Source organism: Taudactylus pleione, unplaced genomic scaffold, assembly GCF_031769625.1.
Source record: "Taudactylus pleione unplaced genomic scaffold, aTauple2 ptg000433l, whole genome shotgun sequence".
Taxonomy (NCBI): Eukaryota; Metazoa; Chordata; class Amphibia; order Anura; family Myobatrachidae; genus Taudactylus; species Taudactylus pleione.
Window position 1 is genome coordinate 2,212,532 of NW_028284835.1, and position 279,969 is coordinate 2,492,500.

Genomic DNA, 279,969 nt, shown 5'->3' on the forward strand with positions numbered 1-279,969 from the left:
CTTTATGATGTTTGGAGGGCAGGACATCCAGGGGAGAGGGACTACACCTTTTTCTCCCAGGTACACAAATGCTCGCATTGATTTAGCCATGTCGGACAAGTGGTCCTTACCTTATGTTAAACAATCATCAATTCTTCCGGTTGCTTGGTCACATCATGCGGTTTTGTCTATAGACTGGGATATCACTAGACTGAGAACCCCACCGGGCCCCTGGCATTTGGTAGAATACCTCCTAGTAAATCCGGATGCTAAACAAATAATATTTAATGCCCTCTCCATGTATATAGAAACCAATAAACCAGAAGATGCCTCTTCATTTACATTCTGGTGTTCCCTAAAAGCAGTCATTAGGGGATCAGCGATCCAGGCAGTGGCCCGTCTACATAAAGAGGCTGTTCTGCACCAAGTAGATATTGAATGTCGATTAGCAGATCTAGATGCTAAACACAAACTTCATCCGAAAGATGATACAGTATATAGGGAATTACTCAGTGTCAGAGCAGAATGGAACACTTTGGCACTTAAAAAGGTTCATAAGGCACTGTTCAAATTATGCCAAAAGTTCTATACTCAAGGAGACAGGGCAGGACGCTTACTGGCACGGCAGTTGATGGGGAAAAAAGCTAAAGAGAGCATTAGAACTATCTCCAATATTAAAGGTATCAAAATCACAGACCCCCTATGATATAGCAGAATCCTTTGCGCAGTATTATTCTTCCCTGTATAATTTGAAGGATGATCCTATGACTCACCAACCTACATCGGCACAGACAGATGATTTTCTCAGTACAGTCGATTTACCACCATTGGATGCTGCCACTTCGAGCTCTCTGGCAAGCCCCTGGTCCGAGGAAGAAATATTATCAGTAATAAATTCCCTTCCCTCAGATAAGGCCCCTGGACCAGACGGATATATAAATAAATTCTTTAAAAGTTTCCAAGACATATCGTCCCCTATTGTAGCACAAATGTTTAACGATGTCTCATCAGTGGGCTCGTTCCCGGGAGAAATGCAAGAATTGTAGCCTTTCCCAAACCAGGAAAGAATCTGACATTCATGGCTAATTATAGGCCAATAGCTCTTCTAAACACGGATATAAACATTTTCGCCAAACTCCTAGCAAATAGACTTAATCTATTGCTTCCTACTCTAATATATCAAGATCAGTTAGGATTTGTGATAGGAAGGCAAGGATCGGACAATACAAGGAAGGTGATTAATATTATCAAATCATTTTCCAGTTTTGATCAGCCCCTTCTCCTTCTATCATTAGACGCGGAAAAAGCGTTCGATAGATTGAATTGGAATATTTAAGAGCAGTCTTAGAGAAATTTGGAATTAACGGCAGTATACTAACGTCAATATTTGCACTATACTTCTCCCTTCAGCCAGAGTCTTTGCCAACGGTATTTTATCCACCCCATTCTTGATTACAAATGGCACATGAAAGGGGTGCCCTCTCTCCCCGTTAGTGTTCGCCCTGGCAATAGAGCCCCTGGCAGAGGCCATTAGAAAAGACCATAACATATCGGGTCCCATTCTTTTTGGTAAAATATACAAAACAAGTCTATTCGCTGACAATATTCTTCTGACTAATTCCTTGTCAGCTCTGCATGGTTTAATAGGAACATTTTCTGAAATCTCTTATTATAAATTGAACTGCTCCAAAACGGAAGCACTCCCTATTAATTTTCCTCAATGTTTATTGACGTCCCTTAAAGCGATCTATACATATGCTTGGCAGGATCTCTCTATTAAATATTTGGGAAGTCATCTAGCAACTACTATCAACAGTCTAATTGCAGCTAATTATCTACCTTTGATACCACAATTGTCGTTATTATTAAACGATTGGATGATGTGTAATGCATCCTGGATGGGCAGACTTTCTGCCTTAAAGATGGTTGTACTGCCAAAGCTATTGTATTTTTTTTCGAACATTACCTATATTAGTTCCAAACTATATTCTTATTAAGATCCAAAAACTTTTTACCTCTTATATTTGGAGAGGTAAGAAACCTAGGTTGGCAAGGAAACAATTATCTCTACCAAAATCTGAAGGAGGCCAGGGACACCCAGATTTACATTGGTACCAAATAGCGTCTTTATTATCCCAATTAACCACTTGGTTTTCAAAAGCTTGAATGTGATATGGTTTTTCCCTTCCCACTCATTGATTGCCTTTGGATGCCATCTCATGTTAAAATTCCGTGGGGCGATAGATCCACGGCGGTATACACAACCAGAAAAGCTTGGTTGGAAATGGTAAACGTGAATTCAGATATTAATCTGCCCTCCACCACCTTTACCCTGGAGGGGTTGGCCGCCCTAATACCTAATTTAAGTTTTGAGTCATGGAGAGCACAAGGTATAGTTTCCCTTAAAGAAATCACGACATCCGGCACTATTCTGCCATATACTCAAATTAACGCACAATTCAACACCTCTTTTAGAGAGTTTTATAAATATTTACAAATTAGACATTGGTTATATAGCATAACCCCATCCCCACACAACGTCCATGATCTTCCTAAACTTATAGTTAATCAATTAAATAAAACTAATAGCAAAGGAGGTATCACATGGTGGTACTCCTATTTAATGACCCCTACAGAATTGAATAAACCTGCAACAATACTGAAATGGGAAGCAGATCTCTCTTGTGTCTTCTCAGAAGAAGACTGCCATCTAATATTTAAAACAAGCTATAAATTATCAAAATGTACATCTCATATGGAACAATATTATCGGTTACTTCACGCCTAAATTAAAGCATATCATTTCATCATCCCACTCCAACCTATGCTGGCGGAACTGTGGTCATGTGGGCTCCCTATTCCACATATTTTGGTCATGCCCCTATATCACTACATTATGGAAAAGGGTATTCATTGTTTTTTCATAAATCTTGAAGATTTCTATATCTCCACACCCTGACATAGCTATTTTTCATATATATATATAAAGAAACCCTGACCGCTAATGAAAGATATATAATGGGACACATCCTTATAGCTACTAAAATAATGATAGCCCAATTCTAGTGATCCCCTATAATCCCTATTTTGGATGATATAGAGAAAAATATCCAACACCACTGTGAGTTTGAAACGGCAGGAATATATTACTCCTCATCGACATCAAACCCGCTGATTCAGTGGTTAAATTGGTCAGACTATTGGACCTCAAAATCCAAGCCATGAGAATTAAACCTTGAATTGATGACTAATAACCGAGTATAACTAGACTAATGGATAATATGGGAAGAGTTGATTTACCCGGTCCTGTTTAACACTTTGACTAGTTGGACTTTTTTAGCATGTAGTCCTTATTCTTTCTATGTCATTAATGATAGCTAGAATTATGTATCATTGTTATATATTGAATGAAACGAACAGTTGTAATTTCTGGATTGTACAAATGTTTCTATACTATATTTGTTATGCTATATGCAAATAATGTACCTATTATTATTTATGTCCCCCATTCCCCCTATTCCCTTTTATATTTCTGTATCCCAGACCTTTCCCTTATAATTTTGAAACAATAAAAATCTAATGTTTAAAAAAAACATAAAAAACAATCTTCCCTATCCCCTTACTAGCTCGACTAACATCGTCTTATCATAATGGTGGAATTTCCTGGTGGTACCAATACCAGTTGCAGTTCGTCAAGAAAGGGAAGCCGCCATCTCAGGGTAAGTGGGAAAAGGACTTATCTAGAGTTTTATCTGAGGAAGAATGGGACATAGCTTTTCGCACATGTTTTACTATATCAAATTGTATCAACCACTCAAGAGATGTTTTACAAATTGATCCAAAGAGCATACTTTACTCCAGAGCGGCAACATAAGATGTGGCCCTCAGTATCACGGTATTGCTGGAGAAATTGTGGCTGTGTGGGAGATATTCTCCATAAATTTTTGTCGTGTCCCTCACTCCGTCGACTTTGGGCATCCGTATTTTCAATGATAAGTGCTGTAGTGGGACAACATATTGTTGCTGACCCTCTAGTAGCTTTGTTCCATTTTTATCCTGGGAAAATATCCCGGGGGGGGGATAGATATATTATGGGACATATATTAGTAGCGACAAAAGCTTCAATCGCTCAATTGTGGAAGAGCGCCTCTATACTTAGCTTGACTAGCATAGTGAATAAAGAATTGGGCTACAACCCTACCTCAGGCTCAGTGTTGGTGGAGCGTGCACACCCAATAGGCCCGGATCGCTAGGCTGACAGCCGCAGGCCCAGACCTGTTGTCTACAAGTTTCTTATCTACATGGATAAAGTCAGATTATGGAAGCTTATCGTAAATCTCAGGGTTTATTTTATTAAGGGGGCAAGCTACTTCTGTTCCAGGATTTCTCCTATCAGGTGGCTATGAAATGAAGAGAATTCTCCCCGATATGTAAGCTGCTCTTTGATGCTGGAATCCGATTTGCTCTCCTCTATCCTGCAAAACTTCGGATACATCATGATGGCAAGCAATATTTGATTCAGCGACTTCGACAAAGACTTTTGTTACTTCTCTTTCAAAGTCGTATAATACCCTGTCTGATGACGGACACTGATCAGTTACTAGACATGCCAGTACCATAGCTTTCATATGATTCTTATCATGCTACTGTCATATGTTACTGTGATATTGTTCTCTATGTGCCTTTATGCACTTAGTGCATCGTTGTTTTATTCAAATTTTCTTATAATATTTTCTTGGCAGGAAGTTGTATCCCTACCCTGTTCTTATCCTTTTTTTTGTTTTGGCCCTGTTTTTCCTTCCCTTTTTTATTTTTAATTTTTCAATTCTGGAATAGATATGTTGGTTGTTATTGGCCACAGAGGCCTTTTGTTTTGGTTCTTAAAAGATTACAAAATGGTGGAACTGCATCATTCTGGTATATACAATTTTTGTTTACTGCAATATTATTGGAGTTGAGAGACTGCACGTTTGTTTTAGTCATGGTGTCCCTACCCGCTGGGATAAGGGGTGCTACTTTGTATGTAATATAGCAAATTAAGCATCTTTGGAAAAAAGGGTATTGGTTGATAATCCAGATCCATCTTCTACATCTATTAGTTATAAGGAGCGTGTCAGGTTTAGCGACCTGGAGTCCCCTACTGAGCGGCTAGAAGTTGTGGTCCTGGGTCAAAGAAGGAGTCAGGAGTGAGGGGCCTGGATGTTCAGTCTCCTCATCCACAAGCATTGGATGTTGGCGAGACCTGACCTAGGGTGCGGAGTCTAACCTGCCGGGAGGTGTTCACCAGTGACCCCTCCAAGCGGGATATGGGTTTCAGCTGCACCCGGCAAGCAGGTCGCGGTCCCCAGGTCAGGGATCCGATGCGAGTGGGAATAGAGAAAGACACACCGCTGTGGCCCACTGGAAATATAATCTCTGTACCACTAGTACAGAGAAGAACAATAGAGATGTTTCCTGAAGAGTATGTTCTGCAGCTAATACTGGAGAATGAGGATATGCTGATGACTCGAGGAGAATGAGGATCTGTATTTGTACACCAATGTGCGTACCAAGTACACAGGCAAAAGGTATTCTGGTGCACTGCACCAAAAGGTGGCACTTGGAGTTGTACACACACAAAGACAAGGATGTGGCACTTTGTAAATATGACTCAGGCAAAGATGTTCTATCACACTGCTGCACAAGGATATGGCACTTTGTATATATTACTCAGGCGAAGATGTTCTATCACACTGCTGCACAAGGATATGGCACTTTGTAAATATTACTCAGGCGAAGATATTCTATCACACTGCTGCACAAGGATATGGCACTTTGTAAATAGCAAACAGCAACCATCTGGGAATAATAAAGTTGATCAGACAATTTCCTGTTCACCTGGAGTCCTGTTTATACCCCCAGGCAGCTGTCCATTGGATGAGCAAGTCAGCTGAGAGCTGACACAGCTATCAGTAGATAAGGAGCAATTACACGTTTTATTCGCATCCACATCACACATCCTCCAGGATTGATTATTGGCTTCTCCCCATAAACCTCCTCTCTAGAGTATATAAGTCTAATAGGGGTATTCAATATGGAGCGAAAACTCAGTTTTTGCGATATTTTCGCACCGATGACGTCATTTTCGCAGGTTTTGGTTTCATACCGTATTCAATTTCAAAGACTTTTCGCAGGTTCGAAAAGTCTTTGAAAAAAAACGGGGATAACTTTCCACCACTGAATAGGTGGCGAAAAAAAGTGCAGAATTGGGGATTAGGGGTGCAGGCTTAAAAAAAAATAGCCTGCACCGCTGGGATTGACGTTTTAAAAATAACTGTGTCAAAAAAAGTTTTTAAAAAAAATAGGGACACCCCAAAAAATGAATTTAAAAATTGGGAGTGAAAAAAAAAAAAAATAAGGATAAAAGTGTTTAACAATACGGAAAATAGGTTCAGGGCTATTCTGCAAGTATGCGGCAGGTGTTTTCTAGAATAGGTTATTAGCGGCATGTGCATAGTTGCAGAATTTTTTAAAACTTACTTTAGGGACATAAAAATATGCTAGTACCCATTTTCATGTACCCCAAATTTGATGGGACCACTTAAAAAAACAAAAAAAATAACCTAAGTGCTCTTCTGCAACACTATTTAAATCCCCGACTTTCATTTGCAGGCTAAAACGGGGGTACCCATAGTGATCCCCCATGTTTTTACAGTTTTAGGGGGGTCCTACAAATTATTCCAGATAAATTTTGTTTTCTTACGCAGATCCCACTTCGCAGGTTCTCGTTTTCGTAGGTTTTATATTGAATACGGGGATAAAGCGGGCGCGCGCCCGATACTTTATCCCAGGAAAATCTCCGATGTGGAGCGAAAAGTCCAGCACGGACTTTTCGCTCCCATATTGAATATCCTTATAAGATGGAGAATATTGCAATCTCCGATCATGTCCCAACGTGGTTCTCCTTGTCCCTCACTACTCTGAAGCCTTCCTCATTTAATTGGAGATTCACCTCTTATTTATGATTGTCCTGATTTCAAACAATATTTGGAAAAACATTTTGTAAATTATGTTAATTATAACTCTCAGCATACAATAGATATTGTTTTTAGAATAGCATCAAAACCAGTATTACGTGGTTATATTATAGCCTATGTAGCTGGGAAATGCAAGAAAATTTTGCAAAAATGTCAGGATCTTAGCCTAGCACTTTCTAAATCCTATACAGATCTATAGTATTGAGGCTTAATACCCCAGAAGCTCGCCAGATTTATACTAATAACAAAAATCCATATGATACTCTATGCACAGAAAAGGCCCAATGCTCTTTAGATTATCAAAAGCATCGTTACTTCAGGTGGGGTAACAAAGCAGGGAAACTATTGTCTAATGTGATCAGGAATTAATGCCCTACTGGTAATGTTTTAAAAATTATCTCAGATACTCGTGTTTTGAGCCCTACCTCTGATACAGCAACCTCTTTTTTGGAATACGTCACAAATTTATATACCGCACCACCAGATAATCTGACCTTGGGTATGGATTTTCTCAGATCAGCTGGTTATCGAAAGTTGACGAAGGAAGAACGTGATTTGTTCATTGAATCGATTTCTGAGCAAGGACTTGAAGCCCCCTCTTGGGCCAAGAAACTTCAGGCAACCTCCTGGGGTGTGGCACTAGGAACCTTCTCATAGAGCTTGATGCTCAAATCGGTAGAGATAAGATCTGAAAGTTCTTCTTGAACCTGAGCTGCTCTGAGAACCAACATATTGGTACCCCTCAGAGGTATCTGACAAGAGTCTATGACTGTTTCCATAGCACTTAGTTCCCCAACAGGGATAGAACACTCGGACAAATTTCCAGAAATTGGGAATACAGATGCCCCTCCTGAAGTTGGCTGAACATATTTTTTTAGAAAGTAACGGTACCGACGTCTCTCTGGCTATGGATGGTTTGGACATTTCCCTTTGGCTCCCAGATCTGGGGTAAGAACGTCCTGTCATGGAACCCCAGTCTAAAAGTTGAACCAACTTAGAATGGTAAATCTTTGCCCTTTGCCCGGGACTGAGGAAATTGGAACTGCAGACGGTTAATGAGAGGAACTAGGGGTAAGAACACTGGAACGCAGACCTTTGGTATCCGTATTAGGCTGGCGAATGGTACAGTCTTTTAAAAATACATACAATAATACAAACACAGGAAAAACTCCCTATGCCGCTGGCATTCAGCCTCAGTTAAGTTTAGGACGTGGGAAACTCCGATGTTTTACTTTACTCTGTGCAAAGGAGGATTTAGAAGAATGAGAGGTAACACCAAGAAATACAGGAATAAACTGAAAACATTTTGTGAGGGAATCTTGTACTTGTTTCAGTAATCGCTGGAAGGCAGTCAGATGTCCGGAGTTAAAGATACTAGAAAACTGGAGGGTTTTAATGGTAGTAAATTGGTTTGATAGTGCCTGAACACTTTGTGCAGTTGTAACTGTGCTGCTTGCTTATTTTTTATATTGGAGGCGAGATCTTGAATAGCCTCAACACCAAGAGAACCCACGACTTCCATATTTGGCCTGATCAAATTGTCACGTTTAGCGTCCTGTAGTCCCCTACTGAGGGTCTGGAAGTTGTGGATCAATGAAGGAGTCAGGAGCGAGGGGCCTGGATGTTCAGTCTCCTCATCCACAAGCATCGGATGTTGGCGAGACCTGACCTAGAGTTCGGAGTCTAACCTGCCGGGAGGTGTTCACCAGTGACCCCTCCAAGTGGGATATGGGTTTCAGCTGCACCCGGCAAGCAGGTCGCGGTCCCCAGGTCAGGGATCCGATGCGAGTGGGAATAGAGAAAGACACACCGCTGTGGCCCACTGGAAATATAATCTCTGTACCACTAGTACAGAGAAGAACAATAGAGATGTTTCCTGAAGAGGTGCTGTGGGAGACCAGAGAAAGGAAATCCACTGAATAGTATGTTCTGCAGCTAATACTGGAGAATGAGGATACACTGAAGACTCGAGGAGAAGGAGGATCTGTATTTGTACACCAATGTGCATACCGAGTACATAGGCAAAAGGTATTCTGGTGCACTGCTACACTGCACCAAAAGGTGGCACTTGCAGTTGTACACACACAAAGACAAGGATGTGGCACTTTGTAAATATTACTCAGGTGAAGATGTTCTATCACACTGCTGCACAAGGATATGGCACTTTGTAAATATTACTCAGGCGAAGATGTTCTATCACACTGCTGCACAAGGATATGGCACTTTGTAAATATTACTCAGGCGAAGATGTTCTATCACACTGCTGCACAAGGATATGGCACTTTGTAAATATTAAAGAGACACAGGGGGGTGGGAGTCGCACTAGATTGTGTATTAAGAACCTACATCAAGGTCTCCTGGACTGAGGTAGGTACAAATTCACTTAAACCAACTGAACTATTATAATTAATACCCTATGGGCCCAATCTTAGTATGTTGGTGGTGCTCCCCAGAGTCAGAAGAAGACTTACTATAAACTATTGGAGAAAAAAGAAGACTACTTTTTTGGGGGCACTACTTTTAGTGATAATTGAATATTTAAAATTTTTTAAAATATAACTTAATATAATAGTTTATACTTTGTAAATATTACTCAGGCGAAGATGTTCTATCACACTGCTGCACAAGGATATGGCACTTTGTAAATATTACTCAGGCGAAGATATTCTATCACACTGCTGCACAAAGATATGGCACTTTGTAAATATTACTCAGGCGAAGATATTCTATCGCACTGCTGCACAAAGATATGGCACTTTGTAAATATTACTCAGGCGAAGATATTCTATCACACTGCTGCACAAAGATATGGCACTTTGTAAATATTACTCAGGCGAAGATGTTCTATCACACTGCTGCACAAAGATATGGCACTTTGTAAATATTACTCAGGCGAAGATATTCTATCACACTGCTGCACAAGGATATGGCACTTTGTAAATATTACTCAGGCGAAGATGTTCTATCACACTGCTGCACAAGGATATGGCACTTTGTAAATATTACTCAGGCGAAGGTTTTCTATCACACTGCTGCACAAGGATATGGCACTTTGTAAATATTACTCAGGTGAAGATGTTCTATCACACTGCTGCACAAGGATATGGCACTTTGTAAATATTACTCAGGCGAAGATGTTCTATCACACTGCTGCACAAGGATATTGCACTTTGTAAATAGCAAACAAGCAAAGATGTTCTATCACACTGCTGCACAAGGATATGGCACTTTGTATATAGCAAACAGGCAAAGATGTTGTATCACACTGCTGCACAAGGATATGGCACTTTGTAAATAGCAAACAGGCAAAGATGTTCTATCACACTGCTGCACAAGGATGTGGCACTTTGTAAATAGCAAACAGGCAAAGATGTTCTATCACACTGCTGCACAAGGATGTGGCACTTTGTAAATAGCAAACAGGCAAAGATGTTGTATCACACTGCTGCACAAGGATATGGCACTTTGTATATAGCAAACAGGCAAAGATGTTGTATCACACTGCTGCACATGGATATGGCACTTTGTAAATATTACTCAGGCGAAGATGTTCTATCACACTGCACACAAGGATATGGCACTTTGTATATAGCAAACAGGCAAAGATGTTGTATCACACTGCACACAAGGATATGGCACTTTGTATATAGCAAACAGGCAAAGATGTTGTATCACACTGCTGCACAAGGATATGGCACTTTGTAAATATTACTCAGGCGAAGATGTTCTATCACACTGCACACAAGGATATGGCACTTTGTAAATATTACTCAGGCGAAGATGTTCTATCACACTGCTGCACAAGGATATGGCACTTTGTAAATATTACTCAGGCGAAGGTTTTCTATCAAACTGCTGCACAAGGATATGGCACTTTGTAAATAGCAAACAAGCAAAGATGTTCTATCACACTGCTGCACAAGGATATGGCACTTTGTATATAGCAAACAGGCAAAGATGTTGTATCACACTGCTGCACAAGGATATGGCACTTTGTAAATAGCAAACAGGCAAAGATGTTCTATCACACTGCTGCACAAGGATGTGGCACTTTGTAAATAGCAAACAGGCAAAGATGTTGTATCACACTGCTGCACAAGGATATGGCACTTTGTATATAGCAAACAGGCAAAGATGTTGTATCACACTGCTGCACATGGATATGGCACTTTGTAAATATTACTCAGGCGAAGATGTTCTATCACACTGCACACAAGGATATGGCACTTTGTATATAGCAAACAGGCAAAGATGTTGTATCACACTGCACACAAGGATATGGCACTTTGTATATAGCAAACAGGCAAAGATGTTGTATCACACTGCTGCACAAGGATATGGCACTTTGTAAATATTACTCAGGCGAAGATGTTCTATCACACTGCACACAAGGATATGGCACTTTGTAAATATTACTCAGGCGAAGGTGTTCTATCACACTGCTACACAAGGATATGGCACTTTGTAAATAGCAAACAGGTAAAGATGTTCTATCACACTGATGCACAAGGATGTGGCACTTTGTAAATAGCAAACAGGCAAAGATGTTGTATCACACTGCTGCACAAGGATATGGCACTTTGTATATAGCAAACAGACAAAGATGTTGTATCACACTGCTGCACAAGGATATGGCACTTTGTAAATATTACTCAGGCGAAGATGTTCTATCACACTGCACACAAGGATATGGCACTTTGTAAATATTACTCAGGCGAAGGTGTTCTATCACACTGCACACAAGGATATGGCACTTTGTAAATATTACTCAGGCGAAGATGTTCTATCAAACTGCTGCACAAGGATATGGCACTTTGTAGATATTACTCAGGCGAAGATGTTCTATCACACTGCTGCACAAGGATATGGCACTTTGTAAATATTACTCAGGCGAAGATTTTCTATCACACTGCTGCACAAGGATATGGCACTTTGTAAATATTACTCAAGCAAAGATGTTCTATCGCACTGCTGCACAAGGATATGGCACTTTGTATATAGCAAACAGGCAAAGATGTTGTATCACACTGCACACAAGGATATGGCACTTTGTATATAGCAAACAGGCAAAGATGTTGTATCACACTGCTGCACAAGGATATGGCACTTTGTAAATATTACTCAGGCGAAGATGTTCTATCACACTGCACACAAGGATATGGCACTTTGTAAATATTACTCAGGCGAAGGTGTTCTATCACACTGCTACACAAGGATATGGCACTTTGTAAATAGCAAACAGGTAAAGATGTTCTATCACACTGATGCACAAGGATGTGGCACTTTGTAAATAGCAAACAGGCAAAGATGTTGTATCACACTGCTGCACAAGGATATGGCACTTTGTATATAGCAAACAGACAAAGATGTTGTATCACACTGCTGCACAAGGATATGGCACTTTGTAAATATTACTCAGGCGAAGATGTTCTATCACACTGCTGCACAAGGATATGGCACTTTGTAAATATTACTCAGGCGAAGGTGTTCTATCACACTGCTGCACAAGGATATGGCACTTTGTAGATATTACTCAGGCGAAGATGTTCTATCACACTGCTGCACAAGGATATGGCACTTTGTAAATATTACTCAGGCGAAGATGTTCTATCACACTGCTGCACAAGCATATGACACTTTGTAAATAGCAAGCAGCAACCATCTGGGAATAAAGAAGTTGATCAGGCAATTTCCTATTCACCTGGAGTACTGTTTATACCCCCAGGCAGCTGTCTATTGGATGAGCAAGTCAGCTGAGAACTGACACAGTGGTAGACTGGATAAGGATCCATCAGGTGATTCAGCCAAGATGGCTGCACCTATGACCATCGCTGCAGGAACTCCGATATGGAAGATTGTGTGACAGTCACCTGGGCCTCGGGGAGAATACTCAGCAAGTCACCTAACGCTGCACCTGGTATCTCACTGCTCTCGCTAATGAGGGGAAGCCGGCGCTGTGGTAAGTTACAGAATCCTGACAGAGTGTATTAAATTCCTCACCGGGAATGTAGAGGGTCTAGATACACCGCTTAAATGGCGGAAGGTTTTACAACATTTGTAGAGGCTTAAACCAGACGTGGCTGTACTACAAGAAACACATTGGATGGAGGGAGACCCTAATACGCTTCGCAGCACTTGGTTGAATGCATATATAGCAGCTTCACTTCCATCTAAAATAAGGGAGTTAGTTCTACTTCTCAGAAAGTCTCTGAATTACACCATAATTGATAAATTGTGTGATCCCGAAAGTCGTTTTATTTGTCAAAATACAATTGGAAGGGGCATTGTACTATTGCTACTGTGTATGCACCAACAGGTCCTAATAACGATTATTTATATAATTTATATGTCCGTTTACAAGAATGGGTTGAAGGGACTGGGGGAGACTTCAATGCTACTCTCAACCCACTGTTAGATAGGTCAGGAGATGGGGGGCGGGGTAGCACGCCATCGGCTCCTAATTTTCTTATATCCTATCTTCAACTCTCTGATCCTTGGTGGTATCAACATCCATTCAAACGCGATTACACATTTTATTCGCATCCACATCACACATCCTCCAGGATTGATTATTGGCTTCTCCCCATAAACCTCCTCTCTAGAGTATATAAGTCTAAGATGGAAAATATTGCAATCTCCGATCATGTCCCAACGTGGTTCTCCTTGTCCCTCACTACTCTGAAGCCTTCCTCATTTAATTGGAGATTCACCTCTTATTTATATGATTGTCGTGATTTCAAACAATATTTGGAACAACATTTTGTAAATTATGTTAATTATAACTCTCAGCATACAACAGATATTAATGTTTTTGGGTAGCATCAAAACCAGTATTACATGGTTATATTATAGCATATGTAGCTGGGAAAATCAAGAAACTTTTGCAAAAATGTCAGGATCTTAGCCTAGCACTTTCTAAATCCTATACGGATCTATAGTATTGAGGCTTAATACCCCAGAAGCTCTCCAGATTTATACTAATAACAAAAATCTATATGATACTCTATGCACAGAAAAGGCCCAATGCTCTTTAGATTATCAAAAGCATCGTTACTTTAGGTGGGGTAAAAATTAGGGAAACTATTGGCTAATGTGATCAGGAATTAATGCCCTACTGGTAATGTTTTAAAAATCTCAGATACTCGTGTTTTGAGCTCTACCTCTGATACAGCAACCTCTTTTTTGGAATACGTCACAAATTTATATACCGCACCACCAGATAATCTGACCTTGGGTATGGATTTTCTCAGATCAGCTGGTTATCAAAAGTTGACAAAGGAAGAACGTGATTTGTTCATTGAATCGATTTCTGAGCAAGAAATCCTAGCTGCCATTCTACACTCTGCTACCGGCAAAACCCCGTGCCCAGATGGGCTCAGCGCGGAATAGTACAAATTATTGTCCTCATCCCTGGTCCCTCATTTATTAAACTTGTTAAATTCTATTCTCTCGGGCAAAGACGCCCCCCCTGCCTTTAATGAAGCTCGTATAATAATGTTACTTAACGATTTAAAACTATTATCTTCTATTATGGCACAAAGATTACAGAGCTTGCTCCCGATACTACTTCATACTTCGCAGACTGGTTTGGTGAAGGTAGGTCATCGGTACACAACAATCGGCAGGTTATAGCAGCTACAACCCCTCCACGAGGAAATACATTAGGTAAATCTCTCCTGGTTAGTTGTGACGCTGATAAAGCGTTCGACCGGGTGTCATGGACACATATACTACGGGTCTTGCATTACATTTTCAAAATTTTGAACCCAGGCTTTATACAAATTTTTCATACATTATGTAATGCCCCTACTGCATTCCTCACCATTAATGGACTGAACACATAGAACTTTCATTTACATCCTGGCACTAGACAGGATTGCCCCTTGTCCCCTCGTCTTTTTAATCTGGCCTTAGACATTTTTATTTACATAGGGAGTGGCATGGGATCCATATTTGTGATCAAGAATTATAAGTATCAGCCTATGCGGATAATTCATTATTATTGTATATCACTAATCCGCATGTAGCTTTCCCTGATTTCCTACAACTCCTCCATGATATTGAGCTGATATCGGGGTTTGTGATGAATAAATCTAAGAGAGAAGCTTTAGCTCTACGTGTAGGTGCTACGGCAGATTGGAATGGTTCCTTTCCTTTTACATGGGCTGATATATCACTGACTTATCTCGGACTACGCATACCGGTTAATCCTTTAGATCTTTACGCGGCTAATTTTCCTGCAGTTATTTCTCACATGGTAACTGACTTTCAAGCCTGGAGACACTTGTCATTGTCCTACATAGGTAGATGCCAATTTGTAAAAATGATTTATTTTCCTAGGTTGCTATACCCAATCCAAATGTTACCTTTATTATTAAAAGACTCTGATCTGAAATTACAGGTTGAGTCTCCCATATCCAAAATGATTGGGACCAGGGGTATTTTGGATATCGGAATATTCCGTATTTTGGAATATTTGCATACAATTATGAAATATCTTGGGAATGGGACCAAATCTAAACACAGAATGCATTTATGTTTCATATACACCTTATACATACAGCCTGAAGGTCATTTTATAATATATTTTCAATAATTTTGTGCATCAAAAAAAGTTTGTGTACATATATGAAATTCATTTATGTTTCATATACACCTTATACACACAGCCTGATGGTTATTTTATACAATATTATTAATAATTTGTGCTTTAAACAAAGTTTGTGTACATTGAACCTTCAGAAAGCAAAGGTTTTACTTTCTCAGTCATGCTAAAAATATTCCATATTTCGGAATATTTGGATATGGTAGACTCAACCTGTATTAGCTAAGGCCATTAGCAGATTCATCTGGGCGGACATAAAGCCTAGAATATCTTAATTTAAGCTTATCCAGTCCCCAGCTGTTTTAGCTGCAAACTATCGCTATGCAGTTGATTGGCTGCGGGGCTCGGATGAATTTGCTAATACTAGCTTAGGGGTGAAAGACCTGAGGGCCCCTCCTGGGGTATGAAACTTGAAACTCCCTTTTGAGGAAAGAGACTTGAAACTTCCTGTTGAGGTGAAAAACTTATGACCCCCCTCCTGGGGTGTGAGACTTGTAACCTTCTCTTGAGGTGATAGACTAGAGTTCTCCTCCTGGGGTATGAGACTTGTAACCTCCTCTTCAGGTGACAGACTAGAGTTCTCCTCCTGAGATATGAGACTTGAAACCCCTTCCTGTGGTAGGGAACTTGAGAACCCCTCCATGGTACAAAACTTGAAACTCCCTCTTGGGGCGAAAAATTTGAGAGCCTCTCTTGGAGTGTGAAACTTGAAACTCTCTCTAGAGAGACTTGAACCTTCCCGTTGAGGTAAAAACGTATGACCTCCGCCTGGAATACCGGACTTGAAGCCCTCTCCTGGGGCAAGAAACTTCAGGCAACCTCCTGGGGTGTGGCACTAGGAACCTTCTCATAGAGCTTGATGCTCAAATCGGTAGAGATAAGATCTGAAAGTTCTTCTTGAACCTGAGCTGCTCTGAGAACCAACATATTGGTACCCCACAGAGGTATCTGACAAGAGTCTATGACTGTTTCCATAGCACTTAGTTCCCCAACAGGGACAGAACACTCGGACAAACTTCCAGAAATTGGGAATACAGATGCCCCTCCTGAAGTTGGCTCACCATATTTTTTTAGAAAGTAACGGTACCGACATCTCTCTGGCTATGGATGGTTTGGACATTTCCCTTTGGCTCCCAGATCTGGGGTAAGAACGTCCTGTCACGGGATCCCAGTCTAAAAGTTGAACCTTCCTTAGCATGGTAGATCTTAACCCTTTGCCTGGGACTGAGGAAATTGGAACTGCAGATGGTTAATGAGAGGAACTAGGGGTAAGAACACTGGAGCGCAAACCTTTGGTATCCATATTAGGCTGGCGAATGGTACAGTCTTTTAAAAAATGGTCAGAGTTCCCACAATACAAACACAGGAAAAACTCCCTATGCCGCTGGCATTCAGCCTCAGTAAGTTTAGGACGTGGGAAACTCCGATGTTTTACTTTACTCTGCGCAGAGGAGGATTTAGAGAATGAGAGGTAACACCAAGAAATACAGGAATAAACTGAAAACATTTTGTGAGGGAATCTTGTACTTGTTCCAGTAATCGCTGGAAGACAGTCAGATGTCCGGAGTTGAAGATACTAGAAAACTGGAGGGTTTTAATGGTAGTAAATTGGTTTGATAGTGCCTGAACACTTTGTGCAGTTGTAACTGTGCTGCTTGCTTATTTTTTATATTGGAGGCGAGATCTTGAATAGCCTCAACACCAAGAGAACCCACGACTTCCATATTTGGCCTGATCAAATTGTCACGTTTAGCGTCCTGTAGTCCCCTACTGAGGGTCTGGAAGTTGTGGTCCCGGATCAATGAAGGAGTCAGGAGCGAGGGGCCTGGATGTTCAGTCTCCTCATCCACAAACATCGGATGTTGGCGAGACCTGACCTGTGGTGCGGAGTCTAACGGGAGGTGTTCACCAGTGACCCCTCCAAGCGGGATATGGGTTTCAGCTGCACCCGGCAAGCAGGTTGCGGTCCCCAGGTCAGGGATCCGATGCGAGTGGGAATAGAGAAAGACACACCGCTGTGGCCCACTGGTAATATAATCTCTGTACCACTAGTACAGAGAAGCACAATAGAGATGTTTCCTGAAGAGGTGCTGTGGGAGACCAGAGAAAGGAAATCCACTGAATAGTATGTTCTGCAGCTAATACTGGAGAATGAGGATACGCTGATGACACGAGGAGAATGAGGATCTGTATTTGTACACCAATGTGCGTACCAAGTACACAGGCAAAAGGTATTCTGGTGCACTGCTACACTGCACCAAAAGGTGGCACTTGCAGTTGTACACACACAAAGACAAGGATGTGGCACTTTGTAAATATTACTCAGGTGAAGATGTTCTATCACACTGCTGCACAAGGATGTGGCACTTTGTAAATATTACTCAGGCGAAGATGTTCTATCACACTGCTGCACAAGGATATGGCACTTTGTAAATATTACTCAAGCAAAGATGTTCTATCGCACTGCTGCACAAGGATATGGCACTTTGTAAATAGCAAACAGGCAAATATGTTCTATCACACTGCTGCACAAGGATATGGCACTTTGTAAATATTACTCAGGCGAAGATGTTCTATCGCACTGCTGCACAAGGATATGGCACTTTGTAAATATTACTCAGGCGAAGATGTTCTATCGCACTGCTGCACAAGGATGTGGCACTTTGTAAATATTACTCAGGCGAAGATGTTCTATCACACTGCTGCACAAGGATATGGCTCTTTGTAAATATTACTCAGGCGAAGATGTTCTATCACACTGCTGCAGAAGGATGTGGCACTTTGTAAATATTACTCAGGCGAAGATGTTCTATCACACTGCTGCACAAGGATGTGGCACTTTGTAAATATTACTCAGGCGAAGATGTTCTATCACACTGCTGCACAAGGATATGACACTTTGTTAATATTACTCAGGCGAAGATGTTCTATCACACTGCTGCACAAGGATATGGCACTTTGTAAATATTACTCAGGCGAAGATGTTCTATCACACTGCTGCACAAGGATATGGCACTTTGTAAATATTACTCAGGCGAAGATGTTCTATCACACTGCTGCACAAGGATATGGCACTTTGTAAATATTACTCAGGCGAAGATGTTCTATCACACTGCTGCACAAGGATATGACACTTTGTAAATATTACTCAGGCGAAGATGTTCTATCACACTGCTGCACAAGGATATGGCACTTTCTAAATAGCAAACAGCAGCCATCTGGGAATAACAAAGTTGATCAGACAATTTCCTGTTCACCTAGAGTCCTGTTTATACCCCCAGGCAGCTGTCCATTGGATGAGCAAGTCAGCTGAGAGATGACACAGCTACCACTGGATAAGGAGCAATTACACGTTTTATTCGCATCCACATCACACATCCTCCAGGATTGATTATTGGCTTCTCCCCATAAACCTCCTCTCTAGAGTATATAAGTCTAAGATGGAAAATATTGCAATCTCCGATCATGTCCCAACGTGGTTCTCCTTGTCCCTCACTACTCTGAAGCCTTCCTCATTTAATTGGAGATTCACCTCTTATTTATATGATTGTCCTGATTTCAAACAATATTTGGAACAACATTTTGTAAATTATGTTAATTATAACTCGCAGCATACAACAGATATTAATGTTTTTGGGTAGCATCAAAACCAGTATTACGTGGTTATATTATAGCCTATGTAGCTTGGAAATGCAAGAAAATTTTGCAAAAATTTCAGGATCTTAGCCTAGCACTTTCTAAATCCTATACAGATCTATAGTATTGAGGCTTAATACCCCAGAAGCTCTCCAGATTTATACTAATAACAAAAATCTATATGATACTCTATGCACAGATAAGGCCCAATGCTCTTTAGATTATCCAAAGCATCGTTACTTCAGGTGGGGTATCAAAGCAGGGAAACTATTGGCTAATGTGATCAGGAATTAATGCCCAACTGTTAATGTTTTAAAATTATCCAGATACTCGTGTTTTGAGCTCTACCTCTGATATAGCAACCTCTTTTTTGGAATAAGTCACAAATTTATATACCGCACCACCAGATAATCTGACCTTGGGTATGGATTTTCTCAGATCAGCTGGTTATCGAAAGTTGACGAAGGAAGAACATGATTTGTTCATTGAATCGATTTCTGAGCAAGAAATCCTAGCTGCCATTGGACACTCTGCTACCGGCAAAACCCCGGGCCCAGATGGGCTCAGCGCGGAATAGTACAAATTATTGTAATGTTACCCAAGGATTTAAAACTATTGTCTTCTATTATGGACAAAGATTGCAGCCACAATCCCTTCATGAGGAAATACATTAGGTAAATCTCTTCTGGTTAGTTGTGACGCTGATAAAACGTTCGACCGGGTGTCATGGACACATATACTACGGGTCTTGCATTACATTTTCAAAATTTTGGCCCGGGCTTTATACAAATTTTTCATACATTATGTAATGCCCCTACTGCATTCCTCACCATTAATGGACTGAATACAGAGAGCTTTCATTTACATCCTGGCACTAGACAGGATTGCCCCTTGTCCCCTCGTCTTTTTAATTTGGCCTTAGACCCCCTTATTAGACATTTTTATTTACATAGGGAGTGACATGAGATCCATATTTGTGATCAAGAATTATAAGTATCAGCCTATGCGGATGATTCATTATTATTGTATATCACTAATCCGCATGTAGCTTTCCCTGATTTCCTACAACTCCTCCATGATATTGAGCTGATATCGGGGTTTGTGATGAATAAATCTAAGAGAGAAGCTTTAGCTCTACGTGTAGGTGCTACGGCAGATTGGAATGGTTCCTTTCCTTTTACATGGGCTGATATATCACTGACTTATCTCGGACTACGCATACCGGTTCATCCTTTAGATCTTTACGCGGCTAATTTTCCTGCAGTTATTTCTCACATGGTAACTGACTTTCAAGCCTGGAGACACTTGTCATTGTCCTACATAGGTAGATGCCATTTTGTAAAAATGATTTATTTTCCCAGGTTGCTATACCCAATCCAAATTTTACCTTTATTATTAAAAGACTCTGATCTGAAATTATTAGCTAAGGCCATTAGCAGATTCATTTGGGCAGATAAAAAGCCTAGAATATCTTTATTTAAGCTTAGCCAGTCCCCAGCTGTGGGGGGGTATTAATCTTCCTTGTATCAAAAGTTATGTCTTTTGCAAACTATCATCATGCAGTTGATTGGCTGCGGGGCTCGGATGAATTTGCCAATACTAAATTAGAACAAGCCTTTTGTCCTGACATCCCTCTCCCTAGTCTCCTGCATATGAGACCTACAACTTTCCCATCTTCAACTGCTAATAATCTATTATTAACCACTACATGTACAGCCTGGCGTTTAGTCAGATAAAAGATGGGTGTATCGGCCAATAACGCTCTTTTTATTCCTATATATCATAGCACAGGGGCCCAAAGGTTCTCTATTTTTCATACAACTTCATTCAGTACGTTCTTGGGGTCTGAGGGGTCCCAGACTGACTTATCAAGTTTTGGATGAACAGACGCTTAAAATTCTTTCTTATGAGCTACTAAGGGAAACATTTCCCCAGATAACCATTCCCTTATTTATATATTATCATATTTGGAGCTGTGTGGCTGGCATACTTTCCAAGTTGATGGAGAATGACAGAACACATGTGCTGGATGGTGTGCTGCGCTACTGCCCCAGAGGCGGCGGTTCTACTTCATTATTGTATTCACATATCAAATGCTCTATTATTATTATTATTAGCGGTTATTTATATAGCGCACACATATTCCACAGCGCTTTACAGAGAATATTTGGCCATTCACATCAGTCCCTGCCCCAGTGGAGCTAATCTATATTCCCTATCACATGTACACACACACACACACACACTAGGGGTCACATCAGTCCCTGCCCCAGTGCAGCTAATCTATATTCCCTATCACATGTACACACACACACACACACACACACTAGGGGTCACATCAGTCCCTTCCCCAGTGCAGCTAATCTATATTCCCTATCACATGTACACACACATACACACTAGGGGTCACATCAGTCCCTGCCCCAGTGCAGCTAATCTATATTCCCTATCACACACACTAGGGGTCACATCAGTGGAGCTAATCTATATTCCCTATCACATGTACACACACACACACACACTAGGGGTCACATCATGTACACACACATACACACTAGGGGTCACATCAGTCCCTGCCCCAGTGCAGCTAATCTATATTCCCTATCACACACACTAGGGGGTCACATCAGTGGAGCTAATCTATATTCCCTATCACATGTACACACACACACACTAGGGGTCACATCAGTCCCTGCCCCAGTGCAGCTAATCTATATTCCCTATCACATGTACACACACCCTACCCCAGTGGAGCTAATCTTTATTCCCTATCACATGTACATACACACACACACTAGGGGTCACATCAGTCCCTGCCCCAGTGCAGCTAATCTATATTCCCTATCACATGTACACACACACACACACACTAGGGGTCACATCAGTCCCTGCCCCAGTGCAGCTAATCTATATTCCCTATCACATGTACACACACACACACACACACACTAGGGGTCACATCAGTCCCTGCCCCAGTGCAGCTAATCTATATTCCCTATCACATGTACACACACACACACACACACACACTAGGGGTCACATCAGTCCCTGCCCCAGTGCAGCTAATCTATATTCCCTATCACATGTACACACACACACACTAGGGGTCACATCAGTCCCTGCCCCAGTGAAGCTAATCTATATTCCCTATCACATGTACACACACACACACACTAGGGGTCACATCAGTCCCTGCCCCAGTGCAGCTAATCTATATTCCCTATCACATGTACACACACCCTGCCCCAGTGGAGCTAATCTATATTCCCTATCACATGTACATACACACACACACTAGGGGTCACATCAGTCCCTGCCCCAGTGCAGCTAATCTATATTCCCTATCTCATGTACACACACACACACACTAGGGGTCACATCAGTCCCTGCCCCAGTGCAGCTAATCTATATTCCCTATCACATATACACACACATACAAACTAGGAGCCAATTAACCTACCAGTATATATTTGGAGTGTGGGAGGAAACCGGAGTACCCGGAGGAAACCCACGCAAGCACAGGGAGAATATACAAACTCCACACAGTTAGGGCCATGGCGGGAATCAAACCCACGACCTCAGTGCTGTGAGGCAGTAATGCTAACCATTACACCGTCTGTGCTGCCCTATAGACTTAGAAAAGGTACAATCAGGTATTGCTAAGTGGATAAATAATTTTCCCAATATTTCACTTAAAACTATTCTTATTGTTTTACTCATCTTAACAAAACTGTAATTTCTGCCCCCTACACAGAAATGCACTATAAGCTGTTACATCGTGCATATTACACACCTAACTTACGCTTCTTCATGGGAGACACTGTTATAAGTGTCATGCACCTGAAGCGGACCTCTGTCATTGTATGTGGAGCTGTCCAGAGGTTAGAAAGTTTTGGTCCATAATTCACATATATATTGGAGATGTTTTGGGCATATGGATTGCTGTCTCTCCTGAATGGGCACTGTGAGACATATACCTAACTTCTGACCAAACCAATGTATTTTATTAGCTAAAATTGCTTCTGCTGGGAAGAAAACTATTCTATCCCAATGGGTATCCTCAGACTCTGTAACATTATCCTTACTTATGCCACGCCTAATCTATTCAATGAATAAAGAAAAAGGGGCTAAGAAATGTTTTGCAGTATGGTTACCGTATATATGTACTCTACCTTCCACGATCAGAGACAATCTTCGTCGTGCAGTGATATTAACGTCTTGGTACAATTTAGAGGTTATATCTAAGGGAGATCCACCTTTCTACAATGTCTGCTCTTGTGTTCTCAGATGTTTAGATGAACTACGTGCAGTTCTCTTACTCCATTTGTTTTTCCGGCGGTTCAAATCCCGACAGCGGCATCCTGGCAGCACTGAAAATCCAGATCGTTCCCAGGTAAGTATTCTCTAACCTATTCTACCCCCTAACCCTCCCTTAGGGGTGCCTAACCCTAATCCTCCCTCTAAGTGCCTAAACCTAACCCTCCTTCCCTGCCGCCTAAGCCTAAGTCCCCCGGGGGGTGCCTAACCCTAACCTCCTGGGGGTGCCTAACCCTAACCTCCTGGGGGTTCCTAACCCTAACCTCCCCCCAGTGCCAAACCCTAATCCTTCCTTTAAGTGCCTAAACCTAACCCTCCTTCCCTGCCGCCTAAGCCTAAATCCCCCGGGGGGGGGGCGGGTGCCTAACCCTAACCTCCTGGAGGTGCCTAACCCTAACCTCCTGGGGGGGGTGCCTAACCCTAACCTCCTGGGGGGGTGCCTAACCCTAAGTCCCCCCCCCCCGGGAACCCTAAACCTAACTCTCTCCCCCGCGCCTGTCCGAACTGTCGTCCGGCTTACCTTTGATCTGTAAGTCAGGTGTCGGGGTCCCGGCGTAGGGAAAATGACAGGCGTCGGGATATTGATGCCTGTCATTTAACCCTTGCCGGGATTAGACAGTCGGGAAGCCGTCCATCGGCTTCCCGACTGTTTCCCGGTCCAACAACATGGAGTTCATGGGCAGAAGCGATTCTGCATGATGTAGTCCCTTATTGTAGATGAGTCTGTTGTGGATGAGATTGCTGCGTAGAGAGGAATGACAGTCCGCTGTAGATGAAATGCAATTTGCCTAAAAGAGTCCTGATATATATATATATATATATATATATACACACACACACACACACACTCCCACAGTGTAGGTTGGCACGCACAGGGCCTCATTCAGACCCTCATTCAGACCCGCTCGCAAGCGGGTCGACATTTAGGCCCTGCGCACGTGCAGCGGCCGCACTGCGCATGTGCAAGCCCCGGAGCGAGAGAGAAATTCTCTCGCTCCGGGGCTCACTACAAACGGGGCGGCTGTCGATGTTGAGTGAAAGCTCGTCCCGTTTGGTAGGCGGGCCAGGGGGGTGGCTGGCCAAACAAAGGCGTTCCCATGTGAATGCCTGTCCTTTGGGGGCGGCCCCACTGACATCACGAGTGATGTCAGTGGTGAGCTTCCGGCTCTGTTAGAGCCGAAAGCTCACTGGGGCTTGCGGCAGACGAGACCCTACCTCAAGGGTCTCATCACAAGCTCCGATGGTTGCGATGGTCTCGACCATCGCGACCATTTCCTGGTCACTCGCTAAAGCTGTGGGTGGTAACCCACAGCTTAGCGAGTGGCCAGGAGGCAGTCTAATTTAAAAAAAATGCGGCCGCCCTCATTCAGAGCGAGCTCTCGCATTTTGCGAGCGGCTCTGAATTAGGTCCACAATCCAATTAATCCATCCGCCTGGGGTGCTAACCCCAATGCTTCCAATGCTGGTCACATTCATAAAGACAAAAAGTGTTCAAAAGAGTGCACTCACCAGGGCTCCAAAAAGCTGTTTAAGTTGCTTTAATTACTCACAAGAAAGTATCATATATCAACGTTTCGGTTACGTTCATCAGCCTTCATCAGGCTGATACCCACAAACCACAGGAGACAGCAGTGTGCCATGTGCTGCCATGTAACTCCACTATATACCCAGACTGATATCAGTAAATGCCACCCCTCATTAAACAATTAAGCAAAATTTATGTCACTACAACAGCCCCAATTGTCACTTAAACCCACTCCAGCGTTATTTACCTGTTGCTACCAATTAGGGATCATTACATAATATGACATAAATATGCCAATCGCGGCAAAACGCCGTTGGACTTCCATTTTGCGTTCAACCAAACCGGAAGTGACGTCATATGCGGTCCACCAAACCGGAAGTGACATCATATGCGGTCCACCAAACCGGAAGCGCCGTCCTATGCGGTCCACCGAACCGGAAGTGACGTCATATGCGGTCCACCAAACCGGAAGTGACGTTATTATGCGCTCCAACACCCACAAGTGACGCGAAAAAAACCGGAAATTCCCATTAATAATGCTGGGCATACACGGCTACATAAAATGTCTGTCAGACCGACAGACATTTTATCTGGCCGGCTGCCAGCCGCAGATGTCGCCGGCATACACTGTGAGATCTCTCTCACAGTGTAGTCGGCAGACATCTGCGCTCCGCCCCCGGGGGAGGAGACATTTCCTAGGTTCCTTCCATAGAACACAGGAAATGTCTGTCTGTTGGCCGCGGCTGGGCATACACAGCCCGATGCTGCCGACAGTTTAAGGGAAATATCGCATCGGAAGGGCATGCTGGACAATCCGGCATGCCCGACCGAGCAATATTTAACCCTCGGTCGCCCCCCCACACGCTACAATTATCGCGCCGATCCGCCGATATCAGGCGGATCGCCCTGATAATTGTAGCGTGTGTGGCCAGCATAAGTCAGTGAACAGCTCCTCCCTCAGGGAGCTTACAACCTTCCTCAACAAACTTTATAAACAATCCAGAAGCATAAACACACTGTTCTAACTGGTAGTCACCTTGACAACCAAACAAACAGGCTTAGAACATCGTTCTCTCCTGCTTAACAGGGTGACAAATATCAACCTATGATGTCCCTTATTAAAAAATGCCGGTCAGTAGGAGAGTTACCAGGGCAAACACACAGTACATTCACAGTATATACATAACATACAAAAATACTAACAATAAAAACCAAGGCCCTCATTCAGAGCCACTCGCAAACAGCAGTACGCTCGTTGCGTTCCGATGTTGAATAACCGCGCATGCGTCGGTGTAACAGTGCGCATGTGCGTACGGCAGATTGCGAGCTTTTTTGGTCTCGTTCGTCAAATACCGTACAGGAAGTGACATGTCAAATGTGATTGACAGAACAGGGCGTTTTTGGGTGTTGACGGGGGTGGAGATGGAAAAACGCAGGCGTGGCGAGGCGTTTTTGGGGCGTACATACATTAGCAAATGCGAGCGTAAAATGTGTTCGGACCGACTCATACGTCACTGGATGATCCTCTTTCCCTTCAAAATGCTCGCACAGCTTAGGGTCTGGATTACTCGACCACATTGGCGATGGCCTTCTCCTCCGTCCCGGGACTCCACGATGTTGTTGCGATTAATCGCGGGAGGGCTGAAAAGCAATTAGTGTTGGATTGAAAACCGGCTTGGTATGTGTTTTGAAATCAGTTTTTTGGGATAGCACAAAACCGTACGCAGGTGGAAATCAGAGCTGCTAATGTCAGGATGACACAATCAATTTGCGTACATTTGTGAGGGTTTATTTTGCCCTCAATTTGGTGGTTAGGGCCTATTGTAACAATAATGTCATCATGCTTTAATTTTCGCACCATTTTATTTTTGCCTCTTGAATTTGCCTCGTTATATGATTTTTTAAACGTTCCTTAAAGAGCCCATTTTTTTTTTTTTTTTTTTCCCAGTTATTGCCTTTTGGTCCAGGATTAAATTTAACCCATTTGTACAATAATTTCACAATCCAATGTCAAATTTTTTGTTTCAATTTATTGCTCAAACAAAATTAAAAAAAATTAAAAATTTGGGATCATCTTTTTTTGCCAAAGATATGTCCCAAAATCAAACAAATTGGCCCAACATAACTGTTGACATAAACATACAAAAAAAATGTAAAAACATTTCACAAGAAAGGAGAGGGAAGTTTTGACCAGAAAGGAATATGAGCCAAGCACAGAAGGATTGTGGGGAAAGTCACCATTGCTGTCATCGTTTTTTCACCCGTTTGGATGGGGGAGGGAGGGCGCCAGACCGGGTCCGGGATGTCATCAGGCTGGCCTGTCCAGAGGCAGATGTTGTGGCCTCTGGACTAGGCACAGGGCTAGGCACATTTGGAGGATTGGCTGATGTTGTGCCAGAGGTGGAGGATCCTGATGTTCCGGCAGGAAGGGAGGTCGGCTCCACCATGTGCTGGCGAATGAGCTGCTCCAGGGCATTGGCGATGCGGATGTTGGCCCTGGTATTTTCCGCCAGGGCCTGACCAATGGTCACGTTGGCCGCAGCATTTTGCTCCAGGGCCTCAGCCACCCGTAGCAGACTGGCGTCCATCCTCTGCAGAATCTCCGTATGGAAATCCGATTTGAAATTGAGTTCTGTGAGGAGGGACACTGCCTGCGAGGGGGATTGCCCTGGACTGGCTTCTGCAGGGTCCTCAGCCGGATGTACTGGTTCCTCCCCTGCCGAGCCAGCAGAAATTCGGCGGCCAAGGCTCCCCTCTGGAACAGACTCATCAGCCTGTGTCTCTGTTAGGAAAAAAGAGAAAAGCCTCACATTAGAATCTACATATTGGCACAATAACATTTCATAGTTGATAACATCCAAAGATTTACCTGGGACAACATGAGGAGCCGCAAAGTCTGGCATGTCCGTATCCATGTTGGACACGCCAAACACCTCCACAGGCTGCACACACCCGTGCCAGCTCTTCTAAATCCGTCAACTCCAATGACACAGGGGTGGGACCCCCACCTGTCCCCCTTGCATGCCTAGCCCTGTCCGCGAGTTTTTGCTTTAGGCGATATTTGAAGTCGCCCCATCTGTGGGAAAAAATGGAAGCCATTATCCTTTTGTTTAAAATGGTGTTTGTTTTTAGGGGGGGCAAGTGTTACTTACCGCCGTTTGACATCCCGGGCTAGACGGACATAATCACCCACCCTATTGACAGCAACGGCTACCTCTTCCCACATTCTCCCCTTCTGGCTTAGACTCATATTCCTGTCTGCCTGTGGTAGGATGTCCACACACTTCTGTATCAAAACCTCCATCTCCTTTCTTGTGAAATGTGGCTGCCTTTTTTTTTTGCCAGCTTTGGCCGGAATACTGGGCCCAGCAGCCTCTTCCATGTCATTCTCCTCACCTATTTGTGTAAATATTCAGATTTCACAAAATCACAACTTGCCCAATCTTATGTTTCAAATTAATCATTGATACAAAATGCATGAAAGACTTACCGCCTGACTCTTGGGCATTGTTTCCCTGGTCTGTCGCCATGTCTGAGGTCCAATCAAGAAATACCCCAGAATTTTAATGTGTTTTCGTGACGTATTTATACATGCGTCCTTATTTTGCGGCCGCATCATTGATTGTGCGTTCCTATGATCCCTCCTTAATTTGTGCGGGAAACGAAACACTATTTATGGCTTGGTGTGTCTCGAGTCGAGGTGGCGTTTTTGGATTGTTGGAGGATACCTTGGCTGGAGTTTATTGTTTGCGTATAAAGGAGTTGGCGGTTGGAGATTATTTTGTTTGGTAGATTTGCGTTTTTATTTTCCGTTCTCTTTTTTGTTTTTTATTTTTTTTACCTCGTTTCTTGATTTGGTAAGTTTTGTGAAGTCTAACTTTTGATCAATTGTTGTTTCATTGTGTTTCTTCATTTTTGTAAATTTTGGATCAATAATTTCATATATTTTAGCTTTTGATTAATTTTGGACCCAAAGACCTTTTGATTTGGACTCATATATTTGCTCTTGGTAAGTCCATTTTTTATCTTGTATTTGTGAACTAATTAGCGCATTTTACACAGTTTGTATAGTGACTTGTATTTGCGAACTAATTAGCGCATTTTTACTACTTACTATTGTGACTTGTATTTGCGAACTAATTAGCGCATTTTTACTACTTACTATTGTGACTTGTATTTGCGAACGAATTAGCGCATTTTTACTACTTACTATTGTGACTTGTATTTGCGAACTAATTAGCGCATTTTTACTACTTACTATTGTGACTTGTATTTGCGAACTAATTTGCGCATTTTTACTACTTACTATTGTGACTTGTACTTGCGAACTAATTTGCGCATTTTTAAATGCTTATTAATAATTTTTATTTTTTTGAGGTTGCCCTTTCGCTTTTTGGGCAAACATTTCAACCCATTTTGATGTACTGTGTGCAATGTCGTTTTGCTCTTTTGCCAAATGTGTGTTTCGCATATTTTAAGTTTGGTCTATCACAAAATTTAGAAACAAAAATGCACAGAGTGAAATTTTTCAAATAATTTTTGTGATTAATTTCAGTTTGGACGTATCATGACAATACCCCGGCATGTAAGCAGCAATGGATGGTATCATCAAGCTAAGTTGTTTTGAATTTTCTTTTGGGGTGGGTCCAAAGCCTTACATTACAATCTTGCCATTTCAGGTTGATCTAGGGCGGATTGTTCTGGCCATGCTCCCGGAAGCCGACCAACCTCAATCTCGTCCCAGGCGTAGGCATCGTAGGCGTGCAAGGCCCCAGATATTTCGAACACGTGTCACCCTTTTTGGAATGCCCAATGATGAGGTTTTAAGACGCTACCGTCTTCTTCCCAAAATCATCATAGACACTCTCTCATTAATAGAGAGTGATCTTGAGCGGCAAATTGACAGTCCTACAGCAATACCACCACTTACGCAATTTATGACGGTGTTACATTTCTGTGCCTCAGGATCGTTTCAAACAACGGTGGGAATAGTGGCAGGCATCTCACAATCCTCCTTTTCCCGGATCCTGAGGGCAGTGATGGAGGCACTTTTCAAGCACCTCCATCATTTTATTCAAATGCCTTTGGATATGGGTGCCCTTAGTGTGGCCAAGGCCAATTTTTACCAAATAGCTGGCTTCCCACACATCATAGGGGTTGTGGATGGTACTCACATACCACTTCAGCCTCCAGCACGGCTGGAGGCCATATTTCGAAACAGGAAACACTATCACTCCCTGAATGTAATGGTGGTATGTGATGCCTCCCTCCAGATCCTGTCCCTGAATGCAAAATTACCAGGAAGTGCACATGACTCCTTCGTCATCCGGCAATCAGGGATATGGCACAAATTAAACAACCTACAAGCTGGTGATGCGTGGCTTCTGGGTAAGTGTAGACCTTTAGTACATGTTAAGCTTGATACACAGTGATCCTGATGTTGTCTATTCTTTTTCACAGGAGACAGTGGATACCCTTGCATGCCCTGGCTGCTCACTTCTTACTTGGCTCCCACACCAGGTCCACAAAGTGAGTTTAATACCGCACTTACAGCCACCAGGCAAGTGGTGGAGCGCTGTATCGGCCTTTTAAAAGGCAGATTCAGATGCCTCCACCGCTCTGGTGGCGAGCTCATGTATTTGCCGGATATGGTTTCGAAAATTGTGGTCCTGTGTGGGATATTTCACAACATCGCCATAAGGAGTGGTGTTCCAATGCAGCCAGAGGATGCCTTACCTGAGGATGGCCCCCCCGAGGTTGGTCGGAGGTCAGTATGTGGGGGGCCATACGCGATGATGTGGTGGCCCGATATTTTAGGTAATTATTGATCAAACAACAGTGTGTATACCCAATGTGTTACGGTTTTTTAACGTTCATCTTTTTTTATATTAATTCTTGCACCATCTTCTGTTTGTTTGCATAATCTTTGGCACTCCCACGATGACTACTTCCTGCTACCCTTCAAAAACCTTTCTGTGGAAACTTCGGGAATATATTCTGACACCAATATTGCAACGCCATATTTGTGAAATCATGTGGGCATGGACCTTTGTCAACCAGTTCTTGATTTGTTGTGTGTTTGTTTAGTGTTTTTGGTATGTGGAGTTTTTCTGATTATCACTGTGTGTTTTGTTTGTGAGTGACCACTTTGTATTTTGATTTCTGTTGTGAATAAATATTTGGAGAGTGTAATTTGTTTCCTTTTTGGGCACGTTAGAAGCAAGTGTAAACAAAATCCCAAACGTTAATTTTACCTAAGGGGTAACCCAGTAATGAAGCAAGTGGAGCTAAAATGTAATATGTTTTCGGGGTACTAACCAACACAACAAGGAATCGTGTACAATCAGTTGCCTTCGTAAGATTGTCCTAAGCAGTTTGCCCACCAAATAGGAACCTGAAAAATGGTGTAAACTATCATGTTGACCACCACAAAAAAGGAAAATGACATTGGTACTGGGAGGTGTTTCTTGTGCCTGTTTGCATTCAAAATACAACACACAATCTGTAGTGAGTTTCTGGGGCAAACCTTGCTTGAAGAGTCTACTTATGTCAGTGTAAAGAATCTTGGATTTACTCCAAACGCATGAGACAGAGCTTGATTTTAAACAGATTTATTAAGAAACAATTTAAAAAAAAAAAAAAAAAAAAATTAATTCCGAAGGAGGACCAACAGATGGTCAAGGCCCTGCATTAGCCCGGTGACCTGCTCCCGCATACGGCCCACACAATTCTCAATCTGTTCCCGACGCCTCTGTTCCTCTGTGGGTGACAAAAGTTTGGGGATTAATAAATCGATAATGAAGCAACATTGTAAAAAAACAAAAAACAAGCAAACACAAACTTACAAGCTTGTGGGCCAAAAATAAATTACACGGATAAAACCCAGAACCCCAAAATGTCGTATGCCAAAAATACAAGGGCCCTAAAAAAAGGCACACAGGTGTGATATGTGTATGGTGACATCAGCAGGAACAGGTAAAGACAACCCCCAAAAATACCCTAAGGCGAAAAAAAGAAAAAAAAAATGGGGACGACACATGATTACATACAAACAGTTTGTGGTGTCCAAAATAAACTTTAAAAACATACCGTTCTCCAAAATGAGAGAGCCAGAAGCCACTCCCTGGACCACCTCGGAGGTGGCTACATTCCCCAACCCGAGGGGCAAGGTGTTTTCGCCATCCTGGGAGGGGGTATTTGGAGGAGGGACGGATGGAGGAGAGGGGGAATTGGGCTGGAGGGGAAGTAGGCCAGAAATTTCGGCCACAGGGTCTGGGGAGGAGGGGGGAATAGAGGAATTGGGGGTTGGAGAGAGGGGCCGGGACCGGCGTCTTGTGTGGCGATGCCGCCGTAGTGTTTGCTGTGCCCCTAAAAAATGACCAAAAAATTGTTGTTAGTTTCAACAGGAAACCAAAAAAAAAAAAATAGGACAGATATGAAAACATGCACATGCAGATATGACTACAATGACTCAATAGGACAGACATGAAAACATGCACATGCAGATATGACTACAATGACTCAATAGGACAGACATGAAAACATGCACATGCAGATATGACTACAATGACTCAATAGGACAGACATGAAAACATGCACATGCAGATATGACTACAATGACTCAATAGGAGACATGAAAACATGCACATGCAGATATGACTACAATGACTCAATAGGACAGTCATGAAAACATGCACACGCAGTTAGGGCCCACAAGATAAACTTGAAAACCACAGTCCAGAACACTTACTTTCCGCAATCTGCATGCGAAAGCATGCCAGCAAGCGGGGCGTCCGCCGGTGCAGGTCCGACCACCTGCGCTCCAGCTGGCCAATATGTCGGCGTGAGCCAAAGGAGCGCAGACGTCGACGTACCTCCGCATATGCGGAACGCTTGCGCCTGTTGGAGATGGGTGGAGGCTGACTGGTGATCCTCCTGTCCATCACCTCCGTCAGCACCAGCAGTTCGCGCCTGGTGAATGCGGCGGATCTCATGATGGCAATGGTGTTTTTTTTTTTAAATAATTTTAATAAAGCACCACAAAAAAATTTGATTGGCTAATGTATTTGGGAAATTAACAGGACAAATTCTATTGGTTAGTGTATGAGTCATGTGTTCGACAGGGCCACAAATCTCTTGAGAGTTATGATTGGCTTGATGCAGTGACATGCGTAAGCAAATTTAAATAAAGAAATGAACCACAGAAAAATTGTGGGGAGACAAACAAATAGAACAATTCTTTAATTGGGGCTAACATGTCTTTGGAACAATAAAAGCGAAGGTTTCAGCCGTACGTATTCTGCGAGCAAATACAAACACGGACAAGATTAAAGTTTATTGCATTGTGTTGAAAAAAAAACAACAATTAAGCTAATTGATACATTGATTGGCATGATACGATTGAGGGAGGTAGGCCGAAAAAACGAGCAGGTAATCGGAATCTGACAGTCCCACTTCCGGTTTGTACTTGTGCGTGCGTTCCCTTCAAGCCATTTCGGGGATGTACGCTCGCTATTTGGCACGCTCGTTAGTCAGAGGAGGGGTCGCCTGAGTTTGGGGCGGATTTTTAGCTGCGTAGGAAAAAACGAGCGAGTGCTTGAATTTAAATATTTTTTTACGTACGGCGAACGTGCGTACGCCCACTTGCGAGTTGGTCTGAATCAGGGCCCAAATGGTTAATCGAGTCAATTCCCACCTGAAAAAATGAAACACAAAACCCTCTAGATAATAAACAAAAAATAAATCATATATCAAAAATACATATATAAAAAATGAAAAAAAAATAAATATATAGGCTTTATTTGTGTCCTGATGAAAAGGCCCAAGGGCCTTGAAACGTCGACATATTTATTCATTATGTTGATGCATTTTTGATTAATACAATTTGACTATTTTTCTACTGGAGTGCCGCCTGTTTCCTATATTGTTTGAGTGTATTCTCATACCATTAGGATCCTGCTTATATATATAAATAAATATATATATATATATATATACATACATACACACACATATATACATATACACACACACACACACACATACATACACATATATATATATATATACACACACACACACACATATATATATAAGTCCCAGTGCAGTAAAGGAATTCAGGCCCTGATTCAGAGACGGACGCTCTGAAAGAGCGCTCGGTCTGAATCAGGGCCGTCCCTCTTCATTTTTAGAGCGGCCTCCTGGTCGCTCGTATAGCTGTGGGTGACCACCCACAGCTATAGCGAGCGGCCAGGAAGATGGTCGCGATGGTCAAGACCATCGCGACCATCGGGCTTGCGACGAGACCCTTGTGGTAGGGTATCATTGCCGCAAGCCCTTGTGGTGTCAGTAGGGCCAGACCCAGATGGTAGGCGTTCACATGGGAACGCCTCCGTCTGGGCAGCCAAGCTCCCGGCATGCCCACCAAAGGGGGCGTGCTGTCACTCAACATCGACAGCACACCCCCTTTGTAGCGAGACCCGGAGCGACGGCTTGCCCGTTGCTATCCGGGTCTCACGCATGCGCACGACGGAACCGCCTCAGTCAACATCGACTCGCTTGCGAGCGCTGAATTAGGCCTTCAGTACAAAGTGCTCCTAACATTACAGATATTCATGCATTACATCCGTAACATTTCTTAATCATTCCATAATATATGGTTTTTATAGCGCTGTATATTTTTATTTTCTATTGTTTCATATATATCTGGAGGTCTGACTAGCCTCAATGTTTACAGCTGCTCCAGAAACACCCCCCCCCCCTCCGGCAGTGCCTGCATCAGGATCACTCTTCATCTTTGCATCACTATTTTTGCACAAGGAATAAAATAGGCAGCTGCTCTGCTATGCGCCCACGTCTTATGTGAGTATGCCCAGTTGCCACAAGCAATGCCCATGTGATGGATGGAGAGAAACTACTGAGATGTGATGGCTCATAGACACAGAAAGATGCGTATAATCCCTGCGACACGTGCGCAGTCTGTACAAACATCGCTAGTTGTGGCCGAATCGGAACTAGTGTGTGACTCACAGTCAGACCCACGATCTTTACACCAATTATTACAGACAATGAGTCATACAAGCAATTCTGCATCTTACATATAAGGGAGTGAGTTTTCCCACCTTCATCTCCGCTCAAGAAGTGTTTTATATTGGAATTGGCAGCGGTTCTAGTTCATGGTAATACAGCTGAAGCAGCTCTGTGTAGCATGTGACAGACTATGTAATGTACATACAATGTATGCTATCACCACCCCCCATATACAAAGTATAACATATACGGCCAGCACCCCAGTGTTTGCATGTACCAGTGCCCATATAAATGAAAGTCTTCTTCTCATTTAGAGGTCAAAGGCAGGGGTTCAAGTGGGCCGGAATGGGGCGGAACTGTGTTCCCTCACTTCTATTTGGAGACGGAACCAGTTCCTCCTCCTCTGACCCACCTTATACCGGCACCGCAGGGAGGCTCCATTTGCTGGGCGCCCGATGAGATTTTGTTACCAGCGGGCACCCAGCTCTTCCCGCACCGTTAGCGGCAGCCAGAGCCTGGAGCTCACTCTTGAGCTTCGGCTTCCAGCTCTGCTTCCCTCACGGGCACTGTGGGAGAGACGTCATGACATCTTTCCCACAGTAACTTCAGAGGACTTGGAGCAGCCAGGCCGACCAGAGCCACACAGGAGCGGGGGGCTTAAGGTAAGTATTGTTGGGGTTTTTTATGTAAGCGGAGGAAGCACTACTACTGGGGGCACTACTACACAGGGGACATTACTACAAGGAGCACCACTCCTGGGGGCACTGAATAAGGGGCACCACTATTGGGGGCACTGAATAAGGGGCACTATCATTGTGGGCACTGCCACTACTGGGGGCACTACCACTACTGGGACCAATACAAAGAGGCACTACCACTACTGTGGGCACTGCATAAGGGGAGCCACTACTGTGGGCACTGAATAATGGGCACCACTGCTGGAGGCACTGGATCAGAGGCACCACTACAATGGGCATTGTATTTGCATAATGGCCATTACTGCTATGTGCATTGTATAAGGGGCACTACTACTGTGGGCACTGCATAATGGCCATTACTGCTATGTGCATTGTATAAGGGGCACTACTACTGTGGGCACTGCATAATGGGCACCACTACTTGGGGACACTGTATCAGAGGCACCACTACAATGGGCATTGCATATGCATAAGGGGCACTACTGCTGTGGGCATTGTATAAGGGGTATTACTACTGTGGGCATTGTGTATAAGGGGCACAAATGTGGGCATTGTGTAAAAAGTGCACTGCTGTATGTCATACATGAATAAGGGACACTACTATGTGGTGTAATGTGAATCAAGATTGTGCTACTGTGTGGTGTAATTTTAATTGGGAATAATATTATGTGACCACGCCCATTTATTTTGGGACCACACCCCTTTCTTTTGAGACCATGCCCCTTTTTTGGCACGCACCCTGATGTTTTTTTTTAAAGGGGGAGGGTGAGTTCCCCCACTTCTCTAGGACCACTTTAAGCACTGGAATTAAATAGGTAGATTTCACAGAGTCTTCCTTATAGAGATAGAGACAATCTGTGTGTATAGACTGTTATCACAACATCACTGCACCTATGTTTAATGTTATTCACAATATGATTTATTGATAACTTGCATATCACAATAATATCGTTCTCCAGAGTTTCATCCTCTCTAAACAGGGATGTACAACCTAATACATTGAGGGGTGCTGCCGAAGACTGTATGTATACACAAACACACAAAAACAGAAAAAGGATTGTCTTTTTGTTTGGCGCACTATAAGAAATATCATAAAATGTAACTTTTATTACTTACATTTAAAATTATTTTAATGTCTCTCCAGTGAAATATTAACAGCAATTTATTAAACATGCAGTAATTGTAATACTGTTGAAAAAAATAAATAAAATTGTGATTTAAAAGAGTTTTGCTAGTCTTTCTTTCTACTTATATGCTATGGTGTCTTAAAATTATTCACCTTATCTGGAATGAGAAAATATTCCTATTACTGTAATATACACAATTACCAAATTATGTAGGGTATTTAGATATATAGGGGTAGATGTATTATAGCACACTTAACGTACCGCTATATCGCTTCCTGCTTCGCCTCTTTACCGAGGCGAAGCAGGAAGCACTACCGATGCGATGTATAAACATCACATCGGCCGGAGCGGGGGAGCGATAACTCCCCCCTCCGGAGCTACCCGCTAGAGACAGCAGCGCATCTGCCTAGTGCTGATGCACTCACTGTGTGTCAGTCCCGGCCGGCTCCACTGAGCATGCGCGGAATCTCGCAAGTATCGCGAGATCCCCACGTGCAGCCTGGAGCTGGCAGCCGCCCCAGCAGGGACAGCGCGATCAGTCGTTCAGTGCAGGTACAGTTCGCCATTCCTGAACATGGCCAATCTGTTGTTATCGGCAGATTGACCGGCATGTTCAGGCAATGGACAATGTCGGAAACGACCAGCGGGAGTTCGAGCAATTGCACGATTACGATGTTGTAATCGTGCAATCGCTCAGTAATATCGCCAAGTGTGTACACACCTTTACTGCAGGCTGGAGTGGGTCACTGCAGTGAGAACATTATTTAGACTGAAAGCAGAGTGAAGCTGTAGACTGAAGTTGATACGCAGGACACGATAAGCACAGCACAGGTGAGGTGCATGAAAGGTGATTACAGCAGGACAAGATAAGCACAGCACAGGTGAGGTGCATGAAAGGCGATTGCAGCAGGACAAGACAAGCACAGCACAGGTGAGGTGCATGAAAGGCGATTGCAGCAGGACAAGATAAGCACAGCACAGGTGAGGTGCATGAAAGGCGATTACAGCAGGACAAGATAAGCACAGCACAGGTGAGGTGCATGAAAGGCGATTGCAGCAGGACAAGACAAGCACAGCACAGGTGAGGTGCATGAAAGGCCATTGCAGCAGGACAAGATAAGCACAACACAGGTGAGGTGCATGAAAGGCGATTGCAGCAGGACACGATAAGGACAGCACAGGGGAGGTGCATGAAAGGCGATTGCAGCAGGACAAGATAAGCACAGCACAGGTGAGGTGCATGAAAGGCGATTGCAGCAGGACAAGATAAGGACAGCACAGGTGAGGTGCATGAAAGGCGATTGCAGCAGGACAAGATAAGCACAGCACAGGTGAGGTGCATGAAATGTGATTGCAGCAGGACAAGACAAGCACAGCACAGGTGAGGTGCATGAAAGGTGATTGCAGCAGGACAAGACAAGCACAGCACAGGTGAGGTGCATGAAAGGCGATTGCAGCAGGACAAGATAAGCACAGCACAGGTGAGGTGCATGAAAGGCGATTGCAGCAGGACAAGATAAGCACAGCACAGGTGAGGTGCATGAAAGGCGATTGCAGCAGGACACGATAAGGACAGCACAGGTGAGGTGCATGAAAGGCGATTGCAGCAGGACAAGATAAGCACAGCACAGGTGAGGTGCATGAAATGCGATTGCAGCAGGACAAGACAAGCACAGCACAGGTGAGGTGCATGAAAGGCGATTGCAGCAGGACAAGACAAGCACAGCACAGGTGAGGTGCATGAAAGGCGATTGCAGCAGGACAAGACAAGCACAGCACAGGTGAGGTGCATGAAAGGCGATTGCAGCAGGACAAGATAAGCACAGCACAGGTGAGGTGCATGAAAGGTGATTGCAGCAGGACAAGATAAGGACAGCACAGGTGAGGTGCATGAAAGGTGATTGCAGCAGGACAAGATAAGGACAGCACAGGTGAGGTGCATGAAAGGTGATTGCAGCAGGACAAGATAAGGACAGCACAGGTGAGGTGCATGAAAGGCGATTGCAGCAGGACAAGACAAGCACAGCACAGGTGAGGTGCATGAAAGGCGATTGCAGCAGGACAAGACAAGCACAGCACAGGTGAGGTGCATGAAAGGCGATTGCAGCAGGACAAGATAAGGACAGCACAGGTGAGGTGCATGAAAGGCGATTGCAGCAGGACAAGATAAGCACAGCACAGGTGAGGTGCATGAAAGGCGATTGCAGCAGGACAAGACAAGCACAGCACAGGTGAGGTGCATGAAAGGCGATTACAGCAGGACAAGATAAGCACAGCACAGGTGAGGTGCATGAAAGGCGATTGCAGCAGGACAAGACAAGCACAGCACAGGTGAGGTGCATGAAAGGCGATTGCAGCAGGACAAGATAAGCACAGCACAGGTGAGGTGCATGAAAGGCGATTGCAGCAGGACAAGACAAGCACAGCACAGGTGAGGTGCATGAAAGGCGATTGCAGCAGGACAAGACAAGCACAGCACAGGTGAGGTGCATGAAAGGCCATTGCAGCAGGACAAGACAAGCACAACACAGGTGAGGTGCATGAAAGGCGATTGCAGCAGGACACGACAAGGACAGCACAGGGGAGGTGCATGAAAGGCGATTGCAGCAGGACACGATAAGGACAGCACAGGTGAGGTGCATGAAAGGCGATTGCAGCAGGACAAGATAAGGACAGCACAGGTGAGGTGCATGAAAGGCGATTGCAGCAGGACAAGATAAGCACAGCACAGGTGAGGTGCATGAAATGTGATTGCAGCAGGACAAGACAAGCACAGCACAGGTGAGGTGCATGAAAGGTGATTGCAGCAGGACAAGACAAGCACAGCACAGGTGAGGTGCATGAAAGGCGATTGCAGCAGGACAAGACAAGCACAGCACAGGTGAGGTGCATGAAAGGCGATTGCAGCAGGACAAGACAAGCACAGCACAGGTGAGGTGCATGAAAGGCGATTGCAGCAGGACAAGACAAGCACAGCACAGGTGAGGTGCATGAAAGGCGATTGCAGCAGGACAAGATAAGCACAGCACAGGTGAGGTGCATAAAAGGCGATTGCAGCAGGACAAGATAAGCACAGCACAGGTGAGGTGCATGAAAGGCGATTGCAGCAGGACAAGACAAGCACAGCACAGGTGAGGTGCATGAAAGGCGATTGCAGCAGGACAAGACAAGCACAGCACAGGTGAGGTGCATGAAAGGCGTTTGCAGCAGGACAAGACAAGCACAGCACAGGTGAGGTGCATGAAAGGCGATTGCAGCAGGACAAGACAAGCACAGCACAGCACAGGTGAGGTGCATGAAAGGCGATTGCAGCAGGACAAGATAAGCACAGCACAGGTGAGGTGCATGAAAGGCGATTGCAGCAGGACAAGATAAGCACAGCACAGGTGAGGTGCATGAAAGGCGATTGCAGCAGGACAAGATAAGCACAGCACAGGTGAGGTGCATGAAAGGCGATTGCAGCAGGACAAGATAAGTACAGCACAGGTGAGGTGCATGAAAGGCGATTGCAGCAGGACACGATAAGGACAGCACAGGTGAGGTGCATGAAAGGCGATTGCAGCAGGACAAGATAAGCACAGCACAGGTGAGGTTGCATGAAAGGCGATTGCAGCAGGACAAGATAAGCACAGCACAGGTGAGGTTGCATGAAAGGCGATTGCAGCAGGACAAGATAAGCACAGCACAGGTGAGGTTGCATGAAAGGCGATTGCAGCAGGACACGATAAGCACAGCACAGGTGAGGTGCATGAAAGGCGATTGCAGCAGGACACGATAAGCACAGCACAGGTGAGGTGCATGAAAGGCGATTGCAGCAGGACACGATAAGCACAGCACAGGTGAGGTGCATGAAAGGCGATTGCAGCAGGACAAGATAAGCACAGCACAGGTGAGGTGCATGAAAGGCGATTGCAGCAGGCCAAGATAAGCACAGCACAGGTGAGGTGCATGAAATGTGGTTGCAGCAGGACAAGATAAGCACAGCACAGCACAGCACAGGTGAGGTGCATAAAAGGCGATTGCAGCAGGACAAGATAAGGACAGCACAGGTGAGGTGCATGAAAGGCGATTGCAGCAGGACAAGATAAGGACAGCACAGGTGAGGTGCATGAAAGGCGATTGCAGCAGGACAAGATAAGGACAGCACAGGTGAGGTGCATGAAAGGCGATTGCAGCAGGACAAGACAAGCACAGCACAGGTGAGGTGCATGAAAGGCGATTGCAGCAGGACAAGATAAGCACAGCACAGGTGAGGTGCATGAAATGTGATTGCAGCAGGACAAGACAAGCACAGCACAGGTGAGGTGCATGAAAGGCGATTGCAGCAGGACAAGACAAGCACAGCACAGGTGAGGTGCATGAAATGTGATTGCAGCAGGACAAGATAAGCACAGCACAGCACAGGTGAGGTGCATGAAAGGCGATTGCAGCAGGACAAGATAAGCACAGCACAGGTGAGGTGCATGAAAGGTGATTGCAGCAGGACAAGATAAGCACAGCACAGGTGAGGTGCATGAAAGGCGATTGCAGCAGGACAAGATAAGTTCACTGCACTGGGATTGGGTACAGGAGTCATGTGAGAAGCAAGTCTCTGTGAGTGGCTGCAATTGTGTCATCTATGCAGCAGGAACATTATTCAGAAGTCGAATAAACAGGAACATCCTGAGATGACTGGCCTGTGGAGACAGGCCAGTCAGTGAAATGGCAGCGGTGGCTGGGGTAAGAGGGTCTGAGAAGCCGATGTGCGACCAGCATTATAATAGGCTCTTAGGTCTGAATGACTCAGCTATAAATGGGAAGCACTCGTATAGCAATTATAGATCGGAATAAAAATACAAATAAAACAACTTTTAATATCTATAAATATTAAAATAGACTTACAAAAAACACTACATGGGTGCGGATGTGTGTTAACAAGTAAGAAAGGGAGGGACAATAGGGATAACTCCAGTCCCTCTTAGGCTCCTCAATTAGTGGATTTAGCATTCTTATATGGTTATAATATGTAATGTCCATAAAGACGGCACTTCCATACAGTATATATAGGCCGAGGTGCCAGTCTACAGTGATTCAACAGTAGTAACGAAGCAGCGGCACTCAACGGACTTCACAAATAAGCTATCAAACACAATCCGTAATATCGATGTTCCAGGTGTAACCCCTGTTACTAATCATAGATAGTGTGTGATAATGCTACCTAGGCTAACCTGGGAAAGCCTAAATGGATACTATGTGAATATACTGACGAATGTACCAGGGCAGGACATAATAATACAATGACATTTTTATTTTACACTTATCTTATTTTCTGTTCCTTTTTCAGCTTGTCCCCGTTGCTGACCTCTCGTGAGCTCTTTCTGGTAAGTAAATCACACCAGTACAGTACAGTTACTAGTTTCTGAAAATAAAGATAACATACACAATTGCAACAGTACTTATACTTTCTATGACAATCGTTTGGGTTACATAAAATAGAGTATCTCGTTATGTATACCTATATTAACATTCACTACTTGTAGCTACCTTTTAGTTTAATGACCTCACCTTATGAGAATATAATTACATTTAACAAGTCCACTTCAATATCTCGGCAATTACATGTGTATAACCATACTCTCCTTTCCGCTTTCCAAAGTCCAGTATCAAATATCTGTGCAATACCCCTTTTACACCTGAGCTAAAAGCCGGGTTATTGCAGGGCTAACCTGGGCAGCTTCCTGGTGTAAAAGGGGAGAGGGTTGGATCGCCGCGTCGAGTGACCCGGCAATCCAACCCAAGTAACTTGCAGGGTTTAACACAGGCTTAGCCCGTGAAACCCTGCTGTGTGTACGGCGCACTCCGGGTCTTGATGACCTGCAGTGCGCCGCAAGCCAGCCGATTGGTCCGGCTTCAGTGGCGCTTGGAGATGATGTCATCTCCAAGCGTCCACTTTCACGCCAGAAAAGCCGGGTCTATGCAGACCCGACTGCGGTGTGAGCGGTGCCGACTCAGGAATATCCAGAGTCGGCGCCGGCTAAATTCTGGGTCTGATCCGGACAGGAACCCTGTTCCAACTCCGGGCCAGACCCGGAATTTTGGTGGAAAAGGGGTATAATACAGTTCAGGAGAAGTCCCTCACTGCCATTGTTAGCACATTAGCTCAGTCTAGGCTTTCCCTGCAGTGCAGCCAATAAATAGTACAGTCCTTTGTTAGTAGATAACATATAGCTCTCCAAAGGTTATAATAAAATCAATAAAGGCTTGGACCGCCTTCCCCAAAAGTATATGTCACGGCCAGGGTATTTCAGCATGGCGCTAGGCGGGTGTTACCTGTGAGGTCGTTGTGGCGCGGGCTGTCTGGTGGCGGAGCTGGTGTCTGGCGGGGGGCTTTGGCTGCGCGCGTTGTTGTGCGGCCCTGTTGTCACTCTGCGCTGGTGAGGCCTGGCGGCGTCTCCGTTCCATTTGGCATGGGCGCCGCCATCTTGCCTTCTGGCCATGTGATGCGGCTGGCCAATCCTGGTGAGTCACATGTTCCCTCCGGCCAGTAACAGCACGGCATAGGGTATTTAGGAAGGGTCAGTGCCTTCCTTCTTTGCCAGTGCAACATGTACCTCAGCCTAGCTGAGAGGGAGTTCTCTGTGCTTTCCTATTCCTGTGAATTCGCTGTCTGCCAGTCTGCCTGTCAGCTCCTAGTTCCCACTGGACTACCCCGCTACCTCCATCACCCTTGCCCATACCTGAGTGCCTGAGCCTGCTGACATCCTGCGCTTCAGTTCACTATCTGCAAACCTGGCTTGTTTATTTTCAGTTTCACTACCTGCACACCTGGAGTGCTCTAATTGTTTCTACCTGGACATTAACCCTTTTGCTCCCACCACAGAACTCTTGTGCACATTTATATTTTCCTGGACTTTTATTTACTGCCACATTATATGTCTACTCAAGCACTTATTAAAAATCCTAGTTTTATTTACAGATCTGCTTCTGTGATCGCTCCTGCTACCACCCTGGGTCCACAAATAATCCAGAACGTAACAGTATATAGTTACAGGCTTAAATAAAGAGTCAGAAAGCAAAGCACCAAGATTTTATGTGAAATGGTTAATAATCCCTTATCGATGGGCTGCAGAATCTATCACTGTCTCTGGGTGTAATTACTTCCCCCCCAAGCCATTTATGTTGCAGCTCCTGAGTCTTTGGATGCAGAATGAGTAATGGGGCCTATCCATTAGCAGATGTATTTCTGAGCGACGAAAGACAAAAGAGATCCCTTGAAAATTCCGGTGGCTGCGCTGTACGATATCGCTCATGTACATGGACATTTTATTAAATGATTGGTGGAATATTCATTAAAGAAGGAATTCGGCGCGTCCTGGGAGTGGCTTTCTAATAAATATCTTTCGTCGTTCGGCATTTACCGCATATAAACTGCACGATATTGCTAATATCGTACAGCTATATGCCATAATTGACCCACATGTTGGAGAGATGATAGATGCGATTTATCGACCGCGGGAGTGCGCATCTGTGATCGTTCAGGGCCTATCCATTAGTAGATATAATGAACGATTGACCGATATATCGGTCAATCGTTCATTTTATCTGCTAATGGATAGGCCCCTTTACTCTGTTGCATTATACAGTATATATGTTGACGATCTGATGCCTTAGTGCAATGAATACTTATAATACTTCTCCCCCGACTTTCCTTATAAGTATGTTAGTTAAGCTGACTGACCTAACCCTTGGGTAATATATCCTGCTAACTATAATCAGTGAACAAGGGTAGTAAGGAACCCTTTGGACCGTTTCTCCAGCCCACCTCTAATTACTGACTGGCTGCTGGGCTTACATCTGCTGCTGGGTTTATAGGCTTAAACTACTTACATTCCCTCCGACATCAGGAAGGCTGCTCTATAGATCACGGCAGGCTGCAGTCAGTGAGGACAGCGGTAAGTTCAGCTTACTAGCGCTGGCTATACCCTGACAGTACACTGCTGTCAGCCGCCGCTGATTGATTTCTCCAATGGCACGCCTCCTTTCCTCTCCAGGCTGCGCGTCACCACGGGGCAGGGACCGGAGTACATAGATCTGCCTCTTCCTCCTTTCCTCTCCAGGCTGCACGTCAACTCAGGGCAGGGACCGGAGTACATAGACCTGCCCACACACTGCCTCTTCCTCTTTTCCTCTCCAGGCTGCACGTCACCTCAGGGCAGGGACCGGAGTACATAGACCTGCCCACACACTGCCTCTTCCTCCTTTCCTCTCCAGGCTGCACGTCACCTCAGGGCAGGGACCGGAGTACATAGACCTGCCCACACACTGCCTCTTCCTCCTTTCCTCTCCAGGCTGCAAGTCACCTCAGGGCAGGGACCGGAGTACATAGACCTGCCCACAAACTGCCTCTTCCTCCTTTCCTCTCCAGGCTGCACGTCACCTCAGGGCAGGGACCGGAGTGCATAGATCTGCCCACACACTTCCTCTTCCTCCTTTCCTCTCCAGGCTGCGCGTCACCTCGGGGCAGGGACCGGAGTACATAGACCTGCCCACACACTGCCTCTTCCTCCTTTCCTCTCCAGGCTGCACGTCACTTCGGGGCAGGGACCGGAGTACATAGACCTGCCCACACACTGCCTCTTCCTCCTTTCCTCTCCAGGCTGCACGTTACCTCGGGGCAGGGACCGGAATACATAGATCTGCCCACACACTGCCTCTTCCTCCTTTCCTCTCCAGGCTGCACGTCACCTCAGGGCAGGGACCGGAGTACATAGACCTGCCCACACACTGCCGCTTCCTCCTTTCCTCTCCAGGCTGCGCATCACCTCAGGGCAGGGACCGGAGTACATAGACCTGCCCACACACTGCCTCTTCCTCCTTTCCTCTCCAGGCTGCGCATCACCTTGGGGCAGGGACCGGAGTACATAGACCTGCCCACACACTGCCTCTTCCTCCTTTCAAAACCAGCCAGAGACCAGCGGGAACTCTCCGCTCAGCGCTGGCTGTCAAGGAAAGAGCCTACCATAGCCCACTCTGGCTTCAGGTCTAGGGCTCCCAGCCGCTGCCGTTACTATTGCTTACTCAAAAGGCAGCGCCGGAGAGTGACCCAGCCTGAGCTCACATGGGGGGGACATCAGTCTGCCGTCCATGCTGCTGCCTCTCCTTATATAACCTTGGACACCGGCGCGACCGCCTCTCCTCCCGCCTAAGCCACGAGCCTTAGGTCTCCTCCAGCTCATTCTTGTACCTTCCTTCCCTCTTAAACACAAACCCCCTACCCTGTGTGCTCATGCCCGGGCTATGACTTCTATCTCCCTGTACAAAAGAATACAAGTCACATACATGCTTACAATACATCTGTATAAACTATGAACGTATTAGCCTTATTATATTTTACATTTATCCTCATCCCACTCCATTATGTTCCTAACCATCTAACTATCGCTATACAGTGTTCTCCCCAGGCTGTTTTCTGCGGACGCATCACCCGGCAGAAACAGCCTACCGCCCGGCACTTTCCTCTGACGACACCCGCTGACCGCTGCTGTGGAATGCTGGCCTCTGAAGTGACCGGAGGCTAAAGAAGCCTCTGATTGTTTCAGAGGCAAGCGTTCCCAATGATGCACTGCGCGGATGACGTCACCCGCGACGTGAGGAGCCTGCCCTGCGCGCCTGCTGGATCTAGTTAGATCCAGTCAGCGCGAGGCAACGGGAGTGGGAGTGCGAGCGGCGAGTAGCCAGGAAGTAAAGGTAAGTGCTGGGCTGGGTCCAGGACCAGTCTGGGGGCAATGCCTAAGGGAGACTATTTAAGTCTGGGTGCACTACGTAAGTGGCCAGACTGGGGGCACTACATACTACTTCAGCCAGGGGGCACTGCATAAGGGCAATGCATAAAGGGGAAAACTACAGGGGGCACTGTATAAAGAGCACAAATACAGGGGGCACTGCATAATGGGCACTTTTGACTGAGAGCCAGTGGGGGAGCAGCCTGAGACCTGTCGGGCTGGATTGGTAAGGGAGATACCCCTTTTCCCGACGCGTGAAGAATTGTGAAGGCCCCCACCCGGCTGGAAAAATTTCTGGGGAGAACACTGGCTATATATATATATATAATCACTAACTAATCAAAAAAATCATAGCATACCCCCTAGCTAAACTCTCCCGAGGTGGGTTTTATTATAGTTATATGGGGCTATTCCAAGCTATCTCCTGCATACCTAATTAGGGCCCTCATTCAGAGCCGGACGCTCTGAGCAGAGCGCACGCTCTGAATGAGGGCCGTCCTCCATAATTATAGAGCGTCCTCCTGGATGCTCGTATAGCTGTGGGTCACCACCCACAGCCTATACGAGCGTGCAGGTTGATGGCCGCGATGGTCTTGACCATCGCGACCATCGCCACTGCGAGCCGGAGCCTGCGGTTGAGTTTCTCAACCGCAAGGCCCGCAGTGATTTTGGCTCTATCAGAGCCAAAATCACTCCCACTGACATCACTAGTGATGTCAGTGGGCCGGCTTCTGACAGTAGGCGTTCCCTTGGGAACGCCCCCCGTCTGGGAGGCACGCCCCCGGCACGCCCACCAAAGGGGGCGTGCTGTCAATCAACATCGACAGCACGCCCCCTTTGATCAGACACAACGAGCGAAGGAAAGTCCTTCGCTCGTTGCGTCTGGCGCATGCGCACGACGGAGCTCCCGCCGTCATGCGCAGTGCACACCATCGACCCACTTGCGAGCGGACAGTCGCTTGCGAGTGGGTCTGAATCAGGCCCTAGGTCACTACACGGGTTTATTGCAAACCTTCCTCGGGATACAGTAACAATAGACATAGCATAATTCTTACCTTAATACCCCATAGGTGGACATCCGAGCCACCACCAGCATCGACCGCGTCTCCCAGCCCGAACTCCGGAAACCTCTGGCACAGAGAGCGCTAAGCTCCGCCCCCGTTGCCAGGGTGACCCGCTGCGTGGACCTAAAACAGATCCCCTGCAATAAGGATGTGCAAAATTAGTTCCTACATAGAATAAAACTAACAACCACCAAAAATAAGCACCCTAGCAGCACAGTATGTCTAAAACGATAGTAAAGGTGCATACACACACAATTTTATTGAACGATTTTCATTAACGATATAATTTATCGTTCAATCGTTGTAAAAATCGTTAACTTTGAGATAAAACGATGAATGATTATCGTTCATGCGCGTTCACGTTTGTAGTTTGTAGTTCAGTCAGACTGACCAACTCAACGTTTTTCAGTAAGGGAATATGCAAAAATCGTTTGTAGTTCAAAAAAATCGTTAATTTACTAAATCATTGTGTGTATATGCAGCTTTACACTGTCTATAGCTGATGAAAACATAATGACCAGATAAGTCTAAGGTGGTAATCAATTACCTGTAGACAATCAACAATAAAATAGTATAAATGTAGATAAAGGAAATAAAATTAACCCGAAGAAAGAGTGACAAAATACAACAATACACTAAACTAGCAGCAATCAGAATCTATACCATCTTATTGAGATAAGATATAGAACATCTAGTGGAAAGTATTGATCAGCATAATTCCAATGGGCACATTGTCAGAAGAACAGCATAATGAATGCACCTATATAGGCATAAAACAAAAAAAACTATTAATAAAGTAAATAAAACTGAAAGCAAAAAAAAAAATAAAAAATGATAATATCATAAGTAGAATTTTTGAATCATAAGAAAATATTGAATGATAGGTGGTCATTAAGGCCCCTCGGGTTTCACTGTGTCCGGTTGAAAAATGCATTTAGTTTCCACTTGTAAAAGCCTCTTGTCGATCTCCACCTCTCGTGTTCTCCAGTATGTGGTCGATGATATGTCTGAAAGCATTCTGTATAATTTACCCCGGCAGTGGCAGCCCAACAGGGGGGAAGTCCCGATCGTCCTAAAGGTAAGTATAAACTAACCTAATTTTAACCCCTAACCCTCCTTTAGGGTGCCTAACCCTAACCTCCCGCCCCTGTGCCTAAACCTAACCCCCCCCATCCCCGCCGCCTAAACCTAAGTACCACGAGGGGGTGCCTAACCCTAACCCCCTCTTCCCCTAGCCTGACCCTAACACCCCTGGGAACCCTAACCCCCCCCCCATGCAGCTGTCCGCGCCCGGCATTCCTTCGATCGGGATGCCGGGCGCCGGTCTCCCTGCGTCGGTAAAAAGAATGGCGTCTAGATTTAGATGCCTGTCGTTTAACCGTCGCCAGGATTAAGCGGTCGGGAACCCGGCGGCCGCCGGCTTCCCGTACGTATACGGTCTGAAACTGACAAGGCTATGTTTGGCCTCTGCAAAGTGTCTTGCTATGGGTTGATCAGACTGTTTCCCCCTGAGGGCCGCCCGAATAGCTGATCTATGTAAGAACGCATGGTCTTACCTATATAATAACCCACAGGGGCATTTGACCATATATACTACAAAAGTGCTAGTGCAATGACCGCATATCTGATGTCATATCGTCGTCCTGTATCCTGAGGAAGGGTTGTAATAAACCCGAAACGTTGATATTATGGATTGAGGGCCTGATTCAGAGCCGGACGCTATTTGCGCTCGCTCGTTCAGAAAAAGGGGCCGGCTATTTAAATTGATTGCTCGCTCTTTGCGGTCTGTTGACGCCTCTGTCTGAGCGAGCGAACAAAACATATTCTTGTGATGCCACACCGTTCTTGGAGACAAACACCCTAGCGGTACGGAATATTTCAGCCATCAGGCTCCTCCTCTTCATCATCATCTTAATTTTTATCTTCCTAGGCCCTGTACTCCATCACAGTCTGCGGTTATGCCGACACTCAGCCGTCTTACCGGTTACTGACCTTACTGCGGGTCCCAAAAATCTATAGCAAAGATGGACCCGTAGCCAGAAGTGGACTACAAATAAGAATGGTAAACAGTAGGTCTTTTTTATAATAAAACTAACCCTAATTCCATATATGTTCACAAAGTCAATTTGAATATGTCGACAAATTTAGCAGTTCACTAATCTATCCCATCAGAGCCACTGTCCCTGTGAGTGTTCTATAGTACACGTGGTTCTTTTTTTTACAGAATATGAAAACGATTGCTGATTAAAATGGTATGCAGCAAGCCTATGTTCTGTGTGTGACTGCGGGTGTATCTGCATGTGATTGTTATAACCACTGGCAAATCCCAAGGAGCCCCGAGAGTGGAGCAATGCCACATCTGAACCATACTGACCGTGCAGAGATCCACACTTTCAGGGAGGCCAGGCGGAGGGCGAGACCCACGCCAGCTGGAAGGAATGCCAGAACTTCTGGAAATCCTAAACACCTGAGGATCGGAGCTACAGGTACGATACCATAAGAATTATGTATGCCGCATTCTGTGGTAGATCCCAGCAAAAGCTGGCCTACACGCTCTAAACATCCCGATGATGACAGAGCCAGAGAAGCAATAGGACCACAGTAGGGACGCAGTCAAAGACAAACGATCCAGGTTCAGGGTGTCACGACCAGAGTTTCTCGGCATAGCGGTCGGCGGGTATTACCTGTGAGGACGCTATGGTGGGGCCGTCTGGCTGTGGTGCCTGGCGGGGAGCATTGGTTGTGCGTGATCCTGTGCGGGCATACTGTCACTCTGATCTGGTTAGGCCTGGTGGTGCTTCCATTCCGCTCTAGCATGGGCGCCGCCATCTTGCCTCTGGTCATGTGATCTAGTCGTCCTATCCTGGTGTGTCACATGCTCTCTCTGGCCTGTCACAGTGCGGCACTGGGTATTTAAGGGAGTGCCGAGCTTCCTCTCATTGCCAGTGCAATGTGTTTCTCAGCGAGAGCTGAGAGAGAGAGTTCCTGTGCTCATTCACCTGTCTGTTATAATGATACTGGATCAGAACCTCAATATACCACTGCCTATACCTTCTAAAACCCTTCCTATAAACCTCTAAGGATGACACTAATTTGCATACGCAGTCATACTGTAAATAAAGACTTAGACATGGAATCTGTGGTTCCAAAGCACAAAGTGTTATTCAAGTAAAAGTTCAGACAGTTACACGCAATTGATCCAGACACACTTCAGGCGCAAAAGGAAATTATACAGACCCAAGTACAGTATACATACGCAGCGCTTCCGGACCCGAAGATAGGCATCAGCAAGAGACCCCTCGTCATTCAGCATTCAGCACGAAGACTAAGAATCAGCGTTTGAGCACACATATTTATACCCCCCCAGAATAAACAGGACAATAGAGAAGTTTGTTGCTGATGTCATTGGTTCCTAGGGGAGAAGCATCTGTTACAGTGCATTTAACAGGCTGGTTCAAATAGACTCTCCCTGCCTCTAAGAGCTGGGGATCTTTCCCTTCCCGCCCCCCTGCAACATCCTAACAGTTGTTCATGAAATATACATTTTGTTGCTTGGAGGCTCTGCTATCCATAACTCGAGAATGCATGATGCGATCTCCCCACCGATAACACCGGAATACTGTAAAAAGAATACGCATCAGTACAAAACCAAACACTACTTGTTTAGCATTTATAATACCTTAGTTATCAAATATCTTTATTTCTCAGCATTTAAACTAACTGAACCAACTTAAATCATACACTTTAAAGCTTATTAAACCTTATGTGTGAATATGTAATGTGTGAGTATTCGGGGTTTGATATAAGGACACTAGTTAACTTGGGGCAGATGCGTGCGCATAAAGCTAATAAAACAGTGGTTTCCTACAAAGTCCTATGCATTCGCTAATATGCGACTAGTTAACAGCGCAATTGTGTGTATTAATGTGCGTATGGGAAATGGTGAAAGATGCAATCGCATGGTGCTAACAGTATTATCGCCACATGTACTAAAATGTGAGTTTATCTAAAATGGCGCTTAGGCGGCCATTCGCAAAATGGCGTCTTGCGATCTCATTTTCAAGATGGCGTCGCCGCGATTAAATTTTAAACTGAACTTGTCTCAGCCAATTATTCAGCTTCGACAGTTGGGATCATTACCTAGCCTGCTACACCCTGCCTGTTCCAGCCCCGCTAGCTCCTGCCTCCTCCTTTGCCTCTCCCTTGCCTGAGTACCTGTGTCAGCTGTTACCCTGCACCTTGCCTCCACTTGCAGTTTCCCTGGACATTATTTCTCAGCCTGCCATTCACCTCAGTCTGCAATTCACTTCAGTCTGCACTTCATTTCAACCTGCAATTCTTTTCAGCCTCACAAAACCCTGGAATACTGGACTACCTTCTGTTATCACTACCTGGACTTTTTCCCATTGCCTCACTACAGTTTCCCAAATGCACTTAGTGCTATACCCTGACTTTTTGTTTTGCCACATTCATGTCTGTTAAGCCACTCATTACAAATTCCACGTTTATTTTTAAATCTGCTTCAGTGTCTGCTCCTTTTACCACCCCGGGCCCACAACAAAACCAGAACCTCACACAGGGAAAGGCAAGGACCCTGATACAACAAGTCGGGATATTGAGGCAGCAGGAATGGCGTGTCGATAGAGAGACTCGGACCCAGACATCACTGGTACTTAGATTTTCAATCTGGAGTCACTAGCAGGACAGTACCTCCGTCTGGGTTGGAAGAACTCGATGAAGAAGGGAGACCGGAGGAAACAGGTACACAAACTGGAAGGACCACTTCACTGACAACGCGTCACAGAAGGTTGCTTCAGTACCTCTAGTTCTGTACCCTAACACCATCAGTGTGTAATAATCAGAAAGCCATGAGGAATACCTCTAGAAAGCCCCCTCTGCTCACCAGTAGTTGAGACCTCTCTTGGAGAAGAGACCAGTCCCCGGGATGCACTTTGTGACTGCTGAGGAAGTCCGCTTCCCAATGGAGAACTCCCAGAATAAACACTGCAGAGATGGCCAGGAGGAGACCCTTGGACTAAGTCAAAATGTGTGACATTCCTGTCATTTCTGCCCAACTACGAGTGTCTCCTAGATGTAAGTCACTGTTGTGACCTTGTCGGACTGAACCTTTACAGGAATACCGTGAAGTCTGTGTTAGTCCATAGCGAGGGCCCAAGACAGCTTGAAGTTCCAATAAGTTGATTGGCAGGGTGGAAACGACAGACGTCCAACTGCCACGAAAGGAGTGCGGACCGGTCACTGCGCCCCAGAGACTGGCGTCCATTGTAAGGATTACCCTAGATGAGATGCCCATAGCCACCCAGATACAGATGCATCTCCGGAGATGGCATCATCGTCTGAACAGTGATCCGATGGAGAAACCCGTTCCATCTAGAGAGGATCAGTTTTTGCAAAGGCCTGGAATGGAACGGAGCATATTCCACCCTACCGAAGGTAGACACCCTGGATTCCAGAACCTGCAATACAGAGTGTATTGACACTTGTCGACTGTGGAAACACCCGCGCACTCATAGGTGAAGAGTGGAGATCTTGTCTGACGTCAGAAGGATTCTCCGATTCTGAAAATCCAGCAGGGCTTCCAGATGAATCATACCCTGTGAGGGATTCAGGGAGGACTTTATCCCACTTGATTAACCATTTGTGCTTGTGATGGAAAGCAACGGTTAACTGAAAATGGCTTTAAAGTACCTTGTTGATCCTGCTAAGAGCAGGAGGCCGTCCAGATACAGTTGCAATTGGATACCCTGAACTGGTGGACTGTCTTAAAAGCCATAAATCTGGTAAACCCTGGTGGGGCTGTGGACAGTCCAAAGTGCAGAGCCTGAAAATTGGAAGTGTTGCTGTGGCACAGAAAACCTGAGCTAACGCTGATGAGAGGGCTCTATAGGTACCTGTAGGTATGCAACCTAAATATCCAGCAATACCATAAAGTCCCCAGGTTCCATAGCTCGGATGATTGAGCGTAGGGGTTCCCTTCTGAACCTAGCCACCTTTAGGAATTGGTTCAGGGATTGGAGATAGAGGATAAGCCAATGAAGACCATTCGGCCTCTGCACCAGAAAGAAAGTAGAATAACCAGACCCTCGCTGAGATAGTGGGGCTGGTATAATTACCCCTGCTTACTGAAAGGAGTGTATAGCTTTCTGGATTTGTAAGGCCTTGTTCGGGTCTGAAGAAGGGCCTGTGTAGCAAAACGTGGGGAGGTCGTCTGAGCAATGAGAGGGCGTACCCGTGAGAGACTTCAACTCTTACTCAAGCGTCCCTGGTGACTTGACACCAGCACTGGGTGAACTTATCTTGGAGTCCACCTCTGCATTCAATGAGCGCAGCCATAGGGTATGGCGGCAGATACAGTCGCAGCCGAAATCCTGGAGGTTAGGAGACTGGCATCCAATGTTGTTACTCCAACATATGAAACTGCATTTTTTATGTGAGCAACAAAAAACATCTGATCCTAACCCTCCCTTAGGGGTGCCTAACCCTATCCTCCCCCCATGGATGGGAGCCTAATCCTAACCCCCTTCCCCTAGCCTAAACCTAACCTCCCAGGGGGGGGCCCTAACCCTAAGTCCCCCCCCCCAGGAGCCCCTAACGTAAATTCCTCCCCCCCTCCCCCTCCCCGCGGTTGTCCGCGCCTGGCGCCCGGCTTACCTTCTATCGGTAAGCTGGGTGAAATAATAGCATGTACAATTGTTTTAAATATTCCTTTACATAACACAATTATAATAATAGTGTAATCCCATAAACATTTTACACAGATAAGCATCACAGTTACTATTAATACACTACTAATGTCACATACATTAACAGATACTTAAAAGGAGCATATAGACTCACATTACTCGGAACTTACAGTTAATACACATAACCAACACATATGTTTTACTTCTTGTTAAAACCAATATTGCATCAGAAGAGGAAGTATACCAATCCCAAAGTGATCAACTCATAAAATCTACCCTAAAGTTCTATTAATCTCACTCTGTTAGACATTAAGGGCCATATTCAATATGGGGCGAAAAGTTTAAGGTCAGACTTTTCGCCCTCATCAACGTTTTTAGCAGGGATAAAGTATCTGGTGCGTGCCCACTTATCCTCGCATTCAATTAGGATGCGTCAAAAACAGGACCCGAAGGAAAGGTAAGCATCGAAAAGTTCTGTCAGTTTTAGGGGAAATCAGTCTGTCACCCCCCAAAAGATGTTCTGACACTATGGGTACCCCCGATTTTGGCTGCTGAAGGAAGTCTGGATTTTTAATAGCCGCAGCAGGTGCATAAATGCGGCATATGAAGAAGTGGTGAAGAATAGCACTTAGCTTTTTTTGGGGGGGGGGAATAACTATGGCTATTAAATTCGGGGTACATGAAAATGGGTGCAAGCATATTTTTAAGTCCCAAAAGTGATTTTTTTTTAAATTCTGCAAAAATTCACCTGCCGCTACCAGCCGCATTCTAAAAAACACCTGCCGCATACCTGGGAAACCCCCTGAATCAATTTTGCTAGTTTAAAACTTTGGTCCTCATTCAGAGCCGCACGCTCTGAATGAGGGCCGCCCTCCATAATTATGGAGTGTCCTCCTGGACGCTCGTATAGCTGTGGGTCACCACCCACAGCCTATACGAGCGTGCAGTTTGATGGCCGCGATGGTCTTGACCATCGCCACTGCGAGCCGGAGCCTGCGGTTGAGGTTTTCAACCGCAAGGCCCGGAGTGATTTTGGCTCTATCAGAGCCAAAATCACTCCCACTGACATCACTAGTGATGTCAGTGGGCCGGCTTCTGACGGTAGGCGTTCCCTTGGGAACGCCCCCGTCAGGGAGGCACGCCCCCGGCACGCCTACCAAAGGGGGCGTGCTGTCAATCAACATCGACAGCACGCCCCCTTTGATCAGACACAACGAGCGAAGGAAAGTCCTTCGCTCGTCGCGTCTGGCGCATGCGCACGACGGAGCTCCTGCCGTCGTGCGCATGCGCAGTGCACAACATCGACCCACTTGCGAGCGGACAGCCGCTTGCGAGTGGGTCTGAATCAGGCCCTTTGTTCCCCAATATTTTTTTTTCACCCTCAAAATTAAAATACCTTTTTTGGGGTGTCCTGAAATTTTTTATTTTTTTTTATACACAGAATACTTTAAAGGGACATTCCAAAAGCTTAGATCAATACTCCACAAGGATTACAGAAAGAAATGTCCTGTATTGGCGCACAATGAAAAAAAGGAGTATTCAGAATACAATAAAATATAACCTTTATTGTTATTTATTAAAACCTCTGTGAAATATGTTAAAATGGGATCTGTCTGGAAGTTAACTCACGGACGGCTCAGGTATATCGGGCACCAATCTCCGGTTAGTCAGAATGTATACTAAGGAGTAATTAAGCCACAATATGTACAGATGATATTAAGTTCAGGTAACGATCATAATCACTCATATTAATTATATAGCAGCATCAGTGGTCAGCGTCTGAGAACGCCGACGTACGTTTCACAATAAGTTTTATCAAGGCAAAAAAAACCAGTCAGTGTCCGATTTATTTTATCACTTTCAAACTTTTTTTTCACCATTTCTTTATTCTATACCATTATAACATATTTCACAGAACAAGGTTTTAATACATAATAATAAAGGTTGTGGAGTATTGATCTATGACTTTTCATTTTTGTCCTAGGCAGCACCCCCAGATCTTATAGCAGGTATTATTTGATCAATATTGGGGTCATATTGAAACTAGTTAGTGCAGTGGTCCCCTTTCCCCCTTCCCTTTTATTTGATACATTCCCAGGGGTGCAGGCTATTTTTTTTTTATTCTGCACCCCTAAACCCCAATTTTGGCCACCTATTCAGTGAATAAAACGAACCCCCTTTTTTTAACAAAGACTTTTCACACCTGTGAGAAGTCTTTGAAATTGAATATGGGGATAAGTGAAACTGGCGAAAATGACGTCATCACCGATAACGGACTTTTTGCCTCTAATTGAATATGGCCCTAAATATCCTGACCCTTTCCTATATCAGTCCCATATGATTGCCGCATAGCATCGCGTGTGAATAAAACCTATGCCGATGAAACATATATTATAGAATATAAATAATGTTACATATAAGTCTTCAGTTGAGCTATTAATCTTCCCCTGTAATGTTCCCATAGCTGTATGAGCCTCTCTGTTTTTACGTATCCTCCTTGAGCTAATTGATGGAATAGCCCTAAGTGCCGGGGCCAGATGTAGCTCACAGTCTGATGATCAATGGCGGCATCTGTAATAGGTCACTTTATGTATGTGCAGATTAGCCCTAAGTGCCGGGGCCAGATGTAGCTCACAGTCTGATGATCAATGGCGGCATCTGTAATAGGTCACTTTATGTATGTGCAGATTAGCCCTAAGTGCCGGGGCCAGATGTAGCTCACAGTCTGATGATCAATGGCGGCATCTGTAATAGGTCACTTTATGTATGTGCAGATTAGCCCTAAAGGTCTCCAATATACAGTACTTCACTGTACGTGTGACTAAGGAATTGCTGAACAAATAGCTCACAGTACCACTGCTGTGTTATTACCCCAGATCACAGGTTATCACAGAGGAATCAGTAGGATTTACCTACAGCCGCATGGCCGGTGGTTCTAATCCCGACAGTGGCAGCCTGGCAGGGGTGGAGATTCCCATCATTCTTTCTGGTAAGTATCGCTAACCTACTTCCCTACCCTAACCCTCCTTTAGGGGTGCCTAACCCTAATCTCCCCCCCAAGTGCCTAACCCTAACCCCCCTCTATGTGCCTAAACTAACCCCCCTGTTCCCTGCAGCCTAACCCTAAGTCTCCCGGGGAGGTACCTAACCCTAGCCTCCCCATCCCCTAGCCTAACCCTCCCAGGGGGTGCCCAACCCTAAGTCCCCCCCGGGGGTGCCTAACCCTAACCCCCCCATTCCCTAGCCTAACCCTCCCGGGGGGGGGGTGCTTAGTTAAACACCCCCCCCCGGGGGTGCCTAACCCTAACCCCCCCCGTCCCCCGCGGCTGTCTCCTATCCAGAGCTGTAACTAGACATTTTGGTGCCCTGTGCCAGAAAGAGCCTCGGTGCCCACCCCCCCATAATTATAAAAATAAAATGAGGTGTGGTCTCGTATCCAAAGGAATCCTACGCAGGCCACCTCACAGCCAATCCTTGGTCACACTCTACTTTGTTCTGTGTAAAGGGCTGCCATTGGCTGACACTGGTGTCGGTGCCTCGGCCCTGTCCCTGATAGCTGAGGAGTGGGAGCTGGGCTGCCATCAGAAACTGTGAGGCCCAGGACTGACAAAATAGGCCGGGCCCCACCTCCCGCTACTGCTAAGTGTAATTATGACTTACCTCATCGCCTTGTGCTTCTTCCTTCTGGCTTCTTCTCCCCCAGGACTGGCTGGCTGCCGCTGCTCCTCACACATCGCGGCTCTGACCTCTCCCTTCCAGTGGCGTGATGTCATGTACCCCAATTACAAAGGGAAAGGGCTCTTATATATATATATATATATATATATATATATATATTATACATGTGTGTGTGTGTGTTGTTAAACACAGTTATACACATAATATATACAGCATATAACACACATGTATATGTTATATATTATACATATATCCACGCTAACATATGTACATACACAAACATCGACACTTAAACATACATACACATATATCACATACAGATATATACAAACACATGTATACACAGTAACACATACAGGCATATACATACACACTAACACATACATACACATATATACACACTAACAGGCATATACAGTACATAAACATATATGCACACTAACAGGCATATACAGTACATACACATATATAACACAGACATACGGTACATACTCATATATACACACTAACAGGCATATACAGTACATACACATATATACACACCAACACATAGACATATACAGTACATACACATAGACATATGTGATACCCTCAAACTATGAGTTTATTCACAATGTAATCATACAACCTATTATAACAGTAAAGATAGAGATAGTGAATCCTTTCTTATGATTATTTTACTTTGCAAGAACAAAGAAACACCTGGCAATATTCATATATCAACAATGCATTTCAGTAGACAGTAACACACACATTAACACTCTCGTTTATTTTATTTTTCAGGAACCTGCAGATCACTAGCGAACTCTGGACTTCGAACCTGCAAACTATAAATGGGTAAGTATTCTCTAGTGGCAATTAACAAATGACTAATTTTGCAATTCCCTTAACATCTCTAAATTATACAAACAGCCTCATGTGAGTATGATAAATGGATAAGGTTACATCAAGAATACAATTGCAAACTTGTGTTACTTTTCTATACACCTTTTTAAGAAAACATTTTCCTCACACCACTGCTCTTTACATGTCTCATACAATGCTAGTTCAGCGCTGAAATAGTTAATAGGGTGCACCCTTCGTTGCCCGGGATATGAAGAACAGTTCTTTGGGAATTATTTAACTGGCAATCTACTCTGTCTTTGCCAAGTCCTGTACAGATGTTAATAAACTGCTCCAGCTACAGTACTTGTCTCTAATTAATGCAACACTGTAATCCTGTGTAAATGATCCTGCTGCGATGGTGTTGGTATTACAGTCCGTTCCTTCTCTGCTTAGCAACCTTAGGCCCTGATTCAGAGCCGGAAGCTCCGACAGAGAGCTCGCTCTGAACCAGGGCCGTCCTTCTGGATTTTTAGAGCGGCCTCCTGGCCGCTCGTATAGCTGTGGGTGAGGCTTGCGATGAGAGCCTTGTGGTAGGGTCTCGTTGCCGCAAGCCCTGGAGTGATTTTGGCTCTACCAGACCAGAGAGCACTCCCACTGACATCACTTGTGATGTCAGTGGGGCCGGCCCCAGACGGTAGGTGTTCCCATTGGAACGCCTCCGTCTGGGCAGCAATGCCTCCGGCCCGCCCACCAAAGGGGGCGTGCTGTCACTCAACATCGACAGCACGCCCCCTTTGGTACGAGACCCGGAGCGACGGCTTGCCCGTCGCTACCCGGGTGTTGCGCATGCGCACTGGGCCAACATCGACCCGATTGCGAGCGCTCAGCGAGCGCGTCTGAATCAGGCCCTTAGTTCATAGCAAGAGCATTACAAGTGCTGGCAGGGAAGTGTCGCCCTAACACTGCTGGTAACTGTTGTACCTCACCTCCAATATGCAGTATCAGGGGGTTACTCTTACTATTATGATGCAGTCTATAAACCCCACGCTTATCTCTGAAGGGACTGCTGTGCATATGTAATGGTGGACAACTATAGGCCTCCAGTTAATAGGCGCTAATGTCACTGAGTGTCTGTGTGGGAGGGTGCAGCAGCTTCTTACCCCTCCAGTATCAGCTCTCACCCTCCGGCTCCTTTACAAGCTCGGTCTCTCTCTATTTCCGCAGCTCCGCCTGAGGCACTCCCTTAGGGGTCGTCTGACACACCCCTCTTAGGCTGATTGCTCTCAGGAACCTCCCCGGATGACACAGCTTGGTCCCACCGGATGTTCCCCGCCTCAGAGACCTCTGCTGCTCGTCCCGGAGTACGGCCGCAGCCCTCAGCAAAGCATCAAGGCAGCGCAGCCCCTTCTCCTGTCCAGCTACCTCACCAACTGCCCACACCAACTGCCGCCCAGTTGCCAGTACAAGCCCCTCTGGTCACGGGGCACTGTTTCTCTATTGCATTGGAGGTCCAGTCTCTCCAGCCGCACGCCAGCTCCTGAAGCTGGCTACATTGTCCACTGTCACCAATGAATATATTCAAATGTTCAGTAACACATACATAAGGGTACACAACATGAGGTACTCCCAGGTTCTGGGGTACCACACATATACAATACATAGACATATATAAACACTAACACAGACATATTCAGTATATACACACAGACATATACAGTACATACACATAGATATACAGTACATACACATATATACACACTAACACAGACATACAGTATATACACATAGACATATACAGTATATACACATATATACACACTAACACAGACATATACAATACATACACATATATACACACTAACACAGACATATACAGTACATACACATATATACCCACTAACACATAGACATATACAGTACATACACATATATACCCACTAACACACAGACATATACAGTACATACACATATATACCCACTAACACACAGACATATACCGTACATACACATATATACCCATAGTGTTCACTCTAGCTCCGGCGGCAGGCAGGGTGCAGGAGCTAGAGAGGGCAACTTTGAGCGCACGGGCAAAAAGGGGGCGTGGCCATAAAAGGGGGCATGTCCATAAGACGCGTCCCCTTTTTCATCATACTTGGGGGCATGCCCGGCACTTACGGACATGCCGGGCAGCCCCCAAGCGCTGCAGACAGGTAGAACAGATGCCGGGCGCATGCGCCCGGCGTCTATTCTCCGGCGGTGACCGGGTCACCGCACATTTCTCCACCCGCGGGACACTGCGTCCCGCGAGTTAAGACTGCACCCGCAGCCTGTGAGGGCAGGGTGCTTTTTGCCCTCCTTCTGGAGGGCAGGGTGCTTTTTGCCCTCCAGAAGGAGGGCAGGGTGCCGCACCCTGCTAAAACAGCCTAGCGGGAACGCTATACCCACTAGCACACAGACATATACAGTACATACACCTATATACCCACTAGCACACAGACATATACAGTACATACACCTATATACCCACTAGCACACAGACATATACAGTATATACACGTTTATACCCACTAGCACACAGACATATACAGTATATACACAGTAATAGACATATACAGTATATATACACACTAACACTGACATATACAGTACATACACATATATACACACAGACATATACAGTACATACACATATATACACACAGACATATACAGTACATACACACTATATATATATATATATAAGAATAGTGGAGCTGCCTATATGTATAATGATGTTGGCACAGTGGGCAGTGCCCTCTGTGTCTGTGATGATGGCACTTAGTAACACCCGCTGGGACAGAGGACAGTGCAGCACTGCAGAGCTACAGGCCCCATGGCCACAGGCAGCCTCTCTATGTGCTGGGGGCGGGCGGCAGTGAGTAATACACCCCCTGGCTCCCTCCTGAGCCGGCTCCTCGGTGGATGGAGGATGTCGCAGCGCAGGAGGCCAGAGTCAGGGAGGAGGCGGGGCCGGAGCAGCGTCATGGGAATGACATCATGCACAAGGCAAGCATCCGACCTCCGGCCACAAGCTAGCGAGACGGGGCCGGGGCCGGCAGGGCAGCAATGCGTGATAACCTCACCGCCGGGCCTGTGAGGGAGATGCAGAGTCACCATGTGGCCTGGCTCCGGCTGTTGGAGCCTTCTGTTGCCGGCACCCTGCAGCAGGGACTAGGCAGCCGCACAGCTGCAGACGGGCTTTAGAGAGGGATTAATGATAGCAGCCAGCAGCCCAGGGAGAGGAGTCAGCTGGCCAGCAGCAGCCCCTCCATAGTATCCGTCTTACCTTGTGCAGTACACAGAGGGCTCCTCCAGTGCAGGCCGGGGTGCAGCTCCTCCTCCTCCTCATGCCCCTGCTCCTGGAGGGGGAGGAGAGAGTCAGGGAGGAGAAGGAGGGGCAGAGGGGAGGGGGAGGGGGAGGGATCACAGGGGAAAATCCCTGCACAGCTCTGATCCGTGGCGGTGTTACTGATCTCAGGCCGGGGGGCGGAGCTGGCTGCTCGGGGTACGGCCGCAGCGCTGCTTGTATCCCTGCGCCTGGCATCCTGTCCATAGCTCAGCTGCTGTACAGGACACAGGGGGGGAGGGGGGTCGGGGGGAGCTGTTGTACAGGACACAGGGGGACAGCTGCTGTACAGGACATGGGGGGGTAGCTGCTGTACAGGACACAGGGGGGGGCAGCTGCTGTACAGGACACAGGGAGCAGCTGCTGTACAGGACACGGGGGGGACAGCTGCTGTACAGGACACGGGGGGGAGGGGGGGTCAGCTGCTGTACAGGACACAGGGGGGCAGCTGCTGTACAGGACACTGGGGGGGGCAGCTGCTACACGGGGGGCAGCTGCTGTACAGGAGACGGGGGACAGCTGCTGTATAGGACACAGGGGGGGGCAGCTGCTGTACAGGACACGGGGGGGGCAGCTGCTGTACAGGACACAGGGGGGGGCAGTTGCTGTACAGGACACAGGGGGGGGTAGTTGCTGTACAGGACACAGGAGGGGGTAGCTGCTGTACAGGAGACGGGGCAGCTGCTGTACAGGACAAAGGGGGGGGCAGCTGCTGTACAGGACACGGGGGGGGGGCAGCTGCTATACAGGACACGGGGGGGGGCAGCTGCTGTACAGGACACTGGGGGGGGCAGCTGCTGTACAGGAGACTGCGGGGGAGGGGGGGCAGCTGCTGTACAGGACACAGGGGGGGGCAGCTGCTGTACAGGACACAGGGGGGGGGGCAGCTGCTGTACAGGACACAGGGGGGGAGGGGGTAGCTGCTGTACAGCACACGGGGGGGGGCTGCTGTACAGTACACGGGGGGGGGGGCTGCTGTACAGGACACAGGGGGGAGGGGGGTCAGCTGCTGTACAGGACACAGGGGGGCAGCTGCTGTACAGGACACTGGGGGGGCAGCTGCTGTACAGGACACGGGGGGCAGCTGCTGTACAGGACACGGGGGGGCAGCTGCTGTACAGGATACGGGGGGGGCAGCTGCTGTACAGGAGACGGGGGGGACAGCTGCTGTATAGGACACAGGGGGGGGCAGCTGCTGTACAGGACACAGGGGGAGGGGCAGCTGCTGTACAGGACACGGGGGGGGGGGCAGCTGCTGTACAAGGACACAGGGGGGGGGGGCAGCTGCTGTACAGGACACAGGGGGGGGGCAGCTGCTGTACAGGACACAGGGGGGGGGCAGTTGCTGTACAGGACACAGGGGGGGGTAGTTGCTGTACAGGACACAGGAGGGGGGTAGCTGCTTGTACAGGAGACGGGGGGCAGCTGCTGTACAGGAGACGGGGGGGCAGCTGCCGTACAGGACAAAGGGGGGGGGCAGCTGCCGTACAGGACACGGGGGGGCAGCTGCTGTAAAGGACATGGGGGGCAGCTGCTGTACAGGACATGGGGTAGCTGCTGTACAGGACACAGGGGGGGGCAGCTGCTGTACAGGACACGGGGGGGCAGCTGCTGTACAGGAGACGGGGGACAGCTGCTGTACAGGGACACAGGGGGGGGGGCAGCTGCTGTACAGGACACAGGGGGGGGGCAGCTGCTGTACAAGGACACAGGGGGGGGGCAGCTGCTGTACAGGGACACAGGGGGGGGCAGTTGCTGTACAGGACACAGGGGGGGGTAGTTGCTGTACAGGACACAGGAGGGGGGTAGCTGCTGTACAGTAGACGGGGCAGCTGCTGTACAGGAGACGGGGGGCAGCTGCTGTACAGGACAAAGGGGGGGGGCAGCTGCTGTACAGGACACGGGGGGGAGGGGGGTCAGCTGCTGTACAGGACACAGGGGGGCAGCTGCTGTACAGGACACTGGGGGGGGGCAGCTGCTACACGGGGGGCAGCTGCTGTACAGGAGACGGGGGACAGCTGCTGTATAGGACACAGGGGGGGGCAGCTGCTGTACAGGACACGGGGGGGGCAGCTGCTGTACAGGACACAGGGGGGGGCAGTTGCTGTACAGGACACAGGGGGGGGTAGTTGCTGTACAGGACACAGGAGGGGGTAGCTGCTGTACAGGAGACGGGGGCAGCTGCTGTACAGGACAAAGGGGGGGGCAGCTGCTGTACAGGACACGGGGGGGGGCAGCTGCTATACAGGACACGGGGGGGGGCAGCTGCTGTACAGGACACTGGGGGGGGCAGCTGCTGTACAGGAGACTGCGGGGGAGGGGGGCAGCTGCTGTACAGGACACAGGGGGGGGCAAGCTGCTGTACAGGACACAGGGGGGGGGGCAGCTGCTGTACAGGACACAGGGGGGGAGGGGGTAGCTGCTGTACAGCACACGGGGGGGGGCTGCTGTACAGTACACGGGGGGGGGCTGCTGTACAGGACACAGGGGGGAGGGGGGTCAGCTGCTGTACAGGACACAGGGGGGCAGCTGCTGTACAGGACACTGGGGGGGCAGCTGCTGTACAGGACACGGGGGGCAGCTGCTGTACAGGACACGGGGGGGCAGCTGCTGTACAGGATACGGGGGGGCAGCTGCTGTACAGGAGACGGGGGGACAGCTGCTGTATAGGACACAGGGGGGGGGCAGCTGCTGTACAGGACACAGGGGGAGGGGCAGCTGCTGTACAGGACACGGGGGGGGGGGCAGCTGCTGTACAAGGACACAGGGGGGGGGGCAGCTGCTGTACAGGACACAGGGGGGGGGGCAGCTGCTGTACAGGACACAGGGGGGGGCAGTTGCTGTACAGGACACAGGGGGGGGTAGTTGCTGTACAGGACACAGGAGGGGGTAGCTGCTGTACAGGAGACGGGGGCAGCTGCTGTACAGGAGACGGGCCGGGGGCAGCTGCCGTACAGGACAAAGGGGGGGGGCAGCTGCCGTACAGGACACGGGGGGCAAGCTGCTGTAAAGGACATGGGGGGGCAGCTGCTGTACAGGACATGGGGGTAGCTGCTGTAACAGGGACACAGGGGGGGGGCAGCTGCTGTACAGGACACGGGGGGGCAGCTGCTGTACAGGAGACGGGGGACAGCTGCTGTACAGGACACAGGGGGGGGGGGGCAGCTGCTGTACAGGACACAGGGGGGGGGGGCAGCTGCTGTACAAGGACACAGGGGGGGGGCAGCTGCTGTACAGGACACAGGGGGGGGCAGTTGCTGTACAGGACACAGGGGGGGGTAGTTGCTGTACAGGACACAGGAGGGGGGTAGCTGCTGTACAGTAGACGGGGCAGCTGCTGTACAGGAGACGGGGGGCAGCTGCTGTACAGGACAAAGGGGGGGGCAGCTGCTGTACAGGACACGGGGGGGGGGCAGCTGCTATACAGGACACGGGGGGGGCAGCTGCTGTACAGGAGACTGCGGGGGAGGGGGGCAGCTGCTGTACAGGAGACTGCGGGGGAGGGGGGCAGCTGCTGTACAGGGACACAGGGGGGGGCAGCTGCTGTACAGGACACAGGGGGGGGGGGCAGCTGCTGTACAGGACACAGGGGGGGAGGGGGTAGCTGCTGTACAGCACACGGGGGACAGCTGCTGTACAGTACACGGGGGGGGCTGCTGTACAGGACACAGGGGGGAGGGGGGTCAGCTGCTGTACAGGACACAGGGGGGGCAGCTGCTGTACAGGACACTGGGGGGGGCAGCTGCTGTACAGGACACGGGGGGCAGCTGCTGTACAGGACACGGGGGGGCAGCTGCTGTACAGGATACGGGGGGGCAGCTGCTGTACAGGAGACGGGGGACAGCTGCTGTATAGGACACAGGGGGGGGTAGTTGCTGTACAGGACACAGGGGGGGGTAGTTGCTGTACAGGGACACAGGAGGGGGTAGCTGCTGTACAGGAGACGGGGCAGCTGCTGTACAGGAGACGGGGGGCAGCTGCTGTACAGGACAAAGGGGGGGGCAGCTGCTGTACAGGACACGGGGAGGGGCAGCTGCTATACAGGACACGGGGGGGGCAGCTGCTGTACAGGACACTGGGGGGGGCAGCTGCTGTACAGGAGACTGCGGGGGAGGGGGGCAGCTGCTGTACAGGACACAGGGGGGGGGGCAGCTGCTGTACAGGACACAGGGGGGGGGCAGCTGCTGTACAGGACACAGGGGGGGGAGGGGGTAGCTGCTGTACAGCACACCGGGGGGGGGCTGCTGTACAGGACACAGGGGGGAGGGGGGTCAGCTGCTGTACAGGACACAGGGGGGCAGCTGCTGTACAGGACACTGGGGGGGGCAGCTGCTGTACAGGACACGGGGGCAGCTGCTGTACAGGACACGGGGCAGCTGCTGTACAGGATACGGGGGGGCAGCTGCTGTACAGGAGACGGGGGGACAGCTGCTGTATAGGACACAGGGGGGGGCAGCTGCTGTACAGGACACAGGGGGAGGGGCAGCTGCTGTACAGGACACGGGGGGGGCAGCTGCTGTACAAGGACACAGGGGGGGGGCAGCTGCTGTACAGGACACAGGGGGGGGGCAGCTGCTGTACAGGACACAGGGGGGCAGTTGCTGTACAGGACACAGGGGGGGGTAGTTGCTGTACAGGACACAGGAGGGGGTAGCTGCTGTACAGGAGACGGGGGCAGCTGCTGTACAGGAGACGGGGGGGCAGCTGCCGTACAGGACAAAGGGGGGGGGCAGCTGCCGTACAGGACACGGGGGGGGCAGCTGCTGTAAAGGACATGGGGGGCAGCTGCTGTACAGGACATGGGGTAGCTGCTGTACAGGACACAGGGGGGGGCAGCTGCTGTACAGGACACGGGGGGGCAGCTGCCTGTACAGGAGACGGGGGACAGCTGCTGTATAGGGACACAGGGGGGGGGCAGCTGCTGTACAGGACACAGGGGGGGGCAGCTGCTGTACAAGGACACAGGGGGGGGGCAGCTGCTGTACAGGACACAGGGGGGGGCAGTTGCTGTACAGGACACAGGGGGGGTAGTTGCTGTACAGGACACAGGAGGGGGTAGCTGCTGTACAGGAGACGGGGCAGCTGCTGTACAGGAGACGGGGGGCAGCTGCTGTACAGGACAAAGGGGGGGGCAGCTGCTGTACAGGACACGGGGGGGGGGCAGCTGCTATACAGGACACGGGGGGGGCAGCTGCTGTACAGGACACAGGGGGGGGGGGGGCAGCTGCTGTACAGGACACAGGGGGGGAGGGGGTAGCTGCTGTACAGCACACGGGGGACAGCTGCTGTACAGTACACGGGGGGGGGCTGCTGTACAGGAGACTGCGGGGGAGGGGGGCAGCTGCTGTACAGGACACAGGGGGGGGGGCAGCTGCTGTACAGGACACAGGGGGGGGGGGGCAGCTGCTGTACAGGACACAGGGGGGGAGGGGGTAGCTGCTGTACAGCACACGGGGGACAGCTGCTGTACAGTACACGGGGGGGGGCTGCTGTACAGGACACAGGGGGGAGGGGGGTCAGCTGCTGGTACAGGACACAGGGGGGCAGCTGCTGTACAGGACACTGGGGGGGGGGGCAGCTGCTGTACAGGACACGGGGGGCAGCTGCTGTACAGGACACGGGGGGGCAGCTGCTGTACAGGATACGGGGGGGCAGCTGCTGTACAGGAGACGGGGGGAACAGCTGCTGTATAGGACACAGGGGGGGCAGCTGCTGTACAGGACACAGGGGGAGGGGCAGCTGCTGTACAGGACACGGGGGGGGCAGCTGCTGTACAAGGACACAGGGGGGGGGCAGCTGCTGTACAGGACACAGGGGGGGGCAGCTGCTGTACAGGACACAGGGGGGGCAGTTGCTGTACAGGACACAGGGGGGGGTAGTTGCTGTACAGGACACAGGAGGGGGGTAGCTGCTGTACAGGAGACGGGGGCAGCTGCTGTACAGGAGACGGGGGGGCAGCTGCCGTACAGGACAAAGGGGGGGGGGCAGCTGCCGTACAGGACACGGGGGGGCAGCTGCTGTAAAGGACATGGGGGGCAGCTGCTGTACAGGACATGGGTAGCTGCTGTACAGGACACAGGGGGGGGCAGCTGCTGTACAGGACACGGGGGGGCAGCTGCTGTACAGGAGACGGGGGACAGCTGCTGTACAGGACACAGGGGGGGGGCAGCTGCTGTACAGGACACAGGGGGGGGGCAGCTGCTGTACAAGGACACAGGGGGGGGGGCAGCTGCTGTACAGGACACAGGGGGGGGGCAGCTGCTGTACAGGGGGACAGCTGCTGTACAGGACACAGGGGGGGGGCAGCTGCTGTACAGGACACAGGGGGGGGGGGCAGCTGCTGTACAAGGACACAGGGGGGGGGGCAGCTGCTGTACAGGACACAGGGGGGGCAGTTGCTGTACAGACACAGGGGGGGGGTAGTTGCTGTACAGGACACAGGAGGGGGTAGCTGCTGTACAGTAGACGGGGCAGCTGCTGTACAGGAGACGGGGGGCAGCTGCTGTACAGGACAAAGGGGGGGGCAGCTGCTGTACAGGACACAGGGGGGGGGGCAGCTGCTGTACAGGAAACAGGGGGGGGGGCAGCTGCTGTACAGGACACAGGGGGGGAGGGGGTAGCTGCTGTACAGCACACGGGGGACAGCTGCTGTACAGTACACGGGGGGGGGCTGCTGTACAGGACACAGGGGGGAGGGGGGTCAGCTGCTGTACAGGACACAGGGGGGCAGCTGCTGTACAGGACACTGGGGGGGGCAGCTGCTGTACAGGACACGGGGGCAGCTGCTGTACAGGACACGGGGGGGCAGCTGCTGTAACAGGATACGGGGGGGCAGCTGCTGTACAGGAGACGGGGGACAGCTGCTGTATAGGACACAGGGGGGGTAGTTGCTGTACAGGACACAGGGGGGGGTAGTTGCTGTACAGGACACAGGAGGGGGTAGCTGCTGTACAGGAGACGGGGCAGCTGCTGTACAGGAGACGGGGGCAGCTGCTGTACAGGACAAAGGGGGGGGCAGCTGCTGTACAGGACACGGGGGGGGCAGCTGCTATACAGGACACGGGGGGGGCAGCTGCTGTACAGGACACTGGGGGGGGCAGCTGCTGTACAGGAGACTGCGGGGGAGGGGGCAGCTGCTGTACAGGACACAGGGGGGGGGCAGCTGCTGTACAGGACACAGGGGGGGGGCAGCTGCTGTACAGGACACAGGGGGGGAGGGGGGTAGCTGCTGTACAGCACACGGGGGGGGGCTGCTGTACAGGACACAGGGGGGAGGGGGGTCAGCTGCTGTACAGGACACAGGGGGGCAGCTGCCTGTACAGGACACTGGGGGGGGCAGCTGCTGTACAGGACACGGGGGGCAGCTGCTGTACAGGACACGGGGCAGCTGCTGTACAGGATACGGGGGGGGCAGCTGCTGTACAGGAGACGGGGGGACAGCTGCTGTATAGGACACAGGGGGGGCAGCTGCTGTACAGGACACAGGGGGAGGGGCAGCTGCTGTACAGGACACGGGGGGGGCAGCTGCTGTACAAGGACACAGGGGGGGGGCAGCTGCTGTACAGGACACAGGGGGGGGGCAGCTGCTGTACAGGACACAGGGGGGGCAGTTGCTGTACAGGACACAGGGGGGGGTAGTTGCTGTACAGGACACAGGAGGGGGTAGCTGCTGTACAGGACAAAGGGGGGGGGGGCAGCTGCCGTACAGGGACACGGGGGGGGCAGCTGCTGTAAAGGACATGGGGGGGCAGCTGCTGTACAGGACATGGGGTAGCTGCTGTACAGGACACAGGGGGGGGGCAGCTGCTGTAGCAGGACACGGGGGGGGCAGCTGCTGTACAGGAGACGGGGGACAGCTGCTGTATAGGACACAGGGGGGGGGGCAGCTGCTGTACAGGACACAGGGGGGGGCAGCTGCTGTACAAGGACACAGGGGGGGGCAGCTGCTGTACAGGACACAGGGGGGGGGCAGTTGCTGTACAGGACACAGGGGGGGGTAGTTGCTGTACAGGACACAGGAGGGGGTAGCTGCTGTACAGGAGGACGGGGCAGCTGCTGTACAGGAGACGGGGGGCAGCTGCTGTACAGGACAAAGGGCGGGGGGCAGCTGCTGTACAGGACACGGGGGGGGGCAGCTGCTATACAGGACACGGGGGGGGCAGCTGCTGTACAGGACACAGGGGGGGGGGCAGCTGCTGTACAGGACACAGGGGGGGAGGGGGTAGCTGCTGTACAGCACACGGGGGGACAGCTGCTGTACAGTACACGGGGGGGGGGGGCTGCTGTACAGGAGACTGCCTGCGGGGAGGGGGGCAGCTGCTGTACAGGACACAGGGGGGGGGGCAGCTGCTGTACAGGACACAGGGGGGGGGGCGCAGCTGCTGTACAGGACACAGGGGGGGAGGGGGGTAGCTGCTGTACAGCACACGGGGGACAGCTGCTGTACAGTACACGGGGGGGGGCTGCTGTACAGGACACAGGGGGGAGGGGGGTCAGCTGCTGTACAGGACACAGGGGGGGCAGCTGCTGTACAGGACACTGGGGGCGGGGGCAGCTGCTGTACAGGACACGGGGGGGCAGCTGCTGTACAGGACACGGGGGGGCAGCTGCTGTACAGGATACGAGGGGGGCAGCTGCTGTACAGGAGACGGGGGGGACAGCTGCTGTATAGGACACAGGGGGGGGCAGCTGCTGTACAGGACACAGGGGGGAGGGGCAGCTGGCTGTACAGGACACGGGGGGGGGGCAGCTGCTGTACAAGGACACAGGGGGGGGGCAGCTGCTGTACAGGACACAGGGGGGGGGCAGCTGCTGTACAGGACAGGGCGGGGGCAGTTGCTGTACAGGACACAGGGGGGGGTAGTTGCTGTACAGGACACAGGAGGGGGGTAGCTGCTGTACAGGAGACGGGGGCAGCTGCTGTACAGGAGACGGGGGGGGCAGCTGCCGTACAGGACAAAGGGGGGGGGGGCAGCTGCCGTACAGGACACGGGGGGGGCAGCTGCTGTAAAGGACATGGGGGGCAGCTGCTGTACAGGACATGGGGGTAGCTGCTGTACAGGACACAGGGGGGGGGCAGCTGCTGTACAGGACACGGGGGGGCAGCTGCTGTACAGGAGACGGGGGACAGCTGCTGTACAGGACACAGGGCGGGGGGCCAGCTGCTGTACAGGACACAGGGGGGGGGGCAGCTGCTGTACAAGGACACAGGGGGGGGGCAGCTGCTGTACAGGACCAGGGGGGGGGCAGCTGCTGTACAGGAGACAGGGGACAGCTGCTGTACAGGACACAGGGGGGGGGGGCAGCTGCTGTACAGGACACAGGGGGGGGGGCAGCTGCTGTACAAGGGACACAGGGGGGGGGCAGCTGCTGTACAGGACACAGGGGGGGGCAGTTGCTGTACAGGACACAGGGGGGGGGTAGTTGCTGTACAGGACACAGGAGGGGGGTAGCTGCTGTACAGTAGACGGGGGCAGCTGCTGTACAGGAGACGGGGGGCAGCTGCTGTACAGGACACAAGGGGGGGGGCAGCTGCTGTACAGGGACACCGGGGGCGGGGGCAGCTGCTATACAGGACACGGGGGGGGCAGCTGCTGTACAGGAGACTGCGGGGGAGGGGGGGCAGCTGCTGTACAGGGAGACTGCGGGGGAGGGGGGCAGCTGCTGTACAGGACACAGGGGGGGGGGCAGCTGCTGTACAGGACACAGGGGGGGGGGCAGCTGCTGTACAGGACACAGGGGGGGAGGGGGGTAGCTGCCTGTACAGCACACGGGGGACAGCTGCTGTACAGTACACGGGGGGGGGCTGCTGTACAGGACACAGGGGGGAGGGGGGGTCAGCTGCTGTACAGGACACAGGCGGGGCAGCTGCTGTACAGGACACTGGGGGGGGCAGCTGCTGTACAGGACACGGGGGGCAGCTGCTGTACAGGACACGGGGGGGGCAGCTGCTGTACAGGATACGGGGGGGCAGCTGCTGTACAGGAGACGGGGGACAGCTGCTGTATAGGACACAGGGGGGGGTAGTTGCTGTACAGGACACAGGGGGGGGTAGTGTGCTGTACAGGACACAGGAGGGGGGTAGCTGCTGTACAGGAGACGGGGCAGCTGCTGTACAGGAGACGGGGGGCAGCTGCTGTACAGGACAAAGGGAGGGGGGCAGCTGCTGTACAGGACACGGGGGGGGCAGCTGCTATACAGGACACGGGGGGGGGCGAGCTGCTGTACAGGACACTGGGGGGGGCAGCTGCTGTACAGGAGACTGCGGGGGAGGGGGGCAGCTGCTGTACAGGACACAGGGGGGGGGCAGCTGCTGTACAGGACACAGGGGGGGGGGGCAGCTGCTGTACAGGACACAGGGGGGGGAGGGGGTAGCTGCTGTACAGCACACGGGGGGGGGCTGCTGTACAGGACACAGGGGGGAGGGGGGTCAGCTGCTGTACAGGACACAGGGGGGAAGCAGCTGCTGTACAGGACACTGGGGGGGGGCAGCTGCTGTACAGGACACGGGGGGCAGCTGCTGTACAGGACACGGGGGGGGCAGCTGCTGTACAGGATACGGGGGGGCAGCTGCTGTACAGGAGACGGGGGGACAGCTGCTGTATAGGACACAGGGGGGGCAGCTGCTGTACAGGACACAGGGGGAGGGGCAGCTGCTGTACAGGACACGGGGGGGGGCAGCTGCTGTACAAGGACACAGGGGGGGGGCAGCTGCTGTACAGGACACAGGGGGGGGGCAGCTGCTGTACAGGACACAGGGGGGGGCAGTTGCTGTACAGGACACAGGGGGGGGTAGTTGCTGTACAGGACACAGGAGGGGGGTAGCTGCTGTACAGGAGACGGGGGCAGCTGCTGTACAGGAGACGGGGGGGCAGCTGCCGTACAGGGACAAAGGGGGGGGGCAGCTGCCGTACAGGACACGGGGGGGCAGCTGCTGTAAAGGACATGGGGGGCAGCTGCTGTACAGGACATGGGGTAGCTGCTGTACAGGGACACAGGGGGGGGCAGCTGCTGTACAGGACACGGGGGGGCAGCTGCTGTACAGGAGACGGGGGACAGCTGCTGTATAGGACACAGGGGGGGGGCAGCTGCTGTACAGGACACAGGGGGGGGGCAGCTGCTGTACAAGGACACAGGGGGGGGCAGCTGCTGTACAGGACACAGGGGGGGGCAGTTGCTGTACAGGACACTGGGGGGGGTAGTTGCTGTACAGGACACAGGAGGGGGGTAGCTGCTGTACAGGAGACGGGGCAGCTGCTGTACAGGAGACGGGGGGCAGCTGCTGTACAGGACAAAGGGGGGGGCAGCTGCTGTACAGGACACGGAGGGGGGGGCAGCTGCTATACAGGACACGGGGGGCAGCTGCTGTACAGGAGACTGCGGGGGAGGGGGGCAGCTGCTGTACAGGAGACTGCGGGGGAGGGGGGCAGCTGCTGTACAGGACACAGGGGGGGGGGGCAGCTGCTGTACAGGACACAGGGGGGGGGGGGGGCAGCTGCTGTACAGGACACAGGGGGGCAGCTGCTGTACAGGACACTGGGGGGGGGCAGCTGCTGTACAGGACACGGGGGGCAGCTGCTGTACAGGACACGGGGGGGCAGCTGCTGTACAGGATACGGGGGGGCAGCTGCTGTACAGGAGACGGGGGGACAGCTGCTGTATAGGACACAGGGGGGGGCAGCTGCTGTACAGGACACAGGGGGAGGGGCAGCTGCTGTACAGGACACGGGGGGGGGCAGCTGCTGTACAAGGACACAGGGGGGGGGGGCAGCTGCTGTACAGGACACAGGGGGGGGGGCAGCTGCTGTACAGGACACAGGGGGGGGCAGTTGCTGTACAGGACACAGGGGGGGGTAGTTGCTGTACAGGACACAGGAGGGGGTAGCTGCTGTACAGGAGACGGGGCAGCTGCTGTACAGGAGACGGGGGGCAGCTGCTGTACAGGACAAAGGGGGGGGCAGCTGCTGTACAGGACACGGGGGGGGGCAGCTGCTATACAGGACACGGGGGGGGCAGCTGCTGTACAGGAGACTGCGGGGGAGGGGGGCAGCTGCTGTACAGGAGACTGCGGGGGAGGGGGGCAGCTGCTGTACAGGACACAGGGGGGGGGCAGCTGCTGTACAGGACACAGGGGGGGGGGGGGCAGCTGCTGTACAGGACACAGGGGGGGAGGGGGTAGCTGCTGTACAGCACACGGGGGACAGCTGCTGTACAGTACACGGGGGGGGGCTGCTGTACAGGACACAGGGGGGAGGGGGGTCAGCTGCTGTACAGGACACAGGGGGGCAGCTGCTGTACAGGACACTGGGGGGGGCAGCTGCTGTACAGGACACGGGGGGCAGCTGCTGTACAGGACACGGGGGGGCAGCTGCTGTACAGGATACGGGGGGGCAGCTGCTGTACAGGAGACGGGGGGGACAGCTGCTGTATAGGACACAGGGGGGGGGGCAGCTGCTGTACAGGACACAGGGGGAGGGGCAGCTGCTGTACAGGACACGGGGGGGGGCAGCTGCTGTACAAGGACACAGGGGGGGGGCAGCTGCTGTACAGGACACGGGGGGGGGCAGCTGCTGTACAGGACACAGGGGGGGGCAGTTGCTGTACAGGACACAGGGGGGGGGTAGTTGCTGTACAGGACAGGAGGGGGTAGCTGCTGTACAGGAGACGGGGGCAGCTGCTGTACAGGAGACGGGGGGGCAGCTGCCGTACAGGACAAAGGGGGGGGGCAGCTGCCGTACAGGACACGGGGGGGCAGCTGCTGTAAAGGACATGGGGGGCAGCTGCTGTACAGGACATGGGGTAGCTGCTGTACAGGACACAGGGGGGGGCAGCTGCTGTACAGGACACGGGGGGGCAGCTGCTATACAGGACACGGGGAGCAGCTGCTGTACAGGACACGGGGGGGGACAGCTGCTGTACAGGACACGGGGGGGCAGCTGCTGTACAGGACACGGGGGGGGGCAGCTGCTGTACAGGACACGGGGGTAGCTGCTGTACAGGACACGGGGCAGCTGCTGTACAGGACACGGGGGGGGCAGCTGCTGTACAGGACACGGGGGGGGCAGCTGCTGTACAGGACACGGGGGGGGCAGCTGCTGTACAGGACACAGGGGGGGGGCAGCTGCTGTACAGGACACAGGGGGGGGCAGGTGCTGTACAGGACACGGGGGGGCAGCTGCTGTACAGGACACAGGGGGGAGGGGCAGCTGCTGTACAGGACACAGGGGGAGGGGCAGCTGCTGTACAGGACACAGGGGGAGGGGCAGCTGCTGTACAGGACACAGGGGGAGGGGCAGCTGCTGTACAGGACACGGGGGGCAGCTGCTGTACAGGACACAGGGGGAGCAGCTGCTGTACAGAACACAGGGGGGGGCAGCTGCTGTACAGGACACAGGGGGAGCAGCTGCTGTACAGGACACAGGGGGGGGGCAGCTGCTGTACAGGACACAGGGGGGGGGGCAGCTGCTGTACAGGACACAGGGGGCAGCTGCTGTACAGGACACGGGGGGGGCAGCTGCTGTACAGGACACAGGGGGGGGGGAGCTGCTATACAGGACACAGGGGGAGCAGCTGCTGTACAGGACACGGTGGGGGCAGCTGCTGTACAGGACACGGGGGGGGCAGCTGCTGTACAGGACACGGGGGGGCAGCTGCTATACAGGACACGGGGGGGCAGCTGCTATACAGGACACGGGGGGCAGCTGCTGTACAGGACACAGGGGGGAGCAGCTGCTGTACAGGACACAGGGGGGGGGGCAGCTGCTGTACAGGACACAGGGGGAGCAGCTGCTGTACAAGACACAGGGGGGGGGGCGGGTGCTGTACAGGACACGGGGGGGGCTGCTGTACAGGACACAGGGGGGGGGCAGGTGCAGTACAGGACACAGGGGGGGTAAGCTGCTGTACAGGACACAGGGGGGGGCAGCTGCTGTACAGGACACGGGGGGGGGGCAGCTGCTGTACAGGACACGGGGGGGCAGCTAGCTACTGTACAGGACATGGGGGGGGAGGGGGGTTGCTGCTTAATTATTTCACTTCCGATCCTGCAAGGAGACCTGGAAAACATGCATTATTTGGTGTCCTGAGGACCGAGTTTGAGAACCTGTGTATTAAATCAATGGGGTGTTCTGAATTCCTCCGGCTCCATTGTTGTACACAGCTGGCTGACTGGAGCTCACCTGTTATTCAGCACAAGTTTCCTTAGCCTCTGTTGGGGACAGTCTTCAGTGATCTATTTCCGAGGCATGACCACCACTGGCTGGGTGTTATTGAAGTAGTGGCCCAATCTCAATACACCTGTGACACTATTATGGGTGGTTATCCCAGCCGGTTGGCTGTTCCTGATGCATCAACTTCCATTACACATTCAAGGTCACGTCACAGTCACGTTGTAAATCATCCGACCTGCATTGAAGTGGGAGCTTCATTCTTCTGTGTCATTTAGAAATGACACCTTCCGAACTTGACCCCATACTCAGGTTGATTTAAAAAAATCACAGGTTCCAGTGAAATGTCCAGGATCTATTTTCCAGTCCTTGCGAAACCCGATTGCTATGCACGTGCCTGGGGAAGCCTAGACTCCACCGCTGAGCACAATAAATAATGTGATGTCATATTGCTGACATCAGACATTTCCTTTGGTGCCCATCCCAGACGTTACCTGTTGATAGACACAGTGTTACCCGATTCTCACAAAGACTTGTCTGCAGCGGGTTAAATGCAAGTTACACAAAATCTATCAATGCTGATACACAGAGAGAGGGACCCCCTGGTAAAACAGTTATAATTATAATAAACTAATAATACTAAAAAAAAAATCAAATTAAACAAAATCTAATAAAAGGACCTACAAGGACTAAAAAATGAGCAAAAAACAAAAAACCAACTCATGCCTTTATAGCTCCACCACAAATCATATAGGGGTCTATGGGTCTCATCCAGACCCGGTCGCAAGCACCGATGTGCTCGCAACCGGGTCGATAGATAGCCCTGCGCACGCGCAGCGACGGCACAGCGCGTCGCTCCAGAGCTCTCTACAAAAGGGGAGCCTGTCGATGTTGATCGACAGCTCGCCCCGTTTTGTAGGCGGGCCGGGGGGGTGGTTTCCAAAACGGAGGCGTTCCTTAGCGAACGCCTACCGTTTTGTGGGCGGCCGCACTCATATCATCAGTGATGTCAGTGGAGAGTTTCCTGCTCTTTCAGAGCAGGAAGCTCCCTGGGGCTTACGAGTGCCCAGACCCAACCTTAGGGTCTGGTCGTAAGCCGCGATGGTGTTCACCATCGCGACCATCAACCTGGTCGGTCGTTAAGCTGTGGGTGGTAACCCACAGCTTAGCAATCGACAAGGAGGCGGTCATTCAGGATGCAAGCGGCCGCCCTGATTCAGGGCGACCGCTTGCATCTAATGACCACCTCTGAATAAGGTCCAATGTACTAAGCCTTGGTGAGAGAGAAAAGTGGATGGAGATAAAGTACCAACCAATCAGCTCCTGTCATTTTTTAAACACAGCCTGTAAAGTGACCGTTAGATGCTGTTTTATCTCCATCCACTTTCCCTCTCTATCCAAGGGTTAGTACATCTTTCCTACAATATACACTTTTGGGGGCTGATAGTCACATGCAAAGTGGTTGTAGAAGCCTCATTTACTACCTTACTTTAAAGAAGGGGTCAGTGCGTGTGCAAGTGGGAACCCGCAAATCAAGGAAGTATATTTAAATATTTTACAAAGAAGTTAAAAGAAATAAAGTAAAATAAATTGCTCCGCGGTTTGTCCAAAGTATACAAAAATTTAGACCTCGTCAGGTCTCGGAGGAATGAAACGGTAAGTATTTCTAATGGGATCTGGTAAAGCTCCTGACAGTCGGGATGCCTGCGATTAGAATGTCGGCAAACCCGAGGGGGAGGTTAGGTCTAGGCACTAGGCGGGGCAGGGGGTATTAGGTCTAGGCACCAAGGAGGGTTATGGGCAGGCCTGCAACTAGGGGGGGGGGGCTGGAGGTGCGCCGCTCTACCCGGTGCCAGTGTCCTCCAGCCCGGTGCCGCAGGGAGGCTCCAAGCCGGGAACCCGCTGAGATGTTATTACCAGCGGGCGCACGGCTCCTTCCCTGCAGCACTGCGGTAGCCGGAGGCTGGAGTTCTCTCCTGAACTCCAGCTTCCGGGTCTCCCCACAGCCCGGGCACTATGGGAGAGATGTCATGACGTCTCTCCCATAGTTCCGAGGAGCAGCCGGGTGGACCGGACGGCGGCGGACGCAGGAGCAGGGTTTAAGGTAAGTATTGTTTTTTTTTCTTTTTATGTGTGTAAACAGTGGCACTACAAGGGCATTACTATAAGGGCAGTACAGGGGACATTACTATAAGGGCACTACAAGGGACATTACTATAAGGGCACTGGGCATTACTATAAGGGCACTACAAGGGCATTACTATAAGGGCAATACAGGGGCATTACTATAAGGGCTCTACAGGGGCATTATTATAAGGGCACTACTACAGGGGCATTACTAGAAGGGCACCACAGGGGCATTACTATAAGGGCACCACAGGGGCATTACTATAAGGGTACTACAGGGGCATTACTAGAAGGACACTACGGGGCATTACTATAAGGGTACTACAGGGGCATTACTATAAGGGCAATACAGGGGCATTACTATAAGGGTACTGCAGCGGCATTACAGGGGCATTACTATAGGTGCACTCCTGAAGGGAACATTACTATGGGGGAATTACCAGGGGGGGCACCAAATTACTGTCTTGCCCCGGGTGACCTAGTTTTAATCCTAGTTTTGGCCCTGTTATGGGTAGGGAGAGGAGGAGGGTCAGGCTATTGACCAACAAGTGTCAGTATCATAAGCCTGTCAGGATGTCAGCGTCGGGATTCTGACCGCCAGGATATACCGGCATCCCGTACCCAACCCTTTCTAACACTGTTTACTTTATCAATAGCCAAAGATCACCCTGTAGATGCGTAAGGAAAACTGCATTTCACAATTGAAAGATAATGTTTAGGCACAAAAAAATATACAAATGCAGTTTTGCAACACAAAACGCATCCTTATAAATTGTGTTTGATTTTTTTTGTGAACATTTTTTTTGGAATCAGGATTTTTTTTTTTTTCTTTAGTTAATATAGTGAAAGTCACAGGTGTAATAGCGTCTATGTATGTATAAGGAAATTACACCAATGTCTCTCTTGCTAGGGCCACTCTAGACCCCTCCACGGGAATGTATTTATTTTAGCAAAGCCAGCAGAGGAAGTTCCACGCTTTTTCCGCACAAGCCCAGAGGGCTGGCGAGGAACCAAGTGTGGCGTAATCGGGGAGTAAAGATTAGTAACGAGACAAATTCTTCTCCTGTGAATCATCTCGCTACATTTCTTTTTGTGACTATTGGATGAAACTCCAGCTACGGAAAAACTTATTGAGGCAATTAAAAATAAAAAAAGTTATCTTTCATTGCGTGGTGCTGTAACTGAGAGAGCGCATTCCTCCGCACAGCCCAGCAATCACGTCACGCCAGCAATGGGCGCAGTCAAACCAGATGGTGTATCAAGCATTGTTAATAATGAATCCTATGTCTATATAATATTATTTATGTTATTCTGCTTGTGTGGAGTCTAGAAAAATCTAAATATGTTCTTTAGAAGTGTGGCCTGTACTAGAGACCGGCTTGTGAGAGGACGGTGTTGGCGGCTGTGTGTTGATTTGTGATCTTTGGCCCTCATTCAGAGCCGGACGCTCTGAGCAGAGCGCTCGCTCTGAATGAGGGCCGTCCTCCATAAAAATGGAGCGTCCTCCTGGACGCTCGTATAGCTGTGGGTCACCACCCACAGCACATACGAGCGTGCAGGATGATGGTCGCGATGGTCTTGACCATCGCCAGTGCGACCAGAAGCCTGTGGTCGGGGTTATCGACCACAAGCCCTGGAGTGATTTTGGCTCTATCAGAGCCAAAATCACTCCCACTGACATCACTAGTGATGTCAGTGGGGCCGGCTTCAGACGGTAGGCGTTCCCTTGGGAACGCCTCCGTCTGGCAGGCAGGCCACCGGCACGCCCACCAAAGGGGGCGTGCTGTCAATCAACATCGACAGCACGCCCCCTTTGATCAGACACAACGAGCGAAGGAAAGTCCCTCCGTCGTGCGCATGCGCAGTGCACACCATCGACCCACTTGCGAGCGGACAGCCGCTTGCGAGTGGGTCTGAATGAGGCTCTTTGGCTTTCCAGGGGGTATATTTTACTATGGTTCGATTTTGTTTTCTGTTCGATTCTGGTTCTATTTTTTATGAAGGGACTTACTAAAGGCCAAAATGAACAGAGGCCCTGAATCAGGGCCGTCCTTCTGAATTTTAGAGCAGCCTCCTGGCCGCTCGCATAGCTGTGGGTGATCAGCTACAGTGAGCAGCCAAAAAGATGGTCGCAATGGTCAAGACCATCGCGACCATCGGGCTTGCGACGAGACCCTTGTGGTAGGGTCTCGTCTGCCGCAAGCCCTGGAGTGCTTTTGGCTCTATCAGAGCCAAAAGCACTCCCACTGACATCACTTGTGATGTCAGTTGGGCCGGCCCCAGACGGTAGGCGTTCCCATGGGAGCGCCTCCGTCTGGGCAGCCACGCCCACCAAAGGGAGCGTGCTGTCACTCACCATCGACAGCACGCCCCCTTTGTAGCGAGACCCATAGCGACAGCTTGCCTGTCGCTATCCGGGTCTCGCGCATGCGCGCGATGGAGCCGGGTCCGTCGTGCGCATGCGCACTGGCCCAACATTGACCCGCTTGCAAGCGCTCAGTGCTTGGGAGTGGGTCTGAATCAGGCCCAGAGTTTGAAATGAAATCGAATTTCTGAAAAACATTGATGTTTTCACACGGAGGACAATAGGATCCCTTCATTTACTAACATTCGATTTGTAAATCAAATGAAAAACGAACTCACACTCGAACTGCAAATCCCCAAATGAATAGAAGAACTTAGGCCCTCATTCAGAGCCGCTCGTTAGCGGCAGTACGCTCGTTCCGAGCGATGTTTGCACATCTGCGCATGCGTACGGTTTTTAGTACGCATGCGCGAACCAGTCAGTGCGGCCGAAAATCGTTTGTACGCTATATTGCGAGTGCCTGCTATTTTGAGTGACAGAATGAGGCGTATGTGGGTGGTAACAGGGGAAGGTGCTTGAAAATGGGGAGTGGAGATCCGAACGCAGGCGTGCTTAAAGGTCAAAACGGGCGTTTTATGGGTGTGTATATTTAAAACAGCAGCGTCATTGTCCACGTCACTGGGTTATTTTATAGCCAGAACTGCTCGCAAATTTGTGGTAGCAAACACCAACCACAAGAATAGCGAGCAGTTCATACGCTGGTCGATGTACTCGATTAATCTAATAAATAGCGGACATGACGTATGGTGCGAGCGGCCAGGGGGCGTTTTTAACAAATAAACGAGCGTATGTTTTGCTCGTTCGTTCAGACTTAGAGGTGTGAACAGACTGCAATGTGCGTACGGATCATTTGAATAGCCACCCCTTGTTTTTAAACGAACGACCGCAAATAGCGAACGGCTCTGAATGAGGGCCTTAATGCATTCGTTTTCAGCATGAGCAGTTGGATTTCACACAGATACGTGCATACATCAGTGAGATGCATGCATGTATCACGGTGTGTGTGTGTATTGTGTTTATTTAAACATTTCTTTACAGGTGAACTACATGTACCAGCGGTCCCTTAATGCCCTGTATGCTGGTACCTGTGGTTCTCCAAGTATCTGTGTCAAAACGAACTGCTCATGCTGAAAATGAAAGCATGAAGCAGTTCTATTCATTTGGGGCTTTGAAGTTCGTTTTGGAGTAGGATTTGCTGTTCGATTTGGACATGAATATGCAAAACCCAACACCAAATCCCTTCTTAAACTGAAAGAAGATCGAATTTGAGAGGAAAATTGAAAGCAAAATCCATTCTTAGTAAATTTTAGATTTGCAAAGGGATTTTGTTGTTCAAGTTCAATTCGATCTCTGGAGATTTGAGTGATTCATAAAAATTAATCTCTAATCGAACTTTAGTAAATTTACCCCCAAATCGTTTTTTTGTTTTGTTTCATAACCCTATTTAATTATTTGCAGGTGTGCAATACCTCTGAGTTCAATAATCAGTGGCTATTCTGTCCACCCTTAGTAATTATACTGGTACTTTGATATAACACGGTGCTTGGGGTCCAAAAACATATGACTGCATTGTATATGAGGCTGTATCGTAAGATGGGACGAGAATTATTCAAAGCGTTGTCTGTGCGTAGATTGAGTCTCTTTCTTTGCAGTCCCTGCGCTCTTGACAAAATACAAGATGGCGTCCCTTAACTGGGACTACGCCATTTCCACCCACATAGTGTTAACACCCCTAGATCAAACTCACAAGACACTTTAGCTTGGGGAAGACATCTTTAGCAAACGGTTTAGTTTTTCTTTGCTCGTCCATTGCTTTTGTTTACCTTGAGAACACGTGTTAACGCTATGCGCAGTGCTTTAGGAAAAACGTACAATACAACAAATGGGCAGATGAATGTGGTCCACAGGCAGTCCACATTGCATGCAGGTCCACGGTCTATCAAAGTGTTAAACGCTATAAAGAAAACACATCTGACAATTTAGCAGGAAGGGGCTGCAGGTGAATGCCCGGGGGGCTGCCTGTTGCCCATCACTGAATTAGAGACTGAACAATCATTAAGAAGTCTTATCAGTAGGGATTTCCTGTTCCTGCTGGCATAAAGTGAGCAGCTCCCACCTTGTGCTTTGATACCATCCCGGCCATCCAAAATGCTGGCGTTTTCGACTCCACACTATGCAGCAACAATCCCCCCCAACAGGGGTGACTGAGTGGGGGTATGGAGAGGTTTTAACCCCGACGAGGCCTAAATCACAGAAGACATGCCAGGATCGGAGCTGTGTGGCACCGCATGCTAAGATGGGCGCTGCAGCTGTATAAAACACCAGGTCTCCGATGCTGCATCCTGTGGGGGCACCACGTGGCACCTGTGGCTTCTACAACAAATAATCCCCCCCACCCCAACGCCGACTAGCCTGGTCAGCTAAACATTACCCTATTACGTATGCAGATGTGGTGCAAGCCATAGCCATACAAGGAACGGTGAGTCCTCTACTTAAAGAGCAGGCACAAGAACAGGCTGCAGCAAACAGTAACATATACGAGTATTAAAGAGCAGATACAGGAACCAGGTGTGGGGAAAACTTTCAGAAGGTCATAGGTGCGTACACACATAACGATTTTTTGAACGATTTAACTATAACGACGTCGTTATCGTTAAATCGTTTGTAAAATCGTTATTTTGAAGCTGAACGATAATCGTTCATGTGCGTTCACGTTTGTAGTTTATCGTCCATTCTGACTGTCCAACAAACGATTTTAGTTCAGAAAATCTTTCATGTTGTGCAGAATGAACGATAAACGATGAACGATTTCCATTCACTGTATGCATGATTAAAAAAATCGTTAATAGTTTCTGAAAATCGTTCATTATTTTAGTAACCAACGATTTTTAGCGAACGATTTTCGTTCACTTTTTCAAGGGAAAATCTGAACGAAAATCGTTCACTAAAATCGTTGGTTACTAACATCGTTGTGTGTGTCCGCACCTACAGAGTTAAAAGTACTGACTTGCAAACTACAGCAGTCTGACCAGCAAATATGGGCTAAATTAGATGATCTAGAGAACAGATCTCGGCGTTATAATATGAGAATTGTGGGCTTGTCTTAAGCACCTAAAGGTCCTGTAGTATATCAGTTTTTGAGAAACACACTACAGTACCTGAGATTCTGCAGATACAAGATGTATGCAAAGACATTGTTATTGAAAGAGCCCAAAGGACTGGACCTATTAGCTCACAACCTGAATCTAAACCGAGTGCTATTTTGTTTCGCTGACTTAATTATTTGCATAAAGGAGCAATATGGGCAGCCTCACGTACGCAAAGAAATTTATCCTGGGACAATTCCAAGTTTTACAAGAGAAACTCCCCTGAGCTTACATGGGCTAGTAAAGCATTCGCCCCCATCTGTTCTGGTTTGTTTCAATTAGGCCACAAATTTGCACTGTTGTATCCAGCTCGCCTCCGTGTGTTTGCACTGCTGTGTCCAGCTCGCCTCCGTGTGTTTGCACTGTTGTATCCAGCTCGCCTCCGTGTGTTTGCACCGTTGTATCCAGTTTGCCTCCGTGTGTTTGCACCGTTGTATCCAGTTCGCCTCCGTGTGTTTGCACCGATGTTTCCAGTTCGCCTCCGTGTATTTGCATCGTTGTATCCAGTTCGCCTCCGTGTGTTTGCACTGTTGTATCCAGTTCGCCTCCGTGTGTTTGCACTGTTGTATCCAGTTCGCCTCCGTGTGTTTGCACTGTTGTATCCAGTTCGCCTCCGTGTGTTTGCACTGTTGTATCCAGCTCGCCTCCGTGTGTTTGCACTGTTGTATCCAGCTCGCCTCCGTGTGTTTGTACTGTTGTATCCAGCTCGCCTCCGTGTGGTTGCACTGTTGTATCCAGCTCGCCTCCGTGTGGTTGCACTGTTGTATCCAGCTCGCCTCCGTGTGTTTGAGGGAAGACAATTAAAGATTTGACATTAGTTTTGGATGCTGAGAAATACATGGAGAAAGTGAAGCAAGTTGTGGTGGCTCTTTGAGTTTATATGATTGAGCTTTCTGGAAAGTGATTATAAGTCTGTGGGCCTGATTCAGCAAGGATCGCTATTCTGCTAATACGCACACAACGCAGTTGCTAATATCAGCGGACATATGTAAATGTTTGCATTTGCATTGCAATCGCAGCCTGACATAAGGAAGCCCACTTCCCCTTACTCACATCAGTATACTTTAGGAACATAGCAAAATAATCGGTAACATCGGACCCATACGCACACTTGCACAAGCCAACACCTTACCTCAGAAATTGCTAACTTCCACGCACACTATAAGACCTCACACTGCGTATGGCATCGCAGTGGCTAATTTATTCATGCCCCTGCAACGGTGTGCAAACGCACCGACACACCTGCGTTTCCCCGACCCCTCCCCCCCATCACCACCCACAAACGGTGCTTCCTCTCAATCACTCTGTGAGGGGTCTGCGTAGCCTCTGTGATCGCAGTCCCAGTCGCAATAGCTGGTTTCTGCACGTTCGCTGCAATGCAGAATGCAACAATTGCCCGATTGCATGCGTATTAGCAACTGAGATCCTTGCAGAATCAGGTCCTGTGTTAATCGAGATGTACCGCCGGTCTCAATCCCAACAGTGTCATCCCGGCAAGGGATTTAACATAGGCGCCGTAATACCGCCGCCTATGTTAATCCCGATGCCCGAACGCTGAATGACACCAGACTGATCGCCCTCCTGCCGGGTAGTATGCACTTAGCCCAGGAATTGGTAGGGTTAGGTTTAGGGACCCCCGGGGGGGTCTTAGGGTTAGGCACCCCCCAGGGAAGGTTAGGGTTAGCATAGAGAAAGGGGGGGTTAGGGTTAGGCAGTAGGGGGGGAGGTGAGGCACCCCTAAGGGAGGGTTAGAGGGGGGAGAGGGGAGGGTATACTTACGGGCACCCGTCGGGATCTTCATCCGTCTGTCTATCACTGTCGGGATTAGAACCGGTGGCTATTAAGCAGTCTGTATTTCAATCCCATTCAGTGTTAATCACCTATTCTCCTAACCTTACACAAATCAGGAAAAGTTAACCATTTAAAAAGTCCTATACTGGCTGTATATGCTGAGGAATATATGGAAAAACTGGCTTAGATTGCAGGGGGTATCACAGCTGGCATAATAGAGCTATATCATTTTTATTTTCTCCCTTTTGATATTAACCATAGTTTTTTCTCTTTCTTACGGATTGTATATTGGGTCTTTGATACGCACTGATACTTTACGGACTGTATAAATGTGATATTTTGAAATATTAGTCAGAGATAAACTGAGAATATTGTGACTTTGGACGTAGAGAGGGATATGAAGCAGCTGATCCAAAGTGATTGATTTATTTACTTTGATATTATCTATATTTTTAAATTTTTACACTGATTATATATTTGGATTTTGATATGCACTGACACTTTAGAGCAGTGATTCCCAACCTCGGTCCTCGAGGCACACTAACAGTCCTGGTTTTAGTGATATCCATGCTTGAGCACAGATGGTTAAATCAAAATAACTGAGGTACTAATGAAGTCACTTGTGCTCAAGTATGGCTATCCTTAAAACCTGGACTGCATCCACTACACGATTTTAGCAGGCGATTGAAAAATCGTTCAGTGTTTGGTCGTTAACGATCAACGATGCGCGCTCCCGCTGGTTGTTTGATAGTCTCATCAGTCGACCGAACATGCAGGTCAATTTCACTTGATCTATTAAAGATCGTTTGCAAATCGTTCAGACTGAAAGATAAAATTTCAAGGGAAAAAAAATCAAGGGAAAATCGTTTAGAGATTGGACAGGGAGTAGATCGTCTAGTGGATGTGCCCCATTAGTGTGCCTTGAAGACCGTAGTTGGGAATCCCTGCTTTAGAGAATATATGTGTGCTGTGTAGTAATTCAAAATACTAGTTTTAAAACTAGAAGGTATAGAGATATACTGAAAATACAGAGATATGATCACAGTTAGCACAGTGATGACGGGATGCACGTTTCTGCATATGTGTTTTTTTTCTTTGATTGGTTTATGCATGGAAGCATTTTTGTTTGATGTGAATATGAACGGACATTATTTCATTTAAACAGCTATATAAAATAGTATTTTTAGGGGATTTAGTCAGCATCCAGGCGTTTGGGATGAAGGTGGTCAAAATCCCGCCTCCAGAATCCTGACTGCTGACATTCGGACGGTACTAGGGTTAGGGGTTAGGCACTGGGGGAGGGTTAAGCCGCATACACACTAGACAAGTTTTATGCACAATATGGACGATAACTATATTGTTCAACGATATATCGTTCAGTGTGTATGCAGTGAATGACCAACGACGTGTGCTCCCGCGGGTCGTTAACGATGTTTTCTGTCGTCCGTACATGCAGGCCAATCTGACAATATCGTCAAGAGTTGCCTGTTCAGAGGTGTGGCGGGATGACTTCACTGAAGGATATCTTTAAAGATACAGTATCTGTTAGTGTGTACACCCAATATCGTTTGTCCTACACTACAGAAAGTTCAAGGGAAATCTTTCACCAATATCGTTCATACAGCTCATACTAACAAAGAACTTTAGACATAAAAAGAAAAATAGAAAATTATAAATGTGATACCTTTAAAATCTACTAAATACATTATGGTGCAAAACCCCCCCCCACTATTTTCCATCTCATTATTACTCTCTAAAATGGGTTGGGTACTGGATCCCAGCAGTCAGGATCCCGACAGAATTTGGTAAGTATCCTAAGCCCCACTCACCTTTTCCGCAGCCTAACCCATAGTCTAGTCTAGTCTAGTGTGTTAACCCTTTAGGGCAGTGGTTCTCAAACTCAGTCCTCAGGACCCCACACAGTTCACTTTTGCAGGTCACCCAGCAGGTGCACAGGTGTATTCATTACTCACTGACACATTTTAAAAGATCTACAGGTGCAGCTAATTATTTCACTAGTAAATATGTGAGGAGACCAGAAAAACATGCACTATTTGGGGTCCTGAGGACCAAGTTTGAGAACCTGTGCTTTAGGGGTTAGGCTCTGGGGGAGGGGGAGGGTTAGGCTGCGGAAAAGGTGAGTGGGGGTTAGGATACTTACCAAATTCTGTCAGGATTCTGACTGCTGGGATCCAGTACCCAACCCATTTTAGAGAGTAATAATGAGATGGAAAATAGTGGGGGGGTTTTTTGCACAATAATGTATTTAGTAGATTTTAAAGGTATCACATTTATAATTTTCTATTTTTATGTCTAAAGTTCTTTGTTAGTGGTACTAGTTTTGAAGAAGGCATAGAGTTATATTGAGCACACAGGTATATAATAGTAAGTACAGTTACAATAGAATGTACATGGTTTTTCATTTTTTTTAAATTTCTCTTCATTTAGTTTATGTATCAAAAGTTTTATTGTTTGATGTTAATATGCACGGAGACTATTTATTAAATTTGTACAGCTATGTATGTTGGTATTTTTACAGAGGAATATTGGGATTGAAAAATTGGTTCATTTTTTTAAATGCCCCAGAAAGTATAATTAAAAAGGTATCACATTTACAAATCAGTATTTTTTTAGTCTAATCTCCCTAGTAGCGACACTAGAAGGTTATTATGGCTGCATTTGAAGCTATTCTACTCCTAATAAGTTCTTTGTAAAGTCTATTTGTTTATACATAGGGTTGTATTTACTAAAGTGCGAGTTATTAGAAGTGGAGATGTTGCCCATAGCAACCAATCAGATTCTAATTAACGTTTATCTAACACCTTCTAGAAGGTAATAGCTAGAATCTGTTTGGTTGCTATGGGCAACATCTCTACTTATAAAAACCTGCACTTTAGTAAATATAACTCAAAGTGAATTAGTACAATGGATGATTTAAATCCTTTTAGGGCTCTAAGGGTGTCTGTCTTGGGTCTTATTAATGTAATGATTTGGTATTTGTGTTTATTTTTTTCTGTTTAATTTTACTATGTTTTTTTTTACTATATAAACATTCTCAAATTTCTCTAACAGCGGCCTATCGAGCTTTTAGAACTTCATCAAGTAGCACAATAAATGATCATATCTAGAGGTGAAATTGCATTTTGATTATTATTAAAGCTAGGAGAGCTGTACTCCTTTCAGGGTTCCTATAGGTTCTATACATATGGAAATAAAGTGGGTAGGTAACTTTCAAATTTACTTCAGGGAACTATTACTTCTTCTATGATTAAACATCTTTATAAGCCAGGTCATACTTCAACGATTATAGTAAAGAAGTAGAGGAAGTGTTCTGAAACTCTTATACAGATATTTATGTACAGCCTGCTATAGACAGGCTAAATCACCTTTTTGAGCACATCTATGCTCGCTGAGGCTAGATCCGTATAAACTCCTTCAGCCGGGCGCACCAGTCAAATCGGAGGAAGTTCGTAAGGCTATTCAGGGACTGAAACCGCTGAAGGCCCCAAGTCCAGATGGCCTCACGGGGGAATATAACAAAATTATTCTGTAACAGATTTGTGATACCTTAACGGAAGTTTTTAATAATATTATTGCTAACTATACACTTCCAAGGTATTTTAATGATGCAATCATTAAACTTCTTCCAAAACCAGGTAAAGATCTAAAATTATCAGGATCATATTGACCTATATCACTTTAAATGTGAATTACAAAAATTCTGGCTAAATTATTAGCAGATAGTTAAGGTTGTTCCTCCCAGATGTCATCGATGCAGACCAGACAGGATTTAATTGTGGTCGGCATTCTGTAAGCAATATTCGTAAGGTATTAACAGCATTACATTGGATCTCATCTGCTGGTGTAGTAGAACCTCAGTTTTTGTTATCATTGGGTGCTGAGAAGGCTCTCACCTTATATCATGGGATCACCTGTTTGAAACTATTCATCTCCAGCCTCTCAAATTGCATTAATGCATATATCAATTCCAATTGGTATGTTCAAAAACTAAATATTTAGGGAGATGATATAACAGTCAAGATTCAAGTTTTAAATGAAACAAATCTCTCTATGCTTCTACGGAACATATTCTCTAGTCTGGATAATTGGAGATGACCAGTTTCTTCATTGGGATGGGGGGTCGATTATTAAAAGTATTTTCTTCCCTAAAATATCTTATATTTTACAAATACTACCAATAAACTTGTCAATCTGATATAGCAGCTTGCAATAAGATTATTTAAAAATGTATGTGGATTGATAATTCTCTTTTTCGTCCGGGCTGCAATTCACCTGCATTAACGTACTGCAAGACCAATGGTATTAAATTGTTAAATGATATTGTGCAGGACTCGTCCTTCCCCACATTTTCAGATATTCAGACCAACTTTTCAATTCCTCATAAAGGGCTCTATTTATTAACATTATTTTTACTAAAATAAAGTGAAAAAGTGTGTTTTCACACCCTTTTCACATTATTTTAGTATCACCTATCGTTATTACAGGGCAATTGCAGTAGAATTTTACGGCAATTGGAGTAGAATTCGTAAAATTCTACTCCAACCCCTAAGTATCACTTATTTTTAGTAATCAGATCGCTTTTCCCATGATTGTAATGGGAAATGTGATCCGACCAAAGTTACTAAAAATACATTGTAAAAAAAATACCGGGGAAAGACCTGTGATAATAATGCCACCTGGGAGGTGGCGTTATCCAGGGTCTCCCCCGGTTACCGGCCTCCTACTCTGCTCTAAAAGGCAGAGCAGAGCCCGGAGCCGGCCCCAGTGATCTGCTGTGTGGTCTAAACAGACCGCAAGCTGATCACTGCAAAAAAAGGAAAAAAAAAAAATTCACTTACCTGTCTCAAGGGACCGGTGATCGGGGCTCCGGTGAGGACTCCCCTCCGGTCAGCTGGTCTCCCATGGTGCACTGCGGCCTGGTCATCAGGTGATCGGGTCCCAGTGCAGTATGGGATATCAGCTTACCGGAGCACCGATGACTGCAGGTAAGTGCTATTAAGGGAGTGGGGTGTCGAGGGGGGGTCCGTGATCGTGGGGCTTAATGACGGGGGCGGGTTTTAGCGCCGGGGGGGGCAGCAGTGGCGGCCAGTCGGCGCATGCGCGGGCACTTTGTCACAGTATTTTTTGCGAAAATACCGTGACTAGTGTGCGGAGGGGATTCGCAGGCACAGAGCTTTATCCCTGCAAGGGGTTTGTAGTAAATCTCTGTGATATTGCCTGAATTCGCAATGCGAATTCAGGCAATATCACACTACAATCTGCATTACAAATGGGGATTGTAGTAAATAGAGCCCAAAATCTTTTCCAGTACTTACAAATGCGACATTTCTATTCGACAATAGTATCGCATCGCAACTTAACCACAGGTCTCTCACTACATTGGAGGGTTTAGCCCTTCACGAGGCATCCCCTAAAGGACTTATTTCCACATTATACAACTTACTTTTGCCCTCACCACCGGACGATAGAGATTCCCATGAGTGGGCCTGGGAGACTGACTTGGGGGAAACTTTAGACAACGACTGGATTGATATCTAGTCTAACCTGGCCAACGTGTTCACGTAAAAGAAAATGCATACAAATTATTTTTTCGATGGTATTATGTTCTTACCCGCCTTCATAAAATGCACTCTGAACTCTCCCCTTTATGTTGGCGATGTAACATGACCGATGGAAAGTTTCTGCATATCCGGTGGAGTTGTTCGAAATTAGTCGCCCTATGGAGGGAATTGGGTACCCTGACCAGCTTCATTTTAGGCATTCAGGTCCCTCTTAGCCCTAAATATTTTTTAACTCCCTACATGTATCCCTGTGGCCTCTCCTCATCAGAATAAACTATTTACTCACATGGTTCTGGCGGCCAGATGTGTCATTGCTTCAGCATGGAAGACATCTGAAGTTCCTATAATGGGTGTGATCATAGCTAAAATATGGCATATCCATTCCATGGAATCTATTACCAGCATACTGAAGGGCTCCTCCGTGAAGTTTGTCAAGGTGTGGGAGCCTTGGAACTCCTATTTCCAGGTTGCCCCGGCATTTAATTGACCAATATTTCCTGTAGTTATTTGATATAGAGCCCCTGTATGGAGACTGTTGAGTCGTTTTGCTCTGGTCCTGTCCAATCGGGTTTCCCCCACAACCCACCCTTCCCCACCTCTTTTTCTTTCTTCTCTGGTTTTCCCTTTTTCTTGCTCTCTTATGTCTCTCCTTTTTTTTCTTTCATATTTTCCTTTCTTTTTAATATAAGGAAAAATAGAGGTCTGTTTTTCTGTATATTTGATGCATTTTTACCATTGTTTATTGATTTTTTTTATGCCACAATGAAGGCAATTTATACATCTACTTATTTCTGCGAAGTGGTATGTTTATATTGTTAGACCTCTGTGTAGGTCATCATTGTAGTGTCTCTCATCTTTCTAATAAAATTTGTTACAAAAAAATAAAAAAAATGTATGTGGATGTGAAAGAAACCCTGATAATCGATGGTAAAACTAAGATTACAGCGTCAAAAGTGGGGGTTGGCGGGGAGCTGGCAGTTCCGGATATTTTGGTCGGTTCACCTTCGGTATGTTATTGACTGGCTTTTAGGTAGATCTATTTATACTAAATATAGATATTGAACGGCCAATGGTTTATCCATAGTCTCTTGGTGCATTACTTCATATGCCAAAACAGCTTATTCTGACTTGCGATCCAACGGCCAACATAACGGGCGTTCCCCACATACGGTGCGATCGGGTGGCTGACCACCCGATATGCCGGTAACCCCCACCTGCATAGCGCTGCATGGGGTCATACATCGCATCCTCAGATCAAGTGAACATGCAGTAAGATCTGGAGGTGCGATGTACGACCCCACGGGAGCTCGCACTGGCCGATATCCTGCCCACACACGGTACGATATAGCAGCGATATTGTACCAATCCGTCAGATCGGTAGCTATGTGTATGGGGGGCCTTTACTCTCCTTTCAAGATTTTGCTGCAAAATATGTCATAAGTAATAAACTATTTTATATGTACCTCAAACTTAAACACTATTTAAATCAATATCCCCTCCGCAATTTGGTGAAGATGTTCTTACATCTTTGCTTGTATCGGTATCTTCTTTCCCATATAAAACACAATTTCTATATTGTGCCCAAAAATTTTGGAACAAAGTGATATTTTTTATAAACAGAACATTTAATCTGAAATGCATGATGGATCCCGTTGCATTATTGTGACTTGGAGAATAAAGCTTAGATATAAACAGCTTCTACCTATAGTGACAATTATAGTATCAAATGGATAGGACACTCTTCACCGTGGTTGGAGCAGATTACCACGGCATTACTACATCTGATATGCCTAGGTAGACAAGTTTCTAGGCCTGATATTGAACGAGGTGTAATTCAATTGTATAAAAAAAATGGGGGCCATATATTGAAACATTGAACTTATCTACTCAGGAACAATAGTCAAAATGTTTTAAATCTACTATTTGGTATCTTTACTGACAGTTGTAAATTTATAGAAGTGAGAGCGTGCATGATTTTTGATAGTGAAGGGTCGTCTTCCCTATCCCTCCCACCTTTTTTCCCTCTTTTATTTTTCTTTACCTTATTTTCCTTTCTCATTCTTTTGAGTTCGATATAAGGAGTTTTGTGATGGAAAAAGTTATTTATTGTATTTAAATTCTCAAAATAGGTTTCTAGTGGGAATATTAGATATTATATTTTAGTATATTTTATTATTATACTTTTTCTGAAATAAAGTCATGTAAAGTATTTGTAAAATATTTAGAAATAATATATGACCACGGGTATATGATTTTTTTTGCCAATTTCCTTCTCTTTTTGTTTGTGTAACTTATTGACTATTTAAAATGGAATAAAGATATTAAAAAAAAAAAAGTCTTATCAGTTAAAAGACTAGTTGGAAGAAAAAACCCAAACACGCAACAGTGTTACAAAATTTTGTATTAATCATCTCCCTTCACTTCCAATAGAATGCCGATATGAAATATAGCAATGATCTGTAATAACATGGGAGGAAATGAGTAATAAATACATTGTAGCAAGTTGAAATAACATAGGTGTTTCACTTTTCACAACATCTGAAAACTGTACACTAGCAAACAGCATTTTCAAACATAAGGATTCTTTTTTTATTTTTCTTAGAACTTGTATGCTTAAATACATGTAACAAACATGCTAATTTCATAAAAGACAAAACATTTAAAAAATATGCATTGCATCGCAACATTGACTAGCCAAAAATATTTCTTTATGCACTAATATTCTAGAGTAAAAAAAAAAATAACCAGAGGAAAAAAAAAAAAAACAAGAAAATAATAAAAACAAAAAGTTTGCATGCATGTACAGAGATAAGCCTGGCTCTAGCATGCAAAAAAAATTATATATATATATTTATTTTTTTGGCTTTTTTTTTAATAAGGAGGCTTAGAATATACATAAATACACACAATTTATATTAATACGGGAGGAAGGATTTTGTTCAATACTATTAACAATCTTATTTTCTCTTTATTCCTCCCAGAGGAATATACGCATACATCATTAACCCACAGGCTGTCCAGAGAGGGCACTACGCGTTTCTGCGCAAGATCTTTCCGGCAACCAAAGGGTAAAGTAAACAAATACAAAAAACAAATTAAAAAAACTCACTTTGCAATCTCTAATGAATATAAAATTAACTTTAGTGTTACTACAGCTGTGTGCAAATGTATACTTTTTGCATGATTTATGCTTTGACAGGCACATTCAAAGAAGAAGCCTTAAGGGAGTTCACCGTAACTTGTAGTATCCTACCGGATAATGCTTTAGTTATCCACATTGGCTTAGAGATGGCGCTCTGAAATCCAGACTTGCAAACTGATGCCACCATAAACTCAATTAAGGCTGCTCTTGGTTAATGCCTTCCATAATGAGATTTATCAGACCCGTCAAAATGGACAATTGGAGGTTTTGCATCCAACATGGCATCCAATCAGATAAAAGCTTTCATTTTATAACATGTAATGATAGTTAAAATCTGAATGGTTGCTATGGGTAACATCTCAATTTGTCCTCTTTGCAATGTTTAATAGATCTTGCTCTGCCTACTACTTTGTTCACTTAGTCGTTTATTTTTGTTTTTACCCTGATCCAATTTCACGAGAATGCAGCCTACACATTCACTAGGCTGCCGTACCTCATGCATATTCATCATACCTCATGAATATTAGTTATGAAGTCATGCCCATAGTTCCTAGTAAATGAATAGACTGTCAAAGTTGAGGCCACAAAATGTCTTCCATCACTGGGTGTAAATGAAGGGTGGCTCTTGAACTACACTCCCTAACATTAGATCCACCCATTTTGAAGCTGCACATTCAGGTGAAAGACCATCAGTGCTAGGGGTTGCCAGGTGTTCCTTCTACAGTCTACAATGATTCCAGACAATGGATAATGATAGAGAACTGCAGCTTGATCATGTAAAGCAGGGATATTCAACATGCTGCTGTGCAACCACACATCCCAGCATGCTCTGCCACAATTTTAGCTTGCCCTAAAAGTAAGACTGTAGCAGTGCTGGGATGTGTAGTTCCACAGCAGCTGGCAGACCACATGTCGTATACCTCTGATATAAAGACTATGACAATGCACTGTGGCGGTTGACTAATACCACTTTTCCACCAAAGTCTGACCCTGTATTTGGAACCAGGGTCACCCACATACACTGCAGCTCACCCGGGTCCTTCCCACTGCTAGGATTCCCGGTGACTGGACCCAGGTGGAGGCGTTTCCACTAATAAAAATCCCTGGTTGTTGCGCGTTCATGTGGAATAACCCGGGATTTTCAGGTCGGTGTGAAAGAGTTGTGCAAGGAGGAATAGGGTTGGGGGTTCATGAGCAGGGTGACTATATGAAACTAACTAATATAATGCAGGCAATGTTGGTGTATTTTCTTTTAGTTTTTACTGTTTATTGTTTTGTTTTTTTTCTCTTTCCCTCAGATTGTCGTCCCCCCCCCCACCACACTTTTTGTTCATAATGTCATGGTGTAAGGAAAGAAAAAAAAAAAAATCTGCCTCATGTTTTGTACAAATTATTTTATTTATTTATTAAGTTATAAGGGAAATTTTACTATGTTTGCAAACTAGTTTTTTTTTTCTCCCAATAGGAGCAAATGGACGAATGTGATGTGTTTGTTCAATTGTTTGAATGCTTATATATGCAATAATATGGTAGGTGTTGATGCTCAATTAAACTCGAGATATAAATTTATTTTTTTCCTTCTGATTTATTTATTTTTTCCTTTTTAGGTCCAGATATGACAGGAGCGCAGCTAGCTATGTAGAGAGGGTGATTAGCTATTTAGTTATGGCAGGAGCACGGCTAGCTATTTAGAGAGGGTGGGAGTAGAGCTGGCTATTTACATATCTCAAGAACATGGCTAGCTATTTAGAGCGGGCAACTAGCTTTTTAATAGATGGCTGGCTTTTTAAGAGAGGGTAGCATGTTACTTAGATAATTAGGAAGAAGAGGGTATTGACGGCCAAGAGGCAGACAGGGCAAGTAAGGGCAAGAAGGTTATTTACAGAGGGAGAAGGAATATTTAGGGGAGGTCTAGCAAGGACCTCCAATGACTGCCAGTTGTGTTTAGACAAGCTATTTATAAAGGGTCTTTTATCTAAAAACAGGACACTGAAAAAGAACAGTTTTTGCATTAATTTCTCTCTGCAAAAAATACAAAAGATGATAGTGTCCCTTTAGTAAAACATTTAAATACTCCCAATACCCTCTACATAGGGGGCAACTTTTAAACAATTGATTATATTTGCAGAGTTTATTTTATATCCCTGGCAAGGCGCACCTGGTAACTCCCAGCAGGAGGGTAATTTGCTTCATTTTTTCACTGTCCTGTCAGCTCCAAAACTTATGACAACACCAAATGAAAATCACCCATGTTATTGGAATACCGGACCATATATATATATATCTCATATAAGAGGGCACTGAAACCACTTTAAATCCTTGGCATCCTGGTTTGGCTGAAAATATATTGTTCAACAACATATACAGAAACCAGTCAGAGTATACAAAAAAAAAAATCCCTTACAACTGCGCAGTGGGAGGAGCTGCTGTTAAGCTAAAAATACCACCATTACTTTAAAAGGCCACAAGGGGGCAGCGATTTTCATTCCTGCAGATAATACAATCCCAAGCCGCTGACGGGTATAATACTATAACAACACTGTATGTGTATACCACATAGCACTTGTGTAGACATCAACGCATTGAAAACGGTGTGTTTGCCCAAAGATTCTTTACAAATTAACACACACGAGTTTAAACGCCAAGCAGAAGACAACATAAGCAGCAACATCTTATTTTTGGTACATCTGAGAACACTGATTTTTTTTTTTTACATTTATTTAAAATTTTATATCTGTATATATAATTTTTTTATTTTTTTTTAGAAATCACTATGGATAAAAAGCACCAGAGATAAGGCAAAAAACTTTTCCTGCAAAGTATCTAAAAGACAGCTAGCAGAGATGAATGAAACACAACTGTTTCCCCCCCCCCACACACACTTTTTCAAACCTCAGAGTAAAAAACAAAAAACAAAAAAAACCCAACAAATTTTTAGAGGATTCTTAAATAGAACTCACTCAGAGTTTTAGAATATTTAATAAATGAAGAAAAAAAAAATTAGAGTGGGAGCAAAACAGACGAGAAGGCACTGCCACTTGAAAGAATTATACAGCTTCTAAAACATTTCCATTTTTTTTTCCTTTATAAATAATTCACCTTTCTTCTGTGTCTTTGTAAACCTGCAATCAATACAGGACGTATAGGAAGTAAATGATTCCGCCATTTTGCCACAAGCAAAATGAATATATCAGAAATTAGATGTTCACAATATTATATATATATATATATATATATATATATATATATATATATATATATATAGTTAACACTGACCAGAGAAAAAACACAAATCTATCTACAAAATGACCTATAATAGGCTTTATATCAAACACAAAAGTATATGGTAGTTAATATGAAGATAATTTATGGTTACCAGCCATAGCTAACTGTCAAACAAAAGAAAATATAGATATGATCAGATTACCTCTGCTATTATAAGCAGGGCGACAATAAATAATTCTAATGGGTAAATATATTCCTATTATGGAACAGCTGTGGAGGTTCAAAACCTTTTCCAATAATCCTTCACTGCAAGGCATGTAAACCATATTTAAGCGCAGACTTGGATACTTATCCTGTACCTGCTGCAAGCACATAGTAGACGGGACAAAATATTTGGCCTATCAATCCGCTACGGCAGTAGTTTTCAACTCCAGTCCTCATGTGCCCCCAACAAGTCATATTTTCAGGATTTTCTGTCTGTGGAAATAGGTGAGATATTACTTACCAAGCAAAATGGATTCTCCCATGTGCATGATTAAAGAACTCCTGAAAACATGATCTTTTGGGAGTACTTGAGAACTGGAGCTGAAAACCACTGCGCTAGGAACTAGTAGTGACATCACTGAGGCAAGTTGTGCCTCATGTCTCAAGGATGTCAATGGTTCCAAGTGAATCAATAGGCTGCATTCTCATTCATGAAAAGGATTCGATCGCAAATGGTAGATAACATGTACACTTTAATTTCACTAGCTACAAGGAAAAAAGAAAATGATATAGATATATATATATATTTATATATATATATATATATATATATATATATATATATGACAGACAATAAGGTGGCACTCTGAGTCTAGTGAAACCAATAAACCCTACATCAGGGTCATTTATTACATCAATGATTCGGGGAACGTATCCCCTTCCTCAGGACACTGATATATATATATAATAGCAGCACTCACCTCATCCCTCACAGATAAAGTGTATATCTATCTGGAGGTGGGGCGGCACCAGGGGAGGGGTGGTGGCCAGTGCGATTACCCCCACCTGTAACACTTCTCCTCTCTAACCACTACCGCTGGCTGCGTCTATACAGCACAGCAGCGGCACATCAGGCAGTGAGAGGAGACTATGGCTGTGCTGCTATACAGGCGCGGCAAGCGGTAGTGGGCAGAGCAGCAGGGTACAGAACACTCCTACTGACCTGGGCCCAGGTAAGTACTACCTGCTTCCCACCCAGAACTCCCCCTCCCCCCCGGCACCATTATAGCCGAGCACTGCACTCGGCACATCAGCTACACTGAGAAGCAGCAGCCAGGGTTTCACATGTAAGTAGTGATTGGTGGATAGCGAGGGGTTCAAAATAATGTTGCGTAGCAGGGATTGAGGCAAGTGCCGAAACTGCTAGGCATTTTAAAGGAAAGGTCTTAATAAAATGCATCAGCAACTAGTATTAAAGGGTACCTGGTTACATTTACCTATAGACAATTGTACCCACATGTTCTCAAAGTAGAACATTAGTTTGAGAATATGTATTTTAGTGCCATATTAAATTAGATACAAAGTGTACCAGTCAACCGCACATAAAGTAGCCAATATGTGGGCCAAGCTAAACCAGATTAATGCAACTTGTTAATTTACTATAAACCAGTTATATTACTAGGAACCAGTGACATCACTGAGAATGCAGCCTATCCAGTCACTAGGTGCCAGTGACATCACTGAGAATGCAGCCTATCCAGTCACTAGGAGCCAGTGACATCACTGAGAATGCAGCCTATCCAGTCACTAGGAACCAGTGACATCACTGAGAATGCAGCCTATCCAGTCACTAGGAGCCAGTGACATCACTGAGAATGCAGCCTTACCAGTCAATAGGAGCCAATGACATCACTGACAATGCAGCCTATTAAGTCACTAGGAACGAGTGACATCACTGAGAATGCAGCCTATCCAGTCACTAGGAGCCAATGACATCACTGAGAATGCAGCCTATCCAGTCACTAGGAGCCAATGACATGAATGAGAAGGCAGCCTATCCATTAAAACCACACACCAGTAGCACTTATTTATCATGCAACCTCTCCCGAAGAAAAAACAAATCCAATAATAACTTTCAAATTGTGCACTTCCTACAGAGCTATTAAATAGGAATGCCCAGAGGCGGAACAGTGTATTGCCGTGCCCAATAGCCAAGCTTGGGCAAAGGGGCCCCATCGCCTGCTCAGAAGAGGACTAAGCAGAATGGGAGCCCTTTTGCTGGAGGAGGGGGGTGCATCATGGAGCGTGTGGGCCCACGGCCGCAGTAACACCCCACGCACCCTATAGTTCCGCCCCTGGGAAAGTCCTGCAACATGACCTGTTCTTAATTTTCTATTTTCGTCTTCTACAGTCTGCAAAAATAAATCTGCCCGGGTTCTTTCTTCACTTGCTACTTACATTCTATGACGTTCCTCACACACCTTTCAGCACCGTAACTATTAACCCTTCAGCCGCGACTAACGCAGTGAGACGTCTGCTGTCTGAGCGGAACAGAACAGCGAGGTGGCTCTGGCGGCGGACCTCCTTTAAGAATCAGTGACCTCCCATTCCCAAAAGTACATCTTGCTGTTACACAATGCAAACCGGCTGCCATACAAAAAAAGAAAAACTAATTTAAGATACAGAATGCTTACCTGCAGTAATTATGTACCCTCAAAATATATATATATATATATATATATATATATATAAAAAAAATTTTTATGTAAACATGTGAGTTTTATTTTCGCCAAGGAGAAAAACAAACAAAAACTGAAATGACACAAAACACCCTAATGTAGTTCAACTAAGCAACGCAAAGCAATGTACTCCTTCTCTCTCTCCCCCGATTGTTTGGTCACATGTACTGTTCCCCATTATTGGGTCAGACATGTACTTGTCTGCTGGCAGCTAAATTATTTCCCAACGTTTCCCACTCAGAACATAGCGCTTTTCATTCAGGAAACCGATCACATCTAAAAAAAAAAAATAAAAGTTCACTTTCTCCGTCATTTTTACGTATCAAAATAATCTTTTTTTTTTTTTTTGCAAGCACAGCTTATAAATTTCTCCCCTTTCTACTTTCCTTTGTACAATAATAATGGAAAACAAAAAGGCAAAGTTGTGTTTGGCGCATCCGAGGAGAAAGTCAGCGATTTCCGACACTGGACCAGCAGTTCCGTGTGATACGTCCAGCGCTGCCACAAAGTAATGTTCCGATTCGCTTCTAGATCGTAGAGGTTTTGTCTACGCCATCTGTGGAAGAAAGATACAAAATAAAGCCTGAAAGTGACTTGGGGTTAACAAAACATAACCAAGGCAGACGACATTCATTTTTGCTCACATGCCAGAACTATATTTTATGTGTGTGTATATTATATATATTATATAAAGTACCAGTCAAAAGTTTGGACACACCTTCTCAGTCAATGGGTTTTGTTTATTTCAATTATTTTCAACATAGTAGATTAATACTGAAGACATCAAAACTGTGAAAGAACACATATGGAATTATGTTGTATAAAAAAAGTGTTAGAGGAATCTAAAATATAAAACATATTTGATTTGTTTAAGTAGCCCCCTTTTGCTTTGATGACAGCTTTGCACACTCTTGGCATTCTCTCAATCAGCTTCATGAGGTACAGTAGTCTCCTGGAATGGTTTTGAATTAACAGGTGTGCCTTGTCAGGAGTCAATCTGTGGAATTACTTGCCATCTTAATGTGTTTGAGACCATCAGTTGTGTTGTGCAGAGGTAGGGTTAGTACACAGTGGACACCACTATTTGACTACAGTTGTAATCCATATTATGGCACCAACCACCTAACTCAGTAAAGAGAAACGACAGTCCATCATTACTTTAAGACATGAAGGTCAGTCGATACGGAAAATTTCAAGAACTTTGAATGTATCCTCAAGTGCAGTTGCAAAAACCATCTAAAGCTATGATGAAACTGGCTCTCATGAGGACCGCCCGGGAAAGGAAGACCAAGAGTTACCTCTGCTGCAGAGGATAAGTTCATTAGAGTTACCAGCCTCAGAAACCGCTACTTAACAGCACCTCAGATTAGAAACCACATAAAGTCTTCACAGAGTTCAAGTAGCAGAGAAATCTCAACATCAACTGTTCAGAGAATCAGGCCTTCATTGATCATATTGCTGCGAAGAAGCCACTACTGAGGATGAACAACAAGAAGAAGAGAATTGTTTGGCACAAGAAGCACAAGGAATGGACATTAGACCAGTGGAAATCTGTACTTTGGTCTGATGAGTCCAAATTTTAGATTTTTGGTTTCAACCACCATGAATTTGTGAGACACAGAGAAGGTGAGCGGATGTTTTCTGCATGTGTGGTTCCCACTGTGAAGCATGGAGGAGGAGGTGTGTTGGTGTGGGGGTGCTTTGCTGGTGACACTGTTGGTGATTTATGCAAAAGTCAAAGCACACTTAACCTGCAGCGCCATGCCATCCCATCTGGTTTGCGCTTACTGGGACCATCATTTGTTTTCCAACAAGACAATGACCCCAAACACACCTCCTGGCTATGTAAGGGCTACTTGACCAAGAAGGAAAGTGATGGAGTGCTGCGTCAGATGACCCGGCCTCCACAATCACCCGACCTAAACCCAATTGAGCTGGTTTGGGATGAGTTTGACGGCAGAGTGAAGGAAAAGCAGCCAACAAGTGCTCAGCACCTCTGGGAACTCCTTCAAGACTGTTGGAAAACCATTCCAGGAGACTACCTCATGAAGCTGACTGAGAGAATGCCAAGAGTGTGCAAAGCTGTCATCCAAGCAAAAGGGAGCTACTTTGAGGAATCTAAAATATAAAACATATTTGATTTGTTTAAAACTTTTTTGTTTACAACATAATTCCATTTGTGTTCTTTCATAGTTTTGATGTCTTCAGTATTAACCTACTATGTTGAAAACAATTTAAATAAACAAAAACCATTGAGTGAGAAGGTGTCCAAACTTTTGACTGGTACTGTATATACACATACATACATACATACATACATACATACACACACGTGCAAAAAATTTTAGGCAGGTGTGGAAAACATGCTGCAAAGTAAGAATGCTTTCTAAAATAGGAGGTGTTAAGAGTTTATTTTTATCAATTAACAAAATGCAAGGTGAATAAACAGAGGAGAAATCTAAATCAAATTAATATTTGGTGTGACCACCCTTTGCCTTCAAAACAGCATCAATTCTTCTAGATACACTTGCACATAGTTTTTGAAGGAACTCGTTACGGATGGTTGTTCTAGACATCTTGGAGAACTAACCACAGACCATCTGTGGATGTAGGCTTGCTCACATCCTTCTGTCTCTTCATGTAATCCTAGACAGGCTCGATGATGTTGAAATCAGGGCTCTGTGTGGGCCATATCATCACTTCCAGGACTCCTTGTTCTTCTTTACGCTGAAGATGGTTCCTAATGACATTTGCTGTATGTTTGGGGTTGAAATCCTGCTGCTGAATAAATTTGGAGCCAATCAGACGCCTTCCTAATGGTATAGTATGATGGATAAGTACCAGCCTGTATTTAATGCAGCCACAAACTTGCAAGGAACCTCCACCATGCTTCACTGTTACCTGCAGACACTCATTATTGTACCACTCTCCAGCCCTTCGGTGAACAAACTGCCTTCTGTTACAGCCAAATATTTAAAATTTTGACTCAACAGTCCAGAGCACCAGCTGCCTTTTTTTCTGCACCCCAGTTCCTATGTTTATGTCCATAGTTGGGTCGCTTGGCCTTGTTTCCACGAAGACCACTACTGGCAAGACTTCTCCTAACAGCAGATGGGTGTACTTGGGTGCCACTGATTTCAGCCAGTTCTGAGGTGATGGTACTGCTGGACATCTTCCGATTTTGAAGGGAAGTAAGCATGATGTGTCTATCTAAGTTTCCTTGGCCGACCACTGCGTCTACAGTCCTCAAGGTTGCCAGTTTCTTTGTGCTTCTTCAAAGAGCTTGAGCAGCACGTCCTGAAACCTCAGTCTGCTTTGAAATCGTTGCCTGGGAGAGACGTTGCTGATGCAGTATAACTACCTTGTGTCGTGCTGCTGTGCTCAGTCTTGCCATGGTGTGACATGAAACTGTCTCCCACAACCTCACCTGTATAGCAGAGTTTGGCTGTTCCTCACCCAGTTTTAAGCCTCCTACACAGCTGTTTCTGTTAATGACTGTGCTTCAACCCTACATATGAAAATGAAGATCGTTATCACCTGTTTGGTATGATTGGTTACTCATACACCTGACTATAATCCTACAAAATCCGTGACGTTGTGCAAGTGTACCTAGAAGAATTGATGCTGTTTTGAAGGCAAAGAGTTGTCACACCAAATATGGATTTGATTTATATTTCTCCTGTTTATTCACTTTGCATTTTGTTAATTGATAAAAACAACATATTAACACTTCTATTTTTTAAAGCCTTCTTACTTTGCAGCATGTTTTCCACACCTGCCTAAAACTTTTGCACAGTACTTGTATATATACTGTATATATTTTTTTCTTGGGAAGGGGGGAGCGGATGTTAGGGCAGTGGTCATACGACATGGGTAAATATGGAGGAACTTCCTGCAGTGCAGAATGATGCACAGGTTACCACCATAGCAACCAAGCAAGGATAAAATGTGATTGGCTGCCACAAACTGCTTAATTTTGTGCAGCCAGTGACCTGTGCAACTGGCTTCATACGCCTCCATGTGTCCCTGACCCCCCCCCCCGCCTCCCATTGAATTATACGCTTAGCGTTATTTCATCAAATACACACACGAGACAGGTGTTCTCAATCCAGTCTTTAAACACTTTAAGCCAATGACATTCATATAAACGGATGCATAGAAACCTGCTGTTCAGTTTCATTTTCTAAACGACCATAAAACATGGAAAAACCGATGTGGCCGCTATGGTTCCGCGGTTCAACGTCCATGAGATCATTTTATGGGGGACTTTTTAATGTAGGATATGCGAGTTACAATATCAGAGCAGAAGTGATCCGGCAATCCTTAAAACATGGCCTGTAGGAAGTTTAGTAGATACTATCCCTTATCAAATCCCTCCCCAAGCTTACATTGCATGTGTCGGAGGACTGGACTTTATTGATCAGCTGTAGCATTGGAATAAATGTGAACAAGTGCATTAGGTGGTTGTGTTGGATCACAGTGCTGCGGGCATATCCCATTACGCCAGGTTTGTCGGCAGCACCAGAGCTTTGTACAGTATCGCCTGCGGCAGCGTCATAGCGCCCGTGGCTTCTGCGAGTCCAAGTCTTTGGCAGCTGGATGGATAACGGCAGTGGTCACCATAGCCGCTTTCCTGTATAAGGCTTCCATTTTGCACAAAGTTTTTTCAAAGAACACCCCCAAAAATGCACAATGTGCAATAAAACACACGTGTTCCCTGAATGGCCTCCTCCTGATTTGTGGTTTGTCGATGGCCGTGATTATAGAATTCACAGATTCCATTCAGGACGGTCTGCACTGACAAATCTGTGCAGTCTCCCCAGGTCCACAATAGTGTGAAAAGCTCCTGAGGTTTCCTGGACGAGGAATAGTCTGGAAAACATTTTTAACACAACTCCAGCTGGGCGCTAATATAAATAATGTTTACATTTATCCAATGTAGCAGCATACACCTACGGGTCTATGTAAGCCCACAAATGAACAAGACTACCAGAGGAAGTCACTGTAGCCATAAATGTAAATACGAATGGTGGTGCTGCGCTAATGTATCACAATAATACTTTGGAAGTACCGGACAAGGCAGAAATAAAAGTCAAGACGTCATTAATTTAATGCAATAAGTACAAATATCCTTTGTTAGCCGCTGTCTCAGTCCGGTTCAAACTGAGGAGCTCATTCAGAGTCTCTCGCTAGATGCGATCGCTCGCATCCGAAAAAGGGGCCGGACATGCAAAAACCACGATCGCAAGGCAAGGCTAAAGGACGCCCTTTATGTGTTAGAGAGCGGCGCCTAAGCGCTCACAAGCTCGTATAATACCGCCCCCTCTACTCTCGCAGCACACGTCATCTCCAGGAAGTGAATAAGACCATCGGTAATAGCGAGAGCCATCGGAAGTACTGCGAGTACTTCAGTCAAAAAAAGATGCCAGGTGACGTATACAATGACACAGCTTTGAATTTATGCACACCCATAAAACGCCGTTATGACGGCCAGACACGCCTGCGTACGCACTACCACTCCCCGTTAACAAGCACCTTCCCCTGTTACCACCCACAAATGGCGCTATCTGTCCCTCAAAGGAGCGATCTGCCTTTGTGCCACGCGTGCTCTATTCCTGATGGCAGTGAGCGGTTTACACACGCGCACTGCGACTAATACGCATGCGCAGTTTGCAGCAATTGGCCGCCTGCGAGCGATCGCCCCTTAGCGATGGGGTCTGAATCACGTCCTGAGTTCCGTCCCGCTGTAGTGAAACAGCTCCCGCTCAGTATATGAAGATCGCTGGCTGCAATCAAGTAAATGTCCCGCAAGGTGCAAGTAGCAGGTATTCGCATGCGTTTCGCTTCCATTTATTGAAGCTTTATCCAAGAGCATCTTTATCTTTGACAAAGCTTCCATAAAGGAAGTCCCTCAAAATAAAAAGACTACCTGACCTACTATAGTAGAGACAGGACTAGACGGCAAGGGATGGAGTCACACTACATGCCATCCCGGGGTGCCACTGTAATGGCTGCCATGGAGTATTGAAGCGGAATAATTGCTTGGTGATGCTGAGCTCGTATAAAGGAAGACTAAAAAAAAATGAGCCCTGTTACTGCTAGAGATGAAGGGGATGTAGTTAAAAAAAAAAAAGTTAATAAGCCGGCAGACGGGATCCCGGGTGCCGATATGCCAACGCCTGTAATCCCAACGCCGCCATCCCGAATGATACTAACATAGCGGCGTCACCAACCCTACCGCTGGAATGCCGAACCTCCGGGCGCCGGGTAAGTATCACTGTCCCTGGGGATAGGGGGGTTAGGTTTAGGCATTTCCGTTTCGGGGGGAGATTCGGATTAGGCATCCCCCCGGGGAGGGTTAGGCTATGAGGAGAGGGAGTTAGGGTTAGGCACCCCCGGGTGGAGGTTAGGGTTACGCAAGGAGGGTTAGGTTTAGGTTGCAGGAAGGGGGGTTAGGCACCACTAAGGGACAGTTAGGAAAAAAAAAAGGGGGAGTGTTGGGGCACTTACCACCCCTGTCGGGATCTTCATGCATTGGGATGGCGCTGTCGGGATTTGAACCGGCGGCTATTGAGCCAGGTGAAGTGTATATCAGAAATGTGCTGTTGAATAACAGCGGGCAGATCTGTGTACATTGCCCCAGCTGGTGGTGCCAGCCTGATCAGTGATAGTGGAGTGTGCCAATGGTGTTTGGGATAGTTTAGCTAATCCCTTACCTGAGAAATAGAAGTCACAGCTTTGACAGGCTGGCGTGGAGAAAGGGCCGGAGGCTGGTGTGGAGCAAGGGCCGGAGGCTGGCGTGGAGAAAGGGCCAGAGGCTGGCGTGGAGAAAGGGCCAGAGGCTGGCGTGGAGAAAGGGCCGGAGGCTGGCGTGGAGAAAGGGCCGGAGGCTGGCGTGGAGAAAGGGACGGAGGCTGGCGTGGAGAAAGGGACGGAGGCTGGCGTGGAGAAAGGGACGGAGGCTGGCGTGGAGAAAGGGACGGAGGCTGGCGTGGAGAAAGGGACGGAGGCTGGCGTGGAGAAAGGGACGGAGGCTGGTGTGGAGAAAGGGACGGAGGCTGGCGTGGAGAAAGGGCCGGAGGCTGGCGTGGAGCAAGGGCCGGAGGCTGGCGTGGAGCAAGGGCCGGAGGCTGGCGTGGAGCAAGGGCCGGAGGCTGGCGTGGAGCAAGGGCCGGAGGCTGGCGTGGAGAAAGGGCCGGAGGCTGGCGTGGAGAAAGGGCCGGAGGCTGGCGTGGAGCAAGGGCCGGAGGCTGGCGTGGAGCAAGGGCCGGAGGCTGGCGTGGAGCAAGGGCCGGAGGCTGGCGTGGAGCAAGGGCCGGAGGCTGGTGTGTAGCAAGGGCCGGAGGCTGGCGTGGAGCAAGGACCGAAGGCTGCCGTGGAGCAAGGACCGAAGGCTGCCGTGGAGCAAGGGCCGAAGGGTGGAGTGGAGCAAGGGCAGAGACAGCCTCGGAGAATTGCGCACGCTTTAACTTGGGCACTCTCTATTGTATCGGAAAAACACTTAAGGCATAATAATGAATTTGTGGTTGTCCCGGTATTGGTGAGCAGGAGATCCAGCCAAGCTCTTCCATGATGTACAGTGGTTTGCGTAAGACATTACGATGTGTCATTAAAACCAACCTGGAAATCCAATAGTTGCACGCTGAGTGTCAGTAAATGATGTAGGAGTAGACCTGCCGACACATGCCGTTTCATTCAGCCTGACCACTCAACAGCAATAAATCCACTGAGATTTCCTCCCGCAGCTCATGGCCGGCAGAATCGCACAAAGTACAGACACAATGTTTTGTTACTACACCCGTCCTCCTCCCCTCTAACCTCACATACCTCAGCCCAACCGCAAACTGACTTTGGCAGCTGCAGAGACACATTCTATCAGTGCGCTGCCCAAACCCAACCTTTCCTGCTGCAGCAGAGGGGCCGAATCTCCGTGCGCTGGGGGCGGCGATATCATTGGACGGATTTACAAAGCCAGCCGGAAAATAGACATTTTGTGCGTGTATCCCTCCTAGCAGACATTCCACTCCCAGGCTGTCTCCTCCCGAGTATTTTTAGCTGTGCTATATTTGAAACGCTTACCACCCAGAGCATGCTCCGTCATACTCCGACACAAAGATTCCAGCCGGTTATTGATATCTGGCTCTGTTGCTGGTACCTGAAAATCTGGAGAGAAAAAACAAAAAAATAAAACAAAAAACAAAGTCTGTAAATCAGAAACATATTTGATCTAGAATATAACCTACAAGTCTATCGTGGGACCGTAGTACGGATCTCTGAATATAACCTACAAGTCTATCCTGGGACTGTAGTACGGATCTCTGAATATAAAACAATAGTTGTGGATGATTCATTTATCAGGGTCAAACGGTACAACAGGAAAAGCTCTGCAAAGTATTCGGTTGCTGCATAATTCTCAGCGTGTTCATATTATTGTCCTTTCATTCAGTTACTACAGTGATTCAGTCATATGCTGGGCATTATATGGACTGCGAGTTACAAGGACTTTGTAAATGGACATGACATTTATTGATCGTTCTGATAGAATGCAGCAGATAAGGGTGCCGGACACAGCGCCGCGAGGGACGGTATGAACGAGTTAGGACTGCGCCGCCCCTATAAATTGTATTACTTCCCCTCTTGGGTTCAGGCTTTGCTGTTAGGCAAGCTACATGGTCAGCACACTCCAGCACAGAAGTGACGGAACACTTACCTGGCTGCTGGAACATGAGCATGGTCTGCGGGGAGGTGTGGACGGGCAGTGAGCGCGTCCTTTGTACGGAGCTGTGAGAACGGCTGGGCATGCTGTTACTTCCTCCGGGGTTTGCAAACCACATATTCTGAGGGGAAAACAGAAGGGAAAACAAAACTAGTCACTACTGACGTGGATTATTGCCCCTGCCAGTTTATGACATGCACATATAGATACATACCCATACATACTGCTGCTGCCTGGCTATTTTTCTCGCTTTCTTTTTCTCCTGTGCTCAGAGGCGTCACCAGGGCCCCCATTACTAACAAGTTTTATCACCAAAATGAGTGATAAATGTCACTGTGTATGATAAATGGTCCTCCAGCCAATCAGCTCCCAACTGTCACTGTGTATGATAAATGTTGCTCCAGCCAATCAGATCCCAACTGTCACTGTGTATGATAAATGGTGCTCCAGCCAATCAGCTCCCAACTGTCACTGTGTATCATAAATGGTGCTCCAGCCAATCAGATCCCAACTGTCACTGTGTATGATAAATGGTGCTCCAGCCAATCAGCTCCCAACTGTCACTGTGTATCATAAATGGTGCTCCAGCCAATCAGATCCCAACTGTCACTGTGTATGATAAATGGTGCTCCAGCCAATCAGCTCCCAACTGTCACTGTGTATGATAAATGGTGCTCCAGCCAATCAGATCCCAACTGTCATCTGTTAGAAAAATGACAGTTGGGAGCTGATTGGCTGGAGCACCGTTTATCATACGCAGTGACATGTATCACTCGTTTTGGTGATAAAACTCATTAGTAAATGGGGGCCCAGGTCTGGTGACACCCGATGCGCACGCTCTCTCTTCCCCCTCATCTGTCTATTTCTCCTATCAGCACTTGATTTTTATTACACTGGTTATCCTTTATGTTGCCTTTTTTCCTTTTAGCATTACTACGGTTCTTTTTGGCACGTCCTCACCTTTTCCCCTCTACAGAGTGCATATTTTTTCTTTCTGAATGTGGCCTGTGCAGCCTTTTACTTTTCTTCTATACGGTTATACACTTTTGGCTGCGAATAAGGTTATGATGTTGTTATTGGTTGATTTTTGGGAATGTCCCATGTGGTTATCGAGAGGTGGTGTTTGATGGGTAAGTATGAGAAATCACAGATGTGTGCTATGACCGGGGCCGGTTTAAGGTCTGTGTGTGCCCCGGGGCAATTAATTTGTGGTGGCTTCTAGCAATGAAATTTGTTAATAGGATATGCTGGCGATGTTATTGGAAAGTATAACGTGTACATACTCCCAGCAACACAAATGTAGTGCCCCAACTTCACATTATGCCATAGAGAAACCCCAGTGCCCCGCGCTTCATGATGGTGTGGGGGCTTCTTGACGACCATCCCGGCTTCCCTGTTGGTAATCAGGCACTGGTTATGTGCCAGAACTCTGTGGAAATGGCATCACGGACACTGGTGGGTAATGGGGCACATGCAGTAGACGATAAAAGTGAACGATATGAACGATAACGTTCAACGATATATCGTTCATATCGTCCAGTGTCTATGGACCAAACGACCAACGATGCGCGCTACCGTGGGTCTTTAACGATGTTTGCAGGCGTGCAAACATCCAGGCCAATCTGACGATATCGTAAGAAAGTGCCTTCAGGGATGTGGCAGGATGACGTCACTGAATGATATCGTTAACGATATCGTTCAGTGTGTACACCCAATATCTTTCACCATACAGTCTAGTTTGTATGAACCTTGAGTTCATCCAACTGTCAGTACATTCCAAAGTGATGACATATTTTATCACCGTGCAGCTATATTATATAATGATGGGCAACCAAGTACACTTCAAGGACTGCTAACTTTCAAAAAAAGGGCCCATTGCCTTTTAAAAAAAAAAAAAGTAGACCGTATTAAGGGGGCATTCAATTTTTTTCCCATACAGAACAAACCTTTTATAAACTTTAAATTACTCCCCCAAATTTGGTCTGTGTTTTGCGTTGCCATTACTATACAAACATTTCTTATAGCAGAATACATATCAGACTGAGTAACGGTAAGGAGAATAATTAATGATAAAAGAAGCCATGGCTTTACAGCTGACAGGCAACTGCAAGTAAATTCTGTAAATATGATGAAATGATAGTAATTGCTGTCAGTAGTCTAGGATAGCAGATGGGTTTTGTGGCATCAACGCAAACACGATTTAAAAGCTTGTCGACATGCACTAGGAGAATAGGGAAAGACACACAAAAGTAATGTGCACTATAGTTGGGTGTTGTGATGTAAATGTAAAGGTGTTTCATGCATGGTGCCATTTAATGCATAGCATGGGAGATAGTATGTGCTATGCTTTAAAACTTTATACTACATGTTTAAGTCCAGGGTTGCCATGTTGGTAGTGTCAATACTGGCTCGTTAATCCTATGTTAATGTGCTGTGTTTATTAAGGTGCAAAAAAAAAAAAGCTACAGGGTGCGGATAAGACCTAAAATGTCAGCGGAACCCCATTAATACACAGAGACTGCAATAATCTGCTAATCCATTGTGATCGCTATGCCGCCGCAGCACTACATAAGGCCGCCCACCTCAACTTCCACACATCCGTAATGTTTAGCAAGACTGAGAAACCATCAGTAACATGGAGTGCCATCACATCCTCACACACACTTACACAGGCTCTGACCTTACTCAGGAATTACTAACCTCATCACACGCAGTGATTACACAAGACTGAGAGACCATCAGTAACATGGAGTACCATCACAGCCTCACACACACTTACACAGGCTCTGACCTTACTCAGGAATTACTAACCTCATCACACACAGTGATTACACAAGACTGAGAGACCATCAGTAACATGGAGTTCCATCACAGCCTCACACACACTTACACAGGCTCTGACCTTACTCAGGAATTACTAACCTCATCACACACAGTGATTACACAAGACTGAGAGACCATCAGTAACATGGAGTACCATCACAGCCTCACATACACTTACACAGGCTCTGACCTTACTCAGGAATTACTAACCTCATCACACGCAGTGACTACACAAGACTGAGAAACCATCAGTAACATGGAGTACCATCACATCCTCACACACACTTACACAGGCTCTGACCTTACTCAGGAATTACTAACCTCATCACACGCAGTGATTACACAAGACTGAGACACCATCAGTAACATGGAGTACCATCACAGCCTCACATACACTTACACAGGCTCTGACCTTACTCAGGAATTACTAACCTCATCACACACAGTGATTACACAAGACTGAGAGACCATCAGTAACATGGAGTACCATCACAGCCTCACACACACTTACACAGGCTCTGACCTTACTCAGGAATTACTAACCTCATCACACGCAGTGATTACACAAGACTGAGATACCATCAGTAACATGGAGTACCATCACAGCCTCACATACACTTACACAGGCTCTGACCTTACTCAGGAATTACTAACCTCATCACACACAGTGATTACACAAGACTGAGAGACCATCAGTAACATGGAGTACTATCACAGCCTCACACACACTTACACAGGCTCTGACCTTACTCAGGAATTACTAACCTCATCACACACAGTGATTACACAAGACTGAGATACCATCAGTAACATGGAGTACCATCACATCCTCACACACACTTACACAGGCTCTGACCATACTCAGGAATTACTAACCTCATCACACACAGTAATTACACAAGACTGAGATACCATCAGTAACATGGAGTACCATCACATCCTCACACACACTTACACAGGCTCTGACCTTACTCAGGAATTACTAACTTCATCACACGCTGTGAGTACTCGAGCTGCGTATGGCATCGCGTGCCAAATTTATGCACACCCCTGCAACGGCGTTCAAACGCACTGGCATGTATGCGTTTCACCGACCACCCCCCCGTCACCACCCACAAACGCCACTTCCTGTCAATCACTCTGCGATGGGTCTGTGTAGTCACTGCGATTGCAGTCCTGATCGCAGTGGCTGGTTCAGGCACGCGCAATGCGATGCATACGCGGAACGCAACAATCGAATTATTGCGTGTGTAATCGCAGTTGCGATCCTAGCTGAATAAGGCTCATTGTCCATTTATCAGGCAGCCAGTGACAGCCCAAAAAAAAATGGATTTACTGTAACCCTTGCCGCTCTGTTCCCAAGCGCAATTTCTTACATGAACTCTGTTTCTCGTTGCTACTTAATCCCCACTCTGTCTATTAAAACTAAAAATTTCGGCACCAGTGGCGTTTTCCGGGCGGATCTGCACCTGGACTTTTTTCAATACGCAAAACTCTCTCTTATCCCTTTCAGTACCTCTCGCCGAGCAGGGAACACAGGAAATGCCTGCAGAGTTAGTTCTCACTGCTTTTTTTTTTCTTCTTTTACATTTCTTTAAAAGGATCCAGACTTGAGGGAAAAAAAATTAGAACGTGGTTAAGTAATCGTATGTACGGGAAGGGACAGACTGGGCTGATTTTACTTTCAGTGAATGCACAGCTTACCAGCAGTCTCGGGTCAAAAACAGCAAAACAATCACGGAAGCAGATTTTAGTCCGAAATATAAAAAGATAAGATTATATATATATATATATATATATATATATATATATATATATATATATATATATAAATAAATAAACGACAGGCTTAATCCACGGCACTCAACCATCTGGGGTGCCCTGATAGCCCTGGGTGTGGTCCTGTCTCTTTAAGGCAGGACCCAGTTTCATGTTTAAAATGTATGCAAGCTTGAGCCAAAGGTGGCAGATCAAGTTCATTTATCTGAGAATCAGTGTGGGGACTGGCCGGATGGGGATGACCGTGAATCGGTGGTCAGCTTAACAAATTATTGCAATATTTTGGAACCAACATTCCCTATGTTCTAAGGAGTTGCAGTTTGAAAAGCATGTGAGTGCCGAGTTTGTATGATCTATTTTTATTTATATATATATGCTCTTTTATACTATACTCAACAGGAAGTTGAAGGAGGTTCTCCAGAAGATTCTCCTATAACTCAATGTTCCCTTCTTAAAATCGCCATTTTGTAGAGATATGTATGGCCGCATTGCAAAAAAGAAAAGAAAAGAGGTCTCTCTCTTCTGAGCCAGTCAGTTAGGAAGCCCCCTAGTGGTCACATGATGGTAGGAGGAGCCTGGAGGTTTTAGGCTAAGTACTGTATGTTCCAAAGCACCTCTGCTCAGTAGATCATAGGTTATGTGCTGTGGTTAGCAAGTCATCACTAGCGGCTAGAATCAAATGAAATGTATTGGTCTTCGTACACGTAGCCAGTGCAATGTTTTTTGGGTCACCTCAGATGTAAAGCCCGGCACTTATTTAAGTCTATGTAGCAAAATAGAGCTAATTAAACAGGAACCTTTGCACCAACCTGTCTCCCTTGCTTCAGCATTGCAGGATTACTGGAAGAAGTGCGCTGTGTTGCTCCCAGGAGGCCGCTGGGACCCAGCAAACCGAGCCGGGAGCTGGGGAGGTTTCTGGATGGAATCTGGAACTGACGTGGGTTTCTTCTAGCCATTCCTGCGCCTACAGATCCAGCTGTGGGCAAGGAGTTAGACTGTCCGAAAGCTCGGCTGCCAGTGAAGATGTCAATGCTGGTCCTGTTCATTCAGTTTAAAAATTTTGCATTAAAAATCCAGAATATGAAAAAAAGAAATAAATAAATCGACAAAATATATGGTAATTACAGCAAAAATGGCAGAAACCTGGGAAAGCTGTGTGAACTGTGCTGTGCTAGCAGTGATTCATGGCCAGTTTTCTGCATTGCTCGGCAATGTTCTCAAATAGACAATTTAATCTAACCTAAGCATATTTTCCCATATGATTCTGTGCAGTTTTGCAAGAACTTTCAGCAAGTACAATCTAGAAGAGTCATTTTCCCACAGATTAACCGTCATTTATAGAGAACAAAAGTCCTCATTTCTCCTTTTAGCAAGCGATCGTTTATGTGCACATTCCAAACATCTGTGCATCAGGTGATGTAAGGACAATGGGGAGAAATTCAGAATGAGGACTAATGAGATGGGGCAGAACTGACCATGTGGCTATCGTGTCCATGGCTATTCTGAATTACTTCTATGGACTGTCTTTACTGTAAAGCGACTGGAAATTTACCGCAGAGGGTCAACCTCCACCCACACTAACAGGCCCATGTCGGAGACGGTTTGTCAAGATCGTATCCAATTTTTTGTTGGCCAATGTGGATCATCCGATGTGATGAACGACGACATGCAGCCATACCTCACACCGTTATACACGGATCGTGCAGTGTGTATGTCACGCTCAATGTATCGTTACATCGCATCGGTCCGTCGCTGGGTCGCACAATCATATATTGTGTTCCCAGCTTGTAGAACTGGCTACGTCAGGTATGGTATGATATGTTGACACTTAGGGGTAAATTTACCTCAGTGAGAGTTTTTAGAAGTGGAGATGTTGCCCATAGCAACCAGATTCTACTTATCATTTATCTAGCACCTTCTACCAGATAATAGCTAGAATCTGATTGGCTGTTATGGGCGGCATCTCCACTACTAAAAACTCCCACTTTATTAAATATACCCCTCAGAATGTAGACACCAGAATGCTGACATGTTCTGAATGTTGACAGCCAGAATGTCAATATGGACGTTTTGTCGACAGGTAACATGTTCATTATTTAAAATTAGTTAAAATTTATACAATGTGTCAGTATTAGGGATGTTAGGGACCCACCTGATGAGGTCACTGTGACGTGGCAGGTGGGCAAACATCTTTGGCCAAACATGTACTAAGAACCTCTATATAACACCATGTTAACTGATAGTTTATTATATATATTTTTTTGATATTTATTATTCTTAGTACTTAGAGTGCGCATCAGCTTTCCCCCTTTTTTCTGCAATAGAACTACAGGTCTCAGCATGGTAGCACCTCTTATAATGTTGTAATTAGGATGTGCAGCCCATCCCCCCCTTTTTAACATGTTCATTATGTCAACATTGTGCATTTCTATGGTCAACTGGCGACATAGCATTTGTCATTATTTTAGCCTATACCTAAATGTAGCATTAAAATGCTGTGTCGACATTTTGCATGTCGACATGACGAATGTCCATGTTGACATTCTCGTGTCGCCATTCTGTCCGGGTACAAGCTACATCAACGCACTAAAAGTCAGCGAAAGCCGACAACCGTAAGCACCGATAGAAAACAGAAGGACTGAACCTGTATAAGGATGTAATAATCCATCCTGCACCCACCCAGGACTATACAATTACATAGGGCACAATTCCCTTCCATCCGTTCATTAGTGTTAAATTGTTAGTGAATCTTAAAGTCTCCTCGCCACCTGGCTGCTAAATATAGGTAAATATAAAGGAATAACTGGTTACCATGATAACGTTTAGTGATTTTCTATTCTCCCTTGCAGTAAATCCACCCGCCAATCTATTTACATGAGTATCTGGTTGTTCACAAAGCACCTGGTGGTAAATTTACTAAAGTGCGGGTTGTTAGAAGTGGAGATGTTGCCCATAGCAACCAGATTCTAGCTAGTATCTTCTAGATCAGTGTTGGCTAACCTTGATACTCCAGCTGTTATGGAACTACATAACCCAGCATGCACTGCTACAGTTTTGCTATTAGGGCATGCTAAAACTGTGGCAGGGCATGCTGGGATATATAGTTCCACAACAGCTGGAGTGTCAAGGTTAGCCAACACTGTTCTAGATGGTGCTAGCTATATGATAAGTAGAATCTAATTGGTTGCTATGGGCAACGTCTCCATTAAAAAAAACCTGCACTTTAGTAAATATCCCCCCTGGGGTCTGGCCACTGTCTGTGCTATGGAGCAGGACGTATAATTGAGATGTCTAAAATCTCTTAATGGTTGGAAAACCTTTAACCATCATGTACTTTTATTAGATCAATTAAGCCGGGAGTGACTGCCATTAATCCGGTGTATACCACGTTAATATCTGGCCTGTATCTCTCCGGCACGGCTTCGCGATGTATGCACAGGATTTTTTTACTGCAAAAAAAAAGAAAAAGCCTGCGGACAGCGATGGGTTCCCCAGGATGAAACGCAGTCACTAAGGTAACTAGCACACGGGGAGAGCTGATCCCAACCTACTTTCTCTGCTGCCGGTACCCAGCAACATCCAGGAGGGTTTTCCGTGGAAAAGACCTGTACAGCTTCTGTACTTGCTGTTTCCACGACAACAGTCTCTTCTTCTGAGTCTCCGTGAAGGCCTGCGCGCACACAAACACATCATTTCATCAGACACTGCCATAGAATGCAGCACAGTTTATCCCATGAAATAACGGAAAACAAAACGATCCCTAAAATATGATTTGTTACACAGGATGCACTAAACAGGTCCTTTTACTGAGATTTGTTATTATATTTTATGTGCAGGCTACCCGCTGCATTCTCAGTATGCTGGTTTGTGGATCGTTACGGCCTGCGAGTATCACAGCTTCCAGTCAGAGAGAGCGGGAGAGCTCCACAAGCGGCAGCGTAACAGGAATGACCTGACAGAAATAAAATCTGATTTATATTTTTAGATGCATATGACTAAAGTTAGAGCAACTACTGTATTCATTCTCCCAAACTGGTCAGGGCTAGGAGAGTCTGCACACATTACAGCATTAGCAGCAGGATATCTGACCAGTGGCGGCTGTAACTATGGGGGAGACGTATCGAAGCTTCCAAAGGGTGGAGAAGAGGACAAGTGCAGGCGTTACCCATAGCAACAAATCAGCCACTATCATTTTAAAGAATTTACTTAATAAATGATAGGTAGAAGCTGTTTGGTTGCAACTTTCCTGCCCTTTAGAAGTTTTGATACAATTCCCCCTAAGACTGGAGCATTTGGAGGTCTCTGTGCATCCCATGGGGACACTGGCCGGACACCACTGCATGCTGGGATATGTTAAAATGTCGATGGCCACCTCCTATAATTACAGCTCTTGCACTTCACTTATATGCCCTAAGTCATGACAGCAAGAGGCCATCAGGAAATCTTCACTAGTGCACAATTTAGTTTGTAGAATTTGTACCTGGACGGTGCATAAGGCATAATAATAGCAAGATAATGTGTGAAATAGCCACCAACCTAGAGAACGTTTTCAAATGTAAAAATACATTATTTTGCAGGAATAAAAGCAAACTGCATCCACCAGCTTGACAAGGGCTGACCCCTGAAATATACCATCTACACCCATTATTATTATCTTTTATTTATATGGCGGCACAAGGGTTCCGCAGCGCCTTACATAGTACATAAACACAGTACATAAACAGCTGAGGAGAACAAGAAAACAGTGACATACAGTACAAGACAATGCAAGACAAGTACATGGTATATAAAGATTGCTGGGATGGCAAAAGTCACGGGTTAGGTGCTTTTGAGTATAGAGCAGATAACAATATGAGTAAAGAAAGGAAAAGCACATGAGGGAAGGGGGCCCTGCTTGTGAGAGCTCACATTCTAAAGGGGACGGGCAGACAGACAGGGGTGACACAGATGGGGTAGACAGTGAGCATGGGACAGAGGGTTAGGATGACAGATGGGTGAATTCCTATTTTACAGTATGTGAGGGAGTCATTTGGATTAAGATTATCGCCACTGACATTCTACTTTATGTGACAGTTTTTGTAGGTGTCTGGGGAAAGCCATGGTTGTTATTTCAGTTTACGTGAAGTTTGATGGATAGCTGAAGCCACTTCAAGGGTTATTTAAAGAGTTTGGTTAACGTGTGACCCAGCAGTCTCAGGTAAATGTGGAAATTGGTGAAAGTAGTTGTTGTAAAGAGATGTTCAGATGTAAAATAATGATAAATTGTGATCAATTAAACTATCCTGTCCCCCAAGTGCATTAGTGCACTTTCCCCGCAGGACAGAGCAATAATAGCAATGCGATTACACATGGCTGCATTTGCACAGCGGCAGGCGTTTACGCAGATTCGCAGATGACCTTTGCAGTATTCCGGCTCAGCTAACAGATCAACATGGAGGTGGCAAAAGGTCGGCCAACATGCAGCCAAAATGAGCATGTGGGTGCAGATTATAGCAGATAGTAATGCTGGAGCGCTCTTGTCATACTGGGACAGGCAAGAGGAGGACTATGGTGCCCTACACGCGGCAGTATAGCGGATAGGCCTCTACATACAATAACCAGCTGATCACGAGGACTCTTGTGAAACCCCATTCCACAGGACTGCACAGATCAGAGACCTGTTACATGGGATTAAGGAGCCATTTATCACTATAAAGCACGGTTTGTAATAGTACTGTATAACAAATCTTCAGCGTGAGTTATTACTTTTAGCAAATCTCGCTTATCAGGCAATTTTATACAGAAGTGTAAGCTCCCATGACAAGTAATGTACTGGTGACAGCATCTATCAAGTTGAATGTTGTTACATCTACATCACAAAGGTGTCACCTACTTCATGAATAAGGCATTTGTCAATCAGCTGTAAGTAGGAACTGATGTTTTCCTCGTCGGCTCTAGAGACCAGGAGCTGGGTACAGACTGAAAGAAAATAGAGGCAAAGTAAACTTGTGACAAACCTGGACCCAATGAAATTAATTGGACGGTCTCAAATGGCTTTTCCAATGTACTTAGGGCCTGATTCAGAGCCGGACGCTATTTGCGCTCGCTCGTTCAGAAAAAGGGGCTGGCTATTTAAATTAACCATTCGCTCTTTGCGGTCTGTTCACGCCTCTATGTCTGAACGAGCGAACAAAACATGCGAACGTAATTTTGAAAAAAACGCCCCCTGGCCGCTCGCATCCTACGTCATGTCCACTATTTCTTAGATTAATCGAGTACATCGAAAGGCGTCTGAACTGCTCGCTATTCTTGTGGTTGGTTTTTCCTACCACAATCATGCGAGCAGTTCTGACTATAAAACAACCAAGTGACGTGGTCAATGACGCTGCTTTGTTAATTATGCACACCCTTAAAATGCCCGTTTTGACCTTTAAGCACGCCTGCGTTCTGATCTCCACTCCCCGTTTTCAAGCACCTTCCCCTGTTACCACCCACAAACGCCTCATTCTGTCACTCAAAATAGCAGGTATTCGCTATTTAGCGAGCACACGATTTTTGGCCGCACTGACTGGTTCGCGCATGCGTATTAAAATCCGAACGTATGCGCAGTTGTGCGAACATCGGTAGGAACAAATGAGCGGCCGCTTACGAGCGGCTCTGAATCAGGCCCTTAATCCCGTATGGTAAAAGCACCGATTTCATGGTAATGGTTTCCAGTACTACTTTTGCTTAAAACCCACATAGTTCTGCAGCGTAAACTGGCCTATCTGTAATAACTAACAGAATGTAAACTTAAACCAAGAGAACGCTAACTAAACATCGCCTATAAACACAGATATCCTAATAGGGAATTGTATCCCATAAATCCGCACACACGGCCTGATTCAGCAAGAATCGCAGCTGCTTATTCGCACGCAATTGGCCGATTATTAAACACTGCGCGTGCATCGTAGTTTGCGAACCGGCCACTGCGATCGCCACTACACAGACCCATGGCAGAATGATTGACAGGAAGTGCTGTTTGTGGGTGGTGACGGGGGGTGGTCGGGCGAATGCAGGCGTGCCAGTGCACTTCAGCGGCGTTGCAGGGGCGTGCATAAATTAGCCACTGCGATACCATATGTAGCCTGAGCCCTCATAGCGTGCGCTGACGTAAGCAATTCCTGAGTGAGGTCTGATCTGCCTTAACTGTGCGTTTGGGTCCGATGTTACCGATTGTTTCTCTATGTTCCCCTAGTATACGGATGTGAGTAAGGGGAACTGGGCGTCCTTATGTCAGGCTGCGATCGCAATGTGAATGCAAATATTTACATATCACCGCTGATATTAGGAGCTGCGTTGCGTGTGTATAAGCTGAATAACAATCCTTGCCCACAGACTTTATATATACCGATCTGTGTGATGACAGCATTGATGTATACGTATGTGTCCAACCGGTAGTAGGGGAATCTATAGCCCCCTTACCAGTGTACAGGTAACAAAATGCCCCTTACAGTTTGGAGGGTTCATACACAGGAATGTGACGTCATAAGAAGTTTGAAAGCAAATGGACATTCTGGGCCTTATTCAGAGGTGGACGGACGCTAATCAGCCGCGGCTTCATCTACTTGCGGCATCGCTGCGTTGTTAATATGCTAATGTTAGAGTCAGCCTTCCCCTTATGTACTAGGGTGCGACAGAATGTGCAAGCACTGAGACGCCCACTTTCAGTGCCCGTGCCGCTGCCACGCCGCCTGCGGTTATGAACAGTCCACCTTTGGCGTATCATCGCGCCCACCATCGACGCTTGCACCAACCTATGGCGGACGCAGTGTCTCCTCCTGAACTCCATCTAATCATGTCCTCTGTGGCTGCTGCTCTAATGACGTCTGGACCTTACGTAGCAGAGCATTCGTGCTTACGCACACAGGGTAACACGGTTTTCAGAAAATTCCGTACATGCGCAGTAACAAATAATCGCTCAACTGCGCAAACATTCGGTATTGCGTTCACCTCTGAACCAGGCCCTCTATGTTTTTACTAGGTGAGCTTTTTTTTGTCCTTGATTTGCCGTTTTCCAAGATACGTGGGATGAGGATGGTCTTGATTGGCTGATACACAATCTGATAAATTATTGGATCCATAAAAAATGTCCTACAATCCTCCTCCATGCAAACAGCACATATATTCCCTGTCAGACTAATGAGAAGACGGTGTAATGCCTTCCTACCCCTGTACTCGCAGGACTGGTACTAGGACCTCTCAGTATTGGTCTGCAGACACCCAATCAGCACTCTCAACACAAGAGGTGTCAGACCAAACTAAATCTGCTCTATCCAACAGGAGAACTGCCCGCTGGTGAGTATCTTACAATACCGGTCCCCTATGACTGTGGACGATGGGGAGAGGACGGAACACTTTCATTATGGACAGAGCTTTTATTTAGCTATAGGAGTTGCTGGGGGTCCATCGGACAAACTATCGGTGTTACTGAAAACTTCACAGCACCAGTCACGCTAGCGTCACCTTCACACAAGAACAGATAACACATTTGGAAAAAGTAGTTATAGAACAATATCAAAGGCAAACAGAACTCATTTTACGGAGATATCCGGCGTACAGGCTGATGCCAGTGCTGGACACTACGTCCTTGGGATTCACCAGAAGTTTATATTATATGGTGGCTTGATCCACATGAGATTGCAGAAGTGATTTAATAGCTTTACCTGATCCAGGTACAGGGCTGCTTAGATACCAACAGTGCTCTGCGAATAAGTTCAGGATTGAAAACGGAGACAATGTAGGATAATCAGGGATGGGCTAGCGGTGCCATTGACCAGGGCTGGAAAAGCGCCCTGCAACCAGTAAGACACTCTTAAGGATTCTCCGTGCAGTTCTCTACTTCCTAGCGCCGGTGTCCCCGCCCCCTTGGTGTGACATCACATGTTTGGGGTCGGCACTCCTTTGATAAGTTGCAGGGCCTGCTCAACTTTTCAAAATACCACCACACAGGTATTAGGATCTAGGTCCCAGGGTATCAGTGAGCAACCATTACTATAGGACATTGCATTGAGTTACTTTAGCCCAGTGGTTCTCAAACTCTGTTCTCAGGACCCCACAAAGGTCACGTTTTCCAGGTCACCCAGCAAGTGCACAGGTGTAGTCATTACTCACTGACACAATTTAAAAGAGCCACAGGTGGAGCTAATTATTTCACTTGTGATTCTGTGAGGAGACCTGGAAAACATGCTCTGTTTGGGGTCCTGAGGACGAAGTTTAAGAACATGTATATTGAGGGTTATATGTATAAATTACAGTATTTAACCAATGCTTACCTTTACCCATAACTCTCGTAAACTGGCCTGGAAGATCCCCTTCAGGCAATGGGACCCCCCCACTCTCGCCCTCGCAGTTGCCCATATGGTGCTGTTGCATCCCCCCAGAGGCAGAGTCTTTGCTCTCCGATCCTTGCCCGTCATTGCCTATTAAAGAAGTCTGAGAATCGGGCTCCCGGTTGTGGTCTTCCGCACTGGCATTTTGGGAGGAGTACGCTTTGATTGGAGTAAGAATCATCTGATGAAGCTCCTGCAGGGGGACACGCAAGTTGCCCCCTTCTAGGATGTCCTGCGGATTACACAATACACATAACATCCTTTACTTACGGTGTAAAAGGGGATTACATTCAGACCTCTGCATATTGTAGTGATCGGTTATTGGAATATAACACCAAGCTAAGAAAAAACCCTGAATGTCCATTGTAATTACAGAGGTTATCTATCCCCTGATGAAGTCCAAAAGTTTACAAGCTGGATGAAACGCATAGGAAAGGGCTGTTTCGGGTGCTGATATCCTCATGTGCACTACCATTGGTGTTAATCTGGTTTGAACTGGTCGTTTGTATCTTTAGGATCTCCAGGACCTCTTGGGGAAAACTGAATTCTTTACCGAGTTACCACATATAGACATTTTTGTTTACTTACAGAGTCAAATTCAATGCATGTGAAATTGATTAAATAAATAGGACATTAGGACATATTGGAAGTATACACTGTGACTCACATTCCATTTTATGGCATAACTAGCCAGGGAAGATGGGTAGGAAAGGAAATGGGGGAGGAGGGGGTGCAGGAAAAAAAGTGTCCAACATAATAATTCTAGTTATTCATTAACACAATTGTGCATCATCAATATACATCTATGGTAAGTAATTAGGACTGCAATTCTAGATACCTAGTGTGAGGACGACTTACCCTCTCCAGTGATTTCAGCAGAATGTGCCTCTCCTTCAGTTTCTGGATGCTGATCACGATCTTGTGACGGGCACCTTTGGTGACATTCTAGAACAGGAAATCACAGAAGCTGTTACTTGCGCAGGCGATAGACGCCCGGTCGCAATTCTTTTTAATATAGAACTTTAGCTATTTGAATATAGTAAAATAATTAACCATGCATTTTGTGAGCTGAATCAATATTGCTCAGAGAGTGCCTCGTGCCTCATTGGAGGTAAATCAACAGGCTGCATTCTTGCAAACATTATTTCATCTCGTACAATAGTTACATTTGGTCTAATGGTCGTTGGTATAGTCACTCATAGAACTATTTATTTAGGCCAGATGTTGTTACACAGGGAGGTTCTACACTAGGACAGGACAGGATTACACAACTCTACTGCCGAATAATGTATCACCCAAACTCCACCAGTGAAGAAATCAACAAGGTCTAACGTACAGCAAAATAAAATGCATTAAAAATATCAGCATTATTAATAATAAATGATATCGAGGTACGGTATTAACATTCATTTAAGCAAAGCCAATCATTGTGATATTGTGTAAGTTAATGTGAAAACAGAGCACAGCAGAAAGCCATCGTACACAGATTTGCACAGACACTAAACAATATTCCATTTTTTGTTTGTAATTATTTTAAGGAAATTTTCAATATTGCCAAGGTCCTCAGGTTTAATAGATCCTCTGACATACAGTAAGTAATCTCTCCTCTACTTCTGATTATATTAGCATTTGCTTTCAGGTATATGAACCCTTGGAGAAAGAGTTGCCACAAAGCTTATGGAAGGGGTATGTGTTGCTACAGAACGTAGATGGGGGTCATGTGTTACTACAGAGTGCAGATGAAGGTGTCATGTATTGCTACAATGTGTGGTTGGAGAGTCCTGTGTTGCTATAATGTGCGGTTGGAGGGGTCCTGTGTTGCTAAGAGTGCGGTTGGAGAGGTTCTATGTTGCTACAGAGTGTGGTTTGAGAGTCCTGTGTTGCTACAGAGTGCGGTTGGAGAGTCCTTTGCTGCTAAAGAGAGCTGTTGGAGGAGATTTGCCCTGCTACAGAATCTGGTTGAAGGAGTTCTGTCCTGCTACAGAGTGTGGTTGAAGGAGTCCTGTCCTGCTACAGAGTGTGGTTGTAGGAGTCCTGTCCTGCTACAGAGTGCGGTTGTAGGAGTCCTGTCCTGTTACAGAGTGCGGTTGGAGGACTGTCCTGCTACAGAGTGTGGTTGAAGGAGTCCTATCCTGCTACAGAGTGCGGTTGTAGGAGTCCTGTCCTGCTACAGAGTGCGGTTGTAGGAGTCCTGTCCTGCTACAGAGTGCGGTTGTAGGAGTCCTGTCCTGCTACAGAGTGCGGTTGTAGGAGTCCTGTCCTGCTACAGAGTGCGGTTGTAGGAGTCCTGTCCTGCTACAGAGTGCGGTTGTAGGAGTCCTGTCCTGCTACAGAGTGCGGTTGTAGGAGTCCTGTCCTGCTACAGAGTGTGGTTGGAGGAGTGTCCTGCTACAGAGCGCGGTTGGAGGAGTCTTGTGTTGCTACAGAGTGCGGTTGGAGAATCCTGTGTTGCTACAGAGTGCGGTTGGAGGAGTCTTGTGTTGCTACAGAGTGCGGTTGGAGGAGTCTTGTGTTGCTGCAGAGCACGGTTGGAGGAGTCCTGTGCTGCTACAGAGTGCGGTTGGAGAATCCTGTGTTGCTACAGAGTGCGGTTGGAGGAGTCTTGTGTTGCTACAGAGTGCGGTTGGGGGAGTCTTGTGTTGCTACAGAGTGCGGTTGGAGGAGTCTTGTGTTGCTACAGAGTACGGTTGGAGGAGTCTTGTGTTGCTACAGAGTGCGGTTGGAGGAGTCTACAGACTGTGGTTGGAGAATCCTGTGTTGCTACAGAGTGCGGTTGGAGGAGTCCTGTGCTGCTACAGAGTGCAGTTGGACAAGTCTTGTGTTGCTACAGTGTGTGGTTGGAGAATCCTGTGTTGCTACAGAGTGCGGTTAGAGGAGTCTTGTGTTGCTACAGAGTGCGGTTGGAGGAGTCTTGTGTTGCTACAGAGTGTGGTTGGAGAATCCTGTGTTGCTACAGAGTGCAGTTGGAGGAGTCTTGTGTTGCTACAGAGTGCGGTTGGAGGAGTCCTGTCCTGCTACAGAGTGCGGTTGGACAAGTCTACAGAGTGTGGTTGGAGAATCCTGTGTTGCTACAGAGTGCAACTGGAGAGTCCTGTGTTGCTACAGAGTGCAGCTGGAGAGTCCTGTGTTGCTACAGAGTGCAGCTGGAGAGTCCTGTATTGTTAGGTATCAGAGCTGAATTCCATATTATGAAGCACATCAAAAGCTTTTAGAAATTTGGTTTTATATACTGAGGACATGAAACTTTTCTTACCAAAATAAGTAACACAATTGTCACATAAATAAACCAACTACAAATCTAAAGTTTCCCATTTGCAAATCCACCACTAAATGGCCTCTATATTTTGCAATAAATGAAAACAAGGTTCTTAGGGCCTGATTCAGACCCGCTCGCGAGCGGCTGTCCGCTCACAAGTGGGTCGATGGTGTGCATTGAGCATGCGCACGACGGAGGGATCTCCGTCGTGCGCATGCGCGAGACGTGACGAGCGAAGGACTTTCCTTCGCTCGTTGTGTCTGATCAAAGGGGGCGTGCTGTCGATGTTGATTGACAGCACGCCCCCTTTGGTGGGCGTGCCTCCCAGACGGGGGCGTTCCTAAGGGAACGCCTACCGTCAGAAGCCGGCCCACTGACATCACTAGTGATGTCAGTGGGAGTGATTTTGGCTCTGATAGAGCCAAAATCACTCCAGGGCTTGTGGTCGATAACCCCGACCACAGGCTTCTGGTCGCACTGGCGATGGTCGCGATGGTCAAGACCATCGCGACCATCATCCTGCACGCTCGTATGTGCTGTGGGTGGTGACCCAGAGCTATACGAGCGTCCAGGAGGACGCTCCATTTTTATGGAGGACGGCCCTCATTCAGAGCGAGCGCTCTGCTCAGAGCGTCCGGCTCTGAATGAGGGCCTTAGTCCTACAGTAATGAATATAAAAAAATAAAACACCCAAAACAAAAACACCCACTGCTGCAACTCTTACCTGGGCCTCTAGCTGACACTCATTAAGGGACATCATCTCCTCGTAGGTCATCTGAGAGAACAGGGCTGCGTACTTGTGCAAACGAAGACTCTTAAGCCACGCGGGGACATCTGTAACGACAAGTGTTGCACCGATCCATCAATCTACAGCTTGCAGAACAATATTGCCATTCATTGTGCACTAAGCCAGCAGAACCTACTCATTCTTTGAGAAGCTTTCACTCGATAAATAATTCCTCATAGGCCCAATTATTCCTACATACACCACGGCAATAGTTTCAGGAGTTTTCATAGAACTAATCAGCAATAAAAAGTATAGCATTTATATACACTAAATTCAATATTTTGTGTACGCAGACAAGGAGCTAGTCTTTGTAAATGACTGTATCTCTTCCAGTCCATGTTGTGAGCTGGCAGCCCAGCTGGTGCTTTAGGATAGAGGGGACACAATTCACATCTACAAGAGGAACAGGAATTTGGTCTCAAAAACCTTTTCAGTAAAAATGTGCAGCCCCTTATACATATTAGTCCTGATGCTACTAGTCATCATCAGCTCTGATTTACGTCTGCCCTATACTAGGTGCCTCCAAACAGATGTAGTTTGGCTTAGGTATAAGCTTGGTCTATGTGACAACACCTAGTTCCAACCAGAGACTGACTGAGGCTGTAGAACAGCCCCGGCATCCCCCTGTGTACATACGCTATAGGCGCATGGATGAAAAAGGGGCTGACCTCACAGGAGGTGTGGACACACCTTGCAGGGGGCGTGGTCACACCTCACAGGGGGCGTGGCCACACCTCACAGGGGGCGTGGCCACACCTCACAGGGGGCATGGCCACACCTCACAGGGGGGGAAGGCGTTTCAGAAGGCACTGGGGAGTGGCTTCGCGGCACCCCACCCATCTCTCTGCATGCAGGCCGAGCAGAACGGTGAGAGGCGGAGCAACTTGTCCAGGCTTTCGGGTTGTACCCTACAGTTCGGCCCTGGTTACAGCCCCTGTTCTTTGGTTGAGAGTGTACATGCAACCAAAATGTGCACAACTCTACACCACCAGCGCTCTACTGCCACGGACAGACTGCACATATGAGAGAAATAAGGAAATCGGATCTCAGCAGCCGCAGTGGGAGGAATTGAAACACACTCAGCCAATCAGAAGCAGCTACGTTATCAGGATGTATTTTTTTCACCCGGGTCGGGAGAGATACTTCTCCTGACATGTGCGTAAAGGTGTCCTTGCTGTAGTCTGCATGGGGCTCATCTGCACTACCACAAAATACAACCAAATCTATTTCCGGGTGGAGATGCAATTTGCGCCTATATGAAACACTAAAGTCCAACTCTACACGAGAAGCAATGTGTGTATAAAACAGCAATATGTGTATAAAACAGAAGTGACGTTAATATTTGTATACATTTCTATAAACAATATTAATAACAATAAACTGCGAGTTCCGAAGTTGTCGCGTATAACCTGCAAATTCGGATGTGACCATTTCTGATGGCTGAAATAGATGGGGAATGGGCGGAGGGGCTGGGGGGAGTTATGCTGTCCTGTAGGGGTCTGTTAGGGGTGTGATATTTTGGGCTCTGATTGCAGAACCATGTGCAGGAAACATTCACCTTAAACCGGGTCAAAAAGCGTAAATATTTCACAATAATTCACTGTCACAACGTTCCGTATTCTAACAAACCACCACGATAAATATGTACCAGTGTCATTATCCCATAAACACCAGATAACCTTTACACTCTCTTCCAATGTAGCGGAACGACCTGTCTTGGATTTCCAGATCCACAAAAGCTAGACCGCCACCACATATACACAGTATATATCTATGTATATAGTAACAAAGACGGCCTACAAGTTCAACAAAGCCTTATAAAGAAAAGGTTATACTATAACAACCATTACTATAAAGGCAAAAAAAAAAAAAACAACAGCTTAAAGTATGACCTTGGGGCCTGATTCAGCGAGGATCGCAGTGGCTAATATGCACGCAAATCGGCCGGTTATTTCGCACTGCGCATGCAATCGCATCACACATGCGCGAACCAGCCGCTGCTTTCGGGAACAGCGTTCACAGTGGCGACGCAGACCCATCGCAGAGTGATTGACATGAAGTGCCTTTTGTGGGTGGTGATGGTCGGCCAAACGCAGGCGTGCCAATGCGGTCACAGACGTCAGGGTTTGTATAAGTGTGCGTATGGATCCGATGGTACTCGCTTGTACCGATGTTTTCGCTAATCTGCTAAGTATTACGGATGTGTGTAATGTAAATAGGGCGTCCTTATGTGGTGCTGAGCTTGCATTGCGATGGCAGTGGATTGGCTTGCTTCCGCTGTTGAACTGTGTACGTACACAGTATTGCGATCAGTAGTGATCAGGACCTTGGTCCTATATAAAGGTACTTTTTAAGCCGCAAATGACCTGCATGCATTTGTCAGGAAACCTTATCTGTGCCCTACGGTCAAGGTTTACATGCTCTGATTGGCCATTTGTTGCCCTACCTCCCCCATTACACACATTACGCACAATACACACATTACGCACAGCGGTTGCCCTACTTCCCCCATTACACACATTACGCACAATACACACATTACGCACAGCAGTTGCCCCAACTTACTCTTATCGGTTCCAAAGCTCCGACTGTCTATTGGAAAGTTTCCCAACGTCTCATTTTTTTTTTGTTTAGTTTCACATGTACCTACATTTTATAACAATAGGTTACCACACAACGGGATCGGTATGAATGACCGCCGGACCTATGACCGGCGGTTCAAATCCCGACACCGGAAGACCGGCAGAAGTGAAAATCCCGACAGGTAAGTAAATACACGATCGCTAACCCTTTCCCCCCCTAACCCCCCTTAGGGGTGCCTAACGCTACTCCCCCCTAGTGCCTAACCCTAACCTCCCCCCTAGTGCCTAAACCTAACCTCCCACCTAGTGCCTAAACCTAACCTCCCTGTCCCCGCAGCCTAAACCTAACCCTCCCCCTAGCGGTGCCTAACCCTAACCACCCCTTCCCCTAGCCTAGCCCTCCCGGGGGGGGGGTACCTAACCCTAAGTATCCCCCCCGTAGCCCCTAACATAACCCTCCCTCCCCCCGCGGCAGTCCCTGCCCCCCGCCCAGCTTACCTTCGTTCAGTATGCTGGGCGTCGGGATAATGATAGGCGTCTGGATTTCGACGAATATCATTAATCCTCTGTTGGGATTGCACAGTCGGGAAGCCGGCAGTCGGCATTTCAACCATCGGCTTCCTGATTGCATACCGTTATGGATATGTATGAATAGTATCCACTTATATGATTGCATTTAGATCGAGCCACCCCTAATGCATTTCTAAGTCTGTAAAATATACAGTAATGTAAATGAGTTATCTTTCCTAATAAATATGTTATTTTTAGTTCTTGCTAATAGACTGAAGTGCGGCTAAGCTTGGGGTCCGCTGTACAGGCTGATCAACTATCCTCCACAGGTTATGCTGGCGCAGCCCACCTCATTTGGTCTGTGTGTACCCAGCTTTAGAGGCAATGAGTCCGATTCTGAGACACGCAATTCCGATGATCACGCAGTTCAGAGTGTTTTTTATTTTTGCGATTGCGCATACATTTTTTAAAAGGCCTGTGGCGCATTCGCACAAATGGTGCTGTTGCAATTGGTACAGGAGGGGCAGAAAAGGGCAGTGGCTGGGGGGGGGGTGCAAAAAATGTCCATCTCATGGGCGTATAGTGGGAGCGTCTGAGGCGTGTCAGACGCAAAGTCGCAGCCATAGGGGGCCAGTGTCAGACGGAGACTCTGCTCCCGCCACAGGGCTGGTGCAAGTGTCGATGGTGCGAGCGTTGGTGTTGACTAAAGAAACACCGCATCACAGCGCGCTGAAAGTGGCCGTCTCAGTCGCTGCACGTTCAGTCGCGCGCTTGTACACCAGGGAAAGGGCGGATCCCAAGCATTGGCGCATACTCACAGCCACGACTACGCTAACAGACACAAAAGCCAACGCAACTGCGTCCGTCTTTGAACCAGGCCCAATAGGTGCTGAAATGTATCCAGAACACTTGCATATGTTAATAAGCCCTTTAAATTATAGTTACACGAAAACAACAAACTAGACGCCCCTGCTAAAGCGATCACTAAAACATGTCACCTACACAGTGTGTACTACAGGGACTACGTGAGACGCAGTTAGGGAACCAACGTCGTTTATCCATGTAACAGATACAAAAAGGGAAGAGGATAGTAATACGAAAGTTTCGGGTACAAAACAGTAAGGAGCACCGTCTGCTTTGCTGGCACTGTACAACATTTATTTTTTTTAAAAAGGACTAAGGGCCTGATTCAGAGCCACTCGTAAGCGGCAGCTCGTTCGCTCTGAGCGATGTTTGCCCAACTGCGCATGCGTACGGATCGTTATACGCATGCGCGAACCAGTCAGTGCGGCCGAAATTCATGTGCTCGCAAAATAGAGAATGCCTGCTATTTTGAGTGACAGGAGGAGGCGTATGTGGGTGGTAACAGGGGAAGGTGCTTGAAAACGGGGAGTATAGATCAGAACGCAGGCGTGCTTAAAGGTCAAAACGGGCGTTTTATGGGTGTGCATATTTATAACAGCAGCGTCATTGACCACGTCACTGGGTTTTTTTTAAGCCAGAACTGCTCGCAAAATTGTGGTAGCAAAAACCAACCACAAGAATAGCGAGCAGTTCATACCCTTGTCGATGTACTCGATTAATCTAATAAATAGCGGACATGACGTAGGATGCGAGCGGCCAGGGGGCGTAGTTTCCCAAAAAACGACCGCAAGTTTTGTTCGCTCGTTCAGACCTAGAGGCGTGAACAGACCGCAAACAGCGAACGGTTCATTTGAATAGCCACCCCTATTTTCTGGACGAGCGAGCGCTAATTGCGTCCGGCTCTGAATCAGGCCCTAAATCAGGTCTCTTACATGTGAGATATAATCAGAATGGAACTTTTTAAAACTGAATTCTAGATAATGATGCGTCTAATTGTTGAACTTTTCGTATTTTATGAAAACTAAGAGAGAAAAACCCCCAAAATAACCTCTACCCCAGGACGCTGCGCCAGTTGCTGCAGTTTAGTTATAGCATGAATTCCAAAAATGTGACTGAACCGGATTTATTCTGCACCTCAGCACCAAGATAAACAGGCTGACAATGAGATGTATCTGAGGGTCAGCAGCAAATGTAAAGTGCGACGGTGTGACCGAACGATGTGGTGAGCGATATAACAATACACTGCGCGCACCGTACACACTGCACGTATGAAAGTGCGATGTATCATTACATGCTGCACACAACAGCACGGTGTCGTTCACTGAATCGTCCCACTGGATGTGCGGTATGTACAATGGGACGATTAAATGAACGGCAGCCGGGAAACTCTGGGGGCGATTCAGACCCGGACGCTATAAGCAGCGCACTTTCGCAGCCATCAGGGACAGGGTATGCAAATTCTGCGATCGCACGGCAAGGCTAAAGCATGCCCTCTATGTCTTAGAGAGCGACGGCAGAGCGAACGCACGCCGGTCTAAAGACGCCCACTTTACTTTCTTAGCATACATCATCTCCAGGAATGATTAATCAGAACCATCGAGAGCCATCGGAGCTGCACGCGGCACTTGAGGTCGACCCTACCCCGCCGCAAGCACTGAGATCACTGCAGGCTGAAATCTAACCAGGTGACGTGTACAATGACGCTTCCATGCTAATTATGAACGCCCATAAAATGCCGTTTAGATGCCCAGACACGCCTGCGTTCACAGCACCGCTCCCCCGTTCACAAGCACCTTCCCGTTACCATCCACAAACGGCGCTGTCACTCAAAGTAGCTTCCAGTCTGTGTACTACGAGCGCACGATTCCCGAGCGCAGTGAGTGACTCACGCATGCGCATATTGACGTATGCGCAGACGGGCGACTATCGACCATAGCATGTGTCCGCGGCTTAGCGCCCAGGTCTGAATCAGTCCCTCTGTATGATGTTTAGGATATATCATTTTGATCCGCTTCGTATACTGTATGACGTGTACCTAGCTTAAAGATCAACAAAAATAAGCCCCAAAAACTATTCTTCCCTAATGGCACTGCCCGACCTCCTCTACTAACGTTATGTGCATCAGATGGCACTAGTTTAGCAATTTTGACTTTCAATTTTTCCCCTGACAATCCGCTCCTCTGCAAATATAATAATGTATAAAACTGTGTGCTCGTATACAAAGACATATTTAGGACCCTGTGAAACAGATCATTCTGTGCTCAGGGCCTGATTCTGCAAGGATCGTAGTTGCAAAGCTGCCCACAGGCTATAGATATGATGTATGCACGCAGGCTATAGATATATGATGTAAGCACGCAGGCTATAGATATATGATGTATGCACGCAGGCTATAGATATGATGTATGCACGCAGGCTATAGATATGATGTATGCACGCAGGCTATAGATATGCGATGTATGCACGCAGGCTATAGATATACGATGTATGCACGCAGGCTATAGATATACGATGTATGCACGCAGGCTATAGATATACGATGTATGCACGCAGGCTATAGATATGCGATGTATGCACGCAGGCTATAGATATGATGTATGCACGCAGGCTATAGATATGATGCATGCACGCAGGCTTAGGATTTCTTCAGTTTCAGATGGTAAATTTGAGCATCTATGTGACGTGAACTTTGTCTAGTACGATAAAACAGTACATTTAAGTAACACAAATTGTAAAGTCTTGGCTATATTCGCCATAATACATTGAATATGTGCGACAGTAATCACCTGATATACAGTATAACATAAGGCAGTGCCATCTGCTGTGCATGAAACCCTATTCCACACTGGATCTGCGGCCCTCACCATTTGGCGCAAAACACAACTTCTCCTTATAGGAGACCAAAGTGAATCACAGACAGGGAGTGAAACAATCATTTAGTGAAACATTGGGAGTTTTGCTACCGATCCCCTCATTGCCCAGGATAGGTAACTGCAAGCACAGGTCAGCTGTCTCCATAGCTAGATCCTCATCAGCGTTAGGACCTGATTCAGACCCGCTCGCTAGATGTGTATGCAAATTCTGCAAGGCAGGCGATCGCACGGCAAGGCATTAGCACGCCCACTAGGTCTTGGCATGCGATCGCTTTGTGTATGCAGACGCACACCAGCCTGCCTTAAGACGCCCATTTGCGCACGTCATCTCCAGGAAGTGTATGCAACCATCGGTACCATCGAGTACCATCGGATGCATACGCAGCGCTTGTGGTTGACCATTCCCTACCGCAAGCACTGCGAGCGCTTCAGTGTAAATTTCAGCCAAGTGACGTGTACTATGACGCTGCCTCTTAATTATGCACGCACCTGAAACGGAGTTAAGACGCTCGGACATGCCTGCGTTCACACCTCCACTCCCTCATTTCTAGCTGCCAGCCCGTCACCACCCACAAACGGCTTCTCCTGTCACTCATTCAGCCGTGCGGTCTATGCGCGGCGAGCGAACGCTTACCAATCGCTCGCACTGGTTCGCACAAGCGCACATCCTAGCGAGCGGGTCTGAATCAGGGCCTTAGTCACAGCAAGGCAAAAATAGTAAATTTTTGGTGGCGTGGTGGAGTAGAAAAAAGTTAAATGCCAAATAATTTTTTTTTTTTTACATATGGATATAATCTGCCCGTGAAACTGCCCAATATTTGCTTTGGTGCATAAACATTTAGCGGTTGTTGAGAATTAAAGCTTAAGGCTCAAATCCATGCCAACAGCTCTGCAAATGGTTCACATCAAGGCCAACACAACGTGATCCAAAAAATAAAATAAAAAACCCTTCCCCCCCCCCCCCCCCCCGGGCCGCATTTTGCTCACCTTTCATACCGCTACCTTCATCTTGGAATGTGTTACGTGCAGACGCATCTTCTAAGTGCTCGCTCCCACCACTTCCTGACGAGGCTACACTGCTTTGTGGCGATAGAGGGGCGTGGTCAGGTGGGACCCCCTGGGATCCTCTGGCTCTTAAGTCTTCATGAGACATCCAGCCGTGTCCTAGTGGCTGGTTTGGCACATTCATGGGTGGGGTAAGGGACACGGATCGTTTCAAAGGGCTGTGGTGGGTCTGGCCTGAGAGAACTGAAATATAAATAAAAAAAATAAAAAACAGAATTGAAGGTTATTTCGGAGCCCCGAGACAGCTGGAAAAAATAAAATAAAAAAAGTCTATGAAAAAATAAATAAAAAACCCTGAAATAATAAATTAAAAAAAAAGGCATTACGGCACTAAAACTGAGGCTGCTGATGCACTGGACAGGGAGAACCTTGAGCAATTTGTCCAGGCAGGTGGTCACAGCTTTATCCAGCCACCGTCAAATTATGACGACTCCTCTAGAACTCATCATTATACCCGGCTTTTCCACATTACGGGATCAATCAATTGATTTGATTGGTTCAGATTATCATCTGGTACAATGAGACCCTGCAAAGTGTTGTCCTTATCTTAGCCCAGCAAACCATGAACCTCAGTTCCATTTTGTACACTGTGGGCAGTGGCCAAACCATCAAGGGTCTGTCAATGGGTCTGGTTCCTCATGGTTTAGGCGTTGCTCACCGCACACAGCCACGTGTCTGAAAAAGTCCAATTGACTTCCCAAAATAAAAATTTAGGGAGGAGAACTTATCACCCTTAGAATGATCTTCACGTATGATATACAGCATATAACTCAAGCAGGCCACTGGCACAGCCTTAACTAAGAGGCTGTATAAATAGGTGTCTAACAGGTGCTCTCAGTTTCTGTGCTGGTTCCATATTGGGGACACAATTTAAGATATTAAAAAGCAGAGGTTTTGCTTAAAATAAAAGCTCTTGTCATTTTGCGGGGAGAACATTTTTATTTTTTGGACAATTAAGTAACCAAGTAACAGATCTTCAGTTAAATATCTCTCAGACATGGATAGAAGAGGAGATAAAGTTTGTCTCGAAGCCCCACAGTCCACATTAAAAAGGGACTATAACCTACAAAATGATGTGTGCAAAATATGTAAGGCGAAGATCTAGAAATGGTTTAATGTTATCCCTATGTGTAAAACGTGCAAATTAGGGGTTGCAGGTTGCCTGCTCAGTTATACACGTCTGGCCTCTTTGGATTTATCCATGCCGCAATAATTGATGACACGCCAATGTATTGCCACCCCCTACCCCAGGGATTATCACACATCCATAAGATTGTCAGGAGCGTTCTGGGAAGGAATAAAGTGATTGTATGAAAGGGAAAACAATGGAACTGTAACTAAATGCTGAGTTTTCCAAGCAGACTTACTAACACCCCTATAGCACATCTAATATAATTTTAACACATATAACCGATAATATATGATGTTGCATCTGATCAGCAACACCTCCATTAAGGAAAAGTGTCCCTTTCACTGAATGGGGACCAGTCACCTACAGATAGCAGAATTAACAACGGGAATGCAGAGTAGCAGTTCAACAGGAACCGCTGTCATCAGTGAGGCAAGAGGTACTGTTGCCTCATTTATCAATGCTGCCACTAGTTTCTAGAAAACTGACAGGCAGCCATTTTGTGACCTGGACTACATATTAGCTTATGCTGTGTGCAGGTGAAGGCAACAATTCAAATATTCTGTTCTTCTAGTTAGGATTGTTCCAGTACATAATAAGTTACCGTATGCCTAGGACATGGCGCAGACCATCTGCAGCACCTGGCGTTCTGCATATAATTGAAGCAATAAAACAGGACATTGGAACATGGAGATCTGCACCTCCATTATTACACTGTTCACAACACGGAAAGGCCAAGTCCTTATTATAGAACATTAACAGGTGGGAACAATTTAACATAACAAATCAACAAGTTACAGACGGTTCCTCACATGGTCACTGTTACGGCTCCCTCGTCACCAGTGAAAAATCAATCCCAAAGAGAAGCATTTACGCCGCCACAGAAACTACCGGAGACACGTATTGAAATATATATATATATATATATATATATATATATATATATACACACACACACACATATATATATATATATATATATACATACATACACACACTTTTGCAGCAGACTGAAACACTTGTCAGCAGTATTTTGCAGGAGTGGAACAGGATTATTGCTTCTGAGCAATCCTTACCTGGGAGTATAAATCCATTCACTATATAAAGTGCGTCTACTCCAGTTTATTCTCCGCAAACAGATCTTTTAATCAGTGTTCACATTTTCCTGACTATTAATAGGACTGATAATACAGTCATTTGATGATGTACCCCTGATGAAGTCCCATGTGGGGACGAAACGCGTTGGGTCTCCATCGTATTTTGACTAGTGTTTGATGTAAGCTCATCAGATTCACTGATTTTATTGAATAAATATTGTTCTTTTTTATTGAGATTGAAGTGTTTTATTCAAATAATAAGAGTGGCCTTTTGGCCTGTTTGGGTGTATTTTTGGTGGAAGGGTATTTTTCAGCAACATCACAAGGAATCATTGCTAAACCCTGAAAACAGGATTTATGACCTCTACAAAATCATTTAAAGACCAACAAAGGACTCAATAAATGTACTCTCTGTGAAACGAAAAGGAGATTCATCCTTTGTGTCGACATCTAGGACTGATCATTGAAGTAGCTTCATTGCTGCACTAATTGTTGATTTTTTAATTATTCAGTTTGTGTTATTTACACATTTTGTATTTTAATATATTTTACATTTTGTACATTAGAGCGCCCTTTCTCTTCTTTCTTGGTTTCCATTTCCCTCCATATCTGTCTAACAGAGATATTAGGTGAAAGGTGCAGCCATCCACTCTATTAGATTTAAGTGTTGGTTACATATCAGTATCATCAATAATTTTAGCGCAAATAATAGGGTATCTTTGTGTGTGTGTGTATATGTATATATATATATATATATATATATATATAAATATAAATAATCGACACAGGCCAACAGGTCCGTTTCCATAATCCCAACTAGTTTTGCGAAACCTTTTTTTTCAGGCACAAGGCGAGTCAGGCAGACGGCAGAGCCACCATCGCAATCGCATGTAACAACTATTTCTGTATTCTGTAATACATGTTTTTATGGGTTTCTGTTACCGGCGTGAGTGTGTGGATATTTTTTTTTGAGCGATTTACAATAAAACCCATTGTCAAAGTAAAATGCACTAAAGGCGATACAGGTTGGTGCGCAAGTTTGCGGATGCAACTAGCGATTTTTAGCGCAGTGCGTGCTGAGCGGCCAAGCAGACTGCAGCTGACTGGGTGTAATAGGGCCTTCGCAGGTAGACGCGCGCCAAAGTCGATAGAACTGCGGCCTATGCAGAGCTGAGTGACGCGAAGACCCTTCTGATTTCAGGCGGATCTCGTGCACCAGGTGTAGAGCTGGTCGCAGCGGGCGCTTATAATGCCGACTAATATTTGCACAGCGCATAGACAGGGGTGGTCCGCAGAGATGCGTGCGACACGGCATAAGGGCAAATAGTTGCCAGCACGCAGGGGGATAAAATGGACGGCCGGCGTGCAACTCTGAACGGGCCTCTGAATGCGTTCATAGAGCTTCTGCGCTGAATATGTATTATGATTTACCAGTAATACATAATTAAAATAAGATTATAATAATCAAAACCTACAGTAATTTTTTTAAACTTTATGTATATACTGTATATTAGTAAGGTCATAAATACAATGTTATTATACCTGCAAAAAAGGATGTGGATAAATAAACGTTTCGCTTTTTTTTGTGGACGGGCAGCCACAGGATTGTGATGAGAAAAGCACCTGTCGCCTCCTATATTTAAAGATGGTTTAAAAAAAGGGGGAGAGTAAAACATAGCTACAGAGTGAAGTTATTCTTGTGCTCTCATTCATGTTTCTAAGGAGACCTTAATGTACCCATTAATACAGTCCATTAGTAACAACAGCAGGGCTGTGATGTGCACCAACATGCAGGATAGTGAGCACTACGGGGTAGATTCTGAGTGTGCACCAACATGCAGAATAGTGAGCACTACGGGGTAGATTCTGAGTGTGCACCAACATGCAGGATAGTGAGCACTACGGGGGAGATTCTGAGTCACAAGCTCATGCGGCAACGTACGCCATATTCTTTCTTTTATATGCTATTGCTAGAATCCACCCACGTGCTCAGAAAACCTGTGAGAGTGGAAGTGGAAGCCTATTAATACCTCCCGCTGGGGATCCATCTGCAGACCATCACCATTAGTATTTGGACATGCACCAGCCCCCTGCTGGGTGCAAAAAAAAAAATCAGACGGAAGCAGGCGTCCCATCTTCATCAGGGTGCTATAATCACGCACAGAAGCTGGTTTACCCACCCATGACAATCCCACAAAATGGGGCTGTTCCTCGCGAGCGGGTAGATGGTGCGCTTTGCACACGCGCAGTGGCCGCACTGCTTGTGTGCAAGCCCCGGAGCGAGAGAGAAAATCTCTCGCTCCGTGGCTCACCACAAAAGGGGCGGCTGTCGATGTTGATCGACAGCTCGCCCCATTTTGTAGGTGTGGCGGGGGGGTGGCTTCACAAATGGAGGCGTTCCCAAGCGAACGCCTGCCGTTTGTGGGCGGCCCCACTGACATCGCCAGTGATGTCAGTGAGAGCTTCCGGCTCTATTAGAGCCAGAAGCTCTCTGGGGCTTGCGGCCACAAGACCCTACCACAAGGGTCTTGTCGCAAGCCCGATGGTCGCGATGGTCTTGACCATCGCGACTATCATCCTGGCCACTCACAATAGCTGTGGGTGGTCACCCACAGCTATGTGAGCGGCCAGAAGGCCGCACAAAAAAAACAAAAAAACGCGCAGATTCAGAGCGTCAGTCTCTGAATCAGGGCCTGTGTTCCATCAACAGAGATCAATCCCTTCGTAGTAAGGCCCTAATACAGAGGCGCTCGCTATTTGCGAGGGCTCGCTCTGAATCAGGGCGGGCCATTTTTTTTTTACCCCAGCCTCCAGGCCGCTCGCTAAGCTGTGGGTGACCACCCACAGCTTTAGCGGGCGGCCTGGCGATCGTCGCGATTATCGTGACCATCGGGCTTGCGACGAGGCCCTTGCGGCAGGGTCTCGTCCACCGCAAGCCCCAGTGAACTTCCTGCTCTAATAGAGCAGGAAGTTCACTACTGACATCACGTGTGATGACAGGAGCCGACTGGTAGGTACTTTATCTCCGTGCACTTTAGCTCTCTCCAAGGCTTAGTACACAGACCCCTTGATCCATTAAAGGCGCATCAGAGATCGCTTGGGTCCATCATGCACATTTTTGGGATGAATCTCAATGTTAGAGCCTGGTACAGCGCGAGGCTTGGTACTGAAGATGTTACATTACGTTCCGTGTGCGTGCTGGAGTTTGGGGAGGTATTTGTAACGATCTATACAAAATGAGGCTGGAGAAATGCAGATGTAATTACCAAGCTCTATAAGCAGAGTTCTCAGCTCTATTGGGTACGGCGGCGGGTCAGAGCCGTCTGCTGCTCCATGAATAATACAAGCCGGGATCCAGCCTTTCCCCAGCAGGACTTACTGTGCTCTCTGAGGGGCTCTTTACAATAACTAAGAGTGACAAGTTAATAGACTGCTCCTAATCGTACAACAAAGTCAGAAAGTAGCAGCCGCTTGTGGTCCAGGTCTTCTGGTAATAGATCCCCATTTCTTCACTGCCTGACGTGACATTCGGAGGACGCATGTGACCGGGGTAACAGGAGACGAATGCAGCGTCACAGACACAACCATTGGATTTTCTGAGGCCAGAAATAAGGTCATCAGTAGCCAGAGGGACATCCGTATTTAATTAATTTATTTTATTTATTAACAGTAATCTATATAGCACATACATATTCCGCAGTGCTTACAGAGAATAGTTGGCAAATCACATCAGTCCCTGTCCCGGTGGAGCTTACACTCTATGGGGTCTATGCACTAAGCCACAGGTTCTCAAACTCGGTCCTCAGGACCCCAAACTGTGCATGTTTTCCAGGTCTCCTCATAGAATCAAAAGGTGAAATAATTAGCTGCACCTGTGGATCTTGAAAAATGTGTCAGTGAGTAATGAGTACACCTGTGCACCTGCTGGGTTACCTGGAAAACATGATCTGTGAGGGGTCCTGAGGACCTAGTTTGAGAACCTCTGCACTAAGCCTTGGGGGTTTATTTACTAAAGTGCAGGTTTATAGAAAATGGAGATGTTGCCCATAGCAACCAATCAGATTCTAGCGATGATCTTCTAGAAGGCGCAAGATAAATGATAAGTAGAATCTGATTGGTTGCTATAGGCAATAGGGACCCATCACCTACATAGAGGTATTAATTTGTATGGGGCCAGTGGCACAGCACAGAGACACTGCCTGATGCCGTATATTGGGCCCCTGGTGAATGGATGCTGCATTCTCCAGTATATGAGAGCAGAACACAAAATGGCTGCCTCCGCTGTGTGTGGGGCACAGGTCCACTTGAAGCTTTGAGATACAATAACACCTCTGTGAGGCCTTTCTGTGGGTGAACACGTAGAATATATAGAAGGTTGAACTTGAGGACTTGTGTCTTTTTTCTACCTCACTAACTAGGAAAGTCTGAGGGCACAAAAGCCCCCTTATTGCTGTTCTCTTACCACACTTATAAATGCATTCCAGTGCAGAGCATCCTAGTTGTCATGGAAACTGCTTATATCAGTCTGAAAGCATTATGGCGAATCCCATCCGTATCCTCAGTATGTGACATGATGGGGTTCTGGGGATATAAGTTGTCCTCATTTCCATTAACACAAAATTTACTTTAAATAAAAAAAAAAATCCCTGCCAAAAATAACACTACTCTAACTGCAGTCTCAATGATGTAAAAGTCAGTAAAAGTTAGTATTATCTAAAAAATAAACATTGCTGACCACTACCATAATGCTACTGAGCAGTTTACAATATGAGGAGGTCTGGGCCCCAGTTACCTAAAGTCAGGGAACATATCTGCCAAATGTCCCCACTTAGTTGGGACAATCCCAAATTGAGGACTTTGCAGAGATGTTTGAGGGGGAGACTCGAGCGATGGTGAACGAGTGCTGCCTAGCAGTGACGGGGTGATTGGAGGGCAGGAAGGGACCCTTGGTGAACGAGTGCTGCCTAGCAGTGAAGGGGTGATTAGAGGAGAGGAAGGGGCCCATGGTGAACTAGTGCTGCATAGCAGTGAAGGGGTGATTGGACTGGAGGAAGGGGCCCATGGTGAACGAGTGCTGCCTAGCAGTGAAGGGGTGATTAGAGGAGAGGAAGGGGCCCATGGTGAACTAGTGCTGCATAGCAGTGAAGGGGTGATTGGACTGGAGGAAGGGGCCCATGGTGAACAAGTGCTGCCTAGTAGTGAAGGGGTGAGTAGAGGAGAGGAAGGGGCCCATGGTGAACTAGTGCTGCATAGCAGTGAAGGGGTGATTGGACTGGAGGAAGGGGCCCATGGTGAACGAGTGCTGCATAGCAGTGAAGGGGTGACTGGACTGGAGGAAGGGTCCGTGGTGAACGAGTGCTGCCTAGCAGTGAAGGGGTGATTGGAGGGGAGGAAGGGTCCGTGGTGAACGAGTGCTGCCTAGCAGTGAAGCGGTGATTGGAGGGCAGGAAGGGACCCTTGGTGAACGAGTGCTGCCTAGCAGTGAAGGGGTGATTGGAGGGGAGGAAGGGTCCGTGGTGAACGAGTCCTGCCTAGCAGTGAAGGGGTGATTGGAGGGGAGGAAGGGGCCCGTGGTGAACGAGTGCTGCCTAGCACTGAAGGGGTGATTGGAGGGGAGGAAGAGGCCCGTGGTGAACGAGTGCTGCCTAGCAGTGAAGGAGTGATTGGAGGGGAGGAAGAGGCCTTTGGTGAACGAGTGCTGCCTAGCAGTGAAGGGGTGATTGCAGGGGAGGAAGGGTCCGTGGTGAACGAGTGCTGCATAGCAGTGAAGGGGTGACTGGACTGGAGGAAGGGTCCGTGGTGAACGAATGCTGCTTAGCAGTGAAGGGGTGATTGGAGGGGAGGAAGGGTCCCTTGTGAACGAGTGCTGCATAGCAGTGAAGGGGTGATTGGAGGGGAGGAATGGGCCCATGGTGAACGAGTGCTGCCTAGCAGTGAAGGGATGATTGGAGCTGAGGAAGGGTCCCTTGTGAACGAGTGCTGCCTAGCAGTGAAGGGGTGATTGGAGGGGAGGAAGGGGCCCTTGGTGAACGAGTGCTGCCTAGCAGTGAAGGGGTGATTGGAGCTGAGGAAGGGTCCCTTGTGAACAAGTGCTGCCTAGCAGTGAAGGGGTGATTGGAGGGGAGGAATGGGCCCTTGGTGAACGAGTGCTGCCTAGCAGTGAAGGGGTGATTGGAGGGGAGGAAGGGGCCCATGGTGAACAAGTGCCTAGCAGTGAAGGGGTGAATGGAGGGGAAGAAGGGTCTGTGGTGAACGAGTGCTGCCTAGCAGTGAAGGGGTGACTAGAGGAGAGGAAGGGGTCCATGGTGAACGAGTGCTGCCTAGCAGTGAAGGGGTGATTGGAGAGGAGGAAGGGGCCCATGGTGAACGAGTGCTGCCTAGCAGTGAAGGAGTGATTGGAGGGGAGGAAGAGGCCCTTGGTGAACGAGTGCTGCCTAGCAGTGAAGGGGTGATTGGAGGGGAGGAAGGGTCCGTGGTGAACGAGTGCTGCATAGCAGTGAAGGGGTGACTGGACTGGAGGAAGGGTCCGTGGTGAACGAGTGCTGCCTAGCAGTGAAGGGGTGATTGGAGGGCAGGAAGGGACCCTTGGTGAACGAGTGCTGCCTAGCAGTGAAGGGGTGATTGGAGGGGAGGAAGGGTCCGTGGTGAACGAGTCCTGCCTAGCAGTGAAGGGGTGACTGGAGGGGAGGAAGGGGCCCGTGGTGAACGAGTGCTGCCTAGCACTGAAGGGGTGATTGGAGGGGAGGAAGAGGCCCGTGGTGAACGAGTGCTGCCTAGCAGTGAAGGGGTGATTGGACTGGAGGAAGGGGCCATGGTGAACGAGTGGTGCCTAGCAGTTAAGGGGTGATTGGAGGGGAGGAAGGGACCCTTGGTGAACGAGTGCTGCCTAGCAGTGAAGGGGTGATTGGAGGGGAGGAAGGGGCCCATGGTGAACAAGTGCTGCCTAGCAGTGAAGGGGTGACTGGAGGGGAGGAAGGGTCCGTGGTGAACGAGTGCTGCACAGCAGTGAAGGGGTGATTGGACTGGAGTAAGGGGCCCTTGGTGAACGAGTGCTGCCTAGCAGTGAAGGGGTGATTGGAGGGGAGGAAGGGGCCCATGGTGAACGAGTGCTGCCTAGCAGTGAAGGGGTAATTGGAGTAGGGTTGGCCATCGTCCACCGATAGTTAGCAATCATCGATGGTCAACTGACGATGGTTTTGACATCGATGACAGAGAGCTAATGGTTCTCTGCCATCAATGGACGAGTGGGAGCTGATGGTTATTTTTTTTTCTTATCGGGACGGAGATTAGCCCCGCCCCCGGCATCCGCTAAGACCTGTCCACATTTTTGCTTGGTCAGCAGCCCGTCGTGCCCCCAGCAGCAGTGGCCATCAAGGGGTGCAAACCATCGATGGTTCACCATAAATGGTTTTTGTGCCATCAATGGTAATCACAGATGGACCCATCGATAGTAACCATCGATGGACACCCCACCGCTGGCCATCCCTAGATTGGAGGGGAGGAAGGGGCCCTTGGTGAACGAGTACTGCACAGCAGTGAAGGGATGATTGGACTGGAGGAAGGGCCCTTGGTGAACGAGTGCTGCCTAGCAGTGAAGGGATGATTGGAGCTGAGGAAGGGTCCCTTGTGAACGAGTGCTGCCTAGCAGTGAAGGGGTGAATGGAGGGGAGGAAGGGGCCCTTGGTGAACGAGTGCTGCCTAGCAGTGAAGGGGTGATTGGAGGGGAGGAAGGGGCCCATGGTGAACAAGTGCCTAGCAGTAAAGGGGTGAATGGAGGGGAAGAAGGGTCTGTGGTGAACGAGTGCTGCCTAGCAGTGAAGGAGTGACTAGAGGAGAGGAAGGGGCCCATGGTAAACGAGTGCTGCCTAGCAGTGAAGGAGTGATTGGAGGGAAGGAAGGGGCCCATGGTGATCGAGTGCTGCCTAGCAGTGAAGGGGTGATTGGAGGGGAGGAAGGGGCCCATGGTGCACGAGTGCTGCCTAGCAGTGAAGGGGTGATTGGAGGGGAGTAAGGGGCCCATGGTGAACGAGTGCTGCCTAGCAGTGAAAGGGTGACTGGAGGGGAGGAAGGAACCCATGGTGAACGAGTGCTGCACAGCAGTGAAGGGGTGATTGGAGGGGACGAAGGGGCCCTTGGTGAACGAGTACTGCACAGTAGAGAAGGGGTGATTGGAGGGGAGGAAGGGGCGCACTTGTCTGCTGTTCAGCAATGTCCAAAAGACTCCTGAATTTTGGTGACTCCTCCCAGTCTTCCGGAAAGGCAGACCACCCACTTTCCCAATAAGATGGCACTGAGTAGCATGGGGGGGGGGGACATACTGACAATTTTCAAAAAAACAATCATATAATGGGGGAGATTTATCAAACCTTGGAGAGAGAAAGTACCAACCAATCATCTCGTAACTTTCACTTTTCAAGCACAGCCAGTAACATGACATTTAGAAGCTGATTGGATGGTACAGATGTGCCCACATATATCTTTTTTGTTGTTGCTTGTATACTTTTTGAAAATGTAATAAAAACAGAGTTTAAACAAATTAGACAGCTCACATGTGTCAAAAATGTAAAAGTACAACAGCAATAGGATGTGAGTGATGGCACAAACATTGTAAAAAAAAGCATTTAGGAACAATATAAAGCTTAGCAAAAAAAAAAAAAGAGAGAGAGAGAAAGAAGAGAAAGGGAAGGACATAGGGTAAATAAAGGTGGGTGAAAAAGGAGGACTGGACTGAGTGCTGAAGGGACCAGCATCTATGAAATAAACTATCTTCAGGCAGATGTATGTGGACACATCTGTACTTCTCCAAAGTTTGATACATCTCCCCCAGAGCTTGACAGTAAGATGCACTGGGATTGGTTCCACAATCAGAATTTGTGGAAAACGGACCTCGCGGGTCCAGTGTATTTTCAGCTTTGCGATGTGCGACTATGCATAACTCCTCCCACATCTATAGGTAAGTGTCCTGATTGGCTCAGATACAGGTGAGATAAGATGACAGCTGTTGTGATATCATTCATCGGGCGGAATTCAATTGTTTTCATCCCCTATCACGCCCGACGGAGCTATTCTATTCTTGCTCCTGTCGGGCGCGATCAGCTGCCAAGCGCTACATTTCAGCTCGCAGCCCCTGGGGGATGAGAGCTGAAATGTGCGAAAAGTGACATGTTTGGGCGCCCAAACATCACTTTTCGCGATCGCGCCCAGCACTTTGGTCGGGGTTAGCCGAGCTACGCGGCTAAACCCGACCACTTTGGGTGCGATCAGCGTGAAAAGCTGGCACAATTGAATAGCGGCCCGCGATCTCCTGTCACTTTAGACGGGAGATGCGGGCCGCGAAAACAATTGAATTCCACCCATCCTGTCGAATATAAATGAGGAAGCCCTTATTAGACAACACAAGTCTGCCCAGCTGTCAGTCACCACCTGCATGTATCCTGCGGCAGGAGGGGACATGTAACTTAAAGCCTCCAGTTATTTCATGTATGTTATTTAGCTCGATAGTTTACATATTAAGGTTAAATAATGGCTTTACATCTCCTTTAAGGGGGGTTACGGGTTATGGATCTGTTTCTATCGTGTTTACAGGAGACCATAGACCGTAAACACCGACATTACTCATATCTCTGCTATAATGGCAGGAATACAGGAGCAGCACAGCAGATAAATACAAAGAGCGGGTATAAATGCCAGCATCGGTTGAAAACGAGACAAGCACGACACAACCGGGCAGGGCGCAGAAAATCAATTGAACAATCCAATATGATCATCTGAGCACAATAAATGTGGTTGCAAGCATCTTAATTAAATCTACCCATGAAATATGTATTTAGAGATGTAGCCAAGACGTAGAAGTTTACATTCAGTTGCTGAGTTTGCGCAAAGTGCTTTAATGGAATCCTTTATTTACGACATCGCTCTATCCTTTATTATCATCTCTGTACAGTTCACTGAACTTAAAAGCAGCACAGCAAAAACCAGCATCAATCATTCCCAGATCCTCGCGCTGAAGCTCATCAGGACTACCAAGCCCGCAGGAAAACCTCCATTAAAATACTGGCTATGGAGCATACCCTTCCGTAGCCATTCCAGCAACATATCGCCCGTTCAGTATGTTGGCTAGTACTACCCATGGCATCGTTGTAGTAGATGGCTGCAGCATTAATGCCAACTACAGGTTATAAGAAGCGTTGTGCCACCGCATGCAATAACAGTGTCGGAGGTCTGCCGTTACATTTGGTTTAATTCGATAAGAGACCAAATAAAGAAATAAAAAAGAAAAGAAAAAATGGATTGTTCCTGTTTAATATCCTCTCTCTCAACCAGCCATACCTTCATTAAAGGGTTACTGCTCACTCTGGGTGCCCCTCGCCCACTAGACACTCAGCATTACCCGTGCACTGCCATGGCGCCCCCCACTGCATAAAAATACTCGCTGTAGCTGTCGCCATAACCGTACTCCATAAACATTACCTGGAATAGCTTAAGTGTGGCTGGTGGCTTGTAGCTGCTGCAGCACCTCTTTACTGGTGGCAGAGGTTGGTTCCTACTGACCACGTAATTTGGATTAAGGACAACAGGCTATAGCATGGCCTCAGGCCGCCGGGTTCAGCGGACAGAGTGCTAGCTCTCAGCTGCAGGTCACAGGGATACAGCATGTATACGCGTATTACAGCAAAGAATGAGTTTGCAAGCATTGGAATGGTGTGCTGCAATTGCATTATACGGCCTGCACAGCCTGTGGACTTGCTAGGAGCCAGTGGTCCAAGTGGTGGTATGGAGGAACTGTGTGTGTGTGTGCGCGCGTGTCATAGGCGTGGTCACATGACACGAGGGGCGTGGTCTCACATCATAAGGAGCATAGCCATTCAAAATGGTAGCATCCATCTCTCACCCTTTGCACCTCTCACTCTCTCCTTTCATCTCTCACCCTTTGTACCTCCTTCCCTTTCTCGCCTCTGTACCTCTCCTTCCATCTCTCACCCTTTGTACCTCCTTCCCTTTCTCGCCTCTGCACCTCTCACTCCCTCCCTTCTCTCTTTGTAACATCCTGCATCCCTCACTCTACTACTTCCTTTTCTCACCCCCTGTACCTCTTACTCCCTCCTTCCCTCCCTCACTTCCTGCACCTCATTCCCTATAGATTGTCACTGTATACTACAGACACACAGAGGTAATGAGGCACATACAGGTAATGAGGCACACGGGGAGGTTGGGTACACAGACGTGGTAAGGGACACAGAGGGAGACAATCTTACAGACATTATGGTTTATTCAACCACTTCACGGCCCTTTGGAGTAACTATTTGTTTGTGTTTTGGGCTTTTAAAGAACAAATTCAATATTTTGCATGTCAAAATTAGGACTTTACTGTATCTTAAGAGAGTATATTGGAATTTCTGACTTGTTTTAGTTCGTAATATTATTAAAAATAGCAAATATCAGGAAATGTGACATATTTGTTAAGCAGCTGATGGGCAGACTATCCCAAAGCTATATTTCCTATAGTGACCCCCTTGTATGTATTTTCCCTATAGTGACCACTCGTTGTCTGTATATTCCCTATAGTGACTCCCTTATCTGTATATAACCTATAGTGACCCCCCTTGTCTGTATATTCTCTATAGTGCCCACTCGTTGTCTGTATATTCTCTATAGTGACCCAATTGACTATATATTCCCTATAGTGACCCCCCTTGTCTGTATATTCCCTATAGTGACCCCCCTTGTCTGTATATTCCCTAATGTGACCCTCCTTGTCTGTATATTCCCTATAGTGACCCTCCTTGTCTGTATATTCCTTATAGTGACCCCCCTTGTCTGTATAATCCCTATAGTGACCCCCCTGGTCTGTATATTCCCTACAGTGACCACTCGTTGTCTGTATATGCCCTATAGTGACCACTCGTTGTCTGTATATTCCCTATAGTGACCCCCCTTGTCTGTATAATCCTTATAGTGACCACTCGTCTGTATATTCCCTATAGTGACCCCGCTTGTCTATATATTCCCTATAGTGACCACTCGTTGTCTGTATATTCCCTATAATGACCCCCCTTGTATGTATATTTTCCCTATAGTGTCCCCCCTTATCTGTATATTTCCTATAGTGACCCTTCCCCCTTCTCTGTAGTATGTTAACTGACCTCCTCAAACATGACCAAACATGATGCCCCTAATTGTGTGACTCAACCCCACTCCCTCCTCCTCATCAGCCCCCCCCTTCTCCCAGTCTGTAATTACCATAACCCCCCTCCCCCTGCTTGTCTGTCCCTTAGGGCTCATTTTCCCACAGTGCTCCCCCCCCAAGGGCCAGTAGTGTACTTACCAAAGAAGAAGGCCCCCTCCTTTGTTCCTTCGAGTCTCTGACAGCTCCTCGGGGCCTCCTCTCTGGCCGGCAGCATACATGTCATCAGCACTTTCTGTGCACGCTGCTGCTGGGCACAGGTGAGTCGCAGGTGCAGCTGCAGTAGTGACAGCCAAGCCTGGCCAGTGGTCTCATCATTACTGTATAAGCCCCAAACCTAAGCCCTCAGCAGGGCTCCGCAGTGTGCCTGAGTAACCTGTCACTCTGCACTCTCAAGTAAAAAAAAATGACTAGTGCTTGAAGTGCCGGTATGTCATATCGTTGCATACCGGCACACTTCCAGCACTGGGCGCTACCTAATATAAATGTGGTGCAATGTATATTCATGGGACATGTCTTTCTGGTGAATTAACAGGCTATAGTCTCACTTAGCTCGCACAAATTTCCTGTGTGTGAGCTGTAAGCTCAAAGCCCCTGATTCAGAGCCGCACGCTCTTTGTGAGCGCTCGCTCTGAATCAGGGCGTTGGTTTTTTTTACACCCCCCCCCCCCCGGCTCCAGGCCGCTCGCTAAGCTGTGGGTGACCACCGGCAGCTTTAGTGGGCGGCTTGGCAACGGTCGCTATTATCGCGACCATCCGGCTTGCGACGAGACCCTTGTGGTAGGGTCTCGTCCACCGCAAGCCCCAGTGAACTTCCTGCTCTATAAGAGCAGGAAGTTCACTACTGACATCACTGGTGATGTCAGTGGTGCCGCCCACAAATGGCAGGCGCTCCTACAGGAACTCCTCTGTTTGTCCAGCCACACCCCCTGCACACCTACAAAACGGGGCGAGCTGTCGATCACAATCGACAGCCGCCCCATCTTGTAGTGAGTCCCGCAGCGAGTGAAAATTAACTCGCTACGGGGCTCGCGCGTGCGCAGTGCCCGGCCATCGACCCGCTTGCGAGCGCTATGCGCTCTCGAGCGGGTCTGAATCCGACCCGATTCAGACTTTGGGTCTGAAATCAGGCCCAAAGTCCAGTTTAAGTGCCGTTACACTCAAAGGGCAGGTTTCCATGAGGAACACAAAGTGACTGACGCAATGAGATTGCAGCTAAATCACTGCCAGGCACCCAGCTAAATCCTGCCAGGCACCCAGCTAAATCCTGCTAGGCACCCAGCTAAATCCTGCCAGGCACCCAGCTAAATCACTGCCAGGCACCCAGCTAAATCACTGCCAGGCACCCAGCTAAATCACTGCCAGGCACCCAGCTAAATCGCTGCCAGAGCCACCTCTTGCAGACTGTCCAAGGATAATATCAGGGAAATGAATTCCCTTGGAGATGGGCAAAGCAGCACAGAAAGGTCAGCGCATCTGGGTAAGTAAGTGGCTGCAATAACTTAGCAACGCAGGACGACATCAGTGTCTGGGGAATCACTCATGCGGCAGGCAGCTGACAACAGCTAAACAACGGGCCGGTAATCTGAGTTTGTGTGTAGCTAAAATAGAGCACTGTTAGATACCACCATATAACGTCCAGAGCCTGACCTGTCGTGACGGATATGCGAATGTTTTCCACTTGCAACTAACTAATTGCCATCTATGGGGTAAGTGTAACAGCTGCCCTGCGTGATGCCGGCATGTCCGAGTTGCCAGCGAGTCTGCCCAATGTTTTAAAGCAGCAATCATTTATATGGCAAAACCAGTTTCTTTAGGCCTTTAAATGATCGCACCTTTAAAATATCGGGCAAATTTGCCAGAAAATCGCCGATGCATGCATTGCGAACACGGGATGTTGTCAGCAGCCCGGCTGATGGGATACCGACTGTCTAACTACCGGTGCCAGAATCCCGACAGCAGCGGGATCCCAGCTCAGAATACCGACCGTCGGCATCCTGAAGGTAAGTATTGGGGGATAGGGGAGGGTTAGGCACTAGGGGGAGGGTTAAGCACTAAGGGGAGAGGGTTAGGTTTAGGGTGCGGAGAGGTTAGGTTCAGGCACTAGTGGGAGAGGTTAGGCACCAAAATGGGAGGGTTAGCATACCAACCAACAAGTGTCGATATGTTAACCCTGTCGGGATCCCGGCGTCGGAATTCTGACTGATGGGATCCCGACTGCCGGCAACACATACCCAACCTGCGCGCACTATTACATTTACCCCAATGGCTCTATACAGTCAGCTCCAATATAGAGCTGCACACTGACTACGCCCTATGGCTCTACAGAGTGAGTTCCAATACAGAGTCGCACAATGTCTACCAACTGTAGCTCCACTTAATCAGCTCCACCTATGGCCACACTGATGCAGCTCCACTATATAGAACCCCCACCGGCTGCCTAATATGGCTCCACTGAATCAGCTCCATTATATAGAGACACCCACGTATGGCGACACTGTAACTGCTTCATTATACATTATACAGAGACCACCACCGGCTGCCACCTATGGCTCCACTCCATTCTATAGAGACCCCCAGCCAGCTGCCACCTATGGCTCCATATAATCAGCTCCATTATATAGGAGACCCCACCGGCTGCCACCTATAGCTACACTGAATCAGCTCTACTAAATAAAGCCCCCATTGGCTGCAACCTATGTCTCCATATAATCAGCTCCATTAGATATAAACCCCCAGCCAGCTGCCACCTATGGCTACACTGAATCAGCTCCATTATATATAGAGACACCCACATATGGCGACGCTGTAACTGCTTCATTATATAGAGACCCCACCAGCTGCCACCTATGGCTACACTGAATCAGCTCCATTATATAGAGACCATCACCGGTTGCCACCTATGGCTACACTGAATCAGGAGACCCCCACCCCGGCTGCCACCTATAGCTACACTGAATCAGATCCATTATATAGAGACCCCCACCCGGCTGCCACCTATGGCTGCACTGAATCTGCTGTGTGTTTAGTAATTCTCAAACCTTTCGCACCCATGAGTTACACTACCAGTTGCTGTAATACTTTACGAAGGTGCTTCTCCCCTTAGCTGTGGCGCTGGAGGAAAGATTAATCCTCAGGACTATTTATACTTTCCCTGGAATTAGCCAACTTCATTCAGACATGGGAAACCTTGAAAATAAATGAATGATATGAGATACCAGTATAGAGTGTGTGATTGTGTGCAGGTAACAAGTACAATTTAATGTACAGTTCCCAGTAGGTAACAGGTGCTCTGTAAGGGGATTTTAATCCTTTTAGTATTTAGTATTTTATTCTCTTCCATTGACCATAATTAATATTACTTTGGTAAGGGCGCCCCTCCAGGTTTACAGACTTGAAAACAGCCAAACATCTCTGCCGAGCAATCAGGTGAGATCCAACCCAGTGGCTAATAACGAAAAATGTGTTCTCGATTGCAGGAGTATGGGCCGACTCCCACCCAGGGCCGGCCGCTGGTCTACAGTCAGGATTTTTGGAGGCCCCCCCCCCCCCCCCTGACTACGTACAAATAATACTTTTAAAACAGGAAAAAAAATGTGGCCAATTTTTTAGTTAACGAAAAGGATTCCACAAAAAAGAGAACAGAGGGATACACAGGACATTTATTATAATTAAAATGGGATCAACAACCAAAATTATATAGAAACATAGAAGTCAGGTGCCAAAATTATAATTTTACACTATGACTAACTGCAGCTCTTAGAACAAAGTAATGCAGGCACCCTTATACAGGAATATAAAAAACAAAAACAAGCAGCTGGGGAAGTCTCCTGGGCCAGACGGACTCACCAACGAGTAGTACAAACTCATACAACAGGTGGCAACGGCTCTGGTGGATCTATTTAATGACCCATTACATAATGGGTCCCCTTTTCCACATGTGAAGGATACAACTACTATTTTGCTTCCCAAACCCTAGAGGGATCCTGTACTCTCAGGGGTAAATTAGTAAAGTGAGAGTATTTAGAAGTGAAGATGTTTCCATAGCAACCAATCAGATTCTACTTAACATTTAACTAGCACCTTCTAGAAGATAATAGCTAGAATCTGATTGGTTGCTATGGGCAACATCTTCACTTCTAAAAACTCACTTTAGTAGATTTACCCCTTGGACTCCTACAGATGTGTCCTAAAACACTGTTGCCGCAGTCACGCCCAACAGCCCTTTTTCGGCGCGGCAAGTGCCGTGCGACTCGGCTTGCGATGAGCGTCTTTTACGATCAAATGTACGTCTTCGTCAGAACCCTACACGGGACTGCATTCAGTAATTTGATATGCGACACTTGTATATCTGTTGGCGAATGAGCCTGAATCTGTATACGCAGTGTTTCGATGCAGCGCCACGGCTTTTTTCCACGCCAAGTACCATTGTGCTTAGTTTACAGACTCAGACTCAGGCGCGCACAGTCGCATGTCAAATTAATCAGTGCAGTCTGACTAAGATGCACATTCGAGCGAAACGGACGCGATAAAAGGTGCTACTCCGCTCAGCGTGGCTCGCTTGCGCCAGGCGTCTCTCGCCACATGGCGTATTAAGTGTATGAGGACACATCTGTATAGGTCCATTAGTCTATTGAATACAGACGTCAAACTTCTCCCAACGATCATGGCGGATCGTCTGCAGAACATATTACCAGATTTACTTACGTATTAGCAACTAGGGTTTGTGCGAGGCCGCCATTTTATTAGCGGAGTAAGGGCAGCGATCGTGGCAGTGCCATACGCGCAAATCACAGCTGCTCAGCTTAGATACAACTAGGGCACCTGACCCGTCCTCTCGCCACATCTTTTTGGAGTCCTTTAAGCGCGAGGGTTGGGTTCTGTTTTTATAAATATTGTTCTATATCTTAACGCGTCTCCCTTGACAACTGTGATGGTCTATAGATGTGGAGGGGTCCCCCCTGGAGATGTTCAGAGGAGCTCGCCAGAGATGCCTTCTGTCACCCCTCCGGTATAATTTGGCGGTAGATCCACTATTCCGGATTCTAGAACACGGTCCCCTATTTAAAAGCATTTCTATTAGTTTGAGGGAAATTAAGCTCATGGCGTTTGCAGACGACAATCTATTATACTTAGAAAAGCTGAGCGATTCCCTAGGGACCATTTATCATATACATAAACAGTTTGAGGTCGTGTCCGGTTTTTCGGTTAATGCTGAAAAATCTGTGGCTCTCAGCTAGGGCAAAGCTGCCACATCGTTCCCGGCTGGGGGGGACATAACAATTACATGGGATTACGACCACTTTACATGTCTTGGGATCCGGACCACGCAATGTTTGGGTACCATTTGGGAGAGAGGTTCTAAGTGTTTCTTGTCATATTATTCTATATCATTGTTTAATGTACGGTTTCTTTTATGTAACCGTAACTCCAGCATGTTGGTCTGGGATTCATAGTTCCATGATTTGCACGTATTGGTTGCTTGATATATTATGTTGAATATTCTCAATTGATAAAGCCTGTCTTCATACACCCCTGTGACTGAATTGCCTTTAACGGTCATGATGCCGTCTTTTATGCATATGACACTTCAATACAAAAATATATTTTGGAAAAAGTAATTAAAAATGATAAATAGGCCGCTTTCGGTCAGCTAATTAATAGGACATATATTAGACATTATGGGGAGCAAAGTGGAAAAAAAAAAGGAAGTAACTGTGCACCTGGAACAGACCATGCTGCAATGCACAGGGGGGGGGGGGGGGGGTAAATACATTAGTTATTGTTTTTGCATGCAGGGTAAATTCTTGCTGTTTTTGCATGTAGCCCACAAATGCTGGACAGCTTTATATTTAACACAGAAAAAAAATGGGGATTTACGCTCCAGCACACTGCAGAAAAAGCAACAAAAAATACTTAAATCCTACATGATAATAGAGATTCAGGAGGTATTAGTTACATACATTTGCAAATATATGACTAAGCGCCAGGCCATCGTCAAGGCTCCTCTATACTGGCGTCCATAACACTTTTTCTTTGCAGCTTTATATTTACACTGCAATTTAGATTTGAGCTAGAACTTTCCCCTCCCAAATCTAACTCTCTGCACGTTACATATGCGCCCCCCAACAGTGCAGCATGGTTTTACCAAGGGGCAAAGTTACTTGCTTGTTTTTGCTTTGGTACCATCTTAAACTAGGGATGCCATCGGTGGGCAGTCATCGATGGTTCCATCAGTGGTCACCATCGATGGCACAACAAAACCATCTATGGTGAGCTATCGATGGTCTGCACCCCACCATAGCCACCACTGCTGGGAGGGAGACTGGTCCGCAGTCGAATCAGAATCAAGGACGGAGCTTAGTGAGCCGCCGGGGGTCGGGGCTAATCTCTTTGCCGTGGGGGGACCAGTGTATATTATTTCCCTTTTGTAACATATTGTTTTTATTTTATTAAAACCAGAATATATTTTTTCCTGTTTAAAAGTATTGTTTATTTGTAATTGGAGGGGAAGAGTGCTCCATATATTCTCGTGCAGGGTGGTAGTAGACCTTGGGCCGTCCCAGGTCACCAATACCTTAAAGTTTATATCTACGCCGTAGGTGGACCCCTAAAGAAGGGTGGAGCCTAGACTTACGCCTAACGCAATATTGTTTTATCTATTCACTTTTTACAAAAAGCAACAGCGAGTTACTTACTTGTGCTTGTGTTTGTTCCGATAGCGTTGATGGTTGTGGGGACGGATGAAGAGGAGGAGTAGAGGGGCAAATGTCCGTTCTCACAGCTCATATTCTTGTCCTGCCAGTTGGAGGAACTGACGCAGATCCCGGAGTCACGTGAGTTCGGCCAGCCGTTCAGTTTATCGTCCGAGTTCTGTCTTTGGTGGTAGTAATGCATTTGCCCATAGTCCAAGGAGTCTGAGCGACACCGCCCCTGGGTACCAAAATTACCCGAAGTGCGGTCCTCTAGGTGATTCAGCCACATCGCCAGCGCGCTCCTGTCGTCCAGTGACGTGGCCGGGTGTATCAGGGCGTACGACAGCAACTGGCGGCTCTCTTCTATGTGCTGGTTGTGTTCTATGGAATGCGCCAACAGCTTCGGTAGCAGCTTCATGTACTCCACTTTTGCATCCATGTTCCCAGGCTTTAGTAATGGCAGGTGGGTTAGAAGCTGAGAGATGACCGTGTCCTTGGATTCCTGCTGCCACTGGTTAATGATTGCTGAAAGAGAAATGGGGGGGAGGGAAGGGTCTCAGTTAGAATATAAGAAAAGTCAACTGAGTGAGTAATTAAAAACTGCCGCAATATCACCACATATCAAATATAACGTACTGCATCGGACTTCTGGCAGCTTGGGTGAACACTAGTGATATAGGGTGTGTGTGATATCTGCTAAAATGCCACGTTCTGTTTGAGGTTGTGGAGAAAGGTGGGATAACCGGGGGACCTAGCTAAACAAGTAAAGACTGGCCCCCTGTGGTGGTAGATAGGGTATGTAGGGTATGTAGGGTACGTGGGGTACGTGGGGTACGTGGGGTACGTAGGGTACGTAGGGGGAAATGTACTAAGCCTTGATTCAGCAAAGGATGGAATTGCAAAGCCACACCTAAGCAGCTTTGCAATTCCGTCCATACTAATATGCAAATGCAGCAGGGAGGTGTCTGACACCCCCTATCTAACACCCCCTGCATGACACCCCCTGCATGACACCCCCTGCTGTATTTGCGATCCCAGCACTTCGACAGAGGTCGCAGGCTGGGATAACCATCGTGACCACCGGTTGTGATGGTGGACGATGCCGGACAGCTGAGTAAGCTCCAGCTTGTGCAGGCAGGCTGGTTTGCGAGGCCAGGAAACTGCATTAGTGGCCGCAGATCCTGGCTTTGCCACCCCTGGAAAACGGAAGCGACATGCCCCAGTTTCCGGGAATGGCAGCGTCCCCGCCCCGCAAATGCCTCTGCCTGTCAATCAGGCAGAGGCATAGCCCGATCACGTAGGGCCTGTTCTGCACATGGGCAGACTGCCGATAATCAGGGGCATTCGGCATTGCACTTACCTGCAATGCGGAATCAGCCCCAATGTACCAACTAATCAGCTCCTGCCATGTTACAGGCTGTGTTTGAAAAACGACAGTAAGGAGCTGATTGTTTGGTACTTTGGATCTGATTCAGAGCCGCTCGCAAAAAGCGAACGCTCGCTCTGAATGAGAGCGGCCGCTTTTTTTTTTTTTTTAAGCCGGCCTCCTGGCCGCTTGCTAAGCTGTGGGTGACCACCCACAGCTTTTGCGAGCGGCCAGGTGATTGGTCGCGATCATCGGGCTTGCAACGAGACCCTTGTGGTAGGGTCTCGTCTGCCGCAAGCCCCAGTGAGCTTCCGGCTCTAATAGAGCCGGAAGCTCACTACTGACATCACTGGTGATGTCAGTAGGGCCGCCCACAAACGGCAGGCGTTCCTTCAGGAACGCCTCCGTTTGTCCAGCCACCCCCCCACCCTGCCTACAAGCTATCGATCAACATCGACAGCCGCCCCGTTTGTAGCGAGCCCCGGAGCCACTGAATTTCTCACTCGCTACGGGGCTTGTGCACGCTCATTGCGCACGCCGTGTGTGCGCAATGCACAACCATCGACCCGCTTGCGAGCGCATAGCGCTTGTGAGCGGTTTGAATCATTATCCATGATCTCTCTCCAGTTTCTCTCTATCCAAGGCTTGATACATTGATTCCATAGTTACTATGATGACACTTCATATACAGGCTCAGGTGCACACAGATATACAAGTGTCAGATTATATTGATCAGCGCGGTCTCCTGGGGTATCCTAGTTGAATCGCATTGCGTCTTAGACGCGTTTTCAGCAAAAAAAAAAAAAAGACACCCAACGCTAGCAGAGCAGCATGGGACTTGGTGGCTCGCTCATGCCAGGCAAGGCGCGCTGTGTGGCGTATTAAAGCTAGATGTATGAGGACGCATCTGTATTACAGGTCACATGCCCGAGATGTAGTGAGATTGTCGATGGTCACGATGTAGAGACAACCTCTATGGGAGCACTGAAATGTAGAAGCAATTATCGCTAAACACTTGTAACGCTGGTACCTGTATTTAACATCATGCCGCTTTACCAGGGTGCTGTAACTTCTAATGCCGTCCCCTGTAAGATGCAGTTACCAGCGTTACAAGTGTGTTATGAAAACAGCGTCAGTATGTCAGTGTTCAGATTAAGACTGTCGACATCACGACTGCCGAGCATTCGCATCAAACCCCAAGTGCGCCAGTCAGGACACAAAAATACTCTCAAAACATGAACTCGTGCATTGTTACCCGGAGTGACATTGCCATACTCTAACGATTGTGATGAAAATAGAACTCCACATGTAAAACACCACGGTGAGCCGATCGGTAGCGAGTAAAAGAACCGTTCTCCCTGCAGTCAGATAAACAAAACGTTTAGAAACAACGTACAGCCGCTTACTGTCCCAGTCACAAGTCACAGGAGATTTCTGTAAAGCCGTACAAAGTCAGTTTCCCGGAGAAATCGCAAAATGTGCGAATCGGATCACAACAGACGTTTCCAGAGATAAATATTGACGTATTAGAAGGGATACAAGATGTCAAGCCAACCCTTACACCACCGGCTCCAGAATAAAAATACAAAATACTGAAGCGACAGATGGCAAAGTAATCAATAAAGACTGGTGTAACATACAGACAGATCCGCAATGTTTAAGCCATCGGGGACAAAACAAACAGATTTCAGCAGCAGATATTTGTATGACTCTAGTCCTGCAGACACCCTATAACTACATAAAGATAAAACACCCCCGTGAAATAACGGAGCTAGATCCTTTCCTATGCCGATCTCCCATTGGCTGAATATATATATTTTGGGGCGGTGTAATGCAGATACAGATGATACAGATTAAAAAAAAAACAGTTGATTATACAGAGAAATACAAACAGAAAATACTCTTCCCGCTAGGCTGTTTTAGCAGGACGCCGCGCCCTGCCCGATCTCAAAATGGCAAAGAGCATCCTGCCCTACTTGCCAACGCCCTACTGCACACAGTATCTATTCGCAGTGAGGGAAAAGCTTGGGGGCAGCTCAGCATGGCCGTCAGCGATGGGCACGCCCCCATTAGTGATGAAAGGGGGTGGTCTCAAGGCTACGCCCTCTTTTCTCGTGGTCACGCCCCCTTTTTAGGAGGCACGTCATAGTGCCCTTTTTAAGGTCCGGCGCCCTGCCTTAGAATTAACGCTAAGAAAAGGTATATGCATGAACTTATAGGAGAACATATAAGGGCTGGTCGGAAGTCGGAAGCAAAGCGGCTGTATTTGCGGCCATCCCTGGGCGCCTGATTTACTACCTTATGCTATGGTGGGTTTGCTTTCAGCTAAAGCAAGGATCTATGCATTTGCAAGACAAAGGCCGTGTCGCTCACTGATTTTACACCAATGGCCATCATTAGAATTGGCAGCAGCGCGGTGCTAGGTGCAGGAAATGCGTCAGGGACCGACTTCCCTTCCCCGTCCACACGACTCAATCACACAGAGCTTTTGCTACACACCCACAAATCAGTGCAGCTCAGGGCGTTCACGTTGTCGCCGACCAGTTGACGCTTCTAAAGCACAATCTGCCCGCGCCATTTATACAGGAGCCTCACATCCATAGGCAAACGCAGGGGGGTTTCCGTCTGCCTGGAAACCCCCCTCCCTAGCCCACACCATGACCACAATAGAAATAGTAATATAATGGAATGTTACTAGTGCTGCATGTTCTTCTCAGTATCATAAATTAAATAAAAAGCATCACCTGTGGATCTTTTAACATGTATCAGCCAGTAACAAATATACCTGTGCACCAATTAGGGGATTTGGAAAACATGTACTGTTAGGGATGCTAGGTTATTCTGCTGCTGCCCCAGGCTCCCGGACTTGCTCCCATGCTCTAGAATGGCGCCCACATCTAAAATAAAAACATTCAGCTCAGACAGGATGGCCTTACTGCCGCATCTAATGGATTATTGTGATCGCTGGTCCTGTACATGCCGGAATTATGGCACACAATACACTTTGTATGACACATATTAAAGCTGGTTAAGTGCTAATTCTACCCTCTTCATGGACTGGCCACACTCTACTAAAATCAAGCATTTGTAAACCCCCCTTTAGAAACCCTGCGTTTGCCACTGACATCAGTACGCCAGCGGACAGGTCACAGCCTCTACAGCACACGAATATGTAATACTGAGGAAATTCAGAAAAACACTATTAAAATGTGAAGCAGGTGACATGGAGTGGAGCCAGCATCTCCTCCTCTACGCCAGGGTGCGCCTAAATACGTGAAACGATGAGGAGAGAGAAAACCGCAGTTAGTAAATGAACAGAGAAGTGTTCCCACTAGCTTGCGGGCATGGCAGGTCTCGGAGGGTCCGGGGACTGAGTATCTGCGCGCACCCAAGGCGAGCACGCTCCAGAACGGGGGCATGGCCGAGCGGGAAAGGGGCGTGTCCTTGTGTCACTTCCCAAAATCGTCACACTTGGGGGCGTGACCAGCACTTATGGAGGTGCTGGGCTCTCCCTTCACGGTGAACAGATGCCGTGCACGTGCTTTGCACCGGGCAGTGATCACCACCGCAACCTTACCCACCCACCATGGGACTCTGCGGCCCGAGGGTGGGAAAGGCAGGGGGCAGGCTGTTTTAGCGGGCGCTGCTAAAAGGGCAGGGCGCATTTTGCCCCTTTAAAATTGGGCAGGGCGTGGTGCCCCGCTAAAACAGCCTAGCGGCAACACTAACTGGGCATGGAGAGGTGATAGGGGACCAATAATCAGACATTACATTTTAGGCATAGAATTTCATCGCTGAAAAAGTTCAACATTAATAATAATAATAATTAAACTTAAATGTTAGAGAATATATAATCTGGAGCAGAGGAGCTCTATGGGACAGTGCTTTGACAAAAAAAAGGTAAATTGTTAAAATTACCGGAAAACCTTCAATGAAATGTGCGATATTCTAGTTACATGACTGCGCAGAGGAATGCAGCTGGACATTTGCTGTTACCATGTGGAGTGTGGTATAAGAGATAGATAGAAATTAGATAGACAATGTCTAGATCGATCCCAGATGTTAGACAGTTAATAGATAGACAGGTACAAAAGGTTGACAGGTACAAAAGGTCGACACACCAAAGGTCGACATGGAAGAAGGTAGACGGATACAAATGGTCGACAGGGTCAAAAGGTCGACTCGAAAATGGTCAACATCTTTTTTTTTGCGGAAATACCATTCGGCCCCCTTACGGGCTCGCTTCGCTCACCACGCTGCGGGCACGGTGGCTCGCTTCGCTCGCCACATGGATTTATTCCCCCTCCATGCCCACTTGGATGGTAGGGAATGATGTTGGATAGTAGGGAATGACGTTGGACACTGGCTCATCTTAAGTGCCTAACCCTAAACCTAACCCTTAAAAAAAAAAAATCATGTGTCAATCATTTTTGTGTCGACCATTTTCTTGTTGACCTTTTGACCCTGTTGACCATTTGTACCTGTCGACCTTCTTACATGTCGACCTTTAGTGCGTCGGCCTTTTGTACCTGTCGACCTTTTGTACCTGTCGATCTATTGACTGTCTAACATCTGGGGTCGACCTAGACATTGTCTAACTAATTACTATCTATCTGCAGCCCGGCACCCACCATGTGAACTTTAGGGCGTCAGTGCCTGCAGTTACCCCGACCTTCCATTGCAGCTGTCAAATAGTAAAGTATAACCTCCCTGCTCCAATACAGACAGCGGAAGCCCCTCTGCCATCTTTAGGACAGGGTCCCTGATGGTACTGAATACGGGGGCTGAATATAAATACAGTTCTCTGTTTGCAATGTATATTGTGAATACAGAGCCTGCAAGGATCGCAACTGCAACGCAGTTAGCTGATTGTTATGTTCTGCGCGTGCATCGCAGCGTGCGTGCCCGATCCAGTCACTCCGATTGGGACTACGCAGACCCATCGCATAGTGATTGACAGGAAGTACCGAGGTGACGGGGGGGTTGTCGAAACGCAGGCGTGCCAGTGTGTTTGAATGCCGTCGCAGGGGCGTGATAAATTATCCACTGTGATGCCATGCACAGCTTGGGCTTTCACTGCGTGCAATGATTTAGTAATTCCAGAGTAAGGTCAGAGCCTGTGTAAGTGTGTGTGAGGCTGTGATGGTACTCCATGTTACTGATGGTGTCTCAGTCTTGTGTAATCACTGTGTGTGATGAGGTTAGTAATTCCTGATTAAGGTCAGAGCCTGTGTAAGTGTGTGTGAGGCTGTGATGGTACTCCATGTTACTGATGGATTCTCAGTCTTGTGTAATCACTGTGTGTGATGAGGTTAGTAATTCCTGAGTAAGGTCAGAGCCTGTGTAAGTGTGTGTGAGGCTGTGATGGTACTCCATGTTACTGATGGTGTCTCAGTCTTGTGTAGTCACTGTGTGTGATGATGTTAGTAATTCCTGAGTAAGGTCAGAGCCTGTGTAAGTGTATGTGAGGCTGTGATGGTACTCCATGTTACTGATAGTGTCTCAGTCTTGTGTAATCACTGTGTGTGATGAGGTTAGTAATTCCTGAGTAAGGTCAGAGCCTGTGTAAGTGTATGTGAGGCTGTGATGGTACTCCATGTTACTGATGGTGTCTCAGTCTTGTGTAATCACTGTGTGTGATGAGGTTAGTAATTCCTGAGTAAGGTCAGAGCCTGTGTAAGTGTGTGTGAGGCAGCGATGGTACTCCATGTTACTGATGGTCTCTCAGTGTTGTGTAGTCACTGTGTGTGATGAGGTTAGAAATTCCTGAGTAAGGTCAGAGCCTGTGTAAGTGTGTGTGAGGCTGTGATGGTACTCCATGTTACTGATGGTCTCTCAGTCTTGTGTAATCACTGTGTGTGATGAGGTTAGTAATTCCTGAGTAAGGTCAGAGCCTGTGTAAGTGTGTGTGAGGCTGGGATGGTACTCCATGTTACCGATGGTTTCCCAGTCTTGCTAGACATTACGGATTTGTGTAAGGTAAGGTGGGCGTCCTTATGGTGTGCTGCGACTGCATAGCGATCGCATTGGATTAGCATATGATCGCAGTGCGCGATACTTGCTGAATCAGGTCCTCAGTACACTATAGTTCTATTTAAATTGACTATTATCGATTACGGTACAAATGTTATATTCTTCCTTCCTTTTGCTATTCTATATAAATAATACGAGTATGACTGTTGTACATCTATCAGCACTGATGACTGTATTTATAATTGTCATCACATGCTCAATAAAAACATGTTTGAAACGAAAAAAAAAAAGTAATAGGAGTAACTATGCCCCTGGTAGATCCATGCTGCACTGCAGGTGGGGAAGATGTGACTGTGCAGAGAGGGACGTGTCCTAGCCATACTCGCCCACCTTTCGGCTGCCTCCTATGGTGCCGTGATGAAGCGATCATCGCAGCCCTCCCCCCCTTATGGCAATGCTGCAGATACAGCATTTTGATGTGTGGACCAGAGTCAAATTGACGTGATTCAACGCACACTGGGTGGCCACGGTCAGGCCGCCCTAGCCTCCGGGGGACTTGCCCACTTTCCCGGTTTGCTAGGAGCGCCATCCGATTTTCTGGAACCTCCCAGCCCTTCTAGGGAGGGGAGGTAAGTATGGTCCGCGCTGAATTCAATACTGCAGTGTAACAATAAAGCTGTCCAGCATCTGTGGGCTACATGCAGAAGCAACCAGTATTTACCCTGCATGCAACAATTGAATGTATTTTCCCCTCTTGCATTGTTTGCCCAAGTGCAAAGTTACTTGCGTTTATTTCTTTTATTTGCTCCCAATTCTGAATAAATAACCCACAACATGTAAAAGCTGAGACAGCAGTAATAGGGGGGATGTGACTGGCCTGTGCCGCAAAGCAGTAATAGGGGGGATGTGACTGGCCTGTGCCGCACAGCAGTAATAGGGGGGATGTGACTGGCCTGTGCCGCACAGCAGTAATAGGGGGGATGTGACTGGCCTGTGCCGCACAGCAGTAATAGGGGGGATGTGACTGGCCTGTGCCGCACAGCAGTAATAGGGGGGTTGTGACTGGCCTGTGCCGCACAGCAGTAATAGGGGGGATGTGACTGGCCTGTGCCGCACAGCAGTAATAGGGGGGATGTGACTGGTCTGTGCCGCACAGCAGTAATAGGGGGGTTGTGACTGGCCTGTGCCGCACAGCAGTAATAGGGGGGATGTGACTGGCCTGTGCCACACAGCAGTAATAGGGGGGTTGTGACTGGTCTGTGCCGCACAGCAGTAATAGGGGGGATGTGACTGGCCTGTGCCGCACAGCAGTAATAGGGGGGATGTGACTGGCCTGTGCCACACAGCAGTAATAGGGGGGATGTGACTGGCCTGTGCCGCACAGCAGTAATAGGGGGGATGTGACTGGCCTGTGCCGCACAGCAGTAATAGGGGAGATGTGACTGGTCTGTGCCGCACAGCAGTAATAGGGGGGATGTGACTGGCCTGTGCCGCACAGCAGTAATAGGGGGGATGTGACTGGCCTGTGCCGCACAGCAGTAATAGGGGGGATGTGACAGGTCTGTGCCGCACAGCAGTAATAGGGGGGATGTGACAGGTCTGTGCCGCACAGCAGTAATAGGGGGGATGTGACTGGCCTGTGCCGCAGAGCAGTAATAGGCGGGATGTGACTGGCCTGTGCTGCACAGCAGTAATAGGGGGGATGTGACTGGCCTGTGCCGCAAAGCAGTAATAGGGGGGATGTGACTGGCCTGTGCCGCACAGCAGTAATAGGGGGGATGTGACTGGCCTGTGCCGCACAGCAGTAATAGGGGGGATGTGACTGGCCTGTACCGCACAGCAGTAATAGGGGGGATGTGACTGGCCTGTGCCACACAGCAGTAATAGGGGGGATGTGACTGGCCTGTGCCGCACAGCAGTAATAGGGGGGATGTGACTGGTCTGTGCCGCACAGCAGTAATAGGGGGGATGTGACTGGTCTGTGCCTGCTCTTTACATGGAATTTACAAAGCAAGTTTATCAAATTGTGACCCACTCTCTGTCTGCTCAGAGCAGTACCTGACTCTAATGACTGCAACCTGCTGCATGATGGCAATTCTATACATTCCTTCTTACAGTATCTTATGTGTATTACTTGGTAATGCATAGTCCCTGATGGGGTGCGGTAAAAATCCAGACCGGGTGTGGATCATTAGATCTACATTGTCTAGATAGACAATGTTTGGGTAGACAATGGAAGATAGACAGGCAATAGGTCGACAGGGACAGAAGGTTAGCAGGGTCTGAAGGTCGACGCACTACAGGTCAACTAGTAAAAAGGTCAACATGGTCATTAGGTCGACAGTCACATGGTCGACAAGCAAATGGTCGACATGTTTTTTTTTTTTTTTTTGCCCTAATCTTAACCCTAACCCTCCCCTTTGTGCCTAACCCTAATCGTTGGGGTAAGTGCCTAACCCTACAAAAAAAAAAAACATGTGTCGACCATATCAGTGTCGACCTACTGACCATGTCGACCTTCAGTCCCTGTCTATCTTCCATTGTCTAGATCTACATTGTCTAGATCAGGGGTGGGGAACCTTTTTACTGCCGAGGGCCATTTTGATATATATAACATTATTCGGGGGCCTGGTGCAGGCCACACCCGCTCCATGTGATGTCACACAGGGGCAGGGCCACAATTGCCGGTGATTACAGCAATGCCCGGAGCTGTAAGGGCAGTGGTGCGACCCTCTTAAGCATCCTAAGGAGGCTCCAGGCGGCACTGCTGCATAGATTCTGGCTGCAGGGTGACATTATAGGCACCCTGATAGCCAGATGAGGATAGCAGGAAAAAGCTCAGAGGGCCAGACCAAATGATTCCGGGGGCCTTATATGGCCCCCGGGCCTGAGGTTCCCCATCCTTGGTCTAGATAGGGGTGGGGGATGGGGTGAGGGGTTAGGGTTAGAGTGCGGGGTGGGGGAGGCTAGGTTTAGGCACTAGGGAGGAGCTTAGGGTCAGGCACCGGGGAGGGTTAGGGGTAGGGAGAGGGTTAGAGTACTGACCGACAAGTGCCGGTAATCTAGACCTGTGGGGATTCTAACCGTTGGGATCCCTAGCGCCGGAATCCCATACCTATCCCATCTCTGATACGTATTAATGGCTTTTCTTGCTCTTTAAATAAGTTAAACCTGGTTTGTGGACCGAGGGCCTGATTCAGACCCGCTTGCGAGCGCACAGCGCTCGCAAGCGGGTCGATGGTGGGGTACTGCGCATGCGCAAGCCCCGGAGCGAGAGAGAAATTCTCTCGCTCCGGGACGCACTACAAAAGGGGCGGCTGTCGATGTTGATCGACAGCTCGCCCCGTTTTGTAGGCGGGGCGGGGGGGGGTGGCTACACAAACGGAGGTGTTCCCGAAGCGCCAGTGATGTCAGTGGAGAGCTTCCTGCTCTGTCAGGAAGCTCTCAGGGGCTTGCGACGGACAAGACCCTACCACAAAGGTCTCGTTGCAAGCCCCGATGGTTGTGACCATCGCCACCATCACCTGGCCACCCGCAAAAGCTGTGGGTGGCCGCAAAAAAAAAAAAAAAAAGCCCTGCTTCAGAACGAGCGCTCTTAAAGAGCGCCCGGCTCTGAATCAGGTCCTGATTCTTTTCTTTTATGGCAGCGCTGCCTCTTCTAATTATCTAAGAAGTATTAGAGCGGTCGGAAAAAGGTAGCGCAAAAAGTATAATAAGAAACAAAAACAACCATCTTTGCTTGTATATCTGTGTTTTGTCATTACCATTGGGTGGATCTCTAATCCAAAAATACTGTCTTTCACGTGCGTTCTCGTGACCCAAGTATCAATATCTCTGCCGCTCAGTTTAGCAAGGGACTGACTCCACGGACTGCAATAGACACTGCTAAATTAGATTTCATTGGATTTGGCCAGTGTCTCGCAGCAGAGAGCTAAATAGAGAAGCCTTTCAGGGCATAATGCTCGTCTCTTACCCGGCCAATTCAAACCCAGCTTTTCTGTGTTTTTCTGGTGAGCGCATGATGGAAAAACACCCACAGACGACAACAAAAACAGGGGAAAGTAAACAAAACTCAGTGACTTTCAGAGGAAAACCTCAGTGAGTCACTGGTGAACAAGTCAGGGTTTAATCCAAAGCTGCATTTTATGGTAATACTGCAAGAATATAAAGGTATTGGGTGTTCCATGGACTGGTTACAAATCTATATGCACAGGGCAGCGTCCATTCTACAGACTGCTGTAAGCGCCATCGCCACTTACCTGCGCACAGCTCTTACATAAAGGAAATCTATGTATAATCTGTTTATGGCAAAGGTCAACGTTCATGATAATCGCCATTGAACATCTTGACGTTTACAATGGTGACATGGTCAGGACGCCAACACTCGATTTTAGGTTTAGGCAGCGTTTATCGGGCCTGATTCAGAGATAGGCCCAATGCCGACGTTTACGCAGTTTGAGCGATTATCGGTAATCTGCGCATGTGTCACGTTTCATTTTAGTCGTCGCTCGCAGTGAGGATTGATTCGCAGAGTAAGTGACAGGCAGGGAACGTTTGTGGGCGGCCCAAACACAGGTGTGTCGCGACCGTTTTCAGGGAGTGTCTCAGACTGCGTAAGCAGGAAAAATGGCTGCCGCGATCTGCGACCGATGGTGTGTCTCTGTATATAGTTGCTTGGATTTGCAAAGCCGCCGGTGAACATCTCAATTCAAATCCAGACAACTGCGACATTGCCGTAATTTTGCACAGCCGCGGCGTACGGAATCAGCATTTGCGTCAGTCTCTGAATTGGGCCTAGGGTTAGAATCGCTGCAAAATGCTATGTTGACATGCCAACTTTCGCAATGTCAACATTTGACATCTACATAGCGCCAAAATGTCGACATTCTGTGGGTCAACATTTTGGCAAGCGTTAAACGACCACACAAACCTCTACAAAGCCAGTAGCAGCGATTATCAAATCAGGATGCGGTCAATATCCCGACTGCAGGAATTCCGGTGGACAGAATGTGGGCGCTGGAATCCCAACATCTGTCAGGATCCAGACCGCCGAAACCCTGAACGTAAGTAGCGGGGTTAAGGGGAGAGTTAGCGTTAGGCACTAGGGGGAGAGTTAGCGTTAGGCACTAGGGGGAGAGTTAGCGTTAGGCACTAGGGGGAGAGTTAGCGTTAGGCACTAGGGGGAGAGTTAGCGTTAGGCACTAGGGGGAGAGTTAGCATTAGGCACTAGGGAGAGAGTTAGCGTTAGGCACTAGGGAGAGAGTTAGCGTTAGGCACTAGGGAGAGAGTTAGCGTTAGGCACTAGGGAGAGAGTTAGCGTTAGGCACTAGGGAGAGAGTTAGCGTTAGGCACTAGGGAGAGAGTTAGCGTTAGGCACTAGGGAGAGAGTTAGCGTTAGGCACTAGGGGGAGAGTTAGCGTTAGGCACTAGGGGGAGAGTTAGCGTTAGGCACTAGGGGGAGAGTTAGCGTTAGGCACTAGGGGGAGAGTTAGCGTTAGGCACTAGGGGGAGAGTTAGCGTTAGGCACTAGGGGGAGAGTTAGCGTTAGGCACTAGGGGGAGAGTTAGCGTTAGGCACTAGGGGGAGAGTTAGCATTAGGCACTAGGGGGAGAGTTAGCGTTAGGCACTAGGGGGAGAGTTAGCGTTAGGCACTAGGGAGAGAGTTAGCGTTAGGCACTAGGGAGAGAGTTAGCGTTAGGCACTAGGGAGAGAGTTAGCGTTAGGCACTAGGGAGAGAGTTAGCGTTAGGCACTAGGGAGAGAGTTAGCGTTAGGCACTAGGGAGAGAGTTAGCGTTAGGCACTAGGGAGAGAGTTAGCGTTAGGCACTAGGGAGAGAGTTAGCGTTAGGCACTAGGGAGAGAGTTAGCGTTAGGCACTAGGGAGAGAGTTAGCGTTAGGCACTAGGGGGAGGATAAGAGTTAGGCACTACGGGGGGAGGGTTAGGTTTAGGGATCAAGGGGGTTAAGTTTAGGCACTAGGGAGGGAGGTTAGGTTCATGCACCGAGGAGCAGGGCCATCTCTTCCATTGGGCTTGTTGGGCAGTTGCCCAAGGGCCTGAAGCTTGTAGGGGCCCGCCAACCCGCCCCCCTGCAGCCGCGGCCAGTTGGTAAATTTGTGATATTTTTATAAGCCGGCCGCCGGTGTACTGTATTGTGATCTAACCTCCCCCATCCCATTACCCCCCTGGTGACGAGTACTCACCTCAGTCCAAGTTTCACTTCATCTGCCGGCTTCAGACCAGTCTCTCTGCATGTGTGGGAGGTCTGATGGGCATGCAGGAGGGTTTCATTTTATTGACCATTTTAAAAAATGTTCCCGTGAATGGGTGGGTAGGGGCCCCAGTGCATTGATTTGCCCAGGGACCACACTGCTGTTAAGACAACCCTGCCGAGGAGGGAGGGTTAGGGGTAGGGAGAGGGTTAGTATACCTACCAACAAGTGTCGGTATCCTAACCATGTCGGGATGCCAGAGTCGATATTCTGACCGTCGATATCCGAGCAATGGCATTCCAAATCAATCTGTTACATAAAATTATGCAGAAACTGTAGTTTCCGCATAATTTTATGCATTGTTCCTATTTACTAAAAGCACAATGCAGATTTCACAGAAATCTCTGGCAAAGTGCTAATTAGCGCTGCAGGTTGCAGTCCTCATTATTATCAATGGGGACTATGATCTGAGCCTTAGGTACTAAACTCCAAAAAGCAAAGCTTTTCGGAGTTTAACCCCGGTAGTTTAGATAGTGTAAACTACTGTAAGCCTATGGGGGCTTCAGGGCTAGGAGAGAGATTTTCCAATCTCTCCCCCCTGCAGCCCCCAGCTGGCTTCGGGAGCTGACACTTCGCAAATGCCGCAGTGTCAGCTTCCCCCGGAGAACTCTCACTTCTGTGTAAGACTTCCGCAATTTGTCGGGGATATATCTCGCAGGGACAGTGGTTACCGCAACCGCTGTCCCTGCGTGTTCCCCTTAGTACATAGCGGGTATAGTTTAATTAACAATTAAAATATCCCCTGCGAGACATATACATAATAATCGCGGCAGTACCGCGATTAATAGTACATAGACCCCTTAATATTTGTGTTATGGAATTAAAGCAAATGACTGAATTTTACGATTTAGTTAAATCATGACATCTAGGGGGGTATTCAATTTGGAGCGAAAAGTCCATGAAAAACTTTTGGCTCCACATCGGAGGTTTTACGGGGATAAAGTATCGGGCGCGCGCCCGTTTTATCCCCGTATTCAATTAGGAATCAGCGAAAACGGGAGCCATCGTAAAATTTTGGGAAAAGGTACTGATCCCCCCCTAAAGATGTCCAGACATGGGGGATCACTATGGGTACCCCAGTTTTGGCTGCAGAAGGGAAGTCGGGTTTTTAAATAGCCACGGCAGGTGCTTTTTTGCGCCTGTGAAGAAGGGGTGCAGAATAGCACTTGGGCATATTTTTTTTTTGAAAATTTGGGGTACATGAAAATGGGTGCAAGCATATTTTTAAGTCCCTAAAGTGCATTTTGAAAATTATTAAAAAATTTACCTGCCGCTACCACTCGCATTCTTTTAAACACCTGCAACATACTTGGAAACCCCCCCTGAATTAATTTCAATTTCAATATTAAAAAACTTGTTCCCCATATTTATTTATTTTTAACCTCAAAATGAAAAAAAAATTTTTTGGGGGTGTCCCTATTTTTTTTTATTTTACTTTTTTTTAACACAGTTCATTTTTAGGGGCTATTCCCAGGGCTGCAGGCTATTTTTTTAAGCCTGCACCCCTAAAGCCCAATTCTGCACATGTAAAACATGGTGAAAACTTATCCCCGTTTTTTTTCAAAGACTTTTCGCACCAGCGAAACGTCTTTGAAATTGAATACGGGGATAATTCAAACATGCGAAAATTACGTCATCGGCGATACATTAACGCCGATTCCGAATTTCGCAGCCTAATTGAATACCCCCCCTAAGCTGAATCCTGCAGATATCCTGCTAAAAACTTTCCTAGCATTAACGTTTGCAGAACGCAGAAACATAATTTCAGCGCAACAACCAGAAGTATTACAGTAGATGCCATGAAAGTTTTATTGGACTGAAAAGGGGAGAAGAGGCTTATGGGCCCAGGTGATCATATTCTCAAAGTCACTTTGTACCTGCCGACTGATAAACTCTGGTATACAACCTGTACATATACACACACACACACACACACACACACACACACACACTAATAACCGGCACTCATGGGACCGATCACGTTTAGCGTTCCAGCTGCTACTGGAGATTATAAACAAGACAGGAACGTTATTTTGGTGTGAGCCCTTTCTTACTATTCCGGAGTGTCGCCGATCCCGTCTTGTTTATTTATATTATTATCCTTTATTTATATGGTGCCACAAAAGCTCCGCAGCGACATAAACAGTATGACGAAAACCAGAAAAAAGTGACTGATGCTGGACACACACTAGATGATAAAGTGGACGATTTGACGATTTTAGACAAATTGGAACGACAGATGGTCCACGTCGTCTAGTGTGTACGCACTACTGTGCACTCCCTCGTGTTGTCAGCAATGCCGTGGGATTGGCCGGACTGCACGGCCAAATACACAATATCGCATGAAGTGCAGTTCATATTAATGAAGGACAGAACGAGTGATCATTCTGACGTTCTTTAAATCTTTTAGGTTGTCCTGGCAATCTTCCTTGGTCCGGGGCGAAGGCTACTGTAATTGCCACGACCAACGGCAAGATTTCCGGATCATTTAATGTATACCCGGCTTACAGTACAGAACATTGCAGGTCATGGACAAGGTTAAAAAAACATTGCTGCATCGGCGGTCATTACAACCAATTAAACCACGGGGTGGCAGAACTCAAGGGATAGGCGCCGTTATAGGCAGTGGGGAGGAGATGATGGACCCTGCTCATAAAAGCTTACACTCTAAAGGGGAGGGGCAGACAGACAGTGGTGACACAGAGGGGAAAGACAGTGAGCAGAGAGCAGGGGGTTACACACACACTCACTAAAGTGCCAAAAAGTCATGGATTAGCAGTATGTAAAGGTAATGGAAGGTGGCGTCACCTGACTGTGACATATTGGAAATGCCCAGATCTGCATCAGTTGTAATCTGACAATTTGTGAGTCACTTTGAACACCGCTAGGCTGCACATGGCAAGGTGACATGAATTATCAAAGTTCGAAAGGGGCATGACAGTGGGTGCCCGACTGATGGGACATTTAATTTCCGAAGTTGTGCGGACATTCAACATTCCTAAACCTACAGTGTCACGTATGTACCGGGAATACCTCATGGAAGACTTTTCCACCCAGTGTGGACAACGCAATGGCCGACCACGGGTGCTTAATGATCGTGGTCAGAATTTTCCATGGTAACAGACAAGCGACACATCCACATTCAATGCAGGAGGTACCAGATGCGTATCCAGCAGGCCAGTGCAGCGTTCTTTAGCTTCCACGGGATATGGAAGCCGAAGACCCTCCATAGTGCCCATTAATGCTGCGACACCAGACACATGAAAATACATACATTTCATGTTTAAAATGTATGCAAGCTTGAGCCCAAGATGGCAGATCAAGTTCATTTATCTGAGAATCAGTGTAGGGACTGGCTAGATGGGAATGACCGTGAAGCGGTGGCCAGCTTAACAAATTATTGCAATATCTTGGAACCAACATTCCCTATGTTCAAAGGAGTTGCAGTTTGAAAAGCATGTGAGTGCAGAGTTTGTATGATATTTTTTATGTAGATGGTGTGGTCACATACCAAGGGCACCCCAGATGGTCGAGTGCCGTGGAATGAGCCTGTCGTGTATATACACACACACACACACACACACACACACACACACACACACACACACACATATATATATATATATATATACACACACATACACACACACACACACACAGTATATACATACATACATAGTGTTCACTCTAGCTCCGGCGCAAGGCAGGGCGCAGGAGCTAGAGAGGGCACGTTCGTGCGCGCGTCCGAGAAGGGGGCGTGGTCATCAAAAAGGGGGCGTGTCTATAAGACGCATCCCCTTTTCGTCTCTCTTGGGGACGTGCCCGGCACTTACGGACACGCCGGGCAGCCCCCAAGCCCTGCAGACAGGGAGAATAGATGCCGGGGAGCTTTTTGCCTTCCAGAAAGAGGGTAGGGAGCCGCGCCCCGCTAAAACAGCCTAGCGGGAACGCTACATACATACACACACACACACGTTCTCATATATATATATATATATATATATATATATATATATATATATAATATATCCAAGGAGGGTCAGCACTCACTTCCAATAGAAACAGACGGTGCCTAGGGTGACAATTCATTGATATCCAGTTGGTATCAAAAAATTAAACATAAAGAAAGGAAGGTACTCACCAGGGCTTTTCTTCAGGTTGTAGAAAAATGATTTTGCAACCTACTTTAATGATCACGGCATAATTAAATTGTCACAGAGTCGACGTTTCGACCACATAAACGCGGTCTTCATCAGGACACACACAGATAAGGCACAGGACACACATACATACACACACACAGACACACTCACTATATATATTTAATAGTGTGTATATATATATTTTATATTATGAACAGTTTCTTATATAGCGCAGCATATTCCGTTGCGCTTTACAATTAAAAACAACATTAAGAGAACAAAACTGGGTAATAACAGACAGATATAAAGGTAAGAGGGCTCTACTAGCAAGCTTACAATCTATAGGTGTCGATACACAAGGATAGGTGCTACATATTGCAAATTGGTCCAGCCAGATTGCAGAGGTTATGGGGGGGCTGTATGATCCAGTCACACAGGAAAGTTGGCCTGAGGTCAGGAGGATGTGACATTGAAGAAAGAGAAAATATATGAGGTTATGTGTATACTGTAAGAAGGGAGTTAGACAGGCAAGCTTTGAAGGTTATGTGGGCGGTTCCGGAACCTGATAAGCTTGTCTGAAGAAGTGAGTTTTCAGGGAACGCTTAAATGTTTGGAGAATAGAGGAAAATCTTAATGTGCGCGGGAAAGCATTCCACAGAGTGGATGCAGAACAGAAAAAATACCTGTAACCGTGAATGGGAGCAAGTAATGGGGATGAGAGACGCAGATCTTGTGCTGAGCGGAGATTCGGGTTGGAAGATATTTTGATATAAGTAAAAAGATGTATGTTGGTGTGGTTTGGTTAATAGCTTTATATGCGAGTGTAAGTATTTTATATTGAAGATGGTAGAAGACTGGAAACCAATGGAGGGACTGACAGAGCCGATCTGCAGACAATGAACATTTGGCGAGGAAGATCAGCCACGCAGCTGCATTTGTAATGTATTGTAGTGGCGAGTCCCTGTTTTTGGGAAGACCAGTAAGGAGACTATTACAATAGTCAATGCGGGAAATAATGAGTGCATGGATTAGAGTTTTTATAGTGTCTTGTGTAAGATATTGTCGCATTTTGGATATGTGTTTTTTAGATGTATGTAACATGATTTTGAGACAGACTGAATGTGGGGAACAAAGGACAGTTCAGAGTCAATGATGACACCATGGCAGCGAGCTTGTGGGGTGGGGTGGATTGTCGAGTTATCAACAGTGATAGAGAGATCAGGTTGGTAACTACTATTGGCCGGTGGAAATATATATATATATATATGATAGCTAGATATACACATATACATACACAAAAAGAGTATATACAATTACGGGATGTTTAACTAAGTAATATGCCAAAATTGAAAAATAAAACAAGACAATTCTAATAAGCTGCAATGAGTACACAAGCATGATGTGATTACTATCCCAAAGAGATGGGACGTGTACAAGTGCCCACATATAGGGTTAGTGGTCTCATTTATGTTTTTGTGTGTGTGTTCCGACCCCACATTGGAATTACTCCCATATAACCTGGGCAATGATCAGGGGAGACACTGATTATCCTCACCCAGAGAAGCGGCTTCTGTTATACACAGTGAGAATCCCACATTCCTCTCTCCCCATTTCTTGGCCTTCATCCTGCAGAGAAGGTATTTTTGGTAAACCCATCATGGGCTGCTAAATCAGGAGCCGCAGCTACACGTCCCTCATCCAATTACAGAAATATGCTTCGCTCTTGGCTAGGGGGAGACCAGAAGCCATCTAGACAGAAACTGCAAGTGATGCCAAAACTTTACTTACTCCATCGTCTGCTTCACCAGGGGGCACAAAGGAAGCAGATGCCCTCTGTCTAGGTGGGTCCTGGCAGCACAGGCTAGGAATCTCTCAGTAGCCAGGACAGGTCACACAGCAGCCGGGATCTCACACCACTTACTACACACTAATGCTCAGGGGTTAGAGCAGGAGACTGGTGTGTGCTCTGTACAGGTCTCTCCTCCCTGCAGTGTGTCAGTAGCCAGGACAGGTCACACAGCAGCCGGGATCTCACACCACTTACTACACACTAATGCTCAGCGGTTAGAGCAGGAGACTGGTGTGTGCTCTGTACAGGTCTCTCTGCTCTCTGCACTGTGTCAGTAGCCAGGACAGGTCACACAGCAGCCGGGATCTCACACCACTTACTACACACTAATAATCAGGGGTTAGAGCAGGAGACTGGTGTGTGCTCTGTACAGGTCTCTCTCCTCCCTGCACTGTGTCAGTAGCCAGGACAGGTCACACAGCAGCCGGGATCTCACACCACTTACTACACACTAATACTCAGGGGTTAGAGCAGGAGACTGGTGTGTGCTCTGTACAGGTCTCTCTCCCCCCTGCACTGTGTCAGTAGCCAGGACAGGTCACACAGCAGCCGGGATCTCACACCACTTACTACACACTAATACTCAGGGGTTAGAGCAGGAGACTGGTGTGTGCTCTGTACAGGTCTCTCTCCTCCCTGCACTGTGTCAGTAGCCAGGACAGGTCACACAGCAGCCGGGATCTCACACCACTTACTACACACTAATACTCAGGGGTTAGAGCAGGAGACTGGTGTATGCTCTGTACAAGTCTCTCTGCTCTCTGCACTGTGTCAGTAGCCAGGACAGGTCACACAGCAGCCGGGATCTCACACCACCTACTACACACTAATACTCAGGGGTTAGAGCAGGAGACTGGTGTGTGCTCTGTACAGGTCTCTCTCCTCCCTGCACTGTGTCAGTAGCCAGGACAGGTCACACAGCAGCCGGGATCTCACACCACTTACTACACACTAATACTCAGGGGTTAGAGCAGGAGACTGGTGTATGCTCTGTACAGGTCTCTCTCCTCCCTGCACTGTGTCAGTAGCCAGGACAGGTCACACAGCAGCCGGGATATCACACCACTTACTACACTCATACTCAGGGGTTAGAGCAGGAGACTGGTGTGTGCTCTGTACAGGTCTCTCTCCTCCTGCACTGTGTCAGTAGCCAGGACAGGTCACACAGCAGCCGGGATCTCACACCACTTACTACACACTAATACTCAGGGGTTAGAGCAGGAGACTGGTGTGTGCTCTGTACAGGTCTCTCTGCTCTCTGCACTGTGTCAGTAGCCAGGACAGGTCACACAGCAGCCGGGATCTCACACCACCTACTACACACTAATAATCAGGGGTTAGAGCAGGAGACTGGTGTGTGCTCTGTACAGGTCTCTCTCCTCCCTGCACTGTGTCAGTAGCCAGGACAGGTCACACAGCAGCCGGGATCTCACACCACTTACTACACACTAATACTCAGGGGTTAGAGCAGGAGACTGGTGTATGCTCTGTACAGGTCTCTCTCCTCCCTGCACTGTGTCAGTAGCCAGGACAGGTCACACAGCAGCCGGGATATCACACCACTTACTACACTCATACTCAGGGGTTAGAGCAGGAGACTGGTGTGTGCTCTGTACAGGTCTCTCCTCCCTGCACTGTGTCAGTAGCCAGGACAGGTCACACAGCAGCCAGGATATCACACCACTTACTACACACTAATACTCAGGGGTTAGAGCTGGAGACTGGTGTGTGCTCTGTACAGGTCTCTCTCCTCCCTGCACTGTGTCAGTAGCCAGGACAGGTCACACAGCAGCCGGGATCTCACACCACTTACTACACACTAATACTCAGGGGTTAGAGCAGGAGACTTGTGTGTGCTCTGTACAGGTCTCTCTCCTCCCTGCACTGTGTCAGTAGCCAGGACAGGTCCCACAGCACCCAGGATCTCACACCACTTACTATACACTAATACTCAGGGGTTAGAGCAGGAGACTGGTGTGTGCTCTGTACAGGTCTCTCTCCTCCCTGCACTGTGTCAGTAGCCAGGACAGGTCACACAGCAGCCGGGATCTCACACCACTTACTACACACTAATACTCAGGGGTTAGAGCAGGAGACTGGTGTATGCTCTGTACAAGTCTCTCTGCTCTCTGCACTGTGTCAGTAGCCAGGACAGGTCACACAGCAGCCGGGATCTCACACCACCTACTACACACTAATACTCAGGGGTTAGAGCAGGAGACTGGTGTGTGCTCTGTACAGGTCTCTCTCCTCCCTGCACTGTGTCAGTAGCCAGGACAGGTCACACAGCAGCCGGGATCTCACACCACTTACTACACACTAATACTCAGGGGTTAGAGCAGGAGACTGGTGTATGCTCTGTACAGGTCTCTCTCCTCCCTGCACTGTGTCAGTAGCCAGGACAGGTCACACAGCAGCCGGGATATCACACCACTTACTACACTCATACTCAGGGGTTAGAGCAGGAGACTGGTGTGTGCTCTGTACAGGTCTCTCTCCTCCTGCACTGTGTCAGTAGCCAGGACAGGTCACACAGCAGCCGGGATCTCACACCACTTACTACACACTAATACTCAGGGGTTAGAGCAGGAGACTGGTGTGTGCTCTGTACAGGTCTCTCTGCTCTCTGCACTGTGTCAGTAGCCAGGACAGGTCACACAGCAGCCGGGATCTCACACCACCTACTACACACTAATAATCAGGGGTTAGAGCAGGAGACTGGTGTGTGCTCTGTACAGGTCTCTCTCCTCCCTGCACTGTGTCAGTAGCCAGGACAGGTCACACAGCAGCCGGGATCTCACACCACTTACTACACACTAATACTCAGGGGTTAGAGCAGGAGACTGGTGTATGCTCTGTACAGGTCTCTCTCCTCCCTGCACTGTGTCAGTAGCCAGGACAGGTCACACAGCAGCCGGGATATCACACCACTTACTACACTCATACTCAGGGGTTAGAGCAGGAGACTGGTGTGTGCTCTGTACAGGTCTCTCCTCCCTGCACTGTGTCAGTAGCCAGGACAGGTCACACAGCAGCCAGGATATCACACCACTTACTACACACTAATACTCAGGGGTTAGAGCTGGAGACTGGTGTGTGCTCTGTACAGGTCTCTCTCCTCCCTGCACTGTGTCAGTAGCCAGGACAGGTCACACAGCAGCCGGGATCTCACACCACTTACTACACACTAATACTCAGGGGTTAGAGCAGGAGACTTGTGTGTGCTCTGTACAGGTCTCTCTCCTCCCTGCACTGTGTCAGTAGCCAGGACAGGTCCCACAGCACCCAGGATCTCACACCACTTACTATACACTAATACTCAGGGGTTAGAGCAGGAGACTGGTGTGTGCTCTGTACAGGTCTCTCCTCCCTGCACTGTGTCAGTAGCCAGGACAGGTCACACAGCAGCCGGGATCTCACACCACTTACTACACACTAATACTCAGGGGTTAGAGCAGGAGACTGGTGTATGCTCTGTACAAGTCTCTCTGCTCTCTGCACTGTGTCAGTAGCCAGGACAGGTCACACAGCAGCCGGGATCTCACACCACCTACTACACACTAATACTCAGGGGTTAGAGCAGGAGACTGGTGTGTGCTCTGTACAGGTCTCTCTCCTCCCTGCACTGTGTCAGTAGCCAGGACAGGTCACACAGCAGCCGGGATCTCACACCACTTACTACACACTAATACTCAGGGGTTAGAGCAGGAGACTGGTGTGTGCTCTGTACAGGTCTCTCTCCTCCCTGCACTGTGTCAGTAGCCAGGACAGGTCACACAGCAGCCAGGATATCACACCACTTACTACACACTAATACTCAGGGGTTAGAGCTGGAGACTGGTGTGTGCTCTGTACAGGTCTCTCTCCTCCCTGCACTGTGTCAGTAGCCAGGACAGGTCACACAGCAGCCGGGATCTCACACCACTTACTACACACTAATACTCAGGGGTTAGAGCAGGAGACTGGTGTGTGCTCTGTACAGGTCTCTCTCCTCCCTGCACGGTCAGTAACCAGGACAGGTCACACAGCAGCCGGGATATCACACCACTTACTACACACTAATACTCAGGGGTTAGAGCAGGAGACTGGTGTGTGCTCTGTACAGGTCTCTCTCCTCCCTGCACTGTGTCAGTAGCCAGGACAGGTCCCACAGCACCCAGGATCTCACACCACTTACTATACACTAATACTCAGGGGTTAGAGCAGGAGACTGGTGTGTGCTCTGTACAGGTCTCTCTCCTCCCTGCACTGTGTCAGTAGCCAGGACATGTCACACAGCAGCCGGGATCTCACACCACTTACTACACACTAATACTCAGGGGTTAGAGCAGGAGACTGGTGTGTGCTCTGGGCCTGATTCAGACCCACTTGCAAGTGCTTGAGCGCTCGCGAGCGGGTCGATGGTGAGCTCTGCGCAAGCCCCGGAGCGAGAGAGAAATTCTCTCGCTCCGTGGCACACTACAAAAGGGGCGGCTGTCGATGTTGATCGACAGCTCGCCCCGTTTTGTAGGCGTGGCGGGGGTGGGGGTGGCTTCACAAATGAAGACGTTCCGAAGTAAACGCCTGCCGTTTGTGGGCGGCCCCACTGACATCAGCAGTGATGTCTATTAGAGTCAGAAGCTCTCTGGGGCTTGCGGCCACGAGACCCTACCACAAGGGTCTCGTCGCAAGCCCGATGGTCGCGATGGTTTTGAACATCGCGACCATCATCCTGGCCTCTGGCAATATCTGTGGGTGGTCACCCACAGCTATGCGAGCGGCCAGGAGGCCACACACAAAAAAAAACAAAACGCCCTGATTCAGAGCGAGCGTCAGTCTCTGAATCAGGGCCTCTGTACAGGTCTCTCTCTCCCCTGCTCTGTGTCACCACATTGGCCCGTCGAGCACAATTACAGCAGGTCTGACATGTCACACGCAGTGAGTACACAAGCTGCGCAGGCCATCGCAGTGGCTAATTTATGCACACCCGTGCAACGTCGTTCAAAACGGAGAGACACGCCTGCGTTTCTCCAACCACTCCCCCGTCACCACCCTCAAACGCTTCCGGCCTGACACTTACTTTGCAATGGATTCCTCTGTGCATGCGTAATCGCAGTGCGGTGCATACACAGTACTGAACAATTAGCCGATCTGCGTACCTAGTTGAACTTGCGTACTCTGCTGAATCAGGCGCATGGCAAGTATGTAGGTTTTACAACGATGTGTCTCCCACCAGTTAGGAGTTTTATCAACTCCAGTTTTCCGGGGTTTGCTAACGGTGACCTGGGCCACATGAAAAATCTGTTTTTACAAGATGACGAACACTAGGAAAAGCCCCACAACTACATATTTTTGACATTTATCTTTTTTTTTTACGAGCCACTCTCCAAATCAGAACAAATGAACATGCGAGCAACATTTTCCGCTGATAGCAGCACCCGTGGAAGAGACAGCGCGAGTTCCAATGCCAATTTGCTTTACTTTCAGCATGTACTCTCCCGAGTCGGACACATCACTGCCTCTAGTATCTCACAGTGTAAGAATGTGCTGGCGAGACCACATCAGCGGGACGTAAGAATGCAGAGTTTCCGTACAGCTTCGCACAATCCCAGATGACGCTGGTCAGCCACATTCTTTCAATTTTAGATCACAAATTCCACTTATGAATGAGAAGTAACGGAAATGGATTGGAAAGGTCAGCGCGCTCTGGGATAGGCTGCGTCAAGGGCACCAAACATTTGTTGATTTTTACAAAATTTTTAAACTGTGAGGTCTTGTGATCTAAAAAGAGGAGGAAACGCCGGAAAGCAGCAGAGGCAGCTACATAGATGCGTTTCCCAGACATGCAAGACCAACATGAAATCTGAAGCACGGATATATCACGCGACTAGTGTTCACTCTAGGTCCGGTGTGGGGCAGGGCGCTGACCGTAGAAAGGGCAGTCCATCACGCATCCGAAATGAGGGCGTGGCCATGAGAAAAGGGGGTGTTGTCTTTCGCACCCCTCTTTTCAACGCTTTTGGGGACATGGTGGGCTGCCCCCAAGCTCTTCCCTTTCTGTGAATAGATGTTGTGCGCATACACACGGCATCTATTCACTGGCAGTGAGCGCTGCACCGCAATTTTTCCCACCCTTGGGACACTGTGGCTCATGGGTGGGGACGGCACCTGGTATGTTGTTTTAGTAAGGCGCCGCCAAAGGAATCGGTATGATTTACCGCCGGACGCCTGTCCCGACAGCGCCTGGCCGACATGGCTGAAAATCCTGATTGTCCCAAGGTAAGTATTTACTAACCTAACCTCCCCCCCAACCCTAACCCGCCTTAGGGGTGCCTAACCTTCCCCCCAGTGCCTAAACCTAACCCCCCCTTCCCCGCTGCCTAAACCTAAGTCCCCCGGGGGGGTGCCTAACCCTAAGTCCCACCCGGGAGCCCTAAACCTTCCCCCCGTGCGGCTGTCCGCGTTCGGCGCCCGGAATCACTTTGATCGAGAAGCCGGGCGCCGGTAACATGACAGGCGTCTAGATTTAGATGCCTGTCATTTAACCCTTGCCGGGATAAAGCAGTCGGGAAGCCGGCTGTCAGGATTACATCCACTGGCTTCCCAACTGCATACCCCGCCTAAAGGGCTTTTGAAATCAGGCAGGGCGCGGCGCTCCGTTAAAACAGCTACGTGACTGTGTGACCTGATGGCCTTACCCTGCCAGGGGGAACAGATTCCTACAGAGGTTACTCTTCCTTGAGCACCTTGAGTGGTCTCACTTCACCACCCCTGGGGTAAAGGGATTCCCTCTCACCTTCAATGGTCGTCTGCATCGTGGAGAAGTAACTCAATGACGCCACCAGGCTTCTACAACGGCACCTGGAACCACTTGTTGCATCAAGCTCCTACAGTGGGGCACTTGCAACCACTTCTCCTAGGATTCTACCACCATCTTCTGGAACTGCCTACTTATGCGTATATGTGGTTCAATGCTGCACTTGATAACAGGCAGAGAGAGAGCTTGAGCTATAAAATACTGAGCTAGCCCAGAACAGCCATAGGATGGGAAAGCATTTTGCACCGTTCTGCGGTCACAGGATGCAGTCAAATTGCAAGAAAAATTTTTTTTATTTGCTCCAAAGGTCTTTACAAAGACAGGTAATTCCGTAGCTAAAAGGTGCTAAGAACATTGCATCATACAGGTATTCCTAGAAGTTATACACACACACACACACACACACACACACACACACAACACAATGTTATATATACTAAACACCCAGCTAAAGGCGCTGTACCCAGCATTCTCCGACTTAAGTGGTTCTAGTCTGACTTAACAGTGCGGTCAATTGAACAGCACCGAGAACTCCTTCCCAGGGCGATTCAGCGCCGCGATTAATTGAATCGCCCCCAGGGGGCCTGATTCCGAGACGGAGGCAATACAGATATTCACGCAAATGGTTGAAGTCGCAAAGATGTTTTTCAAGTGCGCATGCGTCAAACGGTGTGCGCGTACAAAGTCGCAGTATCGTCTGAGAGGATCGGACTCAGAAACATATTGAAAAGTAAGGGAAGTTCCTGGAGGGTGACTGGGAGGACTCAGACGCACATAAGCGTGTAATGGGAGCATTGCAGAGGTGGCTGTGGACACAAGCGCACAATGGAGGCAATACTCGGACGGAAAAGCTGCACCTAGCATGGGACAAACGCAAAATTTGATGGTACGACTGATAGTACAGTCTAAATATGTGCCCAGCGGTATTTCACCGTCTACAGGTGCTGAAAGTGGGCGTCTCAGTCCTTGCACAGTCAGATGCACGGCTGTATACCGGGGAAGGGCTTGTATCGGTATTAGCAGATGCAAGACGGCAAAAGACACAGCAGAGTCCGACTTAAGATACAATAACAAAGATAACTCAAAAGTACTGGTTTTGAATGCAGTTCAATGATATCCTGAAATCCTGCGCAGTCCCCAATAATCTAGCGGTCCCCAATAATCTACTGGTTTTATGTCCTACTGCGCTCGTATCTTTCCACGGATGCTGATACTCCTTCATATTATGATTTAAGGGAAGTTCACAGAGGATTGGCATCAACACCTGCTTAGCGTGCTCAAAAGGGATGAGGATGGGGAAGGAGATTGGATTTCATTTTGGTAGAGTTACAGCAAGCAGAGACCTGCTGAATGGCACCAACAGCAACAGAATATATAAAAAGAAAACAATTTAAACTTTCGGACAAAAACTAACAAAACAAATACGGTACTATACCCAGTTACAAAGGTTTGTGCCCAAAAGAGATGTAAAAGTAATTAACAATTAAATACAGTCAACACCGCTGGTACTGCTGCAACACCATAACTACATCTACAGCTGGTGCCAAAGAGAATACCCAGAGCCGCAGCTGGTGCCAAAGGTAATACCCAGAGCCGCAGCTGGTGCCAAAGGTAATACCCAGAGTCGCAGCTGGTGCCAAAGATAATACGAAGAACCACAGCTGGTGCCAAAGAGAATACCCAGAGCCGCAGCTGGTGCCAAAGATAATGCCCAGAGCCGCAGCTGGTGCCAAAGAGAATACCCAGAGCCGCAGCTGGTGCCAAAGATAATAGCCAGAGCCGCAGCTGGTGCCAAAGATAATACACCAAGATGTAACCGGTACCAACGATAACACAGACGCTGCAGGCACCAAAAGTAATACACTAAGATGTAACTGGTTAAAAAAAAAATTATACACCGAGATGCCGCTAGCACCAAACACAATACACCGAGATGCCGCTAGCACCAAACACAATACACCGAGATGCCGCTAGCACCAAACACAATACACCGAGATGCCGCTAGCACCAAACACAATACACCGAGATGCCGCTAGCACCAAACACAATACACAGAGATGCCGCTAGCACCAAACACAATACACCGAGATGCCGCTAGCACCAAACACAATACACCGAGATGCCGCTAGCACCAAACACAATACACCGAGATGCCGCTAGCACCAAACACAACACACCGAGATGCCGCTAGCACCAAACACAACACACCGAGATGCCGCTAGCACCAAACACAACACACCGAGATGCCGCTAGCACCAAACAATACACCGAGATGCCGCTAGCACCAAACACAATACACCGAGATGCCGCTAGCACCAAACACAATACACCGAGATGCCGCTAGCACCAAATACAATACACCGAGATGCAGCTGAGGGCAAACATAATGTACCGAGAAACCAAAGGCAAAATAGATCATATGCACAACATGCCCGCGTCTGGCTTGCCACCCCTATTATCATCCAGAAACACCACCAAAATGGTCTACCTCTGCTTCCAAATGCGCTCTGCGTCTCCCGACGGTAACCACTGGGACGCGTGCGCATGCGCAGTACTGTCAACATCGGAAGGAGGAGCGCCAGCTGTACTGGGAGCACTTACATTGTATCTTCAAAATACCCAGTGATAGAACTGTCCAAACATAAAACCACACTGGTTCAAAGGCGTAAAGGGCGGAGCTTTAGAAGCAAAATATTCAAGGTCGCCGTGGTGACTTAAGGTAGATCTTGAGATGTTTTGGAACTACATATCCCATCATACAATGTCGCTGTTACCAGTAATTTCACAGTTCCCCCTTATCTTTGCTATAGACTATGGGGGAGATGCATTAACGGCAAAGGACTCTATTTATTAACATTATTTTTACTAAAATAAAGTGAAAAAGGGTGTTTTGTGTTTTCACACCCTTTTCACATTATTTTAGTTTCACCTATAGTTATTACAGGGCAATTGGAGTAGAATTCGTAAAATTCTACTCCAACCCCTAGTATCACTTATTTTTAGTAAAGCAGATCGCATTTCCCATAATTGTAATGGGAAATGTGATCCGACCATAGTTACTAAAAATAAACTGTAAAAAAATACCGGGGAAAGCCCTGTGATAATAACGCCACCTGGAGGTGGCGTTATCCAGGGTCTCCCCCGGTTACCGGGCTCCCACTCTGCTCTAACGGGGAGAGCAGAGGCGGGAGCCGGTACCAGTAATCAGCTATGTGGTCTAAATAGACCGCATGCTGATTGCTGTAAAAAAAAAGAAAAAAAAAATGTAACATTTTTTTTTTACTTACCTGAATCCAGGGACCGGTGATCGGGCCTCCGGTGATGGCTCCTCTCCGGTCAGCTGGTCTCTCACAGTGCACTGCTGCCCGGTCATCAGGTGATCGGGGGTTTTACCGCATTCCCCGTATGTATTAAGCGGCAGAATCTGCTGCTTCGCGTCGCTAGGTAACGCCACCTTCAGGTGGCGTTACCCAATAGAAGCCTATGGGCTTCTTAGCGCGACGCTCGGGGCTGGGAGGCATCCGATCGGATCCCTCCCATGAGCCCCCGCGGCCCGCGGCCTTCTGCGCATGCGCAGAAGGACTTCTGGGTGTTCAACCCGGAAGTCCCTCTGCCCGGCAGCATCGCAAAGGACAGCTCTCATCGAGAGAGCTGTCCTTTGCGAAATCCTTGGTACTTACCGCGGTAATGAACCGCGGTATGTACGTGAAGTCGGGGGGGATGTACCGCAACGGCGATGTCGCCGTTAATACATCTCCCCCTATAATCCAATGGAAGTTTAAAGACCATTTCAGGAAAACCACTATATATATTGCTAAATGTATCGACTAATAACAGACCCTGCCTCCCATAACTCCAGATCTATATCTAGACTCTGGTCTGGACCAGTCACATTGCTAAGCAACGTCCCCCCTTGCCAAGTTTGATGGATGCTGTGTTGCTATGGTGACCAAAAGCTTCTTGTGGAAGGGTAAACATAGGTGCCCCCCTCACCCCAAACCCCCCCCCATCAGACAAGGACCCATAAAACAAAAGACATCCTGGAAATTTGCAAACATTTAAAATACTCACAAATTAAAAAAACCTCAGGCAGCTGTACAAATTATTCTCGCCTGCAGAAAACTCCTGAAGGTATTTTACAATTCACAGTAATAGGAACTGCACGCTATCTACTTACCATTCTCAGCAGCAACAGAGCAGGGACAAGATAATACTGCAGGAAATCTGCTGAGTCTCTCTCAATGGGTTTTACAAGAAAGGAGACATACTGGGCGCACAGTTTTATAGCCTAGATAAATCATTCCTAGGACTGACTTACTTTTAATGCAGTTTATGTTTATACATCTGTGCTTACAGAGTAAACAACAATGACGTTTCCTGTGTAACAGACCTGAACCTGCCATCAACACAGTGGCCTCATTTTTTGGGTGGACTAAACCAATATTTTCGATAATGCAACTCAGAAACTAGTGACAAGACTGCGGCCGAATGATCAGAGCGCAGCCCATTAACTCCCTAAAACATGACCAGGTGATGTCACGTAATGAATGGAAAGAACCAAAATGTCTGAGAATGCAGCCTACAACAAAATGGCTGCCTCCAAAAGGTGTAAGCGACTCGTGTACTTACAGGGAAAAATGTCACTGTTCAAAGGAAAAAAAAAATGCAGCCAAAGCTACACTGTGAGAAATATTTAACATATGTTTTGACATATGTTTTGAGTTCCCGAGGCAGCAGTCATGGGCGCAGCCATGTTGTCTTTCTCACCTGACCGGACTCTCCACCAATGGTAGCCTTGCCAGCTCTCAGCTGACAATCTCCTCCAATGAAAAGTGTGGCGGTTGCTCAGATCAGCTTAATGACTTAGCAGAGGGTTGAGCTTATTTCTCCTTCGCGCTAGGGACCTGGAAGTGATGCGAGTCAGGGTGGAAGTGCAGTTCCTGCCCATGACAGCCAGCTAAAGAAGAACTTTGTCCCCACATAATAAAGTTTATTGTCCGCTCACCACGTTTCGGGCACGGTAGCTCGCTACACTCGCCACATGGTTATATTCCCCCTCTATGCCCACTTGGATGGCAGGGAATGACACTGGACACTGGCTGATGACATCTGGGTGATCTCCATGAAGGGCATTTAGACATTACCCTTAGCACAGGTGCTTGTAAAGGGCGGGGTTTACACTGAACACAGAAAAAAGGGATTTTCCCTCCAGCACACTGTAGCCAAATCAACAAAAAATACTTAAATCCTACATAACAATAGAGATTCAGAGGTATTAGTTACATACATTTGCAAATAGATGAATAAGCGCCAGGCCAATCGTCAAGGCTCCTCTATACTATACAAATTGGTGTACTGCATGATAACAGCACATGTATAAGCTGAGAGCAGTGTAAACCCCGCCCTTAGCACCTGTGCTAAGTCATTAAGCTGATATGAGCGACCACCATACTTTTTGTTTGCAGTCTTGAGAGGCATGAAAGGAGTCAGCATTAGGAGGAGGTGCTGGTCCTTATAGTGCCATGTGGAGGTTTCTGGGGTACCTCCAAGGTGAGTTCGCTCTCAGCTTATACATGTGCTGTTATCATGCAGTACGCCCATTTGTAATTATGGGGCCTATTCATCAACACTAAAATAACGTTTTTAAGGACATTTTCCCTAAATAACGTTATTTTAGTATTCATGAAGCCACTTAGCACAGGAGATAACACTGATATCTCCTTGCTAAGCTCCCCTGCGTTAATTTCCACACTCCCCATACATTAGTATGGGGATATCTAAATTATGGTATTCATCAAATTCCGAAAATTATGTATTTTCGGAATTTGATGGAGTTACTATTCGCCACTGTGAGGTGGCGAATAGCAGGACAGACTTACCTGCTTCCAGCTGTGCAGGTCCCCCGGCGTCTTCCTCCGGCGCTCTGATGCATCCTCTGGCTCCGTCTGCAATGCTGACATTGTGTTCTACCAGCAGAACACAAAGTTTAGAAAAAAAAAATATTTTTTTTTTTCTAAACTGTACTGTGTGCTGCTGGGAGACCACATGACAGACCAGCAGGACGGAGCCGAAGGCGCTGCAGCGGGCAGGTAAGTGCGGGACGGGGGGAGGTGAACGGAGGGGGGATTGGGGAGGCGTACATAAACTTACCGCAGCTGTAGGTAGTGCTGCGCATGCGCTGGTAATACAAATGTAACAGCGTATGCGCAGCACAGATTACAGCTGCGGTAAGCTAGAGCAGGGAGGGAAAACTATTTCCCAAAAAGCTGTCATCGCAAAAATTACAGCTTTTCGGAATAGATAGTTATAGGGAGGAGGAATGATGAATTCCTCCGGTAATTAGGTAGAACTCAAAGCGAGTTCTAAACCTAATTACCTCCCTCAATATTTTAGGTATGATGAATAGGCCCCTATATGACCCAGAGTGGGTGCTACTATTATATAGCAATAATTCATTTGGGGTGAGCGTTTGGGAGTGGGGCCCCCGGAGTTGTTCTGGCTGGACCTTTTTCAGGGCATCACCACTTAATTCACATAGAATATTTATATCACTTTTCTAATTGTTTGTTTATTATTTATGTCATTTAATTCTTTCACATTTCATTAACACTTATTGATTTATCCTTACACATCTATCCTTTACACTTCACTATCACCTTTTTTCCCCTTTTCGTGTGATGCCCTGGGGATAGTCCTTGGCTGGATTATTTTGGTGTACCTTGCGCCTCAGACGTGAACCCCTTAATGTTAGGGGCGCCAGTATAGAGGAGCCTTGACGATTGGCCTGGCGCTTATTCATATATTTGCAAATGTATGTAACTAATACCTCTGAATCTCTATTATTATGTAGGATTTAAGTATTTTTTGTTGATTTGGCTACAGTGTGCTGGAGGGCAAGTCCCTTTTTTCTGTGTTCAACGGACAGCTACCTAAGGGTACAAAGCAAGACTCCAGGAAACAGGAAGTCGCCTGAACAACTTCTATTCTCCAGTAGCTGATAGCTTCAGATCGCTGTTCCAGGTTCCATGCTGTTGTATCCTCAGTGCACTTCGCTACTCTGGGAATTCTTAAGTGATATTCAGCATCAGTCACTATCGATACTCTTCAGTGATATTCTACATCAGTCACTCACTACCAATATTCTTCAGGAATATTCAACATCAGTCACTACCAATATTCTTCAGGAATATTCAACATCAGTCACTAGCAATATTCTTCAGGGATATTCAACATCAGTCACTACCAATATTCTTCAGGGATATTCAACATCAGTCACTACCAATATTCTTCAGGAATATTCAACATCAGTCACTACCAATATTCTTCAGGAATATTCAACATCAGTCACTACCAATATTCTTCAGGAATATTCAACATCAGTCACTACCAATATTCTTCAGGAATATTCAACATCAGTCACTACCAATATTCTTCAGGGATATTCAACATCAGTCACTACCAATATTCTTCAGGGATATTGAATATCGGTCACTACCGAGACACTCTAGTGATATTCTACATCGGTCACTACCAGTATTCTTCCCTATTATTCTACATCAGTGATTACCGATGTTCACCATTGATAATCTCCAGCCACTCAGTTGTGTTTCTTATCTCCCTGTTAGTTGCTAATTCCTGGGTCCCTGATCAGGGGGCCACGACCTGCTCATTGGGCCGCAGGTAAACTCACATCCCAATTGGAGGGGTCACTGGTGAAAACCAACAATGAGTTAAGACTCCGCGCCTCTGGTCAGGTCTCGTCAACACCTGGAATTATCCGATGAGGAAGTCGTATGTAGTATCTCCTCGTCTACTGCTGCCTCCCCACTTAGTTACCCCGACTCCCAGTCCTGTGACTGGAAACCTCAAGGGCCAGGTCGTGACATTTTCTCTATATAAATAATAAATAAAAGAACACAACAACATGGAAGTACCAGTTCTACCAGCATTCTACTTATATGAAACCACTGCAGAGATACAATATTTACATCCTAAATTGGCAATAATACAAGTTTCTGGAAAGTTTCATTATAAGACACACATCATGAATAAGCCCGATCTTGGTGAACGCTATAATAATAATACAAAAAGGAGAGAAAAAAAAAAGTGCTATAAAGGATTTAGAAAATAAAAGCAAATATGATTGGCTGTATGAGTCACATGACTTTTCCCAGGAACCAGTCTTTTTATTTTTTTTTTAAATATATATTTATATCCATTTTGTAAAGATTCTTCTTTATAAAAATATTTGATTCGAATCCAGGAGGTGGCATTACAAGCGATCTGTTTGCGGCTGGTCAGACTTGACTTACATGCTGCATGGCTGCCTGATGTGCGTCGATATTACCAATGTTTTGCTGTCACAAGTCGTTGGACGCCAGAAGGCAGCGGCGGGCCTCCCTACGCCCGGCAGCGGCGGGCCTCCCTACGCCCGGCAGTGGCGGGCCTCCCTACGCCCGGCTATGCTTTGGAGGGAATTAGCATATTTTAGCCACTGTGATCTGTGGGAGAATGCATTTGTGACTGCATTACTGTCCGTCTCTGAACCAGGCCCAAGGCCCACGAATCGGCCCCGGCATTGTTACTGTGCGCTCGTGGAAAAGGGTCATGGCCAAATCTCATACAGCACCTGTGGAATGTGGGGAATGGGGAGAAACCCAATCACACCTAAAATACTTCCACATGCATTTCCCTATAGGCCAACAAGGCACAAAGATCACCGTGACAGTTCTATCATAGGATGTATTTAGCTTTCCAAAGCCAACAATGAGGTTTTTTTGGCAATGTGATATGAAGCAGAGTATATGGACACGTGTAATCGTGTCGGTAGTATAAGCTATAGCGGATATTTGTTCATCCTGGCGACACCTGATCTCATGCTAATGCACCAATTTCTCCTGATGCCTGGACTATATTCTGCTGGCTACAAGGCAAGGTAAGGTTGAGCCCGCAAGGGAAACACGCTCTCACTGTGCAGAATGACGTTGACTCTTCCCCAATTTTTCTTAAATATCTCCAATGCCGCTTGTATATGTATTAGTTGAAGTGTCCAGCCTGTTTATTACATTTACTGTAACCACCCTGCGACTGATTTCACCAGGAACTCTCACCGACTCCTATTTCCTCCCAATCTCTACCTTTACAGCAACCATCGGCCACGGCAACCGCAAGGCCCGACCAGTCTGCAGCTCTGAAAACAAGACATTAGGTTATGTTGGGGAGCGAACCATTGCTCACCTCTATCTATTACGCCCCTTTGTGAGCCAAGGATAATTAACATTGTGTGCGCCACTTATCTACAGAATTTAGGGCGCCTGCGTCAGGCGGAGAAGAGGCAGGGACCAAGCCCTGAGAAGCCCACATAAAACAAGTGCCACCAACCAGAGCTGCCATGGATGCGGCTGTCAGACAGATGGGACGGACAGTTCCCTCTAGAATGCCATTTGTACAAAGAGAAGTTCATGCTGGATAGCAGAGTGTCCAAAGCCTGTGTGGCTGCAACCTCTGATAGAAGCGGGAAATCAAAGGACCCGATCGCTAGATGCGGCCGCTCGCTCCCAGCGTATGGATATTCAGCTGAGTGACGTCAAGGCAGCCGCTCCAAGGCAAGACAAAAGCACGCCCACTATGTCTTGGCGAGCGATCACTTTGTGTTTATAGACGCCCACCAGGATGTATTTAGCCTCCCACTAGCGTACGTCATCTCCAGGAAGTATATACAACCATCGGTACATCGGGAACCATCGGATTAGACCGCAGCACTTGCAGTTGACTTTACCCTACCGCAAGCACTGTGAGCACTTCAGTGTAATAAAATATCCAGGTGACGAGTACTATGACACTGCCTGTTAATTTTGCACGCCTCTGAAACGGCGTTGAAACACTCTGGCACGCCTGCGTCCCCAATTCCACTCCCTCGTTAGTACTGGCCTGCCCCTGTCACCACCCACAAACGGCCTCTCCTATCACTCATTCCACTGGGCTGTCATGGCAGGGCAAGCAAGCACATTCCGATCGCTCGTACTAGTTTGCGCACGCGCACTGCAAACTACACGCATGCGCACATTAGAGAACATCGTCTGCAACAAGCGGCCGCTTGCTAGCGAGCGGGTCTGAATCAGGTCCAAAATTCACACAGGCCATTTATGAGCGTAGTTTCATGGCCACCTACAGCCCAACTCAATAGTTGCAGTACTTTATTGCTTTCTATTCCAAATGCTATGTTGGTAAAAAGGGCTTCCTTCCATCAACTCATCATTGACTAAAGGTGCATACACACGTAACGAATTTTTTAACGATTTGTCGTTAAAGACGTCGTTATCGTTCAAAAAATCGTTCCGTTTCTGAGTTATAATGATGAACGATAATCGTTCAAGCGCGCTCCCGTTTGTAGTTCATCGTCCATTTCAGACTGTCCAACATAACGATTTTCATTAAGGGAAGGAACATTTTTCGTTCATCGTTGTAAAAATCGTTCATTACACTTCAAAAAATCTTTCACTTTTTCAACGGAAAATCTGACAGATAATCTAACAGAAAATCGTTGGTTACAAAATCGTTACATTTTTGTTGCTACCTTTGGAATTTAGTAGATCTAATGCTGATGGTTTAGCCAATTATTACTACCGTAGGTTCCTGGCTTTCCTATTGTCATAACACCGTACAACAAATTAATACTTTTAATTTGTTTCCTTTCTAAAAATAGTCATACATTACTAATTTGAGGTCAAGAAAAACAAAAAAGATTTCAGAATGTTTTTACTAGCTCTATTTTTGAGCTACACTACTTGCACATTAGTAATATAGTCATAGTGAAAAGCTATTTTAAAATAATCTGATATTTTCTTGATAGAAAATAAATAACAGTTGTTTCAATTCAATCAATCACAAATAAGAACACAAAACGAAACAAACATACAGCATAGGAAACAAACATACAGCATACGTAACAAACATGCAGCATACGTAACAAACATGCAGCATACGTAACAAACATACAGCATACGTAACAAACATACAGCATACGTAACAAACATACAGCATAGGAAACAAACATACAGCATAGGAAACAAACATACAGCATACATAACACACATACAGCATAGGAAACAAACATACAGCATAGGAAACAAACATACAGCATAGGAAACAAACATACAGCATAGGAAACAAACATACAGCATAGGAAACAAACATACAGCATAGGAAACAAACATACAGCATAGGAAACAAACATACAGCATAGGAAACAAACATACAGCATACGTAACAAACATACAGCATACGAAACAAACATACAGCATAGGAAAGTACTATGTAATATAGTGGCCTATACATGGGGGTGCTCTCTCTTTGCTTGTCGCTTGTACTCCTCTTCTGGGGCATCTCTTGTCACTGTCACCTACCCTGATATCTTTGTCCCATTGCTGAGATGTCTTGGTGGAATCGCTCACTATGCTGTCACACAGTGCACCACAGTTATCTTGTGTGGGGAATCCCGTGAATCGCATATATTTGAATAGGGGAGGGGACAAATAACTGATTTAATTGGGTCATTAAGCCCCTCCCCCTCTGCGCGGAACGCAGATTGCTGGTAAGATTCTCTCCATTCTGCCCACGTCACTAGGAATACCCCTACATCGTCATAAATGGGCTATATCTCGGAACTCAGAGCTAACTGAGAGTTTTAAATGTCATATTCATTCTTTGCATGCTGACATCAATTAGAAGTAACTATTTTCACATCGGAAACATTTTCATTGTTGTGCAGTGAATTACTTCTTATTTCAAGGTATCTGTTCCTATTCCAAAATATTGTAACCGGATGACCTTACTCAGCCAGGCATTGCAGATTGGGGTAGGGTCACTGTACCCTGAGTGGGAGCTTACTTTGCCACTACTGGAGTATAGGGTTCACTTTACCAACGTCAGTAACCGTCTATTACCAATTGCATAATGGGTGGCTAACTCACCGCCATTACCACACCAGGAACCACTTGTCCCGAAACTTGTTATAACAATTCCAATTATTTATCATCTTTCCAAAATATCATGATCACAAAACTGAACACACAACTCACAGAAATTCTACGAGTGAAATTTAGCCTGAAGCCCAGATTACGCCTTTGACGTCTGTTGCCTTAGCAGGATGGAAAGACAGACAGTCGATATTTCAGTCTTCTATAAAACGCTATATGGTTTTGATAACAAGGAGGACTACCTTTCAAAATAAAGCATTAGAGGGCAATCTGTCTTTTTATCTGGTGGCAAAAGCAACAGAAAGACACTTCTAGAGATATTTAAATACTAGTATAACAGACCCTGCATATGCCGACTTCCCTCAGTCTCCCCCCCCCCCGCGGCTCCATCCCAACCCCCAACTCTCCCCCCATCTCCCGGCACTTTGACCTTTACCCTCACCCAATCACCACCTCCCCACTCCCATACTTACCCAGATGGCCGGTCCTCCTCGCCAAAGTCTTTCCCAGCCTCCCTCAAAGTGGTAGCCAGTGGGGCACGCGTATAGCCTGCACTGAGGAGCCCTAACACAGATGAAACAGTCTCTATGTAGTAAGCAACATTTCCCAGAAGTATATTCTTCTTAGAAGGAATGGATTACTTCCATGTTGTCTCAGCATAGCTTAAAGATTTCATTAACATTTCTCTTTGTTTTATCAAGTGCATGAGTAACATACAGTTAAGGGGTTGTCGCACTCTTATAAACACTGTATAACTTATGATCCCGATTTCCTGACGGATGTTCCTGGTTTGCTCTTAGTAATTTATGTTCGGTCCCCTGTCCCTTTCTGTTCTATACCACGCGTTTCTGAGACTAGCCTTCTGGTTCCAGTGTTTTTTTCTTACTTACGATTGATGCTTGAACTTAGCACAAAAGGTTACGTTTAGGTAATGTATTTATTTTTAGTCTTTAAATAAAATTATACAAAAACAATTGGTCACCATAGTCAACTGAAATGAACTTTACAAAAAAAAATGCAATTCCTCAAAAATTTGCATACAAAAACACTGCAATGTTCTGAAACTTTAGATCCGTACTGTAGTATGCCCTCTCTTTCTCACGAATTGCCAAATCGTGGGAGGCGGTTACACATGCATGTAGCTTTTGAAGGCTAAGGGAACACGGGGGCTCCTTTCCATTTTGTTATGGGTGGCCGATCTGTGAAAAGCCACGCATTTTAATAAATAAGAGGAAGACTCTGCGCCGTGGCTCTCATTTTACTGGAGACAATAAATGTCCTAAGAATTAAAAAGTATTTGGCATTCAGCAAAACAGTAAAGATAAAAAATATATATACACAAGAAACTCAAAGCCTTAAATTTCCCTTCATCAGTACGCCGGCATAAAATACTACACTGTAGGCAGAACGCTAACTGCCATCTTCTTCACGAGGAGCTTTGGGATTTTTGTGCACATGGGATTACCGACCTGCAAAGGTCCTAAAAATACACAGAGAGGATTACCATGCAGTGTGGCGATGTCGTCTATACAATCACCCGCAGTGTTACTGCGCGCAGAGACGCTGAGGGGGGGCATCTCAGTCCTTGCACATTTAGACGCTGGCTACTATTCCAGGTGATGGCTGACATTGGCATATTACTGCAGCAGTGTCCACCTATGAACTGAGGCCCTGATTCAGAGCCGGACGCTCTGACAGAGCGCTCGCTCTGAATCAGGGCCGTCCCTGCTCCTTTTTGGAGCGGACCCCTGGCCGCTCGCATAGCTGTGGGTGATCACCCACAGATATAGCGAGCGGCCAAAATGATGGTCGCGATGGTCAAGACCATCGCGACCATCGGGCTTGCGACGAGACCCTGCGGTAGGGTCTCCCTGCCGCAAGCCCAGGAGTGCTTTTGGCTCTATCAGACCCGAGAGCACTCCCACTGACATCACTAGTGATGTCAGTGGGGCCGGACCCAGACGGTAGGCGTTCCCATGGGAACGCCTCCGTCTGGGCAGCCATGCCCCCAGCACGCCCACCAAAGGGGGCATGCTGTCAATCACCATCGACAGCACGCCCCCTTTGGTGCGAGACCCGTAACGATGGCTTGGCATTCATTATTCAGGTCTTGTGCATGCGCACGACGGAGGCGCCTCCGTCGTGCGCATGCGCACTTGGGCACCATCGACCCGCTTGCGAGCGCTCGCCAGCGGGTCTGAATCAGGCCCTGAGTCCAAAGTGACTGAACATAATCTTCAAATCTTTAGATTGCATTTTTATAAAACCCAACTACAATTATCCTAGCTCATATAAAACCAAAATATTATATATTTTGTTATAATATAAAATGTCTAACCATCTATTATAGTAAAAATGTTTTGTTCTCCAGTCAAGTTCATACTCTCTGCCCGTTTGTAAATGAAGAGACTTGTTTATTTGCGGAATACGAGAAGTTAAGAGGAACTAAATAACTGGAAACATAAATATATCCAAATTTATACACGAGTAAATATACTATTAACCTGGAATGTGCTTGGTAGAAGGCAGGCACTTACATAATAGGAGTTGCTGACATTCGAAATAGTCATATTTCCTAATACCTAAATATCACTATCACTATTAGGACAAATAATACCATCTCCGCCATGAACCTGGCTGGCCGACTCCAGTATGCCTAAAATCTTGGCACAATTGCTATGCAGAAATCTAGGCATTTAAACATGGGAATACCAGCAAACTAAACCCTCCCTATCAATAAAGGGATTAGCGCTATGTGAATACCAGCCAAATACAAGTCTCCCAAAAGAAACGGTGACCCAGTATGTGTAAAGGGCGCCTACATATTGCTTACTGCACAAAAGCCAACCATGAAAACCCGTACAGTATGATAGAAACAGTTCTGCTTAGCGCGCGTCTATTCGCAGCACTTCCGGGATGCGTCCCAAAGGCATCCTGCGACTATTCATAATACTTTCTGATGGTGTTCCAGGCGCCATCTGCAGCGATTTGCAGGGCATGTTGGGCTGGTGTTACAGACTCCACCTATGACGTTCTAGATTCTTCTGCGTTCCAGGGTTCGTACGGCGGTCATGGAGTCATGATTGCAGGGGCTTGGCTTTTTGCTGCTGTCCCATTGGTCCAACACTGAATAACTAGAGCCTCCACCTTCACCTCAGGCCTGGCGATACTGCCTGTCCCTGTGATTGTGCCGGAGCCTGCTATTGGGCCCGGACTGTTTCCTGACCTCTCCTATCCTGACCTCGGTCTGCTCCTGAACTTTGTTCTCTGCCTGCCTGAAGTCGGATCGTCTCCCAAATACTCTGCCTTCTGCAGACCCTTCGGACCGACCCTCAACCATTCCTTTCGCTTCCAAAGTAGACTGGTGTACCGCTAAGAGAAACCGAAAGATTACATAAGAAAAGAGGTGTTTTAAACCTCTAGGATGGGGGCAGGCATGTATGCAAATTACTTGTTGGAGTTAGCCTATGGCAAGCAGGGGCGGGTTTGTAACAGGAACATTATATAGAGGGCTAGAAGTGTGGGCCAAAGCCTCTTTGTTTCCAGATTCTGGTTAGTAACAGAGATTAGCCATTGTCTAGTTTGATTACTGTTAATTGCTCTTCTTTTGTATTTCTTGTATTCACTTTTCTGCTTCATATCTTTCTTCCTCTACATATCTCTCTACTATTTTTCTGCATTTTCTTTCTTACTCTTACTTTCCTGGCCTGTCAATCTCAGGGATTATTGCCCTGTTCCTGCCCCCCCCCCCTTCTGTTGACTGGTAGTTGGCTGTACCAACCTAACGGGCGGCAGTATCACCACCTAAACGGGTGGGAAGTCAAGATGGAGGCTGAGCGTTACCTTTTGTTGTTGACATGATTTACATGGTTATGTGTATGCACTCTGGGCAATCTACGCCTGCTATGCCTTTTGTTGTTTGTGTGTGGGCATAGCAGATTTGGCTGATTTCTGGCCGTCCTTTCTTTGCCACCATACATCCTTAAATAAATAATAAATAAATAATAAATTATTATTGCTCCAATAAATCGCCACCAAATTATCTGCCAAATCCACATCTCAGTGTCTTTATTTTAAGTTAGTATGATAAGTGGTTTGCACACATGACAACACCTCATCCGATAGAAGGTTTAACCCCTTCTACGTTATATCTGTGACCTGTGTATTAAACCTTTACAGGGCCAGATTAAGCTTCCGGGGGGGCCCGGGGAGCCCCCCCCCCCCTCATCAGCACCATCCTTATTAGTCATCCAGCTGACCCCCACATCACCCGACTCTTAGAAAATGCACAGGACTGTACAGTGCAGCAGGGTGCTGTGGAGGGGGCCCCAGGCAAGTTGCCCACGTCCCCCCCCCCTTTAATCCAGCTCTTGGTGAAATCCAGCTCTTGCGTTTAGCCTCTGTTCCCTCAGGATAAGTAATGCTAAACTGGACTGGCGATTCTGTAGAACCGCTGATTAGGTTAATGGTTCATAGCAGTGTTGGTCAGCGGCTTTTATACAGACACCGAGTAGGGACAGGTTATCATTTATCAGTCATATCTTCTGTAAAGAACAAAGCTGGAATTATGAGGGAAATAAATCCACTTGATTAAATATCAGTTGTGGAACAGGCCGGGCTCTTCGGAAGCCGCCATCATTAAAGTCATACTTGGGAGCTGAACTAAAGAAAAACCACCAAAAAAAAAGGGTATGAACTGCACCCAGCGAGGCGCAAATTAACCCTTTATAAAACAGCACAAAGATATGACTTTCTATAAAGCTACGTAAAGATGTACAACAAAAATATAATCTCTCTTGCAAAAATATATAGAATGAAAACAAAAATATTGTGGCAAGTACAGTGTAGCCTTAAGGCGGGTATCCACTAGACGATAAAGTTGTACGATTGAACGATAATGATAAAATCGTTCGATAATCGTTCAAACATCGTTTGCAAATCGTGCAGTAACTGTTTCTAACGATGTACGATGCGCGCTCCCGCTGGTCGTTTGATCGTCTCCATCGACTGAACATGCAGGTCAATTTCACTTGATTGCTTACAAATCGTTTACACATCATTCATGCTGAACGATCAAACGATGAACCACTGTCTGCCCACTATAGCTGAAAGCTCTCAATCACAGATTAAAACAACTTAGTTTATTGTTAGATCTTTTGCAAATCTTTTGCAAATTGTTCAGAGTGGAAGATCAAATTTCAAGGGAAACTTCAAGGGAAAATCGTTAAGAGGTTGGACAGGGATAAAATCGTCTAGTGGATGCCCCCCATTAGTGTGTGGGTGTCGTCATTCCAGACAGAACATGATTTGGGCTTTTAGTTATCTGCTGATAGAACTGATGCTTCTACAATGAGCTCACAATCTGCAGAGACCTGACCGTCTCTGTCTGTTACCTGGAACGGTGGCCGCCGCCGCTGGAGACAAACCCAGTATTTTCCAGAGGAAGAGGACACGGCTTCCGCTCTCCTTCAGCCGCCAAAGGAATTTTCCTGGTCCCTCACACAGAATAACAACCTTAACCAGCAGTGGAGCCATGTTGGCAGCTGCTGACAGTTTCCACAGGGGAAATTCGATATAATAATAATAATGTAAATCATTTCTTAGGCAGAAGACGGGCTGGTACAGCTTACAAGGTGCTTTTTCAAGATTCAGGGCTAAAACTTACTAAGCAGCGGGTTTGGTGTGGTTTTCATGTCCAATGGCGAGCATTTATTAAAGGGCGATTTTGATGTTTAAACAGAATACGCTGACGGTCTCCGTCATATTAAAAATGACAACCTGCCTGTAGCGTGTTCTGTATGGTGGCCGATGTTATCCAAAACCACTGTAGTTTAAAAGAAGCAATTCTATATTAATTTAATGGTGCTTCCCGACAGTGAAATCCCGGCACGGGACTAATGATAGGCGTCTAAATACAGACCGCTATCATTAGCTCCACGCCGAGATCCCGACGCCTGGCATGCCAAACGTAGGTAAGACAGGCGTCGGGAGCTGATAGCCGCGCAGGGGGGGGGAGGAGGCTTAGGTACCACCCGGGAGGGATAAGCTAGGGGAAGGGGGGGGGTGTTTAGTGTCAGGCACCACCCGGGGGAGGTTAGGGTTAGGCAGCCCCCGGAAGTGTTAGTTTTAGGGTGCGGGTGTGGGGGGGGGGGGGGTTTAGGCCACCCTGGGGGGAGGTTAGGGTTAGGCACTAGGGGGGAGGTTAGGGTTAGGCACCCCTAAGGGAGGGTTAGGGTAGTTACTCACCTCAGTTGGGATCTTCTTCTGCCGGCCTTCCGGCGCGGTATTTCATCCGCCGGGCTGAGGTCTGGTGATCATACATACCGATTCCGGTACTTTGTACTTGTGTCTATTTACTAAGCTTCGGATGGAGATAAAGTACCAACCAACCAGCTCCGTCATTTTTCAAACACAGCCTGTGACATGGCAGTAAGGAGCTGATTGACTGGTTCTTTATGTCTGTTCACTTTATCTGCATTGAAAGGCTTAGTAAATAGACCCCTTTATCTTTCTCCACTTTTTCTCTCCAAGCTTTTGATAAATCTCCCCCACAAAGTGATTACTGATTGTTTTTGTTTAAAAAACATTATCTGTACATTGTCTATTTTAAGTGTGATTTCCCTAGGGGTATACTCACTAAAGTGAGAGTTTTTAGAAGTGGAGATGTTGCCCATAGCAACCAATCAGATTCTAGCTTTTATCTTCTAAAAGGTGCTAGATAAATGTTAAGTAGAATCTGATTGGCTAATATGGGCAACATCTCCACTTCTAAAAACTCTCACTTTAGTAAATATGCACCTTGTAGTTTTTTTTTTTGGTCTTTTTTTAAGTGCTGTCTGTAATTTTGGAAAGAAAACTTTGTCATTTATCGAGCGCCATTTTCTGTCTGAGTGGTCACTTGGTCAGCAAGCCGCCTCTCGCACACACAGCTTCCTGTAGGTATACCTGCCGGCTGACTGACCTGGGAGCCACGTGGACTCCTTAGAAAGTGAAGGAGGGATGCGCAGTCTGAACGGAGCGTAGCTATTGGCCCTTTAAGGACAATTGTTGACAAGGACTAATGGTACAGTGGCACAGGACACCATGAGACAATGAGGTGGAAAAGCTGCGTATTTATGTGGAAGGCAGAGCAAGAAGATAAACAAGTAAAACCACAGAAGTCCTTTCCCCAGGGAACACTGCAGCTGTCCTCTAACTATAGCAGAAACATTCATCAAAATATATCACAGGTTCTTTATACCATCATGCGGGAGCATCAGCAAGTGCAGGACAACCTAAACCCCACGCATTTTACCCCCGACTGGGAATATCCCACTTTCACACAATATCCATCTGTGACTGGTATTGTCCTTGAAGTTCTTAATTAAGGTGCCCATCCACTAGACGATTGAGTTGAGCGATTGAACGATAACGATCGTTCATAAATCGTTTGCAAAAATGTGTAAAACGTCCAGCGATGTGCGTGCCCGCTGGTCGTTTAGAGATCTATCATCGTGCAAACATGCTGGACAACCTGACGATAATGTCAGGTTGAGCATGTTTGCAGATGATTGATGAGCCTGCACTGAACGACTGCTCGTTACGTGCAGGCTCATCTCAGACTGACAAACGACTGCACCATTACAATGTCGTAATTGTGTAGTCGTTTTCATGTCTGCTAGCGGATGGGCACCTTTAGAGGTTTCAATTAAAAAGAATTTGGAGACATGCATTATTTAATTGCAGAGGAAGACTGAGGGGGCATGGGCCCTCATTCAGACCCACTCGCGAGCGGCTGTCCGCTCGCAAGTGGTTCGATGGTCCACACTGCGCATGCGCACGACGGAGGGAGCTCCGTCGTGTGCATGCGCGAGACGCGACGAGTGAAGGACTTTACTTCGCTCGGAGTGTCTCATCAAAGGGGGCGTGCTGTCGATGTTGACTGACAGCACGCCCCCTTTGGTGGGCGTGCCGGGGGCGTGCCTGCCAGACGGAGGCGTTCCCAAGGGAACGCCTACCGTCTGAAGCCGGCCCCACTGACATCACTAGTGATGTCAGTGGGAGTGATTTTGGCTCTGATAGAGACAAAATCACTCCTGGCCTTGCGGTTGAAAAACTCAACCGCAGGCTTTTACTCGCAGTTCCGATGGTCGCGATGGTCAAGACCATCGCGACCATCATCCTGCACGCTTGTATATGCTGTGGGTGGTGACCCACAGCTATACGAGCGTCCAGGAGGACGCTCCATAGTAATGGAGGTGGGCCCTGATTCAGAGCGAGCGCTCTGGTCAGAGCGTCCGGCTCTGAATCGGGGCCATGGATTGCTACAGAGAACTTTGCTTGCCTGTCATACACAGTTTTACCTTAACCTTCCCACCACTATGGCTATTTCAGAACAGTCCAGTTTCTCAGGGGTGGGCGACAAAGGGATGCTGCCTAGAAGACTTGGGAGCGACTTTTGTCCTCTCCGGCTTCACTTAAAGAAAAAATAATTTTTGCAGTATTTGAAGTGTGCAGTGTAAAAAAAGACTGGTCACCTACCCACAATACGAGGCTGACGTTCATTGGCTTTTGTGGGAGTGGGTTTACGTATGCACTGGTTTCAGACAAAGAGACATAATACAGCAAAGTGATACATTACAGGCTCTGCGGTGGCCTGTTTACCTTAGGAAAACGCAGCCTCCTCGCAGAACATTACTTCTTCTTCTGTATTAATGACCTGCCTCTTCCTGCAAAGTGCTCACTTACCTCCCACGTGTCCCTTCAGTATTTGGAGGGGGCCTATGAATTACATACATATTTATAAAACAGAGCATGTGGTCAGCTCATGCCAAAATTAGCGATCCGCAGACATATCTAACTCTATAAATAGAACAACATCTCCCAGCAGCCCAATAGCTTAAACAAAATGGATTAATTAAAAAAGGAACAAATAACACTAGTCCATCGGCCATCTTGCGAGCCCGTGTTGCCTTGATGGAACGTCAGTAATCGCTGCATTAATAATTGTGCACACTGACCCAGAAATTGTCCATACAAATCCTGCACATTCTTCGCAAAGCAGTAGCAGACAAAACAACCATGGTGGTAGACAATCCGTATATCCCCCCAACCCAATAAATATAAACATCCTCCTCTGCTACCTAGTCCTAGGAGATACGGGGCCCGATTCAGACCCGCTCGCGAGCACATGCGCAAGCCCCAGCGAGCGACGGCAGCTCCGTCGCTCAGGGGCTCACTACAAGACGGGGAGGCTGTCGATGTTGATCGACAGCTCACCCCGTTTTGTAGGCGGGGAGGAGGGGGTGGTTAAGCAAACGCAGGCGTAGGAACGCCTTCCGTTTGTGGGCGGCACTACTGACATCACTCGTGATGTCAGTAGTGGGCTGCCTGCTCTATTAGAGGAAGTCCACTCGGGCTTGCGGGAGCCGAGACCCTCCCGCAGGGTCTCGACGCAAGCCCGATGGTCGCGATTATCGCCAGGCCGCTTGCACTAGCTGTGGGTGGGCACCCACAGCTTTGCGAGCGGCCTGGAGGCCGAAACAAACAAAAAAAAAAACAAACACCGCCCTGATTCAGAGCGAGCGCTCGCAAACAGCAAGCTCCTCTGAATCAGGCCCACAGTCCAGTAGCCCAACCAATGTTACAAGTGGTCAATCTTCAGTAAAGAAACTGAAATATAATTTACATTTTGAAAAGCTGTAACAGAAGATCATATCCCCCTCCGCTCAATTTACAACATAGAGTATATCGTGCAGAGCCACCAGTATCTCACTATCAGTATATCATGCAGAGCCACCAGTATCTCACTATCAGTACATCATGCAGAGCCACCAGTATCTCACTATCAGTACGTCATGCAGAGCAACCAGTATCTCACTATCAGTATATCATGCAGAGCCACCAGTATCTCACTATCAGTACATCATGCAGAGCCACCAGTATCTCACTATCAGTACATCATGCAGAGCCACCAGTATCTCACTATCAGTACATCAAGCAGAGCCACCAGTATCTCACTATCAGTATATCATGCAGAGCCACCAGTATCTCACTATCAGTAGATCATGCAGAGCCACCTGCATCCCACCATGAGTATATCACGCAGAGCCACCTGCATCCCACAATCAGGATATCATGCAGAGCCACTGGCATACCACCATGAGTATACCATGCAGAGCCACCGGCATACCACCATGAGTATACCATGCAGAGCCACCGGCATACCACCATGAGTATATCACGCAGAGCCACCTGCATCCCACAATCAGGATATCATGCAGCCACCAGTATCTCACTATCAGTATATCATGCAGAGCCACCAGTATGTCACTATCAATATATCGCGCAGCCACCAGTATCTCACTATCAGTATATCATGCAGAGCCACCAGTATCTCACTATCAGTACATCATGCAGAGCCACCAGTATCTCACTATCAGTATATCATGCAGAGCCACCAGTATCTCACTATCAGTACATCATGCAGAGCCACCAGTATCTCACTATCAGTACATCATGCAGAGCCACCAGTATCTCACTATCAGAACATCATGCAGAGCCACCAGTATCTCACTATCAGTACATCATGCAGAGCCACCAGTATCTCACTATCAGTACATCACGCAGAGCCACCAGTATCTCACTATCAGTACATCACGCAGAGCCACCAGTATCTCACTATCAGTATATCATGCAGAGCCACCTGCATCCCACCATGAGTATATCACGCAGAGCCACCTGCATCCCACCATGAGTATATCACGCAGAGCCACCTGCATCCCACAATCAGTATATCATGCAGAGCCACCTGCATCCCACCATGAGTATATCACGCAGAGCCACCTGCATCCCACCATGAGTATATCACGCAGAGCCACCTGCATCCCACCATGAGTATATCACGCAGAGCCACCTGCATCCCACCATGAGTATATCACGCAGAGCCACCTGCATCCCACAATCAGGATATCATGCAGAGCCACTGGCATACCACCATGAGTATACCATGCAGAGCCACCGGCATACCACCATGAGTATACCATGCAGAGCCACCGGCATACCACCATGAGTATATCATGCAGAGCCACCGGCATACCACCATGAGTATATCATGCAGAGCCACCCGCATCCCACAATCAGTATATCATGCAGAACCACAAGCATCCTATATTCAGTATATCATGCAGAATCACCGCCATCTCACAATAAATAAATCATGCAAAGCCACCAGCATCCCACAATTAGCATATCATTCAGAGACACCACCATCCTACGATCAGTATCCCACGCAGAGCCTCCATCATCCTGGTATCACTAAAACCCGTAGAACCACCGCCATCCCGCCATCAGTATATCATGCAGAGCCATCAATATTCCACAGCCAGCATACCATGCGCAGCCCCCAGCCTCTAGTGAGATTGCCAGCAGCATTTCCTGGATCACCCCACCCCATAGCTCATCACAGTGATCACTACCAATTTGGATGGTCATTGGCTGATTCCACTGTCAGTTGGAGTTTAGCTCAAAAAGACCGCGGGAGGTCACAGAGGCAAAAACCCAAACATGGAGAGTGCTCAGAGCAGGGACAACTGCAAGAAGTGTGCACAAAGCAATTGCTACATTCACAGCACACAGGGCCGGTTTCAGCAAGGACCGCAGTTGCAAAGCTGAACGCAGGCATATACTGTAGTGTGAGTGCACGCAGGCAGCTATGCAATTGCCATCCTTGCAATTATGGTAATGCAGCAGGAAGCATCATGACTCCTGCTGCATTACGTATCCTAGCTGCATTGTCCAACGCAGCATCAGACACTCTGCGGACCATCGGCCGGCTAAGGTGACCCATGGGGGTCACGCAGCCGGCCGCCGCAGTTGAGATGAAGTAATCAGGAAATCTCAGTGAGCCAACAGAGGGCCTAATTCAGACCCGCTCGCGAGTGCTGAGCGCTCGCAAGCGGGTCGATGGTGCCCTAGTGCACATGCGCACGACGGAGGGAGCTCCGCCGTGCGCATGCGCGAGACTCGGATAGCGACAGCCAAGCTGTCGCTCCGGGTTTCGCACCAAAGTGGGCGTGCTGTCGATGGTGAGTGACAGCACGCCCCCTTTTGTGGGCGTGCTGGGGGCGTGGCTGCCAGATGGAGGCGTTCCCATGGGAACGCCTACCGTCTGGGGCCGGCCTCACTGACATCACTAGCGATGTCAGTGGGAGTGATTTTGGCTCTGATAGAGCCAAAATCACTACAGGGCTTGCGGTCACCGAGACCCTACCGCAGGGTCTCGTCGCAAGCCCGATGGTCGCAATGGTCTTGACCATCGAGACCATCATCATGGACGCTCGCAAAAGCTGTGGGTGGTAACCCACAGCTATGCGAGCGTCCAGGAGGACGCACCAAAAAAAAAAAAAAAAACGCCCTGATTCAGAGCGGGCGCTCGTTCAGAGCGTCTGGCTCTGAATCAGGCCCAGAGATCCTGGCTTCTTCAGCTGACGGAGATCCTGGCCTCTTCCCAAATGCCCCAACGGCGGCAACACACCTCCATCGCCGCCCCCTCTCTGCCCACAAATGCCAGCAGACTGTCAATCACTGACAGACTGCATGCGGTATTGCAGACCCATTTTGCACATGCGCAGAACGGGCCATGCGCAGATTCCCTATCACTTGCGTGCACTGCTGAATTAGACCCACAATCCACTATATTCACTAACATTGGCTCAGGTTACTGGCATTACGGATGAAGTTTATATTACAGTTTACACCAATTGTATAGATGGGTACACAGCAGGGCCGGCTCTAGGGGTGTTCGACCAGTGCGGTCGCACAGGGGCGCCACCCCTCCCCAGCATCCCGATTTCAGCGGGACAGTACTGTTCCACCCGCGGGCCGAAGTGGCCCGCGGGTGGTCAAATCGGGAGGTTGGGGACCCCCACCGCCGCAGCTGTGTGGCGATGCCGGACCCCCAGAGTGCCCCTGGAGTGTGAATGGATGCCGCGTGCAACCATTCATTTGCGGGAGAGGGCTTTACCCCCAGCCTGACGTTACTTGGAGGCGTGCCATGCGGGCACGCCTCCAAATGTCACACAGGGGCGCGTCCTATGGCAATTAGGCCACGCCCCCAAACCCTGGAACCGGCCCTGGTGCACAGACATTTACTTTTACACTTAAATGTGCTTTAAAAAAAAAAATGGTGGAATAATATTGGTGCAACAAAGTAACAATAATGGTGACCGCTTTCTCCCAAATTCTATTGCAGCGAAAAGGGAGAGCTCAGACAAGAGGAGGCGCACAGGCTAACACTAACCCCCCCTCCCATAGCCTAACCCTAACCCTCCCCTCCCTCCCATAGCCTACCCCTAACTTTCCCTCCCTCCCATAGCCTACCCCGAACCTCCCCCTCCCTTCCATAGCCTACCCCTAACCACCCTTCCCCTCCCCTAACTCTAACCTCCCCTCCCTCCCATAGCCTAACCCTAGCCTCCCCTCTCTCCCATAGCCTAAACCTAACCTCCCCTCCCTCCCATAGCCTACCCTAACCTCCCCTCCAACAGCCTACCCCTAACCTCCCCTCCCATAGCCCAACCCTAACCTCCCCCTCCCATAGCCTAACGCTAACCTCCCCTCCCTCCCATAGCCTACCCCTAACCTCCCCTCCCGTAGCCTAACCCTAACCTCCCCTCCCGCAGCCTAACCCTAACCTCCCGTAGCCTAACCCTAACCCTTCCCCCCCCGCAGCCTAACCCTAACCTCCCCCTCCCGCAGCCTTACCCTAACCTCCCCCTCCCGCAGCCTAACCCTAACCTCCCCTCCCGCAGCCTAACCCTAACCTCCCGCAGCCTAACCCTAACCTCCCCCTCCCGCAGCCTAACCCTAACCTCCCGCAGCCTAACCCTAACCTCCCCTCCCGCAGCCTAACCCTAACCTCCCCCTCCCGCATCCTAACCCTAACCTCCCCCTCCCGCAGCCTAACCCTAACCTCCCCCTCCCGCAGCCTAACCCTAACCTCCCGCAGCCTAACCCTAACCTCCCCCTCCCACAGCCTAACCCTAACCTCCCCTCCCGCAGCCTAACCCTAACCTCCCCTCCTGCAGCCTAACCCTAACCTCCCGCAGCCTAACCCTAACCTCCCATAGCCTAACCCTAACCTCCCCCTCCCGCAGCCTATCCCTAACCTCCCCCTCCCGCAGCCTATCCCTAACCTCCCCTCCCACAGCCTAACCCTAACCTCCCCCTCCCGCAGCCTAACCCTAACCTCCCCCTCCCGCAGCCTAACCCTAACCTCCCCCTCCCGCAGCCTAACCCTAACCTCCCGCAGCCTAACCCTAACCTCCCCCTTCCACAGCCTAACCCTAACCTCCCCCTCCCGCAGCCTAACCCTAACCTCCCCCTCCCGCAGCCTAAGCCTAACCTCCCCCTCCCGCAGCCTAAGCCTAACCTCCCCTCCCGCAGCCTAAGCCTAACCTCCCCTCCCGCAGCCTAACTCTAACCTCCCGCAGCCTAACCCTAACCTCCCCCTCCGGCAGCCTAACCCTAACCTCCAGCAGCCTAACCCTAACCTCCCATAGCCTAACCCTAACCTCCCCCTCACGCAGCCTAACCTCCCCTCCCGCAGCCTAACTCTAACCTCCCATAGCCTAACCCTAACCTCCCCCTCCCGCAGCCTAACCCTAACCTCCCCCTCCCGCAGCCTTACCCTAACCTCTCGAAGCCTAACCCTAACCTCCCCCTCCCGCAGCCTAACGCTAACCTCTCGTAGCCTAACCCTAACCTCCCCCTCCCGCAGCCTAACCCTAACCTCTCGTAGCCTAACCCTAACCTCCCCCTCCCGCAGCCTAACCCTAACCTCCCCTCCCGCAGCCTAACCCTAACCTCCCCCTCCCGCAGCCTATCCCTAACCTCCCCCTCCCGCAGCCTAACCCTAACCTCGCCCTCCTGCAGCCTAACCCTAACCTCCCCCTCCCGCAGCCTAACCTTAACCTCCCGCAGCCTTACCCTAACCTCTCGTAGCCTAACCCTAACCTCCCCCAGCCTAACCCTAACCTCCCCCTCCCGCAGCCTTACCCTAACCTCCCGCAGCCTAACCCTAACCTCCCCCTCCCGCAGCCTAACCCTAACCTCCCCCAGCCTAACCCTAACCTCCCGAAGCCTAACCCTAACCTCCCCCTCCCGCAGCCTAACCCTAACCTCCCGAAGCCTAACCCTAACCTCTCTCCCACAGCCTAAGCCTAACCTCCCCCTCCCGCAGCCTAACCCTAACCTCCCCCTCCCGCAGCCTAACCCTAACCTCCCGAAGCCTAACCCTAACCTCCCCCTCCCGCAGCCTAACCCTAACCTCTCTCCCGCAGCCTAACCCTAACCACCCCCTCCCGCAGCCTAACCCTAACCACCCCCTCCCGCAGCCTAACCCTAACCACCCCCTCCCGCAGCCTAACCCTAACCACCCCCTCCCGCAGCCTAACCCTAACCTCCCCCTCCCGCAGCCTAACCCTAACTCTCCGCTGCCAGTTAGTGCAGAATGTCGGCATTTCAATGTCAACATTAGAACTCTAAATGTCGATATTTTTACTACATCCTATCGTTCTGATACCTATAAACCCATTTAGTTTTTATCAGAGGTAGGCAGGAGAGATTGCAGCAGCAATAAGGTACAAATCACGGGAATCGGTAAGACGGGATCCATCCAGGTGGTCAGAATCCCAACCCCTGGATCATGACAGGGTTAACATACCGATACTTGGTGGTCAGTATGCTTACCCTCTCCCTACTCTAACCCTCTCCCTCTGCTGCCTGATCCTAACCTCCCACACCCCAAAACTAACCCTCCCCCTTAGTGCCTAACCATCCCCCTAGTGCCTAACCCTAACCCCTAAACCTAACCCACCCCCCCAACCCGCTACTTATCTGCGGCATCCCAACGGTCAGGATGCCGGAGTCTGGATTTTAACCGGCGTCTGTATTCTGGCGCCGGTAAGGTAAGCATCGGCATCCAGACCGCCAGGATGCCAAACGCATACCAAATCAGGTTATTCAAGGGGAATGCGATCTTTAAAAGCATGTTCCATGTCATTTGTATTTAATAGTTTTAAAATACTGGTATTTTATATATAGTAATGGAAGTTTATCATAATTTTGTAACCTAGGTTACCTACTTGTGAAAAACAGATTTATAGAACTTCAAAACGTTATATATACACACACACGTAAAGATCTATACCAACGACATAGAATCAGTTATGAAAGTGATGTGAAAACACGGCAGAATTAGATGACAGATATTGCAATTATAAATAAGATTCCCAATATTACCTTATCAATCAATATCATCATGAAAATCCTATATCCATTCCATGAACCTACTAGGTACAAGAGTAACACTTATATGCTATTACAAATTGGTGTCTCTCTGAGTAAATGGATTGTTTTAGTTTATTACATTAGGGGTATTTTGTTATCCTTTTAAAAAAGGTTACAGGACTGACATGTGGCCCTCAAAATATATCAGGTTCCTTGTCAAAGAGTAAAACCGTCCATATCACAGCCAATTAGAGTATGGCAATACCAGCCCCATACAAAACTCCACAAAAGAAACTTGTGATCGCCAAGTACCTGTGAGAAGAAAGGTCCCAAGGCTGGAAGCGCAGAGATGACATAAGGTGAGGAGAAAGGTCCCAAGGCTAGAAGCACAGAGATGACATAAGGTGAGAAGAAAGGTCCCATGGCTAGAAGCACAGAGATGACATAAGGTGAGAAGAAAGGTCCCATGGCTAGAAGCACAGAGATGACATAAGGTGAGAAGAAAGGTCCCATAGCTAGAAGCGCAGAGATGACATAAGGTGAGAAGAAAGGTCCCAAGGCTAGAAGCATAGAGATGACATAAGGTGAGAAGAAAGGTCCCAAGGCTAGAAGCGCAGAGATGACATAAGGTGAGAATAAAGGTCCCAAGGCTAGAAGAGCAGAGATGACATAAGGTGAGAATAAAGGTCCCAAGGCTAGAAGAGCAGAGATGACATAAGGTGAGAAGAAAGGTCCCAAGGCTAGAAGCATAGAGATGACATAAGGTGAGAAGAAAGGTCCCAAGGCTAGAAGCGCAGAGATGACATAAGGTGAGGAGAAAGGTCCCAAGGCTAGAAGCGCAGAGATGACATAAGGTGAGAATAAAGGTCCCAAGGCTAGAAGAGCAGAGATGACATAAGGTGAGAATAAAAGGTCCCATGGCTAGAAGCACAGAGATGACATAAGGTGAGAATAAAGGTCCCAAGGCTAGAAGGGCAGAGAAGACATAAGGTGAGAAGAAAGATCCCATGGCGCCCAAACATCACTTTTCGTGGTCACGCCCAGCACTTTGGTCGGGTTTAGCTGCTTTACGTGGCTAAACCTGACCTCTATGGGTGCGATCAGCGCGAATAACGGCATCAATTGAATAGCGGCCTGCGATCTCCTGTCACTTCAGACGGGAGATCCGGACCACGTAATCAATTGAATTCCGCCCTAGGTGAGAAGAAAGTCCCAAGGCTAGAAGCACAGAGATGCCATAAGCAGCAGATATTAAAAATGGCAGAGAGGGAACCACCCTCTGGCAATTAAACGTCAGCCTGATTTAAAGTATAAGGCAGAGCGCTAGTGTTATTTCTTGCCATGACAATACGCAGCATGGTTTGTTTACACTCTACACATCTAATGGCGAAGCGCATTGGGTTTGAGACTTGTTGGAAGTAAAAGTAAAAATTTTAAATGGTCTATAGAAGAGACAAATGTCACTGCAGCGAGATCAGTTACATTCGCCTCCTGTAAAAACCTCCCCCAACATAAATATAAAACTAGTAGGTTGCTCCTTAAATCAAGACTTGTAGTAAGAGTAGTAACAAATACACACACTTCCTGAGAGCAGAGGGGCTGCTTCCATCCAATTAGGATCACCCATATGTACAGAGAGCAGTAAGAACATTGCACTAACTTTCTGCAGGCACCTGGGGATGGCGGAGGAGACCCGGGTGCCACATCCCGCTGACACGTCTCTACATTGGCGTAAGAGACATCCGAAGTCCTGCAGTCCTCCCGTCGAGGAAGGGTGTGTTTATTTTCGTGTTCTTCTTGCAGAGTAAAGCGTTCCCTTGGAGAAATCGCCAGACACTGGACACAAAGCCGTTCTGTCTTCAGATGAATATTCCCTTTCATCAGTTCTGGTGTGCACTTGGAAAACTATAGGAAGACTTTGCTAAAACACATAAACCCAATATATCTAAAACATCAGGTACAGACAGATTTCATTTTCCATTTTCCTATTTCTGGCAAAATGGAAATTTGTCTTTTGAAAATGAAGAGAGCTTTAGAAAAAACATTTTTTTAAAAAAATCTGCTTTTTCCATAAGGGTTGGGATTATTAAATGTAACGAAAATTATTTTTTCCGTGTCCCCTTTGGAACAGCCCCCCTTTCTTTAGTTATTCCCAAACCCCATATGAAGCCACTAGTTGGCGATTCTGTGCCTAGAACATGCATAGCCCACCCTGGGCGTAAGTCATATAGGCGAATGCATAAGAGTCCAATGCTTCAGGGAGGCGCCCAGCTGGTACCACGGCCCTCCCCCACATCATTTAAGGTGCACCAAGTTAAATCTTGCACCTAATTGGACATGGCCAACAATAAGAACATACACCCCTGCCTGGATAATATACACCGGTCCATTATAGGTGCTGCCGTTCAATTATATGCTGCAATTCTAATCCCCGGCACTTTTAAAGCTCCAACTTTGTCTAATCCCCAGCCCTGAAGCGGCCAAAAGCTGGAAAAACAACAGTTAGGGAACAATGAGCAGGAGGTAGCGTAGAGGGACCAGACAATTCATTCACAGGGAGCGTAAATGTAAACACACCATACTGCCGATACTCCCGGAATGTCCGGTAGATGTGGGCAGGACAGGGGGTGGGAACACTTGGTTTGTGTCATTATGGTTTTGCCTCCCCACCAAATTGTGGCATTTCAAAGTAGGGGTGGTACCTGATAAACCTGCTCCACACCGTCCAGGAGATCATGAACAGGCGCAGCGGAAAAAAGGATAAGGACATACACAATATAAGACTATATTCAGTTATGTAGGCACATGTTTTATTGCTGTAAATTAGGCATTTATAGTAAGTTTGTTCAAGCTTGATTATTCACTTTTAAAGGATCTAAGAAAAGCCCCTTACAAGCGCCAATTTTTCCAGACAGTCCACAAGGGGGAGGTGGGGGGGGTGATGTAGTTAAGTTACCTACAGCCGGCATCCTAGGGTCAGGCTAGGGTTAGGTACCCCCACGGTGGGTTATGCACCACTGGGGGGTTAGGCACTACTGGGGGGGGGGGGTTAGGGTTAGGCTAGGAGAGGTTAGGGTTAGGTACCCCCGGGATGGGTAGGGCAGTGTTGGCTAACCTTGACACTCCAGCTGTTATGGAACTACATAACCCAGCATGCACTGCTACAGTTCTGCTATTAGGGCATGCTAAAACTGTGGCAGGGCATGCTGGGATATATAGTTCCACAACAGCTGGAGTGTCAAGGTTAGCCAACACCGGGTTAGGGTTAGGCACCACTGGGGGGGGTTAGGCACTACTGGGGGGGGGTTAGGTACCCGCGGGGTGGGTTAGGCACCACTGGGGGGGTTAGGGTTAGGTACCCCCGGGATGGGTTAGGGTTAGGAACCAGTGGGGGAGGTTAGGCACTACTGGGGGCGTTAGGTTTAGGCACTAACGAGGAGAGTTAGGGGGGGAAGTTTAGTATTAGGATACAGAAAAGGAGGGTTAGGTTTAGAGGGGGTACGATAAACATACTTACTGGACCCTTGTCGGGATCCTGAGCATCAGGGTGCGGCTGTCGGTATATTGGCAGCAGGCATCCCGAGTGCGGGTATTTCATACAGATTCCCAAGTGGGAGTGTTCCATGTGTGAGTATGACCTCAGTAATACCCCTTTTACACCAGAGCAAAAGCCTGGGTTTTTGCTGGGTCTACCCAGGTCGCAGTTCAGTGTAAAAGGGTCCCTGAAAAATAACCTGGGTCAAGTGACCCTGCAATCCAACCCAGGTAGCTACCAGAGTCGGACCCAGGATGGACCCAGGTAATGGTGCAGTGTAAACGGTGCAACCCGGGTTATCTGACCTGGATCATGCCTAAAATGAGTGGATTGGTGGTTGTGGAGCATTCACCTCCCACTTTTTATGACCTCACAGGTTTAGCAGGGCAGACCTGAGTTCAGTGTGAACAGGGCTGACCTGGGAGTAACCCAGATCAAAGGTGCAGTGTAAATGGGTCTGACCTGGTTCTGACCAGGGTTGGAACCATGTCCAAAAACACAGGTCGGACCTGGGTTTTTGGTGGAAAAGAGGTATAAGTGTAAGTTATGGAGTATTTAGAGCTGCGAGCATTAAGTGCCTTATGCAGAAATGTGGGAACTGGAGGAATGCGTCTATTCACCCATATATAGAGTTGCAGTCACCTTGCGTTGGGCCTACCCCCTATCTGTACCATTGGTATCCTACCATTCATCCTCACAGTTGCGCTCTTATTCCTACCCTATAGAAAGGTACACTTCCAAGCAGCCATACTCACGCTCATATCCACCTCTGCATGGCCGACAGTCCTGCCGACATGCACTCACTGAGCGTTGCCCATGTGAGATCACCCCATTAGGCCACTGCAGATGTAACTGTAGGGGGTGATAAAAAGATGCCCTCCAATGAGCGCGGCCTGTACCAGCGTACGCTCAGTGCTCGGCAACTAGTCGTACTGTTCAACTCTGCATCAGTCCCGTATCTTCATCACAACACAGCAAGGGAACGCCTCCTGTCCGCCATTGCGCAATTGTCTACTTGCATGTCAACACCTCATGATCCTCTTTCGTATGCTAGTGGGTCTCCACATCTAGAAGCCGACTCCTTTCAAAACTCCCCCCCAACAGGACAAGAGAAGCTGGTGCACGGACTGTACTCTAGCGCTGCATGCCACCATGATGGGCGATTTTCTTGTCGGAGAGATATATTATATTAGTACAAAAAGTGACATTTTCCCCCCTTATTGGAATATTGTGTATAGTATAAACAGATGTCCTATAATAACCCATGCACACGTGGTTTTGTTATGATGGAAAACAGCAGTATATATTTACAATTTATTTATTGTGGCAGACGTTCTCACGCCGCACAATATGTATGTCGCAGGTACGCGAACTCCGGATAACCCAGAACATTTCTGTTTGATCGTCACAGACGTTAGTACAGACGTTAATGCAGACGTGGGAATACTGTCATATCCTGAGGGAAGTGACTCTGCTGTACATGTTACAGTAAACAGCACTACGCTCAGGTCAACGACACGCGTGTATACGACCTCAATGTACTCGCCTGCCATATACAGCAAAAACACAGACATGCCCAATACGGAAATCTGCTTTCACCTACAAACCCAAACCCGCGCTCAGGGACCGGAGGCGCGCTCTACTTCCAGCTCTCTATAATCATTCAGGGAGCGCCCATCGCCGACATAAAGCAGAGGCGGACAGAAGATAGCAAGGTGCAGTTGCTTAAATTGAATATAGATTAATAAGCAACGTATAGACCAAGTATGATTGGTAGACACTTAAGGTGCCTACATACGGTACGACGTAGGCAACGATACAATCTCGTCAAAGATTTCCCTTGAACTCCTGAACACTCCCGGACAAACGATATCGAGCATACACGTGGAACGAGAAGTACAAACGATCTAGATGGGTCGTTAACGATATATATATATCCTCATGATGCATCTTCTGTCTCTCCATCTGCGGGCACAAAATGGTGGAGGGGAGTGGGCAGGAAAATGACGACAATATCGTTTCGCCGTCCATGAAATCGTTCATCGCGCAGACACACGGAACGATGAGTGCAATACGTGAAAGGCAAGTTGTGAACCTTCTGAATGTTGAAGAGATCACCGGCCACGACCAGCGACGGCATCGTTAGCGTGCTTACACACGGCACTTTTTAAACGATTTGTCGTTCCGATGGGCTGATAACGACAATATCGTTTAAAAAAAAAAAAAATCACACCGTATGTCGGGGCCTTTACAGACAGCTTGGCAGGCTTCTGGCTCCAATACATGAAAATAACAACTAACTATAGAATATTAGCTCAGGCGCCATTACTTACCAGATACACGTATAGTAAGATATGAAGAAATAAAAAGAAAGTCTCAAAATATGTATAAACCATAAGAATTACTGAACGGTAACAACTGGCTACAGCCAGAGTCACCTCTTCAGTTACCAAAATTTCCTATGATGCATAATTATTAATGGTCTAATTATTTACAGACTGCCCATAGAATAGAATAAAGGTAATGGCCGGTATGTACTAAGGTTGCGGTGTCCATTCCGCCAGTCACCGCAACCTTGCTAATTGCGAATGTACTAACATATGCGATTAGTATCGCAAAGGACAGCTCTTGTGATAAGAGCTGCCCTTTGCGAAGCAGCAGACGCCCGGGTGACGGGGTCTCCGTGGGACCCCGCCCCCTCCAAGTCCCGGAGCTTCTTGCTGGTCACCTGTGCAGGAAGCCCCGGGCTCCTCCTCCCTGCACCCAGAAGAAGATTAGGAGGAGGAGGAGGTCCCAGGAGGAGCGAGGGCCAGCGACCATGGAGAGGTGAGTGGTGGCCAGCGCTGGGTGACGGCGGGGCAGCGAGGCATCGGCGAAGCGTCGGGAGCGGGGTGCGGTAAGAAGCCCATAGGCTTCTATAGGGTAACGTCAGGTTTTTCTGGCATTACCCTCTGCACAGATAAGTGTGGCCGGGGCTTAGTACATATGGAAATGTGGTAAAAACCCCAAAAAAGTGTTTAACGCATTTTTCCTTTAGTACATCCCAGCCCATATGTGGTAAAAATAAGACTCGTCATGGACACTACTGAACTAGCATACGCGTTTCTGTGCCCGAATCCGATCATTAGACCCTCGATAACCGGGTTGAAATGTCGGGTTATTTCAAAGCAATATCCCGGGCTGCTGCACGTTCACATGGAATAACCCAGGGTTATTGCTGGCAGTGCTAAAGGGGTAATAAGGGGTATATTTACTAAAGGACTATTTTAAAAGATTTTTTTTTAAAAATCAAATGAAAAAAAAAAGTAGCAAACATTGATGTTTTGTTTCTGGGGCTAAATCACACATTTACTAACATACAATGGCCCTCATTCAGAGCCGTTCGCTATTTGCGGTCGTTCGTTTAAAAACAAGGGGTGGCTATTCAAATGATCCGTACGCACATTGCAGTCTGTTCACACCTCTAAGTCTGAACGAGCGAGCAAAACATACGCTCGTTTATTTGTTAAAAACGCCCCCTGGCCGCTCACACCATACGTCATGTCCGCTATTTATTAGATTAATCGAGTACATCGACCAGCGTATGAACTGCTCGCTATTCTTGTGGTTGGTGTTTGCTACCACAAATTTGCGAGCAGTTCTGGCTATAAAATAACCCAGTGACGTGGACAATGACGCTGCTGTTTTAAATATACACACCCATAAAACGCCCGTTTTGACCTTTAAGCACGCCTGCGTTCGGATCTCCACTCCCCATTTTCAAGCACCTTCCCCTGTTACCACCCACATACGCCTCATTCTGTCACTCAAAATAGCAGGCACTCGCTATATAGCGTACAAACGATTTTCGGCCGCACTGACTGGTTCGCGCATGCGTACTAAAAACCGTACGCATGCGCAGATGTGCAAACATCGCTCGGAACGAGCGTACTGCCGCTAACGAGCGGCTCTGAATGAGGGCCAATGTTTTTTAAAGTATTATTATATGTGTGATTTAGCCCAAGAAAAACAACATCGATTTTCATCGATTTTAAATTGATCAAAATCGACCTTTAGTAAATATGCCCCTGAGTATGTATAGGTTTGTCAATTCAAACAATATTGTAGGGCTGGCACCGACACCTTTAGAATAACTGATATAAGTAATAAATGGGAACTTATAACCAAATAATAAAATCGATATCTGGCACATCATCTTGTGTATTTAGGTTACATTAAATTAATTACAATCTACAAAATATACTCAGTTCAGCTATAAAGTGACCCTGTATACCCTAGTCTGTCATTGTAATAATTATTCTTTATTACACAGTAACTTGTATAGTGCTGATACAGAGCTTTACACAGAATACTTAGTCCTTGACATCAGTCCCTGCCCCAGTGGAGCTTACAATCCATATTACCTACCACAAAGACACACACACGGGCTAATGCTTGCCCGCAGCCCGTTACCATACCAGTATGTCTTTGGAGTGTGGGAGGAAACTGCATGTTCACCCAATGTCTGCATGGGACATTGGGTCACACTCCACACGGGATGGGTACGGGTTACAATCCAGATTGCTCTAGGTAAGAAACCCTAACCCTCCCTGGTGCCTAAACCTAATCTCCCCCCCCTAGTGCCCAAACCTAACCTCCCCCTCCCCACACCCTAACCCTCCCCCTAAGACAGCTACTTACCTTCGGGATCCCGGCGGTCTGGAAGCCGGTTTTCTGATAAATGTCGGGATTCTGGCGTCGGGATTCTGAACATATCCCCTCCACACAGCTAGGGGTGTGGATTGAAAGATGTACAGTAAAAAGGCAGACAATGTCTAGATAGATACCAAATGTTAGACAGTCAATAGCTCGACAGGTACAAAAGGTCGACAGGGACAAAAAGGTCGACACACTAAAGGTCGTCATGTAAGAAGGTCGACGGGTATAAATGGTCGACAGGGTCAAAAGGTTGACATGAAAAGGGTAGATAAAAAATGGTCGACACATTTTTTTTATTTGGTTTCCTAACCTTAATCTTCACCCTAACTCTAACCCTCCCCTTGGTGTCTAACCCTAATCCTCTCTCCTGGTGCCCAACCCTAACCATCGGGGTAGGTGCCTGACCCTGTCCCTTCTAGTGCTTAACCCTGATCCTCCTGGTGCCTAACCCTAACCATTGGGGTAAGTGCCTAACCCTAACCCCCTGGTAAGCGCCGAACCCTAAACCTAACCCTAAACCTGTGTCTAGCCTTTTCACGTCAACCTTTTGATCCTGTTGACCATTTGTACCTGTCGACCTTCTTACATGTTGACCTTTAGATTGTCGACCTTTTGTCCCTGTTGACCTATTGACTGTCTAACATCTGCTGTCTGTCTAGACATTGTCTACCTATTTACTGTAGATCTTTAGACCGGATCCCCACAGTTAGCCTGGCTGGAATCAAACCCACGACCCCAATGCCATGAGGCAGCAAAGCTGACCATTGGGCTACGGTTCTGCCAATACTACACAAGGGGGAAGACTTACTGAGAGACGGCTATTGCAAGCTGCACACCCCATTTAAGCTGGCAACATTAAATGCAATCCACGTCTGTTTTTGCATTTATTACTATTTTATTATTACTACATATAAAAATTTTGGGGTCAAAAAACGTCAAGAGAATCGGTGGCTTGCAAACGCAGCCGCTTAGTAACTCTGACCCAAGGTGATGCTATATAGAGGTGCAGATCAGGGGGCATCTCAGAAGACACCAACTTCTGTCGAACATGGGAGGTACTGACTAATATATACTTTATGTCCGGCTTTTCCTATACCCGCACCCTTTCTTCCCCAGCCTGAATATTATTATTACATTTTCCTGGAATTCAAACTCCCAATTTAAAAAATAAAAATAAATTTTTTAGTACATTTGTAACCCCAGAAAGAAAAGCGCGCTATGTCACGCCCTGGGCAAACGTCTGCTCACCCGATGGTCTTCATATTTTTACATCAAAATAGTGGAATATCCTAAATGATTTCTATATTTACTTTGGTTTTTAGTATTTAAAGAATAAAAGTAGATAATAAATAATAGCAAAAATAAAGAGTAAGTTTGTTTTCCGGTGAAGGGGTCTCTTTAACTTCATAATTATGAAGACATCAGTGACTTGCACCACCGACCACAGCCAGCGCGGCATGAAAGGAGCTGACCTCATTGATAGGACCGCGGTCACAGAGCCGGGGTTTGTGTGCTGGAGACAGTGGAGCGGTGAAGCCCCCTGGCTGGGCTCAGCGAGTGAATCATTTCCTCTTGGGATGTAGGAGCTTCGCTTTACTAAAACAAACTACAGATTAGGCCCTTGTTTGCTTTATGAATGAGCCGGCTGGCGGGACGGACCTGCACGCTGCTCCGTCACGATAAAGACAAGCTCCCGCTGCTGGGGGTTTTTTATTTCTCCTCCACTCTTCAGTATAAAGTTTTTGTTCCACTTTATTCCGATAGCTGCTCTTGGTCAGGAAGCTGATCTAAGGAACAGTTGTCTGCTATAGAAATGGATAAATTAAACAATAGCATCCTTCATTCCTGCGTTTCCTCCCCGGCCAAGGAATCGCACAATGAAATCTTCAGCTGCTGTGACATGTCGGGTCAGGTCCAGAATAGACCGCTAACAGAAAACGTATGCAACCAAAGCACAAGAAACCAGCAAAGGGACATGGCCGAAAATGAATAAATAATAATAATTATATATATATATATTTTACACACACACACACACACACATATATGTATACACACACAGGTTGAGTCTTCCATATCCAAAATACTTGGGACCAGGGGTATTTTGGATATCGGAATATTACGTAATTTGGAATATTTGCATACCATAATGAGATATCTTGTGAATGGGACCCAAATATACACACAGGGCGGAATTCAATTCTTTATAGCCGCTATCGCGCCCGGCGGAGCTATTCAATTCTTGCTCCTGTCGGGCACGATGAGCTGCCAGCGCTACATTTCAGCTTGCAGCCCCTGGGGGATGAGAGCTGAAATGTGCGAAAAGTGACATGTTGGGGCGCCCAAACATCACTTTTTGCGATCGCGCCCAGCACTTTGGTCGGGTTTAGCTGCTTTACGCGGCTAAACCTGACCTCTATGGGCGCGATCAGCGTGAACATCTTGGACAATTGTATAGCGGCCCGCGATCTCCTGTCACTTTAGACGGGAGATGCGGGCCGCGAATACAATTGAATTCCGCCCACAGAATGCATTTATGTGTTATATACACCTTATACACACAGCCTGCAGGTCATTTTATACAATATTTTCAATCATTTTGTGCATCAAACAAAGTTTGTGTACACACATGAAATTCATTTATGTTTCATATACACATTATACACAGTCTGAAGGTAATTTTATACTATAGCTTTAATAATTTTGTGCCTTAGACAAAGTTTGTGTACATTGAACCATCAAAAAGCAAAGGCTTTATTATCTCAGTCATGCCAAAAATACTCCATATTTCGGAATATTCCGTATATTTAGGGGAGACTCTACCTGTAATATATAAATATATATATATATATATATATATATATATATACACACATACACATATATATATACATACACACATATATATATATATATATCAGGCTTGCCTACCCTCTCGATTTGGCCGGGAGCCTCCCGATTATAGGGTGCCGCTCCCAGCCCCCCGGAAAGGCAGGCAAGCCTCTCGGAAGTCACCATCCCTCCCTACCCCCCGCAGAGTTAATATCAAAACCCCCGCAGCGGGGGGGCCAGTGACGCGGAGCGACGGCTTGCCCGTCGCTATCCGGGTCTTGCGCATGCGCACGACAGAGCCGGTTGCGAGCGGGTCTGTATCAGGCCGAGAGAGAATAGTGATAAGGTGTCAGTCAGCCAATCAGCTCCTAGCTGCCATCTCCCAGGCTGTGTTTGAAAAATGACAGTTGGGAGCTGATTGGCTGGTGCCTTATCACTTGCAAATCTTAAGAGGTGTATGGCTGTTAGCGCACGCAGTACGCCGGCAAGGAGCATCGCCGCACTAGTTAAGCTGGATTTCTGCTCGATCCTCAGGAGGGTGCGAGCAGAAATCCTCTAGACGCGGGTTTACAGCGCGGCCAATTGAATAGCTCACGGCACTTATTCCCAGCACTATTCAGCATTGCATTCAATACCCCCAATTAGAGAACTACCTAATGCCCCTATTACACACAACATAAAGCCTATACAATAGAAGTGTAAATACAGAACAGTGCTGGGTTTTTCTATATCCAGGACAAGCAGATTTATAACCACACAGCAGTCTAGCCCGGATCAGTTCCATCCGCCCCTACCGTATTCGCCGCCTTTGCATCTGTTACTCCTCATTCCTTCATTTCAACTGAAACTGTTTATAGCGAGTCCTGTGCTAAAATTGGACGCCCAGTATCTCCCGCGGAGCGCGTGTGGGCTCCAGCAGCTGCTATTTATGGACATCCCCACAGGTGACACGCCAGACAAATATGTATTCTCTGGAATGCTCAATGTATTACAGCCTAAAAGCTTTGATTACATTCAATGTGCAGATTAGTGATGGAAAATACTTCAAAGCTTAGCTCCAACAGCAATTCCCCAGGGCGGCCTGCTGCCGGGCAAGGTGCTTCTACATAGGTCACCTACAGTGCGCTCTAGATTCATAGGACGCCCTAACAGACATGACTGCGAGAGCTCATCTTCCTCCCCTATAGATCTCACACAGCATGCATAGTCAGAACTGAGGGTCTGATTCAGAGGCGCTCGCTGTTTACGAGGGCTCGCTCTGAATCAGGGCGTTTTTGTTTTTATCCGGCCTCCAGGCCGCTCGCACAGCTGTGGGTGACCACCCACAGCTTGTGCAAGCGGCCTGGCGATGGTCGCGACCATCGGGCTTGCGACGAGACCCTGCGGTAAGGTCTCGGCTCCCGCAGTAAGGTCTCGGCGTCCGAGTGGACTTCCTGCTCTAATAGAGCAGGAAGTCCACTACTGAGATCACGAGTGATGTCAGTAGGGCCGCCCACAAACTCCAGGCGTTCCTAAGGGACGTCCCCCCCCCTCCCCGTCTACAAAACGGGGTGAGCTGTCAATCAACATCGACAGCCGCCCCGTCTTGTAGTGAGCCCCGGAGCGACGGAGCTGCTGGCGCATGCGCAGTCAGGGACCATCGACCCGCTTGCGAGCGCTATGCGCTTGCGAGTGGGTCTGAAATCAGGCCCTGAATCCATAGCAGGGAGTGTGCAAAATAAGAACACAGACATACATACATCATACATACAGACATACAGACATACAGACATACATACAGACATAATACATCCATCATACATACATACATGCAGACAGACATCATACATACAGACATACATCATACATACATACATATTCCCTCACAGCAGGAAAAGAAGAGGCGGCACTCCGGGTATTTACGAATAAAACAATTGTGTTGTAATCCAACATTTCAGGGCGGCTTAGGGACTCGTCCCCAGGGTACAATAAACCGCTAAAAAAAAAAAAAAAAAGCTTACCTTATATCCCAGGAGAGACGCATCACCAAGCACGAAATGGCGCACTAAGGGCCTCATTTAGTAACGAGTTTCTTTACCAAAACGAGTGATAAATGTCACTGCGTATGATAAACGGTGCTCCAGCCAATCAGCTCCCAACTGTCATTTTTCTAACAGGTGACAGTTGGGGGCCGATTGGCTGGAGCACCATTTATCATACACAGTGACATTTATCAGTCGTTTTATTATTTATTTACAGTTTCTTATATAGCGCAACATATTCCGTTGCGCTTTACAATTGTCAACATTGATAGAACAAAACTGGGTAATAACAGACAGATATATAGGTAGGAAGGCCCTGCTCGCAAGCTTACAATCTATAGGATAAAACTCGTTACTAAATGGGGGTCTCAGTGCACTGCTCCCGGGTTGACGACGTGGTTGCCCTAGAGATACGCCATATCCGCCAGGAAAGCCTGCAGAGGAGAGAAAGTGCCAAGTAGAAAAAGAAGGCCCCAACGAGGAAAGCACAGAAGAAACAATACTTCAGATAACTTGATAAACAGAAGGGGAGTACACTACATGCAGCTCCTGCTGCATGAAGGGGAGTACACTACATGCAGCTCCTGCTGCATGAAGGGGAGTATACTACATGCAGCTTCTGCTGTATGAAGGGGAGTATACTAAATGCAGCTCTTGCTGGCTGCAGGAAATGGTCACAGATAAGGATGCAAATAATCTAGACAGACGAGAGAAATAAACTTTATAGGAAAAAATAAAAGGAACAGGACCATAAATTAGTAAATGAATATATGTACCACAGCAAGTGTGGATGTAAGTGCCCAAGCCGGGAAGCAGGAAAAAAGAGATGACAATTACAATTGAACCCACCAAAGATATTTTATTATCAAGTCTCTAGGATGCACGGTATTCAGTCAATGGATACATTTGGATTCTTTTGTAGAAGGAATATATATATATATATATATATATATTATATATAGGTATATACAATTAACCAATGTGTTTGTCTGGTCAGACCTATTCAATCAGGCCCTGCATCCCCGCACTTTTCTTCAGGAGCTGCAAGGAGAAGTCTGCATTAAAGTGCTCTCTCTGAGATTTAAGGTGCAGGGAAACCAACGCATAAAATGATGGACTCTATGGGTAACCCAAGGGTTTACAGCGCAGGGAAAATGCAGAATAATGAAATAGCTTCCAGTATTAAACCCAGAGTTTTCCCTATGCTGTAAACCCCGCGCCTAATTAGATATACCCCATAACCTATTATATTTAGATTTCTAAGTGGCTATGATATGGCCTGCCTCCGTAAAATGCAGAGTTACCAACTGAACCAAGCACCGGGCACTCCAAGACTATCCGGATGGGAGACCTATGGAGGGCCATGCGTTCCTTAGATTGTCGCGCTTTGGCCAGCCAGCAGGAGCTGCATTTAGAACCCTCCCCTGGTAGTGACATGGTTTCTTTTGTGCTTTCCTCATTATTTGGCTATTTGCACTTTGCCGTCTCTGCAGGTTGGCAGGAGACCAGCATGCCTGCTTCCCGCTGGATGCGGAGCGTCTCCATGGCAACCATGTTGTTGCACCGCCCGGCGCAGTACATACATACACACGCACATATACAGGATTCGGTCAGGACCTCAACATGGACATAGGGCTGTCAAGATAAAGGTCAACATTCACAAAAATGCCAACAGTACACTTTTGTGTTATTGTTAGGCTAAAATATGCAAAAAAATAAAATAAAAACCTGTATGTCGACATTTGTGAATGTCTACATACTGCTTGTCAACCAATATCGACAGTCTTACTATCCATTTTCAGAACCTGTCGACATTTTGAATGTGGACTTTTCGTGCCACACCCCTACATACACAATGGTTTAGGTCAGGTGTAGACAAGTTAAGGTCAGGAGGTCAAATCCTGGAACAAGCCGGAGATTCTAGGAGCCAGCCGTAGTTTTATAGGTGGATTGTCTAACTGGCTCCTGGGACTTACCAGCAGTGTTACAGTATGTTATGTATGTAGGCTTTTTTAAAACCCCGGGCAACATCTTTTCTTTATCTACTTTTATTTATTTATTTATTTTAACTCTTTTTATTGAGCGAATCACATGAAAACAGTACATTTCAAAATGCAAAAATAAATGACAGTACATAATATGCATTTATAATAGGAACTGTAATTTTTCAAAACAATAATATAGTAATGAATTTTCTCAGTATAAGAAAATAGAGAATATAGAAGCAAGAAAAATATCTTGCGGCAACGGTGTGCCACCCCGTTTAAAAGTAAAAAAAGAGATAAAGAGAAAAAAGAAAAAAAAAAAACCTTAAGAAAAACAAGGGAAAATAAGAGGAGAAATGGATGGGTGGACTCTATGTAGGATAACTCTCTTTCAATCTAAATATAATAGAAAAAAAAAAAAAATAATGTAAATGTTGAATGGAGAGGAAATGTTTTGGTATGTCAGCCAAGGAGATCATATTTTATCAAAAGATTTTGATGTATTACGTAATAAAGCGGTCATATATTCCATCTTGTATACATAAGTGATAATATTGCCTGCATTGGAGAAGGATAAGGGTTTTTCCAATCCGCAGCAATTTGGCAGGTCATAGCAGATACTATATGTCGGAATAACATATGGGTCTATGTACTAAGCAGTGATAAGTGACAGAGTGAAAAGTGATAAGAAAGTGATAAGGTGCCAGGCAATCAGCTCCCAACTGCCATCTCACAGGCTGTGTTTGAAAAATGACAGTTGGGAGCTGATTGGCTGGCACTTATCACAGACTTATCACTTTTCACTGCTTAGTACATAGGCCCCTTAATCTGATATCGGGATAGGGAGGACAGATATAAGGGAAGTAGAAAATGCTGAGGATCAGAGGGAATCGTGACCTCGAAGAGGCGCGAGAGGAGATTGACAACCTCTTGCCATATACTGGCTAGTTTGGGACAAATCCACCAGATGTGCAAAAAATTGCCCTCACCACCACAACCCCTCCAGCATCTATCCGAAGCATCAGGAAACATTACTTGTAGCCGCGATGGTACATAATACCATCGATATAGCAATTTATAAATATTTTCCTTGATTTCGACGCAAATAGAACTGGGGGCAGCGTTGTCCCAAATCCCCGTCCAATCCTCAGCATCTATAGAGTGCCCCAAATCTCGCTCCCACGCCAATTCATGAGAAACCCGATTGGAACTTACTTCTTCCCTTAATAAGGAGTAAATAGTAGAAATAAGACCCCTAGTGGGGGGTTGTCTCCAACATATAGACTCAAAAGAAGTCAAAGGTCTGCTAATCAGAGTCGAGCTAATTTTGGAATGGAAGTGTCTAATTTGTAAGAACCGAAAAAAATCTTTGGATGGAATTGCTACTCTATCCCGGATTTCAGAAAATTGTGGAAAATTAGTATCTATAGTGATATCATTTACATAATAGATATTACCCGATGCCCAGGCAGTAAGGGATGATTTGCATAAACCAGGAGGAAAAGATGGACTGTGAAGTAATGGTATCAAAGGGGACGGGACTTCTGTATCTACTTTTATTTTTGTGACAGTAACTTAATAAAAGGTATTTCCGCCTCAGCAGACATGCGTTCATGCTTCAGAAATTATAAAGGAGCACGTTAGGTGTATCAGAGGCAGCTCTGTAATTACTTTCCAGGAAACTCCCCCAAAGCATCTCACTGCTACATGAAATTAGATTCCAATTAATTAGAGTAAAAAATTTAAAAAAAAAAAAGTTCTTTAAAACTCATAGGCTGGGATGTACAAAAGGAAAAATGCGGAAAAAACCCCGTGGTGCACGTGGTGAGCTACAATGTACTGACGCCAATAACATCTTCCACCGGAAAATACAAAATGAACGTGATCTGATCTATACTTACAGGGAGGGATTGGTGAGGACAGAGCAGATATTGGTTACTTTGCTGTACAATGAGCTGCCACCCTGTGGATAGACGTGGAGTGAGAGACTAGCGCTAAAGTAATGGCTTCTGACCTCGTGCCTCTAGCTCCAGCCTCATGGATGTTGGCCCAGTCTGTGCTAGTAATGGACAACCTGTGGCCCTCCAGCTATCTAGCAGAGCATGCTGGGGCTTGTAGTTTCACAGGGTTGGTATATTATAACATTTTATATATTTGGGCATTACACATATGGCGGAAACTATTTTAATAAATATCCGGTTATCTTCAGCAGTTTGGTCATTATATGCGATAGGTAGGAAGAGCAAACAGAATTCAATGTAAAATAAACAGATTAACGACAGACAAATAAACATTTACAAATGAAGAATAGAAAAAGGAACACAAAGCCAACATTAACATAACATCCAGAACTTGCCTAAATTCTGACCGGAATTCTCATTTGTATAAATGTATATTATTAAACCCCCACCACTAGGTGTGGTTTATTATGTCGACATTTAAAATGTCAATTAACCATGTGGACAGTAATGTAGTGCCGACACTATATTTTTCATGTAATTCTACCCTATATGCTAACCCTAATACAAGTGTTGAGATGACATAATGAGAACATACGGCATGACGCTAGTGCGAGAAGTGGGCGATAGGATTATAATTTTATCTAACCACACATTTAGAGGGCGATTCAATTGTTCTTTATCTTTTTCAGACGCGCTAATTAATGGCTGGAACAGAAATCCGTGTTAAGTGCAGGCTGAGCAATTAGCCCACGGTTAATTACCACGGCTAACCTCATCCGGGCCTTAATGTACCTATGTTAAAAGGCTCTTCCCAAACCAATTCCACCTCACCAGTGGTAAGGATGGCTATGTACTAGGAGACGCAGGTCTACAAGTTGCCCCGAAGCACTTGACATCCTTGACCAAGAAATACCCTTTGAAGAAAGTATTTTCCTCCGAAGGAGGGAGGAGATTTCTGATGCACAGCAGACTTCCTGCTAGTACGTGGAACACTGCAATCCGTCTCCCTTCCTATGTCAGTTCTAATAAGAACACAATAGTTTGCACTAAAGACAAATACAGTATCAAACTTTTCGTTCTGTCAAGGTGTGGAAAGATTTGCATTGTTTACATGGATATGAATTTCATGGTCTCTTTTATATAAACCGAAAATTGTAGTTCAGATTTATAAGAAGTTACAGCAGAGGTTCCCAAACGCGGCCCTCAAGGTTCCCCAACAGTTTTAAAAATATCCATGCTTGACCACAGGTGAATTAATTAGTACCTCCGTCAATTTAATTTAATTTAACCACCTGTGCTCAACCATGAATCTCTCTAAAATCTGAACTGTTAGGGAGCGTTGAGGACCACGCTTGGGAACCTCTAAGATACAGGTTGTTCTACAAACGCTACAAATAACAGTTCCAAATTATATCCGTATCTTTTTTTAGAATGTATTATAATGTTTTCCTGCACAGAACAGACTTCATATTAGTACCCCTGCTGCCCTACTGGGTACACCGAAGAATTGATCCTATGTATATTTAGCGGGGCTGTAATTAGGGTAGTGTGACCAGTGCCATGGCACAGGGCACTGCAGGTCAAGGGGCGCTGTTTGGGCCTGTCACTTTTCCTGTTTATTATCATTCTCACTTGTAGCTTCCTCTTCTTTTATCCCCAGCATCTCCTGGCCTCCCCTATCTCTTCCCTGGCCCTTCCCCATGAGGTCATGGCCCTATCTCAGGTGGACTATATTATGTCCCTATTTATCCCCATCATCTCTTGGCCTCCCCTATCTCTTCCCTGGCCCTTCCCCATGAGGTCATGGCCCTCTCTCAGGTGGACTATATTATGTCCCTATTTATCCCCAGCATCTCCTGGCCTCCCCTATCTCTTCCCTGGCCCTTCCCTATGAGGTCATGGCCCTCTCTCAGGTGGACTATATTATGTTCCTATTTATCCCCAGCATCTCCTGGCCTCCCCTATCTCTTCCCTGGCCCTTCCCTATGAGGTCATGGCCCTCTCTCAGGTGGACTATATTATGTCCCTATTTATCCCCAGCATCTCCTGGCCTCCCCTATCTCTTCCCTGGCCCTTCCTCATGAGGTCATGGCCCTTTTTCAGGTGCATTACCTTATGTCCCTATTTAAAAAATGGAGATGGGAGGGGGTCGCCAATGCTCTCTCTGGCAGAGGGCACCAAAAAGTCTAGTTACGGCTCTGCTATTTAGCTCGTATTACCTGCCTCGCACCCATAAACCTACCACAAAATGAACATAGATGTATAAAATTTACAGTATATTTTTTCCCATAAATGTGTAGTGCAATCAGGTACACTCTTACTGCGCTGTCAGTTGTATATAACTGGCGCAAAGTGGATAGTATAATGATTGCCAAAGACGACACCAGATTACAAAACAAGGGAAAAATATTACAAGTAGATTGGTAGTATCAAACAGTAGCTTAGATAGATAGATAGATAGATAGATAGATAGATAGATAGATAGATAGATAGATAGATAGATAGATAGATAGATATACTAATGTTGCGGTGACCATTCCGCCAGTCACCGCAACCTTACTAAATATGTACTAACATATGCGATTAGTATCGCAAAGGACAGCTCTTGCGATAAGAGCTGCCCTTTGTAAAGCAGCCGACGCCGGGTGAGGGGGGTCTCCGTGGGACCCCGCCCCCTCCAAGCCTTGGAGCTTCTTGCTGGTGACCTGTGCAGGAAGGAGGTGGAGTCGGAGGACCCAGCAGGAGCACGGGACGGCAACCATGGAAGGTGAGTGGGGGTCAGCGCTGGGCATCTGCGGGGTGGTGAAGCGTTGGGTACGGTAAGAAGCCCATAGGCTTCTATAGGGTAATGCCAAGTTTTTCTGGAATTACCCTCTGAACCAATAAAAGGGCGGCCGGGGCTTAGTACATATGGAAATGTGGTAAAAACCCCAAAATCTGGGTTTTTACCACATTTTTCCTTTAGTACATCCTGGTGATAGATAGATAGATATTTTATTTTTACTTTTGTGTTTTGCGTGTTGCAGAACAGATACAGTACAACAAGGCAGCTTATAGTGATATCCGCCATGCCGCGCTATAGTACTGCGTTATGTATGGGCCTCACAAATTCTAGAGGCTGCTTAAGTTTAGGAGCGGCCTACGGGAATATTTTGTTTTCCAATCCTACAACTGTTGTTCTGCATAAGACAGCTAGGAGTTTCTTTATGTTAGTATATTCATGTCACTGCCTGCTGTTTGTCACCCAAAGCTACAATTCTACACGTTAGATATAGAAGACTAATGAGAGGCATACATTACAGTAAGGCCCAAGCATGAAAAGCCTGCAGAGCCTTTTATTCATACTACAACGAGCAGCCAGGGAACGGAGCATGCTAACAAGGGAAAACTGTACACGCGGGTGCAGCCGGATTTGCAGTCCCCATGATCAAAGCCATGTAATATTACTGGCCAGCGACTTATCAGTCATTTCAAAATATAGGGCAGGATGTTATCTGGTGTGTCAAAGCATACATGTACCCTACAGGCAGCCATTTTGGCCACAAAAGTAATATTGAGGGACAGATTCAAGTAGCCACAAACGAGGTGGCGCAACTTAACGCGGGTGAAACCAGCGGCTGTCAACTTTTTGTTATTCATTTCAAAATCTGCGTTAAGTTGACAGGGGTTTAAATGGGAGAAATCACAGCTGTTTGTTTGCACCTCCAGACAAGGTGATAATAAAATAAAAAATTACAATGCGTGTTATAATTATCTCTAAAAACTGAAAAATAGGTTGAATAACCTGGGACACGTATGCTGAGGAAATATATATTGCTGGTAAAGGGAATGACGTGTGACATGTATGGTAAAGGTGTATAACGATGTGGGACATGTATGCTGAGGAAATGTATTGATGGTAAAGGAGTATAATGACGTGGGACATGTATGCTGAGGAAATGTATTGATGGTAAAGGAGTATAATGACGTGGGACATGTATGCTGAGGAAATGTATTGATGGTAAAGGTGTATAACGATGTGGGACATGTATACTGAGGAAATGTATTGATGGTAAAGGAGTATAACGACGTGGGACATGTATGCTGAGGAAATGTATTGATGGTAAAGGTGTATAACGACGTGGGACATGTATGCTGAGGAATAGTATTGATGGTAAAGGTGTATAACGACGTGGGACATGTATGCTGAGGAATAGTATTGATGGTAAAGGTGTATAACGACGTGGGACATGTATGCTGAGGAATAGTATTGATGGTAAAGGTGTATAACGACATGGGACATGTATGCTGAGGAATAGTATTGATGGTAAAGGTGTATAACGACGTGGGACATGTATGCTGAGGAAATGTATTGATGGTAAAGGTATAATGACGTGGGACATGTATGCTGAGGGGAGGCAATCGGGAAGCCGACTGCCTAAATACCGGCAGCCGGCTTCCCGACTGTCTTATCCCGGCAAGGGTGAAATGCCGGGTGTCTAGATGTAGACGCCCGTATTTCCCCGACGCCGGGAGACCGGCGCCTGGCATCACGATTGTAGTGATGCCGGGCACCGCGAGCGGACAGCCGCGCGGGGGGGGGGGGGGGGTTAGGTTTAGGGCTCCTGGGGTGGGACTTAGGGTTAGGCTAGGGGAAGGGAGGGTTAGGGTTAGGCACCCCCGGCGGGGACTTAGGGTTAGGCACCCCCCCGGGGGACTTAGGTTTAGGCAGCGGGGAAGGGGGTGGTTAGGGTTAGGCACTTGGGGGGGAAGTTAGGGTTAGGCACCCCTAAGGAGGGTTAGGGTTAGGGGGGTTAGGTTAGGTTAGTGGATACTTACCTATCCACGATCGGGATTTCCAGCGCTGTCGGGCTTCCGCTGCGTCGCACTCTGCTCCTGTCGGCCTGCCGGTGACGGGAATCGAACCGCCGGCCATGCGGCTGGCGGTATTTCATACCAATTCCATGCTGAGGAATAGTATTGATGGTAAAGGGGTATAATGATGTGGGACATGTATGCTGAGGAATAGTATTGATGGTAAAGGTGTATAATGATGTGGGACACGTATACTGAGGAAATGTATTGATGGTAAAGGTGTATAACGATGTGGGACACGTATACTGAGGAAATGTATTGATGGTAAAGGTGTATAACGATGTGGGACATGTATGCTGAGGAATAGTATTGATGGTAAAGGGGTATAACGATGTGGGACATGTATGCTGAGGAATAGTATTGATGGTAAAGGGGTATAACGATGTGGGACATGTATGCTGAGGAATAGTATTGATGGTAAAGGTGTATAACGATGTGGGACATGTATGCTGAGGAATAGTATTGATGGTAAAGGGGTATAATGAGGTGTGACATGTATGCTGACGAAAAGGGGACGTGTCTTAAAGACATGCCCCCTTTTTCCTTGGCCATGCCCTCTTCTTGGCACGCGTGCCTTTGGCGTGCTCAGATGTGCTCTCTTTCTCTAGGTCCAGTGCCCTACCCGGTGCCGGACCTAGAGTGAACACTATTGTATTGATGGTAAAGGGGTATAATGATGTGGGACAAGAATGCTGGATGTAATACGGATGGCAAATTGGTTTAAGAACTTGCAAATGAGAGTAACAAGTAGAACTGGAGCCAGGCGCACACTCATGAATGGGCATTCAGGCCACAAGATAGTTGCTTCCTGTCTCCTTACTCCTATTTGCTTACGGCAGCCCCTGGGATTACTGCACAGAGGACAGGAGACAAAATAAGTCAACAGATAGAATGAAGAATATGGCTGGATAGAGGCAGCCATTGATGCAGCCACTTTGCACCTGTCTGCAGAGCCTACTTACGCGTTCTACACTGTGCATGCTCCGGAATCAAACGTGCATAAGTACAGGCCATATTTCAGTTGCATCTCCACTTGCAATTGAGGAGTAAACGGGGAGCAAAGTTCAGTTAGGAGTATCCCCGGAACTTCGGGTCGTGACGAGTCGGACGGAATCGTAAATATGCCAGTTTCTGTGGGTATCTATTGGACCAAGTTTAGGCTGGCGCAAGATCGCCCTGATGAGGAAGACAAGTAACAAACCAAACTTATTAGCTAGGAAGTGGGTGCATAGAGCTCTGCATACTGGGAAACAAACCTATTTATCATCTTTCGCCTTTGTTCACTTAGGCGTCTATTTACTAAGCAGTGTTAGGAGAGTGAAAAGTGATAAGGTGCCAGCCAATCAGCTCCCAACTGTCATTTTTCTAACACAGCCTGTGAGATGGCAGTTAGGAGCTGATTGGCTGGCACCTTATCACTTTTCACTCTCCTAACACTGCTTAGTAAATAGACTCCTTAGACCCTCTGTGCAAGCTTGTCCACAAGCAGGATACTATTGCACATACCACCCATCATGTCTGGCAATTTAGGTTTACTTGTTAAGTGGTGCAAAGAGCTGAGGGATAGAACTCCCGAGCAATGGAGGAAGGAGACAAGGACAGGGGAAGTCATTCTTCCCATAGTTCTCAAAGTTCTAGACAAACGGACAAGTACCCATGTGGCGTCAACCTAAAGACCTGTACAGTGTAGCCAAGATGGATCCACTATTTTATGGGCTGCATTTTCCTGGCGTGGTTTGCATGAAGTCATTCAGGAAGGTACTGTAAAATCAAAACTAATTCCTAATTAATGTTAATGAGTCACCTCAACCCTTTCAGAACTCCGTTCCAGATGGGATGGGAGTCTCCTTGGGTGACCATGGCCCTTTCCACTGGACGTGTGTGGTCACCCAATGGTTGACCAGCAGGACACAGATGTTTTACATAAGTCATAGGCTTCAGGCTCCTCCTGAACTGAAACAATGATGGAATATTCTGAAGCCGCAGTTGAGGGTCAGCATTACATTCCTCTTACCGAATTTCAGACATTGCTAAATTCAAAACCCACAGGACGCACAGGCTATAGTGACTCTAGCTGGTGGCCCTACGGCCTATCAACCAACTCTATATTGGATTCCCAATAGTTTTGAGTTGGTCTATTACCTGTACATTTGCCAATAGCTGAATATAAATGTAGGGCCCTTTGTTGATGGGTATATGTATCAATACACATCACATTTAATGCACAAAATAAAAAAAAATTAAAAAATACTATAGGTCATTGGCAGGATTACTGAAAATAGGGACCAATAATAATATATTCAGTACCTAGAACGAAGCAGAGGGAGCCAACTGTAGTTTAAGCAAACTTGTCTGTAGCTCCCGTCTAAACTGCATGGAAGTTATTCAATTGTTTGTGCGACCAGCCCCAAGGGTGAAGTTACCGTGGATTTCTGACGGTACCCTCCTGAGTTATGAGCAGAAAGCCACATAAAGTAGGCCTTTGGCGCTGGTCTAGAGCGTTGGGTGCGCCATTACGCAGCACGCCAGGCACAGCACGGTAGAAACTGCTCATCGCGGCTAACCCTGTGCATTCTCGTGCGTGTAAGGGGCTGATCACGCAAACAAATTAATACCTCCCATGCAGTTTAGACGGGAGCTACAAACAACTGAATCGCCCCCTTAAAGTCACGTGGTGCCCTGGTCATCTCTTCGATTTGAGGCACCAAGCATAACACAGCTATTTTAAACACAAAGCCTCCTTGTAATATAACTGTGAAGTGAAGATTTTTGTAACTGAAAAACTTGAGGACAACAAGAACTCACGGGAACTGTAGGGGGATTTCATGGGCGATCTAAAAAGGGGTATAATAGGGTAAAAGTTTATGGGGGCGATTCAATTCAGTGCAATGTTCCGGAGCTTTTCAAATGTCCCCATTGCGTCCTGCACTTAAGTCGGGAGATGCCGCTTACGGCGCCTAATGCCGGGTGTTTAGCCGCAGTAACCTGCATTTTGTGACTTAAGTGCTGGTCGCGATGCTGTTAGCGTACACGCTGAGAGCGAAATCGGCATTGCAGCACTAGTTTCGACGGATTTCTGCTCGCACCTCAGGTTGCGGGTAAACACTGCGCCAATTGAGTAGCTCCAGGAACTCATTACCCGCTCTATTCAACATCGCATTCAATTGAATTCCTCACTATGGTTTTATAATCCAGACACTGAAAGCAATAGGTGTACCACCATTTAGCTTACAGCAGTACGGGAACATTGGCTGCTTCGTAGGCACATATTCCAATATATTCAAATGCAAATTTATCTGAAGGTTTCCTTCCCTGATTTACAGCTGAATAAAAACCCAGAAGAGAGTTTAAATGTGAGCATTCGATCGTAACCAATGTGAATGCTGCAGTAAAAAATATATACGCCATACAGGCTTCAGCTCGGACAAGCTTAGAGATGTCTCCTTCCCTTCATACATCTTCATGTTAATTATTGCACAAAAGAGAACGGCGGTTCCCGACCCAGCCATTCGAGTTGTGTTCCATTAGCATAAATTAACCGGAATCCAACGTAAACCAAACACACAATGCTGTACGTGAGCAACGATGGAAAGGCCACAAGCACAGGCGTCTGGAGAAACACCAGCAGCGGCGTCAGCGGAATGTTTGACCTGTTTCAGTAGGTTACAGAGCAAACACAGTGATGCAATTCATACAAAAACATGTTATTTTCTACCCATGTTTTGGTTTAAGGCAAAAAACACCTCATAATTTACGGTAAGGAAACTAGTTTTAGTATTAATCAGCCACAAACGCTGCAGTATTACTATACACAGACATGGTTCCCCATATTTAGGTCATCTACCTCCAATGGAGACACAGTTACCCAATATGACAATACAACACGTTGCAATCCACAGCTGCTGCAATCGGCCACTGTAAGCTCCCATAGTCAGTCAAGAGGTTTACTGGCAGGAAGTCTGATGCGCACAGGAAAAAAACAGGCTGGCCCCAATAATTTTACAGGCACCAATACATCTAAAGTATAGTTTCCATCAGGAGGAGAGAGTAATCACATTTATGAATGTACATGTAAAAGTATAAAGAGCTTTATAAGACCGTAGAGATTTGATCAGAAGTGATCATGAGGGATGTTTTTTTGCAGCTGCACACCCGACTTCCTGTAAAACACATCTCTCACATGGGAATCAGTATGATATACCGCCGGTATGCAGGGTGTCGGGCTCCCAATGTAGGTATGACGACAGGCGTCGGGATTTCGATGCCTGTCATTAGTACCTTGCCGAGATTACACAGTTGGGAAGCCGGCGGTCAGGATTTCGTCCATCGGCTTCCCGACCGCTTCCCCTCAGTCATTGTATTGGGACCTTTACATGGGTGAGGATGTTAAGAGCAAAGGATTTTAAAAGATTACTTTTGTCTTGAATACAGGGCCTGATTCAGTAAGGAACACAGTTGATAATACGCACGCAATCGGACGATTGTTGCGTACTGCCCATGCATCGCAGAGCGCGAACTAGCAATGGCGTTCGGAACTGCGATTGTAGAGGCTACGCAGACCCAGAGCAGAGTGATTGACAGGAAGTGCAGTTTGTGGGTGGTGATGGGGGTGGTGGTCGGGCGAACGCAGGCGTGCCAGTGCTTTGCAACGCCGTTGGAGGTGTGCATAAACTATTCACTGCGTGGGCATAAGCAGCCTGAGGCCCGATAGCATGTGTGGCTGTTAGCAATATCGGAGTAAGGTTAGGGCTTGTACAAGTATGCATATGGGTCCGATGTTACCGATGGTTTTGCTATGTTTCCCTACTATACGGATGTGAGTAAGGGGAAGTGGGCATCCTTATGTCAGGCTGCGATCGCATTGTGAATGCAAACATTTACATATCACCGCTGATATTAGCAACTGCGCTGCGTGCGTATAAGCAGAACAGCGATCCGTGGTGAATCAGGCGCAGTGTCACGTAGTTAGGCCTCTTTGGGGCTTTTACATTTTAGCAAATGGACATAACCGATCCACATCGCTAGAGCAACAGTCAGAGCGGTGGGCAAGAGATGGCAGTCTACAGGTAGCCTTAAAACGGGTCACACTGGTGCCCCTGACAAGAACTAACCCCCCCTCTCTCTGGGTCCTGTTCCTAGTGACCAGAATGTCTAGGCCAGGACAGTGCCTCACAGTGTACGTGTTGCCAAGTTAGTCCTGATCTGTACGGCGATGTCTTCCAACCAACTTGAGCAGTTTGTCCCACAGTTGACTGGTCAAGCTGGTCTGACACTACTGGACAGTAGCCCGGCCTCAAAAATATGCACTTACAACCCGGGGAACTGCTCGTAAATTACATTTAATGGAGGGCAATGGTCATAAATTGTTCCTGTCCAAAACAATAACCAACTGTCACCCTAAGCAAAAGCCCCCTGGGAGGACACTGGAAAATACCAACCGGCTGCCCACCGCTGTTCTAGATTCCCACACAACGATATAGCCGTGGGACCTTGCGCAAACATAGGGGCGGAACTTACATATCGTGCGTTAGCAGGATAAACACGGGAGAGCCCTGTGATTTTGGCACATCGTAAGGAAAGAAGTCTGACTTATTGGCTCCGAAACTCTGCAGTCAAATCTACATTTTACAGGCTCTATGTATTCATACGGACTATGCCCGACATCTAGAGCTGCCAGCCTTACAGACTGGCAGGAAGAGCAGCTGCCAAACCATGCAGGTCCTAATACAGAACAGCTGGAAAACGTCCCCGCATTCTTCATCCACTGCAAACACTGGGAGCTCTGTTGCATGTGGTGCTGCAGTCAGGCCTAAGGAATGTTACCTATCACAGAAGAGAAGTGACCATCCTGCTAAGACCATCTATTGTGTTTTAAACAAGGTGTGGTGAATGCATAGGTCGCAACGCTAATAACCACCGTGCGTTCCGATAAAGAAAAAAAAACAGGGTTCACAGATCCACGTCAGGTTCACCAGAAAGCAACACATGAACATTGATCATGACAAAAACAGAATCAGCAATATAAATCTCCATTGCAGGAAAAAAAAATAAGGCTCTACATATCTTTCTGCTACAATGTTGCACATAGCAGAAATAAAACAACCAATGCAATAATTATACACTCATTGCTGCAAAAAAAAAAAAAAAAAAAAAACACATGAAGCTAGCCATCTTGCCAAAAAGCCTGGAAAATGCAGACTCTACGTGACCGGACTTACTTATTCTAGAAGCAACTGCAAGACAGCGAGGGAGAAAGTCAATCATTCAAGCTAGCTTAGTTCAAATAGAGAACGGAGCAGAATGTAAAAAAAAAGTAAGGAAGATAGATCTGGGAATCAGAGAAGGACAACGACCCCGTTCCACAATCGCTGCAAAAAAGCATTAACCGGTAGAAAAGCGAGTCATATATATATCGTTATTAAGGTATCGAATTATAATAAACTAGTATATTATTGGGAGTCCATTTGTTCGCCCGATTTCACAGTGTGATTAGAATAGCAGCTCCAGCAATACCTGGGTGCATCATTTACCAGTTTCATAGACGCTAGGATACAGGGCAGCCGTACAGCGCCAACCTATTTATTTATTAACAGTTTCTTATATAGCGCAGCATATTCCTTTGTGCTTTATAATTGTAAACATTAACAGAAGAAAACTGGGTAATAACAGACAGATATATAGGTAGGAAGACCCTGCTCGCAAGCTTACAATCTATTCTGCAGCCGCTGTACGGTAATTATAGAAATAAAAAAAATAAAAAACAAGTGCCAAAACTCACCCGGATTGTTGGCTTCTCCTTCAAGTATGTGAAGTTCTGTGCAATCTACTAAGGAATGCTCCAAACAGATCTGTAGGAATCTGGCCTGGGTCCTGCTAACCCTTTTCAGGAGAGAGAGCAAAGCAACAGTTTGCTCGCATTCATTCCAGCCTTTGAACCACCCAGAAAGCATTCCTACTTGATCCCGAAACATCATGATTATAGGAAGGTTTGCAGGATCCGCAGGGAATGAATAAAAAAAAAAAAAAAGTTTGGAGATGGAGAATTTCAGCGAGCGACTCGGTGGCAGGAGATTTTGCTTTTTATTTGTTTCCCTGTTTTTTTTTTTTTTTTTCCTTTTTTCCTTTCTTTGCTGACGAGGAACGGCTCTGCTCTGCTGCTGAATAAAGAATTGCAGTGGCACGGATTACGATTTAGAAGTACTTTCTGCCTCGAACATACTCTTCGCGGGATTCACTGGCGTCCGAGCTGTGTTTTCGCCAGGTCTGCCGTCCCTTTTGGGTTCTCTCGCTGACCCCTGCACACCCGCATTCCAAGTCAATGCTCACAACTGTGAAAATAAGACACTGATTATGACACATACTCCCAACAAAAACCCTGTGACTCAGTGCAATACAACCCTTAGCTACAGAGGATGCTCGCTGCCTCCTAACAGGGATTTTTGGAAGTTCCAAAAAAAAAAAAAAGTAATCGCTCCAAGTGCATCGAGCAGATAAAAATCTGCAGTCAAACCAACCAGTTGATGACAGCATGTTTCAGAGTAGGGTGTAGACAGAGGGGGACAAATGGACAATGTTGAATAACTTCTGCCCATTCTATCACCCTTTGGTGCAGTGAATGAAATCAGATTTAACCCTTCGGTCGCCTGTGCAGCAGCAAAACCGCCGACATCTGCATCAAACTGAATCTGAACCCCCCCCCCCATAGAAGGGACAGACCACACAATATAATTAAACCAGCCCAAATCTCTACAATGACAGACAGCTCCCACAGCTCCCGTTCTCTATCCACAACCCATGTTTTGGGTTTTATCTGCCCGTTTTTGTTTTTATTTACAGGAACATGCTCCATCAGTCATGCCTACTTGTGCCAATGCACCTCCGGGGGGGGGGATAAGCGGATCCCCTCACAGCGGGCTACGGTCATTAAGTCGCCCTGTATTAATGCAGAAAACATTCCTGTGTAAAATGGCCCTAGGTGACTGCTCCAGATGAGGGGGGGAGAAAGTTGATTTCCTGTGTCCAGGCAGCAGCCATGGAATAATATCTGTCACTCAGTAGAGGGGTAATAGGCACCCATGCAACAGATCAGACTATGGGCAGATTAATGTACAGCTCAGGTATACTGCAGTTTTCACATAAGTCTAATAGGCAGCATGCACAGAAGTCCTACACATACATGATAGATAGATAGATAGATAGATAGATAGATAGATAGATAGATAGATAGATAGATGTACATGATAGATAGATAGATAGATAGATAGATAGATAGATAGATAGATAGATAGATAGATAGATAGATAGATAGATTACCCCCTTACACATACATACATTACATACATACTGACTACGGTAAGAAGACAGATATATAGCTAGATTACCCCCTTACACATACATACATTACATACATACTGACTACGGTAAGAAGACAGATATATAGCTAGATTACCCCCTTACACATACATACATTACATACATACTGACTATGGTAAGAAGACAGATATATAGCTAGATTACCCCCTTACACATACATACATTACATACATACTGACTATGGTAAGAAGACAGATATATAGCTAGATTACCCCCTTACACATACATACATTACATACATACTGACTATGGTAAGAAGACAGATATATAGCTAGATTACCCCCTTACACATACATACATTACATACATACTGACTATGGTAAGAAGACAGATATATAGCTAGATTACCCCCTTACACATACATACATTACATACATACTGACTATGGTAAGAAGACAGATATATAGCTAGATTACCCCCTTACACATACATACATTACATACATACTGACTATGGTAAGAAGACAGATATATAGCTAGATTACCCCCTTACACATACATACATTACATACATACTGACTATGGTAAGAAGACAGATATATAGCTAGATTACCCCCTTACACATACATACATTACATACATACTGACTATGGTAAGAAGACAGATATATAGCTAGATTACCCCCTTACACATACATACATTACATACATACTGACTATGGTAAGAAGACATGCTGCTGTTGGTGTGAGTGGGAAAACTCCGCATGCAGACAGTACATAGTATAAGCCCCATCCATGAGGGGGGGTTCTCCCCATATGCCCCCCACCCCCAGGCAGCACCTACCTGCGCCCAGTGCATTGCCCCAGGCCCCCCTGCGATGTTCGGCACCTATAGGCGCTCTTCCCCCAGCTCCATGGGCTTTGCCATGTTGACTTGCAGCATCTGCACAGACTGGGAGGCTGGAGGAGCCCAGGCTTCCCACATGCTAATAATTACCATGCAGCATTACGTCATGGGCTCGGCACTGAGGGGGGAGGAGGAGAGGCACCAAAATAGAGAAGGGATCACTTGGGAGGAGCGGGTCGCATTCCTTCCTCCTCTCCCCGCTGCTGCTGCGGCCTTGCCGGGTCTCTGGGAGGTGGGGAGACCGCAGAGAGAGACACAGGGTGGGGTGGGCTAAGGGCAAGTGTAGTGTATGCAAATAATACCCCACCCTGCATCATTCTTCCCTGCTGCCCTCATTCTCAGCACTTTCTGTGACACTGGGCACTGCACCCTGAGCTGCCCAGCAGGGAGACTGTATGTGTGTCACACTCTGCATAGAGATGTATGTGACACTGTGCACTGCGCCCTCCTGCAACCTGAGCTGCCCAGCAGGGAGACTGTGTGTGTCACACTCTGCATAGAGATGTATGTGACACTGGGCACTGCGCCCTACTGCAACCTGAGCTGCCCAGCTGGGAGACTGTGTGTGTGTGTGTGTCACACTCTGCATAGAGACGTATGTGACGCTGTGCACTGCGCCCTCCTGCACCCTGAGCTGCCCAGCAGGGAGACTGTATGTGTGTCACACTCTGCATAGAGATGTATGTGACACTGTGCACTGCGCCCTCCTGCAACCTGAGCTGCCCAGCTGGGAGACTGTGTGTGTCACACTCTGCATAGAGATGTATGTGACACTGGACACTGCGCCCTCCTGCACCCTGAGCTGCCCAGCAGGGAGACTGTCTGTTTGTGTCACTCGCTGCATAGAGATGTGTGTGACACTGGGCACTGCGCCCTCCTGCACCCTGAGCTGCCCAGCAGGGAGACTGTCTGTGTGTGTGTCACACTCTGCATAGAGATGTATGTGACACTGTGCACTGTGCCTTCCTGCAACCCGAGCTGCCCAGCAGAGAGTCTGTCTGTGTTTGTCACACTCTGCATAGAGATGTATGTGACACTGGGCACTGCGCCCTCCTGCAACCTGAGCTGCCCAGCAGGGAGACTGTGTGTGTGTCACACTCTGCATAGAGATGTATGTGACACTGTGCACTGCGCCCTCCTGCAACCTGAGCTGCCTAGCAGGGAGACTGTGTGTGTCACACTCTGCATAGAGATGTATGTGACACTGGGCACTGCACCCTCCTGCAACCTGAGCTGCCCAGCAGGAAGACTGTGTGTGTATCACACTCTGCATAGAGACGTATGTGACTCAGTGCACTGCGCCCTCCTGCAACCTGAGCTGCCCAGCTGGGAGACTGTGTGTGTGTGTCACACTCTGTGCATAGAGATGTATGTGACACTGGGCACTGTGCCCTCCTGCAACCTGAGCTGCCCAGCAGGGAGACTGTGTGTGTGTCACACTCTGCATAGAGATGTATGTGACACTGGGCACTGCGCCCTCCTGCACCCTGAGCTGCCCAGCAGGGAGACTGTCTGTGTGTGTCACACTCTGCATAGAGATTTATGTGATACTGGGCACTGTGCCCTCCTGCACCCTGAGCTGCCCAGCAGGGAGGCTGTCTGTGTGTGTCACACTCTACATAGAGATGTATGTGACACTGGGCACTGCGCCCTCCTGCACTATGAGCTGCCCAGCAGGGAGACTGTCTGTGCGTGTCACTCGCTGCATAGAGATGTATGTGACACTGGGCACTACGCCCTCCTGCACTATGAGCTTCCCAGCAGGGAGTCTGTCTGTGTGTGTCACACTCTGCATAGAGATGTATGTGACACTGGGCACTGCGACCTCCTGTAACTTGAGGTGCCCTGCAGGGAGACTGTCTGTGTATCACACTCTGCATAGAGATGTATGTGACACTGGGCACTGTGCCCTCCTGCACCCTTAGCTGCCCAGCAGGGAGGCTGTCTGTGTGTGTCACACTCTGCATAGAGATGTATGTGACACTGGGCACTGCGCCCTCCTGCAACCTGAGCTACCCAGCAGGGATACTGTCTGTGTGTGTGTGTCAAACTCTGCATAGAGATGTATGTGACCCTGGGCACTGCGTCCTCCTGCAACCTGAGCTGCCCAGCAGGGTGACTATCTGTGTGTCTCACACTCTACATAGAGATATATGTGACACTGGGCACTGCGCCCTCCTGCAACCTGAACTGCCCAGCAGGGAGACTGTCTGTGTGTGTGTGTCACACTCTGCATAGAGATGTATGTGACACTGGGCACTGCGCCCTCCTGCACCCTGAGCTGCCCAGCAGGGAGACTGTCTGTGTGTGTGTCACATTCTACATTGAGATATATGCGACACTGGGTACTGCACCCTCCTGCAACCTGAGCTGCCCAGCAGGGAGTCAGTCTCTGTGTGTGTGTCACACTCTGCATAGAGATATATGCGACACTGGGTACTGCGCCCTCCTGCACCCTGAGCTGCCCAGCAGGGAGACTGTCTGTGTATGTGTCACACTCTGCATAGAGATGTATGTGACACTGGGCACTGCGCCCTCCTGCAACCTAAGCTGCCCAGCAGGGAGACTGTGTGTGTGTGTATGTGTCACACTCTGCATAGAGATGTATGGGACACTGGGCACTGCGTCCTCCTGCAACCTAAGCTGCCCAGCTGGGAGACTGTGTGTGTCACACTCTGCATAGAGATGTATGTGACACTGGGCACTGCGCCCTCCTGCAACCTAAGCTGCCCAGCAGGGAGACTGTGTGTGTGTGTGTGTGTGTATGTGTCACACTCTGCATAGAGATGTATGGGACACTGGGCACTGCGTCCTCCTGCAACCTAAACTGCCCAGCTGGGAGACTGTGTGTGTGTGTGTCACACTCTGCATAGAGATGTATGTGACACTGGGCACTGCGCCCTCTTGCAACCTAAGCTGCCCAGCTGGGAGACTGTGTGTGTGTGTGTGTGTGTGTGTGTCACACTCTGCATAGAGATGTATGTGACACTGGGCACTGCGCCCTCCTGCAACCTGAGCTGCCCAGAAGGGAAACTGCCTGTGTGTGCCACACTCTGCATAGAGATGTATGTGACACTTGGCACTGCGCCCTCCTGCACCTTAAGCTGCCCAGCAAGGAGACTGCCTGTGTGTGCCACACTCTGCATGGAGATGTATGTGACACTGTGCAGTGTGCCCTCCTGCAACCTGAGCTGCCCAGCAGGGAGACTGTCTGGGCGTGTCACATTCTGCATGGAGATGTATGTGACACTGGGCACTGCGCCCTCCCTCACCCTGAGCTTCCCAGCAGGGAGTCTGTCTGTGTGTGTGTCACACTCTGCATAGAGTTGTATGTGACACTGGGCACTGCGCCCTCCTGCAGCCTAAGCTGCCCAGCAGGGAGACAGTGTGTGTGTGTGTCACACTCTGCATAGAGATATATGTGACACTGGGCACTGCGCCCTCCTGCAACCTGAGCTGCCCAGCAGGGAGACTGTGTGTGTGTGTGTGTCACACTCTGCATAGAGATGTATGGGACACTGGGCACTGCGTCCTCCTGCAACCTAAGCTGCCCAGCAGGGAGACTGTGTGTGTGTGTGTGTATGTGTCACACTCTGCATAGAGATGTATGGGACACTGGGCACTGCGTCCTCCTGCAACCTAAGCTGCCCAGCTGGGAGACTGTGTGTGTCACACTCTGCATAGAGATGTATGTGACACTGGGCACTGCGCCCTCCTGCAACCTAAGCTGCCCAGCAGGGAGACTGTGTGTGTGTGTGTGTGTGTGTGTATGTGTCACACTCTGCATAGAGATGTATGGGACACTGGGCACTGCGTCCTCCTGCAACCTAAACTGCCCAGCTGGGAGACTGTGTGTGTGTGTGTCACACTCTGCATAGAGATGTATGTGACACTGGGCACTGCGCCCTCTTGCAACCTAAGCTGCCCAGCTGGGAGACTGTGTGTGTCACACTCTGCATAGAGATGTATGTGACACTGGGCACTGCGCCCTCCTGCAACCTGAGCTGCCCAGAAGGGAAACTGCCTGTGTGTGCCACACTCTGCATAGAGATGTATGTGACACTTGGCACTGCGCCCTCCTGCACCTTAAGCTGCCCAGCAAGGAGACTGCCTGTGTGTGCCACACTCTGCATGGAGATGTATGTGACACTGTGCAGTGTGCCCTCCTGCAACCTGAGCTGCCCAGCAGGGAGACTGTCTGGGCGTGTCACATTCTGCATGGAGATGTATGTGACACTGGGCACTGCGCCCTCCCTCACCCTGAGCTTCCCAGCAGGGAGTCTGTCTGTGTGTGTGTCACACTCTGCATAGAGTTGTATGTGACACTGGGCACTGCGCCCTCCTGCAGCCTAAGCTGCCCAGCAGGGAGACAGTGTGTGTGTGTGTCACACTCTGCATAGAGATATATGTGACACTGGGCACTGCGCCCTCCTGCAACCTGAGCTGCCCAGCAGGGAGACTGTGTGTGTGTGTGTGTCACACTCTGCATAGAGATGTATGTGACACTGGGCACTGCGCCCTCCTGCAAACTGAGCTGCCCAGCAGGGAGACTGTCTGTGTGTGTGTCACACTCTGCATAGAGATGTTTGTGACACTGGGCACTGCGCCCTCCTGCAACCTGAGCTGCCCAGCATGGAGACTGTCTGTGTGTCACACTCTGCATAGAGATAATTGTGACACTGGGCACTGCACCCTCCTGCAACCTGAGCTGCCCAGCAGGTACTCTGTCTGTGTGTGTGTCACACTCTGCATAGAGATTTATGTGACACTGTGCATTGCGCCCTCCTGCAACCTGAGCTGACCAGCAGGGAGACTGTGTGTGTCACACTCTGCATAGAGATGTATGTGGCACTGTGCACTGCGCCCTCCTGCAACCTGACCTACCCAGCAGGGAGACTGTCTGTGTGTGTGTGTGTGTCACTCTGCATAGAGATGTATGTGGCACTGTGCACTGCGCCCTCCTGCAACCTGACCTGCCCAGCAGGGAGACTGTCTGTGTGTGTGTTTCACACTCTGCATAGAGATGTATGTGACACTGGGCACTGCGCCCTCCTGCAACCTGAGCTTGCAAGCAGGGAGACTGTGTGTGTCACACTCTGCATAGAGATGTATGTGACACTGGGCACTGCAGCCTCCTGCAACTTGAACTGCCCAGCAGCGAGTCTGTCTGTGTGTTTCACATTCTGCATGGAGATGTATGTGACACTGTGCCCTCCCTCACCCTGAGCTTCCCAGCAGGGAGACTGTCTCTGTGTGTGTGTCACATTCTACATAGAGATGTATGTGACACTGGACACTGCGCCCTCCTGCACTCTGAGCTGCCTAGCAGGGAGACTGTCTGTGTGTGTCACACTCTACATAGAGATGTATGTGACACTGGGCACTGTGCCCTCCTGCACCCTGCGCTGCCCAGCAGGGAGACTGTCTGTGTGTGTCACACTCTGCATAGAGATGTATGTGACACTGGGAACTACGCCCTCCTGCAACCTAAGCTTCCCAGAAGGGAGACTGTCTGTGTGTCACACTCTGCATAGAGATGTATGTGACACTGTGCACTGCGTCCTCCTGCAACCTGAGCTGCCGAGCAGGGATACTGTCTGTGTGTGTGTCACACTCTCAATAGAGATGTATGTGACACTCTGCACTGCTTCCTCCTGCAACCTGAGCTACCCAGAAGGGATACTGTCTGTGTGTGTGTCACATTCTGTATAGTGATGTTTGTGACGCAGGGCAGTGCGCCCTCCTGCAACCTTAGCTGCCCAGCAGGGAGTCTGTCTCTGTGTGTCACACTCTGCATAGAGATGTATGTGACACTGGGCACTGCGCCCTCCTGCACCTTAAGCTGCCCAGCAAGGAGACTGCCTATGTGTGCCACACTCTGCATGGAGATGTATGTGACACTGTGCAGTGTGCCCTCCTGCAACCTGAGCTGCCCAGCAGGGAGACTGTCTGGGCGTGTCACATTCTGCATGGAGATGTATGTGACACTGGGCACTGCGCCCTCCCTCACCCTCAACTGTCCAGCAGGCAGACTGTGTGTGTGTCACACTCTGCATAGAGTTGTATGTGACACTATACACTGCGTCTTTCTGCAACCTGAGCTGCCCAGCAGGGAGACTGTCTGTGTGTGTGTGTCACACTCTACATAGAGATGTATGTGGCACTGTGCACTGCACCCTCCTGCAACCTGAGCTGCCCAGCAGGGAGACTCCGTGTCTCACACTCTGCATAGAGATGTATGTGACACTGTGCACTGCGCCCTCCTGCAACCTGAGCTTCCCAGCAGGGAGACTGTCTGTGTGTCACACTCTGCATAGAGATGTATGTCACACTGTGCACTGCGCCCTCCTGCAACCTGAGCTGCCCAGCAGGGAGACTGTCTGTGTGTGTCACATTCTGCATGGAGATGTATGTGACACTGGGCACTGCGCCCTCCCTCACCCTGAGCTTCCCAGCAGGGTGTCTGTCTGTGTGTGTCACACTCTGCATAGAGATATATGTGACACTGGGCACTGCGCCCTCCTGCAACCTGAGCTGCCCAGCAGGGTGTCTGTCTCTGTGTGTCACACTCCGCATAGAGATGTATGTGACACTGGGCACTGCGTCCTCCTGCAACCTGAGCTGCCCAGCAGGGTGACTATCTGTGTGTCTCACACTCTACATACAGATATATGTGACACTGGGTACTGCGCCCTCCTGCACTCTGAGCTGCCCAGCAGGGAGCCTGTCTGTGTGTGTGTCACATTCTGCATAGAGATATATGTGACACTGGGTACTGCACCCTCCTGCACTCTGAGCTGCCCAGCAGGGAGCCTGTCTGTGTGTGTGTCACACTCTGCAAAGAGATGTAAGTGACACTGGGCACTCTGCCCTCCTGCAACCTGAGCTGCCCAGCAGGGAGACTGTTTGTGTGTCACACTCTGCATAGAGATGTATGTGACACTGTACACTGCGCCCTCCTGCAACCTGAGCTGCCCAGCAGGGAGACTGTCTGTGTGTGTGTGTCACACTCTGCATAGAGATGTATGTGACAGTGTGCACTGCGCCCTCCTGCAACCTGAGCTGCCCAGCAGGGAGACTGTCTATGTGTGTGTGTCACACTCTGCATAGAGATGTATGTGACACTGGGCACTGCGCCCTCCTGCATCCTGAGCTCCCCAGCAGGGAGACTGTCTGTGTGTGTGTGTCTCTCTGCATAGAGATATATGTGACACTGGGTACTGCACCCTCCTGCACTCTGAGCTGCCCAGCAGGGAGCCTGTCTGTGTGTGTGTCACACTCTGCATAGAGATGTATGTGACACTGTGCACTGCGTCCTCCTGCAACCTGAGCTGCCGAGCAGGGATACTGTCTGTGTGTGTGTCACACTCTCAATAGAGATGTATGTGACACTCTGCACTGCTTCCTCCTGCAACCTGAGCTACCCAGAAGGGATACTGTCTGTGTGTGTGTCACATTCTGTATAGTGATGTTTGTGACGCAGGGCAGTGCGCCCTCCTGCAACCTTAGCTGCCCAGCAGGGAGTCTGTCTCTGTGTGTCACACTCTGCATAGAGATGTATGTGACACTGGGCACTGCGCCCTCCTGCACCTTAAGCTGCCCAGCAAGGAGACTGCCTGTGTGTGCCACACTCTGCATGGAGATGTATGTGACACTGTGCAGTGTGCCCTCCTGCAACCTGAGCTGCCCAGCAGGGAGACTGTCTGGGCGTGTCACATTCTGCATGGAGATGTATGTGACACTGGGCACTGCGCCCTCCCTCACCCTCAACTGTCCAGCAGGCAGACTGTGTGTGTGTCACACTCTGCATAGAGTTGTATGTGACACTATACACTGCGTCTTTCTGCAACCTGAGCTGCCCAGCAGGGAGACTGTCTGTGTGTGTGTGTCACACTCTACATAGAGATGTATGTGGCACTGTGCACTGCACCCTCCTGCAACCTGAGCTGCCCAGCAGGGAGACTCCGTGTCTCACACTCTGCATAGAGATGTATGTGACACTGTGCACTGCGCCCTCCTGCAACCTGAGCTTCCCAGCAGGGAGACTGTCTGTGTGTCACACTCTGCATAGAGATGTATGTCACACTGTGCACTGCGCCCTCCTGCAACCTGAGCTGCCCAGCAGGGAGACTGTCTGTGTGTGTCACATTCTGCATGGAGATGTATGTGACACTGGGCACTGCGCCCTCCCTCACCCTGAGCTTCCCAGCAGGGAGTCTGTCTGTGTGTGTCACACTCTGCATAGAGATATATGTGACACTGGGCACTGCGCCCTCCTGCAACCTGAGCTGCCCAGCAGGGTGTCTGTCTCTGTGTGTCACACTCCGCCTAGAGATGTATGTGACACTGGGCACTGCGTCCTCCTGCAACCTGAGCTGCCCAGCAGGGTGACTATCTGTGTGTCTCACACTCTACATACAGATATATGTGACACTGGGTACTGCGCCCTCCTGCACTCTGAGCTGCCCAGCAGGGAGCCTGTCTGTGTGTGTGTCACATTCTGCATAGAGATATATGTGACACTGGGTACTGCACCCTCCTGCACTCTGAGCTGCCCAGCAGGGAGCCTGTCTGTGTGTGTGTCACACTCTGCAAAGAGATGTAAGTGACACTGGGCACTCTGCCCTCATGCAACCTGAGCTGCCCAGCAGGGAGACTGTTTGTGTGTCACACTCTGCATAGAGATGTATGTGACACTGTACACTGCGCCCTCCTGCAACCTGAGCTGCCCAGCAGGGAGACTGTCTGTGTGTGTGTGTCACACTCTGCATAGAGATGTATGTGACAGTGTGCACTGCGCCCTCCTGCAACCTGAGCTGCCCAGCAGGGAGACTGTCTATGTGTGTGTGTCACACTCTGCATAGAGATGTATGTGACACTGGGCACTGCGCCCTCCTGCATCCTGAGCTCCCCAGCAGGGAGACTGTCTGTGTGTGTGTGTCTCTCTGCATAGAGATGTATGTGACACTGTGCACTACACCCTCCTGCAACCTGAACCGCCCAGCAGGGAGACTGTGTGTGTCACATTCTGCATAGAGATGTATGTGACGCTGGGCACTGGCCCTCCTGCAACCTGAGCTGCCCAGCAGGGAGTCAGTCTCTGTGTGTCACACTCTGCATTGAGATGTATGCGACACTGGGCACTGCGCCCTCCTGCAACCTAAGCTGCCCAGCAGGGAGACTGTGTGTGTGTGTGTATGTGTCACACTCTGCATAGAGATGTATGGGACACTGTGCACTGCGCCCTCCTGCAACCTAAGCTGCCCAGCAGGGAGACTGTGTGTGTGTGTGTCACACTCTGCATAGAGATGTATGTGACACTGGGCACTGCGCCCTCCTGCACCTTAAGCTGCCCAGCAGGGAGACTGTGTGTGTGTCACACTCTGCATAGAGATGTATGTGACACTGGGCACTGCGCTCTCCTGCAACCTGAGCTGCCCAGCAGGGAGACTGCCTGTGTGTGCAACACTCTGCATAGAGATGTATGTGACACTGGGAACTACGCCCTCCTCCAACCTGAGCTGCCCAGCAGGGATACTGTCTGTGTGTGTCTGTGTGTGTGTCACACTCTGCATAGAGATGTATGTGACACTGGGAACTACGCCCTCCTGCAACCTAAGCTGCCCAGCAGGGAGACTCTGGGCGTGTCACATTCTGCATAGAGATGTATGTGACACTGGGCACTGCGCCCTCCCTCACCCTGAGCTTCCCAGCAGGGAGTCTGTCTGTGTGTGTGTCACATTCTGCATAGAGATGTATGTGACACTGTGCACTGCGCCCTCCTGCAACCTGAGCTTCCCAGCAGGGAGTCTGTCTGTGTGTGTGTCACATTCTGCATAGAGATGTATGTCACACTGTGCACTGCGCCCTCCCTCACCCTGAGCTTCCCAGCAGGGAGTCTGTCTGTGTGTGTCACACTCTGCATAGAGATGTATGTGACACTGGGCACTGCGCCCTCCTGCAACCTGAGCTGCCCAGCAGGGTGTCTGTCTCTGTGTGTCACACTCCGCATAGAGATGTATGTGACACTGGGCACTGCGTCCTCCTGCAACCTGAGCTGCCCAGCAGGGAGACTGTCTGTGTGTGTGTCACACTCTGCAAAGAGATGTAAGTGACACTGGGCACTGTGCCCTCCTGCAACCTGAGCTGCCCAGCAGGGAGACTGTCTGTGTGTGTGTGTCACACTCTGCATAGAGATGTATGTGATAGTGTGCACTGCGCCCTCCTGCAACCTGAGCTGCCCAGCAGGGAGACTATATGTGTTTCACACTCTGCATAGAGATGTATGTGACACTGTGCACTGCGCCCTCCTGCAACCTGAACCGCCCAGCAGGGAGACTGTGTGTGTCACATTCTGCATAGAGATGTATGTGTCGCTGGGTACTGGCCCTCCTGCAACCTGAGCTGCCCAGCAGGGAGTCAGTCTCTGTGTGTCACACTCTGCATTGAGATGTATGTGACACTGGGCACTGCGCCCTCCTGCAACCTAAGCTGCCCAGCAGGGAGACTGTGTGTGTGTGTGTGTGTGTGTGTGTGTGTGTGTGTGTGTGTGTGTGTATGTGTCACACTCTGCATAGAGATGTATGGGACACTGTGCACTGCGCCCTCCTGCAACCTAAGCTGCCCAGCAGGGAGACTGTGTGTGTGTGTGTGTCACACTCTGCATAGAGATGTATGTGACACTGGGCACTGCGCCCTCCTGCACTTAAGCTGTCCAGCAGGGAGACTGTGTGTGTGTCACACTCTGCATAGAGATGTATGTGACACTGGGCACTGCGCACTCCTGCAACCTGAGCTGCCCAGCAGGGAGACTGCCTGTGTGTGCCACACTCTGCATAGAGATGTATGTGACACTGTGCAGTGTGCCCTCCTGCAACCTGAGCTGCCCAGCAGGGAGACTGTCTGGGTGTGTCACATTCTGCATAGAGATGTATGTGACACTGGGCACTGCGCCCTCCCTCACCCTGAGCTGCCCAGCAGGGAGACAGTGTGTGTGTGTGTGTGTGTGTCACACTCTGCATAGAGATATATGTGACACTGGGCACTGCGCCCTCCTGCAACCTGAGCTGCCCAGCAGGGAGACTGTGTGTGTGTGTGTCACTCTCTGCATAGAGATGTAAGGGACACTGGGCACTGTGTCCTCCGCTGGCCAGCAGGGAGACTGTGTGTGTGTCACACTCTGCATAGAGATGTATGTGACACTGGGCACTGCGCCCTCCTGCAACCTGAGCTGCCCAGCAGGGAGACTGTCTGTGTGTTTGTCACACTCTGCATAGAGATGTTTGTGACACTGGGCACTGCGCCCTCCTGCAACCTGAGCTGCCCAGAATGGAGATTGTCGGTGTGTCACACTCTGCATAGAGATGTTTGTGACACTGGGCTCTGCGCCCTCCTGCAACCTGAGCTGCCCAGCATGGAGATTGTCTGTGTGTCGCACTCTGCATAGAGATGTTTGTGACACTGGGCACTGCGCCCTCCTGCAACCTGAGCTGCCCAGCAGGTACTCTGTCTGTGTGTGTGTGTTTCACACTCTGCATAGAGATGTATGTGACACTGGGCACTGCGCCCTCCTGCAACCTGAGCTGGCCACCGGTGAGACTGTATGTGTGTCACACTCTGCATACAGATGTATGTGACACTGTGCACTGCGTCCTCCTGCACCCTGAGCTGCCCAGCAGGGAGACTGTGTGTGTGTCACACTCTGCATAGAGATGTATGTGACACTGGGCACTGCAGCCTCCTGCAACCTGAGCTGCCCAGCAGCGAGTCTGTCTGTGTGTGTCACATTCTGCATGGAGATGTATGTGACACTGGACACTGCGCCCTCCCTCACCCTGAGCTTCCCAGCAGGGAGACTGTCTCTGTGTGTGTGTCACACTCTGCATAGAGATGTATGTGACACTGTGCACTGCGCCCTCCTGCAACCTGAGCTGCCCAGCAGGGAGTCTGTCTTTGTGTGTCACATTCTGCATAGAGATGTATGTGACACTGGACACTGCGCCCTCCCGCACTCTGAGCTGCCCAGCAGGGAGACTGTCTGTGTGTGTCACACTCTGCATAGAGATGTATGTGACACTGGGATCTACGCCCTCCTCCAACCTGAGCTGCCCAGCAGGGATACTGTCTGTGTGTGTCACACTCTGTATAGAGATGTATGTGACACTGGGCACTGCGCCCTCCTGCAACTTAAGCTGCCCAGCAGGGAGTCTGTCTGTGTGTGTCACACTCTGCATAGAGATGTATGTGACACTGGGCACTGCGCCCTCCTGCAACCTGAGCTGCCCAGCAGGGAGACTGTCTGTGTGTGTCACACTCTGCATAGAGATGTATGTGACAGTGGGCACTGCGCCCTCCTGCACCCTGAGCTGCCTAGCAGTGAGATTGTCTGTCTGTGTGTCACACTCTGCATAGAGACGTATGTGACACTGGGCACTGCTCCCTCCTGCAACCTGAGCTGCCCACCAGGGAGACTGTCTGTGTGTCACACTCTGCATAGAGACGTATGTGACACTGGGCACTGCGCCCTCCTTCAACCTGCGCTGCCCAGCAGGGAGACTGTCTGTGTGTCACACTCTGCATAGAGATGTATGTGACACTGTGCACTGCGCCCTCCTGCAACCTCAGCTGCCCAGCAGGGAGACTGTCTGTGTGTGTGTGTCACACTCTGCATAGAGATGTATGTGACACTGGGCACTGCGCCCTCCTGCACTCTGAGCTGCCCAGCAGGGATACTGTCTAGTGTGTGTCTCTCACTGCATAGAGATGTATGTGACACTGGGCACTGAATCCTCCTGCAACCTGAGCTGCCCAGCAGGGAGACTGTGTGTGTGTGTGTGTGTGTCTCACACTCTGCATAGAGATATATATGACACTGGGCACTGCACCCTGAGCTACCCAGCAGGGAGACTGTGTGTGTGTGTGTGTGTGTGTGTGTGTGTGTGTGTGTGTGTGTGTGTGTGTGTGTGTGTGTGTGTGTGTGTGTGTGTGTGTGTGTGTGTGTGTGAAACACTCGGCATACAGATGTATGTGACACTGGGCACTGCACCCTCCTGCACCCTGAGCTGCCCAGCAGGGAGACTGTCTGTGTGTGTGTCACACTCTGCATAGAGATATATGTGACACTGTGCACTGCACCCTCCTGCACCCTGAGCTTCCCAGCAGGGAGACTGTCTTTGTGTGTGTCACACTCTGCATAGAGATGTATGTGTAAGACTGGGCACTGCTTCCTCCTGCAACCTAAGCTGCCCAGCAGGGAGACTGTGTGTGTGTCACACTCTGCATAGAGATGTATGTGACACTGGGCACTGCAGCCTCCTGCAACTTGAACTGCCCAGCAGCGAGTCTGTCTGTGTGTGTCACATTCTGCATGGAGATGTATGTGACACTGTGAACTGCGCCCTCCCTCACCCTGAGCTTCCCAGCAGGGAGACTGTCTCTGTGTGTGTGTCACACTCTGCATAGAGATGTATGTGACACTGTGCACTGCGCCCTCCTGCACCCTGAGCTTCCCAGCAGGGAGACTGTCTTTGTGTGTGTCACACTCTGCATAGAGATGTATGTGTAAGACTGGGCACTGCTTCCTCCTGCAACCTAAGCTGCCCAGCAGGGAGACTGTCTGTGTGTGTGTCACACTCTGCATAGAGATATAAGGCGCAATTCTGGGGGAAGGTTTGTCTTGCCCACCCCAATAATGCACAATTCTGGGAGGTTTGTCCTGGACACCCCAATAAGGCGCAATTCTGGGAGAATGTTTGTCCTGCACACCCCAATCAGGCGCAATTCTGCGGGGGAGGTCTATCCTGCACACCACAATAAGGCACAGATATGGGGGAAATCTATCCTGCACACCCCAATCAAACGCAATTCTGGAGGAAGGTTTGTCCTGCACACCCAAATCAGGTGCAATTCTGGAGGAAGGTATGTCTTGCACACCCCAATAAGTCGCAATTCTGGGAGATTTGTCCTGCACACCCCAATAAGGCGCAATTCTGGGAGAATGTTTGTCCTGCACACCCCAATCAGGTGCAATTCTGGGGGGAGGTCTATACTGCACACCCCAATAAGGCGCAATTCTGGGAGGTTTTTCCTGCACACCACAATAAGGCGCAATTATGGGGGAATCTGTCTTGCACACCCCAATCAGACACAATTCTGGGGGAAGGTTTGTCCTGCACACCCCAATTAGACACAATTCTGGATGAAGGTTTGTCCTGCACACCCCATTTATTTACAGTTATGGCTTCAGATTCTGCAGAACCTCTTGGGATGGGATCAGTTCACAAACTGCCAAAAATGACAGTTTCAGATATGAAGCGTGAAGATGAAAAGCCGCCGCACAGTGTTACCCTGTCGTTAGACTTATATGCAGTCAGCATATTGATACTGACCCCAGAATCTCCACAGCTGTGATGTCGACATGATCAAAAAAGTCGACATACTGTCGACACATAGAAAATGTCACCATGGGCAGAATGCCGACATATGAAATGTTGACATTGTCAAAATGTGGACATTAGGCATAGATTTAGCAACAAATTCTGACCAGGTTGATATTTCATCAGCGCAACATGCTGAATGTCATCATTATGAACATGGCAGAATGTCTCCATCACATACCGAACCCCATAGTATTACTGCACCCCCCGTTTGCTGCACAGTAGTGCTGGTTAGAGACCGTTCGTATGATGGATCAGGCCTGCATTAACCAAAACACTTACACCATTTTATTTTCTACTGTATGTGTGGTGCTGAGCGCCAGGGTTTTAGACATTTAGGGTCTGACTATTACGGATCACAACGGTGATTGTCATAGCGATTACGGACGCAGTCTCAATGTGATAGTATGCCAATCCATTGCGATCGATATGCCGCCGCAGCACAACATAAGGACGCCCACTTTACCTTACACACATCCGTAATCCTTAGCAAGACTGCAAAACCATCAGTAACATGGAGTACCATCGCAGCCCTCTGCACAACGCACAACCTCTGACCTTACCCAGGAATTGCCCGCTATGAGTTCTCAGGCTGCGTATGGCATCTCAGTGGATAATTTATGCACGCCCATGCAACGGCGTTCAAACGCACTGGCACGCCTGCGATTCTCCGATCACCCCCCCATCACCACCCACAAACGGCACTTCCTGTCAATCACTCTGCGATGGGCCTGTGTAGTCACTGCGATAGCAGTTCCGTTCGTAGTGGCCGGTTCGCACGCACGCACTGCGATGCTTACGCATGCGCAGAACGCAACAATTGGCCGATTGCGTGCGTAATCACAGTTGCGATCGGTAATGAATCAGGCCCTTAGTTAACTTTGCCTTAAAAAATGGCTGCTTTAAATATCACAACTAAATTGCCAAAATCTCGCCACTTTCCGCAACTTGTTGGCTTTTACATTTGGCCCTTGTTTGTTCATCCAGCATTCATCTAGCTTACTCTGCTTTTACACTTCTCTCTATTTTTATTATCGTGATTATATTATTCACTTTATGGCTTATGTTAATCTACAATAAAGCTACATTCTCCTGTGTAGGGATGGCCATCGGTGGTGTTACTATCGATGGTTACCATCAATGGCAAAATAGCAAGTAGCCATCGATGGCTACAAACTATATAATAGATGACCGTCCATAGTGTCACCAACCAATGGTCCTCCCAGTTTTGTGACTGACTGGGCCGTGGGCCAATCAGAACCTGGGGAAGGGGCTTCTTGGGTGCAGGGGGCGGAGCTATGCTCCAAATCCCGACACCTTGTAAAACAAAACATTCAGTTATGCTTAGACATCGATGGAAGGAAACCATCTGGTTCTCCCCCACCCATGGCAAAAGCTTTCGACATTGGCCATAAACCATCGATGATTATGAATCATCGATGGTCATTGGCCATCCCTACTCCTGTAAACTCTGGGGGTCATTCAGACCCGGTCGCAAGCACCGATGTGCTTGCAACCGGGTCGATGGGTAGCCCTGCGCACACGCGCAGCGGCCGCACTGTGCGTGTGCAAGCCCCGGAGCGAGAGAGAAACTCTCTCAGGAGCTCGCTACAAAAGGGGTGGCTGTCGATGTTGATCGACAGCTTGCCCCTTTTTGTAGGCGGGCTGGGGGGTGGTTTCCAAAATGGAGGCGTTCCTTTACGAACGCCTACCATTTTGTGGGAGGCCGCACTGATATCATCAGTGATGTCAGTGGGGAGCTTCCTGCTCTATCAGAGCAGAAAGCTACCTGGGGTTTGCGAGGGCCCAGACCCAATATCAGGGTCTGCTTGCAAGTCCCGATGGTCGCGATGGTGATCACCATCGCGACCATTACCCTGGTTGGTCGCTAAGCTGTGGGTGGTAACCCACAGCTTAGCTAGCGACAAGGAGGCTGCACCAAAAACAAAGAAGCGCCCGCCCTCATTCAGAGAGAGCGATGGCTTCTTACGACCGCCTCTGAATGAGGTCCTCTGTCTTTGTTACTATACTTTGGTATTCCTGTTGCCCTTACTAGTGCCGCAACATTTTTCCTCTTTATGTTCAATACACTTAGGGCCTGATTCAGTGATGGGCGCTATTGCCATCGTAACTGCTGTGCGAATGTATGCAAATGTCGCAGTCACCGGGATTTTGTATTGAGACGCCCACCTGCGGCTACGCTAATCCAAGCATCTGCCTGCAAATACGCAGCATCGGTCGCTGTTCATTCCATTATCGCAGTTCTGAGTAACCCTACGGCTGCTCAGAATGGGCGCGGGAACTGAGACACCGGAGACTGCGGTAAAGTACCCTGATGCCTGCGCAGTGTGACTTAGGGGCATGAGCAGTTCACAGATAATCGTTCAACTGCATCATTATTGGCATTGCGGACATCTCTGATTCAGACCCGGACGCTAAGAAGCGTTCGCTCGTAGCTGGATGATTTTCGCATTCTGTGCATGCATCGCATTGCGCGTGCGCGAACTAGTCAGAGGGGTCGGGAAGTGTTTGCTCGCTCTGCATAGACAGCCCAGCAGAGTGAGTGACAGGAGAAGCCATTTGTGGGTGGTGACAGGGGCTGGCCATTAACAACGGGGGAGTGGAGGAGCGAACGCAAGCGTGCCTGAGCGTCTTAACGCCATTTCAGAGGCATGCATAATTAAGACGCAGCGTCATAGTACATGTCACCTGGTTGTTTTTTGCTATGAAGTGCTTGCGGTAGGGTATAGTCCACCTCAAGCGCTGCGTTCGCTCCCAATGGTACCCGATGTACCGATGGTTGCACACATTTCCTGGAGATGACGTGCGCAAGTGGGCGTCTTAAGACCGGCTGGCGGGCATCTGCATACACAATGCGATCGCACTCTAAGACATAGGACTTCATTCAGAGTCGGTTGTAAGCGGCCGCTCGGTCGTACGCCTAACAACAGCAAAACTGAAAAAGGAAGCGATCGCACGGCCGGTCGGTCGCAACCAAAGTGACGCCAATACGTGAACAATGCACCTCCTCTAGCTAGCGAGTGATAGCAGCTAGCGATCGAGTCAATCGTTGTCAGTCGTTGTCAGCAGCTGTATGTTAATTTTCTTCTGATGGTTGCGGCCGCTTGTGTTGTGTGCAAATTACACCAAAAATTTACAGAAAAACGCATAGAATAAGCCATCCCCATGAAATAAATTTCTTCTTATTATTCGCTAATGCAAACGCAACTGAATCAATTACATGCCAATTAGCAGTGTTATTAGTAAAAACAAACGATTATTAGCTGCTTGCATTGTGTGGCACAAAATAGAAACATCAAACATAACATCAGTCACATTCGATAGTATCGATTGTACTCTGGGGCTTGAGAGAGCACATACCCAACCTCAAGCTGTATGATCAGCCAGGCCTCTAACCTGCTCTCAGAGTGACGTTTTACTACTTCCGGCCTTCTATGTCGGTCGTAGCAGGAAATTTATGTACGCCCCTAAATCGCCCTGAAAGCGGTGAGGAACGCCTGCATTTTTAGACCACCACCCCCGTCAACACCCACAAACGGCCTTTCATGTCAATCAACTCTCGGAAGCCACTTCCTGCTTGTAAGCCGTACGATCGACAGCATTTTGGATCGCCAGGTCTCGTACGCACATGCGCACAACTAACCGTACACATGCGTGGTTTGGAAACATCGGATGCGTATGACTGACTCTGAATAAGGTCCATAGTGGGCTAGCTAATGCCTTGCCGTGCGATCGCCTCCCTTGCTGCGTGTGTGCCGAATTTGCATACGCTGGGATAGAGCGTACGCATCTAGCAAGTGGGTCTGAAGCAAGCCCTTAGCTAGCTGATCAGAGCCATCCTCACACAATGGCTTGGGTAGGCAACACATACACATTAAGGTAATGATGGGCAGCAAGCTGACCTAAAAGCATTCAACTTCTGCGGGTCCGCAACTAGGAGTATGCGACCAGTGCCGCAGCACAGAGCTCTGTGGGCGGCGCCATCACTGCCCCATGGTTCTCACTTCTGGCTAGCAAGGTGCCGCTGCGGCAGAGCCGTCTGTAGCATTCTGTGGGCGCTACTGGCATGCAACCTGCCATGTATACAGCTGCCCGGAGCATCTTCTAGACGCTCCGCGCACTGCCACGCTTCCGGTTGCTGGCTGGCCGGCCGCACCCCCTATGTGTGATGTCATGTGCAAAGAGGGTGGGCCCGGCACAGGGCGCATTAAAGCCTTGTTACAGCGTTGAACTGCTGAACCCATCCCCTTCCCATCTTAGTGCCAGATTTGTTTGCTATAATGTATAAAAAAAATGTTTTAAATACCTGTTGATAGGTTATAATAAGAGATAGCTTTATCCTTGTTTGATTACTTGTATAGATTTAAATTATTACTGAGATCAAGGGCAGTGTGTGACTTTTTTAAAACCTAGAGGGTCACCTAATGCGATTGTGTCAGGTTGCCTGTCAGTCGCTGCTTGAAGGAATAACACCATGGACACTTACAACCCGCTGCTGCAGTCCTATAATGCTCCCTGGCTGTCAGATTGGCATTAGAATGTCACCAATGGCAGTGGGGATTTTGGTGGGGGTGGGGAATCCCATTGCAAGGATACTGGAGGGGGGGGGGGGGAATTGATATTCACTGCATTTATACAAATGAGCAAAATCCCTTTAAATATTCTTCTACAGATTCAGGGCCTGATTCAGAGCTGAACGCTCTGACCAGAGCGCTCGCTCTGAATCAGGGCCCTCCTCCATGAAAATGGAGCGGCCTCCTGGACGCTCGTATAGCTGTGGGTGACCACCCACAGCTATAGCGAGCATCCATGATGATGGTTGCGATGGTCTTGACCATCGCGACCATCTGACTTACGACGGAGACCCTGCGCTAGGGTCTCCCATGGGAACGCCTCCGTCTGGCAGGCACGCCCCCGGCATGCCCACCAAAGGGGGTGTGCTGTCAATCAACATCGACAGCACGCCCCCTTTGGTGCGAGACACGGAGCGATGGGAAGCCCGTCGCTCCCCGGGTCTCGCGCATGCACACGACGGAGCTCCCTCCGTCGTACGCATGCGCCGTGGGGAACATCGACCCGCTTGCGAGCGTACTGCCGCTCGCGAGCTGGTCTGAATGATCCCCTCAGTACAACCGCTTACTCAAGCCAGCTGCAGACCCATAGATTTGCTGCAGATCATTAGTAAGGTGAATCTCAACTTAATACCAAAATGGAATCTGTTATGTTATGTCCAGTTATGCAATATGACAATGGGGAGACTTAGGGCCTGATTCAGACCCGTTCGCTAGATGCGGCCGCTCGCTCCCAGCGTATGGAAATTCAGCTAAGTGACGTCAAGGCAGGCGATCGCACGGCAAGGCATAAGCACGCCCACTATGTCTTGGCGAGTGATCACTTTGTGTTTACAGACGCCCACCAGGATGTCTTTAGCCGTCCACTAGAGTACGTCATCTCCAGGAAGTATATACAACCATCGGTACATCGGGTTCCATCGGATCTGACCGCAACGGCGTGAAAACGCTCTGACACACCTGCGTTCACAACTCCACTCCCCCGTTACTACTGCCCTGCCCCTGTAACCACCCACAAACGGCCTCTCCTGTCACTCATTCCACTGGGCTGTCTTTGCAGGGCGAGCGGGCACATTCTGATCGCTCATACTAGTTTGCACACGCGCACTGCGAACTACACGCATGCGCACATTAGCGAACATTGTCTGCAACAAGCGGCCGCTTGCTAGCGAGCGGGTCTGAATCAGGTCCTTATTCTTTTTCAGGGAAATCCCACAAATTGAAAACCATGTCAATCATATGAATAATAATTACTATAGTTTATTTCTCCTCAACATATTGTAATATTGTAATAACTATCCAAATGAATATGTATGTATCTTATATATTTAACATCCAATAACTAATCCAGCCCCACTTATTAAATGAGAACATAAACAGCAGCAAAATATTATCATTTGACTGAATTGGATGATGTTGGCATTTCCCAATGGCTTGCTTCCGTTCTTCCTGCTTACTCTCCAGTGTCGCTCATCTGAATTACAGGTAATGCTGATCCCCGGGGGATAGATAGGGTTAATTCGTACGAGTCTCTCTGTTCTCACTTTGTGTGGGTGATAGATGACATCTTAAGGAAGAATAAACGTACTATAAAAGTTGATCCAATAGAAATTCATATATTAAATTACGCTGCTGTCTCTGTGGGTACCATAATAACACAGTACAGAGGCAGAGTATCAGGACAAAGGGCCTGATTCAGAGCCGGAAGCAATTAGCGCTCGCTCGTTCAGAAAAAGGGGGTGGCTATTCAAATGAACCGTTCGCTCTTTGCGATCTGTTGACGCCTCCATGTCTGAACGAGCGAACAAAACTTGCGGACGTTTTTTTTTTAAATACGCCCCCTGGCCGCTCGCATCATACGTCATGTCCGCTATTTATTAGATTAATCGAGTACATCGATCAGCGTATGAACTGCTCGCTATTCTTGTGGTTGGTTTTTCCTACCACTATATTGCGAGCAGTTCTGACTATAAAACAACCAGGTGACGTGGTCAATGACGCTGCTTTGTTAATTATGCACACCCATAAAACGCGCGTTTTGACCTTTAAGCACGCCTGCGTTCTTAATTCCACTCCACATTTTCAAGCACCTTCCCCTGTTACCACCCACATACGCCTCATCCTGTCACTCAAAGTAGCAGGCATTCGCTATATAGCGAACAAACAATTTTCAGCCGCACTGACTGGTTCGCGCATGCGTATTATAAACCGTACGCATGCGCAGAAGTGCGAACATCGCTCGGAACGAGCGTACTGATGCTTACAGGCGGCTCTGAATCAGGCCCAAAGCACGGAATACAATACAATAATACTCTTTATCATTTCTTCATCATGGAACAATTAAATGAATATAAATGTGGCTTTTTCTGGTTCTATCCACTTGCCCTATAAACTGACGGCATCCTGTTTAATTCTCGCTTGTATGTAATTACCTAATAAACACCTGATGCGGGGGCGTAAGGGCCCCTATGTACCACCCACTTGTGAAAATTGTATATAACACATGTGACTATGACAAGGAAGATGAGGTCCCCTCAGCTCTGGGCCCCATAGCAGCTGCACCCCTTATACCTATGGTAGTTACACCCATGACCTGATGCAAAGGAGTAATAGCCAGGTCAGAAGGGACCCAAGAGGAAAGTGTCGTTGGGAATTATACTAAATGGCCATGTTATGGAACTAATGCATTTATTTAATTCACTAGAATTAGAGGCAATTTGGAGCAATGCAATTAGAGAATAAGGGTTATATTTACTAAAGTGCGGGTTCTTAGAAGAGGAGATGGTGCTCATATCAACAACCAATCAGATTCTACTTATCATTTATCTAGCACCTTCTAGAAGATAATAGCTGCAACCTGATTGGTTGCTATGGGCAACATCTTCACTTATAAAACCCAGCACTTTAGTAAATATACCGCTAAGACTGTTGTATTTAAATATCTGATTGTATTCATCGTTTACATTAAATGTATCCATATATTAAGGTTCTGCTGGTCTATATTGTACTCTGTGGGGCACATTTATTATTATTTGCAGTGTGCCCCCGAAAATCAAGAATCATTATCGCCACATATCATAGTAGTAAAGATTATTTTACCAACCTATGTCGCCGAGGCACAGGTTCCGATAAATGCCTGCCTCCACAATCAGAGGAGTAAAGGGACTGCATAGTTTATTCATGTATGTTTTTGGGAGGGGGGTGTGGCCACATCTCATTGGAATTGGCCATGTCCCCTGGTAGTACCCAGGGCCCATGAGAGCTCTTGACGGTCCTGGCAACAAATAAGATTCTGGCTATTATCATGTACAGGCAAAGTGGATGTGTTACCCATAGCAACCAATAAGAATCGAGCTATCATTTATCATGTACAGGAAAATTGGATGTGTTGCCCATAGCAACTAAACAGATTCTAGCTATCATTTATCATGTACAGGAAATGTGTTGCCCATAGCAACCAATCAGATACGACTAGCTATTATTTATCATGTATCATGTACAGGAAAAGTGGATGTGTTGTCCATAGCAACCAATCAGGTTTAGCTGTCATTTATCATGTACAGGGAAAAGTTCATGTGTTGCCCATAGCAACCTATCAAATTCTAGCTATTATTGGACCTGATTCAGTGTTGTATGCAAATCCGATGGCTTGCGTACACCAGTGATTGTGGGAAACCTGAGCATGTGCAGGATCTGCACCGAGCACGTGCGGGATCTGCACCGAGCACCTGCGGGATCTGCACCGAGCACGTGCGGGATCTGCACCGAGCACATGCGGGATCTGCACCGAGCACGTGAATCAGGCCCATATTGTAGAGGAACCTGATTGGTCACTTGTTCTTTTTAAGTTTTTAGAAGAGGTTGTTTTTTTTTTAGTTTCTTTCAAACAAGTAGCACATTTGTATGGTACCACATTGCCAGGGAACTAATGACAGGACAAGGCGCTGAACATTATAAGCAGAGGAGACAACTTTTTTAATTGTTTGGGGGAGGGTTAGGGGCTCCTGGGGGGGACTTAGAGTTAGGCCCCGCCCCTGGGAGGTTAGGGATAGGCTAGGGAAAGGGGGGGGGTTAGGTTTAGGCACCCCCCCGGAAGACTTAGGCACTTAGAGGGGGGGGTTAGGCGCTTGGGGGGGCACTTGGCTATACTTACCTTAATGGACGATCGGGATTTCCACCTTTGCCGGGCCATCGCTGATTCCCCGGGCACATCATAGGGATGGGCTCCTTTCGGTGCTCCTGTCCCTGCAGGTGCCGAATAATACATTCTAGCGCTATGAACGCATCGGCGGTAATATTATGCCCAGATCGCATTGTAATACGATCATTAATAAATGGGCTCCTATATCTTCAAGAGCATTGGTGAAATCAGCAGATGTTGGGTAAGAAATTGCTTCTGTTGTCAGACACTCAGGAATCACCAGACAAGACTGTGCCACATATAGGTGCCTGGCTTCTGATAGGGGGTGAAACGGCAGCAGGAAGGGTCAGGCGGATTTATGTCTAACTATAGAAGGTAACCGTGTGTACCGGAAGTGTACAGAGGAAAACGTGGATAGAAATAGACTGAGAATGAAAGACAGACAGGTCATATATCCCAAAATTCAAAGAAGTAGTTGAAAAAAGACAATGGAGAAATCAATTCTCGCCCATGTGCTGCCGCGATCATATGGAGGACAACATCGCTAATTTCCTATGCACTTCTATGTGAGAGAACGTCCGGGACGTTGGTGACTGAGAGGTGCTGGTGTTTCCATTGCACTTAATGGATATTCCCTGTGATTGAATCCCCCCTCCCCCACCAAAAAGTAAAAGTATATATAACAATGGTATATTATTTGCATTACTATTTGGTGATCAGGTGTGTTGTCCAATTATCACAGAAGGTGACTTGCAAGTTATCATTAATAAATAATGCCTATATATATATATAAACAATGTCAGGCGGCAGTCAGAGGATGGTGTAAACAGTACCTTCACCAGAGGGATTTTATTTGGTGGGTCAACGTTTCGGGGTATTGTACCCCCTCCTCAGGACAACATAGTTGTCCTCTGAGCCTCTGAGTGCCGCCTGACATTGTTTTCATATTGATTTGGGGGTGCTGCCCTCCTGGGAAGGCACCGGAGCAAGTTGGGGCTCCATGACCATCTACACTGCGTGGAGGAGTGCCAGAGCATTGGATTATATATATATATATATATATATATATATATGTCAATAAGTAGTAACGGCGGCACACTCTTAATAATAAATGTTAGAGTCGGGTTAAGAAACCTCTGTGGTTTACTTCAACGTTTCAATCGCTTAGGATTTTCGTCAGGACGAAAGTGGGAGGCACATACCCGGTTTGGATGTAATTACCCTCAAATTAAATCTGAAAGTCTGCAGGTAAAGCACATCTTGTTTGTTTCATTTCAAAGCCATTGTGGTGGTGAATAGAGGCCAAAGTATGAAAATTCTGTCAATGTCCCAATATTTATGCACCTGACTGATTATATATATATATATATATATATATATATATATATATCGTGACAAGAATCACATAGACCGGGTAAAATCCATCAGCATCTTTATTGCTCACCACAGGATATGGCAGTGTCACAGGCAAGATGTCATACAAAGTCTTCCAATACAGCAATATTTCTTCAGTGGACTCGCAGGTCCAGGAACCCTAACACTGGTCACCCCCAGGCCTATAAGCTGGGCGACTATCTCACCGTCAGGCTCAGTTTCCCAAGTGTCTCTGCAGTTCCTAAACCAGCTTCTCACAGGTGTCTGTAATCAGCTGCCTTTCCAGGTACTGCTTGAGGCAACACCTAAACTGGACATTACACATTACTAATGCCTTTGCTCTGCCAAACCTGGGAGATTTGGATATTCCACATTTACTTCATGTGGAACTATGCTGATCCTGTCACAATATATATAATTGGACTAGTTTTTTGGATTATATGTAACACTTTTCGTCTTAATGTCATATGTAATTTGATAATATGATTGTTATATCTTGCTGTAACATTCATTGCTTAAAAATTAAAGATATTAAAAAAAAAAAGAAAGAATAAATTTTTCATAAATAACAGGAACAGTAAAAAAAAAAAAAGGGAAAAACTTTGTATCCGTAAACCAAGAAAGCCTCCAGTCCAGTGGTTCTCGGGATCAGTCCGAACAGTCACACGCCTACCAGGGATTTATACTGTATGTATATATATATATATATATATATATATACTGTACATATATATATATATATATAACAATACAAAAGGTGAGAGCGAGTACCTTATAATATAGTAAGTTGTATAATCAGGAGGTCCCGCTGTACATATAGAGCGGCAGTCTCTGCTAAATACAGTTTGTGTACAAACGGGGCATGTCACACACCCACGGGATGATGTCCTTATATTGATGTAGATGTCACTAGTGTATAGAGCATGTGTGGAGGAAAGATTAGGTGTATGACACAGTAATATATGACAATAGGGAGCAGAGCAGTGATGATATTAGTGATGTAGATGTCACTAGTGTATAGAGCATGTGTGGAGGAAGGATTAGGTGTATTACACAGTAATGTATGACACAAGGGAGCAGAGCAGTGATGATATTAGTGATGTAGCTGTCACTAGTGTATAGAGCATGTGTGGAGGAAGGATTAGGTGTATGACACAGTAATGTATGACACAAGGGAGCAGAGCAGTGATGATATTAGTGATGTAGCTGTCACTAGTGAATAGAGCATGTGTGGAGGAAGTATTAGGAGTATGACACAGTAATGTATGACAATAGGGAGCAGAGCAGTGATGATATTAGTGATGTAGTTGTCACTAGTGTATAGAGCATGTGTGGGGGAAGGATTAGGTGTATGACACAGTAATGTATGACACAAGGGAGCAGAGCAGTGATGATATTAGTGATGTAGCTGTCACTAGTGTATAGAGCATGTGTGGAGGAAGGATTAGGTGTATGACACAGTAATGTATGACACAAGGGAGCAGAGCAGTGATGATATTAGTGATGTAGCTGTCACTAGTGAATAGAGCATGTGTGGAGGAAGTATTAGGAGTATGACACAGTAATGTATGACAGAAGGGAGCAGAGCAGTGATGATATTAGTGATGTAGCTGTCACTAGTGTATAGAGCATGTGTGGAGGAAGGATTAGGTGTAGGACACAGTAATGTATGACACAAGGGAGCAGAGCAGTGATGATATTAGTGATGTAGATGTCACTAGTGTATAGAGCATGTGTGGAGGAAGGATTAGGTGTAGGACACAGTAATGTATGACAGAAGGGAGCAGAGCAGGGATGATATTAGTGATGTAGCTGTCACTAGTGTATAGAGCATGTGTGGAGGAAGGATTAGGTGTGTGACACAGTAATATATGACACAAGGGCACAGAGCAGTGATGATAATGATGTAGTTGTCACTAGTGTATAGAGCATGTGTGGAGGAAGGATTAGGTGTGTGACACAGTAATGTATGACACAAGGGAGCAGAGCAGTGATGATATTAGTGATGTAGCTGTCACTAGTGTATAGAGCATGTGTGGAGGAAGGATTAGGTGTGTGACACAGTAATGTATGACACAAGGGAGCAGAGCAGTGATGATATTAGTGATGTAGATGTCACTAGTGTATAGAGCATGTGTGGAGGAAGGATTAGGTGTAGGACACAGTAATGAATGACACAAGGGAGCAGAGCAGTGATGATATTAGTGATGTAGCTGTCACTAGTGTATAGAGCATGTGTGGAGGAAGGATTAGGTGTAGGACACAGTAATGTATGACACAAGGGAGGTGAGCAGTGATGATATTAGTGATGTAGGTGTCACTAGTGTATAGAGCATGTGTGGAGGAAGGATTAGGTGTAGGACACAGTAATGTATGACACAAGGGAGCAGAGCAGTGATGATATTAGTGATGTAGCTGTCACTAGTGTATAGAGCATGTGTGGAGGAAGGATTAGGTGTGTGACACAGTAATGTATGACACAAGGGAGCAGAGTAGTGATGATATTAGTGATGTAGTTGTCACTAGTGTATAGAGCATGTGTGGAGGAAGGATTAGGTGTAGGACACAGTAATGTATGACACAAGGGAGCAGAGCAGTGATGATATTAGTGATGTAGCTGTCACTATTGTATAGAGCATGTGTGGAGGAAGGATTAGGTGTATGACACAGTAATGTATGACACAAGGGAGCAGAGCAGTGATGATATTAGTGATGTAGCTGTCACTGGTGTATAGAGCATGTGTGGATGAAGGATTAGGTGTATGACACAGTAATGTATGATACAAGGGAGCAGAGCAGTGATGATATTAGTGATGTAGATGTCACTAGTGTATACAGCATGTGTGGAGGAAGGATTAGGTGTATGACACAGTAATGTATGACAATAGGGAGCAGAGCAGTGATGATATTAGTGATGTAGCTGTCACTAGTGTATAGAGCTTGTGTGGAGGAAGATTAGGTGTAGGACACAGTAATGTATGACACTAGGGAGCAGAGCAGTGATGATATTAGTGATGTAGATGTCACTAGTGTGTAGAGCATGTGTGGAGGAAGGATTAGGTGTATGACACAGTAATGTATGACAATAGGGAGCAGAGCAGTGATGATATTAGTGATGTAGATGTCACTAGTGTATAGAGCATGTGTGGAGGAAGGATTAGGTGTATGACACAGTAATGTATGACAATAGGGAGCAGAGCAGTGATGATATTAGTGATGTAGCTATCACTAGTGTATTGAGCATGTGTGGAGGAAGGATTAGGTGTATGACAGTAATGTATGACATAAGGGAGCTGAGCAGTGATGATATTAGTGATGTAGTTGTCACGTGTATAGAGCTTGTGTGGAGGAAGGATTAGGTGTATGACACAGTAATGTATGACACAAGGGAGCAGAGCAGTGATGATATTAGTGATGTAGATGTCACTAGTGTATAGAGCATGTGTGGAGGAAGGATTAGGTGTGTGACACAGTCATGTATGACAATAGGGAGCAGAGCAGTGATGATATTAGTGATGTAGATGTCACTAGTGTATAGAGCATGTGTGGAGGAAGGATTAGGTGTGTGACACAGTAATGTATGACACAAGGGAGCAGAGCAGTGATGATATTAGTGATGTAGTTGTCACGTGTATAGAGCATGTGTGGAGGAAGGATTAGGTGTAGGACACAGTAATGAATGACACAAGGGAGCAGAGCAGTGATGATATTAGTGATGTAGCTGTCACTAGTGTATAGAGCATGTGTGGAGGAAGGACTTGGTGTATGACACAGTCATGTATGACAATAGGGAGCAGAGCAGTGATGATATTAGTGATGTAGCTGTCACTAGTGTATAGAGCATGTGTGGAGGAAGGATTAGGTGTATGACACAGTAATGTATGACACAAGGGAGCAGAGCAGTGATGATATTAGTGATGTAGCTGTCACTAGTGTATAGAGCATGTGTGGAGGAAGGACTTGGTGTATGACACAGTAATGTATGACACAAGGGAGCAGAGCAGTGATGATATTAGTGATGTAGCTGTCACTAGTGTATAGAGCATGTGTGGAGGAAGGATTAGGTGTATGACACAGTAATGTATGACACAAGGGAGCAGAGCAGTGATGATATTAGTGATGTAGCTGTCACTGGTGTATAGAGCATATGTGGAGGAAGGATTAGGTGTATGACACAGTAATGTATGACACAAGGGAGCAGAGCAGTGATGATATTAGTGATGTAGATGTCACTAGTGTATACAGCATGTGTGGAGGAAGGATTAGGTGTATGACACAGTAATGTATGACAATAGGGAGCAGAGCAGTGATTATAGTGATGTAGCTGTCACTAGTGTATAGAGCATGTGTGGAGGAAGGATTAGGTGTATGACACAGTAATGTATGACACAAGGGAGCAGAGCAGTGATGATATTAGTGATGTAGATGGCACTAGTGTATAGAGCATGTGTGGAGGAAGGATTAGGTGTATGACACATTAATGTATGACACAAGGGAGCAGAGCAGTGATGATATTAGTGATGTAGGTGTCACTAGTGTATAGAGCATGTGTGGAGGAAGGATTAGGTGTAGGACACAGTAATGTATGACAATAGGGAGCAGAGCAGTGATGATATTAGTGATGTAGCTGTCACTAGTGTATAGAGCATGTGTGGAGGAAGGATTAGGTGTGTGACACAGTAATGTATGACACTAGGGAGCAGAGCAGTGATATTAGTGATGTAGCTGTCACTAGTGTATAGACCATGTGTGGAGGAAGGATTAGGTGTAGGACACAGTAATGTATGACACAAGGGAGCAGAGCAGTGATGATATTAGTGATGTAGTTGTCACGTGTATAGAGCATGTGTGGAGGAAGGATTAGGTGTAGGACACAGTAATGAATGACACAAGGGAGCAGAGCAGTGATGATATTAGTGATGTAGCTGTCACTAGTGTATAGAGCATGTGTGGAGGAAGGATTTGGTGTATGACACAGTCATGTATGACAATAGGGAGCAGAGCAGTGATGATATTAGTGATGTAGCTGTCACTAGTGTATAGAGCATGTGTGGAGGAAGGATTAGGTGTATGACACAGTCATGTATGACACAAGGGAGCAGAGCAGTGATGATATTAGTGATGTAGCTGTCACTGGTGTATAGAGCATATGTGGAGGAAGGATTAGGTGTATGACACAGTAATGTATGACACAAGGGAGCAGAGCAGTGATGATATTAGTGATGTAGATGTCACTAGTGTATACAGCATGTGTGGAGGAAGGATTAGGTGTATGACACAGTAATGTATGACACAAGGGAGCAGAGCAGTGATGATATTAGTGATGTAGATGTCACTAGTGTATAGAGCATGTGTGGAGGAAGGATTAGGTGTAGGACACAGTAATGTATGACAATAGGGAGCAGAGCAGTGATGATATTAGTGATGTAGCTGTCACTAGTGTATAGAGCATGTGTGGAGGAATGAATAGGTGTATGACACATTAATGTATGACACAAGGGAGCCGAGCAGGGATGATTTTAGTAACGCAAGTCAATGATGAAAAAATGGACGTCCGAGCTCTTGCTTGGCTTATGCTGACTAAACCATTAAAGATATGTCACAGCGATGGACTTTATTGTGTACCATGGGCCTGATTCAGAGCCGCTCGTTCGCTCCGAGCGATGTTTGCCCAACTGCGCATGTGTACGGATCGTTATACGCATGCGCGATTCAGTCAGTGCGGTCGAAATTCATGTGCTCGCAAAATAGCGAATGCCTGATAATTTGAGTGACAGGAGGAGGCGTATGTGGGTGTTAACAGGGGAAGGTGCTTGAAAACGGGGAGTGGAGATCCGATCGCAGGCGTGCTTAAAGGTCAAAACGGGCGTTTTATGGGTGTGCATAATTACTAAAGCAGAGTCATTGAGCACGTCACTGGGTTATTTTATAGCCAGAACTGCTCGCAAAATTGTGGTAGCAAAAACCAACCACAAGAATAGCAAGCAGCTCATACCCTGGTCGATGTACTCGATTAATCTAATAAATAGCGGACATGACGTAGGATGCGAGCGGCCAGGGGGCGTAGTTTCCCAAAAAACAACCGCAAGTTTTGTTCGCTCGTTCAGACCTAGAGGCGGGAATAGACCGCAAAAAGCGAACGGTTGATTTGAATAGCCACCCCTATTTTCTGGACGAGCGAGCGCTAATTGCGTCCGGCTCTGAATCAGGCCCCATGTACAGAGTGATATGTATTATCCGTTTCTCCAATTTAATTGATGTAAGCCCTGTTCACTGATACAAAGATTACAGTTCTTCCATTTTTTTTTTACCATTCCTATTTCATTTATGTGAAAAACTATTCTCTAATTTCAAACGAGCCCAATTCTCGGTAAGAAGCTGCTTTGGCATCACCATAAATACAGGCCAGGGACAGACACGTAATGAGGCTGGAGCTGACCTAAGTGGAGACTTATATTCTCATGAACAACCGTGCGTGGCTCTTTGCGCTTCGTGTCAAAACTAAATATTTTCGTGTTGACGTCAGGATGAAAAACAACTAATGTCGTCTACAAAGAAATCTTATAATACCTCAGTTAAAAAAAAGATTACAGCTGTTAATTAAAAAATATCTCCCATGCAGAGCAGGGGTGGGTTCTAGGATATATGTATATAATATATATATATATATATATATATATATATTTATTAGGGATGTGCAGGCTCGGATAGGTTCGAGTTTGCACGCCGAGTTCGGATTTTTCCCTCCAAAAAAACGGAACTCAGAAAGAGGCAAAACGTCATCTTGCATGGACAAACATCATCATTCCTGGTCTGTAACTGGTGCAGAGCTGTATGTGATTTAGCACATTTGCATATGTATGAAATATCCTCCTTTTAGTAAAGGCATTTTGCGCCCGTGAGTGTGAATGCACACGTGCTCAATCTCAGCCGTTAAATGTCGCCCTTTGTAAATATGAAATAGTGGCAGTTATGTTTTGTTGAGTGCAATGAACATAAGTGTGAGACCCCCTGTGTTATATCGGTCGTACAATGGGTTTGTTTTTCTATCCCACACGCGGATTTACAAGGCGTGCACAACACACCTCTCTGCATTCACATTTATCAACAGAGAATATCAATGGGAAACCCAGGTCCCATTGATAAACCGGTTCTTCTCCTATCGCTGGACAGATGGCTGCAGGAAACACTTATGTGCTTCAAAGCCTTCCAAAGACTTTTCTTCAGATCTGGTGATATTTAGTGAATGCATTAAACATGAAAGGGATTTCCAGTCAACTGTAATCTGTTTTTTTGTGCATATCCTAGATAAATACATTGTTACATCTTTCCGGATGCCCCCTGTGTGCTCCTTCAGAGTCTGCACGCCATCTATTTCCATTGCCACTGGATTTGGCACATGCGAGCACAGGCTGGTACCCCGCCACTATACACCAGTAATGAAATACCTCAGGCTCACCTGCAGCTGGTCCCGGGGCACCTGCTCATTCCTGTGTTATAAGGAAAAATACAGAGATCACACCTAAGTGTGACTCACTACGCTCTCTGTCTATGGATAAGTGTGACTCACTACGCTCTCTGTCTATGGATAAGTGTGACTCACTACGCTCTCTGTCTATGGATAAGTGTGACTCACTACACTGTCTGTCTATGGATAAGTGTGACTCACTACGCTCTCTGTCTATGGATAAGTGTGACTCACTACACTGTCTGTCTATGGATAAGTGTGACTCACTACACTGTCTGTCTATGGATAAGTGTGACTCACTACGCTCTCTGTCTATGGATAAGTGTGACTCACTACACTGTCTGTCTATGGATAAGTGTGACTCACTACGCTATCTGTCAATGGATAAGTGTGACTCACTACGCTATTTGTCTATGGATAAGTGTGACTCACTACGCTATCTGTCTATGGATAAGTGTGACTCACTACGCTATCTGTCTATGGATCAGTGTGACTCACTATGCTATCTGTCTATGGATCAGTGTGACTCACTACACTGTCTGTCTATGGATAAGTGTGACTCACTACGCTCTCTGTCTATGGATAAGTGTGACTCACTACACTGTCTGTCTATGGATAAGTGTGACTCACTACGCTATCTGTCAATGGATAAGTGTGACTCACTACGCTCTCTGTCTATGGATAAGTGTGACTCACTACGCTATCTGTCTATGGATAAGTGTGACTCACTACGCTATCTGTCTATGGATCAGTGTGACTCACTATGCTATCTGTCTATGGATCAGTGTGACTCACTACGCTATCTGTCTATGGATAAGTGTGACACACTACACTGTCTGTCTATGGATAAGTGTGACTCACTATGCTATTTGTCTATGGATAAGTGTGACTCACTACGCTATTTGTCTATGGATAAGTGTGACACACTACGCTATCTGTCTATGGATCAGTGTGACACACTACACTGTCTGTCTATGGATAAGTGTGACTCACTACGCTATTTGTCTATAGATAAGTGTGACTCATTATGCTACCTGTCTATGGATAAGTGTGACTCACTACGCTATCTGTCTATGGGTAAGTGTGACTCACTACACTCAGGGCCAGATTAACAATGGGGCGGATGGAGCTACAGCTCCAGGCCTCCACATAAAAATAGGCCTATTAACATGACAGCATGATTACCAGCTGTATTTATTTATTTAAAAAGTTTTTCTAGTCCCCCCCACCCCCAAAAAAATTATGCAGTTTTTCTAATTCTTTGTAGTCAGTGTTCATAGTGTAGGGGATGTACACAACAAGGTGACTCTGAACACACTCACACAGCATCGATCACAGCTCTTCCCCTTCTCAGTACAGGCCTTTGAACATTTTCAGCTCCAGGCCCATGTGGGCCTTAATCCGGCCCTGACTACACTGTCTGTCTATGGATAAGTGTGACACACTACACTGTCTGTCTATGGATAAGTGTGACTCACTACGCTATTTGTCTATGGATAAGTGTGACTCACTACGCTATCTGTGTATGGATAAGTGTGACTCACTACGCTATTTGTCTATGGATAAGTGTGACTCACTACGCTATTTGTCTATGGATAAGTGTGACACACTACACTGTCTGTCTATGGATAAGTGTGACTCACTACGCTATCTGTCTATGGGTAAGTGTGACTCACTACACTGTCTGTCTATGGATAAGTGTGACACACTACACTGTCTGTCTATGGATAAGTGTGACTCACTACGCTACTTGTCTATGGATAAGTGTGACTCACTACGCTATCTGTCTATGGATAAGTGTGACTCACTACGCTATTTGTCTATGGATAAGTGTGACTCACTACGCTATTTGTCTATGGATAGGGGATCCAAAAAATGAAATTTATTACGCTGTTAGATATAAACTGTATCTACAGTACTAATGGCCCGTACACACATAATGGCCCGTACACACATAATGGCCCGTACACACAGGACGATCAGATATCATTGTCTGATCGTCCTGCATACGCTGGATGTTTGATATCGAACATCCAGCACAGCACCAACCCCCAACTACTATAGTAAACAGGCTAACCTGGTCGATATCGAACAGGTTGGCCTGCATGCTCGGGCGATGGTCGATATCGACCATCCGTGCCCGCGCATCGATGGTCATTTGGTCATTGGAAGGGGCTAAAAAATGGACGATATACACGATTGAACGATAAACGATATCATTATCGTCTATATCGTCCTGGTTACCTGAACGTGTGTATGCACCATAAGTATCTGTTTGATATTGGGCGAAAATTATACTGTTTCAGCAGACGGCCGAAACTAGGATATTTGTCACCCTAGACAAGGCAGTAATTCCCCCCCCCAAATAAAAAACAACATCATTGAGGGCGTTCTTCTGAAAGAGGGGTGTGGTTTTGTTACAGAGCAATTCCCCTTACACATTATACCACATAGTAGTACCCCTTATACACGTTACGCCACACAGTAGTGCCCCTTTTACACATTATGCCATGGTGGTGCCCCTTATAGATGTTACGCCACAGTAGAGCCACTTTTACACATTATGCCATGGTAGTACCCCTTATACACGTTACGCCACAGTAGAGCCACTTTTACACATTATGCCATGGTAGTACCCCTTATACACGTTACGCCACAGTAGAGCCACTTTTACACATTATGCCATGGTAGTACCCCTTATACACGTTACGCCACAGTAGAGCCACTTTTACACATTATGCCATGGTAGTACCCCTTATACATGTTACGCCACACATTATGCCATGGTAGTGCCCCCTATACACGTTACGTCACAGTAGAGCCCCTTTTGCACATTATGCCATGGTAGTACCCCTTATACATGTCATACCACAGTAGAGCCTCTTTTACACATTATGCCATGGTAGTGCCCCTTATACACGTTATACCACAGTAGAGCCTCTTTTACACATTATGCCATGGTAGTGCCCCCTATACATGTTACGCCACAGTAGAGCCCCTTTTACACATTATGCCATGGTAGTACCCCTTATACATGTCATACCACAGTAGAGCCTCTTTTACACATTATGCCATGGTAGTGCCCCTTATACATGTTATACCACAGTAGAGCCTCTTTTACACATTATGCCATGGTAGTGCCCCTTATACACGTTATACCACAGTAGAGCCTCTTTTACACATTATGCCATGGTAGTGCCCCCTATACACGTTATACCACAGTAGAGCCCCTTTTACACATTATGCCATGGTAGTACCCCTTATACATGTTACGCCACACATTATGCCATGGTAGTGCCCCTTATACACGTTATACCACAGTAGAGCCTCTTTTACACATTATGCCATGGTAGTGCCCCTTATACACATTATACCACAGTAGAGCCTCTTTTACACATTATGCCATGGTAATGCCCCTTATACACATTATGCCATGGTAATGCCCCTTATACACATTATGCCATGGTAATGCCCCTTATACACATATACCATGCTAGAACCCCTCCTCCTCATTTCTCCTTGTTATCATTCCTCCTCGTCATCGTTCCTCCTCTCGCCGGGAGCAGCTATGCTACTTACCTTTGTTATTGTGCGGCCTTAGCAAGGCTCCTGTGCCCGGCGGATCCAGACACTGCAGGAGATGGGGAGGGGCGGAGGCCTCAGGGCAGGCTCACCTCTATTATACATTGCAGCGTCCAGAGGTGGTCAGTGGTGACTGCGTCACATACATGGGATGAGGCCGGCCGCACCACCCTAGTTACACCTGTCGTCCTAGCGCCCCCTCAAATCCGGCGCCCACCGCGTTGCTGCACTGCACAAGAGAGTGCACAGAATAGTTTTGCAATTGTGTGTATGATAACATTGGGTGTATATTTTGTTTTACTTTTATATTAGTAACTATAGATTTATGCAAAACCATATCCTGCCTTTTTGTATTATTAACACCACCAGAAAAAAAAATCCACATATCTAATATATATAATTAAATTGAATTCACCAGTGAGTTATGCTGGGTACACACTAGATTTTGCTCAACGATGCAAATGACTAGACCGATTCAGACTAGAGATGTGCGCCGACCCCCGTGTTTTGGTTTTGGATCTGGATCTCCCCTGGTTTTGGATCTGGATTGATTTTGCCAAATCTCACCTCCGTGTTTTGTTTTTTTTTGGTTTTGGTTTTGGATCTGGATTTTTTTCTTAAAAAATCATAAAAACAGCTAAAATCACATAAAATTGGCCTGTTTTTGTTCCTACAGTATTATTAACCTCAATAACATTTATTTCCACTCTTTACAGTTAATTTTAACCACCTCACAGCTCACTATATTGTTTTCATCCAGTTTAGGCCCAAAATTTGCACCAAGCTAGCTGGCTGACTAAGCTAAGTGGCAGCAGTGGGTGGCACAAACATGTGGCAGTTCAACTTCCAACATGGCACATCAGGAAATGAATGATTTTATTATTCAAGAGAGGCCTGAGGGAGTTGGAGTATGTATGTAGTTGAAGGCAGGGCATGGACAGGAAGGGTTGATTGGTAGTGAATTTAATAAAAAAAATTTATTCCGAAGAAAATTTATGAGTGAGAAGGGGAGGGGAGGAGGCATTTACAAAAAAAATATTTGACACATCACATCAGTCCTTGCCCGCAAGAATCCTTGAGCACCATGCCTGCTGCTGCTGGGAGTGGATTTTCTCATCCCAGCAGGGGACCAGGAAGGCTTCTAGTAGTGCTTTCCACATGAAAAAGCATTTCCCAACCTGTACAGAGACATTAAAAAAACATAGTTAGTGGCCTCCAAACTGCCACTTGACCAGCCCAAAGATATTAAGGGGTAAATTTAATTTACTAAAGTGAGAGTTTTTAGAAGTGCGTTTTAGAAGTGATGTTGCCCATAGCAACCAATCAAATTCTACTTAACTAGTCACTTTCTAGAAGATGATAGCTAGAATCTGCAGCCCAGTTAGGGAAGGGTGGTTTAGTAGGGTCTCGTTCTGCATGGAGCTTCCTGGTGTCAAACCCTGCAAAGTGAAATATGAGCCAGAAACATCGCACCTAATGGCCAAATCATTCGTTTTAGGAACGGAGACCCCTGGAAAAATGAAGCCGGGGCGCCCTCTCAGCTCCACACACACTTGAATTTCTTCTATAAACATTCGCATCTCGGTGTAGAAACATGATATCGGAGAACGCAGCTGACATTAATTTCACTCTTTGTGAGTCTTTCCAAGTGAAGGAATGAGGGAAAACGCCCTAGACATACTGTTCAATGACCTTGATTTAGTGCAAAGAGAGGCAACCTGCGGAACTATAAGTCCCAGCACACCCTGCCAGCTGAGAGTTGTGCCTAATTTAGCATGTCGGTAAATATTTTTAGCACCATGAACAGCGGCAATGTCCCGTGACATGTAATGTCCATATTGTTACTATCATGTGAGCAAAGCAGTGTTCCACGTAAGGATTTTCCAGTATGGCGCACGCAGGAGAGGGATTACACAAACAATATGACTCAGGGGATCCCGGGACTGGAGGAAGTGGAGGAGGATAGACAGCTGGCCACTTCATTACTGTTTGCACCAATCAGGAACTATGACGCCAGTGGAACAAGCACTTGGAACAAGTTTGCATTCCGAACACCAACCTGTTCCACTAGTGTGTATTGTAGATCAGACATTTCCACCAGCCATATATTGCAGAAAAGGGATATTATTCATCTTATACCTGAGTTCAAGGTCAATTCAGACCTGTCCCATTTATTATGATCGCATTTGCAATGATATTTCCAGCCTATGATCGCATTGCACATTATCCAGCACCTGCAGGCACAGGGGTCCGAAAACGGTACGTCACACCTGTGTTCTTCGCTGACACTCACCGTTACCTCCC

The 279,969-nt window shown here is 47.3% G+C and overlaps 1 protein-coding gene across 2 annotated transcripts; it reads right to left on the reverse strand.

The window, feature by feature from the left end:
- Positions 1 to 93,921: 93,921 nt before the first annotated feature.
- Positions 93,922 to 242,175, reverse strand: SAMD4A (sterile alpha motif domain containing 4A). Of its 2 annotated transcripts, XM_088447516.1 has the most exons (13): positions 242,011 to 242,175; positions 239,634 to 240,183; positions 156,329 to 156,850; positions 135,143 to 135,403; positions 127,264 to 127,373; positions 124,142 to 124,228; positions 123,227 to 123,515; positions 119,806 to 119,891; positions 117,485 to 117,603; positions 114,743 to 114,971; positions 109,326 to 109,452; positions 108,695 to 108,778; positions 93,922 to 101,171 (listed from the first exon to the last, which is right to left on the reverse strand). In XM_088447516.1, exons 2-13 carry the CDS (start codon positions 239,827 to 239,829, stop codon positions 101,143 to 101,145), a joined length of 2,139 nt encoding a protein of 712 aa, XP_088303642.1. In that variant the 5' UTR covers positions 239,830 to 240,183; positions 242,011 to 242,175; the 3' UTR covers positions 93,922 to 101,142. The 2 variants fall into 2 exon arrangements, with proteins under 2 accessions (XP_088303642.1, XP_088303643.1); XM_088447517.1 differs by lacking the exon at positions 135,143 to 135,403.
- Between the last annotated feature and the right edge of the window lie 37,794 nt (positions 242,176 to 279,969).

Coding starts and splice junctions, on each gene's coding strand:
- SAMD4A (XM_088447516.1), bottom strand. CDS start 239,829: ATGATGTTTCGGGATCAAGTAGGAATGCTTTCTGGGTGGTTCAAAGGC. Junction 109,453..114,742: donor TGCTGAAGCAAGGGAGACAG/GTTGGTGCAAAG, acceptor TTTTCCCCTCAG/AATATGTGGTTTGCAAACCC. Junction 101,172..108,694: donor GACGGAGCATGCTCTGGGTG/GTAAGCGTTTCA, acceptor TTTCTTCCACAG/ATGGCGTAGACAAAACCTCT.